Below are 275,722 nucleotides of genomic sequence, written 5' to 3' on the forward strand. Positions count from 1 at the left end.
TTCTAATTTTACCCATCAAATAGAATTGTTGTTTTTTTTTTCCTTCTTTTTTTGGTACTTGCTTAATTAAGTAAAGACATATTTGATCTTGAAGTTTCCCTCACTAAGATGGATTCCTGAGGCTGTTGGGTCTTGGTATGTGATCTTGGCCCACTCGTGAGTTCTTCCCTTATGAGAAAATGTTCAACATTTTTACTAAAGCCAATCTCAGGGCCAGCCTTTTGGGAAGGAAGTGATTTTACTTACTATGTGGTGTTGTTGAGCCAAGGCAACAATGAAACGGAGACAGGGAAGAGTCACTGCAGCAGAGCAATTTCCATGTATCTAGTCTTCGGAGGCATTGATTTATTAGACAGAATGGGCCTTACAGACCTGTCCACCAGCCTCCACTGGCAATTATGGTTATAGCCCACCTCTATGTGATACAGTACATTGGCATCCACAGATGGGAAAGTTGCCGGGCATCAGTGTATGTTCAGGGATTCCCCGTGGGAACAAGCTTTTTCAAACCAGGATGCAGCACAGATAATTCCCACCTTCTACACCACCAATTATTACAGATCCTGCCAAGTAAAAACTTATTCCCTGAACCCAGTTTTCTCTCTAATTGCGATGGCTGACTCGGTTGAATAAATAAGACCACTAATAGGACAAAGAATAAAGTCTGACACATTTTAAAAGTATATCTTAATATAAACATTTTATTCAGTGCATTTTTGTGTATACAACAAATAATAAACAACTGGAAGTTATCAGACAGCCACAATGTCTGCCTGTATATGTTGTTTTATCAGATTTAGCCTGGTAGTTTGGAACACATGATCCAACATGGGTTAATACACATAGCCTACATCATGCAGCTCTAGACCAGAATTTCCCTGCTTTCTCCCATGCAACAGATAGGTTCACCTAATACAAACCACCTCCGGAGGAAACCAAGAAAAGAAAGCCTCCCAGAAGCATGTACCAGAAAGAAGTTATGTAGCTGAAGGGAAGAGTACATACTGTAGCCCACAAAAAGGGTCCTTTTTGTACATAATTGTGTTTGTACATGCCCTGTGCAAGAAAGGGAAGATGTTCGTTTTTGTATATATATTTTTTGTGTGTTTTTTTTTCACTTTTACAAATATGACGTGTCCTATAAAATGTTAAGCCACCTAAAAGTCCACAGTATTCTTTTTTTAAATATAGAAAATATTGTCACCACAATAAGTTACTCAAACACATAACAAGCATCCTGGGAAGGGGCTTGCACCATATTCCTATGGTGAACTTTATCAGTCAATAGAAGCTGACAAAAAAGGATGGCGAGGGGGTGTCGAAGTATGACACAAGCACAGAGGGAAGTAACAGATCACGAGGACAAGAGACGGAGACATTGTGAACACAGCGGTAACAGAAGGGAATGGGGACATAGAGTAATCGTTTCATACTTCGATCATCGAGCATATCAGCAAAAAGCACAACATCAAGCACGCTGCCAACTCCAAAGTGTTCACTTCCTTTGTCCACTGTTCCTTTTTTTTACTGCAAAATCTTTGCTTTCTTTCATCAAAAAATGTACAATGAATTTTTTTTTTCCAGCTTTGCCTCTATACTGGCTTGGTTTTCAGCGGCTTAAAGGGAAACTCTTTCATTCTGTCTTTGGTGTGCTGGAACCCCTTTCAATGATGAAACGGCAACAAAAATACAAATACTGAACAATGACAAGGGAAGAGAACAAGAGGGGACAAACAAAACCAGTTATTAAATAAAAAGCTCTGCTAATTCAGAAAATTAGCAAAAAAAAACAAAAAAAACAAAACAAGGTGCAGCTGTGGCATCTCTGAAAAAAGAAAAAAAAACTGCAAGAGAGCCACACTGTCCCTTATATTTCAGGTCAGCTGAACATAGGCTTCATTTTCCCATGCTAGAGAGCTCAGTCTCTGAGCGTGTGCACTAGGACGCAGGAGAGCTACCGTCTGGCTGGCCACAGTCCCAGCAGCTCTAGGCTGTGCCACACCAGGGAGTTTATAGGCTTTGTATTCACAGAAGCATGGATGAGACAGAGATCAGGGCTTGCACTGTACCACTGTAGCCTTGTAGACCAGCACCTTCACTGGCTGCCCTGAACGCCTACATGTCTAACTTCCTGTCCCTGTCTTTCAGATGCACGAGTGCTTGGTGTCTACATGACCTAATAAAAGTTACTGTCTGCAGGAAATTAAGAAAAATAAAATAAGACAACGATGAGCTAAGTGGTACGCAATCATCACTGGAAGAGAGTGATCAAGGTAATAAATAAATAAATGTCAAGCCCAAAAGAAAATTTTTAATTTGTTTTTTAAGTCCAGAATGGTTTATGTGCTGTTAAATCTCTTACTTTTGATGCTCTTTGAGACAGAAACGATGATTAACTAGGATGGAACCTAACTGTGTTTTCTTTTTTTATTGATGATATCTTGGTGTTTGTGTGTGGTTAGTTGTCGTAGCTAGTCCTGAACCGCTGATCGGTGTGAGAAGTCTGCTTGGATTCACGCTCTGCTGGAGGTAAGGTTTCGTGGTTCGGCCACAGGCCTGGATTCAGCTACCGGGCTACGTCGACTCATTCTGGCTCACGGCTTTACCCCCGTTGAGCACAGCTGAGGCACTCCGACTCTTGGTGGGCGTGCCGCTGCCGGAGCGGGAGAACTCTGTCAAGTCATGGAGGGATGGCTCTCTGTACATTGCCACTGTGGAAACACAAGACAAATCAGAATCAGACAAACTGACTTTTTTTGAACATTCGACAAACCACAAAAGAAAACAAGAACTTTTGACTGTAGATGACAACAAAAAATCAGTTTAATGGCAGTCCATTTGATTATCAGCACAGGTCTTCCAATAGTATGATATAAGGTTTTACTTATAGTTCCCTGCAAACTGCTGAATCAAGAGATTCGAGCAAACCAGGTTGGTGCTGATTTGACTTCATTCACAGCATGACATTATAAATTCAGGAGTTGCTAGTGCTTTAGCTTTGCTGTGTATGCAGCATTGGTCCAATATGCACCTCAGCAGTGGCTTTTCAGAAGAAATATCAGTAATCTGAGGTTCACAGTCTTTGGTTTCAGGATGTGTCAACATCCTTCTGCCTCGAATGCTATTTGATGTTCATTCCTAAGGGAATCTGTGGCTGAAACAGCAAACGCAGTCCTTCAGACACTTCACTTAGCCCAGCATTTTTTTGTTACAGCAGCAATCTAGAGACCATCCTTGTGTATACACGTCAATCAATGGCAGGGAAACTGCTGATGATTGGTTAATAACAGTATTGTATGATTATAATGGTGGGCAACTGACCTCAGAATTACTGCATCCTCTCCGCCACACCACTGATGCTGCTATTTATTTTTAAACATAAATCATCCACCTAGTCATTTTTCACATTCCTCCACCCAAACCTCACTGTCTTCTTTGACAGACGCCACTTGACAGACTACTGTACAGTACATGCTATCCCGATAAAGAAAGCTCTTTGTGTTTGTCATCAGGGCGTACTGCAAGAATTCTAAGAGGATTTTCCTGTTTGGGTTTGAATGACGTGAGTTGAACTTGTTTCATCCAGAGGAAGACAGAATGAGAGGCTGTGGGCTGAGGCTCACAGACTGGAACCAGAAGAGTAGTGAGTAATGGCTGGAGGAGATGCCACTGCCAATGCAGAGACAGCTTCTTAATTGGTGCCCTATAACACCGCTGCCTGTGAATCTTTATGAGCTGCTGGAACAAATTCTGCTTTATTTCTCTTCCGCTCTCTCTTTTCCTCACAGAGCTGTTTCCAAACCACCAGCTACATTTGGAATTTACATTATGTAAAGGGTTTAGTAAACACTGTGCAGTAATGGATAATTTTAAGTTTCTACAAAAAGATGGGGTGGCTCACAGCAGAAGTTGAATGTATAATTCAGTTCATTTTTTTTAGGGGTCACACGCAGTGAAGCTCTCGCATTGTGTTTCTATTCCTTCTAATTCATAATATTGTTCTTCATATTATGCCTTGGGAATCTATGGTAGCCCCCACAATCCTATCATTAAAATAAGTTTAGTAAATTGGGCCAAATGATTCGGGGAGATACTCCTTTTATACTTCTGAACCATAAGACAGATTTTCAAAAATTAGGTATCACTTGATTCCTCGAATGAAATCGATCTCAGAATCACATGGTACATTATCAGTTTTTGCCACACTGGATTCCCTGCATTAATGGACTTCATGGGAAAGAGTTTTTGTTAGTATCTTTGACAAGATTTGCCCAATTGTAATCAAAATTGGCACAGATGCTCTTCAGACCAACCCTGACAAAACCTGTTTATTGATTTATTTGATCTGCAAAAGCATTCATCCATCAGACCCAAAGGTGCCAAACTAGAAGTCAAGTTCTATTCCAGCCAGTCTTTAGTCAACCAACAGGAAACTTGCTGTGGGTGCTAACAACCCTGTCCTTGACATAATGACATCATGTTTCCATGGAAACTCTGCCATACAGGGCTGCTTGGCCACCACATGGCAAAAATACTATATTTCAGCTCTTAGTTAAACTACATAAAAGGCAACTGAATGGCAGTGGTTTCTGGAATCTGTTTGAATTTCTGTCTCATCCATCCAATTTCTATCCTTTTATTCCCTATTCCTCAGTATTTCTCTTTCAGCATTAAGCAAGGCAATCATTCTCTGGCTATTGCTCGTAAGTGTGTTTGAGACCCCCCCCCCTCCCCACATGGCCTGTTAAATGGAAGTAAGAAGCTATTATAGTGATCTCCGAGGGCAGACATGGATTCTAAATGAGATGCTGGTTGGTAATAAGTTGTTAAGACGTAAGAAGGGGCAACATCAAATTAAGAATTTGACTCCAACGTGCTACATCCAGCAGTGAAATCAATACGGAATATCCCGAAGGAAACCTCTCACTTAAATAGAAGATGTTTCACTGTGTGAGAGGGATGTGTCTGGCTAAGCAGTCATCTATTTAGTGTTTTGTTTTGATTTAATTTTTATATATAAGAATAGAAAAAATATTGTACAAAACTAGCTTAAACTTTACCCAGTTCACCTAATCCTGAATCCGTATACTTTATCTCATAATATTGAACCAAATGGTTAGACTAGGTGCATGATCTAATTATTGACCTAGGTAGATACCAGTAATAACCCTGCAATGCTAGTAGGCATGTTAATGTGAGCACACAAAAGAATGTAGTGAAACTAGAGCCCCATGTGACAAATCCAAGATGTACTTGACAATCAACAATTGTAAAAAAAAAAAAAAAAAAAAAGACTTCTTTTCATCATTGGCAGAGTATTTTGCACTGCAAGGCTTTCATTTATTACACAGGAAAAAAAGGATGAAAAAATCTCTTCTTTTATCCCACTGAAGTGGAAACAGACTCTTTCTCTGTGTCTCCTTTCTGTTGACAGGTAAATCTGTGTCTTGTTGAAGATGAAAGGACTGTGGCCTTTTCAACAGAGCGAACGGAACCATTTCTCCATCTCCCCACCCTGTTTCTTCTGTTCTCTATAGCTATACTACCACATGCACTTTTTTTTGAATGGGAAAGGTTCTCTGCGACTTAACTGTAAAGAAAATAAAGTCCTAGGTGCTACTATTCAAAGCTTTTAACCATATTGTTCCTGCTGCATGTGCTCACAGACAAAAGCTTGACCTCATTCTGCAGTGTCATATGGAAAACAACCCATTTAGTCTTTAGTAAAAGGATGTCCACATGAACTGGAAGCGTAAGGGAGGGGGGCTTTTTGTGGTGGAAAACAACTCCTTTGCCAGCTAGAAAAGTGACTTTGCTGAATAGTCAAGAAAAATTCTCAATAGATTTTGTAGTTACAGCAACTTTATCTCTGATGCTGAGCACCACTCTTCTCAAGTTGCCAGCATTTTCCATCAGATCTGCTTCTTGGATGGTCTAAACAGTTTCAGAAACACCCCTCCCACCATGAAGTCCCATAAACAGCAATCAAGCAGTTCTACTTGCTTCACACTGTGATTGGTTAGCTGTGCAGACGTGGAACAGTCTGACTGCCTTCCAGAAGAGACCATACTGATATGGTGTCTGTCCTCTCGAAGATAGCCGGCTTTTCACTCCCTCTAGCCATTATAGACACTTGATTTCCCACATGGTTGGACAACACATTGTTCAAACTACTCGTCGAGCATAACTTGATATGTAATGTTGAACAGCAAAACGTCAAAGTCGATCTGACCATGCTTACCCTTAAGAGGCTTGGGAAGGAAGTGGGCTGCTGGCTTGTTCTTCTTGACATGATTCCCCTTCATGATTTCTCCTTCCTTGTTCAGACCGAGGTACCAGCCCCTGCCCGACTGCTGCTGCCGGTATATCATGGAGGAGTATGTCACGTAATAGTTCTCGAACACTGACTCCTTGAATTTGCACTCTGGTGTAAAGTGTTCCTGGGAGGGGGAGAGAAGCAGATACAGTGTATAGTAGTTGTTGGACAGTAATTCACAAGATCTCAAGAGTCTTTGACATCCTGTTATGAAGAGAAGCAGTTGAAATGCAATAGTTAATTACTTGAGTGCACAACTTAATAACAGTACATTGCGCTGCACGTCCAACGCACACTCGTGCAGGAAAAGAGCGTAGGAGCAAGCTCAAGGTTCAAGCGCTTACTTTAAGATTTTTTATCTCTTGAGAATCTTCTAAACCTATTCATTCCATTTACTGTCGTGAATAATGTAGTATAGAGCATAGATAACAGTAATATGACAGATGCAGAGGAGCATTAATAAAAACATAAAGCAAGATGAGTATATTCTCATTTTGCTCCTAGCTGTTAATTATGTATGGGCAGTTCATTATCTCAGTTCATCAAGTATGGTCAACTGGATTTGTGATTCTTGTTGGGAGGTATTATAGTATTTACCTTTTTTAAGCTATAACAAATAATTTCAATGCTTTTACAAAGGGGATTCAATATTATCTTGCAACCCATGTGCACATGGGTAGTGCATGCAAGGTATGTGTCGACCTATCTTTGTATGCTGTCAGATTGCTTCTTTATCTCCTTAACTAATGAACTCGCTGTGGGATGACTCCTTGGAGACATAATTTTGCTGTTCATTTTCTAGACTCCATACTGTGCAAGAGTTCTCGTCCTTTCTGTTGGTTTAGAATCCGGTGCCTATATAGAATTTGGCCATTAATGCAACAAACACGATGTGGCTGACGTTTTATTTCCCCCGAGGCAAGGTTTTCATGATTGTGTGTCTAATTTGTAGAGCTGTTTGGGCAGTGAGTCTACAAAACGGTCTGATTCGTTAGAAGAGAGTTCCCCTTGAGAGAAATTTAGGGACAATACACAAGGGAAAGGCAGCAAAAGACATGTGAAGCTAGTGAGCAGTTAGTTGTTTTTGACACGCTGGTAACATTTTCTCCTTCGTGTGCAAATAAATAAAAAATACATGCAATATACTGTACACAAACATCACCATAACACACAGTTGGAATAACCAACTCAATGTCAAATCAACTCAATGAATTTTACAGTGAGCTGTCTTGGAAAGAGAAGGATGAGTGCCTCTTTCGGACTGAAGCAGGTCTATCAAACACATTGCTTTTGTGGGTGTGAGTGGTGAGTGTGATGACGTGTCCTCAGGGCCAAAGACTCACAGTGAGATCATGACAAACAACATGCCACTAACAGACAGGGAGTCATCTATAACAGCCTCTCTGTTTTTTTTTTTTGGTTCAACAGCATCACTCATGTGCAACGCTAACAGGACTTCAAAAGACTGAATGAGGTTCATGTCTGGTGATAATGTGCTTTGAAGCTTTTGTCTACAAAGCAGCTAAAACGTGCAAAGCAGTGAAGGGTAATGAGTTAAAATGTTCATTTGTTGAACTTGATAAAAAACCAATAAAGCATATTGCTCTCTCATGTAGTGGCTTTTATTACGGCGAGTTGGATAGCCCATTTAAGACACAAAACCCAGACGTACATAGAGTAACAGGCGACTTTCATTCGTCAGCCTCTCTCACTGATGTTGCCTTCACAGACCTCACCAGACAAAAATCTCTGACAGAAATGGAGTGAAAGTCACAGGAAGCTTGTGACATATCACATCAATGGGATACATACTGTTGGCTCAGCCTTAGTTCTCAGTCAAGCTGCAACAACACAGGGGTACCAACCACTCCACTCAAATAAATGCTAAGCCCACAAGGACGGCTGGAGAACCAGCTGGGAGCTGTTACAGATCAGTAAGAAATTTTCTCCCCAATCATTTCCTAATTTTATCCAAATATGTGAAGTTTTAGCTCCAGAGCTGCATGTGAAAGTTTTTTCCCCCCAATAGGCTACATGTAAAAAACAAAGAGAGACATTAGATCCATTTTGACTAAGACTGCACATCTTTAGTCTTTGTGCTTGGTTTTCGGGAGTTGAGTATCTGTGTTGATGCTACAGACATTGATATCTGTTAGAGGCCATGTCTGAGCTTAGCTTTGCCTTTAATCTCTGCTTCAGTCCAAGATTGCTTGTGTGCCTTGTCTGTGTCTCCAATTTGCCCCTTGGTGTCTTAAAGGACATGTTCAAAAATTTTACATAATTAAAAAAAAACAAAAAAAGATCTGGTTGATCAAGATCAACAGTATATAAACAGTCTGAGCAAGACAAACTGAGTGAGTATCTTTTAAAATTGCTGTCCCTTCAGTACAAAATCTAATGAACAAGGCAAGCATCAAATCTTTGACTTGATGATTTTAATCTTTGTGCTTCTTGTTGTGTGTTTACTACTTTCAAAGGGCTATGTGACTTACTGGGAATGTGAGGGGATGGTGCTGTGGCTGAAGGGAGGCCTGAGGTGTGGCCAGTTTGGTCCAAGATACTGTCAGTAGTAATTGTTTACAGAACCTTTAAGCTCAAAGATTTACCTTTAAGTAAATCCTCCAGTCCATTAAAGCTTTCTGCTGTTTTACTACTAGATGTTGGAGTGGATTCAGGACATTTTCCATGATGGACAGCAGTTTGTGCTGCATCCTCCACTCCAAACTGTCTGCTTTCAAATTATTCTCAAGCTGTTTACAAAATATTTTTGATCCACACATTCGATTTGTTTGTATCGCCAGCTCTGGTGCTACTCTCCCAAAGTATTGCAACAATTTTGCAGTTGTAAAAGATAAGCAATGCTTTGCTGCATTTATTAAAAGAACCAAGCTTAAGAAATAATTCCTGTTTTGGCCCTTCCCGTAGGCATCTTGGCATTATCCTTCTAGTGTGTTGTCTACGATTTTTGTATCCCTCAAAGTCAGTCAGATGAACCATGGTCTGTGAGTTCTTAAGTGGTTAGCTACTAGTATTAGACTGCTTATCTAGTCTTTGTACTTCATTTTATTTGTGCAAACAAGTTATACAAAGACTACAAATATACTCATGTTTCTGATGTGCTGTTCTTTGCTGCACATTCAACTGTGTCAGGTCAAAGCTTTTGTTTAAACCTGTGTCGTTTTCTCCCTCCTTCAGTCAGATTCATTTGCTTTGTCAATCCTTCTTACACACTGTTAATTTCTTGACTGTTTAACTTCTTCATGTCCTTCTTGCTGTATGACTGTTATTCTGCCTGATTAGCAGCAGCAGCAGTCTTGGACAGGCTGGACAGCGTCCATGTCAGTTATGCACGAGCAGCAATTGGAAGCTACACAACTGCTGCTCAGTTGTGGAGCCAGCTCTCGAGCCAGGAGTTCTGTTCTACCTCTAATAATGAGCTTATGTGGATTTGGCTGGTTACACTCGCCCTGGAGAAGAATAAGAGTGTATTGATAAACAGACACATACAGACAGATACAGGCACATTTGGAGCCAAGATGGTTGAGAGGCTGCTGGCGGGCACTGCTGTATTGGAGTTGATCTGTGGAGAGCAGGCTCACTCAGACTGACACGAGGAGGGGCCACAGTGGCAGGGGATCCCCCAATTCTTTTCTAACAGGGCTGTGATAGACAGAAACATTCAGATGCTTTTGAATGGGGTCCAGTAGCAACTTTGTCAGTCAACAGCATATCTATTGTTCACTGAAACCAGTCTCCCAGTAAAATAAAATAAAAATTCCCACATCACTTTAATCATGGCTCCGGTGCCAGATGGAGCAGGAGGAAATCACTTTAGAAGTAAAAAGCAGGACACTATCTGCATCGAAACAATATCAGCCTTGTCATCTCCCTCCCCCCATGTGTCTAAGGTGGTTCGGCTAAATGGACTTTTAATGATCCCATTACACTACATGGACTTTTCCTTGAAATATGCATTTATGACACATCCTTGTCCAAATGATACACAGCTGGAAACCTCACTCATCGATGTCCAGACAAGCGGTTTAGGAAATAAAAGAGAAATTATTCCAGCACTGTTTCAGCATACATTATTTTAGGAGGTGTATCCCTCTCATATACTGTAGAACCAACTGGGCAAAAGGAAAATGAGAGCTATAAAGGTTTTTATGGAACGTACGAGTCTGAGTTTGCCAGCTCTTCCTATTTCTGTAGCTATGAGAAAATTTGTAGTTGTGCTGATGGGAGCTGTGTGATACATTTTGCCAAATTTTTATTGGAAAGAAGTGGGCAAAATTCACAGTCCATCTGTATTCATTCCTCTTTTCTCAAGCATCAGTGTGTGGGTTGAGCAGTGTTTTCATTTAACTTTGTAGACCTCCCCTATCTTTACAAGAAAGTGAACAAGAGGATGAAGGATTGAAAACTTTACTGTAGCTTCTCTTCACGTTCTTTACCAGCTTCACTTCAGTTGGCTACCTAATACAGTGCCAATATTCTATATAATATCCGTGTATGTGTTTTTCTCATCCTTATCTGGGGCTTGGGATGTCAGAAACCTATTTTAGATTCCACTACATAGCAAATAGTCAGAGTATGTCTATATTTAAATTAAGTTTGATTTACTTAAGTTAAAAGCACAAAAGCATTCTTTCTTTTTTTTGTAGATTTACTGTGTAAAAATGTTCACAGTCCGTGTCACCTCCAAATATGTCTGTCTGTCCAGCACATATCGACTCTTGTCTTTCTAAATGAAGTGAATTGTCATCTCTTTTGCAAAGATCAAACACAGGCAGAGACAAGTCTTATGTTTTACAGCTAGGGGGAATCCCTACTGAAGTTATGGCAGTATTGCCTGAGCAACTTTACGATGCAACTGCCTATAGGGAGAGACAGTTAAAGAATGATGCAAGTGTTGAATATAATGTGCTGAATAATGTTTCCCTGTCATTTGAAAAGGGATTTAAACTCACAGACACACATGCATGGACATGCACTCCATATCCGCCAGACTTTGTGTATTTTAGCACGCAATTACACATCAGCCTTAGCCACACCAGCCACATTACCCTTATAACATCAACGGTGATAAAGGTAACTATAAAATGAATATTCCATTAGCAAGGCGGCTATGTCAAGAAAACCCTCTCAGTTATGATGCACTCAAACAGCATTCTGTTGGCTTCTGGGGAGTAATTACAGCTGAATAATGTTTTCCTGATCCAATCAGCAGGAGGAGAAATACTAGCATAATGGATCTGATCTCTCAGTAAAGATATTGGCCGGACTTTTCACAAGACAAGCCAAATCAATGCTGCGTACTGCATCATGTGTATTCAGCTGCCATATCAAAACTTAAATGACACCAATTATGCCAATGGAATCAGGGACTGAGTGCTGTTCTAGTTTCTTTGAAGCCACATCAATGATTGTGAGACTCACAAAAGCTAATGCTATGGCCGGTCAGTGAAGACAAATCTTGCTAAATCCGGCTTTTCAATTTCCCAGTCTTTTCAGAAGAGTGGAAGTGGATTAAAAAGCACCTTTTTCTTTAGCTAAAGATAAAGTACTCATGGAGTTCATTTGTTTGGGAATAAATTGGAGAGCTTTAAGCTTGTGGAAAAGACCCTCACAAATACTAAATACAAATAGACAAACCCACACAGGGTACACGCTCAGGCCAGGAGCGCACACACACGCAAATCAGTTAATGACACAGCTCAATGGAGTGAGACCTTGCAGCAGTGGTTATTTACCAGAGGCATTGTGCTTGCTAAATGGTTGAAAAGGTATGGCTGCGAGCCAACTACATATCAAACAGGAGTACACTAAAATACATGATGTAAAGGCACAAGAATATACAGACTTCTTTTATACCTTTCAACCTGTATTTTCTACTGATCCTACATGCAAACAGTGAATAATATTTCATTGTTGTGCGTGGCTTCTTCTTCCCTAATACAAGATTACAGTGACTCTGTTGACACATTATTTGGAAAATAGATTTCATACCAAAAGCCTAGACAAAAATATGAGGAATATACACTGACTTGATGGATATAATGTGAGTGTTGGCTTTGCCTAGAACCCTTGTCTTATCTTCACTGAATCATCATCATTCTTTTTCATCTCTGCACTCTCCACATTACCTTTTTCCACCATAGTCCTTTAGATGGGCATACTGCATATCCAGAGTGCTTTTATAAACAAGTGAGGATGTGATGGGTTCAATGTTTTATGTAGGAACTCTTTCACAGGATGCATGACCATGGCCGCCTTGTAAACCTCGACACCAGCCTGATAAATATTTCCTCCCCAGCAGCCCTGAACTCTCCATTTTACACAGACTTGCGCAAAGCAGTCGAGACGAGACTCAACTGGAGCCTCAGTGACTCACACTAATTCAAATATGACCCGCCAGGAAATTAATAACACCACTTCAAAGGCACCTCATGAGATATGTGGACACCACTTAGCTCAGGGTCTAAAAATATAGCCACAGACCTGAAAACATATCAAGAAAGTGCAAATTAATCTATATTTGTTTCAGATTCAGTATAACTGCACTTCTGTTAATATGTATAGAAGGGTGTTGGGTTATTATCTGTATTCTCTTGCAGAATATTTCAGATAATGCTGACAACATGTAGCACATAAAATAACCCTTCTATAGTTCTGCTGCTGAACTTGCGTCACAACTTCTGGAAAAGTAGAAGGGCAAACAAGTAAACAGAGGATAGTAAAGTAAAAATACATATTAATTGGCTCTTCCTCTCCCACACATTGATACTGATGGATGAATTATTTTCACTGGTGCATTCTGCCTCACCCACACATGTACACTCTTTTTCTCACTCCTCATTTCTCTCACTCTCCCTCTATCTTGTTCTTGGTGTACGTTCCCTGCTCTTAAATATGGAACTCATGGTTGTATCTGAGCAGAGAGCTTATATGCATCATGTGAGGGAACTGAGTCTATGTTGTAAAAGCCTCTCAGATTAATGCCAGCAAAGGAGATGCATAACATTATCCTTAATCTAAACATACATGTACATTCACAATCTAGCATGCATTGTCGTTAGTATAATAGAACTAAATTGACTATGCATGTAAATCATCTGAGTCCTATGTATTATATGACACACGTTCACTCACATTTCCACTCATGCATATTCTTATGCAGACACGTGTAGAATAATGGTCGACATCTAGATCCCAGCAGCAGTACTCCCCAGCAACCCGACATCCTCCCACCCACCCCACCATCCCCCACCCAAGATACGTCATCTGTTGTCTCTCTACTGTTGATTGGGAATCTCCCTCCATACACTTCCAGCTATTGGCTTGTTTTAATGTGCGTGCTTTTAGGCAGCACTTTACCATAGCAGCAATCCCAGCAAGACAAGGCACTGAGGCAGCAAGATACACATTCAATTTAATTCAATTCTCTCTCTAATTTAGCTGAAATGGGGAGCTGTGAAACCCATCCCCCAACTGCATTCTTCCAGTGTAACACACCTAGAAGATATACTGTACTGTTTTGTAGTCGTGCATGCAGCCAACAGCATTATCTCTGGACTGTAGCTTTGTAAGATCACCATTTGACTAAAATAAGAACACATTAAAACAGTACATCAGAAAATGAATGGAGTAAAAAGCTAATTTGCTATTAATTGTTATTCTCATTCTGTTGACTGCGTCTAGTGCTTTTTGAATCCCGGTTCTAATGTTAGGCCAAGATATCAGTGAATCTTTATTATAAGCATATACACTAATTTATCTCAACTTGGTCTGTAGCAATAGCAATAACATTAGACTGTATTACGTATATTCATAGCATTTTTATGATGGATGTTCAAAAGTGCTTCCAAATCAAAGATCAATGCAAAAATAAATACACAATATGATATGTAAAAACAAAATAAAGGCAGTCTATACTGGCACACTGAGCTGCTATTTACATGTAATGCAATTATTGCAGTTAAACAAATTTTTCAAGTCCCATATGTGTGAGTTTAACATTTTAGAAAAAAAAACAATCTCAAATGCAGTGACTCATTTAGCCTTAAGCTTGGAGCAAGCTAAGACAATGGGAACATGGATCTTAAATCAAGATACTGTAGGTGTCAGGTTAGTCCCTTTTTAGATGACCTAGTCAAAAGTTTGTGGTGACACTCTCAATCACCAAATAGTTACTGTCTCATCTTGAGATACAATAGGCCTATTTTGGTTAAAATCAGATGTAAAACATAACTGGATATCATCTGTACTGCAATAACAATATCTAGCTCAGTGCAAGGGGGATTATGTAAAAGGCAAATAAAGTAGTAACCAATATAGAACCGATACACCATAAGACAAATTGCACACACACAGTTAAAAGTAGCAACTGAGAATCTGTAGGACAAGAAGGTGTATAGGGTAGGGTTTACCCAGAGATACCAAACTACTCCCAAGTCCCTCAGAGTGGAGTACCATAATCAGCAGTGTAAAGAGGTGCACTCAGGATGCAACAGTGCCACACTACATTACTGTTCTGCGGCACTCTGCATTAAGATGTCACAGAAGACTGTGAGGAGCTGTTTCAGTGAAGTGTAACAGGCAGAAGCAAGGATGAAATTTAACATGAATATAATTCCCATCTAAAATCATTGTACTCTTCTTTTCCTAAAACCGTAGCAACAAAAGACAGTTGAGAAATAGTGTACCGTACTTCTATCACTGCTTCTCTCTTGCTCGTGGAGCTTTTGTCAGCGGGATCCGTCTTTATTAAATTAATCCTACATCTTGCTGCATGTGCTTAATTACTGACAGCCTAGCTCATATCATTAAAATCACTCACTGGGAGCTGTGGACTGCTGGAGTGCCATGTTAAATACAGTGCGTGAATGTGTGTGGGAAGGGGTTTAAGGAGTATGTTTTATTTCAATTATTCCTGTATGTTTCCCGCAGGCATTCTTAGCTAGGGCAACCCACATGGATATGTTGTCAAACAAATGCTAGCACTCATTATGAGATGTAATTATAGACAGACAATGCAACATTCACACTAGGCCGCCGTGATTATGTTGTCAGTCTTTTGGTATTACAAGTATTGCACTTAATGAGATCCGTGTCTAAACTTAACTGTTAACTAGAAATTTGACTTTTATTTTGAAATGGGGATTTAGTAACAACATGACAACAGGGTGCCATTAAATGCTGAGTGACAGGTAAAACAACACAAAAGTGTTTCTTCAGCTGCAATTATGTCTGTGTTCAATCTGTCAGATAAAGCCCGACTGTGTTGTACTGTTGTAATTGCATAATTGTTTGTCTACAAATTAAAAGTCTCCAATCTTAAAATCATGCGTATGTGAAAAATAATGTGGCACATCTGAAATGTACCAATTATCAGAACACAGGTACATGTTGACAGAACAGTTATTAATGTAATGCTACTGATTCCATGCAGAAATAATTACCTATTCATTCCTCCAAAAGGAAGGCAGAGAGAACAACACGGTCTGGAACACAGCCTTGTGTTAATTACAGTGCAGTGAAATTTACTTGATCAGCTATCAGGCATTTTATTTATGCTTCACTGGTGTCAGTGGTGCATACCTCTCCTGATTGGCTAACAGCTCTATGGTACGATGCAATCTTGTTTGCACAGGTGTACCAGCTGACTTTAACGTTTTGACAGTTGTCACCGTTATTCTACAGATAACTACATGATGCTGCTTGCTGATATAATTGTCCCCTGCACCTCAATCTCCTATTCGCTATGTGCCATCGCCGTCTTTTCAGAAGAATCCTTGATGTGTCTTGGCTTGGAATGACAGCTCCCTCGAAGAGCAGAGCCCTCTTTCACCAAATCTAACTGTCTAACCTTTTGCAGTTCCTTGACTTGTAGTGTTTGTGACTGAATCAATGCTTGGTGAGAGTCAGCACTTTAACCTTGTTTATTAAAGAATTTGCCTGTGTGTGTACAAGACAGGGGCCAGAGGGCCAGTTTTCCTTCTGTGTTCATCACATTACTGCCTAAGCATATAATTAATAATTTGTCAGCAGCAGTTGCAGAATAATAAGCGAGTAGATCATTAGGTTTTCCTTGCTTGTTTCTATCAATCACTATTGTGTCTGCCTACTGAGACCTTTACCATACAGAGCAATCTTTACTAATTTGACTACGAGGATTGTCTGTCAACAGTGAACGTGTGTGTCTGTTCGCCCTCTGGGTGCACATCCAACCGCCCTGTCAGTCCTCTCATAGATGCCTGCCAAACAATGCGATGGTGGCATTTGGGAGGAAGACGAACAGGAACATTGGTCGGCCGGCAACTGAATTATTCATAACCTTGCACATTTAATCAAAGATGAAGAGCCAGCTGTCGCGATCGGATATGTCACCGCTCTGCCTGCTTACACAATCCTTGAACTTTTTATTGACACTGAACTACAGTATATCAGAAAGTAATTCTGCTCTTTCATCAGGCTCAGGATGATTTCGCGTCTGAGTGGGCACAGTGTGAATTAGTTACACATTTACACAAATATTATCAAATTTAGAAGAAACTAATGTATGAAGCCTTAAAGTAACATACCTGCTATTGTTTTCAATTATGCTGTCTACCTTTTCTCAACATACTGTAGTATCTCAGATGTCTGTCAGAGACCCAGCATGTGCTCTGTATACAGCTGGACTAGAACTAGAACAGCCACGAGAACATAAACCAGCAGCCAGCCCTACAGACATGCACACAAACATACAGCACTTACTGATGTGTACAGGTAGCCCTCACTGTTCATAGCCAGATAGAGTTTGGTCTGCACCCCCTGGATGGCCACCACTCGCAGCCCCACTGGTATAAGGTTGAACATGGCTGAAAGAGACAAAAGGCACAAAGTGTAAGTACATTTTACTGCACATATCCATGTCCATTTAATGCACTTTTTATATTTTCTTAAAGAACCAGTCAATTGATCAAAAACACAAATATATAGGTAATGCATATTTGAAATTTACAGTCTCTAAAAAGTGTTCAGCGTAGTTTTTAGTGCTATTTACCATTAGGAGTTGAACTAACTGTTATTAGCATTCAGTATGTGTCAGGGTGGAAGAGTGAGTTGTCAAAACAATACCACAAATAAAGGTAAGGCGTGAGCTCAGCTACTGTGTCCCAGGGGTGTTTTTGCAAAAGCAAATGAGCAAAATCAGAAACAAAACAGATAGGCAGTTGAAATGATGAAGTTTCTCATGATGTTACTGTACAGTATGTTTTCACACATATGAACCAAAATCATAAGCTTTGTAAAGTTAGGCTTAAATATTGTGCAAACACAATACATAGAAATCACTGAACTCCTGACGTCTACCAGCAGTCATTATGGGCCTTTTGTGATGCGGCATTACATGTGAGTGCAGGAAGGGAAATAACTTACTTCCATACATGGACTTCATGCTAATGCTCAAATTCACACGCACACACACGTACACCAGTGCAAATGTGTCTGTGACCAGCTGGGCTGCTGCTGGCTCCCTCACACCCTCACCCTGCTGTGGTCACAGACACGTTTCCACTGGTGTCAATAAGGTAGCTTACACGTCTACCTAATTAACATCGGCCTCTACTGTATGTGTGTGTGTGTGTGTGTTTGTTTCATAAGATGCTGGCAGGGAGCCCACAGGCTGAATAGAGGAAAAGCACATGATCGTCCACCTGAAAGTCTGTAGTCGTGCCTCTGTTCCCAAAAAAAGAAAACTTCTCGCCCATTGCTCTGACTATTGTTGGACATACTCCCAAACAATGATGCCATCACCGTTGGTGTGAATTTTTTGTTTTATCCTTTTGATAGTACAGTACCACATGCAGTAAATAATGTCCACTGCAGAATTATTACATTCCTCTCAAGCTTCCCTGTTAGTTATTAATACTGTACATGATGATGTTCGGATAGAGCTTTTCAAAATTAGACACATGAGAGGAGAGATTTAACTAAATCCTCACATCAGAAATGCTGTGAGTCGGAGTGTGCCCTTACTATAAGTCCTCTTGTCAGCTGCTTTCTGCAGACTCCTTTGAACAAAAGTGCACTATAGAGGCTTTTTGATCGACTATTTCATCTGCCCTTACTGCTTTAACACTGTAGACCAGCTTCTCTCTGGCCCTTCATTGTAAACAACAGCCAGAGTAATGCATAATGCATTTACTTGGTGGCATAAACAGGCATTGGCAGCATATTCTTGGTTCAGTGAAAAAAGGTTTTAAGAACCACTCACTCTGTCCACTCTCTCTGCCTCGCCCTCTCTATCTTCCTCGCCCTCTCTATCTTCCTATCTATCCCTGTCATTTTTTTTCTTTTACCTGTTTTTTTGTGAAAAGTCTCTCTCGATATACAGTACACTCTTGTATGTTCTCATAGTCCCAATGAACAGTGTATATCAACAATAATACTAACAAAAATGTCAAAATGGACAGATAAATATTCCATGAGTCTCTTTGCCAGCCCTCTAATACACACTGAATGGGAACTTTACTGGTTAGAAGGTGTTAAGTATATACTATAGGTGTGTAGGCTTGTGTGTACAGTAATAGGATTTATCAATACAGTTGTTCTCAATGTTAAGTATTTTTTTCTGTCATTAATATTATTTATTATTTCATCTATTGATTCTAGCCTGTCTCTTTCCCCACATTACATGCATCTTAAACTCAATAGAGTGTGATTGAGTTACTTTCTCAACTAACTTAAGCTCACCACTAGAAAAATGCACCACTTTTCCAACACATAGTTACTGAAATTCATATAATAGAGCAATCAAAAGATGGCTCCCCAGGGAAAGACACACACGTCACACATACACATACACTCTATCTTGAAGCTTTCAAAATGACAGATTGCTGTATCTTTTCCGTGACTGTATCTCTGGTGTCTCCTGCTTTGGCAGCTGTGTACAGAAGATGCTGCCAGTAAAATGTATATCTCAAGCAGATTAGACCTACTATTTACAACCTCAATATCTACATTATTTTTAGATGTACTGTACACTAATGTTGTACATTCATTAAGTTGAGAAACCAATGATCACCTCAGTGCTTGCCAAGTTTGTAATGACTGTCAACCAAAGACAGAAACTAAGACAATATAGATTTTAATACGGTTTTATAAAAACCTGAAATGTTCTTTCAACCCTAATATAAACAATACTTAGTGTGTCATGGTGGATATATGGTAAATTCAACTACAATTTACTTCAAACATTTCTAAACAAATGGTTGGAAGCTCTCATTGTGCAGAGATGGTGTTTTCATAAGCCGTCTCACTACTTTGGCAAAGCAACAAGATTTGCAGATTTCTGTCAAATATAAAATAAACACATACAGATCTGTGTACAGCATTTTGGATAATTCTGCCATATGTCGTATAGAAACGTCTTGCTATGTGAGCCGTTGTCTTTATAATTGCCACACTTCTCACTCTGCGTTGCTCACTGAGTTTTCTCCCTTCATACTCCCACCACGACGCACACGTACACATCTGCAGTCCACTTCATTTCAGGAGGATTACCAGCCGGTGTGCTGATGGAGATTTTCAAGAGGGGAAACTCAATTACTTCCTGGCTCCTAGAAACACCTGAGCACACTGAAGAGGACGGCAGGGCTGCCACCCACTCACAGACCTTTCCTGGTGCAGAGAGGCACATGGAATAAGAAGGGTGAAGAGGCCTGAGGGACAGTTTTCACAATTGCTTGCAGGCTGCCTCCATGTCTCAGTTCCACCCACTAACTAGTCTAGGAACCTTGAGAGATTTGGTGTGACAATGAATCTAAAAGTTTTCCACTAATGGCTAGTCACATTTTAAACATTTATCTTGTTACTCATTCTGGGAACAGCATGCCTGCAATTAGAGAAGCCTGAATTTGACAGTACAACAAAGTATCAGAGCTAAAAAGTAATCTGTTGTGACAACATTACACACCACTACTGTGGTCTGATTACTGTTCCACTGCAGTGGCTCCTTTTTTTTTTTTTTGGAGGAAAACTGGGTTATATAAAGAAAAAATACATGGCAGAGGTAGGTAAATTATGCAAGACTCTTGTACCAATAAAAACACTAAATGTCATTTGTTTGAACCATGATGTGAATTACCTGACGGAAGACCAAATTCTTGAATTCAACATCTCAGGTATTGCTAAAAATAAATAAGAAAAATTGTCTTTTTAATAAATGAATGCAAACTTTTGAGTCTATTTATAAAGCCAGGACAAGACTGAAAATGGGACTGCTTTGTTCTGAACAGTACCCTCTCATTCTCTCTTCTTTGTCCCTAGATACCCAGTGGGTTTGCTTAGTTGTGATGCAATGCATGAAAATGGCTGACTCTGTATAAAATGAGAGGGAATTGACAAAGATTTATGAGACTTGGGTTTGTTATTTCTGAGGCTGTTTGCCTTTCTAATGAAAATGTCAAAGAAATATCAAACTTCTTTTATGACCACAGCACAGTGGCCAAGGCGTCTTCTCAGTATGCTACAGTGGCAAAGATCAAATCCTTGTTTATGTGTGTGTGCGTGTGTGTGCGTGCATGCGTGCGCATTTGAGTAGGTCCTCTCCCACCATCACAAGACACCAGTAGCTCCAAGAGGACCGTGCTCTCCGTCACCATGGAGACAAGTGCACCCATCGCCTAACAACGCTATTTTTGGAGCAGTGCAAAGAGCTTCACTCTTTCTCCTCTTCCTATTCAGCAGTACTCTCTAATTTTCTCTTCAAAAACTATTTTGGTGCCAATGCGGGCCAGTTGTTATGCAAGTCAACAGAAAAGTGAGTCCACGCAGACATGATGGGTGGGGTGTTTGGTTTGTGATACGTATTCTGTGTGTGTATGTGGTGTCCATCGTCATTTGTACTCCTGCACATGGTCTGCTCTGTGTAGTATTTAACTTTCACTTTGCTATCACTTTATTTAGGAAACAAACTCTACCCAAATTATAAGGTGTTGTTCTGCCTAGACAACACCCTATTTGCAAAGAGCTGCTATTTCTATGTAAGATACTCACACCATCTCCACTACGGGACTAATTGAATACAGAGGTACTAATTCAGAGGCTTCAAAACTGTTTACATCCGATTAGTGTTGGGATTAACACAGTAAGAATTACATCAAAGCTGTTTTTGTGTGCCAGATATTTATTTGAGGGCAAAGCTGATTTCACATAGGTCACTAACCACTGTACTTTCATTGTAATCTTTAAATGCACGCAGTGTTAACTGCATTGCCTAATTATAAGGTGGTCCATTTCTGCTGTATTGTCACCAGACAAGTGGCTGTGCTGTTACTCTTCCATTGATCTCCTCTTAATCTGTCTATTGGAAAACAAAGAGCTGGTGGGTGTAATGGCAATGATAGGGATGCATCAATACATAGTATTAGACACAACTAGCTCTCAGCACTGAGGCAGAATGCAGCATATATAATCAGACACAAGGAAAACACAGTGTTGAGCATAGTGTCTGGAGTGTATGGAATTGACGGTAGCGAGGTGAAAGCTTCCCCTTGATTAAAGGAAAGCATGGTAATAAATGTGATTAAAAATGAGCTTAGCAAATATTGGCTTGAAACCTACTGTAACCATTGTCTTCCTCCTTCGTTCCGTCAATGGTTCCATCTGCCTGCAGCTGCAGGTGGAAACCTTGTCGACTGTACAGCTTCGTCACAATCCCCTTCAGCTGGGGCTCTGTGAAAGCAGAGGGGAAACAGGGACAGGAAGAGACAACAATGAAACCACATACTGTAGAAAGAGGAATGCGATGTCACTCGTAACAATCTAAAAGGACATTTTGAAGCTGTGCTTTCTGTTGACTGCTTGTCGCCATTTTGGAAGTTCTTGGAGCGATAAAATCCAATAGTGTGATACATATTCGGAGGGCAGGAGGACCGTAGAGCCGAGTTGGGATGGAAACTACAACTAGCAATTACAACAGCTAAGTAACAACATGCCAGAAGAACAAAATTAAACAATTAATATCTGAGCTTCTTGTGGAAAAGAATACAAAACATTTTAATGGAATTCCTTTTGGTACAAAGAATCTGGTCATTAGATGAGCTGCAATTGAAGACACTTTCACATACAGTATCCTGACCTGTTATGGTAGTTGCTGCTTTTGAAACAAAAGTACAGACAAAGGCTGGGGGGTTGTCGATGTTCTATATGCAGACATTGTCCAGAGTATATGAACAAATTAAACCAAACATCTGGTGAATTGAAACAATTTTAATGGCAATTATGGAACTGCAGGATCAGACACTGAGGTTCATGTTAATACTAGAGGCAAATGGCACACGCAGTTTGAGTCCACAATCCATGAAAACTCACAAACCGTTTCTGTGTTTTCTCAGAGTCTAGAACAGAGGTGACTAAAAAGTCTGCTTGTGGCTTGACAACAACAAAATCAGATCAAATGGTATCAAATTTGAAAATGGCTTTTGGGGAGTGTGGTGGCTCAGTTGTCGAAGATGGCTGCTGCATGTCATCTTTCTTTTTCTCTCCATGAAACTGTCCAGTAAATGACAGCAAAAAATTTGGCTTTTATAAAACTACCTTGGTTTCCGGACAACCACATTGTATTTCATATATTGAAACTAAATCAAATTAGAAATCTGAACTTCAGTAAATGTGAAATAGTCAGTACATCCTAGAATATCAGTAAAGGACACTGAAGTTTAAGTGCAAATGGAGCTGCATATATCCAGGATCTGTTGTGTATATAAAAGTTGAAACAAGGACAGGAATATGGAGTGACGATAAGAGCAATAGTTTTTCCAGTCAAATGAGTGAAAGCTACAGTACTAAGTGTTGCATAATAAAATCAAGCATCACTAAGTCTAAAAGACAATAGTTTAAAGTGGCAGAGCATTTACTTTTGAAGTGGGAGGGTAGCCTGTCTGTGTTACATCTGTGTAGTGTCTGATAAGAGCTAAGTGCTCTCCATTCCCTGGTTACTGTCCCTGGTGGAGTGTCCTTTACCGTGGCTTACCACACCTTTCATCTATCGTTTCATCTCACTTACCTTTCCCTACTGCCATTTCTAGCCTTACTAAGGTTACTTTTGTCATATAGAAGGTTAACTCGGTCCATACACTTGGTATATTGCAATTATTTTGTTTGTGTTCATTTGTTATCAAGTTGTGGCACCTAGAAAATACAGAACTGTTCTGAAGATATGCATCGGCTCAGTAGTTAGATTACTGTCACACACAGACATACATTTAGAAATGCACATATGTCAGCACGTGGTGTGAACACAGCAGCATGCTACAGTAGCAGGCAATACTCTGATGTCCATGCATTGTGCTGCTGACAGTTCACAGTGTATTTCTGAGAGATGCCAGTTCTTTGTGTTTAGTGAGGCACCATCTGTAAGTCACACACAGACAACGCCTTCTACTTGGCACTTACTGCTTCCTCCACAGGATAGAAATGGAAATTGGAAGTGAGAGGGGTGCAAAAAAACTGTAGGTGTCAAGTTGTACCAGATTTTTTGTTCAGCTTAATGTCCAAACTTGAAAATGTCTTGATTGACTTTAACAGATGCACAGGACCACTTGCTTTACTTTTCCTGTGTTTATTCTTCACCCAGTTGCTTTGATACTGAGTGAGTGGTTTCTAGAGTTGGTTAGGTTTAAGAAACTAAATAAGTTATGTTAAACTCCTCAATTTTCAAAATAAAATACAGTTGATTGCTGCATAAATAGGCAGCCTACACCTAATTACTGTGAAACATATATGACAGCATATAGAGTTTATAGAGAAACAAGTTGCACAGAAAATAGGTGGATGGTACTGAATAAAGCCTGGAAAAAAAGAGTAAGCAGAATCTTGTAAGCCTGCAGTTATCATGTCAACACAAACTGAGAATCTGATGCAAACTGATGATGCAACTAACAAAAGGTGAGCTTTGGGCCTGAGTAAGATGTGATAAACTGAGATGTGCAGTCACTTCTGCACCTGATTTATAAGGGAGTGGATGCCTCAGGCTACAGAGACACACTTATGTCACTGTGATAATAAGAGTGCTTTAATGAGAGCCACCCTGGACCTCAGCTCACATGTCTGGGGACAGTAACTTTTCCACTCATAATAGGCTACCTCAAGTGACCACCTTAGTTGTATTTCTACCCGTAGTTTTCATTTGGATAAATTATCATAATTTCAGCAACAAAGAACTTGGCAATACAGGGAAATATAAATTTTGATCTAAAAGTCAAGTCAGCTTGAAATTATGAGTAGAAGTTGCAACCATCTTATTTAAATCCATTTTTCAACTTATTTCTTGTTTGAGATTAATTAAAAAACGTTAGGTATACTCAGTGGTACCTTACATAAATCTGAGGTATTAATCCACTGTGGGCACTGATGATACAGAAATGACCAGTGATGACCTGTTTCTCTAGTTTGATTTCAAGAGTGAGAAATTGCAGTTAAGTCTTGAGTGATTTGCAAAATCTACATAATAAGCACTTTTGTGTATGTAGGCTAGTGTGGACTAAACGAGTAAATCATCAAGGATGAAGCATCAGTTTGATATTTGCCTGAGAGCAGCCTGAGATGCCAAAGGTGACTTCTCTGTGGACAAACTTCATGAGGGAGCCCCCTCATTCTCCCACCAACTTCAGCAGGGTCATCAATGTTTTGAATGTTATGCAGAAATGGAACAGTGAGTAATATCTGCCTTGTTTAGATGCAGTTTTTCAAATATGATGGCGCCCTACAATACATGGAGATGAAATGGCACAACAGACCTGGTCGTCTCCTTCTCCTCTTCTTCGAACCAAAGAGTTTAACCCGGGAGAAAACGTTCAGCCGACTGGGTTTTTCACAGGTTCCTTTAGCTTTACTGGGGCTGCTAACGCAGCGGCAGGCATTAGACTTCTCCCGCTCCCTCGCCTGCCTTTTTTGTCTTATGAGGGAGCTGGCAATCGCTGCAGCCATGGCCAGTTTGGCAGCGCTCTGGGAAAAACTTCCGGAGAAGCGTGAAAATAAATCACCTCCTTTGAATCCAGGAAACTGGACCCTGAAGGGAAACGTCCAGTCGCAGTGGAAATAATCTGTGGCAACTACAGCCGACAGGTTAAATAAGAGAATATGCAATATACTGTAGACTATGAAAAACACACAGAAAAATAGTCCCAGCAGTGCCGCGAAGCCTGTTAGATAATGTCCAAATGAATCATTTTTCGTGAATTTGGGCGTTATTCAGGAATTATCCGTTGCATCTCCGAGAAAAAAGTGAAATTTAAAAAATAAAAACCACACGTTCCACCGTGAAGCTGTACAAAGACTTTCACCACAGCACGCTGCATGTTCCTCCAAATGTATCATTTTCTCAGCATCACAACAAATACGCACAAACCCAGTCCCTGTAAGCGGTTTTGCATCATCTCACTAAACTACATGACCGTGCACATGGTATTCAGGAAAAAGCAAGACAGTCGTGAATGAAGATCTGTGCGCAGCCATAGGATGGAAACACCTGTTTGTATAGTCCCCCCCTGATCCCTCAGAGCAGCTGCTGCCGTCAGAAACAGACTTATCAGCGCGTTTCAGAAAGGAAGCGTGGAGGATGGGAGCGAATCACCGAGGAGATTCCACTTGTTTTTCTGTCTTTGGTTGAATCGAGGCAGCGCAAGGTAAAAGAGCAGGAGGCGCCTCATTGTGGATGCAGTGTCCGAGCCCAGCGCAGCTCACACACAGCTGAGCTGCTGCTCTGAGCATCCCACCTACTATACAACCTGGAGAAGGAGCGGCGGGGAGGAGGCACAGAACAGGGAGTCTTAATATAACGACACAATCCCAGACCATGTGCACAATTCGACAACGAATTTATCCACATTGGCCGTGGTATGGGATAATTCATATAATAGCCTAGAGTAGGCTACATATTAAGACGGCGGGGCGTATAGGTGCACGGTGAGGAGGCGGGGAAGTGGCAAAGAGGGACAGAGTAGGCTGCCATACATATTTCATTAGACAAGACTAAACAGCAAGTCACAGGGGAAAAAAAGTTAAGAACTACCAATGCAACTTGGTTGCTTATAAAACAGCAGGTAGCACCATCAGACACCAGCAGCCAAAAATGAATGAAGTGCATTATGCAGCGATGTTGTGAGAGCCCCAATTATAACTTGTTTTTCGAGAAAATGCTTGAATGCCCACGCCGTCCCACCTTAAAATATCCACTGGTCAGTTAGAAATTTGCAATCCCAACTGAAAAAGTGTGGTAGCCTGTTGAAGTAACTTCAGTTCATGTTTTGACACACTGACACTGTCATTTCTACGTCTGACTGCCTCTGCCTTTAAAGCCTCATCGCTCCCGTGCTTCGCCTTGGTCCGTGCATTGACCACAGTTAACAATCTAACCAATGGTGCCATCTACAGTCCTCAGACAAAACTCACAGGCGCTGTGTTCATTCCCCCCTGATTACAGTAATAATAGACCCCAGTAACATAACCCAAGACTGATTAAATAATAAGGCCGGAATCTCGCAATACAAAAATGCACAGTCAACAGTTCTCTAAAATTATGAAGAAAATTTCAGCCCAAATATTAAAATTCTGAGGCATGAAGTCACTGGAAAGGCTTAGTCACTGGAAAGGCTTTAGGCAAAACCCCTTGGGCTAAAACAAAGAAGTTAGAAGACGCTCAAACCGTGTGCTCTGCTTCAGCACCACGGACAGCTCCAAGGCGCCCAGCAATGTCAACACTCGTCAATAAAGATGAAACCCTGCCAAACACCATCACTACTTAAACCATAAACCCTCTGGTGGCGATAACTGAAGCTTTTACACAGTAAAAAATTAAAATAATTTCAAGGAAAAGGTGCAAAAAAACAAAAAAAACAAACACAAAACAAATTTAATGTGAGGAAGCCAGCAGCCTACCTGATACAGATTTCCTCAGGGGAAAAGTCATGATTGTCTATAGGAGCGATGCTTATAGCAGCGCCTCGAATACTTGCAGACAGTCCTCGGGTGGTGGAAGCGAAGACGAGTAGGCTATTTCTACATTCAGCAAAGTTCAAACCATTGTCAGACAACTGTCAAGAGGCGTACAGTAGAAGAGAAAGCATCGAGGCGTGGCCACCAGCAGGAAGATCATTACAGGACATTAGCGACATGCCATTATGACTTCTAAAATGCTCATTAAACATTCATTTTGAGGTCTTGTTGATCCGGCAAACACGGGGTTGGGTGTGCTCGCCTGTATCTCTGCTGCCGACGGGGGCCGGAATGAAGGAAAAAGTGATCGAAAATGAGACGCTGAGATTGTGGGCTACTTCCTTCTAGAGCGGAGAAGACTTTGCTCTCATGTTACAAAAACTGATGTAAAATGATCCGATAATGCGTTGACTAAACCGGTTATACAGGCCCGGTCACTTTGGACGGGAAAATATCGATGTACAGTCAACTGAGACAATAGTATGCATTAGGCAAAGTGTTTTTACAAAGACATTACATTTCTCTGTTCTGTGAAACTTTAGACGCACTTTTTTTTTCTACAAATCGCCCACCCAATGCTGTGATTAACCAAATATGACATGACATTATTTATCAGCATTAAGACTTCAATTACTGCCACCACACTGCATGGAGTCTGGTATCTTGGTTTGCTTGTACGACTCTATTTCATATTAGTCCAATTAGATAAACCATGGTGGTAGATGGAGAATATTGGTGTCTTCTGCGTGTCTTCTGCAGGGCCGCTACCGAAAGTACCTCTGATGGTCAGTGGACCCTGATTTCCGCTGATAATGCGCGGTTATGGCCACTAGATGGAGCAAGTGGACAGGCTATCAAGAGCAGCCTATTCACCCTAAACAAAAACTCAGTTATCAGTTAGATAAAGGCAACATGAGAAGAACAGGGCGTCACTGACTGAATACAATTTTTTGAGTTGGTCTGGTCAGATTGAATCCAACTCTAAGATTAATTTGATTCAATGTTAATAGTTGTGATCAGAAAATGTCATCATATCCCATTAAAAACACCATTATTTCTAGGGTTTGTCTACATCCGCTTTCTCTGACCAGTTGGTCTTACTGATGATAAGGGTGGTTCTTACAGAAACTGTGTAAAATGCTGACCTGTCAGCCATTCAGAAAGTAATTTCCTGTCCTTATAAAAGGTTAAATCACTTTTGTGGTTACATATTGTTCGTCTACATAGCAAGATAGAAATATAATTGTTTTTGGGTCGATGTCAATATATTGATTACAAGGGATGTGGTTTAATTCGAGTTAGATATACCATGGAGATAAAAGCATTTGTTTCTCCATTTCACTGTTATTGATGTTCTCCTCAGATGGAATCTAACCTTTAACCCCAAACAGCATAAGAAACTATAGTGGATAGAGGTTCATTCAAGGACAAACTAGGCTTCCCAGAAACATCAATATCTTGGGAATCGCTGGCACCACAGGGATAATTTTAACCTATAGACTTAGAAAGTCACAGAGCTGTTCTTAAAACCAAGAGCAAGACAATGTTGTAATTGTATGACTTCATGTCATCAAGTTGAAATGTTAAAAAGACGTTTTGCATTTGAGAGATTTGAAAAATACCTTTAAGTCAAATATAATTCCCTCACATTAACTTTGCAATCACATCTGACCAAGTTGTGAGACTCAGAAACAGAGGTATCTGATGTTACAAATGTGAGTAGAAACTTACCACAACCATATAGCAAAGGTGCCCAGCATTACTGTATATCATATGTCCATATGCCCTCTGAACTCAGTTACAGCCCTTTTTAATGCAGCACCTTGTAAAATGTGACCTTTACATCTCTGTTGCTACAGCAGACGTACTGTGTTCCTGCCCTCTGATATGTTAGCGCTTGTGCACTCTGGAAATTGTGCGTAATGAACCTCTGTACAATCTGATTCACTCTGCAGCACACAGCATCCATGCCTGATACAACCAGATAGCGCTAGAGCAAACACAGACAGACAGATGTGTGTGAACAGAAGCAGATCCCAGGTTTTACCTCAACCGTCCCACTATACTGATAAACTGAGGTCATCACTCAAGTAGACAGTGTGGCCATCAGGAGGATGGCTGGGTTTATCACTGGATGGCAGGAGTGGAACTGGTGAGATTAGCAAATGGCAAAGACAAGTAGGACAAACAAAAATAGTAGTCTACACCTCAAACAAAGGTGTTTTTTTTTTTTAAATTCTTATACTCAGAAGTCTCTAGAGAAAATATAGCTCTATTTGTCTTTTGTCTTTTTGTGAGATGAAAGTGCATGTTGGCTAAATTTGACAGAATTATGCTAATGTGCAAGTGACAGCTGGCCTCTGAAGAGCTCTGCTTCAGTCAAAAAAAAAAAGTTTCTGGCCTGTTCCAACAAGCACAAGAGACAAGTGACCTCTGCAACCAAATCCTGTAGTTGACATGTAGATCACAAAGTCAAGCAAGATATGCACAATGACACACTGTAGGCTTTAGGCTATTTTCAGTTATTTTCTCACTCTTATGCTGCAAGTGTGTGTGTGTGTGTACTTTGGTTGCTTGTGTGGCAATGTGCCATGGGTACATTAATTACTGTAGTGCCCCAGAATGCCAGTCTACTGTGGCCTCCCGGGGGCACCTTCACTGTACTGTAGTCACACACATACAGTACACTCACTACTACATGCACACACACAGTCAGAGAGTGAGAAAATAATTTTAAATAGCTAAGAGCATACAGTACCGTCAGCATCCATTATATTGCAATTATAGTCTGCTTAACGTGTACATTAAGGTGTAATGTTCAAAACTACAGTACAGCTTTAGAAACTCTGTTTAGCCATAATAAAAGATTTTCATTAACAAATGTTGATGTAGCCTACATTAGACACGTGCATACTTTACTGTTCAAAATCAACCGGACAAATACATAAATATACTGTATACATGTACAACATATACATACAAAAGATGTCACACAGACCCCATAGATCTTAACTTGCTGTCATTTCTGGCTCTGGCCACTAGAGAGCAGAACTCTGGAGGGAGGTATTTGTGCTGCCAAGGTTGAAGAGTGTGTCGACCTTTGCATTATTAAATATAACCAAACAATTAAAGCTATCTTTTCTTATTAATAACCTGGGGCTGTCTTGATAACACCCAGAGTTTAATGATTTTTTTTTTAAATTAGGAAAGAAAAGTGGCTTTCAAGGGCACACACTGAATAAATGGGGAGGTTAACCTTGCTCATGGTGGTTTAATAGAGGGCAAAGTTGCATACGAGGATTGCACCACTGATCATATCGAGTAATATCTTCATGTACCTTCGGAGACTGCAGTAGCAGGATTTTTATTTTAACCTCTTGGTGCAGAGTGAGGGGATCAAGTGAGACATTATCAGAGGAAAAGGAATGATCTCTGATAAGCTCAAAGGGTTCCTGCTCAAACCATTCAGCCCCTTGGCACTGGCAGCACTCTGCTGGCTGTCTGCTCTTTGTGTGTGAGCTCATATACTGTAGTAAATCCACTACAACACCAGCTTGCAGCATGCTAGGCCACCAGTGCCATAGTGATACCATGCGTTACCATGGAGACTGCACATACGTAATAGAGGGTGTGTGTGAAAGATGGAGACGGAAAGAGGGAGAACGCATACTGAGAATGGGGGTTGGGTATATTACAGAACAAGAAACCATCAGGGCTCCAGCAGAGGAGGGGGCTACATACAGTCATGGCTGACTGGCAAGACCCGTGGCAATGACTGTGTCACCTATCCCCCTGCTGGAAGCACAGGGCAGTGGTTGATGCATGGAAGCAAGGAGTCAGTAGACTGAAACTGGAGGACATGAGTCCCATTATTTCTCCCAGTGGGTAAACCAGGATGATCCCCACCTTGGGGACAAACAAGCATGCAGGCTGAGCGTAGAGAAAGTGCCTTCAGCTCCACCATCAGAGCGAGCCAGCACTGGGGACCAGTTATGTCACAGCTTTTTATATCCTGGATCTATTTAAATATAGATATTAAGATATCATCTGCACTGCCTCATCATTTGGTGTTTAAAGTACCTGGAAGATTTGTATTTAAGTATTTGTCATTTACTGACAGGGTTTTTTTTTGTTTGTTTTTTGCCTGTTTTTAGTTGTGGGGTTAAATCACATAAACCACAGTTTTTGAGCATCAATCTAGAATTAAATAAGATTGATATTTGAGCTGTGTGCCAGTCTGCTCCTTATGAAACCACCAATACTTCTATCTCTCTCTTTAAAATGGTAAAACTAATTAGGAGCAGACAGAATGCCTGGCATTTGTCATCTAACATCTCATACTTTGTATAACAACTGGCTTCAAAGTCTTTGTCTGCTGCTTGCCATATTTCTCCTCACAAAGAGAGCAACTGCAGCGCTTTTTTTTGCTTCCCATGCCAAAGAAAGACGGTTTTATTTTATGCATCAATAAAAGTTAAATATGGCACTGAAACATAGAACTGAAGCAATTTCTGGAGTTGAGCATCTGCCAGACACTTTTTGTCTTTGATAATGATACCAATTGCTGAGGAGGTGCAGTGCTGAGCAACTGTCATACATTAGTCTTTCTTTACAACTTGAACCTTCACTACTAAATGCAGCAGTCATTAGGTGGAAGCAAGGTGACATTTAAAGCAGAAGTAAGCGATCCGGTCGTTTTGGCTATCTTCTTGTCAGCTGATGGAGTTAGCAGTCCCCGCCCTCGTCATGGATCTATTGGTCCTCGTCCCTACGTCACCACATTCACGCGCATCCCTTGGCTGCACACAGAGAGAGGACCGCACCTTCATGCCGTTCTCTCTCCTCATTGGATAAAGCTTGTAGGATACAAGGAAGTATACAAGAAGTTTTCTCCTCGGCTTACAGCAGAGCAGAGTGACTGACAGACCCGTGTTTCAGACCAAACACTCTATGTAAGTGATTGCCGTCGGAAGATATAACTATTTAAGACTTATATTAACACAAATATTCCGCTTACTTCTGCTTTAATTTCATCCTCCTTCATGTCAGCCTCAACCTGTTGCACAATACAATGAATATTTCATCATGCAAACACAGCATTTTTGATAATAACCACAAGTATTGTTTGCTCAATGTAACATACTGTAAGCTTGTGGATGTGATGAGAATTCTTGCTTTTTATTTAGAGCCAAAGATAGTGGCCAACACAATTTTATCCACTCTACATTAAGAAGAGGATCATCAAGTTCAGTTTTCTGCCATTCATTGGTTGTTGAAATTACATTATACAGTTTAAGCTTGACAGCACCAGGTTTTTACATGTTATTACTCAACCTGTGCTGTCAAAGATGCCCCTTCCTTGTGTACGTTTTGACAAAAGTTACTAAATGGCACACACCGGTGAATCTATTTACAAAAGCTTAATCCGCTAAATCTGGTGCAGCCATCTTTTTATTGTTTCAATAACTAATGTCACTGCACACTGTCCTTTTTAAATAAATAAATAAAATACTACAAGCTATCATTTCTAAATTTAACTGCACATGAAGGGCGTAATTTATCTAAGAAGTATACCGTAGGTTCTCACTCCTGTATCGGTCTTAGTGTCTGTACAGTATGCATATGCGCGTACGTGTGTGTGTGTGCGCGTGCAGGACTAGGCTGTAATGACGTGGAGAAATCTCAATCAGAGGCACCAAACGGTGTGTGAAATGGCCAGTGTTCAGACAGCAGCCTGCTCAGAATGACTAATGCTGTAGCAGCAATGTGCTCCCATTACCCCGACTCATATAAGAGTAAAACTACAGGCCACAGAGGCTTTCTGCTTCTCTTGTCCTCTAACCACCTGACCCCTACTTCTCTCCAGACTTCAAACAAAGAATATTTTGCATCACTTTACTAAAAGACTCAAGACTAGAGAACTTTAAGACCTCTTTGATAAAAAAAAATAAAGTCTGACATGTCCTATTTGGCCCTGAGGTTCTCTGAGCAAGAATATGAATACGTTTTTTTTTTTTTCAACACTTTGTGTGTGTGGTGCAGATGCATATTTGTGCAATGTGTGTGGATGTGTCTGCCAACTGCATGACCCTGCAGCTCTGAGGTCCCTCGGTGGATTGTGGGTGAATCATGACCAGTGTTGTTGAAAGCAGGAGAAAGGTGGCTAAAAGCTCCCGTGACTGATTGCTGCTTTGGGAATCCAAGATAGTGTAAATGCTTCAAACAGCAGCCGGTCTGAAAGCGTGGTATAATATTGATTCAATAAAAAAGACTTGGTTAAGATTTTATGGAAAGCAGCGCAGTTTTACAGAAGGCTGAAGTACAAACCAGCTTCCAGCCGCCATGAAATTTAGCACATAAATATATTGTTGACAATGAGCCTGGTGCACATGATGCTTGTTTCTAGGTTAGCTACAGCACATAGTCTCTGAAGCCACATTACTGTTCCCCGAGCCAGCTGAGGCAGAGCGAGTGGAAGATGAGATCTGATGTATGCACACATCCACTTGTGTATATACAGTACACAGCTCAACAAGCACACATACATACATACACCACAGATACACACATGCACACACACAGCCAGCCAGCCAGCCCACCAACTCTCTAAATGCCTGTTATCAGAATGACATCCAGTATCTATCATTGCCAGCATCACAACAGGAGGTTGATGGAGAGGGAAATCAAGTGTGGGAGATGCTCCTTTGCCAAAATGGATGACTGAACAGTCACAGTCACATGTGTGAATCAAAGATGGTGAGTCAATGGACGCCCTCTGGCAAAATCCATCATGGTGAGCAAGCTGCAGAGGAACAGCATTTAGGAGCTGAAAGGCCATAAATAACAAAATCACTTTTATTCTCTTTCAAGTTATCCCTCCTCCATTAAGCAGCAGAACACACCCAGGAAATGGGCTCTCGTCACAGTGAAGAGGGACATCTGGTATCAAAGAGAAATCAAGGAGGCGTGCTGCAGCCAAAATGTAGAAGCTCAGACTTTCCAAAAGTTTGGATTAATAACTCCATGCTAATTATATCCTGTCTAGCATGAGCAGTCTTAGTCCCAGAATACAGTAAGTGATGTTGTCCTACATATCCTTTCCAGTTTGACACATCAAGGAAGGGAATGGAGTGAGATTAAAGGCATCATCTCAGACACCAGCTGGCTTAAACTGTCTTCTTACTGATGGAGACACAAAGGAAGCTCTGAGACTGGCACAAGAGCACAAGGTCAGGCTCACTTCTTTTTTTAAGAGCTGCTAACTTGAGACACATTGCAGTCTTAGGTGATAGACACTTCCTAATAAGGATGATGAAAGAACTTACAGTTATTCTTGAAACTAGAACTTCAGCTGATTTAGACGTGGCAAAAAAACAAGGTCCTGACAGATGTGAAAACACTTTGCTTTTTCTCCTTCTTCTTCTTCTTCTGCTCACTTGGTGGGAAGAAGAAGTGCCAACACCTTTCGAGGTATTTGTAATGAGCACTGTTCTTGGCCATTAACCAGGTCTTTGTCCTCGGAATAACCCCATCACAGTCCTTGTCTGGCCTCAAGAATAACTGTAAATGTTATCCAATGAGATCAAATGTGCTGTGCAGTGAACTGGATGTGAACATTAATGAAGCTCGTTTTAGTCCAGCCACACACTCTGTATTTCCCCCTGACGCTGATGCATTTCCTCAAGGAGGAGGTTAGGGGTTTCATTGCTCTGACAGGGAAATATGGCGCAGTGATGTCTCGGGATGCCTGACTGCAGATCAGACAGATGGGAAAGATGCATGTTGTAGAATGCTTCTTCAACTGTTATGTATACAGTAATGGATGAATGACCGTTCATGAATTTTAAACATGTGGTGCTGCTACACTTGAGGTTAAATAATCGCGTATAATTACAAAAAAGATCAGAATGGGTATACACATGCCAGCATGATTGCATGGTTCAGATTGGCATGGATTATTTCAGTATACTTAAAAGATCGACGTGTTAGGTGGAACAGATCGGCTAAGCTGGAAGTGACACGACAGGAGACATGACTCAACTGATGGGAGTGGGTGGGTAAATAGGTCATGTTCCCTACCCAACACAGAGTATCCCACTTTTCACTTTCATTCCCTGTGCTTGTTAGTGTAGTCAGCACACAAAGAAATCAATGGAAACATAATGACAATGGATGGTAGTGGACCAGTGTTTGGAACATAACAGGTGGGAGGAGCTGTGCAGAGCTGATAGAGAACCCTACAGAGGTATGAAAAAGTAGGCCAAAAGACAGCAGTAAAGCTGTAATGGCTCTCTGAGGTTTGTAGCAGACTTCTAATATGAAATACAACAGGATCGCATCAGACTTGTAAAATCATAATGAAGCCCTCAGTCATAACACAGTGGTACCTAATCCTTGTGCCAGCATTACATCATCCTCAGATAATAACATGAACAAATGCCTGGTGATTTGTATCTAGTAACCACAGTGCTGTATAAATAATGACTACCTTTAATGACTTAAAAACTTAAACTTAAGGCTTTGTGTATCTGGCCTGGGCAATAAAAACTTCTGGACTTCACAAATATCAATACATTTTCAAAGATTGTAGGGTTGAATTCTTCTGTGCTATTGCCATTGTCAAAGTTAATAATAGTAGGATACTTGACTCAGACCATCCTATTAGTGAATGAGTGAGTGAATTAGTGAAATCATCAGTTTTCTTTCTATAAGTTTTCTTTAGGGAATGCGGGAAGAATACACCAGCGAAAGCAAACATGATTTCACATGTACTCATTCGTACAGTTTAACTGTGACTACTGTATATATAGTCATCCAATCCTTCATAAATTAGACTATCAAGAAATTAGAAAAAATCAAAAGCAAGTTTATTTGTATAGCACTTTCCCCAGATACAGTATTAGTCACAAAGTGCGTCACAATCAAACTTAATTAAATCAAATGAAAGCCAGTACACCATCTTGTATTTATTCTTCTTTTTGATTTGGGTTGCTAACAGTTAAATAAGAATGAACTGTGTGCAATATTCATGCACACTTCAATTCTGCTGTCTTTACGAACCCATCAAAAAGGATGAAGAGGGATCCAAAGGCAGCACATCAGACTCCTCGCTGCAGTGCATGCTCAGTGTGAGTCTGTGTTGTGTTGTGTTGTACAGCCCTGGTTAAAAAATGGTCTGGCGGATGATGTGGTAGTTGTACCGGCGCACAATTTTTTGTCTGACTCACAAGTCCCAGCTGTCTAGTGTCTATAGGCTAAATGGTATCGTATGAATGTCTGTGTATGCTGTATATGAGAATGAATGTGTGCGTGTGTAGACACAACCTTAGGCCTCTCATCTGTAGAGGTCTTGCTTTTGATGTAACCACTTCTCAGACTATTGCACCTCTCCCTCCTTGGTCCTTATGCTCAGTGCCTTTCAAACAATCAATATTTCTGCCTGAATCCTAGAAACTCTATTAAACATTGCAACAGGTTTATGGGGCTATTTCTGTTCACAAGATCTGCATTCTAGGTCCTCCTGCCTGTCTACAGTGGCAGAGGTCATACCAAATGGATTATATTACCCCTAATTCACATGATCGGGACCTATGCTTAGTGGTTATTTTTAATCATTATCAGTCAAAAACACTTTATTTTGCCTTTAATTTTTTATATCAAAAAGAATCATCTGGATTAGCTGCTGTTTTTTTCTTTAACTCTCTAAAGAGAGAAATTAAACAATCTATTAAAATCCTTGCAGTTACTTTCCACCTTCTATGTAGATACTGGAAAGAGTTCCTCCTGGATAGGAAGCACAAAACAGACACATGTCATAGTAATTTACGAAATGAGAGTAAAAAGATTGGATTAATTTAACACTGAAATACAGAGGGGAATGAGCGTGGCTGAGGATGAGCCATCTGACTGATGTTTGGTGTATTCTTGGAATGACAGAGAAGAGAATAGTAGCACAGTGTCCTTGAATCTATTCAGGCTGCCCCTTCTATCAGGCCCTGCAGCCAGATCGACCTCTGTGGCGTGCAGTAAGTCAGAGGTCATGCTTTAACATGATTGAATGATTGCACTGAGCCCTCTGCTACCGATTGAAGGATCAGTGCAAATGACTGGAGTCCATATTATATTACTAAGGCTAAGTTTCCCCTGTAGCACAGCTGCTGTGGTATTGTGTGTCTGAAGCCCTGTCAGTTTACTGAAGTATAGCTGCCTCAAACATGCGCTTGTATTCAACAAGTCACAGCAAGTGGTACAGCTGCTTCACATTGTAGGAAAAGAGCTATTCCTGAATCTCTAGGCATGACCTGTGGTACGCACCATCATCCAGGGTCAGTGTGTGTGTGTTTGCAATTGAGGAGATAACATGAGGAGATTAGGACATATTAACCAATGCTTTGGCAGTCAGGAGCACAGATTAGAGATGGGAGGCTGCGTGACACTGGCCTGTTGTGATGATGGTTTACGTGTGATCATCAGTGCTGCAGAAGGACTGCCTCCCTGTCTGTCTGATTGCTCCCCATTACATCATACCCAACATGCATCTGAAGCCTGTGACATCCTACACACATTCACCAACGGAGCAGAGCCAAGACGGCATACCTAGCATTTAGCATTACTTTAAAAATGTACTTGTTTTATTACAACATTCAAACAACACGACTTTGCCTTTGTTAGTTCACATTTTAGCACCATGATCTATCTCAACCCTTCAAGCCCATGATTTCTTTAACCTTTGGTCTTTGGTTTTTGTCTGTCTTTTATTTTGGGTGTGTGTGTGGGAGGGGGGGAGAGAGGGAGGGGGGGGGAGAGAGAGAGAGAGAAAAAGAGAGACAGCTGTCAATGTATGCTGGCAGGGCCTGATGAGATGTGCGATGTCTAATTATCTCTCCAGCCAGTGGATTAGCGAGCTAACGCTAATGGCTGCCATAAGGCCGTAGGTCCCAGAGAACACATGCACGCTCACACACACACACACACACACACACACACACACACACACACACACACACACACACACACACACACACACACACACACGTCAGATGAGACAGACAAGTGCAGCAGTTCATTCTCCTACAGTAATACAAAGAGGATAAATGTGCTGTGTTTTAATAGTACTTAAAATCATGGATATTTTCTAGACAATGTGTTTTGAGGAAAAATTGACTTCAATGACATGTTAGTGGAGCCAGTAGGAAGCTTTCAGGATGGCATTTGGCAGATGGCTCTGTAGACCTTCCTAGACTGGACAATGCATGGTTGGCTGAGCTGGGAAAAATATTTGGTACGTTGGTAAATGTCTTTGTTGCTGCAGTTCTTGGCGTGTGTAACCATGTGCATTTTGTATGTGAGCGAGCGTCCTGCCATGTGCACGGCAACACCTGACAGCTGAGGTTCAGCACAGCTACACAGATGCAACACCTCTATGTTGTTATTTATTCAGCCCAGTGCGCCGGCCTGTCTTGCTTGGTCGCTCTTATGCGTGCTGTAAAATTAGATTTGAGTCTCCGATAATGACTCACGGGCCTCCTGTTCGCATACTGATGCAAGACACCCGGCTGAAGGTGTGTGTTTGTGTGCACGGTGTGAAAGATGTGTGAGGTGCGAGGCTGTGCGACACGGGCGCGCTACACTCTGCTGCAGCTTGTTGAAGGTAAAGGGCACATCGTACAGGCCAATTGAGTTACTTACATCAGGGCTCATTTGACAAACACCTGCAGAGGGTAATGTTCACCTTAGTGAAGAGAAACGCTTGCTGGAGGGAGCTGATGAAGGGGAGAGCACTGCCAACGGGGAAGCAGGAGGGAGCACTATTTGACAGTTGAAGAATTACCATTTCATTAACAGTATGCATTATTAATGTCTCACCCATCTATTGTCCTGAAGCATACATTTACGATGACCTTGAGAGATCGCACTGGGCCACTAATGGCAGAGAGAATATGATATAATGTTTGAGAAAATTGCTCTACGTTTAAGTGTTATCATGCTCAAGTGTTCAGCTTTTCTATTTCATTTATCTTCTCTGGCTATTTATTAAATAACTCTGGTATCAGTCTGTGTCATGATACTTGATTTGTGACGCCGCGAATGAGGGTAAGAGGTCTGACGCAACTGTTCATATCACCTGCTCATATTACAATATAATACATTTGATTAAGCAAACAGATAGAGCTGAAACATTAAACTATGTAAGCATACATGCAAAAAAAGCAAACAGCCATTATGATACATCATGGTGATTAAATATATAATATAACTTAGATGCTTCAACTGTTTTTTCAACGGCTATTGCTGTTGCAAAGGAGGGTTGTCATTAAATTGGCTAAGGCAACTGTGGGACACCCTGGACACTTTCCAGACGTTTAACCTCTCTTGAGAAGGAAGTAAATAAACAGCCTGTCTTTAGTGTAATACAAAAAGATCCAACCAAGAATGGGAAACAAGGGAAAAGGATAGATTTACTGTCTGGCCAGAACAGGATTGAACACGACTGGTGTTACAGTGACTACTGATCCTCTTCTAGAGTAAAGGTTGTTGAATTTAAGCTAACCAACTTGTCTCCAACTTCTGGCAGCATCTCTGTACACTACATCCTGGCTATGTGGAGGACAGCAGAACTTCTCTGGTCCTTAATCTGTGTTTCATCAGGCTCCTTAGAAGGACCAAGCTGTCTCGGAGGGCTGGCAGGCGACATGATGGGAGAAATTGGGTGTCTGTATGAATCCCAGCCAGCATTAGCCCAGGCCGGCAGGCTGGCACATTACTTGGTGACCCCCTGAGATGAAACATGCAAGGGCTTTACATAAAGCTGCCAGCACCCAAGAGGACCCTCCAACTGTCTGTATGTGTCAGAGCCAAACTTCCCTGTTGTACTTGGTCTCCGCCAATGTGATGCTTAGGCTCTTCTTGTGTCCCCTGAACAGGACATCTAAGGAAGTTTTAAGGTCTGAAAGACCTTAAAGAAGTTTTAGATTTCACTCACCATTACAGAATTGACTATGATATGCAACGAGTGGAACAAAATAAACTTTATATTGTTCTCTGCTGAATAAACTATGTAATGGTGACACTTAATCTAAATAACCTCATTCAAGTGTTTGGCTTTTGTATTTCTTTGGCACTTTCTATTGCAGTTTATTTAACAGCTGACACATAGGACAATACCTAAATTGGAGTAGATGTCTTGCTTTTAGTGCTAACATGATGAAGAGGACTTGCTGACAGAAGCGAGTGACTGAATGCCAGAGAAACGAATGAGGATACAAACGAGTTACAGGTTCAAAGAGTTGAATTGAGCCAGTTAATATGGTGTCAAACAACCACGGTATATACCTTGAATATCAAAGGCTGTCAGATAAAAGCATGTAATACAGCTTTAAAACTCGGATGACAACTCCAGCAAAAAAGGGAGAGGATTTAAGCATTGAGTTGCTTACAACTGAGTACATACAGTACTGTACAAAGTTTTGTTTAAGTGAAGAGGAAAAGGGAGCACAGAAAGGGCAAGAGGGAACAGTTGCTACCAGTGAATGTCTCCGTAGTGACTCGGGGAAGGAACAGGCTGATGAATAACTAGCAGAGGCATGCTGCAGTGTTGGCAGAGGACCAAATACTGTACATAGTGTGCAGCCTATTGACTTTGACTGGGATCATGTGGGGTTCTAGATAGTATGAGGTAATTCTTTTCCCATGGTGTATGGCCTCATGTCATAATACTAGAGATGCTGAAAATATATGTTCCAGTGCAGGAACAGCTTGTCAAACTCTTTACCCAGTAAAAACGTATTAAAATAATCTAAAGATGCATTAATCGTGTAGAAATTCTGCATATGAGTTCTGGGATGGTCTACACTTTGACTTAAACTTTGACTGACTTTGACTGAAAATGACGACACAAAGAAAAAAAAGCAGAAAAAGCAGTTGATGCAAACATTTGGATCTTGTTTGTACTGTACAACGATGTTCTATCAAGTCTTACTTAAAAATTAGACTCAGTAATTATTTATATAATATATCTCTGTCTAAACTTCTCCCTAATACACACAAATTTGCATGTGTGCAGTCTCAATCCTGGCAGCTGTCAGGAGCTACTTTGCTAGCCTCCCATTAATGTGCTGCTGATTCAGCATTTTGCCTCATTACCCCAATTAAATAGCTTAACGCTTGTTTACTCTGGGGAAAACTTACACAGTGCTTGTGTCACAGTCACTATAACCTGACTATTCTTTTAATTGTTCCCATTTAGCTGAGATTTAGAGCCGGCCAGTATTTAAAGAGGAACCTTACTGAATAAAACAATAATACTGCAAGTCCATTAGTGACATAAGCTGGGATTTTAGTGTCAAGCTGGGTCAGGGTTTGTCATAGCTGAGTCAGGCAGTCATAATGATGGGGACTATCTGCGTCCAGAGTAAAGCTGCTAATGTGGACATGGAGAATAAATGCACACATTGCATTTGGATTTCAAAAAATTATGTATTTCTACTGTAATGCACTAGTGTTTTTGTACTTTGTGATATGTGCTAAATATGAATTCTTCCACAGTCCATCAAAATAAGCAAATGCTGGGATTTTTTGATATAAAGACAGATATGAAGTCATATTATGAAATATATTACTACAATACGCAGCACTGTATATTACAGTTTGACTGAACAGATATGCACTACTGAGACAAAGCCTCCCACTGATCAACCACTTCCTTCACTGCCTCCTAGTCCCATGTCGCATTCAAACAAGCGCTCAGCTACCGTCAGCTAATGATGGAAAAGGTAGGAAGAAGTTGTAATGAGGAAGATGATTTGCTGCATGTACAGTCTATAATGTGCCTATAAAAAGCACTGTGCTTTTATTTTGATTTGTGAGAAAAACAACAGAAGCTCGGGTCAATCTTTTTCCTAAGGCACAGAGCAAAGTTTGGGTACTAGTGCAGTGCCGTTAAAAATGTGGCCATCTGTAAGGGTGTTGTTGGGCAACCAATGCTGCAGGGTGTGTGGTCAGTTGGTCTTGCTTGTTACTGTTGGTGTTTGCTGCTGCTTTTCTGCTCCAATAGTCTCTGGTTGATGTTAGTGCTCTTGCAATTAAATTCCTCCTGGTGTGAATGTTGTGTAAGTTGTCACTGGCTACTACCCTGCCCTTGTACTAGTGGAGTTTACAAAAATGATGAAAAGCTCATCCAAAAAGCTTGACACTTGACACCGCATTTTTGTAGGTCCTCAGTAATAAAACCCGCAAAGTTTGAGGAAATAATTCCTCCATATTCCGCCATTTATAGTTGACTAATATACAACAGTATATAAGTCAACCACAGTAAGAGTACAGGCCTCTAAGGCAGATGTATAGAATCACTCATAATATTCATAAACCAATCTGCTGTATTTATGAATAAAATAGTCCAAGCTGTTTGCTCCCCTCATTTCGTTCTGTGTGGCTGCTGCCATGAGGAGAGGACCTGGGATGGGATGCGGAGGCGAATAAAAGAGAAGTGCTAATTAAATAATAGACAGTGATGAAATGTAATAGGCCTGGCAACTTTACTCTGCTTCACTTCCCCGACATACTCCTGAGTAGCTTCTCGTTGATGTTGTCATATACACCCACTCCTGCTGTTTATTTATGCCCCAAAGGAGCCAGAAATTAACACTGTATCAGAATTTGTACATAAATCTAAGGAGTTCAATCTAAAAGTAGTTTTTATGCACTGAAAGGTAAAAATACTGCATTGTGTGATGATGATATCACACCAATGGAACATGTAAGCTGTTGAGGAAACTCTAAACATGTGATAGTAATTGATACAGAGCTTACAGTATCTTCCATGCTCTTATTATGATCAGACCTCGAAGCGTATCCTTCAGTCACTGTACATCTGGTTATGAGTGAAGGTACAGCATGTGCTTAAACTTTAATATGATGCAAATTGCACTTTTAAAGCTCTTACAGATGACCGGAGAGGTCAGGTAAGCGGAGCTAAACTTACAGTGCAGATGTGACATTGACACTCTCCTGCCAGCCCACTCTCTCCAGGCACCAAATCACTTTATCATATACATTATTTATTCATGCAAAGTCTATTTATGCATCAACTTAGACAAACAGAGTTGTTGCTTTTATGCAGAAAGACAGACTGCAAAGGAAAAAATAAAATTAAACAAGCTGCTTAATTGGAGTGTGAGTGCATCCTGAGGCTGCATGTGTTTCTCTCGTCAACATTGCAGTATAGTGTGCAGGAATCTGTGAGGCACTGCAACGACATTCTCTGTTATAAGGAGTGATGTTGGTCCCTTAAATGTAATTGCGCCATGTCAACTTTGTGGTGAATCACTGCCATGCATTTTGCATCGGTGTGGAAAATGAATGGGGCTGCTTCTTATTCCTTTTGCACTTGGGCTTTATATTTTCTTGGCTGAGTGGGCAGTAGATGAGTTATTTTGTCAATAAGGTTAAAACAGATTGGATAGCGGCCTGAACGTTGTGCAGCACAGCACAGGTGCTGGACCTCATTCTGTCTGCAAGAGGGAAGTCACATTGTGAATCTCATTATATTGTTTTAGATCTTGTGATTTCCAGCACCTCAGAGCTCACTGTTGATTAATGCCGTAATAGGTTAAAGTGATGGTGGGGGTTATTTGAAGTGGGGTTGTGTGTAGAACTTCTACATAGTCGGTGTATTACCTGCAGTAGATCTGGATCTGTGCACTCCCTGTTTGGAGAGGTAGACATGAGTAAGAGCACAGAAGCTGAGCTGCTGCTGTGGATGGTGTCAGTAGAAAGAAAACGTGCTTTTAGATACTTCAAAAAATGGGCAATATCAGGTGAAGTTTGCTTTATTTTGAATATTTTCCATGCTTAATCTCGCCATCAAACAACCCTTTTGAATTACATGATCTTCTTCTCATCTCAATCGACTGTAGGTAACAGTGATTACACAACTACCTCACACAACTCTGTGTTTAAAATATCCCCTTTAATTGGTGGCTAATTAGCTTTAGTTGATTTACAAGGTTTCATAGTGGCCTTTTTTTTGTTATTTCTTTTATTCAAAAGTAGATATTCTTTGACATTTGTGTGATTTGGTTCAATTAAGTTGTTCATCATTTAAAAAACTTCTCGAATCTAAACTCTGCAATGAGGCGAAATTTGTCTCCGTCACGACCAGGACAGCCTCAACATCAGTGCAGAAGAAGTGAAAATATTTCTAATTAACCACTGAGTATTCCACCTCAAATTCCGACTTCAACAAGAAGAAACCGTACACATACTCCTTACACTGTATACTTCTGTGTTTACATCTCTATATGGATATCTGTCTGTATGTATATTGCCAAGCCTGAACGTATAAACACAAAGTCTTGCAGTCATTTGAATTATGGATGGGGTATTTACACAGTTCTGCCCCTCAGGCACCACATTTTCTTTTTGCATACATCTGTACTTCTCTAGCCAGAGAGACAAAACAGAGCCAAAGCGAGAGGCAGAAGCAGAGGAAACAAAGAGTGACCTGGGAATAGACAGGAAGAGGAATCGAGAGGTTGTGACACAGACCGAACCAAAGAGAGCGTGATGGGGAACAAACTGTGATTGACAGCAGGCAGCACGCACAGGCCTGAGGATGGAGGAAGAGAACACAGACGGTGCTCTCTGTTTGTGTTCTTCTGCTCCCCACAGCTCTACAGAGATAAACTGATATGATTTGAACTCATCCTCTGGGGTGCTACAGTTCAAGCTCATGTGCTGCTGATGTGCTATTCTGTGAAGCACGTCTCTAGTGACGTGTGAAACCAGTTTCTTGGTCTCTGTGTCAGCCACCTCAGTGTAGTGTTGGGATATGTATCAGAAGAAACAGACTCAGAGGAAGTGATACTGCAGATTACCGATTCAGTCAAAGTCTTGTTAGGTCTTGACTGAGTGTTTGCACCTTTCAGAGCACAAACAACTGACTGGACAAACATCAATCACATCATTCAGTGAGGTATCTGCAGGTCTCGGAAAGTCTTAGAAATTCAGTTCCCTCAAAACAAAAGACCTTCTAATATTTTTGTCACATGTGTATCTTTTTGACAGCAGCTCATCTCATAATGGACAAGTATTGATTTGTCCATATCACGTAAATTATCATTACATCATTGTTATTGTTATATGGAGACTGAAAGTACTGTATTGAGGAATTGTAGGCCTTTTGTTTTTTTGCCTTATTCTGTCATTCCTCAACTGGCTGTGACAAAAATTAATGAGCTGAGTTCTACAGTATTTTTTGATTTTTTTTTCTGATTACAGTTTGTATAAAACAGCCAGTAGCCATAACAATCCAATGTAATCAAACCATGTAGGGAAAATAACGAATCAGTCAGAGTTCCTGACTGAAGAGCCACTGCCAAAGTCCACTCACCAGCTCTATTCAGTGCACAGCTACATGTTATAGAATCTGTAATCCGTGGAACGCGATGATGATGAAAACCATAAAGTGCAACACAAAGCAGTGGGAATGTTGTTGCCATGGTAACGTGACAAGGCTGGTTTTCCTACTCAGATGTCTCAAAACATACAACATCCTCAGTTTTATCTTCACAAAATAAATACTAGTTGTCACATAAATGTGGCCAAAGTGTAAGATTAAACCAACACCTAGTATGTTGTGTGTGTGTATGTGTGACTTCCAACTTCCTACAGTACAAATATCTGGGTACATCCATTTGTTGTAGGTCTTGTCTTACTGTGTGTGTATGTATGGCATACTCCACACATGGTTTAACACAGTTTCCTGCATCATGCATCAACATAAATGACGTCCTCACAAAACGGCTTACGCAAGAGCTGTAGTCTCCCCTCCTTCCTTTGTAAATTCAGTCACGTCCAACTGGAGCTGCAGCCAAACTGAATAATACATCTGTACTTCTCTAGCCAGACCTCTGCTACAGATTCCACTTCTTTATCACACCCTCTCTCTCTTTCTCTCTCGCTCTGACAAGGATAAGTGCATGTGCTTGAGTCCTTCAGCAGTTACACAGACAGCCTTCAACAGGTCTAAAGTGCAGGAATGCCATACCAAACCGTACCCTCTTTTAGATACAACAGAATACAGAGCAATACATTGCAGAAAACACATCAGTAGTGAGATAATTCATATCTTACCTATCAGGAAGTCTGCAAAGGAAAGCAATTTCTACAATCTTAGCGCTCTATTGAGGGATAGATGATAAATGAGGCATCCAAAGAGCCTGAGTGCCAGACAGTGCAGGATATAGTAGCATGCTTGGAGCACAAATTTTTGAATTTTTTACTTTACTGCGTTGCCTAACTGTACAAAAGCTGATAGTATAAACAGTTGCGTAGGCACATTGTCATGCTGCTGCAAGCGCTAGAAAAGGGAACAGAGGTAAAGGAATAGGTGAACAGGGTTGCAGAAAGGGGACGGAAAAGTTAAGCAGGTAGGGGAGTAAGGAGGGAAGGAAGGAGGGGAGGAAGGAGGGGAGGAAGCATTGAGGTGGGGGGGCTGAAGCCACCAAGACTGTAGAGCCACAGGCAGAAGCATTAAGCACAGGGAACAGGAGGGAGAGCGGGGGTTTGCTGACTTGCAGTTTGTAGCTGACTAGACCACCATTTAGTCATGAAAATGAAACTGCTCAATCGCACATTGTCTTCAGGACAGGAAGATAAGAGTTTCACCTTTTTTGTTCTATGAGGCCAACTGAAGTGGAAGTACATGCTGAAATTGCCAAGTCATTGAACTCATTAGGGCGGCAGCTGCCTCCATCTATAACGCCTTTTTCTTCGTGCACTTTGTTTTGGTCTGTGCATGCGCCTCGGGGTGGCAACGACCGAGTTAATGGTTTGGGGTAGGGAGGGGTGGGCGGCAGGAGCTACAGATGCTATGCTCCTCCGTCCAACATAAGGGGTGCACAGACAGTCACACACACACACACACACACACACCTACACTCGTAGAAACACACCACACTGGACAGAAAGAGGTGTCCTCCTACAGGTTCTCAGCAAGCAAACATGCCCCAAGCATTCCGTCCTATACTATGCTCAGACACACACACAGGCACTCACACCCGCACGCACGCAAACATGCGTCTGTGCACAAAAACACACATGCTTGAAAAGGGGCAGAAGCACACCAGATGCTCTCTAAAAATGGGACAGGAATGAAAGAGAACTTAGTTTTTGAGGGGCGGAGAACTATCAGTTCACACAGAATATGAGAGAGAGGGGAAAACAAGACAGGAGTGGGCAGGGGAGACGAGGAGCATCGGCAAATCAAAACAAGGAGGGGGTGCAAACAAACCTTCGGGCTCTGTGCTCTCTTTGTGGACGGCTTGCTTCAGCGGGCAGCAGAAGATTTCGTGACACTTAGCACGAAAGGGGGACCCTTTACTCCTTATATCCGCGGAGTGGATGGAGTCCTGCCGTAACATAATGTACTCCTGGGTACCTGGGGCAGCGTCATCCTGGACTGCGGTGGTGCCATAACAGAATGAACTGGGGTTAGAAAACTCACCACACACAGAAACATAAAGAAAACAACAACAACAACAACAGCAAAAAACACAAGGCAGAAACACAGGCAAATGAAAAGACATTAAACATTGGCAACAGCAATAGCTATAAATACCGTTACTATAGCACATAGTGACAGAGAGAGAAGAAGAGGGGGACAGAAGAAAGAGAGAGAAAAACAGAAAGAGAGAGACAGGCTCAGATCAAGAACACCAAGCTCACAAAATAATTCAAAATAATACAATCAAAACTAAAAATAAAAACAGCAGGGGATAGTTAAATATATCCTTGGTTACTGGAAAGGAAAAGTGATAAAATAACACAAAGGGAAGATGAAAGGAAACAAGAGCAGTTCAATGTTCAGAATCAGTGTTATGGCAGGCTTTTACTGTAGCAGGCACTGGACCAGGAGCTGCTGCACTCGAAATGAGGTGATTGTACAGTCGGTAGAGAAGTAAAGAGGTTGTGGGATTGCAAGGCAAACGTGCAGTCAGCTACTGTACACACACACACACCAAGTCAGCCTCGCTGCGACTGACTTCAGGTGGTGGGTGGTTAAAGCCATCCCTCCCCTCTTCACTACATCCACCCCATTTGTTGTATGAGTTAGGCAAGCAGATGCAAAAGCATGCACAGGTTTCCGCCGGGTCACGCTGCGGTGGCCACATTTACCTCATGGAGTCATGCTTACTGTGAGATACATTAATAAGAGCTTGTGTTGTGTAACATCAATCTACAGATGTATCTATAGGAATTCTGTCCTGAGTAAAAAAGCCTGTGTCTCTGTCTGTATGTCGGACCTACTGCAGCTGTCCTCTTCTGGGCACAGTCCCTGCTTGGCTTCGATCACTGACCTATTTTCTCTGTGTTGATGGATTAGCTACAAGCGAATCAGCCCAAATAAATTGTATCTTCTTTCCCTAATGGATTTGAGCACCATGCCTCTCTTTGACACATTTACTACTTGATGAAAATGACTATAGTGAGGGCTGTTAATCAGTAGCAACTATCGAACCACCATAATGCTTAATCCCCCCTTTATTTGTAACATGTATGTCCAACAGAATTATATTCCTTCTTCTGTTTCCCTAAATTCACCAGAAAAAAATTAACAACCCCATTGAATATTATTTGAAAAATTCACACATGCAACACTGACCCATTTTCCCTATCACACAGTGTTGCTCTTGATGACCTGATATCCACTGTTTTCATGCAGTGAAAATATCAAAATCTTGTTCTGCGTGAAGCTAAACCTCAGCCAGCTTTATTCAGAAAGCCGAACCATGAATGGATTACAGTGCCACCTCAGTTTCTACTCCTGGCAAGAATAAACCAAACTACTAAATACGTAGACGGACTCCCACACAACAACTCCTCCATGTGCCGTACTTTCACACATGGGTGCACGTTTATCTCCCTGTGACTCAAACACAAACATAAACAACAACGAAAAAAGAATACCACATGTACTGGAGGCGCATGGGTTTATTTGAAAAAGTCTTTAAAGGGACAGGCAGCATTATAAGATACTGAAACAAATTAGCAGAAACAGCTGTGTGGTGGAAAATAATAATTAAAATTCAAGGGCACAGTACTTGAAAACAACATTAAAAATTACTTTGGTCCATGTCGACGCATAATGAGACTATAAATCAAAGCTTCTTTTTTTCACTGTATGTGAGTGTCGTTTTATGAATGAATCCAGAATTTATTTGACTACACAGCTCTATTGACTATTGAGTAATAATCAGACCTGTGTGGGTGCAATGTTACAAGCAGCAAACTACAGAAAATGTCTGCTCTGTATTCATAAACCCGACACACTCACCCTTACTGGTGCCAGCTAGGAATAAAGAGCCAAAACCGTTTATAAATGATATGATAAATGGCTGTAGGTCTGCTATCATTCATAAAACCCTTTTTCACACACAAACACAGGGTGTATTACATTCCAATGATCTGTTCTCTAAAGTTCTGAGTTGTGCGTGTGGTTTTTTCTTTTTCTTTTCTTTTTTTCTTTTTTCTTTTCTTTTCTTTTTTTCTTTTTCTGTTCTCTAAAGTGGCCTTTTTTCTTTTATGTATCTACAATTATTAAAAAGATGTTTACATAGTTAAAGGTTTTGATGTTTTGAGGCAGCATATTTACTTAAAGCAGAAGTAAGCGGAATATTTGTGTTAACATAAGTCTTAAATAGTTATATCTTCCGACAGCAATCACTTATATAGAGTGTTTGGTCTGAAACACGGGTCTGTCAGTCACTCTGCTCTGCTGTAAGCCGAGGAGAAAACTTTCCTTGTATCCTACAACCTTTATCCAATGAGGACAGAGAATGGCATAAAGGGGCGGTCCTCTCTGTGTGTGCAGCCAAGGGATGCGCGTGAATTTGGTGACGTAGGGACGAGGGCGGGGACTGATAACTCCATCGGCTGACAAGAAGTTAGCCAAAACCACTGGATCGCTTACTTCTGCTTTAAACACCTAAAAATGTTCAAATATCTGACAGTATCGGATGAGTTTTGGATTTAATACATGAACTTTCAATAGAGAATTGCAAATTGAATGATCAGGGAAACACTATGTTCACTGCCTTGAATGGGAGAGCTAGCGTCCTGCACTGTATTTGACCTCCAAAAACACAGTCTTAGCAAGACTCATCAACTGGGCCACAAGCGCTTGAGATAGATCCAAAAATTTACATTTATATGCCAAAAAGCTCAGATCCACTACCAGTATCCAGTAGTCCAGCTTTTGCCTGACACAAGCCTCCTTAGTGTTTTTACCCCATTAAACATACACACACACCAACAGGCAGCAGATAATCAGGGTTCCACACACCCAGTGCAATTAATCACCACATGCCTTTTCTCCGGGGGGACTTATCAGTATCTCACTGTCTCCTTCAGGCGTCTGAATAACCTGCTACACCAACACCTCTACACAAACAGAAAGCCCTGAAACACAGATACTAACCGCCACAGCCCCCTCACGAAGAAAATCACAGCAACACTGAAACTTTAATGCTGCCTTAAAATGGCAAAGAGGAGGACCGACTTTCCTTCCAGGAATATGACCCCATTCTCTGCTCCTGAGGCACAGAGGTGCTACTACTGTACATGAACCAGTAGACACTCGGCTAAGCTAAAATAATCTGCCCTTTTACCTTCTCACAGAGAGATATAAAACAACACTGATATGAAATAAAATCAGTGACACTATTTCCCTATTGCCCATTCAGTGAGGTTTGTGTCATCTGCCAAACACAGACGCTAAGGTGGACTGAGACACATCCACAGGTGAGCTGTTAAAGGGAAGATCTTTACGCGCCTCTGTCACAAACATTAATGCAGTCTGCAGTCTGAAGTCGCTTACACTCCTTCTCATCTTCACTATCCTGTCTGCTCATGTTTAAGTATTCCCAACTGAACTCAGCTGCTGAGGTGGAAGATATATACATGTGTGGGAGGCAGTGAGAATAGACTTTTGCAAACTTTGAAAAATGCCTGATTCCAGTCAACGTTTATTAATGAGCTCGCTAACTGCCGGCTCATCAGAGGTAATAAAAATGAATGACGGTGGGGCTAAGAGGACGAACAGGGGAGGGTTGGGCGCCATCTTTTACAGCCTGTCTCCTTCATCCTTGCCCCAGCCTTGATGAAGAGCACATATTGGAATTGAAGGATTGCGTGATGGATGGCACGGCAGGGCCTGGGACCTCACTCTCTATCAGACCAGCCACTCAGAGTGAGCTGTCACCCAGGTTCATGATAGGCAGTGATCTACAGGCACCGATGTTGCCACACTGGACCTTCAGCAGGCTGCAATAGATGTCCTTGCCCCTTTTTCTGGAATAAATCTTATAGTAAAGGAAAAATGGGTACAAATAGAGGAGAGGGGGGTTGAGATGCATCCTGCTTCGGAAACTTGCTCATCTATTTAAGGCCTCTTATGAATGACAGGGCATACTTAGGTTTTATGTCAACAGTATGGAAAATGTGCTATCTATGTGGGCAGTATTTACCGTATGGAGTATGGCGCAAGTAATGTGCAATGACTGTGCTTAGGGATAGGAATCTAAAACCGCTCCCCATGCTTATCAATCTCTTTTATTGATACCATGGAGGTTGAATGAGGCTCCACAGAGACCCCACCTGCCTCTTGTTTGAATGGTAATATTTATAGTTGTGATGCATGGATGAAGTGGAACTATTCTTCTGGTAATGGAAAGTGAGGATCAACCCAATCAGAGTGAATTGCAGGAACAACGATGAAATAAAACTCAATTTGGTGTCAGTAATAATAACATAATAATAATTCATTGGATTTTTATAGCAGTAAATAACAGCAGGCTAAGCATCTCTCATCTGTCTGTCTCTCTGACCTGGCAGTGAGTCATTTTGCGTTTCCATTTCTTGTGACATAAAAGTAAAAATTAAAAATTAAAAAACAAAAAAAAAACGATTTATTACATTCCAATATCAAAATCAAACAGGCAACAGTGGTTTAGTTACAACTCTGGACGAATGTAACATGGACTGATACCGACTCTTGAATAATAATGAATTTAAAATGTCAATTAGATGGGCACTCTGGGCAATATGCACATGCTCTCAGAAAATAATAGCCATCATCTACTCAACCATGCCATAGTATGAATAATATTCTAAAGGGAAATCTGAGTGAGCCTCTTTGAATGGGCCTGATGCAGCTGATAAAATGAGTAATAAAGCTGTATCCACCGCCTACAGGCTTATGTTTATATTGTATAGCCAAAGCTGCAGCAGTTGTGACTATGTGGGCTAAATCTGTACAAGCCTCTTGTTTTCCACACAATAAATTGATCAAGAATCAAAAAAGAATTGATCTAATCGCATTGGTAACAATAAATGCTTTACCTATTTCCTATCAATAATATCTTGTCAATTCCCATCTCTTACTGTGCTGTGTGCGTGCTCATGGGTGGATACATCTGTATGATGGATGAGCAGGCTTAATATGGCAAAGCGTCATCAGTGACACCCAGGCTCAGAAATGCCACCTGCGTCATGTTCAGACAGAGTTCAAGGACGGGTGTAATCAACTGAAGCACTGTCAGGTCCAGAGAAATAAACTACGCTTCCATTTATGAGGCGCAATCTTCACAATATACTCAAGTCATGGCTTATATCCATCAAGAAAGTGGAACGCTTTCATCATGACTTGACAAATGGCATACTCACTAAATTAGAATCAGAATTAAGCACAGAAACAGGTCTGTAGCCTGAGGTTTGTGTTTCGAAAATAGCCTGGCCTGGATGTGGTTTTACAAGGAGCAGAATCTAGCACATTGTCTTCTGGGATGCCTTCGGTTCAGCGTGGCTTCATCTCGAGAAAGAATAGTTTTATTTTGGTTGTAAGTCACCTTGCAGGCAGCGGAGAAAGTGAGACGAGTTGAACTTGAGGTTTTCTTTGAAACGCGCAGTGAGCTTGCATTTTTATTTGTGCTCTCACACCCCTCTGAGCTCATCATTTGTCTCGCTCTCCTTTTTTGTCTCTTTCTTCCTCCTGCTCTTTGTTCTTTTACCTTTTTGATACAGAGGCTGTGGTGTGGCATGACTATTATTGTAGCCGTTTGTAATCAACACATCAGAAGAGCGATGGCAACAAAAATAAATACAAAACTGCAAAGAATAAATCAGCAACTTCAGTTTCAGATCTCACTGTATGAATGATGACACCGGCTTAAATGTACCTACATTGTTATTTTTGGTAATATATCAAAAACATGTGAGAGAGTCTAATTCCATTAATATCAAGACAGCATTGTGCATAAAAGAGTACAGAAATATAATGTCCAGTTATTCTGACAATTACTCAAATGCAACACAATAATGTCATGGCTCCAGCATGCTCTCTGCGCCAAGGCAATTCATTTAAGCCAATATGAGGTAAACAAGCTATGAATTTGCCTCAGAGGGCATTCAGCCATTGTATTATGCCTCCACACTGCCAACAGCCATGGCCCAGAGGGATTGTGTTTCTATATATTGATCCCATTGTGATGAATGTGATATCTTAATAACCTGTTGAGGTAATTTCATCAAATTTGGTACAAATATTCACTTGAGCTTACAGTAAGGATGAACTGATTAGAGTTTGGTGGTCAAAGATCAGGATCACTGTAATGTCTAATTGGATGTAATTGTGATGTGTTATAATCAAACAATCAAAGGTCAATTTCCCTCTGACATCATAATGTTCTGCAAAAACACTGGAGGTAGGTTACTGTATAAAAAAAGATCCTCACTACCAACAACAGGTTATTGATGTTATGGTTCTTCCAATACCTCCAGACCCTGTAGCAGCTGTGTTTTTGCTGTATTACATTACACACAATCCAGGGCAAAATTGAAGAAGCTGTGGTGTTTACATTTTATTTCATAACCTTGTTCATGCAATACACCCTATATGGAAATCATGTATCCAATCAGATGGACTCAAGTGGACACACGTTGTGTTACTTTAAGGCCTGTAATTTTAGTGTATTCTATTTAAAGCAGAAGTAAGCGGAATGTTTGTGTTAATATAAGTCTTAAATAGTTATATCTTCCGACGGCAATCACTTATAGAGTGTTTGGTCTGAAACACGGGTCTGTCAGTCACTCTCCTCTGCTGTAAGCTGAGGAGAAAACTTTCCTTGTATCCTACAACCTTTATCCAATGAGGAGAGAGAACGGCATAAAGGGGCGGTCCTCTCTGTGTGTGCAGCCAAGGGATGCACGTGAATGTGGTGACGTAGGGACGAGGGCGGGGACTGATAACTCCATCAGCTGACAAGAAGTTAGCCAAAACGACCGGATTGCTTACTTCTGCTTTAACTTGTTTTTGCATGCATTTCCATGCATGCAAGAACAAGGAATATTGCACAGGCGTGTGCATACTTTTCTTCTTTACCATATGAGACGTGACTGCAAAAGAAATTGAAACTATTGTAAATTAAATCAAGACCTACAGTCAGAGTTGATGTGATTTTCAGATGCTGTGGTGCATTCAGACATATGGAGCAACCTTTTGAGGCACATTCAGGCTCCATGATGACAGGTAATTATGGGAATGGTGCACAGAGCCATATTGAGACGACCCACACATGTACCTGTAGTGCAATGCAGGACCCATTATCCCAGGGCTGGTTTGTGAATAAATGTGTCTGTGCATGTGTGTGCTTGAAGAACAGTGGAATGAGCAGGTGGAAAAAGGCAAGAGTAATACTGCTGCCTTCCAATATCTGCTGAGATGAATATGATGAAACCATTGGTGAATGCCATATGATAGACATATGCAGTACTCATATGAAAAAGTATTGATCCGACATCAAAGAGTGGCCTTGCAAAGAACCCATTTTGCCTTCATTCTGACAGCTTCCTCTTAGCCTCAGGGTTAGTGGTCCGTGCGCACACTGTTGTGACTCCCACTTCATGAGTCAGATGTATATACTGTATGTTGTGTGCCATCTGCTTATGTGCATGTTTATACATGGTGTTGAGGGGGATGGGGTTGAGGCGTAGAATTGAAATGGTTTCCATTTTCAGGAACTGATGCTACTCTTAGTTATGCAATTGTGAGCTGGGGTCACGGCCACACATACTGTATAGTAAAGTCGTCAAAATGGTGCTGTAATATCCACTGCCACATTGAATGACAATTATGGTCAAGCCGCATCTTCTTTTAACCTATCTGACCTGTGAGCTGTTAAAATGCAGCAAAATCTACTTTGAACACCTTATCACTTATCGTATATATTCATATCCAAGTCATTTTACTCTTTAAACTTTCATACAGTACATGTAGCAGTGCCTCTGTCTTTATTATCCAATCAATAATCTCACATATCAAAATCTGCCAGTAACAGTAGGTACAGTAGCAGCATTGAGAACAGTGTAACTGAGAAAGTAAAAGTTCTGCAGTATAATTACCCCATTAATATTCTTTCTCCATCCAATCAAAGTCCTATTTTAAAAACTGTACACCCCCCTGTTGTGGTTTATAACCCAGTATAATAGTCTGTCTTACTAATGACGTTAATTCTGATGTAGTTTGTTTCATTTTACAACTACGTATAATATATTTTCATTATAATTCAATCTTTTTTTGAATACCTTTTGTTCACTTCTCTGCATTTTAATGTACTTGTGTTGGAAGTGATACCACCTTTGCTCTTTAAGTCCCATTTCAGGACACTGAATACTGAACACAAATTTATAAATAAAAAAAGCAGCAGCTTCACCTTTTCACCCTGTAAACTATTTTCACACCCAGTAGTTTTATAGCTAATGGAGGTTTAAATCCCTGGAATGCACCACTTGACTTGAAAATATGCCAAGATGAGAAAAATCAATATGAAGAGACTATTTAGGTCCAAACTCACTCACTTGCTCTCTCCCTCTCTGTCACACATACAGTACACATGTTGAATACTTTTTGAACTTCACGATACTGCTTTGGATCCTAACACAACACATAAAAACAGACGGTCTGGAAAAACAATGAAATGCACAACTAATTTGTGGCATTGTAAAGTCAGAGTGACTTTGCTTTAGTAGTTTTTTTCAGATCAGAGCATCCATTGACCGCTGCTGTCGATTGTCGAAGAATGAAATGTTTTCTCATTGTTCTTTAAAGCATACATGAATGGTGTGTTCTGTGTACTGTATGTCCTGCTGATAAAGCACAGCTACTTAAGCAAAAGACCATGTAAATGCACACGCACACATAAATACAAATGACCCAAAAATATGTTGTCACGCATACAACCTCCGTCCCTATCATGGATTCACATATTTTATGGATATCATGTCAACAGACAGGGATCAAACACACTCCTGCTAAGGCGGATTAATGCGAAGGATACCTTCCACGGCAATTAACAGCTGACAAGAGCAAATAGGATTGTGAAGCATATAGTGCAGCCTGCCGATCATTAGGCCTTTGAGATCTCAAAGACTGAAACACAGTGGGAAGAGGTTCAAGTGTAATAGGATCAACAAAGCCTGAGCAGTAAGTGACACCAAGTAGCTTATGATATATGTCAAATCCGCTTCAAAGTCATATGTGTCCTATTCACGTTGACTCTGAAGATGCTGTCAGACGTAAGGCGTCACACAATAAGGTTGTGTGGATGGAGGGACGTCCGTCTTCCCTGTGGTTTGACACCTCATGATAGTGTGTCCGTCTCCAGTCAAGGATTTCAACAGGAAACATCTGTCTGCTTTTATGCATAAGACGATTAGCACAGTGTCGGCTACCTCCTCCACAAAATGATCTAGCGCTGGTTCTCCGTGCACTGTTGTGTCTCACAGTGCAAAATAAGTCATCCACCCACACATGTGTACAGAGATGTACAGTAGACACAATGCTTATATACACAGTGGGGAAAATAAGTATTTGATACCCTGCTCATTTTCGGCCTTATTTCACTTGACCAAATGTAAACATTTATAACCTCCTACAGTATATGATGAAATTATTTCTGGATTTTTTGTTGATACTCTCTCTCTGTTAATATAAACTTATCATAAAGCTATAGACCATCAGTTATTTTGTGGTGGAGCAAACTTACAGAGAGAGAGATGAAAATAAGTATATGACTGATGTAAATACTTATTTTTGTATATATATACCTAATACATTACATTGAAAATTAACTACCATATTGTTTATATATATTATATATATTCAAACAAAAATTTTTTGCAGCTTTGAATTTGTAAAGATCTTCCATATTTTTTTCTAGAAATACTTACTAATAGTCGTAACAATGACCTAATGTATCGTTCCTTATTGTTAAAGCTTCAGCACAGAATGTGAAATCACACAATGGGGAATTATTTTTGACTTCCACATATTATATGTGAAAAAAAAGAAAGCCAATAAGAAAGAAAGCCAAACACAGGCTTATCCAATGACTCTGTTTTCTTGAAGGTGAAATTTCATTCAGTAACAGATGAGTGGCTGTGTACTTGGCTCCAAGCAGCACATTTGTTGATTCACAGTGAAAAGGTCTATGCCATATTCAGCTGTATAGACTTTAATTAAATTCTCAGCCAAGCTATAAAGTATGAAGCAAATGAATCACTGTGGGATATTCAAAGTTCCCTTGTTTTAGGAGCATAAAAACATATACAGTACAGTACAGGGACACAATAAAGATGAATCAAATATAGTGTTTGTTTTTTTCACAATAAAGTTGCAGACTGCATTAACCAAAATAATGTTTTTTAACAAAGAACTAGAACAGCCACGTTTATTTTATTTTAGACAAGAAGTAATTGCTAAAACTAAGTAGTGACAGCTGACACTAGTGTACCACCGGTGATGTTTGTTACTTTAACCAGCAAAAGTGACAACTGGTGCCGGCTAAAATGAGCAGCTGCAGCTCAATATTTTCTAAACTGATTTACTAATGACTATTAACTCCAGGGCTTAGGGAAGCTGGGTATTCTCCCTTTCATCTCATTTCCCCTCTTTGTCTTCTTATTTCTCCACTCACACTCTTATTGGCTGCTTAAACAACAAAAACCAACCAGCATAAATGTTTCCTTTACTTAGAATATAGAAATTGTGAACTTGTGGGATTTCATAATAGTTTGAAGCGGCAATGGAAATAATTCTGTAGGTACTGAATCAACTGGCTTGTGTCTGCACGGAAACATCCTTGATCGCAATGCATACGAATAAGGAGCCACACAGAGCGTGACCTTAGTCAACAAAGAGAGAGCAAATCATAAATATAATAAAATATGAAATGTAATAAAAAATATTTTCCCATAATGATTGCACTCCACTAATATATAAACAACTTTAAAGTTAGCAAAAGTCACAAATGTGTCCTTCACTGGCCCCTACTGTAAATGACCATAAATGTCCAACACACACACACACACACACACACACACACACACACACAACCTCTCTGCCAACAGAAAGCTGTAGTGTGTTGCGTAACATGAAGCGATCTCAGCATGAAAGAGAAGGAGAGTCCAAACTATGATATCATGAAACCCTGGATATGTGTCAGCTACATTTCAAATATAAATCTTCAATCAATATTCACAGATAGGACCAGAGACCAAACTGCTAACACCTTACAAGTTGTGGAGTAGCATCATATTGACATTTAAATATTGTCAAATTAATCATTTTAACCCTCTAAAAGCCACGTTAAAAGTCTACTCTGTTCTTGTTGGAATAAATAGCATTATATAATGAGAACAGTATAGTTGCTTTCAGCAAGGTATTTAGCAGGGGCACTGGCGACCGTCCCTAACCTTCTGTTCTGTCACAACCCTCAGTGTGCTCAATGATGTCTCAGTGCACAGCTGTCTACAGTAAGTGCACAACCCGCTCCACTCCCATCCATCATCACAAGTTAATGTTGGGTCGACAGGTTCTGGCTCAGTGCTGCGAAATCAGCTCTGGTAGACACCAAAAACTAAATGCTCTTTAGTAATTTTAAAAATATATCAGTCTGACTTGGCAAAACACCGTTCAGCTCAAATTATGGTGTAAAAAAAAAACCCACTGTTGATTCATTCCAAACAGGAAATCATAACAATCAGTGCAACGTTTCGAGTAGTTATGCAACTGGTATTGAGCACCTATGATCATATCACCACTAAGCCTTTGGAAGTTGTGACAAGCCTCTTTATTAATTACTTCACCAAAAAAAAAGTCCCTGATCCAAGCTTCTCTGCCAAGAACACAGTCTTTGGCGGAGCAGATATGGAGGGCAGCGTCTTCCTCTGCCCTCTGCCAACCAGATCGGATCCCAGATGGGCATCAAAACCACACACTCTTGCAGTTTATTAATGCACATTTACAGCCCTTCCTGTTCATTAGAGGAGAGAAGGTAACAGAGGGAGAGGGGGTGGAGAAGAAAAGAGGAGGAGTGAAGGCATGTGTACAGTTTTAAAGAACAGGAGTAATACTGTAGGTGGAGCAGAGAAAAGGAGGGTGACCTTAAAACTCCTTCAGTGTGAGTCTCGGCACTGCAGAGTTCTTACTGAGTGTCTGGAGCAAACAGAGTCTTGAAATCTGTCAATAATTACATTGATGTGGTCAATAAAATCACCCATGTTGCTACTTAAATTACAGTTGTTGTGCATCTGTTTAATTCTGTTTGATCTGAATCTAGCCACAGAATTAAGATGCACAGTTTTCAAAGTGATCATGGTTTTTAGTTTCATTTCAAAATGGAACATTTGGTTTTTTAGTCATAATTGCGGTTCCTATGAATAAATATAGTGGGTTTGAACTTTTTGTTCTATTGTGTTTAAGCTGAACATTTCTGTGTTTAACTGTAAGTTTATTCATATTGCACTCACTGGAGTCTTAAAGGGATAGTTCAACATTTTGGCAAATTGGCCCATTGCCATAATCTCTATAGTCTTAGCAGTAGGTTGGTTAACTTTAATTGTCAGTGCAAGAGCAGCAGAGCAGGGCCACGAGCTGCTCAGAGGTACGCTACGGAGGCTAATGGAATTTCTTGGTTTCCCTCATCAAATACACAATCCAACAATGGGCCAATTTGCCAAAATGTTGAACTATCCCTTTAATACGCATTTGTAGAAAATGGTTCCTGTATGTCTTTGCTCATGTAAAGATGTTCTTTGCTGCCAGATGAAGATGAATTCCAATGACCAATTAAACCTCTGGTGAGCATCTAATAACCACCAATAAAACACATGATAAGCTCTACAGCATTTAATAGGCACTGGCTTTATGAAGCTTGGCAAGCTGTGGAATGCTCCACAGTAAAAAATAATAATCAAGCTAAATTGATTTCCAGTTGTTTCTAGTGTTCACTCAGCATTTTTAAAGGTGTTTAATGTGTTTGGATGGCAGAACATGTGTTTTTTTGTTCAATAGTGCATTTCTGAGTCCCATCACAATAATGACTCTGTTGAAGCTGGGTTAAAATAAGCATTGTTTCATATGTCCTCTTGGATTATATGGTGTGTTAAGACATTGTGGCCCACGTTACTAATCTTCTGTTTATTGAGACAGAGTTTTTTAATGAGGAAATTAGTCTTGAGGCAGTGGTTACGGGTGCTGGGAGTTGCATGTCACCCATGATTTTTACATGATGCTTTGTGAGTGTTTTTAATTATGCGTTAATGACTTAATCTAAACAAGTGAACATGTATGTGGCTGAACCAGAACAACAATCATATAAAATCAGATAAAAATAGCTGGAGGAGACCATGGGAACAGAGAGCTCGAAGAAGACAAGCGAGAGGATCGAACATTACACTCTTCCTCTAGAACAGAATAGAATAAGAAATACACTATCGGAGAAAAAAGATTATGCTGGTATTATGACTAACCCTTCTGCTATATTAACAAGTGATGAACACACTGTCAATTCCAATTGACCCAAGAGTCCCAACTAGCTTGGCCTTGATGCAGGATTACATAAAGGATTCAAATCCAGGCATTCAGAAAGAGGAGATTTAGGAACAGCTACCGCCAACGCTATCTGAATCATCAAATATATGGGATTAGTGTTTGATGGCTCAGTTTCCTGATGATGCATTTTGAGAGGGACAAAATCCACACACACACACACACACACACACATGCCTTAGTTGTGTCCAGTTGGGAAAACATCCAGGCGTTTGTTACGTTTTGTGACGGGCTCCACAACAAGAGGCCGTAAGGGGGGGGGACAAGAAAAAACAGAAGACCACCAAAATCTGTCTCGACTCTGTGACGACAGTGATCCATCTGGATCTTAGTGACAGCAGAGCTCACCAATCAAACTTGATTCTGCTGTAAAATTCATTGGTTTTCACTAATTCTATTACAACCCTAGTACTCACTCTCGTCTTTCGAAAAAGTGTTTTATAAATGAAGATGCTAATCCTTTACACATTTTTACAAAATTACATTCACTGCAACACTGGAAATTGGCTGATTTGAAAGCAACGACTTGAAAACATCCCAGAAATGTAGTTAATCTGACCCAGAAAGATGTAGAAATAGATGCTTGCTGAAAAAGAGATTACTGTACTGTATATAGACTTTTCTTTTCTTTTTTGGCAGGTTTACACAATGACCGTCTTGTTTGCTGCAGTTAGCAAGTCATAATGCAATCACTAATTCTCATCACGTCTCGTACAACAAAACAAACTGCAACAAATGCATCATCATTATCATTTTCGGAAAAAAAAAAAAAAACATTTTCCAAGCTCTGTGCTCTAACTCGGATACTATTCACTTGCAGCTGTTCTGCAGCTTGAGTGTTTCCGATCTCATCGGCCAAGTCCCAGCTGTTAAACCTACAGTATCATGTGCTCAACACACACCCCCACACACATACTCAAATGGTCAACTAGAAGAAAGGGGGTTAAGAAGCACAATGATGTTGGTGCCAATGGCAGTTATCAGGATTAATATGCCAGAATAGTTGTACTGTATATATATAGAACAGAATAGTTGTCCTATCTGTGCTATACAGTCGCCCAAAGGGAGATCTAGCGCTCGGTACCGCCCCAGGTGGGAACGTATCAGGAGAGACAGAGTGACTGAGCACAGGCCATGTCAGCCACCGCGGCGCTGAATGGCTTCACACAAAAATCTCACTCTAATCTCCTGGTTTGCCACAAGAACACATGCTACTGTAGCCGGATCACAACAAACGCCTTTTTATGTCCTGTGTGTTTGTGTGTTGTTTTGTATTGAAAGGTCATTTAACCAGTCAGGCTTTTGTCTATAATTAAATGTTTCGCTCTGTCTCATGACTTTTTTATGAGCTTTGTATCCATGAATCTTTTAGTGTCCGACAGAGGAAGTCCATAGGAAAGGTGACTGTCTGATTTTTGTCATCCTGTCTTAATGCCACACTACCTCTGCAGACAGACTGTCCGTCCGTACCATGAAAACAACGTGTTCTGTGAGATCTGTCACTTTGAAGAAATCACACCAGAGCTGGAGCGTTGTAATAATGGCCCTCATCACAGGACAACAGCAGTGACCACAGTATCTGCCCGGCTGTTTGCGGGGAGGTCACGATCTCTGGTCATCTTGCTTTTCATGTTTCTCAGAACAGAAGTTACACAATTTTGCATGTGTGTCTGCGTGTGTGCAAAGTGTATAATATGCTTGTGAATATCACAGTACATACTGCAATGTGTGTAGGCAGGCTTGTCCAGGGAGTCCATCTGCCCAAGGGGCCTCAGGGCTTCTGGAGACTGTGCATGAACATGTGTGAGTGTGTGTATGTGTATGTGTTTGTGAGTGCAAGTAGATGCACACACACAGTACCCCCATCCAGATTTTACAGTGTTGGGACCTGTACTGTAGCTTGAAGTCATCATACATGTAAGTAAGTGGATTGACATTTTCAAGGATTACAGCAAAAGTTACCACCATTTGTGAAACTGGATTGACAGTTGGATGCAGAGAGATAACTGTATTAGGGAGTTATTTGATGTTTGACACAGCACAACAATATTTTCCATCCTCTCATTTACACCCTTCCCCCCTGAGCCCCCCGTGAGCCATGTCGAGTGCACTGGTCTTATCCCCAGTGGCACTCTCTCGGACTTAACACTAATTCACCACAGCAAAGGCTGTCCAAACACATGTGCACACAAGCCTCCACACCACCAACTTCAGGGCGCTTCTTTATCTGTGTCTGGCTTCAGCTAATAGCTCTAGATGTTAATTGATTATGTGTCACCCTGGAGTGAATGTAGAACAACAGGTGAATAAATTAGAAATCCTCCTGAAGGGCACAGAGAAAATCATGGCAGATGAAGTCTGTGGCCTTCTATGTAAAAAAAACTGTGTCACCAGATGCTTTCAAGCTGGCAAGACTGTAAAAACTATTAATATTCAGAGAATATGACAAAATAAGCAACCGTTGTGTGAAAAAAGTACCATGTCACTCTGATTTACAAAATACGGTATATGTTTTAAGTAGGATGTTTAACCTAAATCCTTAAAAGCAAACAAATGTTTGGACCAAAGGACGGTGTGATGAATAAAGTATGGCAACGATGAGCTGCAGTTCTGAGCTGAGTGCAGTTCTGGTTCTGACTCTGTACCTGTGTATGTGTGTGTAGGGAGAAGGCTGGGGCATTAGTTGATGCTTCCAGCGTTTTATGACTACACAGAACCCATTACACAGTTGAGGAGTACAGCAGAGGAAGAGGAGGGGGGGGAGTGTAGGATTTAGCTCTACACCAAGACATGAATTATGCAGTCAGGCCATACAGACGTGTAGCTGTGTATCTTTTATAAATGCCTTACAGAGGCAGAGCAAGTTAAACTTACATTTCCTGCCGCCACTCAGCTCTACACATCGAGAGACAGAGGAAAGGAAAAGGAAGGAAGAAGAGAAAGGGAAGGGAAGGTATCTGGGCAGAAGCTTCTGGCACCACCCATGATAAAAACTGACATCCGAGAGCGATGCAGCAAAAAGAGTTCATTCCATCCCTCTTACACAGCCACCGCACTTGACGGATTTAAAACTGATACATGGAGCAGAGTTCTCCCTCCCTCTCACTTTGATCCCGAGTGAGGGTTTTACAAGAATCGCACTCAGTCATAAGCATAAATAGGGCAGGGGGCACCATCTGTGCGAATTTGGAATGAATGAGGGGGTCGTCGTGTTAAGCCCTGCAGATGGTGACCAATCAAAAACAGAAGTGCTGTAAGTGGCCACTTCATTTTTTATTCAAGCATTATACCCTGTGATTTTAAGGACAATTCACATATGAGAGGTCCACAGAGGATCAGCTGCGATTGTGTGTGTGTGTATGTGTGTGTGTGTGTGTGTGTGTGTGACTACACTAGGTGTGGTGGCATGCAAAAGACTTTATATGGAGAAAGAAAAAGAAGTGAGAAAAAGAGAAAAAACTGTGCGCATGTGTGCGTGTGTGTCCAACACGCAGTCGAGCTCCAGGCTAGGTTTACTATCTGGTGTTTACAGAGAGCCTGATCAGAGGGATTACAATTACACAGGAACTGCTTAAGACAGCTGCTTTACTCAGCGTTATCAAACCACCCACGCTCGCCATACGCTGACACCCAATAACACACACACAACAAGTGGTAAATGGAAATCTACACCCTTTCCAGTATTTACGAGCACTTGTAGTACCAACAGGTGACTAACCAGGGTGCTGGTGGATTTTATTGATGCCGTTTCAGACATTACTGGCATCCATGCATTTCCAGGAGAGGAGTCAAACAGTGTCTGAAAATAGCATTATATACCAGTTCACACAGTGCCAGATTACAGGTTCTTGTAACTGTTTACTACTTAAAACACTAATAGTCTCCATGACAAGACTCATCAATTAAGTATCCAAAGTTAAATTTACAGTACCAGATACAGTACTTGACTTTGAAGGGAATAACAGAGCTCCAACACTAGATACCCATGTCAGATGGTTTGATTTATAATCTAGTGTCTGCTAACGGCTATTTATGTCCTGTCATTAACAGCTGATAAGGAGGTGTCGTCACTGTCGACAACCTTCACTAGGAATCACATTAACTTATAGAAGAAAACAGAAGGAGGCACATGTTATCTGTAATGTTTTTATATTCACACAGTAGTACATCAATCCTTAAACTCGTTAATATAAACCCTAGGATAGGGACCCTAAGACCAGTTCATGTTCATAAATGTTCATATTATTATTGGTTCAATGAAAAACACAACAATTTTCTGTTTCAGCAGACTTGGGTCAGCTCCACAGCTATTAAGTAAATCAAGCGTACCACTTTTAGGCTGCACTGGCCCAATATGTGGGAAATTTGCTTAAACCCCAGCCCAGCCCTCTGGTGAAATGTTGCTGATATACAGTAATGACAGTGGAGTAAACTAAATCGCTGGGGGTTCACATGGGTCCTTAATGCAAATATACTTAACACAGCGCAAATTTAATCCTTAACACTCGGAAAGCGACAGGAGCCAAAAGCCGCAATATTTATTGATATCATGTGAGAGAAAGAGGATAGTGGGAGGTGAAGGAAAGCACCAGTTGTCGATGATCCCTGTGTGAAAATGGTTTGTAACTGAAAACCACTTGTTACCCCACAGTCTTCCAGAACAGTCTACACTGTGAGGCCTGCAGGGGAGCAGCTGGAGAGCCAGACCGAAACGCTCCGTCTCAGGTTTTAGCTCCAGCTTCATGCTCTGTTTTTTACTGTATATGTAACTTAATTGATTTCATTTATTTATTCACTCATTGCTGGTGGATGAATGGAGTAGCTAAACTGAATCGAATACCTCGCCAGCACTTGCATCTTTTTCCACCTGCGTTACTGTGTTCTTCCCTCATTAATGCCCCCACATCTGTTTTGGATGTTTGTGTTTTGTACGTATTTCAACAGCCACCTCCGACAAGCAGAAGCCAAGGCCACAAAAACACTTAACTGTTTCACAACACGGCAGATAATCACCATGACAACATCCACAGCTTAGAAGGAGAAAGCCAGATAAAAAGGCAGGAGTACTAGCAACGCTGCAGTGGTGACAGAAATCAGATGAGGTGGTTTTTCCCCGTGGGACGTGGGCTATTAGTGCGGTCAATATTTGTTTAATGAGGAGTAGTTGTAACAATTAAGCATTAATTGCGACATCATAGTTATCTGCTCTCATGCCTACGCTGTGGAGTAGATTGTGAGTGGGCTTCACCTGCCCGCTTCGTGTCAGAGCTGATTCTCATCAACACACAACCGCCCATCATTCAAAACAAACAGCAGTGAATTAGCATGCATGCGAGGGTGTATATCCTGTCAGTGCCAAGAAAGTGTGTGCATTCTTGTCAATACTGAGAGCTCGAGTTTTGTCCTGTTCTATGCCAAACTCCTGCAATAAGGTACTTTTGTGAACGACTCCCCTGCAGCACAAATCCCTGTCAACCACACTATGGTATGGTAAATATTTGATGGCCATATATGTGCAGAAAGGGCTATTTGCAGCAAGCAGTGCTGACTTTGACACAATCACAGCAAAGTGCACTTGTGCTGTATATTGTAAGTGCAACAGATTAGGGAATTTTAGTGCTGCTTTTGTGAAAAATGTTATCAAGCATGCATACTGTAGGTCTGCAGTTCATATACTTCCTCACTTGTTAATACATGCTGAGAATCACTGCGCCGATATAATATATCTGCAGCAACATGAACCTATTTCAGTTTCATAGGTGAGTTTGTACTAACTGCTCTCTTGTTTTTAAAATCATCAGGACACTGGGAACAATTGCCAGGCTGTTTCACTAGACCAGTGAAAATGGTATTAAGAGAGAGATTCTTGATAAGAGCATCCATTTCGTCATGTTATAATGGTTGTATTGCTACAGGGCCAGATGTCCTGCTCCACTGAGATGAGGAGATACAGTACTGAGAATAAACCCAATATCCTTAGTGCTTCATAATATTACAGCACACAAACATTAGTGATGATTATGAGTGCAGCATTTGAAATCATGCAGCATGACTCACATTGCATGTGATGATCGATAGCATCATTTCTAGTAATTACAGCCAGAATTTGACCTCATCATGACACAGAGCATTATGCAGACCAAAGTCAATATCACCTCTAGGTCAATCACTCGCAGAGGCCAGGACTCTTTTCTACAAAGGCTTCAAAACAACTTTCAAGGTCTGTTTATTAAATGAAATATGTAGATTTTTAGTGCCACTGGGCTAATGCTCTGAGCCACGGAGGTCATTCATTAATCAGGAACTCCTCTGATAACTCTGCAGTTAATCTACTACTACCCCTATCTCCCATACATTCATATGAACTCTCTGTGAAACCCAACCATACACACACAGGCACACACACACACACACACACATATGTGCACGCAAATGCGCCTGCACTCATGCACACACATGTAATTTTATGTGATTGCAGTCACACACAAATGCACATGAACAGGCTGACAGCTCCTCAATGTCAGTTCTCAGAGAAAGATGACCATGTTTCTGTCTGATTAGCCTTTTTCTGACCTTAAGGTCATGGGTTTGATTCCCATGTTGACAGAGATGGCACTGGTCTCCATGGGACTGGATTTCTGCAAGGACGTTTTCTAGTATATTATGCTGTACCTGGTTTCTATTTTAAGATAAAAGATTTAAACAACAAATTCAGTTTTGATAGTGTGGAGACAATTATTACAATTATCTTTTCTTACTTCTATATAAATTACTCTGGAATCTTGCTTGTGTAAGTAAAAACTGACATGTTTTTATTTGTTTTATTCATTGAATAATCACTAAAATTATCACAGATCGGTACCTCAAACTCTAGTTTCCAGCAGGTACTCCCTGTCCAGGGACTCACAAGAGACAGATTTGTTATAGATAATGGATAAAGCTGAACCAGCAGAGGCTAAGAGATCCTGACGTTTAGTTCCCATTAAGGGTCAAGCTCCAAAAACTGTGGATTCTACTATTTCCTGTGTCCAACTAGATATCGTCTCCCTCCTAAATCCCCACAGCTTTCTGAGTACCACACCTCCAGTTTGTAACACCTCTCTGTTAAAGTTTGATCACATCATCAGGGTTATTTTATAAAACTTAAAGCAGAAGTAAGCGATATTTTTGTGTTAATATAAGTCTTAAATAGTTATATCTTCCGACAGCAATCACTTACATAGAGTGTTTGGACCGAAACACGGGTCTCTCAGTCCCTCTGCTCTGCTCTGAGCCGAGGAGAAAACATTTCTTGTATCCTACAATTTTTATCCAATGAGGAGAGAGAACGACATGAAGGGCTGTGTGTGCAGCCAAGGGATGCGCGTGAATGTGGTGACGTAGGGACGAGGACCAATAGATCCATGACGAGGGCGGGGACTGCAACTCCGTCGGCTAACAAGAAGTTATGGTGCGTTCAGGGCAGCCCGTAACTCGTGTTTTTCCGACCTGTGAAGTCGTACCAGTTCGATCTGGTACGAGTTCACAGGTCGGAAGTTACGAGTGGCCGTTATAGTGCACTTTCACAGGCAACAGGTCGGAGAAACGCGAGTTGCGGGTTGCCTGGAACGCTACAAAGTCGTAAGTCGTGACTTGAAGCTGTAACTTACGGTTTCAAAAGCCGGCCTGGAACGCAGTATTAGCCTAAACGACCGGATCGCTTACTTCTGCTTTAAGAAACCTCCGCATCCACAGACAGACATTATATAACTGCTTTCAATAGCTACAGTAAGTAGTCCTCCTCCTAGGTAGACTGACGGTCATGTGTAAGTCGAGTGCTCCTTTATGTAACATTTTGGTCACTTCCCACCAATGTTCATAATTACATTTGATTCTAAATCTAAATTAAGTTTACAGTAAAGGCCAGGTCCCACTTTCACATCGCAGGCTCCATAATGTTATTTGGGGGATTTTGTGTTCTCTGCTGGTCCCTACTGTATATGAAGGCTTTCCATCACAGTTATTATTAATGTCAGAGCAGTAGACCTCAGCCAGTGAACATGAACATGCTACTACTGGTGTCATATGGAGAAGCTTACAACTGTACACATCGTGTTCACAGACTTTACAACTGCTGCTTTCTCCGCACTCTATCAGGTCTAAATCTAATACAGACTGGATTAGCCTTTGTCCTTGATATGACCTAACCACAAACACTCCATTATGGCTTGAGGCCATAAAACCCAGAGGGACCGTAGTTCAGTGCATAAAGCACCTCTGGTCCAGTGCAATTCCCCTAACTGAACTTTTCCAGCATAACTCTGATTACCAGGGTATGTCAAAAAGCCATTAGGGTCAAGTAGCTATTCTACATGGTGAGCTTTTTTGTGTGCTTCACATTCTGTTTAGTTTGCAATGTCAATCACTATGGATTTGACCGGAGATGCTTTAGAGTAAAATAAGGAAAGATGGAGGTAAAGTGCATATTACTCTTAATATAACATTACCGCATAGCAGGGTCATCTGAACAGCAAGATTTAATAATGTAGGTTAGCAGAACTAATCAACAAAGCAAGCAGCGGTGGTTTTCTTTGACCTTTGATGCTGCTGGCCTGCAGTTTAACCATCCACAGGGGATTGTGGGTAAAGCAGCAAGAGATAATGGGAGGTGTCTTTCAGGATTGCACCATTTTACAAAGGAAGAAGCAGACGCATACAGACAGAAACAAATGAGAGGAGACCTATAGAAGACACAGACGGAGAGATAGTGGCCGACTGAAAAAGACACATAAGCAGATTACCGGCTTATAGAAAAAGCACTCTTTTGATTTATGCAAATTGCACCTAAATACATATCCATTTGAAAATATCTTTGTCATGTACAGTACTGCGCCAACACAAATTTGAGAAAAAGATTCATAAAGGTCATATTTTTCAAAAATAATTGACTGTTGGAGAAGACTAAATAGAGCACAGCGAGGCGTTGTAACCCCAATGACCTGCTTACTTTTTCTACCCAGTTGTAGAACACACTCTTAGTCCCTCCACCTGTCACACCCCGGCACCTCAGAGGTCACCCTCGCAAAAGAAAGCGCCATGACCAAAGGATAAGGCAAATACCCTGGAGCAGTCAGTACCACATCACTCCATCCATCATCATTCTCCTCATCCTCAGCATGCCTTCTGGTCCGCTCACTGCCCTGCCCCTTGACCTGCACCATAAACAGGTGTAATGACACTCAGTAGGAGCAAAACTGTGAACACTGAGCCCCAGGGCCGAGAGCATGATGACAGCTTAGTGACCAATCAATGCCTTAAATAAATCTGGTTCTTCAGTAGGAAAACTAAGCACCACCTTGGGTTTAATGATTAATATTGATGATGGACTTCAACTTGTGGCACTGACAGGCCGGAGAGACTGTGTGAGCCGATAAGATTATTGCAGTTAGACTTCTGACCTTGGGAAAGTGTTAATGTAAAGAGACAAGAAAAGATAAAGTATTATGTAAAAAAAAATCACAGCTCTTAGGAGTCCAATCTATATTTTTATAACATGGTTTGTCATTTCCTTGTTTTCCCTTCCTGTCCCAGTTTGGGATGACTAATTCCCCCTACACTGCAGTGTCCTTGTTAACTGTTAAATCCCATTGTTAGACCAGGGCGAGGTGTACACCGCCAACCCTCTCCTCTTATACATATGGACACACATTTGATTTTCCTAAATGTAAGTGCTGAGCACTCTTAGAAATGACTTCAAGAAATATTCCTTGCATTTATTGTGACTATTTTCCATTTAAAAAGGAAAGTAAAATTTGCTTAAACATATACACACATCTTTCTTTAGCCTGTCAGTAGGACAGCAATCACAACCAGTGACAGCCACTTATGTTTGATGTATGGCTGGAATTATGCTTTGTCTTGCCTATTTGCTCCACTGCTATTCAATATGTCAATCTCCATGATAGGCACAGAAATAATAAAAAGATGGAGATGATCGTGCCTCCAGTCCTCAGCTGCATCCATGATCAAACACTCAATATGGCTGTCATGGGTCTCTTCTGATGAAGAGATATAAAAAAGAAAAAGTAAAATAAATGTATTTTTCATCATCTGTGTGCAGGTAACACCAAAAACGAGATTCACTAATGCAAATATGGCCGCATTGATAAAAACAGACCCTTGAAAGATCTTGTTGCCCTGCTTACGTGTTGTGTTTCAGATTTGTTAAATAAAGAACAAAAGACAAAAAGGGAAATAAATCACAGCGAGAGGCATCTTTTTCTTTGTGATATTCAAATGTGACTTTTCAGAAATAGCTTGTTGTCAGCTTCATCCACTTTAAGCTCTCATCGATGAATAATTCAACGAAACATTTACAGGTGAAAATGAGCTCATCCACACGCTCCCTTCCAGTGCTGCATCACAGCCGACAAAAATGCTTAAAAAATAACACACCATACGTCGTCACATGCATCCACAACTACACATGACATCAAACGCCAGCACTCATCCTCTACATGTGCTACATCTCATATTCTGGTGACACTCTACAAGAGAGTGGGCCACTTCACACCAATCCTCCATTTACAGACATGCATGCTGTGTTGCCATACTTAGAATATACATAGGCTTGCCTATAGCCTACATTATGACCTAGATGGGAGGAAAGAGGGGCAGGGAGGAGACTTAAACACTTTTCTCTGTCTGCTGTCTCAGTAGAAGGACCTCCCTCTCCGACACACGTAGTCACTTAATGGGGTCTTGTTGGTGTGTTTGTGTGCGAGCGAAGAGACACGTTAATCCTAACTCCCCTGCCACCGGCACTATGACCACCTCAGCAGCCACACTCGGCTCAGACAGAGAGCATGCTCATTAAAGTCAACAGCCCAATACATGAGCCTATGATATGGCGAAGAGCAAGGCTTCACGGGAAGTTGCCTGCTGCATCCAAGCCTTTATTTAAAAAAAAAGGGCTGAGGAGAGCAGGTTTCTGGCTGGAGAGGATGAGAATTGTCAAACCACATAAAGGCACAGTCAACAACTTCTGAATTGTAAGGTTAAATTGACCAGTTTGAGCTTAAGTGGACTGAGTAACTGGGCTAGTCTGATCTGGTCTAATCTGGGCCGGGTTGTTCTGGGTCTGTCTGTTGACTGTCCCCTGCTCAGCGCTGCCAGTCTGTACCCAGAGGGCCTGTTATTTTGGGAGCTCAGCTGAGAAGAGATGACAACATCATGGACTGCTTAAGCTGCTTACATTTCCTCAAGCACTCCCAGTGCACCCTGGGATCTACACCCTCGTGTTGCTGCTGTCACTGTTGCTCCACACACGTCCGAATGCATGTGAACATGCATTGTGTGCGCATACAAAGCAGTCACACGCACAATTAGAAAAAAAAAGCATTTCCTGTTTGGGCATCAGTCGTACGGAGTGATGTCACCTGATGGATGTGTGCAGATCAAGCCGAGTGCAAAACATGAGGACAAGTCAGTGAAGCTTGAAGATGAGTAAATCCCAGGAGACTATAGAGAGGAGTGGGATGGGGTGACACAGCAGTGAGGTGATGGAAAGAGGAGTGTGTGTGTGTGTGTGTGGTGGGGGGGTGGGGCAGGGTTACAGGTAAAAGACACAGGTCTCAGATGAATGAAAGCCAAATTTATCTTTTCTGAGCCCTTAGGTTGATTTTTAGACAGATTTGACATTAGTGGGAAACAATGCTTCAGATTTTCATTGTGCAATATTGTGCAGTTTAATGTTCCATTTTTACAGCAGTAAATTTACTGTTTTTTATTGGTCTATTCAACCATGCTATCCACAACCTCACTCACTTTAGGTGCCTAGCCCTGTGCTTTGTTGCTTTTTCTGCTCTTGTCCCAAACATGTCTGCTAAATGAACACAGGGGAAAATCTTAATAATAAGTGACAGGTAGACTAATGTATATTTAAATAACTTCCAATGGACATTAATGATTTGCAATAATAAGGTCATAAGCATCAATAATCTCGGATCACCACCTTGAGTTTCATTTATCTTAATCCTAGGAGTTAGGAGCACAGTGCAGGTAAAAAGGGCTTTTGGACAGGAGTACATAAAGACAAAATGATGTTGTTTGAAATTGAATTGATCATGAATAACCTAATAATATCAAAACTGGTCCATGCTAAGTGAAATACTTGTTTTTAAAAGGAGAAATGCTGCCTTTCTCCAGCTGTATGCAGTATGTAGCACATATGAAAGCTTTCCATAATCTACGGATATGATGGATTTACTTCTGTTGACAAGTGACAAATCTTAGTGAATTCTATTTTATTTATATGGAATTATGAATATGTTTATATTAAATGAACTGCTGCTTTACTGATTGTTTTGGATAACCATTTCAACAGTTTCTACAATATGTGATATGCAGAGTGGAGGCAAGAGGTGAACCAGGGTCATGGTGTAACCTGTCAAGCATGATTATGAGAGCTGATACTTCTACAGCAGTACGGTGTACATTTTAGGAGATCCTCAGGTGTCAGGCTTCAGCGTCAGACCTTAGATGAAAAGGCATATGGGATCAGGAAAACCTTTGTGAGACGTCACACTTAACGGCCTCAGAAAAAAAGTAATCAGACCAAAAGGCCTCAGAAAAAAAGTAATCAGACCAAAAGGCCTCAGAAAAAAGACGTCAGACTAGGGCTGGGCGATATGGCAAAAAACGTTATCACGATATGTTTTTCCATATTGATCGATTCTCGATATCGTCTCGATATGTATTTTTTGCTGCCGCTGCCAGTTCAAGCAGCATCCTGACTGAATCCTGAAGAAACCAGAGAATGTGTTCAGTTTGGGAGGATGACATGAGTTCACTTTAATGTTCAATAAGGGTGGAACAGTTCAATAATCCACAGTTTGATTTGATTTACATTGTTGTTGCTGTTGTTTTCTGTTGTCTTTTTTCTACCATACATCAGCTCTAAAATGTGTCAATCATGAGGCTTTAGTCTTTCTAGTTATTTGAACAGGTTGTAGACAAATATTTAGCTATTTAGCTGCTCTGACACCAGGCTTTATGCCGAGCCCACTCTGATGAATCCAGGTGTGTCTGACTCTGACCTCAGTAGTCACAACAACTGTCAGACACACCTGGATTCATCAGTTTGTCCAATAATGTAAGACAGGAAGGAAAGGAGCCTGTTTGAGCTCAGGAAGTAGTGGAGCTGTGCATAAAGCCTATTTATTGATCTGACTCGGTAACCACGAGCGCAGTTCACGTCAACTCAGGTGATCTGCAGGTTGTTGTTTCACTTCACCGCTCCGACGCGACGCTCCGTGTGTGTGTGCGCGCGGCGCTGACAGAGAGAGAGGGAGGGAGAGAGGCTGTCGGCGCATACTGTGAGTGGATTTGACTCCGCGCGCACTGTCCGCGGACTTTTGCGGTTTCATAGGCAAGCATACAGTATCACATTTGAAACAGATTGAGTCCGCGCGGTCATAAAAATTGAGCTTTGCACAGAAGGGACCGGCGGACGCCCGCTTTGGGTCCTCGTCTGCCTCGAGTGCGCGCGGACATCCGCGGAGTCAAATACGCCGGAGTATGTGGGGGCCTGAGCCTAGCGCATGTTCTTCACACTGTACATGAGCAAACAGACATGTTACCGCAGAATAAACGTCACAAGCAGCTCCGTGTTTCCTCCACTTTCTGACCGTGGTAGGCTATCATCAGGTTGCTCTGACTCCACACTGACAGGCTTCTTTAGCCGGGACAGACGAACTGATGCTCCACACGTTCACAATCGCTTCAGTTGCCATCGGCTCCACCTCCACTCATTTCCTCCCTCTTTTACAACTTTCACTTTATCACAGCTTGGGATCAATAAAGTATATCTATCTATCTATCCATCTTATCCTTCCTCCCTTTAGCTGCAGCAGCTCAAACAAGCTCTGCATGCTCAGGACAGGAGGCGGAGTATCAGACGGAAGTGTGGCCGGCTGCTGTCGCGCATATTTACTTTCATGTGATATCGAGGAATAGGGCCATAGCTTATTATCGAAATCGTTCAAAGATTTATCGCGATCCCGTATCGAGATCGTTATATCGCCCAGCCCTACGTCAGACCAAACAGCCTCAGAAAAAAAGACGTCAGACCAAATGGCCTCAGAAAAAGTCCCCTGCAGTTATTGCTGCTCAACCTTGTACTTGTACCTCCAGCCCTCCTGACACAAAAACCACAAACAGGCCACTACAAAACTTCGGGTCCAGGGTATTACAATTCAGTTAGCAGAGCAACATAAATTTTGACAAGATAGAGTCTAAATGTCTCTAGGAAGAGGAGGAAGAGGACGAAGTCAGCAGCGTGTTATTCTGAGTCTGATGTTAAGAGAGTAATATGGAGTGGAAGTGACAGAAGGGAAAGTGAACGGGCAGAAAGATTTAAACCCTTTCTAAAAAAGGGAGGACTAATGCGCTGTTACAGTGGAATAAGTCATAAGAGGCCTAAAGTCTGGAAGAGTTTTCTGAGGGTAGATGTGGACTTAATATAATAATATTTCTCTGTTGACAGACTATCATTGGAAGACACTTGAATAAGGCATTAGCCTCTACTTCAGACACTTATTTGCCAAATCATTTGCAAGTCTTGCAGTAGTGTAACTGTGTAAATGTGTGTAACCCCTCAATCACCATGGATCTGTTCTTCTTCCTCTCTTAATTTTTACTTGACTTGCTTAGCTACACAAGGGTTAACCTCGAGGGGAGACACAAGTGAGATCAGTCGCAGGTTATCTGTGCAGACATTCATCAGCATTCAGACTGCTTCTGGCTCAGACAGCACCCTACAGCACAGCACGCTTCAAAGTGGGAGACACGGAGAGAAGCAAGAGGAATGAGAGTGAGAGGGAGAGAGAGAGAGAGAGAGAGAGAGAGAGAGAGAGAGAGAGAGAGAGAGAGAGAGAGAGAGAGAGAGAAAGAGGCTGAGAGAAACCCTCCAGCCAGAGAAGTCATGTGAAGTAACCTTGCAAGACCACATGCATGGGCCGCTGCTATGAAAACTATGATCATGTATACATTAGCAGAAGCACAGTGGTTTTTCTCTGAGTGGGAGCCACTCACATGTGAATATTTCTGCATTTTATATTAAAAATGCCACCTGCTTCCTTTTTGTTTTTTCTGACTCACGCTTTTATAGCTTTGTCTGTTTATAGCTTCCCGTCTAAAAGGTCAACTCAGGTCTCAGGATTCAATCCAGGAAACCTTTCCAAGTGCAATGACAAAATATTTTAATACAGAATCTAGAAATCGTTGAAATGATGATTATTCAGGATGACTGCAAATGTTATCCTACTGTCGTGTTTTCACTGATGTCATTCGTAGTAATCTGAGGATGATGCTGTGCCTCCAGAATATGAGACTGAGAATGAGCGTGTGTGGATCATTCTTCGTGTTACCACGGGGCTGTGACTTCATTCACGCTACAATGTTCACGCTACAATACATGCGTGCATCTGCATGCAAATGTACATGTATATACTCACAGGCAAATGTGCAGACGGTGACATACACAGTGACATTTCTACGTATGATTATGGACTCATGAAATCGGACATGCACACACTCACAGTTTGTTTACAGTAACGTCTTCAGAATAAACTAAAATTACCTGACTGCTCTCCCTCCATGTTGTGTATTAGATGACATGCAGGAGCATGGGGTCCCTCAGCAGCCCAACACTGCCCAGACACAGCAGATGGGAAAGCCATTAGGTCTGTACTAGCTCACACAACCCCTGCCTCTGAGGGGTTGCTTTTACACAGCCTGAGGGTTCAAACACCTTCAAAATAAAAGCTGGGACTTGGCTTTCGAGAAATAAGACCTATTTGATAACAAACTTCTTTCTGCTCTTTGTTCCACTTGTCACCCCATAACAGTTAATGTGAACACTCAAACCAACAATTTACTGACAGACTGTGTGTAAAGTACCATAACCCAATACATTTCAGAAAATTCAAACCACAGGGCATTTTTTACACCATTGTAGTAAAATAATAGTGAGTTCTGCCAGACCTTTGACTGCATAAACATAGTGTTTAACTGCCAGTTCGAGACTGGGAATTCATAACATTTCTTATACTGAGTTGACTTTGAAAGGTCACTTTACTCACTGTGGTTTCTCCCTCATGAAGAACTGTGGCTGTGGTCACTCGATCAGATTTTAGGGTAGAAAAAGTTAGAAAAAGCCCAGAGAAACTTGTGAAATCACTTCTGCGCCACAATTCACTTTTCCATTGTCCATCTGTGTACCCAGTATGTTCCAATCCTTGTTTTGCCAAAATAGGAGTAAATAAACTGCTTTGGTGGCTCTCTCAAGCCCCACCAGTATTACGGTAAGCCATATTTTGGCAAAAGTAAAGTCTTTGCAACATACTGAACATACAGATGGAGAGTGTGGAAGTGGATTATGCTGCAGGAGTCTCTCAGAAAGGTCATATGAACATGTTTTCATTTCTCCACCACGAGAGTTGCTGCCATGGAGACTATTCTAACAACTAATAACTGCTGTCGTTTTTTCAAGGGCATGAGCGTTTAAAAAATCAAAATAATGATTTAGAGGGGTGTTATGTGAGATGGCTGCCTGGCTGACCCCTGTACAGTATCTGTTACAGTACTTTTAATAGATTGTCAAAATGAATTGCACTCCCAATGTGGCTCGTATTCTTCTGGATATCATTCTTTTTCTTTCTTTTTTTTTTGTAGAACAGCAAAAGGTGAAGAATGCATCCAGGTAAACTGTAAATACCGTTTTTGGGCCTCACAAAACTGCTCTTCTATTATTATGCTTTTAGCCTGAGGCACTTGTCCCACTGGGCACTTGCTCCTGAAAGAGCTCCTCCTCAGTACACAATAGAACAATGAGTCTGCACCTCCCTCCCCCAGTAATCATATTCATCTGCCAAAATGCCACCAAATGTTCGATCCCATCCCGTAATTTCTCATCTCCAGGATATCTGGAAGAAAGTGGTTTGCATTTTCAAAATAAAGCCGTACAACCCAAAAGTCCTAGTTGGCAAATCTCCTGTAGAAATAGTATAAAGTATTTATACTCAGGATCATTTACATGGAAGAGGGGGGCTTAAATCCTCTGGCAACTTGTAATGGTTGAGTAATTTAATCTGACTAATAATCAATCCTGTCTCCAATTAGGACACCTAGTTGTAGCCCTAGTCAGCACTTTCGTCTCTGCACAGGCTTCCCCCCAGGGTCGGACCTCTGAAGAGATTTTGTGTAATGCAGAGATGGGACACTTTAATTTGATGCTAATGAACAAATCCAGCTACAAGACCACCACAGCCTTGAGAACAATGTGGGAGAAGGATTTAGGCAACTCTTTTGAATAATGTGATTGGGATAAAATTATTGGTTTTACCAAACAGGTCTCTTGAGACATTAGAAGAAGGTCAATACAATTTAAAATTCTCCATCGATACTTCTGGTACCATGGGGGGTTACTTAGACAGATGCAGTCCTATTGGAGAGGAATCCATGAATATATCACAGAAATGGAGTGGATAGATTATAAACTTTTTCTGGAGTAATATACACTTGAAAGCCCTGACTCCGCCAACCGGTTCAGACAAGCAACATGATCAGCAAACACATAATAACAAGAAAGTGGAAAGCTGCAGAAGGCTGTTATTTCAGGAGTGTTGTAAGGTGGCAGCTTTTTGAAAGAATGTCATACAACCTGATAAACAAGGCAGAAGAATACACTTTATTTTAAGGGGTCCTTGTTCCTGTGTATCTACCTAATTAATTACAGTGTAATTACCTATGTAACCGTATGTAATAACATGTACTTACATTGTAAATACATAGTGTATTTTGGTGTACTTACAGGTCCTTGTTACACTTGTAATAGAATGCTTGTGCAAAGAGAGAGGCCACTTTGGCATTTCTTATTACAAGTGTAACAAGGACCTGTAAGTACACCAAAATACACTATGTATTTACAATGTAAGTACATGTTATTACATACGGTTACATAGGTAATTACACTGTAATTAATTAGGTAGATACACAGGAACAAGGACCCCTTAAAATAAAGTGTTACCGAATACAATAACACATGGGAAATGTTTCTATGAATTCTGTGAATTTGTGGTATACTGTTCCTTTGAGCATCTTATGTGCGTCTGTAAATCCACCCCTTCAAGGTGGTGGAAGTTGTGCATGTGGAGGAATGGATGTAATGAAGCCACAGAAATGAACAGATGGACACTATTTTAATGTTTTCTCTACACAGACTATGAATCTTCTTATGACAGTGCTTGGTTACTGTGGACATCAGACCTTTCTATTCTTTCTTTTTTGTGTGGAGTTGATATATTTGTCGCTTGTTTTTCTTTGCTGGTTGGTTGCATTTTAAGTCACGAAAAACAGGACTGATCTTGGCTGGAGAGTCACTTTATACTACTGTACGGTTCCCTACCTCTCATTGCATAATTCTAATGAATGAGACTCCAATGTGCCTGAGCAAAAGCTTTGTTTCTCTTAAGACTTCAGTGCTTTTAGATTGAGTGAAGCTTGTGCTGTCTATAACCTCCACAGGAACCTTCACACAACCCACATAACCGCCTGTTAAAAAGCCCAAACTGGCGTGATTTAGCGGCGTGTACGACAGCCTCAGCATCGCCACCATCGGGTCATTTTTCTTCCATTTTCCTGCTTTCATCTCCCCTTCAATCAGCAGGCAGGGTGCCGTGACACAACTACTCATTAGTAAGCAGCAGTGGGCAGGCGGAGATCGCTTTGCAAAGACAAACAACTTAATTAGTAGCGGCACAGCTTTAATAAGTTCGGCTCAAAATAGTTTGGAAAAGCGGGTGAGAAAAATAACATCATCAGCACAGTAATTATGTCTGGGCAGGATTTGGATTTCACATTTAAAGGGGAGGGCACAATTATTGTGGCTGGGGTTTACTGACGCTTTTACTGTATTGTTGCTGTTCTCCTGGATGCCGTGTCAACAAGCCAACAAGTGACGCAACTGTTTATATTCTAATAACACAATGTTCATGAGCTTTTAATAATGTGGCATTTATCTGGGCAGACAAGTCGCTGCTGTGAACAATGATTCGCTTTATATTCTTAATCTGAAAAGCTCAGTGGAGACGTATACACCTGCATTGACAATCTACATCTGCTTTGTGTGTGTGTGTGTGTGTTTGTTTGTGTTCATGCTCAGTCTGTAAGCAGAAAAGAAAGAGAGGTGCTTTGCTTCCTTTACACAGGTTTTTTTCCTTTTAAAAAAACACGGAGATGATTGAATAAAAACACATTGTATTCTGTCTACGCATCTAGACACACATGCAAACGTATAGCCAGCCTGCCAGACGAGGCAGAGCTGGAGCATAATCATCAACCCCGCCACTGGCAGGGGATATATTAACCTGATTTTATCATTCCACTGTCTCTACACTGCACATTGTAAACCAGGAGGGTTTAGATTCACGCAGGGCAAATTTGCACTGCGTCTCCTTTCATTCAATTTGTGCTCACGGTCTGCTGGTTATTAGAGCCTGATTATTAAGGTAGTGGATAATTACGCAATCAGGGACTGACTTCTAATGCGCAGTTCACTGTGGTGAATTCATCTGACAACAGCAAACTCAGAGGACAGGCATAAAGAGGAGATGCTGCATAAAGACATTAATTAAGATTCCAAAATATTTACAGAGGCCACAGATCAGCTGCGCTTGAGATGAGAGTATTTACCACTCATAAATTTCTGTACAATTAATGCAATAGGAGCCAAGGAATGCACATTTAATACAATGAAATCGACAGTTTTGAGTTAGTTTCACAATAATGTCCCAGTTTAGTTGCGGCTTTGTAACAGTTTACATCCATTAAAAGCAAGTGCTTTCCCATGGTGAACTTTAAATACGAACTACATTCTATAAGCTTTCATCTGCTTGTAAAGTGATGTGGTGCCATTAAGTTTAATGAAAACCTGCTGAGCCAGTAGCCTGTCGCAGCGATTAGCGTGTTGGTTTGGATTCCAGCATGGGTCAGGTCACTTGCAGCAGCAGGGTTAGTGGTTATCGCAGAGTAGGCAGCTTGGTTACCCTGCAGGGTAGAAGGAACCCAGATACTTCCGAGTGTATGTGTGTGTGCGTGTAGATGTTGCATGGGTGGGTGAGTGTTGCTGCGATGCCACGGCCAAGACAGGATGGAGAACCAGAGCCAAAGACAAGAGACTTGCAGACCAACTCACAATGAGACTGAGCAGCCATCTGTCCCTTAGAGCTTTGCAGCACAGAGTGTTAAGCACCCACCCACTCACCCCCCCCACACACACACACACACACACACACATACACATACTGTACACATAGTATATTCTATTCCCCGACACATTTAGCTGATGGATACTCTGCGTTTGTACTGTAGCATGTTCAAAGTATCATGCTTAAGCTCTTCTTGAATCGGTCTCTGCACTGCATCCTACTGGGTGAATCCATGAATGAATGAAAAAATGAATGAATAAATCTGACAAAGTAAAACAGTGTTCAAATGTTTGTGTTCATATCTGGCAGTCCACTAACAGGCATCTGCTTTACTGTTGTATTGCAGTTATTTTCATCCACACCAAAAAAGGATTCAGGGCAATGTTTGTTATGGAAATGCCAATTTTCTTCTCAAGACTAAACAAAATATGGAGAAAATATGCAATAAATAAAGTTTAATGACCCGACAGACAAAAATATTATTCTCTAATTCCTTTTTCTTTTTTTCTTTTTGCTTTCGAGGTGTCTCGAGCTAAGAAGCCATGCAAGTGTTTTGTTTTTTTTAATGGGTGTGATGACTGATTTTAGAACAAGTGTGAGGACTGCCTCCACACAGTGTTAACACATTCTGCTCATCCCACCAAAAATGCCCACAGGATCCAAATACAGTTTTTTTTTTTTTTTTTAGCAAACACACTAACTTACAAATATGTAAAATGATCTCATGAAACTGTTGCAGCAGTGTGGATGTGTAGTAATGAAGAGGTTCAGATTGGTATTGTTTTAAAGGTTGTTCATCAGAGCCCCAGTCATTAACTGTGTAGCTCTGACAGGGATGTGCATGTTTTCACTGGTGTTATGAGCATGAAGGCATGTACTAAACTATACTATAATCACGAGTGCATGTGTCTACAGATCTCCACAGTACCTAAATTATTCATGCTCCTGTGTGAATGTGTTACAGTTTAAGTGCATGAAAGCAGATGTGCATAGATTCATACACAAGGGCCAGTCTGCACCTGCACAGAGGACAGAGCCCTCCCCTCCTCCTCTGTCCCTACTGGTCAGTGAAGGTTCAACTATGGTGCAGAAGGCAAGAAAGAAGAAAGCATGAGGGAGCATGAGGACAAACACTGGGTGCATGTGCAGAGGAGGATGTATTGTGAGGGCTAGCTGCAGTATCTACAGTATTTAACTCAGTCTTTTGCAGAGATACAGTCATTATATATTAAACTACCAATTATTTCATCCAAATAACTGACAAATAAATCTAAAAATTCCTGGACAATCATCCCAAATCTAATTAAAACTGGAGTGGGAACCTTTATTTTTGCCAAATTGAAATGATTATGATAATGTTTTTTTTGTTTGTTTTTTTGTCAATTGACTTATGGATCAAGAGAATGATTGTTCACACACACACACACACACACACACACACACACACACACACACATACATACATACGTTTTACAGCAATAGTTAACATGGGGTTGTGTGAGGTTAGTCAGCGTGTTTCCTGCGGTATATTTAGAGCAGTCTGCTGCCACTTCAGAGAAGCAGCTGTGAACACCAGCACAGAAACACAGTGATGTGCTGTTGTGCATGGGGCCATCAGAGAAAAAGGTGCTAAGACACATATCATCAGTGCTTTATCATCCCACAAACAGTGAATTTAACTCTAGAAACACACTGTTTTCTCCTTAGACTGGAGGATCTGTCACAACCAATCAGAGGGTCTGAATCAGAGGCTTGGTTGTCAATTGTTGTTTACCCGAACATAAAGCAATTTAAGGGAGAAAAAGTTGGTCTTAGTTTATTAAGTGATAGAAAATAGACAGAAGGATGTGACCAGTCAGATATTTAGTGCAGCAGAGGCTTTGCAGCTGACATAATTTATAATGTGCTTAGGTTTTGCTGATTCGGAAAATATGTAGCTGTTATGGAACTTTAAAAAAATTACAAGTCTATTATAGAGACACAGGGACATGAAAAATGAAAAAGAGGCCTAAGAGGGTTAAAGCCCATTTTTTTGGTGTGTGTTTTCTTCTGCTGGCCCAGTGCACAATAGCACAGTGTGTACCACTGCTAGTGTGCCATGTAGCCTGCTGCTTCTCTTAACGCTGATCTGAATGTACTGCAGGTGATACACTGACTATGCATGACTACCTCACATAACCCCACAACAAGTAAGCCAGACCTTACATTTAAAATCATACATGCAAAGTGTAGCACACAGACGACCATTGCAATACACCAACATGAAAGAGAAAAAAAATAAAACAAATCAAATCTGGGCTATGAACAAACACCAGATGCCTTCCATTCTGATCCACAGTGTACAGCCAAATACAGAGAGAGCCCTGCAAAATCCTGAGATAACACTGGCAAACCAGACTGAAAACACATGAACACAGACACACACGCACACATAGATATACAGTCAGGTCTACACACAGTCATGTGAAAACAAGAGCCATCTCAGTCTCTGCTGGTTGGAGATTGCAGTGTATTTCCCCTCACTGTCAGATATTTTCTAAAGGTTGCTGTGATACAAAGGTCTTTGTACTATGAATAGAGCAACAAAGATTTGAAGAAAAGAGATATATATAAAGAACACGTCTGTTGTGTGAGGCAGGGGGAGAACAACTGACCGCATAATTGCACAGCACACCAAACACAGGGACATGGCATAAAGGTCAGAAAGACGAGGATTGGCTTGTCACAACTATGGAGCCTTAAGCAGCTCTTTATTGGACCTGGTGAGCTGAAGCTCATCTGCTCTTTTGAAATGACATAGACCACTCGCTGAAGAGTGCGCTAGAATCAAACTGGAATCAGAAATGAAAAGCTTATGAATACTATTTGAAGGTATTAGTCTGGGAAACCACAGTAAGTGAAGCGATTGTCCCTGTCCTAATTTTCCACTGTAACCTTTAAGCAAAGCTGAAGCATTTAGTCATTACTGCAATGTAACCTTTTCATGTCGCCTACAGCACTGTTCATCTTCTTTATGGTAGCCAGTTCTGCTGTTATAGATTACTGTTAGATCACTGACTGCCATCTCTCACTCCCTCACACTCCCTCTCCTTTGTCCCTTTGCTTCTCTCTCCATCTCTTTATCTTCCTCTCTCTGTACTGCAGTGTAGGCAGAGACTTGTCTCCTCTAATTACCCTGAAAATGATGTGATCATTCACCGCAGAGAATCTCTGATGACATCTGACAAAACAAAAAGAAAAGTTTGTCAGGTGAGAAACTGAATCACACTGCGGTCTGGCTAAAGGGAGGTTAACCTGAGGTTTGTGGAGCTATAGCACCAGTGTGTGTTTTCAGCCGTCCTTACAACATCAAGTATTCATTGCCAACATGACAATGTGGTTCTGTGACGCTTATATGTTTGAATTTGTATCATGTGTGGAAATGAATAACAATGCTAACACTTAGCACAACTAATACTAATATGTTTATTCTTCTGGCTTCCTGCTTTAAGACAGGTGTTGTTGGATCAACCAGTCAGCATAATGATCAAATTTGGAAGTTGTTATATAGCCATAGCTCCTCTCTCTGCATTTTTGAGAGAAGATCTAAAAATGAGCAGAGCAAGCTGTAGGTAAACAGGGTTGATGCTGCATTGATGACACTTTTTTTTATCATAGATCAGTCACACAGACCAAAGTGTCACATGCAAGTCAAAGGCAAGGTCATTTGGTATTTTCATTCCTTCCTGCATCAAAATCATAAGATTCAAGCTGGAAATCTAAGTCACTTTATATTACAGGTCTTGTTCTGGGTTCAATTATCCTCCTGTTTTTCAGAGATTGTAGAAAATAGTGATCATGTATTTTTTTGATGGTGTTTCTTCATATTGAGCCCAAATAGATGCTACATCTGGCAACACTCTAGTGTAGGAAGTAGCTGAGGTTTGTCGCCCGATTTGTCACTAGGTGCAAAGGTTGAAAAGTCTGAGAATCTGACAACAAGTTTACGACTCCACTTGTCCATGCCAGTTCATTTTAAAAGAAGAATGGCCAAAGGACAAACTCTGAAGTTGTCTCAGCAGTAATGTAACTTCATGACTGAGTCACACAGCATTTGCCTGACTAATGCTCTAACTTGATCACTCACTCACTCACTCACTCACTCACTCACTCATGTACAACAAATTTAAAATGCCAAACCAGTCAGTGCAACATTCAGGGTTGTAAAAAACATACAGTAACATACAGTTACTTTATATTTGAAGTTGTTAAACATCTAACTATTTTGCGACTTATCACTATACGTTACACATCAGATTTCAAATGTACGGCTCACCAGTGTGCACCAAAATATCCTAACACCAAATGTGTGATGTTAACACAGCATGTTCACAATCCCCAACTTAAACACACACACAAACACACAGGACACACCTCCAGCACAACACCACCCCAGAGGACTGCTCATTTACTGTTGCCTTCCCACCCTTTATTTTCTAATCAAGTGTGTCTCTCCGTACGGACTCTCTCTCTCTCTGGCTCAGAACGTATGTTTGTGTGTGTGCATGTGTGACGGCGTTCGCACCGCTGCGGCCCCCAGCGCATCAAAAGCGCATGTTAGGAAGGCACCTTGGTATCCACCCCCCATGACTGACGACTCCCATGCTGATTGGGGCTTTGTTGCCGTGGCAGCGTCTCATTATGTAAATGATGTCTCCCTGATGAGAAGGAGGCAGGCACAGCCGTGATGTTCACTGCTCCAGACTGTGTAAAATTGGCTTCAGGGACCAGTGAAGGATCGCTGCTATATTTAGCAGTCATCTTAACAATGTCTTTGTTCCCCATTCTTTCACACATCCTCGAAACAGAAGGCTCGCTCACATTTAGTACTTGCTTCATCATTTTCACACAAGGAGTACTAAAATATTACTGAAATTAACACACAAGCGCACACAAAAGCACACACCCACATTTCATTTGAGAGTTTGACATTTACTACTTCAGGGTTTCATATAGCGTGATTTTCAACCATCCACCATTTTATCAGAATTTCTTTTATCTTTCTTTCCCTGTTTAATATTTCGCTACGAAATGTATTATGCTCACATTCTCTACTCCCATCATTGCTGAATAAATGAGCTTTCTCTGAGGAATGGAACTAATGGCTTTCTGCTATAGATCATCCTTCATTTTCCAGCTCAAGAGGAGCGAGGGCCGCGGTCATTCAAGACATTAAACATGGCCCAAAGATGTGAATCTACACAGTATGGTGTATATATGATTTTAAATTAGATTGAGTTATTTCCTCTGCCCCCCCTTCTCAGTATCTCTGTGTTGGTCAGAGAAGGCTCTCAGCTGTCTCTCAGGATGTCAGTGATTGTGTCCATCCTCCTCCCTGTCAGTCAAGATGCCTGGGAGCTTGAACAAACACTTGCTGTTGCCTGCATCCTGCATCCTTCACTCAAGAGACTGTGTCCATATCTCCACTCTAATGAAACTGCTATTTTGAGTGAGCGACCCGGGGATCAATACGGTCAATAGTATTAACCTCCAGAGTGCACAGTATCTCTGTGAGGGTTGAGGAGGGGGTCAGTCAAGACCTTAATTAATGAGCAATAACTGAAATTGTTTACTCTTCCTCACACTTCCTGCTCCTGCCATGCAGCAGCTGCATCTTCTCTTCTCATCCAGCTCACCAGCCGACAACAAAGCATTGCTAAACCTTATCTCAGAGGCTACATTTTAAAACAAGAGACAATCTGCATTTTAGCTTAGTATCAGAAATGATCTGCGTCCATACTGTACTAACACACCTGAAACACATGCAGCTTGGAATCAAGTGCACTGAGGATGCCTGAACTAGTGTACAGGAACAGGAAGCAGGTTGAGTTTGAGCTGCACAAAAATACTACGGAGCTTCAGTGTTCAAATGCAGCAATGACAAGTGTCAGTAACACTTTTATTTTATTATTCATGTTACTTTCACCACTGATAGTAAAGGCTGACGACACCCAATCAGAGACAACCATGGGTGTCTAGGATATCATCTCAGTTTTCACCTGTCCAGACTACAACACACCACAGTTTTCAGAGTGTCGGCAGTGTTTCTACAACTCAACATTTTCAGTGAGTAATACAAATAACTTTCAGTGTGAGGTTTTTTTGTTTGTTTTTTTGAATAGAGATTTCCACATGTAAAGGTTGGGAATGGATTGTGTTGCTGCTTAAAATCCCTTCCACACACAGATTAATCACAGATGAATGTATTAACAGTCTTCCCACATTGCTTTTTAATATGAAGTAGCAACTACAATTTACAGCTGGCGCTTAACTGCCAGAAATATTGATAATGTACTATAATATACAATTTTAAAAAATGATATACAGTAGTGTATGTCTGAAAACTGCCTAGCTTTGCTTTGAGGAAATATAGTTTACATCATAGTTTTCGTTTAATAGTTTCCTGTGATATTTTGTACAGTGCTCCACTGTGTTTTACATAATACCCATGGAGACAGGATTTGGACAGTTTCTCTTTTAATCTGCAACACAAACAAAATACTAATAATCCGATGCAGTTTTCAGCCAACATCAGCACTTCGGAGACATGGTGCACCAGCACAATGTCAATAAAATAAATGCAAAACAACTATATCTTTAAAACCCAACCTGCTCATTCCTCACTGCCGGCGTGGATATTTACCTGATTACCTGAAACTGCTGGCTGCTATTTGTCTGTGCTGCCACACACTTCACTCACACTACGTGCTGTGCAGTTTCCAGGCTTTTAGCAAAGCACAGTTGGGCATTTTTGGATCAGCCTACATAAAGCAATTGCCAATACCTTTATCTCCCTCAATCTACCAGTCCCATCAGGTCAGCTCAGGACCTCCCTTCTGCTTTTCACACTGATGGTTCCTCTCGTAGGCAGCGAGCCCTGCTGAGGTGGAACACTGATTTGAGCTGAAGAGAAGCTCCATTTGTAACTTGCTCGTGAAATGAGCTGTGGGATTGGAGAAGAGGAAAAAGCGGGTAATCCTGTTAACTATTCTCTGCATGTGTGCAGAAGAGATGGTGGTCTGCTGTTGTGGTGTCTTCCTGGTGAATCACCACCACTGAGACTACAGCCCTGCTCAAAGTTAAGAAACTGCCAATCACTGATCTGCATTCTGCTCAAACAAGAGGCAATCATTTGCCCTAACCATCGGGGGCCACAGGGGCCGCTGGCCAGTTAGCCGCTGTCTCTCAAATCTGCTCTGTTGCAGCCTGTAGCTCCTGTTTATTACCACTGGTCCGACCTTATCGCCTCCCTTTCTTACCTCGCCTTAATCCCCCTTTATAATTTTCACCAACTTTAATTAGTTCATGTCGAGTGCAACTATTAATCCTGGGCATGATTTAAAATATAGAACCCAGTAGGCCATAAAACCTTTGAACACAACATGATTTTGAGACCTTGACTTCGCACAGAAATATTTCACTGTCACTCAGAAAACAAGTCCCTCTTCAATCTTTAACACACAGTAATTTTTGCTCCAGTCCCTCAAGGTTCTGTGTAAGTTGTCTTGGATGACACCAGCGACTCGGGGCTTCTACGGTAACCTTGGGATCCTGTAATTGCTTCAGTGACCTGTTTGTGCCCTCGAACCCCACAATAGCTCTGCACAGTATCATGCACAGTCTGTTGTAGTGGTATTAATAATGTAGCTATGCATGGAAAACTCAGGAAAAAATGTGCACCGACCCTCAAGTACAAGTCTGGGTTTTACTACTTTGCGTTTGCAACACGTTTTACCAAAAATTTGAACTATAGTCATAAAAAACAGAAAAAAATCCTTGAAGGACTGGATTCAGTTTCAGTTCATGTGCATACAGTTGAAGGTTTTCAAATTTTCAGAGATAAGTGACGACGACATCTCTAGCATTCACCTCTTGCAGAACTGCAGGTGCCACGTACTGTACACACTCTGAAAGTGAGCTCAGGTGAGCTGAAGGCTTACAGACAAATGAGTCAGCGCTGCCACATGCTCGGCTGAACAGATGAGCTCTTTCCTTCATCTTCATCAACAGCTTTTGATCTGCGGTGAGCCCATTAAGGCTCGGTGTTGGATTGCCACACGACTGGCAAAGGTATACTGTATATGGGTAAGAAATTATTCCATTTGCCATTTGTCATCTGTGCTACATGATGAGTGTAAAAAAAAAACTACACAAAGCCATTAAAGTGCACTCTTCTCCAGAGCAGCGGTAGAAAGCAGGCCAGATAAAGGAGGAACACGTAAGAACAGTTTTCTGCTGATGTCATCTTTGTCCAATTTAGGAGATAACGAGAAAAAATTGTCATGTCGTCCACTTCCTTGTTATATTAATACTGTGCTTCGAGAGGAAGACTGCTAACCTCCACTGGCTTCTAGATATGAGTGGTTTTAAGAAAAGGTTATTAAGCCCCATATAGCTGACGCCTTATGTCTTATGACCGTTTTTAATGTGCAGTAATCACAGTCATCCCACTCTGAAATGTTGCCATGCTCTGGCCCCCGTGGAGAGTCATCATTTATTGTTATCAGGGCAGTTTGACACACATAACCACAATTATGGGGGATTATCTTTTAGATGAGATTAACTACTGCTGCACGGAGTGCATTTCTGAAAGTAAAATTGCAGTTATCCAAAATCCACAGGTATCAGATAATCCCACACCTATTTGTTCTGACTTCTGATCCGTACCATTATTTTGATGAAAGAACTTGGGTGTAGAAATTAGATTATTATCATGAGCCGTGCTCAGCATTAGAGGACGGCATTCAAATCTGTTGCAGAATGAAAGGGATTTAATGATGGAGCTGAAATATTATTTGGCTGCAATAGATAGATAGACTATGAGGTCCGGTTTAGTGCTTAATGCTCTAACTCCAACAAACTTAATAGAAAAATAATAAAAACACTGTTCACTTGGTAAAAAATAAAATACTTTTTCTTGTCCCTCGTAGTTATGATGTCACTTGTACACAACCATTTGGTGGTTTGTGAGATTACAGTGACACACAACTGTATCTGCTATGGTGTCTGTGTATTCCAGTGTTTAGGAGCAGCAGCGAGATTCAGCCGAGTGCCAGATGTTTTAACATTCATGGCCATTTTGTTAATGAGGATTAAAACCCTTTAGTCCCTCTGAGTGACAACATTTGGAGAGGGAGCCAAATGACACGACCAACTTAATGTCTAACAAGAGGAGTATTACCACATCAAGAAATGACAAGGAAAGAGAGATGACTGAGAATAACGCAGAGAGAAAGGAAAAAGCTCCACCGGTGACAAGTTCTCACTGGCTCTGTGGCCTCGCGCATCACAAACAGAGGCGGACATCTTGCAGTGGGAAGTGAGGGGACAGCTCCCAAAGCCATTCACCTTAGAAGACATGCAGCTCTGTGGATTACTAGTGGCAAGCTGACTAATGCGCCAGAACAGCCAGGTATTTAGAGATTTTAGAGGCCAGAGCTCCTCTGGCACTGATGATGAAAGATGGAACGTGAAGTCAAGAGAAAAGATTTTTGCCTGGGCACATTGCAGATATATTTCACCACCACAAATTGATAAATAATAAACTTAATTATTCCAACATTGTGGTTGGCACACTTAAAACAACACAACTTTCTTCTCAAAACTGTAAAAAATCTCAAAAGAACACAGGCTGGAAACCAGAAGCCAATCGCAGGGCAGCCAGTGTCACTCAGAAACCGAAGCTGACAGAGGAATTGAGGAGACGGGCGCAAGTCAGCGATGGAGACTGGCAGATCTCTGATGCGAGGTGAGCCAGTTTCCTCCAGGCAGTGTGGCCGGATCTGCGTCAGTACCAGGAAAGCATCTGACAGGGAACAAGTCCTCCATCCTGACACCACTAATACTTCCAGCTGAACATGTCCTCACAAAACCCAATGTTTACATGTGCCAAGCTGTTTCTGCTGTGTTGGATGCATTGTAGGGAGTATAGAAGTGAATGAGTTTCATCTCTTTTACTTTTTGGACAGAAGTGCCTGCTGCGTTACTGACAGAGAAAGCATGACACCACATTTTTAATTTGTGCTTTGGTCTTTAAAAGTAAAACTCATGACACGCCGTGACGAGATTGGTACAGGTTACTTGAAAATGCGCATAAAGCCGTTCTGACAAGTGGTAGTCAGTTCACATTGCACAGTTTCTATGAAGGATAGAAATGAAAAAGCTCTGAAAAAAATATTATGAAGATGACCCTGTCAAATAGCAGAAAATCCTGTGAGCTTGCTGCGTTCAAGATTTATTTGGAATCATTTTTCCAAACCCTAGGATTAGAATTTGAGGCCCCCCCTTCCCAAAAAAAAATGAAAATCTCTGCAAATACTATCTGAGGTTGCACACACCAGTGCGACTGCATGTGCTGCTGTCCTGCTGTAACCTGTCAGTGCATGCACAGCAGGATGCAGACATCAACAGGGTAACACAGCAAACAGGAATAAAACATAGATGTTGTAACTTTCAGTGAGAGGCGACAATAAAGTCTGACTTTGCAGACATTTACTCCGTCTACTGGGATGTCATAATTAAACAATGGCTAAATCCTTCGTTGACCACACACTATTCAAAAAGAGGCTTCTCAGAGAGCCAGCCATTAGATCGAAAGATCTTAATGACGCTGTAGACATGTGTGGTTTTGCCGATGCGATTAGAGCAGGTGTCAGTGTCGAGGAGGACAGAGCTGCCTGCATTGTGATTAATGAAGCAGCTCCAAACTCCTCTCTGGGTATTTATTGATTCACTTCTGTGGCTGTGCCTGGTGCTGAATTAATCTGCCTGTAAATATGCAAGACTCGTGCATTCTGTTTCACTCGGACCTGCAATTTGAGACGGACATGAATCCAGTGGCTGACACTCACGACCCAGGAGGGAAGTCTATCAACGCACTGGACTGAGATGAAGTCTGAGGAGAGTGACATGAGTGCAGTCAAAGTTCTTGGCCCGGAGGATTTTAGGATTTATAATCGGAAGGAAATATGTTTTGGAAAAATCATACACATTGGCTTTCTTATACTGAACACATCAAATGTGACGGCAGCTGTAAGATTGGATTGTATAACTGTCATGAGGCCAAACAGTTAGGATGGAAATGTCTGAATAATTGATGCACAGTGCATCATTGCAGCACCGTTATTGGGGAATAAACAGTTCATAATAAGAGCCAGAGTTTCCAGGCTCTGTAAAGCTGCAAAGTTCAGAGTGTTTATATGTCATGCTTTGACACATCACTTTGTCTGCACAACTTAGGTTCACAAGGACAAGAGGAAACTAACACAACGTGATTCAGTGGTGTTGATTTTGGAGCTCTGATACACTCACACCACCTTCCACCCCGTCACGTCTCTCTCTCTCTCTCTCTCTGTGCATCTGCATACGTTCTGTTTTCACGTGCTGCTACAGGACGAATTATTCTGGCCCTTCAGACTCAGCCACAAAACAGATTACTGTCACAAAACTAAGACTTGCCAACCACAAGAAAATATCCTGTCATGACATGACAAAAAGTGACTCTGCCACTGAGCAGCACAGTTTTAATGGCACGTCAGTTTTTGATATGATTACTCCTTTGATCCAACACAGAGAAAATATATTAATTCGTAGTAATTTTATTTGAAGGGAAGTAACTTTTGAGAGGTTTTTTTTCCATCCACTCAATTCCTGTTCTGCTTCTTGCTATCAACTTTCTTTCAGAACAAACACTGTGTTAACGCTACATGACATCACAGCCCTATGGGTCATTTCTATAGTTCTACCAATCAACATATACTGTAGTTATGGATTATGTTGAGTCAGTAATCATCTTTAGGTGGCTGAACAAACAAGTCCCAGGTTTCATACTGTGGCGTGTTCATTTTGAAGCTGTGACAGGTACAGAAAGATGTACATACTGAGAATCATGTCAGTGACGTTTTACATCGTCTCTCTGGAGCTTTAGCAACAGTTTGTTTAAAGCCTGTGCAGCGTTTCCCCCATATGTTCCTATCTACTAGCTGCTAGCTCAGTGACAGAATGGTTGCCTGGTGCTGTGTTGTTAATACAGTTCATACATTTTTTTTTTTATTTTTTTTTTTTAAAAAGAGCCATGCTGGTCACGTAGCTCAGGGTGGTAACTGTCTCGTGAGGTCACAAATTTACAAAAGTCCTGAAATCTTGTTTTGAAGCTATGTTTCTGAATACAGGCTGGGTGTATTTCTCTGTTGACTGAGACCTTGATAATGAAAGAAGACATGGGAATATCACTTCATCCAGTATAGGACCTTTACTGTAATACAGGGTGTGAAGCTGAAAACTTGAGAGATAAGGGATAAAAATCTAACATAACAATGATTCAGTATTCTCCTATATCACTGAATGGCCTGGTAAAGTAGCAGAGATAACTAAGACAGTCTGAACTGAGAGTACCAAAAATATTTTCAAAATGCTTAGAGTGAACAAAAGGAAACATGGGTATCACCTTTGTTCTGAAAAAGCAGGGCAGTCAGGAGCTTCTCTAGGCCAGCAGCTTGTAGGAAAAGCTGCGGAGATGGCAGCTGGTTCCGGCTTTAATGGACTGCTTCCCTGAAATAATTTGTGGGACAGGTGGTTGCCAATGTTGGCAGGGTCAGTGCTGATATTCCCTGCGCAATTCCCGGCTCTTGTGCCAGTCAAGTCTCTGACTGAGGGCAGCTGGCAGCGAGTGAACCTCTCAGGGATGGGGATAGTGAACTGCAGTTTGTTCTTTTGTGTTGTTTTCTTTTACCAGCTTTTTGGCTCTCGGCTGTGCATCTATAAAACTAAGACAGACCTTTTTCAGAGGGTTCTCGGTTAAGGTGAAGAATGTTTTTGTCTCATCTGAGAGTTTTAGAGATGGTGCTGCTGCCCAACAGCTTAAATGAGTCAGCCACTCGCACAGTGCCATTGATTTCCAGAGGGAGATGAGAGGGAAAGTTGGTGTGGAGGTTAATCTACAAATCAATTCTTTTGAGCATATCTCGCTCAGTGTGCTGTCAGCAAAACATGCCAAGCTAAGTCCTCTCCCTTTAAGTGATTTATCATAGCTTCATAACTTAGCAGTTATTGTGGATGTGTGGATGTTTTTAAATCAATTTCCAGTCATCCTGTACAAGAGCATTAATTGTTTTCAGACAGACTAGATGCTTTGGTTACGAGCTCTTAACTCCCATAGACTTTAAGTAAGTCTTTCCCAAAAAAATCAGGATAGACAAGACACGGTTAACAATAGTTGTTATTAATCTGACAAGGGTTCTTGCAGATGCAACTTCATTGTACAGTAATGCATCATTGTTAACAAAAAATAAAACATGGGCCTATTATGTAATCTTATCCTCAAATTAAGTTGCATGTGACTAAAACAAACCCTGACATAGTTTAGTTATAATGAATAATTGATACCTCCTGTATTTCGGTGGTACAGGGATTTTACAACAATATATTCTGCATCATATGTATTCTCACTGCGTGAAACACTCCTCAGCTTGATAAATTAAAATATTCTGATCTCACTGCTTCATTCTCTATTAATCATTGGCTTCCTGTAAGTCTGGAGGACATGAACTTGCACAGCCCAGGTGTAAATGAAATGAATATAAAGAAGAACTAAAGAAAAGTTTCTGCACACTGGCTATGTTCAGTCCAGGTGCCATCATTACTGTGTGAACCACTTATAGTAACATCAACAGGCTACGTCATCACTTTCGGGAGCAGTGCTGCCAAAATAAGCCAATTAGCTTTATTGATTTGCTGTGAGCATCTTAAACAATGCCGGAACCTGACAACAAGGGGACGGATGGGGGAATCCAGTTGAGTCGCTATAGGCTACTGTAAATAAAGAGGTCGGCTGCAACGGGCAGGCTGCCACAGTTTAAGTGCAGGTTGTCATTGTATTGCGTTCAGCACAGTCGTGTTTGAACGTCGACCGTAAAGATAGAGTCATGAATACTGATTCCAATAAAAGCGACAAAGGCAACACAATTCAGCTGTTGAGGGTGAAATCGTTGCCTGTGGGTCTGGAAGCACAATTACAGACTCGTCATTATCAACCACTACTTGATCTATTATTTTCTAATTGTTGAATCAGAGAGAAGAAAAAAAACAAGCACCAAAGACAAAAGGTGCAGTAATGTGCGTGCCTGTGCGTAAGTGTCGTGCACATCCCCCTGTGTGGAGATGGAGCGGCTACAGTGATTAGTACCGCCAGGTTTCTCTGGCAACCCTGTCTCCGCTCTGTCTCCATGGCAATGGATAGGCAGTTTACTTCCTTTTTATTTTTCAATCGTCCCTATCCGTAAAGAGCCTGGTTTTTATAATAATTATTATTTATTTATTTTTTACGCCATGGGGTCATAGGGAGTGAAAAGGCTCAGCTGCTTCATGATAGCACAGATGTGATGCTGAATGTGCGGATGAGGTGCGAGCGAGAGACACAAAGGGACAACTGAAGAGGAAGCCAGTGGCACATTAGGAAATCACTGTCGTCGCTCCAGCGTTTTAATGTTTACTTTCCACCTTTGTGTGCGCAAACCGTGCCAGTTGTAGCCCACAGGCTTTGCACCGCAACGCAACGACCCCTCGGCTTTGTCTGTAGTCTACCTGTCTACGCGTTTCTCTCTGACGGATCACCGAGTCAGTGCAAGTGAAGCGTGTGATGTGGAACCAACACATCGTGCAGCATATATACATACAGGCCTTACGGTCTCCTACGGTAGCAGCTGTCTTCGATCTCACACATCCACATGCACCGTGCTGGGGAGAGGGAGGGGTGGGTGGGGGGTGTCTCACTCATCCTGTGGTTTCTATTGTTTGTTTGTTTTTCCTCAGAGTGATTTAAGAGCACCATGCAGGGGGGATGAATGGGCGCGTGGTCGCGTTAAAACCCTGTGATTTTTTTTTAGGGAGGTAAGGAGTCTGGTTATACACAAGCCAAGGCTCGCCTCTTACCCTTGGAAGCATCCTTGTCTTCTTTAGGCTTCGCCACTTTTCCACTCATAGATCCCAGTTTGGATGTGTAATTCCCGGTTTAGAGAAGAATCGAAATCCTTTTAATTGCTGAATGTCCTCAATGAAATCCGTAGCAGAGGTTCCAGGTGCTGAGATAAGGCTTCTGTGAAGAGAGGAAGTGTTCATCACCACCACCATCATCATCATCATGATACAAATTACATTTTTCCTTTCATAACACAATACAACAGGAAGCTCAGAAACGAGACAATGGAGTGTGGGAAGCTACTCAGGCTGCAAGGTGTTTATCAATTGGTTATCAATGAAAACCTCCAACTATTGATGCACTGTAAACACACTCGCACGCCGCACGACTGAGGGAGACCATATGGCTTCAATAAGCACCAAAAGAGTCGAGTCTGTCTTTGCTCTGTGTTTTTGTAAGAAACCTACCTTATCTCCTCCACGTTTTCTGCTACATCAATGCACATTGATGAAAGGAAACGCTCCCACCACGAATCCCGTTATGTTGCATACAAAAAAAATCACGACCTGCTTTTACTGTGACAAAGGATGAGGAGCAAAAAAAAAAGAAAAGAAAAGAAAGAAGCTGCGAAATGGAGCGCAGAGGGTTTTCTTTCTCCACCTCCTCCTCCTCCTCCCCGAGGTTTTCAATCAACGTTGAAACGGGGAAAAAAACTACAAGTGGTATTAATGAAGCGTCCTATCTACAAGCAAACCCCGGGAGAAATGCCATCCAGTGTAGCTTCTGCGACCAGGTTCTCTTGTCTGTGGCTTTTTTCCTGCTGACGAGCTCCTCTGCTCCTCTAAACGCTCGGCAGGCAGAATCAACAGGATACTCAACGTGAGAGCGCTCTCCCTCTCTCTTCCCCTCTCTCTCTCTCCCTCCCTCCCTCCTGGTGCCGATTCACACCGTGGACATTATTATTGTTTTTTCACTTGGGTATCACTGGCGAGATGAGAACCTCTCCATCCATGTAAGAGAGGGAAAAAAAGAAGGAAAAAAATCACCCAGTGTGTGTGTGTGTGTGTGTGAGCCGTGTTGTCGATGATGTGGAGAATTAAAGCAGGAGGCTGTGCTGCATGGTGCACACCATCTTGCTGTTGCTCTCATTCAATCGCCTTTGCAGAGCCATGCGTTTCCCCCCCATTCACGTTCAGCCCTGCGCATTTTCTCCTGACATGATCTGGAGGTGTTTGCATTTTACTTTATATTGAATGCAGGACATGCACTTTGCAACAAATGGTTCCTGGGTGGAAGACACAACTGTAAAATGTACATTTTTGTCTCTTTTATTTTATGATTAGGGGTATTTTGCCTGAATTGCACTTAAAACGAAATATTTGACAACAACCATTCACTGCCCAGAAAGTTCAGAGGTATGTGTAGCACATGATAAAGAGCACTGCAGCTAGTGGAAATAACATACAATTTGGGTACTGAATGCATCACCTGCCAAAAATCTGGTCTTTGCCTATAGCTTAATGCAAATTTTAGCACTGAGTAGTGGGGTAGCAGATGGGTTTAAATTGATTTAACATTGATCCCGACCTCTAAATTTAGCTTGTTTTTAATGTAAATCAGCTTATTTTCATGATACAGTGCAGGTGGCTTATAAATCTGCTTACGCCTGCTTCAAAGGGCTGACACTTAAGATTTGTTAAGGTGAATGAAACAGTAGAAACTGAAGTGCTGGAAAAACAAATTGTGTAATAGAAACAAAAATTTACCCAGATAGATTTACCCAAATTACACAAACAGACATATTTGTTTCCCATGCAAGAAGTTGGTTTTATTTGCCTGAGTCTGACTCCAGGACCAGGACGAGAAAAGTGCTTGATTTTAAATCTTAGAAGTGATGTCCTTACCTTCAAAACCTGTGTGTCATCCTTGATTTAGACTCACGTGAAACCATCCAGCTCCAAATGGTGAGTGAGCCAAGACTGACAGTTAAAACCAGTCCAAAGCCAAAACGTTTTCTGACCTCTTTTATACGAATGTTACTTTTATTCAGAAGTCCCAGTCCAGTCCCAGTCCGATCTCTGCTGGCTTTATGTCACACCTCTTGGCTTTGAAGGTCTGTTAGCACTCAGTGGCAGCAGAGGGAAGAGATCTGCGGGTTGAGGGTTACAAGATCTATATGGATGCTATTTTTAGAGGAAACTGGAGCCCTTTCAAACTTTCTTGACATGCTCAAATCTTCCTGAGACGTTTAAGGGTCACTGTGGCCTGTTTAGCCTGTTTCAGTGCCTCAAAGGGTCAAATCATTGTCTTTTGAAAGCAGCCTTCACTCTGAGTTCAGTCATTTTACTGAGACAAATAGAGCTCCAATGAAGAAAAAACATTTTATCTATAAGACTTTCAAGTATCATGTTAGACTGAGAAAGATCATTAAAACATGTTGAAATGCTTTTATCCTCGACAGTGTGTTTCATCTTTTTATTGGGTGACTGTTGCTGTCATATTACAGTATAACCTCCATTATTAATGATACTGACTGAATGTCTACAAATTGGCTTGTTGAATCTTACTTAAAGATTGTAAACTGAACAACCTTAACACACTGATTTGATACCAATTATAGCTTTGTAATATTGTATTTGGTTATAACAGCGTGTGTGTAAATACATGTTTTGATTTATACCCGTTTTTATGTATCTTTATTCTGTAAATCCTTCATGGAGACAGCTAAGTTATAGTCCATGTGCCTCTTCATGCCCCCAACAGTTGGTGCAGAGAGCATCATGTTTTCTATCTGTAAATCCATCCCATTCACATAAACACAATATCTCACTAACGCCTGGAAGGAATTTTTACAATTCTGGCACAAGCATCCACCCTGACCCACTGATGAACTGATTCAAATTTTGTTGGCAAAGTTAAAAATTCAAGGTCATTGTGAGTCACAATATGTTTTTGGCCATAACTCAGAAACGTATTTGCTAATTATGACATTGAACACAAATGTTTAATACAGTAGGATTAAATGATGAGGGACTGATATTTTATATCCAAATGGTCAAAGGTCAACCTCACTGCGACAACATAATATCCTGTAAAAAAAAAAAAAAAAAAAAACACTACCGGACATTATTGATTGCTGTAACCTCAGGAAGGGGAGAGAGTGACCATATTTCCTGCAACTTGACCGGTTAGTGGAGGCACGCAGGCACAAGTTATTTTTATTAAATCATAAATTGAAGCCCATCGGCCACTTTCTGTCCCAAGCGTTTAGAGTTTTTTACTCTTTTTTTTTTTTTGCAGAGCATGTATTGATAAATTCCTTTTTCTTAAATCATGAGATCTGACAGCTCATTAGCATTCAGCGGTACTGAGAGTGTGCATGGTTATTATTTACGATAGCGGCTATCTTAGTACCAGAGCGGAATCGAGAAGACTGTGAATCAATAGCAGCTGACCACTTGCTGGTTGTGGAGGTCAAGGAGGTTACACAGAGGGGTGGGGGGGTTGTTGGTGGTCGATGACAGGATGTCTTCATAACGGATGCAGTCACTCATTTAGCCTCGTGAAACTACTGTCATCACACATGCAAAACACAAACGATGCTTACTGACCATGAACAATACATTTCAAGGACAATTTCTATTAATTTCTATGCAAACTGATGCCTCACTTCATCCTTAAGGATCAAAACTTGACAAGTCATCAAACCATGGCGAATCATTAATCTAGGTTAAGTCAATCACAACATTGTCTTAATCTTCTTAATAATAAAATTGATATATGAATCAAAAACTGAGTCAAAACTTGCACTGATGGAACAAATGGTTGTGTAGTTTTGTTGCGATGTATTTTAAATGACATTAACATGCCTGCAAAATGTGATTTGTGAGTTGTTTAAGAAGCATTACAAGTGCTTGTAATAAGATGTTAGTGGAGTAATTATGAACTAATCAGTAGATCAATGAAAATTAGGTAAAACTCTGCCTGGACGTGTCCGTGTACATTGCGAGGGAGGTATAAAGAGCGAGGGTTAAAGAGTGTAAATGTCAGTGGATTGTGTTCCCACTGTGTCCATGGCCTGTGGGCCCCTTTTGACCTTTCTAACAGGGCGTCACACCACAGTGCCACATTCACCTCCAGCCTGTTTAAGTCCTGCAGCCTGGCCCTGGCCAGTGCAGCAGCAAACTCCTGATTCACTCACTCCACTCTTACTTGTTGTCACATCACAGGCCAGTGAATAAACCTAAGACTCCTCTGCTCTTCTGCTGATTGTATAGGATTTCTGCTGGAAAATGCACCTTAACATCACATTGACTGGTGTGTTTTTAAGCTCTTTTTTGCCATGTTTAACCAGTTCCCATGGTAAATGTCACATTAATACTGTACATAAACCTAACAAGCTCAGCTGCTGTAGCTGTGAGAGGTGTAAACCTTGAACTGATGAGTACCTCTCTATTAGAACTCATTAGCATATTATGATATTTTCAAGTGTACGGTACTCAGTAGTATCATGTTTTATTAATGTTTCATGAAATATTTATTAAAATGCTCTTTTGAGAGGCAAGTTAGGTAATGATTTTATGATACCCATTCCCATCCAGTTGCTCATGTAAGTTTAGTCTGATCATTTCTTGAACTGCACAAATGCATTAAAGCATAAACTGGCTCACATGGAAACATATTCTGGAAGATACTCTTCAGTTATTATTGCTGCATGAATGAACAACTTCACAACTGCAAATTTCCTCCTACCTCACTGTTCACTGTCTTCTTTCTTTCCTTAGGCCTTTTATTCCTTTCAGAACACAATTGTTTCCACCCTCCCCTGTTCACTGTGATATATGATTTTTTTTTCTTTATTTCTTGCTGCACAGACTGCCATAAAAAGGAGATTGTTCACAAGAGGAAGTTCAAGATGTGGGAGGATTGTAGTTGTGCTATTAGGTGGTTACGTATTATTTTCCTGAGTGTTATTTAAGCTAATAAGGTGATGGGGACTTTGTGTTCCAGGGAACAACAAATCGCTGGAGGCGGCTCGATGGCATTTGGTGAAGAGATTGCATGTTCTGACTTTATTTGCATGAGTGTCCTCTTCTTCTGACATTTGTAAATCTTGCGGTTTTAGCAGATTTGAGACCCTGTGAAGAACTGAACATCTGAATTATGTTTTAGTTATTTTTACGTATCAGTTGAACTGTGATTAGATTAAATTCATGACAGGTTGATTTTTCTTTTGCTCAAGTTGCATGAAGAGTAAGAAGAGCAGTGAGAGCAAACGATGAATGAATTAATGATTATAGAACTACAAAGCTTGCTAAATTACATAAGACCTTACTGATTTGCCCTTTTGTACACCACCTAATTGTTCCATGTATCTAAAGGGACAATTTCATTCAAAACACATTTCTTGAACCAGATTATTTTCTTTGGAAAAAAAAAAAGAAATCTGCACATAGATCTTAGAATTTAGATACATTTAGCAAGATTGGTTGTTTTGCTGAAGGTGTGTATTCATCAAGCAGTCAGTTTAAAATCAATTTCCAATTGCATGGATAACAGCCACTCTCCCTATTCGGCACATTGAGTTGATTTATAAATGCCTTGCATTGGATGACAGAGCAACGCCGGACCAATAGTGAAGGAGCTGCTTGATATGTGACTCGGCTGGACTGAAAATCACCCAAGGTGATATTTGTGCAGGAGCCAGTGTGTGTGGATGCTTGGAGGGATTAGTCCCAAAAGTCATTCAGTGAGGGTGTTGGAGGGTGATTAATGCCCCGATATTGTGCAGCAGGGGTTAGTTATCGGCCTCTGATTGTAGGTGTGAGCTTGATTGAAGCTCTGGGTGTAACTGATAAGGCAATCACGCTTGTTCTGTTACAGGGACAGTTATGACCATGGGAACAAGCTGGAAGCAGAGGAGTGTTTGTAAAATGTGTGTCTGGATCTTGTTTAGTGCAGATTAAATTTATCACAATCTTCTGTTTCACACTCGAAATGTGCTAATGGTTCCATGAATCATTTGCATTTAGCAACGCTCGCTGTCATCAGAGTGTAATTAACAATTTATTGCTGTAGGGAGAAGAATATGCAACGTAATCCAGGAGAGGTCAGTGTCGTGTGTGTGAGGCCACATCTAAGGCAAATATAATATTCATAACATGTTGTCATCATGAGTGAATACAATGAATAGACGCAGAAGATAACCAAGGACTGGAAGGCCATAGAAATGTTTGTGCATTTGTGTGTGTGTGTGTGTGTTTATGTGTGTCCATATAGGTCTGCACATAAAAGTGATGGATTTCATCAAACACTACTCATTGGACTGTTGCACCTGCTCATTTATCTCTGAGCCTCACAGAGCTCTGGTGCACTGACCTCAGTTTCAAAGGTCAGAACAGGGTCAGTAAGTTATTTCAAAACTATACAGGTCAGGGTCGAAAGGTGTGTCGTATTTCTGTCACGTCCCCCTATAACACACCACATAATTGACTTGGCCGCTCACCAGATTGCATTTTTATATCTCTCATGCCACAGAGTATATTTCAGCTGTGGGACAGACGATCTACATGTATTTGGTGCAGCTGACACTCTGCCATTTACCGCTGGTGATGAAGTCCTCATCAGTCCAATGGCAAGTGACTTATTAGCACGTGAAGCAGTTTTTTTTTTTTTTTTTTTTTTTTTACAATATACAGGGTGTAAAGTTGGAAATGATTTATTATTATGAAAAATTCATTTGACCCATTTCCACCTCATTGGCTCCATCCAATGTAGCCTTTTGCAAACTCATTTCTGACATTCAGTGGAAAAACAGTGAGCTTCACAGGCACTTTCTGACCAGGAGGGATGGGAGCTCCACTTTTCATTAATGGTGGCTGAACATCCCTGAGCCGGCAGCGTCTGTCAGCTCGGCTGCATCACGGCTCACAGAACCAGGAGTGGATTTCAGCTCTCATTTCTTACGAACTCACAGTAGCGCCGTATTTCTGGGTCACTATTGTCAAGCAAAGCTAAGTACATCCCCCTTTAGCTCTACCTAGTTTCATAAGTTTAATATGGAATCCATACCCAAGAGAGGAAACACCGTATTAGTGCATCTTTCTGGTGTTTTGAACTTGAATTGAGACTTTTATTAATAAGTTAACCTACTTTTCCCTGTGTTCTGGTAAAGGATTTATTTCTCCACCTTATGGACACAGCAATAATAGCCAAGTTGTTAAGATAAATCTACAAAATATGAAACTGTAAATGCCAAAAATCCCTTTTTGTTGTTTATGTTGCCATTTCTACTACAACTACAGTCAGTGGTGTTCTTACCCTTTCTTTCTTTCTTTTTTTTTTCTTTTACAATTTACTGGCAGGATTTCATTTGAAAGGTCTCCAACAGTCTATTTAAGACTACTGGACTGTGACTGGTGTTTTGAGGCTGTAAATCCAAACACTACCTCTGCGTCTTCAGCAAAATACCAAGCCAATTGTTAAAATGTCAGAGTGTTTGGCTTGGTGAGGACGCATGTGGGCAAGCGAGGGGAATGGGTGCGGACGCCAGGCTTTCAAATTACAGAAATTAGTGTACTAATTAACGGAGTGCGACTCTCTCAAATATCACATTAATGTCAATGACTTTATCCATGAAGAGGAGGCAATGGAGGAGGAGGATAGGGGGTGGCTGTGGTGGTGCTTCGAGGCTGAGGGTGTTTCTTTTTACAGCTCATATCACAGGAGCTCCCTGTGGATCTTAATGTACTGTATGAGCTCACAAGAAGCGTCTTTGAGTATCAAACATGTATCACATTCACTTCATTTCTAAGTGCATTATAACAGACTGTCCAGTGATTCAATAATGATAAATCATATCATGATCAACCACAGCATTGGTATCAAAAGATTATTAATCCTCAGTCTATGTGGCTGGTGGATTGATTTACGTTTGGACTGAGTTTGGACTAGCGCCCATCTAACTGTGCTTTAAGCTAAGATAACTCTCAGCTGGATGCTGCATGATACTACTGTTTATGTAACAGTCAGACATCAGATTGGAATTGATGGATATTTATCTTTCCCAAACTATTGATTTCAACACGCCAGTCTATGTGAGTTTGCAGTAAATTCACTGGCTTCTTTTTTGCATTTACTTATTATTTTTGCTGAACTTTGGTGTGAACAGAACAATGCCATTCCTTCATCATCTCAATTTACTCCTGTTTGTGACTAAATGGCAACAGAGCTTTTAGTTTCTCAGTGGAATTTCACATTGAATAACCAGTGTCTTTGAATCTGCCTGTTGTGACACTGTGTTCACTTCAGACATGTGAATGAAACTGATGTGAATCAGGTGTGTGATGCTGCTCGCTCAGCCTTCAGCTCTTGTAAAGCACTCTAACTAGCTCAGGGCCAAAAAGACCACCATAAACACACCTGGATGACTGAGTGCGTGTACGTCACCAAGGCGTTTACAGACAGTATGTCTTTGTTCTCACTGCTAGCAGCTGTAAACATGCATGAGGAAATCATGCATCATTTGCATGTTATGGCCTGAAGCTCACATCACACCTGAGGGAATTGTTGCACCATTCAAATTGTGTACAAACACCACCAACACTTAAATTCTGTCAATATAAAATTTCTCACACTGCAGTCAATTAAAAACCAAACCATAATCCAGTCGGGGATTAGTCAGACTGCAGGCAACAAAGTATCTGTCTTAATAGTGAGTGCCGGGGAGCTGCTGCCAGAACACATTGAGAGTGTGATGAGTGTGGATGTTGGGTCACTCTGGGAGAAAGTTTAGCTGCTGAGGTTACAGATAGTCCAGACACAGTAAGCTCTGCCTGGCACTGTCAGCGTCTAGGATGGAAAATCTGCTATTTTTTCCTGCCTTTCATATTTCAAATCACAAACACTTGACAGTGCTGGAAACATTAGGAAGTTAAATTTAGATCTGAAAGTTATTATCAATGAGGCCAGGGCTTTATTTATATCCAGATCATTGATTGTGTCTTTAAATATCACACAAGTTGAGTTGTTAACTTCGAATGCGTCATCGCGCAGATTTTCCCAGATCATGCAGACCTTGTTTGAGCTTTACAAACATTCAGATTCCCGCTGACAGAGGAAGGTTTTACCAAGGCAAAACATAAGCTCTCAGCAAATGACAACGTCTCTAAGGTGAAAGACCAAGTTCTGGGCTGCCTGATCTCCCCCGCAGCCCAGAAGATACTGTACAGAAACAATCAATAGCACTGAGCAAGCATCAGAGTTTCTATTATCTGCGAAGCCCTGACTCGATCCCCGACTGTAGTGACTAATCTAATTGGAGCCGACACAGACTCCCCAGCTGTGCTGTGCTGCCAAAGAAAGAGAGAAGACAGAGAGATGTCTGCGAGATCTTCATGAATCAATAGTCAGTCACAGGCAATTTTACTTCCTTCTATCCATCCATGCATCCACATCATCCATCTAACAGAGTCTTGTTAGCATCCTCTCATCTCACAACTCATCACCTCGATGCAAACAGCAAAAACCATTGTTAGTATTTTCTCATGGACATAATAAATACTAAGCTCAATCAATGGTCTGTATCCACTCTGCTATTAAACCAGGCTAAGTGAAAACTGTGCCATTTAGGGCTGTCAAGCCCACAGCCTCTTCACCAGGCTCAGCAGAAGACTTACATTTAGAAATATGACTCAATGACAACAGTGCAGAGTGTACCTGCTGTTATGTGTTCATCTAAACTTGGAATAGCTCCAATAAATTCTGTTGCATCAGGCATCAGAGGTGCTTTTTTGTTTCAGCGTGAACACTCCTATACCTTCTTTACTCTTATATTCATCCTGGCAGGGAATGATGGAGAGGCCTTTGTATTGAGCAGACAGTGTTAATTACTCAAGTATGAATTATTCAACCTTTGAGCAATTCAAGATAAATGCCTCCAGTCGATAAGTTGCCAGCACTCGAGAAGACTTTGGAGTCCCTCTGGGGGGATTTCAGAGCCAGTGATGGGTTGCATCTTATATGCCAGACCACGGAGTGACGCCAGAGTTAAATCTCCAACTGGCGAGCTGAATCAGCACAAGCTCCACATCACCCACCCCGGTCACTGCATCATCGTCTTAGTTATTGATTGACCATGTTGAACAATTATGAGAGGGTATGTATGCATGGGATTGAAGAAAATGTTAGAAGTTTGTTAAAGTAAACACATGTTGAAAATCTCTGCAGATCCTATGATTGGTTTCACTGTAAATGTCTTTTCTGACATACAGTACTTATACCCATCATAAAAATGATTTAGATTTAAGCACAAGCGCATCAACTGAAGAATCTTGGCATCACAGATGCATGCATACAGTAAATAAATTTCCAGTAATATTAGTGTCATATTAAAGGTAGTGTTGGAGATCCTATTTGGAGCATTTTTTACAAAATAGTTTTAAATCCTCTTCACACTCCGATTGCAGCCAATCAATTAAATGCTTTTTCACAAAAATTAAAAAAGTCAGTCACCTGTGGGACAGACAGTCCTGTAAAAACAGCATCCAATCATCTATAGTGCGACGTTGAAGTCAATTGGATCGTGATGTGTCAATCAAGTTGCTGTCTCTGCCCCTCCTCTGTAGGTACCGCTCTAGTCACTAATCGCGTCGTGGGTTATTATGTGTTTTCTTTCATGTGAATGAGCCGTGAGAAAAAGTTGGCTGACAGTTGACAGTATCGCAGTGACATGCGACAGTATCGCGTAAAGCCGCGTCGCTCACATTGGGATTACATTGGGTCGCGGAGCGAGCATGATACCTTTTCGGCTTCACCTTGATGTGAACCCAATGCTGAACAAGCTGAGCTCTGGAGGCGTGGCTGAAGAGAGAAGTCTGAGGAAAGGGGCTGGGACTTTTGACTATTGACTATTTTCAAAATGTGGCCTGCTCTAACCATTTTTCCAGGATCTCAAACCCTACCTTTAACCAGAATTGCTGGTTGTTTGCTTATGTTTTATACAGCTTGTGTTGACTAAAATGTAAAATAAATAGCCTATAATAAATTGAGAAAACTTGTCAGAACCTTCCTAATGAAGTGAATCTTCTCTCACACACAACATAACATATCAGCTCATAAACACCTCTACTAGATAAAGTGCAACCTGGTCTTTGTCTATGGATTTTCTCATTCATCCAGGTCATTGTTCTTTTCTGGGCAAATTGAATCGTAGGCAACTGGACTTGTATTTGTCTGGGAAGACGTTTTGCCTCCTATCCAAGGGGCTTCATCAGGCTTCATCATTGGTCTAACTAGTGCGGAACAGTGCGAAACTTGTTGCGTACAACCTGATGAAGCCCCTTGGATAAGAGGCGAAACATCTTCCCAGACAAATACAAGTCCAGTTGCCTATGATTCAATTAACCTGGTCTTTGTTTAAACTTAGCTTATTTCCTCAGCTCTCCACGTAAATCACCATGTAAGAGACAGTCACAGGATTCTTCTCTGCTGCAATGATAAATAATGGGGTACACAATCTCATTAGTATCTACGGCTGTCTTGTTGTGCTGTATTGAATGACTGAGGTGTATGAACGCCATCTTGTGGTAAAACGCCCGAAGTGCATTTATCAACCATCTCTGACCAAAAGAAGTTGGATTTTTCCTGAAAAGCACAACTTCAGTGAATATTAAAAAGCTGATTTTTCCAAATGTAGCCTAATCAGACAAATTTAAACCCCATTCAAGCTAGCATGATGACCTCACATTTCATAATTATGATTTGGGAGGACATGTAAAAAAGAAAAGAAAAGAAATAAAGAAGAAAAAAAGAAACTAAACTACCATTACAAACAAATCCAAATACTAATAACATTTCGAGCATCACCTATTATCAGCTTTGAGATGGTAAAATACAATGGCATAGTTACAGTAAATGCAATAAAACACACAAAGAAAGCAATACAATTTGGTTTATTTTTGTGTGTGTGTGTGTGTGTGTGTGTGTGTGTGTGTGTGTGTGTGTGTGTGTGTGTGTGTGTGTGTGTGTGTGTGATGTGATAACTACATTTAACATGACGTAAAGAGCATAGGTAGACATTTGTAACTGTAGTTCAATCTGTTGTTAAGACATAGAGTGTGAAAACAAGACCGTGACAGGGGGGACAGTGAGGACATAAGTTTTCATAGTAAGACACAGGAGGAGAAAGTCTGGGATTTCTTTGAAGTTGGTTAATCATTTGTTCTGATATTCTGTAATTTCTTAATGTACAAATAAACATGCCAGTGTATATATGTGTACTGCTGACACAGTGGAGGGGTTTTTTTTTCTTTCCAGACAAACACAAAGTGTGGGTGTACATGTGCAAACAGAGTTTTGTACTTTGGAGTGATGTTCCAGTGTGTGTCTGTCGAGACGTCACAGCAGTTTGGAATGGAGCTAGTGTCTTTGTCTTTGCTGTCTTTGTTGCTTTTGGGCTGTCGGCTGGGCTCTGGAGGTATTTTAAGATTATTTATGATGCTCATAAATAACTTCTCTCCAACTTGAGGTTTATTTCAGTTTTGCTTTTTTACATCTGAAGCATTGTTAGTGCACGTGACAGCTGGAGGAGTGTGTTTTTTAACGTCACTGATACTCAAAAGAACATCTATCAACTGCATTTATTTACTGCTGTTATCTGTGAGATGAAGACAGGTAGGCTATACTAAAACATGGACTCTGGTTATATTTTCCCCAGCTCCAGCCTCAGGTCCGGTGTTTCTCTCAGGTCAGGCAGCTGACAGCGTTCTGCGGAGGCACAGGCGCGCCAACAGGGGGCTGTTTGAGGAGTTTCTCCAAGGCGATTTGGAGAGAGAGTGTTACGAGGAAAAATGTGACTTGGAGGAGGCCAGGGAAACTTTTGAGAATGATGAAAAGACAGTACGTTTGTTTTGTTATTATTTTTGTTATTGTTTGTCTATTTTAACAGGATGCATTCATCAGAGACTTAACTTTGTGTTTCAGATGGAGTTCTGGGCAGGATATGTCGGTAACACAGACAGAAAATGACATATATGTTGTCATTACTTGTGTGATGTGCTTGTTTTTGGTCAATGAACATTTAGAATCAGAACACATGTTCTTATTTTGATACACAGATCTGTATATGCTTATGTTTCTATGTAAAGATGCTTCATATACATCCCCTGCAAAAATGAAGCTAGCAGATGACCGTCTGCTGAGTTACTGTGTTCTGGATCTGTGCAGATGGCAATCAGTGTAAGCCTGGTCCCTGTCTGCACGAGGGCTCATGTAAAGACCTTATTGGCTCCTACACCTGCACATGTCTGCCTGGCTTCACTGGCAGGAACTGTGAGATCGGTGAGTCCAAGTCCTGTGGCTGGATTTAAAAATACGATCAAAAGAAACTGGATATTTATGCTACATGATACAAATTTGTTGAGAATATCAGATCAGATCAGATGAGATGTCAGTCTCAAACAATAAACAGACCAATGCTCTCTCCCCCTCCCCCTGTTCTTGTTTCTAAATTAAATCAATGGCTTGTATCCAGCTCCAGTCTGGTCTTAGGCTCCAAAATTAGATTAGCCTTTTTTTGGAAATTCTATAAACAGCAGCCAAAGCGCCGTCTCTGTGAATAGTGGCTGCATTTAGCTCCATCACACAGCCAGAGGTGCCCTACAAAGAGTTTAAATCACAAGTTCTTATGTGGTAATGACAGCTCATTGTGTGTATATATAATAAGAAAATGACCAATGATAATAATAATTTCTATATCTTTTCTTCGCCAGTTGTAGCAAAAAGATGTGATGTGGATAATGGTGACTGTATGCACTTTTGTGTGTCAATGGGAACCTTTGGATCTAAATGCCACTGTGCGACAGGATACAGGCTGTTGGAGGATGGGGTCAGCTGCGTACCAGATGGTATTGATATATGCTTCACAAATGATGAGCTAAATGTGTTACTAATGATCATTAATTCAATGTGACGCCTCCTTTCCTCACATTACCAGTTAAATTCCCGTGTGGGAGAACGGCCTTGGCAGAGGTACGTATAGCCACAAGGACTCTGTACGACTTGGGGAACTTCAGCTTGGAGAGCACCACCCCACAGGTCAACTTCACCACCACTACACCCACTACACCCACTCCCTCAACCCCAGCCAGTACCACGACATCTTTACCACTCACAACTGAGCCTGTAGACAACCTACCCCGTCGGAGACCCTTCCTGAGGCTGGTCAGTGACACCGAGACCTCCTCAGTGGAACCGATTCGAGCAATCAAACGCATTGTAGGTGGTGAGGAGGTCACTCCAGGAGAGATCCCATGGCAGGTACGCTGCGTTACAGGGAAATGTGGGAAAAGAAACGGCAGCTGTTTAAATGTCCAACTTTTACATACTCACAGCTCTTTTTGTCCCTCCTTTTCTTTAGGTGGGCTTGGTGTACCACTCCACTCGTGACTTATTCTGTGGGGGATCCATTCTCAGGCCAAGTTGGGTCATCACCGCTGCTCACTGCCTGGCAGAGGCAACAGGCACCTTTTTTGTCAGAGTGGGTAAGAGTCAATGACACTGACTAATTTCATCTCTGTTGGAGCAATAGCTCTGTATAACATAGAGCTTTACCAGTTTTCAGTTGATTCATCAACTATTATGATCAATAACTTACACTATTCAAAGAATTATCTGATTTTAGCTTTTTATTTGTGGGGATTTTCTTTTTTTGGTTATGAATTATTAGTCAAACAGGCAAATGTTAAGAAGCTGCCTTTTTGTACATGGTCTTTTCTTACAGGCCAAATGGCTGATCAATTCATAAAGTTGACAGATTAATCCATAACAATGATTAAAATCTATAATTATTGCAGTCTTGTTAATTTATTGTAGAGTAAATCTACAGGGGGAGTCCATTACTTCCATCTCTAATATCTCTCCCTGCAGGTGAACACAATATCTACATCAGCGAGGGCACAGAGCAGGATCACGAAATATTGGAGCACCACCCACATCCGCGCTACAACACAAGTGTGAGCTTGTATAACCACGACATCGCCCTGCTTTACCTCAAAGACCCCATCACCTTCTCCACAACCGTGCGGCCCATCTGCATAGGGCCCAAGGCTTTCACGGAGGCCCTGGTGAAGAACTCCTCTCCGGCTACGGTCACTGGCTGGGGCAGAACGCGGTACATGGGATCCACGGCTAGCACGCTGCAGAAAGTAGAGGTTCCCTTCACAGACCGGACAGAGTGTAAGCAAAGCAGCAGTGCCAGGATCACTCCCGTCATGTTTTGTGCGGGATACGAAAATGTGGCCAAAGATGCCTGTCAGGGTGACAGTGGAGGTCCTCATGCAAACAGCATTCATGACACGTGGTTCCTCACAGGCATCGTGAGCTGGGGGGAGGAATGTGCAAAAGATGGGAAGTATGGTGTGTACACCCGGGTGTCTGTTTACTACCGCTGGATAGACCATGTTATGGGATTAACTAAACACAGGCTGGCATTTGATGTAGATGATCTTGATGTTTAAATTTAAAGGTTCTATATTTAATCAAATAAAAAATATGCCCCAATATCTCATTTTTAACTGGATGTTCTTCCAGCTTTTCAGGATGTTTAAAATAGGCTTTTGCTGTATGTTGCTAAAGGAGCTACAGTTCTGAATTTGACTTAGAAGGGTTGAAGGTGACCTTTAAAAGACATCCAGTTGAGTTAGGTGACAACCAGCTCCACCTCTGGTTGCCTTTGTGCTGACAGTGAGTGTAGCTGAAGAAATGCATGTGATTTGTAAGTAACTTTGACTTAACTAATAAATTCCATCATACTAATCAACTACAGAAACAGTCTATGTTATAAGGGGAAAAAAGATATGAAGAAGAAGATACTTTGATGCTGTACTGTGCCTTTTGTACTAACATCAACTAATATTAACACCAAATTCATGTCACATCTACAAAAACACTTGTGCAGTTACAGAGAAAGACCACACTCCCATCTGCTGGAAAACAAATGTACTACAAGTTCTGGTATGCAGAGAAAGAGAAATTATCTTTGTAAATCCAGGCTTCAAGTGATATGTGACTAAAAATTCACAAAAAGAGAAAAGTCTGCATATATTTTATTATATAAGTTGGCTTTCATTCAAACAAGAATACAGAAATAATAGATTAAAGTGGGGTGGGTGACAAAAGGCTACTGGCCTTAGCTTTTAGTCCACAACTAACCATGCACTGAATTATTTCATTTGCTGAAACAGAACAGTTATTGCAATAAATAGTTTATTTTATTTGATTATTTAATACAGAACTGATGCTGTACAAAAAGAAGCCAGTTTAGAACAGTGACTGAGTGACAATACAAACCCGCTTAATGCTCAGTTGCCATGCATTTTCATCTTAAAGAAACATTCAGCAACAAGTTTAGGCTACTTGGCTCATCAAGATACATAATAATTCAAGCAGGGATTTTATTCTTTTGTTTCCAACCTGGAAAATGTGTGCAAACTCTGCAGCATTTTGGATTTTCAGTTAAAGAAAACATCAAATTTTGTCATGTAAGCTAAAAGGCAAAAAAAATAAGGGGTTGTTTTTGTGCAGTCAAGCATAGCTCCTGTAAATATATGAAGACAAAATTTCATACGAGGCTGCACGGATACCTCACAATGTGAAGGAACAAAATGACAGCAAAATAAATAAATTAACAACATAGGTAGTAGTGCGAAGCGGCCCCTGCTGCTTTCCAGACTCATTTCCATATCAAACACAGTGTATCAAAGGCAGCCCTCCGACTGGGGCCTCGATTTGATGTGGTAAATTCATATAAGTCTGCAATCAATATTTAATTAAGCGTTCGACACAGAGGGTGTATTTCATGTTGGCTGTATGATCCCTTTTAATGCGGAACCCCGAGATTAACTGAGCTGTAATGGTGAGGAGGAAACAATCTGCCTGCGTGATGGAGGGACACAGAGCATAATCTCCCCCTTTCTGTTTCTCCTAATCTGCCTCACCCCACCCCGTCCCCACGCTGTGACTGACAGCCGCCTCCCAAAAGATCCTGAGGAGAATGACAATGTTTGGTGCTGTGTGCTAGCGCCTCAGATTTGTTTACTGCACCCACCGAGGAATACGTTGCCATCAATCTTCATCATGTCGGCCTCTGTCTTACATTACCGTAGCTGACATGTGGTGGGTACGACTCCCCCTTGCCTACCTAACACGTCGTTCGAGGATAAAGAAAAGGAAATAACAGCATAAATAAGGGCACAGTGATAGAGGTAAAGCAGCAAGCAAAAGAGCACATTCAGTAGACAATAGGTGGCTTTTTGTCTCTTTTGTCCTTCCACCATATTATTAAAGTGCCTGTTGGGTATTTGTGAGGTCAGGTTAAAGCAATGACACGCATTTGATTTCGCAAACAGTACATATAGGAGACTCCAAAAAGAGCAGGAATAAAAAAAGGCATTATGGCATGGCACATTTTGGCATTTTAACTTCCTAGACCGTAAAGAAGAATTTTGCCTTAAGGAATGAAATGTAAGAAAAATACAATGAAGTAGTTCGATGGAAAATGTCAGCTACCACGACGACACGAGGATGAAACACTGAGGTACAATAAATGTTAAAAATTATATTGTGTATGTAGAAAAGTCACTGCTTTAAGAAACATTTCAGGCAAATCCTGGGTAAGCATCCATCCAGCACACACCAAGACAAACAGGAACAAACACACACACACATATACATTTACACACACATTTGGAGACACTGTAACCTCAAGTTTTTTTTAGCTGGAATGAAGAAGGGTTGGAAAAATTTCCACAGTTTGCAAAAATGACCCACTCCTGCAGCAGCAACCTCACATCCTGGCTATGAGTGTGTTGCAGATGGAGCGCCAGAAGGAGAAGATATTCATCACCAATAAGAAAAGAGGAAGACCAATCAGGAGCCAGGGATTGGCTATTGATTGTCCAAGAGGGCTCAACAGTTCCTGTGCCTTTTGCGCTGGTGCCAGTTCACACATTCGCCATCAGAAAACACCAGCCCAGTGGATTGGGGGTTGGGTTGCGGTGGGTTCGGGTTGATAGATTCCCACTTTTTTTTGTGTGTCTTTTTAATGACTGAGCTGTGCTGAAGAAAGCAGACTGCACCAGGGAGTCAGGAGTGGGCGGCTGATAGTGCATCAGTTACGAGACAGCTATGGCTCAATATGTTCCTTCTGTCTGTTCATCATCCACAGGTAAATATTAGATTCACATTCTGTGCTTTCTTCTCTACGGGGAGCTCAGCTTTCTCGCCTTCAGGTTCCCCGGGTCTACAAGAAAATATAGAGACTTTGAAAAAGAAAATCAAAGTGAAGAAATACAAGATCTCAACATTAGAGTGTATTGTCATCATGAAGCTCATATCTTTTTCTTTACCCCCTAGTCTGGAGGAGTGTCCTCGACTGCTGTCTCCTATAATCAGCTGCAGGCTGGCAGCTGCGATGAAGCCCTCTTGTCGCCGACTCAGATTTTTCACCAGCCTGAAGGATGAATAGTGAGAAAAGATGCAAGTGATTTGAGAAACAAAGGGGGTAATTACATAAGTACACTTTGGTTGTAGTCACCAGGTTTGACTAGACTTGTGACAGAGTAAGTGACATTTGCCACATGTTGTCTTTCTTCGTAACTCAACATGCACCTGCACATATGGGACCAGTTTGGTGAATCAGTCTTCATGTGGCAGACTAGTTTACAGCACATGTTGTGTGTGTCTTTATTTGCTGAAAACTCACCAGCGTCCCTTGTTGTCTTCACATTGCAGTTGGATGACGTCCCCACACTTGATGGTGATGCTGTCTGGTCCGTTTTGAAGGCAGTCGGCTAAAGCCCTGTATCTGCCTGGAGACTGACATAGGGGGAAAACTGTCAATCACAAATTAAGTGAAGATTTATTTATATACAGTTTTCTTTTAATAACTGTTTTGAAAGCAGATGTTACAAAGTGCTTCAGAAGGTACAGTAAGCACAAACTATCAAAGAGGCACAAAAGAGCCACAAGAATGGAAGAATTAAAACAAAAATAAAAGAAAAACATCAGTTCGGAAAAGTAAGGGGATTTAAGTGTATTGTGAAATATGTCAGTTCAAGTAGACGGTGTTCTTCGAAAAAAAAAAACACTCCATTTTCATTCAAAGACACAAAACAGGTGTCTTTATTTGGGCTCTGAGAGCCAGTAGACATTTGTTTCTTTAACTGAGGGACTATACGCTACAATTTGGACACAACTACTCATAAATATTTAGTAGTATAGAGCTTTACAATTAAAAGCACCTGACAGGTATTCAATGAGGAAAAGCCAACATTGACATGATGTTAATAATTGTTTGGGGACAGGCTGCTAGAATTTTAATCTCAAGCTGAACTAAATAAAAAAAAATTAAGAATGACTCAGCCCTTTCCAATTTGAAACATGAAACGAAAACTACAAGTGTCACGTGAAGAGAATATGACACACAACAGCTGCTAAACAGAGCTTGGCCTTTAAATGGTTTACTGGAGTTTTTCTCCAGAACAGCTATAAATGGACTGATCTTGGTGCGTAAGTGTTCAACTTTAGTTTCTGATGTCATGACCACAGATCCTGTCCTCCTGTCATCCTCATTGCAGGACAGGCGATTGTAATTTTAATATTATTTTTTAGACTAAGATAAAGCACTGAAATCTCTAAAACAGACAAGGATGGATTGTTTTGCCGTTTTATGTATTTTAATGTCTCTAATGTAACTTGTGTTCAGTCTCACCAGATGCACCAGAACCTCCTCCTCTGTATCAGACGGGTGGAAAGCGTCCCGACCTCCAGACCACTCCTCCAGACCCTCGCAGATGTCTACCGAGTGGTGAGCTCCGGGCCAACCTGGGACACACATTTACTCTACATTTCCTCTGGCTGTTAGAGGTACACATCTTTTACAACACTACGCCTTAAAGATCCTGTAAAGCACATTTGCTCTTGCGTTTGCAAGAACATCATAAAAGATTGAAAAAACAATTCCTGAAAACGGCGCTGTACTTTGTCACCGTAACTATGCACAGTAGTCTTCAACCTTGATGTTGTATGTGTCAGGTTTGATGCTTTTTTTGTTTGTTTAAAGGTCTGGTGTCAGGTACTGCCCATAAAGCGAACCACTTTACAGCTGTGAGTTAGAAAATGTAATGGATACATAGCAAGATATATACTTTATTTAGCCATTTAGCGGGTATTCACTTGTGTAGTAGCTCAGTAATACAGTACCACAACAAAAAGTTATAACTAATAATAAACTGGATAAATTGGGTCTCTGTTTGTTGTTATAATTGACAAAATAAAATGGTATCATTCATTGCGAGTGGATACAGATTTGGCAAAAATTCACCACAGTGTTTGGTTGGTGTGTGCTTGGCTGGCCTCTCTTAAAAGTATTTACACACTGCGAGAAGCATAATATGAATGTGTAAAGTATAACAACGTCTGACCCTTTTGTTCCAGGACTGTTGTAGGACATGCGTGGAGTGAGCGCTTGTCAGCCCTGCCTTCTGTCCCAAAGTGCATCTTGGATGTGACAGTACGAACAATGATGTGTTGTTATTCAAATTTCTGAGAGATGATGGGAGGAAGAAGAAGTGGATTGCTTTTGTAAAAAGCCAAGACTGAACAGAAGTTAAGCTCACCACCACAACAGAACTGTTCCCGACAACGTGTGGTTTCAGTGCTGTCAGCGGTTATTTTTCATATCTGTGAAACTTTCTTTTTATATACTATATTTTTTAAATTCAAATTTGATATAGTGTTTCATAATGTTGCATAATTTTCTGCTTTACAGAATCTTTTAAGGCCCCATGTAGATACTTAGTAACTACTGTACTGTATGTCTACCCTTTTGTCACTTACTGGGAATTTAACAAGAACGTAGAATCAAAAGCTAATCTCAGAAGCTCGCCCTTGTTCCCCAAAATTCCTCGATGGACCTGCTTCTTTAGGTCAAAGTAGACCTGAACTGCTGAGGGGGGAAAAGCCAAATATCTACATCAGTTCAGGATTAATAGGAGAGTCACTCATAGTGTTCACAGCAGATATGATCCCAGAACATTTTCTGTGATGTAGTTACTAAGTATCTACTTGATTACAGGATATATGTGAGGGGATAAGATATACTCACTCCTGCGGTTGTGCTGGTGTTTAGGGGAGTGAGGCTGGGGGTCTGGACTGCTCCTCCCCGACTCAGTGTCTTCTGAGCTCACTGACGCCCTCTGCTGCTTGCTAGGTGAACAACACAAAACAGCAAGTGTCAACAAATGCAGAGTAGAGTCGGTGGACGGACTCAGGGTAGATGTTATCCTCAGCTACACAATCTAGAGTCAGCTCGTAATTCCTCAGTCTGAGGGAGTAGAATAGCTGTCCCCAGATCAGTGCCGAGGAGCAACTCTGCCCTGTTGTTTTCCCTAAACAGCCATGACCAATCAGGCACCAGCCAGACAGCAGAACAGAGCACAGAACAGCCATGTGCAAGCTTCTCTGTAAAAGGCTGAGATCAGGACTCACAGACCACTGACTGACACAGTGTTCGCACATGTGTCAAACACAAGGGAAGATCTGGTCTCGGGTTTATCAACATCCAAATTTAGAGATTTGCTCACTGTTGTTACTACATGCTGAGTCATGATGTTTCTCGAAAGCAAATTCTACTGGAGCTTGATCAGATCTCAAAAAACGAGCCCCATCTTAAAAAGCAGCCGTCATGAGGAAATTAAGAAAATTTATGGAATGAAGCCAGAACGCTTTTCTTTCTGTTTGCCCTTTGCATTACATGCAAAATAGCAAATCTTGAGATGCAGAGGTTGTTTTTTTGACACTATGTTAGAAATACCATGAAAGAGCTGCTCAGACACAGGCCTCTTAATGTGACAACGGCATGGGGGGGGGGTCAGTTATGAACCAGAATGAGGCTGTAAAAAGGGTTGCAGGTGGCGATCAGTATGCAAACATATTAGCCCTGGGATTTTGGTCCCCAAGTTGGGTCAGGTGGGTCATGCCAGGCTGAGGCAAGGTGAGCCAGGCTGAGTTTACCACTGAGCGTTAGGGCAGGTCAGTGGCGCTGGGGGTGGTGACGGGGGCGCGGCCGGGGCCGTTGCCGGGGGGTTCGGGGACGGGGGCTCCGGGAACGAAGGCACAGAAACACGTCAGCCGACAGCGAGACAAAGTCCAGCCCCGGCAGACAGCCCCTGGGGACCCCTCTGGACGGCCGCATGCCCCTGCAGGTGGGGGGGATGGGAGGAATGGGGATAGGCAACCAGACAGCAGTGGACAGAGTGGGGGGCCCGGCCCCCCGTTCTCACACACCGCCACGCACGCACTCTCACAAAGCCTCACCACCACGGTCACATTCACTCAAGCTGTGATCAGACGTGAAAACTCAGCAAATGCAGAGTGGTGCATGTGACTGCATGTGTGTGTTTTGCCTGTTGTGTTTGTACGTTTGTGCGACTGTAGCACTTAAAGTCATGCGCTAAGCACACTACTCTGAACACTGTGTCTAGGAACAGACCAATAGGCACTGACCTCTCAGAGAGTGGCGGAGACAGCTGCATGTGTTCAACCATTTGTCCGTGTTGATATGCTTCATCTATGAGAAGAGGAAGAACAAGGTACTATAAGAGGATGTGTGAGAGAGGGGAATCTCTGAAGTTAGTAAGTGGACCTTTGCTCTTGAACACTCTTTACCATATTTATTTAAAGGGATAGTTCAACATTTTGGCAAATTGGCCCATTGCCATAATCCCTATAATCATAGCAGTAGGTTACCTTTATTTGTCGGTGCAAGCTAAGCTACAGAGGCTAATGGGATTTCTTGGTTTCCTCAAAAACAACTCTGTCTGGTAACGTTGTGTTATTATCTCATAGCGTGGTGAATGTGCAGGTCACAACTTGTCCACCAGAGCGTTTTGGAGTTGTTGGATTGTGTATTTGATGAGTTTAATGAGGGAAACCAAGAAATCCCATGAGCCTCCGTAACGTAGCTCTGAGCAGCTCACGGCTCTGCTCCGCCGTTCTAAAAATAGCTTGCACCGACAAATAAAGGTAACGAACCTACTGCTAAGACTATAGGGATTATGGCAATGGGCCAATTTGCCAAAATGTTGAACTATCCCTTTAATTATTTAATTTTACATGTTGACAAACCTCTAAGCAGCTTCTGCTGGTTGGTTAGGATTCTGCGCAGCTCATTGAGCCAGGCCATCTTCACCTCCAGTGTTGGTGCCTGACACACAACAGAAACACTGCAACTAAGGCTAAACAATATGATCAGTTATCATTCACTACGCACAATATTTATTTGTCTTACTAGCTGCAATGTTGCCTCTGTTAGGCCTGTATTTGCTGTAATGGAACTCCTGTTTTCAAAACTTTGAGTATTTTGGTTTGTGCTGATGATGATTTCCAAAAGCAATGGTAGTGTTTTGAAATGTCTTGCGTCTGACATATCTGCCATTTCATCAATAAATATGAATATGTGCTGAATAATCAGTCGGGTGCTGTCTTTACTCCGCTGAAAACATTGTCATTGAACTTTTTTTAGACTCCTTACCTGAACCACATACACTTCCTCCCTGCCACTGTACCAGATCTCAAACTTTTTCACATCTCCCTTGACGTTCTCTGTGATCCCCACAGCAGTCATCTGCCAAGAGACATACACTGTTTACACTGACACGCACATACACACAGCATTATGACAAGCGGCGCAAACAGCACCTCATACATCAGACTTACATCATGTAACACATCTGTCCTGTCAGAACACAGACATTCACACTCACAGACACACCTCCGCTGTGCGACTGCTTCCTCCCCACATCCTCAATAATAAATCAAGAGCAGCGGCGGCGGCAGCTGTTGGTGTGACACCCTCCGCACAACAACACACAACAAAAGAAGTCTTGCAGGAATACAGCGGATTCTGTGGCCAGCTGAGCAACTTACGACAACACAGACACCCAAACTGTTTGTCTCCAGTAGATCACTACTAATCCATACTGTAAGTGATTGTATGAGATGAACTTTATCAGTATCAGAAAACATGTGTTATATTAAGTTGTTGTAACTTTGGAAGCGCGTCAGTTAGAAAAACACCATCAGTGTTTATCTAAAGCACTGTGTTTTTCAGGTTTACATAGGCTGTACTAAAGTGAGCAGTAAAGTGAGGTTTTAAATCATCATTATTTATATAATGTTGTATAACTTATCCATCTGTCAAAGACACAGCGCTGCTATTTAGAGCATATGGCCACAGTGCTGTTTACTGTATTTTATAGACACCACATAGTGCACACAGTGTACACTTGGCATTCAGACACCAAAATAAAATGGCAGGAGGTAAACATCGTAGCAGAGAAAGATTGGTTCCAGTAATAGCGATAGCCAAAACAAGTAAGAGTTTCTATTTCAATGAGAGACCACAAGAGTAGTCTGTAGATTTTTATTATGATTTATTGCAAATAACTGATGCATGTGTCTTATTTTTTTGGTATTTATTGGCCATAACATATTTAAACTAGTGGGTCACAAATACTGGTGTATACCTGTAATAGACACACAAAGAAAGACACAAACCAACCTTGAGACAGTGCTTGAAGCTGTACGAGGGCGTCTTGTCGCAGCCGTCTCCATGCTCCTCCCTCCGCTTACAGAAGAGCAGAGCTCTCTCGTATAAGAAGAGGTGTCTCTGCATCGGCTTGAAGCGAGCCAGCTCCTTCATGCGCGTGGAGCCTTTCTTATGGCTGATCCACACGCTGAACGAACCCTGCATCAACACGCGGCCCAGCTCGCAGATGTCGCCCTGTGAATAATGGAAGGTAAATCCTTTGTTGTGAAGAAAGTATATTCTCTGCAAAATGCCCATCAGAGCACATTTATCAGAGTTAAAAGATGTGGTTCACCTCATATCCTGTGATAGCTATCTGATGCATGGAGTCATTGACTGATTTGAGCAGGTCCAGCATGGCTGTTAGTGCCCCCTGCAGTTCAGAAGTCCCCTCGCAATCTGTACTGTATTTTAGCAGCTCCTGAGAACACACACACACACACACACACATGTAAAACAATGCATAAATACAGTAGGTAAAACAGTGTTCTCTAGTGGTAAGAACTCACAGTAATTATTAAAAATACACTAAAATGCTTACGTTTGTTTCTGGCCTATTACCTTAAGCAGCAGCTGGTATTTGGTGAGGCGTTGAATTGGTTTCAACAGGTAGGAATCCAGGCCCAGTTTGTGCTCCAGCTTTTTCTGACATTCCTTCACAAGGACGACAAATGAAACCAGCATGAATGTGATTTTTGTCAGTGAGAGATCCCCAGTGTAATTTAGTCAGTTTTGACTCAGTGGTGTTAATCAGATTAGAGCTGTTCACATAGAAATAAACATTTACATTACTGAAATATTGTTTCGCATGACAACAAACACAAAAACACCAAAACTGACCACAAAGAAGGCACAGTCTGAGAACTGTCTCCACAGCGCCTCAGAGCGGGGCTTGTTCTGACAGTAGCATTCATACATTTGGAAACTCTCTTTCTGGAGGAGTCAGAAAGAGATGTTTGTTGAAAAAAAATGATGAAAGTGATTAAAATATGAAGAAGCTGCAAAACATAAATATTTATCATCTTACCCGCTCCAGAAAACAAGCTCCCACAGCTTCAGGAGCCTCCAGGCAGCTTTCAAGCTCCTGAAGAAAGACCCTGGATCCAACAGAAGGTCAAAGGCCACATGTCAACCTCAGTGCATTAAGTAGTAGATACTTGCGTTTTACTACAGACAGAATACAGAGAAGTACTACAATGTGTCTATTTTTTATACACATTGAGAGTTATAAGCATCAAACACAATTTGTTGTGTGTTGTTGTTTGACGTCATCATTTTTAAATGTTTATTCTGCTCCTAAATTGATACTTTTTTAACATACAGTAATTATTTCTGTATGAAAGTGCGTGATGGTTAATCTATTACATGCATTATTATACAAGCTCATCTTTGTAGGTTAGAATAGGTCTACAGTGTATGTATGACATGGGCCATTAATCACTCGCCTGCTGTGAAAATTGTAGATCTCAGGCATGTTTCCAAAGAGGATGTCTCTCTTGCTGCGCAGGATTGGGGGCAAAAGCCCCGACAGAGCTGGGTTGTCCATCTCAGCCTTGTAGCCCTACAAGATTTAATTAGAGGTTTATGTGATAAAGAAATATAAGAATCAAATGAATAAATGTACAATGAATGGGGTGTTTTTCTCACCAGCAGCACTGACAGCAGCTCCTCAACATAGATTCTTTCAGTCTCTACGAGTTCCCTCATCACATGGCTGAGATACAGGCATACACAAGTAGACAAAGAGAGAGCCAGAGGGCATCATTAGCACTGAACAAAGAGAATCACAAAGCAAACAACATCAAGAACAGTATAAGGACAGGCAGATGGGTGGACGGAGGCCGAGTCCTCACCGCTTCAAGAGATCTGGGCTGTCCTCTCCCTCCAGACCGTAGGACACACAGCTCCGGCTCTCCTGGTAATCATGAATCACCTCTATCTGAACACAACACAGATGCAAAAAGGGAGAATGTTATTGCACAATGCCAAATATTGCACCAAATGGCACAAATTGGAAGAGATTTTTTGATGTATGATTGTGAGGGTTCAATGAAGCTGAAATAGTGGGAGGAAATGAATACATAAAACAAACACATAGATCTCTTTTTTACTTACTTTTCGAGGGTTGGGACTCTTGCGGGACGTTCTCTTCCCAGGAAGAGAGATGTCAAATGTGAACTTCAAACCGTCACCTGTGAAAAACCAGATCATAAGCACCAGTAACTCAAAGAGTTTGAGTATCATTCGCACACAATCTATTTCTATATACACTGATGAGGCATAGTGCGCTAGTTAATTTAAGCACCTATTCTAAATCAAAAACATTGTTTTTGTACACACTCTAGGGATGTTTGCCCTCTCTGTGACCTTTCTTTATTCCATAATAATTAAAAAAACATAAATCACTGATGACGGACATTTGAGGTAATCGATAATAATAGTCAGCTTCCTCTAAAGGTCTGGCCTGGGAACAGGATGTACAGATCTGAAGCGGTGTTTGGCATTAGCTGTCGTTGTCCTTTTTGATCCTAGCTGCTGAATCCTCACATGCTCATCCAAGTCGAGTTGTGTGCCTTTGCATGTGCCGTGTTAGAGTCATCAGTGGAATGTACGCATGTATGTGCGTGCATGTACTGGATCAAGTCAATTAAAGCTAAACCCCTTCTTCCTTCATCTCCTCTCCTAAATAGGTGGTGTCCCGGGTATTGAGGGAACCTCAGAGGGTTCCGTGATCACTCTCAACTCTGTTTGTTATGACTCTCATTAGAATGGCTTCCTACCATGGAGAACAAAGCCTTAAAGACATGAATGGGCACAGAATAAAGCGTATTTATCATTTAACTTTCATGCACTCACATGTTGGAGACACATTCAGTCACACAGCAGATAGAGTCAACTAAAAAACTCACCAGATTACACATACAGTATTAATTGGGTACCAGCGTATATAGCTCTCTGCAACTTCCCATGAGACATAAAGGGAGATGAAAGGTTCTTTAATGTATATGAACCACATATGGTTCTATGGCAGCAACCCTGACTAATAGAGCAGTCAGGTATATCCCACTGGACTGATTATACCATCTACCGTTGTTCCAGCTGGTCTGTAAAGGTGGCCTGCTAACCCTGAAGCTCGTTCAGGAACACCTCAGGCCGACTCAGTGGGAACCTGTGATGTGTTAATTTGAGCATGGCGCCTAAAGCAAAGATGCAGCAGGGAAAGGGATTGGTGCCAGGCCATAGGGGCTGGAATGAGACCCCATACTGGGCTTGGGAACCACGGGAGTGTTTGTTGGGAGTTCATTTGGGAAATGCCTACTGTATATGTTTCAAACTAGGGCAGCTAAATATAAAGACTAATGCTGTTTAATTAGCTGTAATGTTTTTTTTCCTACAAGTGTGGTTTGTGTGTGTGTCTGCACTGTACCATGCTTTGGGGAGAAGAGCGGAGACTTGGAGCGTGGTGGGTTTTCAGCCCTGGGAGCCACCAGTTGGATCGGTCGGACGTGTTTATCGGCCAGCTTCCTCAGACAAACCTGTCGGTTCTGGATCATCTGCTGCACTGCTGCATGCTTCTCAAATGTTTTCCCAATCTGGGCCTAACAGATAAAGGATACAGGAGTAGGAAAGAAGGGTTTTCACTTATAATCCAGTACTGTGGGATAAATGAACTTGGAAATGATGGCACTAAGGTCATACTGTGTATATGAAAACTGTGGTTCTGTCAGCATAAAGCAGCATAGTTGTGTTGTCAGACCTGCAGCTGAGGACTGATGACAGCCTCATATTCAATTGCTAAGATGTCAGGTCCTGTGCTCAGCACAGATGGCGCCGCCTCCAGGAATTTCTCAATATCCCTTAAGGCAACCTGTGCCCCCTCCTTTGACTGGAAGTTCTCCACCAGCTGATTGGCCAGCATAAAGGCTCCATCATCACACCAAGCCTGGGCCTGAAGGTAGAGAGCAAATGACGTATCATTATATATGTGTATATACAGTACATATACAGTACGTGTGTGTCCTGATGTGGATGTAAATAGATAAACAACGTCTCACTACCTGACCGAGACAAAGCAGCAGCTGGTGTATGTGCAGAAGTCGAGAGTGTTTGGTCTTGAGAGCAGCATTGAGTGTATCACAGTAGTGGCGAAGCTCGTTGCAGCGCTGCATAATGAGGGCGATGGCGTAGTGATGACTTGCTGACAGCTGGTGTCCGTGAAGGATGATGATCTGAGCTCGAGACACCACCTCCTGACAGAGCCAGCAGAGACGCAGAGGGAGGACAGAGTCTGTTTTATTAAGCGCACCATCATTAATAAGCGCAGACGTTTACTGATGTTGACAGGGAGATAGAGAAACGCTGACCTGTGCATTGGACTCCAGACTGTCGAGCCTTTTGAGAGCCTGTTCGGTTTGAGGCAGAGTGTCTACAGATACAGACAGCTCCCTCTCCTGAGCCATCAGATGATCCAGACACAGCTCCATCTAAACAGATAAACACACACCATCAGGTCCACACAAAATAAAAAAGGACTAAAACTTGAGCCTGGGGACTGCACAAGACAAAAGACTATGTATCATGGTGTTTATCCTCTGGGGAGTATGGAGATTGAGACACATAAAAACATATATACATGGAAACCTTACCTCCTGAAAGCTTTGTTCATATCTGAGCAACTGCATGTACTGATGGAGTTTCAGATGATGCTTCTCAAAGAAACCATCAAAGGCTGACTCCATGTCTCTGAGCTGGGCAAGAAGCCTAAAAATAAATAATAACGCCAAGTAAATAAGGTTTATTCTTCAATCGCAGATCAATGTACCTTTTAGCTACTAATCTGAAAACTAAATATGTAGAAGAAATAAAAAAGGCTGCTTGAGGATGTCTTACCTCTGTACTGTCTCCCAGTCCAACTTCACATCCCACTGGGAGTCCTCTTCCTTCTCTGACGTCTCCAGGCTGGAGAGAAGGTGACGACCCTCCTTTGACACTGACCTGATTGCATCCTGTTGAGCAACAGTGTTAGAAATTGTGCTTCATGAAATACTACTGATGTACAAATTCATGTCTCATTTGGATAAGTCTGAGAACGATATTATGAAGGCATTAGCCAGCCCTAGGCAAAGCTGCTATCGGTATACATCTGGCCCTTGAAACACTGGCACAACAGTCTCTATAGGAGCTTTTTAAATTGTTTGTTTAAATTGTTTTACTTTTTTTCATGTAAAGAAAAAACAGTTGTTTCTCTATGGACTTGTCTTTATGGACCTAATCTATGTCTGAAATAAAGTTACATTATTATTATTACTACTACTTTTTGTGGCAATTTCATCTGAAAATGTACAGCTGACCTTGAGTTTCCTGTACTTGTCAGTCTGACAATCAAGAAGATGCTCGATGGCTTTCCCCTTGTCAGGCAGCTCTGTCTCTGCCAGTTCAGTGCCAAATCCCTGTAGCATCTGTGCAATGTCTTTGACTGTGACAGCGAAACTCTCAATAGCCTGTTGTGGAAATAAAATGCACACAAACACACAAACAATCTAATACTGGTGTTTACATAATGCATGCAATTGTAGTGAAGAATCTTGTGTGTTGAGGAGGTGGGGGAACATTTATCTACACAGCTCAGTGGATTTCTGTCAGCTCAGTCTCTTGAGTAAAGAAAACTCAGAGGCACTTGGGTGGAATAGGTTCATTTCATATTCATATATACTGTATGTACACATAAAACATTCTGCTGAGTCTCACAAACATAAGAAAATCAAAAGAGATGATGAAGTTGAATCTTTTGTCCTAATAAATGTCAGAATTGATCTGCAGCGTACCGTTCGTAACACAATCCAGTCACTGTGACAGTAGTCCAGAGTGCCTCCAAACTCTGACGTCAGCTGGTTTTCACTGATGTAGTGCAGCAAGTCTGTAACAGAGCTCAGCATCACCACCTAAAGGTGCAAAAGAAACAAAAAAAAACTGACAGTTCACACAGGACACTTTGTACTTTTAGCATATTCACAAGAGTGGTACATTTAATTTTTTTTTTTTGAAATCCTGCATTTATCATTTTTTGGTTGATGGTTGCTCTATGAGAGACTAATAAACATATAACCCTGTCAAAATGTTATCATTTCATTTCTTTATGCTCATAAATATTCTATTTCTGTAAAAGAGGCAGTGTTTGTCTGCTGGCTCCTTTTCAACTTTGGCAAGATGTTCAAAGATGTTTGATGAGATAAACTAAACCATATGGCATGTAAAAGACTTAATCACATGCAATATGTGAATCTGGAAAAGGACGCAACAAACATCAGAATATCACTGATGATTTTTCATAATGTTGTAACATGCTCAGGATCTTTATTTTGTTTCAGTAGTTTAAATCTTGGAAATGAGGGCTGTGATTAAAGAGAGAAGCATGATGTTGTGATGTGGGACGTGTTTGGTAACAGCTGCCTTACTGGCATCTTTAGCATGAAGTCCTCCTGGCTGAAGCGAAAGCCGAGGTCGGTAACAGTGCGGTGGAAGAAGCTGGTGGGTCGGAGCACCAAGACCAGGTGGAGGTTCCCGGGGAAGGAAGCCTTGAGGGAAAAGATGAGTGCTGTCATATTACTGATGTTGCATAACAGTGAAGGATGACTCAGTATAAAAGAAATACTATGGATTACAGCTCACAACAAACATACGGTAGTACTTATACCTTTTCCTACACAGGCACTAACTCCTCTATGCATATTAGCACAGAGAAACAGTATTCCTCCATATCTGACAGGGGCGTCTTCAGCTCTCTGTCACTACTGTCAGACTAATGGATTCATGCTTCAGTCTCTACACCACTCACACACCTCATATGCTGCATTTCATCCCCAAGTCATATGAGGTCATTGTCTGACTGTGCAGGAATTTCTGCACAGTTTTTTTGCATCATAGTCAAGTCACATAGGACAGATTACAACATATCAAGTTGTGATTCATTGCAGATGACAAGGACTGAGATGAATCACGATATGCACATTAATACATGTATATGCACAGTAGATACTGGCACACTTGCATTAGTTACAAGTCATGTACTGCAGCAAAGGTTTATAAGGTAGTGGCTACTTCTGATACCAACAACACTGACATTCATTTGCCCCGACTCGACCTCGGAGATCGATTGCTCAAGCTTCAGGTTTCAGGATAAACACGCATTTAACAGCTACACGTCGTTCTGATCCGCTGCCATTCAAGGTTTTTACGCACAGTCAAGACAATTGCATGACTAAGCAGAAGTGCACCGTGCACCGCAGTGCTGCACCCGCCGACAGCAGCAGTCACAGCCTCTCCACTGCCGCATTCACCGTAACCACCCGCCCCCCCATTAAAAAAACGTCCCCTTAAAACTCTGCACACAAACTACTCAGCAGCTCCTGAGTCGTTACCGGGGTCCTCCGGATCTTCGGCACTCCCCGCCGGTAAAAGCAATCGGCCATGGTGTTGGAAGTCATCGTGGTGAGAGGTGAAGTTCCCGCCAGTCGGATGAAAAATTGACGGCCGTACAGGTGAGTTGTATGCGGCTCCCCCCGGGGCTGGCCGAGCCACAGCCGCAGCCCCTCCGCCGCTGCTGCTGCTGCTGCTGCCGCTGCTGCCTCTCAGACAGAGGGTGGCAGCGCTGTCTGCAATGTTTCCTTCCCTCCCGCCCGCCTGCCCGTCCGACTTCCTCCCCATCCCCATCCTCATCCTCATCCTCATCCTATCCTCTCCTCAGCACCCGCGTCATCACACACTTTTTGCTTACTCATACATTTGCAGCAATATGCAACAACGGGACATTCAATACAAACAGGCAACTCTTTAAACAACACTATATGCAGCATTTGGAAGAACAGAGCAGAATGAAAACACTATAGAAAGCCCTGATTTATGGTAGCTAACCGGACAGGTTCTCAGTCAGCACCATGGACAGCAGCTCATTAATAAAACAACAACCTGAACGCTCAGTCACGTAGCTCACAAGCAGTGATGGATGTAAAATACAGTGTGGCACTGAGCATGATGTCTGAACAGCAGAGCACATTTGTAACTCATCACCGCTTTAATAACAGATGCACCTAGACGCAGTTTATCATTCACCTTGGTGAGAACAAATCTGAAACTCACTGCTATCCTGGCCAGTGCAGATTTGATAGATGCCCATGTGTCCAGTCTTCGGTCTAAAATGATGATAAATTTGACTCCAGGTTGCCTCGTTCTGCAAGAAAAATGATTAGTTGGATATATCTGCAGTGTCATGGTGAAGAATATAATGATTCGGGAAAATTAAAAAAGGGACATCCTTTAAAGAGCATTTACATAGATCTGTCAAATCATTTCATTTATATCGCTTTGCCACTCCATACATGACTTCTTCATCATCTGAACCTCTCTGCAGTGACACATGAGGGGGAAAAGCCTGCACTTGATGTAATTCAAGATTTCCTACTCTCTTGTGGGGAGCGAGGTTTGGGCATAGAGGGCATCGGGAGGACATCTGACTGACACAGCCGGGTGAGGAGCAGTGAAGGCCAGCTGTGCTCAGAATATAAGAGCTAGACATTTGGTGCACTGCAGAGAAGGAAGAGGGAGAAACTCAGGCAGGGATGAATGAAGTAGGACACACCGAGGGATGAGCGTGAGGTATGTAAAGACTTTGGCCAAAGCTTCCTCTGGAATGTCGCTGAAAGCAGAGCATTCAGGGAGGGTGATGATGACACTGGAGTTTTCCCCACGGCCCCCTGGGGGGAAAAAAGATAGAAGCAATCACTTTCTGTATAAGACATGTTAGAATGTCTTACATGCTTTGCAGGTGCTTTGAAGTAAATGATGAAGACAATAAACTTCATATCAGACAAAAATGTGTCTAATATTTAACAAATCATTCAATTAAAAGGTTTCACCTGACAGATATGCCACCTGTTTCTCTATGTAGCCTCCCACCTCCTTCATGCTCACAGGGACAGTCACCTCTGGAAGGAGACAGACACATTTTAAAAACTAAGGTTTGAGGGAGGTAGTGATAATGCACTGCAGAGTAACAAAAACACAACACATTCAAATAAAAGGATCCATAGGTGCAAAATAATGTTGGCGGAGAAACAGCTCCCTCTTTTTTTAAAGGGACATTTCTACCAGAGCAACAACAGTCAATCTTTTTTTCTATTTAACTTTGGACATGAAAGCAGCAGCAGCATTTCAAGAGTAAACTTACCCAAAATATCATCAGTCAACTTTAATCCAAAAATAAAGTTCACATCTCACAGAAACATAGCCAGTCTGAGCCTGTTTTGAACTTCCTGTTATGTTACATTATTAGATAACACTTGTTTTGTGTTTCATGATCACGACCAGCAGATAGCTGGGAGAGCTGAGGCCATATGTAAATCAATGCATTCTTGTAGTAGAAGTTTGGGGCTGGGTTTACTGGCAGATGGCCCACGTCTCATGCACGGTGGGTGCCATTAGTGATTTATAATACGAGGAGTAGCCAGTAAATGCATGAAGTCTCTTATGGAGCAGTCAATGCAATTCAAAAAGGCACTCACAACTGTCCTTGGGTGAACCAGGAAACATTCAGCTGGATGGGTTTGACTGCAGACACATTGGCTCATGCATCATGAAAAGTCTGTGCTCACATTACATTTACAGCACATTTAATGCATCAAATGGATGATCATATCTAGAGTATAAGGGACACTTTTAGGCTTTTATAGGCGTATTTGTTCAAGTTTCATTACAGAGGAAATGTTACCGAGCTAACATAAATACAGAGAGAGAGTGTATAATATAATAAACAACAGAAATAGGAAGAAAACTTACATTTGTTGCTACTGTAAGGCTTGAACTTGTTTAAACCATGCTAAACTACATGTCCCTGCCCTTTTCAGTGGTTTACACAACAGCTTAAGAGGCACGCAATTCATCGTCGCCACATCAATAATGGATAGACATTAAATATGAATTACAGCAGAGATAGAAAAACATAGTCAGAAAGAGATGATAGAAACCATAAGAAAGAGAGAGCTAAGGAGGTGTTATTTTCCATGAGTCCACTGCAGTAATAGTGTCCAACAGGTTGTCAGGAAGCAAGTAATGAGCTCTACTGGTACCTGCTAAATATTTGATGTGTGTCTGTAACAGAGAGGAGCTGAGCCAAGCCAGGCCACAGCAGGACCAAAAGGTTGGCCTGTGCACACACAATGTAGACACAGGGTAAAGTTACTGTCACACTGGAAGAGTTATATAACCGTTTATAACCCGGTGCCACGGGACCCTCAGGAAATGGGAGACAAGTCTTGAATAAACAAATGAGATGTCATGTTAATGTACATTTTCCATTGAGGTAAATGCAATGTGAGGGCACATTCTGCTGTGAATTATTTACACAAAAACATCGTCGAACAGCGCATGACTGGATAAGAAGCCGACAACATCTGATTAGAGCTGCTGTGACTGCACTGAAGTCAAGCGCGCACACACTGCAGTCCTCTGGTGTTGATCAAAGGGAGATTAGCCTGTGCTGAAAGCTGCGTCGCCTTTTAATAGACATGTTTTTGAAGATGTCCTCCATCCACTGTGCCTGAGCTCATCTTATCACTAAACGCATCAGACAACACTGCCAGATAAAGTTCAACAGGACTTCGGCCTAAAGTGAAATTATATAGGAAATAATTAAAAAATAAAATCCATTAGCTTAGTTAATTGGATGTAACTTTATGGTGTGTTTAAATTCAAATGGAGGTATAACAATTAATTCTACCATATAATTTCAACAGCTAAAGCCTGAAGATAAATGTTCATGTTGATAAATATCTTAATCACAAACCATAGTGTCATTATGCTTGTTTAGTAAATGTTGCGGTTCCCTTCGAGCTTGCATTATGCATTACATTAAGACCTTTCCAGGTGACACGATAGTGCAACACGGGCAAAAATCAAATAACCTCTGTTTGCTCTTGTGTTCTTACGCACAGAGAATGAGCAGTGTTTGCCAGTGTGGATGGAAACTGAGATTCGCTGCGAGTCAAACACACTCAGACTCAGACCAATCCTTTCAATCTCCAAAGCTGAGGCTTATCTCAGTTGTCCAAACAGTGATAAACATCTACACTGACTTCACTACACACAGCTCCTACTAAAGCTTTAACTTTTTCCTCTTTTATTCCTTTACAACGTTGAATCACGATGCTGTTTATTGGGCTCTCTGAGAAGCCTTTTATGTCCACGTGAAAACAAATTTCTATTTAGGGGGTTGCATTAGGACTCATAGGAGTGTGTGCATACATTTTACAGACACCATTCAAAGTCAATATTATGAGGTTGGCAAAGTATCAAACATGTAGTAAATGTTGGATGTAGACAGTAGATGTTGGAACATGCCCTTAGCTTGATTACTGACTAAAACAATCAGTGATTGGTCTTTTCAAAAGGGAATAAAATAATATACTGTATTTTTCATACCACCAATTCATGGTAACAACAACACCACACCTGATTCACATAGTAAAGTCTTAGTCGAGGGTGCACATACCCGACATGTCTGATTTGACCGGGACACAAAAAGCGGACACATGTAATCCCCTCACAGAGCAAGAAATCCCCTCTTACACATACAAACATGTTCATAGTACACAGAGACCTAGCTTCACACTGCTTTTAGGTCATGAGATATTTTGCTAAACAAAGCTTTCGGTGCTAAGGGGATTAGACTGGTGGGTGGCTGCGTTCTGATAGGAAAGGGCAGAAGGAAATTGCGAATTTCACTGGTCGGATGTGTGGAAACTAGAGCTCGGTGGTAAAAACCCTGAACAATGGCTTCACAAGGCTCTGACTCTCAAGGCCCCAGTGCTTGTGACGTTTAGCACCCATGACATGTGCTGTGTGGTCTGATTTCGGTATCCTCGTTAACAGCCAATTGTCAAACAGTGATTGGATTTATAGGGTAGGTTTTAAATACACACAGATCAATGTCCTTTGAGGAAATGTTGTTTTCGGAGGAAATGTAAATGTGCTTGTTGGTACTAATAACTTAACTGTCAGCTAAGTTCCTTTTTGTGACTTTTTCATGTGCGGTTTAACCTTAACCACTTAAAGCAGTTGATTTTGAAACACTAGAAAGGTTTTATATGATGTTTGAGCAACGAAAGGAGTTGAGACGTCTTTTCTAGAGGGATTTGAAAATAAAAACTTTACATTCAAGCTCCTGTTGGATCCTGAATGATCAGATTGCATATATGTCCCAAAAGTAGCTGAACCAACAGGAAATATCAATACTGGATTGACAGCATGTGTTAAAGCAATTGAAGCATCTGAAGAGTGTGGATGGACGTGGAAACGACAGCTGGAGTGGAGGGAGGGAAATTCTGCTCCTACTGTGCTACAGTATGAGTTGCTGCCCTGTGTCACGTTTAGTGATTCATCATGATTCACATGACGTTCTGTTATAATGTAATTAGACTGTGTGTTAACTACAATACTGCTGGGAAAAATCATGATTTTAAGCAAACTGTATTTAGACTGTGTTCCAGTGGGAGTGCAGTCTCCTACTGGGTGTAGTGTGACAACACAGTCATGAGGTTCTGTGTCATCAGTATAGTGTAAATTGAACATTTACTTTGAAATGCTTGTATTCTGTAAATGAACTGAGGACGGCTCAGACACTTATGGACATTGTGTTGGAGCAGAGGTGATTTAAAACGATGTTGAGATTGATTTTCCGCAGGTGCATAGCAGAGAGGGCACATGAGGGATAATATATCATTAGAGTAAATGATGAATGTGGGTTTACTGGTTCATACAGCAGTCTGTTCTTTATATATTCGTCGCTGCGTCTCCTGTAGGAAGATTATAGGACAAAACCCAGAGCGCAGGGCTCACATTTCACACTTCACCTGGTATAAATAGAAACTCAATGTGGCCTTCTTCTCTGCTGTCTCCTGCTCACACACCCCAGCACAGGTACAATGAACCCACAGGAGACATAAAGAGGCAAAGGGCCATAAATTAAACAATAACTCAAGGCTGCCAAGATCCCAGAGTAATCACATTAGCCTCCGGAGGAAGCCGCTCCATGAAGCTGTCAGTTACATCAGGGCCTATTTCTGCTCATCATGGCTCTTTCGTTCTCCATTTTCTTCGGACATTTGACAAGACTAAACTTAAAACTAAAACTGACTGACAAATGTTGAGCATAATTTTGTTTTTGAAGCCATGAAAAAGACCATAACCCTTTGCCTTTCTGTTCTTAATTCAGATGCTATTGAAAGGAAGTGTTAACAGTTTAGTAGCTTCACATTTCAATACATACAAATACAAATACACCCCTTGAGCAGTGAATCATGAATTATACATCTCATTAAACACCCTATTTGTTATTCCCAGGGTGTTAGTTGACACCACTGCTATGCATTTTCTTTCATTACTAGCTCATACTGGTGTGCAACCCTCAGTCTACAGATATATTCAGGCTACAAATGACATTACTATGGATAAATATCTGTCCATCTGCGTGGGCTTAAAATAGCTGACATAATCCCTGCAGTGGCCCACAGTTATAGCAAAGCTGCAGGAACTGGCACATCAATAATACTGAAAAACCAAAGACAGTGTGCGGTTTTCCAGTTGCCTCATGGAGCGGTTCTCACAACTGAGGAATCAACATTGTAAATCAAAGTGAATTAACTTCAGCTCAAGTACAATACATGGGTGCAGTGTGCTGAGGAGAGCAATGTGAAATGCAGTAATGGAAAATAGTTTATCCAAAGGCCTGAGAGTGGCCAGCAGAAGTTAAACGAGCACTGTCAGCATAGTGTGTACTCACGCTGCAGAGTGGTCTCAAGCTGAGAGCCAGCCTGCAGAAGGCAGTGGTAGCTCTCCATCTCCTTGGTTTCTTTCTCCGGCTCTCTCTCCTCCTGCAGTGAGGCTGGGCCCATTCCCCTCTACTCCGACCGCCGGATCAGGGCTCGGAGTACTGACGCTGTCGTGGGAGGTACTGACACCAAGTCCAGGCCTCACATCCTCTTCAGAGTCCTATAGCTTCCCATGGTGTCTGCACACAAGAGGCTGGATAGTCACAGCAGGGGAAGGCGAGGTCCACCTGCCTCTGCGGGTCCACAGATCCAGATGGGACAGCTCCCTGAGGCTGCTGCTGGATCCTCGTGACCTTGAGCTGCATAGAGAGCCTCCACAGTGAGCAGCACAGCTTACACTAGAAGACCTGTCCACATAAGCAGAAAACAATGGCTTGTTGTCCTGCTGTGGCCCAGACAGGGTGTGATGTGCTCTATGCCTCATACACAGTAGTGCAGATAGACTGTCCCGCTCTCAGCAGCAGCAGTCAGCTACTCCAAAACAAACAGGGCTCCATCTGGCCACTGCTGCCTGTCTCCCTCCCTCCCTCCCTCTCTCGCCCCTCCCCTCTCTGTCTCTCTCTGAGCTCTAGTGCGTCAGCTCTGCACTGAGCAGAGCTCGAGTCAACTTCTGATACCCTGCCAACTCCCTCCCAACTTTTCCTCTCACTTGACACTACTTCATACTCCCTTTTTTGCTGTTTTCTATGCCATCAACATAACACTTGACTGTGCTACAATTCTGCTGCATTGTTTGGCTGCCTGGCTGCCATGTTCATGACCCCACTCTCTCCAGTTTTACTTTAAAATAGACACACGCACACACACAGCAGAGAATAGAGCTCTTGTAAAAAGAAAATGAAAATCTACCCCACCCTCGGCCAACAAGTTTGGCCCATGTGAAGCTCAGCCTGTAATACACAACAATCACATTCAGACAGAAGAACAAATATGAAAGGGTGTCATTGTGTATGTACTGATAGACAGAGCCTTTCTCATTCCCCACTGTTCAGCCCACAACTACTCTACCCTCTAATGGATCAGCGCTCCTCAACAGTGGAGCAGAATAGTTCATATACATCATTGTAAACCTCGTCTATACAGTGACTCACTGTGCTTGATGTTTTCTTGATGTGAAGCCACACATGGGGCCGTGGAAGAGCAGCAGTACTCCGTCCTGATACGCAGCCACTCAGCTGATCCAGCTTAGCCTCTCAGCCATCTCATTAGAGCACGGCATCTGCTTAGTATGGTCAAATGCACACAAACACACTTCAAGCCGCCCACACAAACACACACACATCCTTACATCCTTAGAGTCTGCTGACACAACAACAGTAGAGAGTAAGGAAGCACTGAAAGACGTCGGTGTATCTTCAAAACATTCTGCTTTATTACAGAAAATCTTCAGGTTTTGACTACACTAGTTTCAAAGAGGTACATTCAGCTTGGAGGTTTGGAGTGTTGAGGCTGGAGACCCTAAAAGGGCCAGAGGTGGTGGGGGGTGTCCCTGCTGTGTGAGGCAGGGCTGCTGAGGTGCCTGAAGGTGTCCACCTCCACCCCTCACAGACAGGGACAGCATCCACAACCGCAGAGCCTCTCGTGCTTTTTTTGGACATTTTGATTTTCTTACAAAAAAGTGGCTGGAAAAAGGTTGCATTAAAAATACAATCCATTCTTTTTATACTTTTCATTAGACAGGCAAAACATTAGATTAGAAGAAAATAGCATCTCTGATGTCACTTAAAGGTTTTTTTTTTTTTTTTTTTTCATTAGACAAAGCAGGCAGCCCCTCTCAAGTGAGTCCTCTCACATCCAGTATATCCGGCACAGTGCAGTCTGGAGGTGACACATCACAGAATAAAGAACAGTCTCCTCCACAGGCTTAACATCAGAAAAACAGAGCGTCTTAGTAAAAAACGTCACTGAAAGGTGTCAAAAGTTTTCCACTCGTTAAGAACAAAGCAACATTAACTTGATTTAAATGTCCTCTTGGTGTTATGACTACCTGCGCCATTCTGCAGATGAACTATATCAGATATGTCAGGCTACAATCAGTGGTGCGAAATACAAGACCAGTACTAAAAACTACTGTACTGGGGTTATTGTTGGAGCACGGATTAGTGAAGTAGTGAACTATAATTATACCAGATGAACAGATTCTGTAACAGTTGGCTGGAACACAAAACATAAATGACTTCTGGCAGGTGCTCACCAGAGTTAGATCACCTGTAGAAGGAGTGGCATAGGTCCAGAGGTCGACGTTGGGGATGTTGGGAGTATGTTTGGGGGGGCTGCCTGTCTTTGTATGACAAAGACTATCAAATGGAATTGGCAAGGGCTCACATCAGGGCGTAACACAGGCTAAACTCGACTGGCACAAAGCTGACCACTCTCCACAATAAAAAAGATTTATGCAATAAAAATATAACATTTGTGAGTAAAATTACACATAACAATAAATATGCGAAATAGACAATACATATTTGTGTGGGGAAAAAAAACAACAACAATCCAAAACAGTATCTTAAAGTGTTTGAAATCATGGCATGTTTAAATGGAATGTATGAAGCACTACACACAACAGGTTAAAGGAAGGAACAAGAGGCCAAACTGTCAACTCTCCTCCTGAACGTCAGCAAATTTGACCAGAAACAGAAGAAACAACATGGAGCCTCAGAGTAGCATAAACTACGCTGACTCTGCAGGTCTGGACTTTGGAGGTTTTCTCTCTTTACACTCCAACTTCAGCCTGTCTGAGACAAATTACACAGACTAGATAATGGATAATGAACATAAATACCTCATTTAGGCTTTAGTGCATGTGCGCATTTATGTGTACGACGTGTGTGGTTATTCGTGTGTGTAATGCTCTCACCTATCAGATATGTGCGTGCTTATGCTCAGGCATATATTCATGTGCCTTAGTGACCAGCTATGCAATGAAAAAACCTTCCTTAATAGTGCAGGAAATGTCTAACTGAACTACATCAACAAAGTTCAAGTAATCCTGGTTTCCATTACACAGGCATTTCTGGCTTCTCTCATCCAGTACAGTAGCACTTACTTATGTAACACACATACACACACACACACACACTGAGTTGTCACTTTCAGGTCACAGTCGTGTGGACAGGATCCGATAGCATTATGTTCGTCTTTTTGGCTTTGAGCAGGTGCTGTCATACATCTCTAAGCTATATACAGTTCAACACATATATTACTCTTCTCATTTTAATTGGACTCTCTTAAATTATCTCTGAGGTTGGAATATTTAGGTCATTCTCTAAGCAATGTCCCATTGCCAGAATTTGCTTAATATCTCTAATCTATCTTTCAATCTTGCATCCACACACGCACACTTTTTGGATCGAGTGGTAATATAATCTCCAATATCTCTTGTTTATACTTTAGTGCTCAATAGAGACTGTAGATTCACCATCAGAAACAAACAATCATATAATAATCAATAAACCAGAAAACCGTTCGAACAGTTGGTTTGTAGCTCTGAGCTGGACTGAAATCACGCTGGGTAACTTCTAGTTTTGATCTACTAGCACGTGGGTGAGTGTATCTTTTGAAAAAACATGATAATCGTTTAAAGAATAATGTTGAAAAGCGTAATAATTGTAAAATTGTAAAGTAGAATAACCTGTGTAACCGCTGAGAATGAGATTATCATGTCTCAATAAAAACTTTGCAGAATACAGTGACTGAACATCAGTGGAGTAAAGCATTCTTTTGAGCCTTCTTTCATGCAGGTGAACCATTCTTGGAGTGGATATTACAACCGCTTGTTAAAACACAGCAGTTGGATAGAGCTACTGACAAGGCAGCCGTGTATGCATTCATTTATAAGCTAGTATTTAAAAAAAAAAAAAAAGGTAAAAGTAAAATAGGTAAAAGGGAAAAAAAACTCATGCCTGTCATCTGAGTAGATATTTTTAAAAATAATGCAGGGCACTGCTCTGCAGGCATGCGTGGGGGGTTAGGAGCTGCTGGGATTGGGCAGAGGACGGAAAGAGCAGAAAGACACAAGTCAAAAGACTGCTAAATCCCTTATCATCCCTTCCCCCCAGTCAGAACATCTCTCTTTTTCTTTTCATTTTTTTCCTCCTCTTCTTCTCAGATCAGCTCTGACCCAACAAGCACGGGATCCTGAATATGGCTGATGTCACCGTTGTTGTGAGTCCTCGCTGCCTTTTACTCACGCTCCTTCAGGTGCTTGTAGGACAGTGGTGTGACAGCTGCGATCTGGAAAAGTGAAAAGAAGACAGATTTTACTTCTGTGTTTTCAGCGTGAGCTTGTGCCAAAAGGCAAACAACGACGACAAGGCATCTGGAAATCACCCCAAAATCATCAATGAAGTGGCGATTGAACACAAACACCACAAATCACTAAAATTATAGCCATCCCACCACCAGTGACAAGCAGAAATTAGTAAACGCCAGTTTCACCCATGTCTATTGATCTATTGAAGCTCAGCAGAGGGTTAGGTTTGCCTCTTTGTGGTTTACCTGGATGTCTGTAGGAGCCCGCCTTCTGACAGCTACAGGGAGAATAAAAATGCAGATTAAATCATGAAAGGTGCTGCAAAATCTTAAGCTCTGTGGTTAAGTGACAGATTTCGGTGACCCTGGTCAACAGTAAAGGGACGACATTGTGAGCGACATTCAGACCTACAGGGGCAGGACAAAAAATTAAAAAACACCTCATTTGACATGTAAGAGTCCAAATCTCTATGTATGTATGGCTGATGGAGACTGGAAGCAATTAATATCTTTTTTTTTTAATATAAATAATCATGTGAATAAATACAGTCTATATATAACGAACCATAAAATCAATAGCAAATCAAGTTATAACAATCAGATAATTGTTACGTCACCCTGCTTCTTTTCACAACAGAATACTTATTTCCACCAATTCAATTTCATAACACTAGGTTTATCAGCAGGTTTAACAGGGAAGAGCTGTTTTTTGGTGATTGGTTATTTGCTCATTCAGAGATCTGGTGGTGAAAACGAGGCAATTGGTGCCCAAAAATGCCATTGTGACCTAAAATTTTGTAACAAACACTTGCCAGGTTAAAAAACATTATTTTCAGAATATAAGTTTGTCTGTATTTATTCCGATTATTTATTACATAAAATGTATTCAATATTGAACAGTTTTTCTATGTGTTTCTTCTACAGTTTCCAAATTTTATATTTTGCATTGTTTTAATTTGTTGCCCCCGCCCCTGTAGGTAATGCAGCAGCGTTTGGCCTGAGGTTAAGGCAGCATCACATCATGCAATGAGTGAAGGTCAGCACAAATGGATCCATTATTTGCCAAGAAAATAAGCAGACGACAACAACCAACACGGGTTTGGATGTGCACACATGACAAAACGGTCATAAAGAAACCACCATAAACACCACAGTACATAAACGTCGGACCGGGGAAGCTATAACCATAGACCGGCTCTGTTGTTTCACACAGTCAGATAAGAATACCCAAACGAACTGACAACGACGCCATACAGACACAATCAGACATTCCCCGTCCAAAAATAAGATATGAAATGGACTCAAATCAAAAACATTCAAAAACTGGGATTGTAAAAGCACATAAAGGAGGTAAATAAGCTGTGCTTCAAAGGGAGGCTGAAAGGAGCATGTTTTTTTGTTTGTTTGTTTTTTTAAATGTCACATTTGCAACATTAGCCCTGGAGATGCATTCATATTATCAAAATGCACCCTTTGACAATTTATATTTCATATGTTGACACTTTTTTTTCACATGGGGTTGCATCTCTTCAGCCAGCCAATAGCAGCTCACACAACACACAACACCACACAGGGCCTTGCTGGATATGATCCGTATGCCTTTGATTCTCTTGTTAAAAACTCAGAGTTAGGGACCGGGACCGCTGGAGTGGTCGGTTGGAGGGGAACAAGGTCTTTGATTGGCTTAAATGGCCTGGAGGTGGGCTGGTACCTGCTTAAAAGACAGTATTGGACTCATCTGAAAAGGTTCTCATGAGCAGGGGTCTGGCTGAAGACCTAGGAGACTGGAGGCCCCCCTCGCTCGACTGAACCAGCTTCTTCTAGAAGGGTGAGGCAAGAGACACCAATGACATCACTACGCTGACAGACACACACACACACACACTTTGTCTCTTGCACACAGACATACACAGGGAACAAGCACATACAGACACAAAGACTGGAACAAAACTGGACAAGGTGGATTATGAAATTCTGTTCGGGTGCCCTTTTTTTTTTAGATACCTTTCCTTGCAATAGTGATTGTCAGACGCCTTGACTCTATTCTGGTTAGTCCAGATAGTCACAGGGCCACTATCCTTTCAGATGTCTCACAAGAATGTTCGATGTAACACGCACGCTCGCGCACACAAACGCACAGACAAAATGCAGTGGCCCGCAGGGATTGTGGTGAGGATCCAGGATGAGGTTGTTGACTTGAGCCTCATGCAGGTAAGTTTGGGTGTTTTGACGTGCCGCATTCACCTGACTGGACATGCGGAGGCAGCAGGCATTGGAGCAGCACAGGCAGCTGGGAGGAGACACTGACTGCAACAACTGGACAGACAAGGATGGAAGACTGGCTGCACACTTTCAGCTCGGACACCTGGTCCTACTCCACACTGCTGGTAGAGTTGGGCACGCACCCCAATGACCAACATTCCTCCCAATTTAATAAACATACATCCAAAGAAAAGCACTCGAGTCAAAGTTTAAGGATGAGGCCCTCCGAGGACGCCATACCTGGAGTCAAAATCTCTAATTCTAAATTATCTGAGCTAATCTATCCGACCGAGTGGGGACTGTAAGAAGCTACAGAACAGCCCTAGATACTTAAGAGGGGAAGGAATGAGTAACAGTGGGAGAGGAAGGACACAACAGGTAGGAAACAAGCAAGACTGGCAGACACAGAAACTCCGCAGGAGGAGTCTTAAGTATAAGAACTGACAATAAGGAAAAAGAGACCTCAGTCACTCCACGAGAAGCTGTGAGTGCTAGGGGTCTGCGACAACATGAAGATAGTAGATGTCCCCGAGGAAGGAAGGCGATGTTTCATCTTTAGGGAGACAGGTCCAGAGAGGAGGAGAGAAGAAATAATAGGGTGAGTGTGTTAAAGTACTAAAGCGAGAGTAGAAGGTAGGAAAACAAAGTTGGAAATGAGAAGGTGATGTTCTAAAACAAAAAGTGGCCAATAATCTAACAACTATCATTTAAATATGGTTAACGCCCCAACAAAGATATCAAACCAGTTATTTTGTACATTTTTGATTGATTCTGCTATTTTGATAACTGACAACACTCTGGTACGACTCCCCTCAACATGTGCAAAGGTTTGGTTTGGTTTATTACTTTCCCCAAATAAAACAAGTCTAGACATTATCTTAAAAAACAAATGTGGAATGCACCTAACAGCACACACACACACACAGCACCAAACATTTCCAGCTGCTTGGAAAACATTAGCCTCATGGGGAGCTAATTGTAATAACAAAACATGCCTGGGAACGTTGTCTGATATTAAATCGTGAACTTAAAGAATAAAGAAAAAAAATCCAAGGCCTTGTTTCTCTGTAATAATGGTTGGGTCATCTTTACAATAGAGAGAGAGGTGTGAGTGGAAATGGCATCGCTCTGTAGGTACAGACATCTGTGTATTTTGCTTCAGTCGGAAATGCATAAAGAATGGGCTCCATTAACAAGAACTGAACCCTTGAAAAGGCAAATGGTTAAATTGTCACAACAAATACATGCTGGAGGGGGAGAGAGAGAGAGAGAGAGAGAGAGAGAGAGAGAGAGAGAGAGAGAGAGAGAGAGAGAGAGAGAGAGAGAGAGAGAGACAGAATACAAATGTGTCTGTCAGTGTGCGCGTGTGTCTCAGCTCTACCTGTCGAGAGTGGGGGCCGCGGGGCTTACGGAACACCACAAGCAGGATCTCTGGCAGTAGACTGAGGAGGATGAGCAAGATGATGACCAGCCAGGCCGACACCGAGCTCAGCATGTTGGCAAACACAAAGTACAAACGCTGCTGCCTCAGGAAAGGCCTGCAGGATAAAGGACACTGGTTTTCACTGGGAGGGCTACAGAGGTCCCAAAGAAGTTAGAAAAACAATAAAGGATTGCAGTTTTTTTTTTCATCCTGATTTGTTCACTGACCATATTATTCCTCCCCAGAAGAAGCTGAAAAACACATAGAAAGCCAGGGATCCCCAGATTACAAAGTGGTTGATCCACGTCCAGTGTCTCGTGTCCAGAGCAAGCTAGAACAGCAGAGAAAAGCCAATGAATGCACATGTCTGAAACCCAACACGCTTCACATTTGCATTTTATGAGATGAGATAAATAAACAACAAGGAGTGCTTTACCTTTAATGTGACGGTGAAGACAAGGACAGTGAAGACTATTGTTCCGTAGGACCAGTTCCCAAAAACCTGGATTTAAATAAGACAAATAAGCTGGTGTGCTCAGTAGACAATGCTTGATTAAGTTATTTATGCGTGTGCTACAGATTCAGGCTGAATTAAATCAGACAACAAACCTGGCCATTGTCCTGCAGTGCTGGGTTACTGAACAGATACCGAACACCAAAGAAGAAGAGCAAGCCATGGAAGACTCCCAGTAATGTCCAGTAGAGAAACGGTCCCCACCGTAACATGGCATTCTTAGCAATCTCTCTAAAGAATATATTGGAAAAACATGAGCAAACCTATTGCTTTACAGTTCCAAAAAAAAAAAAAACTATATATACATATATACACACACACACACACAGTGCCTCATAATGACAAAGTGAAAAGAAGATGTTTCTTCCCCCTCTATGCGGGATCTCTGGAGCTCAGCCAAAGTATCCATCAGGTTCTTGGTCAGGTCTCTTTCCAAGGCCAGCTCTAGGAAGATTCCTGGTTCTTCTTCTATTTAAAAGTTATTGAGGTCACTGTGCTCTTGGGAAACTTCATTGCAGCAATTTTTTGTGACCTTCCCCACATCTGTGCCTCGACAGTCCAATCTCTGCAGTCTGCTTCTTCTTCCTCATGCTTGATTTTTTTTTTTTGCTATGATGCACATTTTCAGTTTGGAAACCTCAGATGTATGCTTTTCAAAATCCATGTCTGTGCAATGCCCACTTAAATTAACCATATGTCATAGCATAAAGTTTGAATACTTTAGTTCAGTTTCACTTCAGTTTAATATTAAATCATTGTTCAAGAATTTCTACTTTCACTTTGTCATTGTGGGATTTTGAGTGTGGACTGAGAAGAGAAGAGATGTTTGTTTTTACGTAGATATAATGCAACATAATAAAATGTGAAAAGAAAAAAAAATGTATGGGTCCAAATACTTTTAAATACATGTACTGTATGTTTCTTTGCAAAAAATCAATTTATGAGATTACGGGTTGATAAAAAAAAAAATTCCCAGTTAGTATGAAAAATGAAATAGCTACAGGACGATAGTGCAAGGCCACTCTCTCCATGTGTAAAGAAGCAAAAGCTAAGTCTGGCTCAATGGGAGAGAGACTGTGTAACTTGTTAACTAAGTTTCAAATTTTACACAGTGCATACAGTATATAGCTATGGCAAAAATGTTATGAAGATACAGTTCAGCCTACACCTCGTTTAAGGCTATAATCATTTTATGATAACTTACTAACTGAAAGTATTTGGGGTGCATTTCTGTCTCTCATTCATTTATTCAATTATTCTTTCAATTTAAAAACAAAACAAAACTTTTTATTTCATTTATTTATCAGTTTATTACAGATCAAAACAAGCTATTGTGGAAAAGATCTAAAACATAGAGAGGAAGTTCTTAATATTAGTTGGTGGAAACTACTTAAAAAGTACATCTACATCTATCATGGAGTTTACTGAGGAAGTGAAGGTCCCCAAGTTTACCTGTAGAGGGTAGCATTGTCCAGTAGAACCTCAAGGCAGATGTGCTGCTCCAAGAGGCTGTAAGCCAGGATGGGCATAGAGGTGAAGCAGATGTTGTACATCGTCAGATAGGCCGCGTCATACAGGGGCTGGGGAGGATGGGAGGAGGAGGGGGAGTGAAGGGGGAGGGGTTGGCAAGGAGGGGGAGGATGGATGGGGCAACCGGGGGTTAATATTATGGAGAGGAAAAATCTCATACACACCCATCATACTTTCACATTCAGTATGACATATAGACACATTATATACATCTTTCATGTTCTTATGAAAGACCTAAAATGGCGGAGGGAGGGTGAATGACATATTCCCCCTCACCTTTTACAAACAGACATGCCAAAACATGATCTATTATCTTAAAAAAGGATGATATCTGTATCAATAAATGGATGTTTCTGTGTCAGGAGAAGTTTTTACGTGAACATAGTACCACAAAGTATTCTAAATTTATCCAGGTTTTTTAAAAATAAACAGTCTACTCATTAATAACCAATGAATTCATTGACGTGATCCAAACTGTAATCAGGTCATCTGATCCAAATACATTTATAGTATTCTAAGTCACTGTGTTTGTTACAGTGCAACTACAACTATGAAAGGTTATACAAGTGCCACCATGATTTTATAATGTCCATATGATATACCATGGTGGCAGAGCATGATACACATCTGTATTACTTTAACGCTGCTATGCAGTCTAAGTCAGTGCATAAACATATCAGTCAGAGCTCAAACATCCCAGGGGCAGTGAGGGAGGGGCAATCTGAGGGAAAGAGTCTGGCATTCAGGAGGACGAGGACATGTGGATTCAAGGGACACTGCCTCCTTTCATGTTCAGAACATCTTTGAACCTCAAAGGGCCTCGGGACGTACTCACTTGCTGGGAATAGCCGCAGAAGAACTGGTACAAAAACTGAGGTAAGATGAAGCAAAGGTTCTGCAGGGAAAACAGAAAGAGAAGAGTCTCGCACACTAATGGATAAAAACATCAAAGGACATCAAATGCATTTCTAAGTTCCCACATGCTTATTAAAATAAAATAAAAAGAAGAATTAAAAAAGGAACATAAACCTGAGTCGAACCTATAAATCTGTGTAACTTGTTAAGACAGCTGTCAAATTTATGTGTCTTCACCGCATTGTCCTCAAATCAAGTTAGTGTGTGGGAAATGCAGGTTTGGCAGAAATCCAAAACAAGTTCTTAGCCTAAAGACTGATAAAAAGTTAATTTGGCTGAAGCATCCGTTCCTCCTACCTTGTAAAAGAAATACTGCACCAGGTGTGCAATGCGAACATAGTACAGATGCCCATGAGCCAACAGAAGTTTCTTGAGGTGCTTCAATTTGGGGATGGCATAATCGCTGTTCCTCACTGCCTGCCGACCCTCCTTACCCTTAATACCTGAAAACACCAGGCAGGAAGCAAATATCACACACCAGTTTACCAAAATGTTCCCAATCCCTCAATGTGGAATTAATTAGAGGTGTGTAAACATGAGATTTCTTACCAATGCCAACATGAGCTTCCAAAATCATGCTGACATCATTGGCACCATCTCCAATTGAAAGAGTGATGGGGCTGCCTTTGGAGTTCTTTACCATTTTAACTATCTATAGATGGAGCAAGAAAGAGGGACAACATACAACTGTGAAAAAAACCCTATTTCAAATCCTTCAAAGAATGGATATTTTCTAAATTTTAAGTGGTTGTCCTGACCTGTGCCTTTTGTAGAGGAGCCATGCGGCAGCAGAGCACACTTGTGCAGTTTTGACAAATCTGCAGGAACAGGTTCTTGTAGAGACTCGAGTTGGATTCAGGTGAGGAGTTGAGCACCATCGACAGAGTGGCTCCATCTATGATGAAACCATAGTCTTGGTTTGCAGAAGACCAGCTCCTACAGCACAGAGCAGAGAAATTTGATCAAGATCTATTGTCAATAAGATTAAAATGGGTTGGGTTGAGCAAATTATCTAACTTGGTGGTACCAACCTGGTGACACCGGCCTTAACTGGTGGCGCATCCTGCACAGCTTTCCTATGATATTCAATTAAGAGGTCATGCAGCCGCTCCTCACGCCTCCTCCCTCCATCCTCCAGGGTGCGCACTGTCAGCTCCAACAGCTCTGTGTTTCTCTGGAACAACCTACAGGCATAGCAGGTGGACTTTGCCGTCTCCATTTTGTCCCCCGTCAGGACCCAAACCTTGATGCCTGCCCCCTGCAGAGCCTCCATTGTCTCTGCTGCCTCCTCTTGAAGCCTGGGGGATAAGAACAATAGAAAGGAATGAGGCACAGCAGAGATTATTTCTCCTATTCTATTCTAAGACGCAAAGTCAAAACAAGGATGTTGTTTTTCTTGAGCAAATGCTGAATATGAATGAGGGATTTTCCTCAGACTGGTGTCATAGGGAAGTTGTGAGTCATGTAGTTTTAATCATGAAGCACAGGTTACACAACATACTTGAACTTTCTACATTTTGTAAATGAATATATGTAAATTAATTTATTACAAAAGTATGTCAGATGAAGTGTGTTGATAAATACTGATGCAATAAATTCTTAGATCTCATTTGTGATCAGTACAGTAAGTGGCTTTCGATTTACATCAATACTTAAGAAAACGATAACTGCTGCCTGTTATCAAGTTCTTTAATCTTGAACTGCATACTATCAGGAATTTGGTGACATGTTATAAAGGGCATTAAGCAGCAAAATGGTGATACAGTACAAGGTCTCTACTGTAAAACTGGAAGTGATGAGGTTGTATGAATAAAGGATAAATATTACACTGGAGAAATGAATTCATTACAGAAACCACAGAGAGTTGATTGACAGCTAAAAGGGTTTAACTGATCTTTAATGAGACGGAGAAGAGAGAGAAAGCACAAGAGCAGCATGAAAGTTTACTAATTGCAAGTTGTCTTATGTGAACACCCACCGATCTTCTACAGCAGTAGCTCCGATCAGACTCATCCCTGTCTCCACTTGGTTATAAACGGCCATGAGCTTCTCTTCTCTGTCCTGCAGAGCCAGTCTAGCCTCCTTCAGTCCTTCATCTGCCTGGGCGTACTCCTCAGTGCTGAGACGTTTGTAGGCCACACACAGTGTCCGGTAGCCCTCCTGAACAGTGACACGCGTTAGAGAAAAAAACAAACATAAAAAGAAAAAAAACAAGCCAATTTAAATTTGCTTTTTGTATGTCACTCACTGTGGCATTACGCTCCACATGCATGCGTATCCTTTCAACCTCTTCCTGCCTGACACGGGGAAAGATAGAAGAGTCCGCTCCCTTACAGAAGAGCAGCGTGTCACCTGGAGACCAAAAAAACAAACACACAAATTCATGGTGAGTGTTAAAAGCAAGCACTACATTGTAGTCTACATAATAACAGTAAACTGAAGCTCACCTGATTTGGACCTGACTATTACACTCATCCGCCTTCGCACTGGGTCAAAGTTCAACACATGAAGAAGTTCATACCTTTATGAAGTACAAAAAGAAAAAAAAGGTCAAGCTGTGGTGTACATGTGTAAAGGGAAAATATGACTTTAAAATGTTGTGTATGAAATTAGAGACTTACATTTCAACATCATTGTTCCTGTTTAGAATTTTCATGGTTTTACTTTCAAGGCCCAGAAATGTGAAGCCATACCTGCAGATGGAGACAAATCATCATAAATGAGTAATTCATGTGCTGAATGACTGAATACAGAAGTGAAATGTATAAATATGTAGGATTTCAAAATACATTCTATAATGCTCCTATTCAACAACCTTGTTACTGTCACATCATTTAAACTCAATTTTTAAAACCTTTTCTCTTACCTCATGGCACCCTTGACCAGAGCAACCTCATCGGGTGAGGAGGCTATAAAGCCTCGCTGCTCCTGTGGTGGGTGGAGCACCTCTCCATCCACCCCCAAGCCATCCACCTGGTCTGTCAGTCCGTCCGCTTGGCCTGTAGATTCCTTCACCTGGACTGTGTGGCACAGACACAGGGCACGCAGAAACAGCTCTTCCTTCTCCTAAGAACACAAGATGAACATGATAAGTGAAATGCAGTAGTTGCCATTTGCTTAACTTTTTAAATAAGGTCATCCAATATGTTATTTTCTGCCACTAGGGGTCTCGAAAGTTTGATGACATTTTGATTAGCATGGGATCACGGGAGTAGATGTCTTCACCACAAGTGCTGTTACCGCAGTCAGCCTCTCCCAGTTAGGACATCCTCTCAAAAACAAAAATAAAATAAATACTTAAATAATAAATAAATAAATACCAAATAAGCAGTTTTACTTCCAAAACCAGTGTTTCTCCAAATTGTTTGTGAAACACAGGACTGCTGCAGACATTTGCTCAGCTTGTTTCTCTGATAACTTAAGATCCAGACGTCCAATGAATAAAATTCTTCATTCTATTACAACGTGTAGTTAAAAACAACCAAGATGTAGAAGTGTGTCGTAAAAATGTGGCTTCAAGATGTCAATTTGGACTGCTTTTGGCAGACAACCACAACACCAACGCATGCATAAAGGGGATTTGACGCCATTGGCAACCAAATGAAATGGACCATTAACGTATAGGCACAACTCAGCAAAATTATATAATAGGCCGAGTCACTTTTAGACAATTTAATGTGGGAAAGTAATATATTATGGAGCCATGCAAAAAGCCATATACAGTAGCTTAGATAAAGACCTGTATTTACAACCAAATGATTAGAGCTGCTTCTTATCAACACCCATGCTACTGTAAAGTGTTATCAGGTGTTCTCATGTCAAGAGCATGCAGCCACTTTGCTCACCCTCTGTGTTCAGTGCATATGTTAACATGTCATGACAACAGTATGTGGGTGACCTATGAAGGGTCTTTCTGAGCAGCGAGCTATGTAATGACCATATGTTGCTGCTTGTGTGACTTTTACAGCAGATGGAGGGACACCACAACACCCACCCTGCCAGCTTTCTCCTGTAGTTTGCTGACAGGTCCATCTGTGACGCAGAATCCGTCCAGCTCTGAGCTTGCGTCCCGGTACTTGTACTGGAAGCCGTCGATGCAGCACTCGATAAACTCCATGTTATTCTGAGTGAGGGTCCCCGTCTTGTCTGTGAAAACATACTCCACCTGCAGGCAATGTGATAAAAATACATGACGCATTTTTCCAAACCCATAAAATTTTAGTTGCCCATTTAATGAGTTCCAACAATAAGATTAGGCAATTACTCCCAGAGAGAATCACAGTGCATTAATCAGTTTAACGAAGCATCGACTTTAATTGAAATAATCATCTTGCAAACCAAGTGTGACTGATTTATGGCAGCTGAGTCTGAGTTGGAAGTGAGATGAAAAAAATAAGAGAAGTCAGGACAGCACAGCCAATCTGGTGCTGTTAGAAGAAGCTCATACTTTACAGTAGCACTGTTCGGTTCACATTTTTGTTGGATTCGGTCTTCATTTGGTTTTTCCTGTAATTTCATTTTCTATTATTTCTTTTTTTGGCTGCCTCTGACTAGCCTGGGTATTCCCATGCTGCCTTACGCTTGATTTTATTCGCTCTGCAAGTCGATCTACATTGAGATGAGGTCTGGTGTTAGCCAGGCTAGCCTCTGACTGTATTGGGAAAATATTGTTTTTTTTCCAGCAGGAATGACATACAGCTGTTCTCTACATTAGTTAATTATTACACGCCAAATAGGTGTTTGGAAAAGGTCAAACAGATGTGATATAGCAAGAATGCCAGTCATTATTTGCTCCATTGTTGTTCTATAAATTACACATGCATAATGTATAAGATACAGTTCAGAAAAAATGCATCTTAACATTTTTTTGATAATATAATCAGGGTTTTCTCATCTTTCTAAAATCACAGAAGAAATTATACAGTGGTATTAAAACTGTAAACAGACTAAAGTCAGTGAGGAACCCCTTTGATAACTTTCCTGTTCCAGGACACTTTGTTCTATTCTCTTATTATTCTGAAGTTTTTAATAGGCTGAATTCATTATTTAACAGAACAACAAGTTTTAATAACTCATGGGATTGCTGATTTTATAGAAGGTACTTTCACAATGACATCTTGTATCATTGAATTTTGCCTGACCTGTCCCAGTTCCTCATTGAGGTCTGAAGTGTTGACCAGTGCCCCCTCTTGGATTTCAGGGTCAAAGAAGTCCTTGTCCCATGTGATGAAAAAGGATCCCAAAAACTTTTGCATCTCCACTGTCACATACATGGACACCGGAATGATGAAATTGAAGAGCACCATGAAGGACAAGAAGTCAGTGAACATCTTCACATACTGTTGGGAAAAGGAAGGAAGCACGTTGCATGAATTGAATTCAGCTCCTTGATTTATCCCTGCTCATAACTAATATTTAAATAAGTGCAGAGTACTGTACATAATGTGTTTTAGAGTAAATCACATTAGTACACAATAACATCAGATACTGCATCACATTAAACTAATACATGGAGGAAAGATTTGCTGGCAGAATAAACCTTTATCTAAATTGCACCCCTTGTGCATAACATACACTAAGTGGCTCACTTGGGAATCAGTAATCCTAGATTATCCAAACAACAAATATAAGACATTAAGCAATCGCAGCGTTGAATCACCGTGTTCACAGTTCATTGAGGGCTAGGGCAGCCAGTAAAACGGACCATGTCACAATGTGGGTCTGCAGTGGCCATTTTGCTGAGAAGAAGTTTTAATAGTGTTGATCTAAAGAGGCTCAGGCCCGTAAAGAGCTTTAATACGATGAAAAGAGCTGTGCCCCCAGATGTTACAACTACAAGCCATCAGAGGGTAAGTATTTACCATATTATACGTACACACGATAATATACTGATGCGATGGTAGCAAGACCCATTAGCTATTCTTCTCACAGCAGGGGTAATCCCTGTGAAGCTCTAGACATGTACACTATTACTGCACTTATTTCACTCCCAGTGGCAAACATCTCAGTAGAAGATATAGGGTGCTGAGAAAATACGAGTAAGAGGATTAAAATAAGGAATATTTTTTAAAATGTATTTTCTATACTGGCATTCAGTTTGGGCTGCTGCGGTGCCATTCAGACTCTTAACTCACACTTCACTGTTTTGACAACGAGGATGGGCAAGTAATTCAAAGATGCACTCACCAGAATGCTCTCCTTGTCTCCCTTGGTTTTCTCGTTGTACCAAGGCTCATCCTGTCCGGGCTTGCTCTGCCACACATACTTAAGTGTAGTGCACACTAGGGCCTTGCTCACCAATATGGTAAGGTAAACAAGAAGGAAGGCATTGATAGACCTGAAAATATAAGAAATCAAATGAATGAAAACCAAAAGGTAGGTTATGTATTGTCATGTATTGCCAACATTCTTTTTCTCTCAACATACTTCTCCACAGCAGAGCGCTTCTGAGATTTGCCCTGGTAGTTGAGAGCCATCTTTGTCTCCATGCCAGTGTAAACTGCAACACCTTGAGAAAGAGGAAGGGGAAAAAAGGACAGTTATTGAGATACTGAGCCATCTCTTACTAATATAAGCTACTGTGATAAAGTCAAAAGTCAAAAGTCAAAAGTCGATTATTTGACTCACCACAGATTTTCTGAGTATTCTTTAAAGTTGCGCCTTTCAGCAGCAGGTTTTCTGGGCCCAAAGACCTGCGCAATCACATCAGTACATCAATCAGTTAAATACATGCAGAAGCTGTGCAGTTCACAAACTCTCCTATTCTCTAAATGGAAACCTGGCAGGCAAGCTGGCATCCACTTTAAAATACGCAGTGACAATACACATATAGACTGCAGTCTGGGCTTACACCAGTCCCAGCGTTCTTGAGAAGGACACTGGCATTTGTTTCTATGGTCATTACAAAGCAGTCAATGATAAATGCCTGTGGGAGTGGCTTGGAAGCAGTGGCTGTAGCCATGCCAGCCTGTTTTAATTTTATGCTTGTCTGCAATGAAGGATCAATGAAATAATGATTTGTTGGTGATGCAAAGGGAAACAAATGAGTGCTTAAGCAACTGTGTTTTGATTTTGCTCTCACTTTAAGTGGCCTGAAACGAGTGCCCTCACCTCACTGTCGGCTCCTGATTATTTGTGTAGATGTGCATACGGCCAACAAACCTGGAACAAAATTACATATACACTCAGAAAACATCATTTGTAAAACAAAGTACATGTATTTATTTTTGCATATCATTTAATGTCCCACCACTAGTGAATTTGAACTTGAGGTGTCAAATGCAATTCATGCAGAGTTCTGACTGTAAGCAATCGTTGACCTACAAATCAGGTGCAGGGTTTTGGGAGTCATCTAATTACCGGTGGTTAGCCCACAGCACAATGTCAGTTGTAGTGAGTCTGAATAATAAGCTTTTGGTGTCATGGTGTACTTAGCAGGTCTCAAACAGCACCCTGATGTCTGGATAATTGACAATGTTCCAACTGCTTGCCCCAAGGGGGAGCCAAAGGCTGTCTGTTGACTGAGGTGATATCTCTACAAGTGAACAAGAATAAACTCTGTGCAGTTGGGCAGATCAAGCATTGCTGAAAATACCAGCCCCACTTCAACCAGAAACCAACCAAACATAAGTACACAGTGCTTTGCCAAAAATCTACAGGTCTGACAGTTGTGTATGACATTTTTAACTGACACTGAGTTAATCCATTTCCCAACAAACCACAAGCATCACAGTCTTGTCGTGTAAATCTGCTGGGGCCACATGATGAGTGCGTACTTGTAAAGGTCAGGCTGTGGCTGTTCACACTCGATGGTGGCGTTGAGAGATTCCAGATCCCTTTCTGCATCTGGCACTGTGTAGTGTGTCTGGGCAAGAGGGAGAGAGTGTGAGCAGTGAGTTTTGAACTGACAAAATGGGAAGACAAAAGATTCCCCAGATATTCTGACTCACACTTGAGAATCAAAAGAGACAAACACATTTTTCTCAGGAAATATGAGAAAGAAACTTCCTTCAAATCAAAATGCACAAATACAACTGTTGTAAAAGTTCCACAAATGTGTTGCACTGTTGCTTTACTTTCACCTGTTGTCCAGTTGTTCCAAAAACACAGTTTGTTTTTGTACAAATGGAGGGATTGTACAGACAAGAGGTTCAGAAGTAAGTAATTTCTACACTGAAGTTACCACTATGTACCATTTAAGGTTATTCATTAGACTTGTCCAATTCAAAAGTTACAAACTGCAAAAATGGGGGTGCTCTAAAACATTTGACTTGTAGTTTACATACATACAGATTAAGAATGACTGATTGAATGTATTTAGTCATTTAAAAATACATACAGTATAACGTTGCACCGCAGTCATTACATTAATCACAAGGACCAAAGCAACATAACCGGTAATTATTTACATTCTGGTCCCTCCTATTCATTATGCAATCACAATCCAACAAAAAAAAAATCCAACTAATAATTACATTTTAATTTAATATCTCTATAGCCATCATATTTATATTTAAAAAAAACAAGCATTACAACTACTACATTTCAGTGGAATCCTTTTTTTTTGTTTTTTTTTTTCAAATCAAAACTTTGATGGAAATACTTTAAAGCATTCGGTTATGAAGAAAGGGTGGACAGCAGAGCAGCCAGTCTTACTTTATGATTGGACTCTCCATCAAGACTTGCTGTGGTAACGAAACATGTGCCGTCATCTCGACTAGATTGCAGCAGTATCAAATCACAGGGAAAGGTCTCATCTTCCTCCACCTCTACAACATCCCCAACCTGATCAAAGAGACACATTGCCACTTGTAAAAACGGTTCACAGTTTGCTTCTTCCCACCTCTCCGTATAAGCACGCTGCAAATTTCTTATCAAGTTGTTGAGGCTAATATGTTGGAAAACAAATATTGGATTAACACAGCAAATATGAGCATCGATGTAGAATTCCCTGTCAGACTGCTGGTCAATATTCACTCATCTTTCAGCTATGGTTTGGTCTGCCAACTAATGACAAAGAATCTGGCTCTCTTCAGCTTGTTAAATATTTACTTACGCTCCACTTCCTTTAGCACTAGGAGGTAGCTCACAGCTAACTTGTGTGAGCTCCTGTGCTGAGAGCAGCTGTCCACAGCTTTGCACAGAGTAAGACTGTTTTGGTTTTGACAGCTGGATGTTGATTCTCAGTGGTGCCAGCAGCACTAGTAGCCTTTTAACAAAACCAGGAGTCCTATGGCTCAATTCAGTTGTTAAAAAAATAGTGTTTAATGCACGTTCAACCTTTTGAATACCCACAAATCTTTGAAAATATTGTCACCGTCAGCAAACAGATAGGAATGTGTTTTAAAAAATGACCTGCACTAGCCACCCTGGATACATAATTACCACCTCAACCATATTTGAACATCTAATCAGTTCAGTAGACAGAGCATGTTCTCCCTTGTGCATATATTCCAAACTCAGTCATGTCAAGCTGCCGACAGCGATTTTCAAGCCATGTCTCTAAGGAAATATTTATTCCACTGGATCTAAGCTAAGCTGCTGAAAGGTACCTTGATCTTCTCACTCTCCTTCCGTATCCTGCGGCCGTCCTCCAGCACTGTCACTGGGTATTTATTCACCTCATTGTCAGCCTTGTGCCGTAGCCAGTCCTCATAGCCCTGCGACAACATATCAACATCAGAATTGCATTATTTGCATAGTACAAAAAGTAGTACACAATCTGTGGTGTTTGTGGCACAGGACAGGATACTGAAAGCTAACATAGCCACATAAGTAGATATGCACATAGTAGAAGACTGACAGGAGCTCTCACCAATAACACAGGGAGACAGAAAGAGATGTACGTGCATACAATAATCTTTACATTAAGTATTTAATTATTACGTGAAAAGATTGCTTGCAACAGCAGAACTGGTTCTTGTTGGTCTAGCAGTGCATTAGAACAGTATACCATGAAATAATACTGAGTCAGGTAAAATAAATAATTCCTGCGGCTGCAGCAGCATAAGGCACAAAGCCTAGTGTAGACTTCATAAGTACTTTAAGATAGTGATGGAGATAGAGGATGATGGTGCAGAGATGTAGAGGGTAGAGAGGGAAACCAGGGTGTGTGCCAAGGCAGAGCTGGAGCCAGAAAGCGGGATTACTGGGAAAGGTGATAGGAGGAGAGAGAAAGTCCGGTTGAGTGATGCAGAGAAATGATGCCAGGTGGATGAAAGCGGGGAAAGAAGAGGAGAAGCATTCCACGGATGGTCAGCTGAACTACACAGCTCACTCCTGCCTGACTAATAGGGTCGGGCAGACCGCCTTGGTGTCCCACTTCAAAGCCTGGCTGTAGGCCGTCCAAGCGCTATCAGTGCGCCACATATATTTTGAGAAGGAAGTCCACCCACTATTGTGCATTTCAAAGCCCTCAGCAGTGGTCTAACTAAAAAGTCAACCCGAAGACAATACATCTAAAGCTGGGACATGCAGGTTGTAGAGTCACAGAAACGGACACTCCCCTTGATAATCTGAATCTCTATAATAAACTTGCTTTCTCTCTCCATTTGCTCACACTCCCAGAGAGCCCATTTTGTGTTCTCCCAAATCAGAGTTCGCCAGTGGAGCACATTAATACAAAACCCAAGAGAGCATTAGTCACGTACTTTATACAAAAATCATAGCAAGGGAGTCATGAAGGCAGGGGACTTATTATGTTATATGGAGAGTGGGGGAAGGGCATAATGTAATGAGAGGATACAGGGAAATGAGGACAGGGCAACAAAAATAACAATATGTTATCAACAATAACATGATTACCATCAACACTCATCACCCTCATTGCGCAGCGTCTCACCTGCTTGATCGCCGTTACTGTGATCACAAAAAATAAGGGTAGGCCACTGGTGACTGGGCTGGTGGGAGTATCCACTATCACCTATTGAGAGAAAAAAAAATCAATTCAGAGAAATGTCAAGTTAACGCTCAATGACAAACACATGACCTTCAAACTGAAAAGCTGTGCATTGAATATCATATATGAGAACAAAAACTTGCAGCAGCAAATGTCAGTCTTGTGGTCACAAAAGGAGGGGTGTGTGGCAATGCTTTAGAAGACGGGGCTAGCCCTCTAAATGCAGGGTGTAGTCTGCTTCTGCCGGGCGTTTCTACTATTCCCCAAATTTGTTCATCAGTAAGAATCACAGGATTACATTTTGAAGGAAAGGAGGGAGGTTATGGACCAAAGAACTTTAATTAACTGGGCCGGCGACAGAGTGCTCAATCTACACGCATGCCAACGCTTCTGTGTATCTGCCAAGGCATGGGAGAGGGCCAACACAAAGCTTTGTTGGACTCACCTTGCCTGATTGAACTGTGTGTGAAAGGATCCAATAGTACAGTATGTGTGTTTGTGTTTTTTTCTCATGAATGTGTTGTAATTAAGAATGAAAAACTGTGAGACCAGTGATCAGGTAATCCTAAACAGTTTAGGAGCAGCACCTGACCAAGGCTCCCAACTAAAGCCCCTTCACACAAATGGCCTTGTGTGTTTCCACATTTCTTAAAACCATCATAAGATGGATTTAGTGTGGCATTTCTGATCCTGCAGAATGCAGACCGGTCTACCCCCCTGAGCCGGAGTGCGTATTACAGCACACACGGACGCGGTACATCCAGCTCGTTGGTATTCTGACCGGCAGCACTACAACCTGCCAGATAGACATCAGCTCAAGTGAGAGCAGGAGATGTGTTTTGAAGCAGTCTCCGGTGTTTTCCTCACCTGTGCTCAGACTGAGAATAAAACAAATCTGCTGCTCGCTCAGCAATCACAGACAAACACAAACGGAACTACGCGCGCACACGCACGCGCACACACACACACACACACATAGTGTACAAGGGCAGTGAGCTGCTAGCCTACCCAAGCTTTACTGTGATTACAATTAACTGGAGATAAATCAATTACCAGGCAGAGATGGGCTGGTGCACATCGACCATTTGGAGGAGTGCAGATTCAGAGGAGAGTCTGCATTATATTTGTAGTAGTTAGCGATTCCAGTGAGAAAGCAGCAAAAGTAATGACAGCGAGCCAGAGGTGAGAGCACTCACGGCTTCAGAAGAGCAGCGTGTGTGCGCATGAGGATGGGATACGAGGCCATATGTTAAGCGCTCCTTACACCTTGCACAACGCTATATACCACACAGCTTACGGATTATTAAATGCCTCTTGAGAAAAGCGTGGTTTACCATGTTAGCCCTCCACTGTTTGACACAGCGTTATCGTTTAAAGTAGAGGAGGTACAGTACAGGTGGGGTGAAGACTGGAGGACAGTGATGAAGCACTTTGTTTCCTGTGAGAAGTTGGTAACTCCCATCCAAATTATCTACATGAGTGAACTGAAATTTGCCTTTCCACAGAAAGAAAAACAGCAACTACAGGAAGGACAGAAAGGACTGAGTGAGGACAGTGTGTCCCTCTGATGCAGCAGCCAGATGGCCAAACATGACAAAGGCTGACCACCGCATAGAGAGAACGCTTCACAAAGCCAACATTCAGCCTAATTGTCATATCACTTTGATACATCTTTAGATCTACTACAAAATACATATAACAGCTGTTCAATTGTGGAGATCAAAGGAGACAAATGTATCTTTTTTTAATGTAATTTTGAGAAAATATTTTATTTTACCTCACAACAATACCATGTAGTCACACTTTGTGTGCTTGTTTCAAGGACGGCCAACCCTCACAAGGGTGAGTGTCTGTAGTGTCATTATTGAAAATGCTGCAACAGGAAACTACTATGAAAACAACTAACACCCACACAGAACCTTTCAGCTACTCTCCTTCTGCTAGACAACACACAATTGTCCTCAATGCTTGTCCTTCTCTGTTTCTCGCTGCTGATTCACAACAACCGCCACCAAACTTCCAGATGGCGAAAATACCTTTCCTCCTCTGCACCAAATGAAAAGCCAAAAAAAAAAAATCTCAGCAATAGGAGTGCGCTGCTGCTGATGTGCTGGTGTGATATCAGAGCAGCAGAGCGGAGCAGCACGAAGCCCTTCATCTGAGCCGGGGAAGTGTGTCAGAGCGAGCAACAGACAGCAGGTCCCCGGGGTCCCAGGGGCAGCGCTGGGGGGCCCTTGCATCCTCCTACCACCTTCATCCTCTCATTCTCCCTATTCTCTTCCCCCCCTTCTTTTTCTCTCCTGCTCTCTCATTACCGCTTCTCTCTCAGCGCTCTATTCCCATTCGATCAAATTCAAGCAAAGACATGCTGGGCTATTTATAGGAGGGGTTGTGCTTTTTTATCAGCCTGTGTCTATTTGTGGCACTCCGAAGTACAGAGGGCTTCCTGGCTGCTGACGTCAGCAGTGCAGCGCTGCAGAGAGATGGGGAGGAAAAGTGGGAGACAAAGGGAGAAAGAAAGACAGAAAGAATGAGAACAAATGACAAAGATGGAGACAAAAGGAGGGTGGGACCGTTTTAGACAATTCGCAGCATTTAGTTGTCGGTAGAGCATTTGCATGATAACTCTAAGGGGAAGTGAGAACGTTTATTTCTGTATGTGAAAGGCAAGGGCGAAATGCATGTACACAGTCTGTGTACCTGTTTTCTCTCTCTCTCTCCCTCTCTCTCTCTCTCTCTCTCTCATCTTCACTCTGACATAATAACAGGCTGCATGGGAAAACTGAGTGGTTAGGATAAGGAGCCCCTCAAGAGAGGCTGGATTAGTGGAGAAACGCCAACCACACTGCAGCTTGGGTAAACACCATCAGCAAACCCAGGACACCCACTGAGTCACATCACATGCGCAGGCACATACACATACATGTAACGTATTCACAGACAAACAAACATTCCACACTGCGCACATCCCACACTGATAATCCTTGCGCGTACTAAACAGAAATAGGCAGTTTGTGTGAGTGATGCTAAAATGCTTGGTGGTTTACTCCCACGTGAGTGTGCTGCATTAGCTCAATCATTTCACACGTTAGCTCACAACTGCACGAAATGCAGCAGCTATATCCATTAGATGAGGATAATGTAGAGTTCAAGCAAAGCAGAGAATAAAGTCTGGCGTGACAACTTCAAATACAGGTGGAAACAAGGGGGAGGATAAATAAACACTGAAATTGATCCGCTATTAGCTTGAGAATAATGGAGTAACTCTGTGACAGCTGCACAGCGATATTTCTCAGTTAGGTACAGCGCTCTGCTTCTGGGAGCACTCACTCTTTGAGCTCATTCAGTCAGTATGCGACAAGAGAGAGCACATCCCTCCTGAGCAGGTCCAAAACCAGCAACTGTTTACGCTAGAGGGCTGTTTGCCACCATAGTTTATGTTACTGCTAAAACGAGAGATAGTTTCCATCTTCATGGATCAGAGAAAAGGGATGGAGAAGGAGATGATAGAAGAGCAAGAGCAGATGTAAACAACAAATCTTCTTTCTTTTTTTTGTTCTCTGCTCCAAATCAGCCGGAGAGGAGAGGAGAGGAGAGGAGAGGAGAGGAGAGGAGAGGAGAGGAGAGGAGAGGAGAGGAGAGGAGAGGAGAGAGGTCACTTAAGAGCACAGAGCAGGGGAATAAGGATGCCAGTCAATGCACTTTAGTCAGCACCAGCTTACAGTTTCCACTTATGAGGATAAGGCAGGCACACACAACACAAACTAACAATGACAGACACACAAAGGGAATTTCAACATCACCATATAAGACCAACAAAAATATGCTGAGGTAGTTTTCTTTCTTTTCTTTGACAGAAGCAATAAGAATAAATGATGATGATAAATTAAAGGACATGCTTATTAAAGAAAAAATGTGAGTGTATTCTGCATCTCCTTTGAGATTGCCCCAAACTATTGGATTTTTTTTAAATAAATAAACTCTATCCACTCCAGGTGCAAATAGCCTTTCAAAAAATCCCCATTAATCAGCATATATTTATCAATGTACATATTTAATCTGAATGTAACCATGTGTGGTAGGTGGGATTAATGTATGTTCATGACTAATCTTGACTACATCACAATGGAATTAGCTTCCTTTAATCTATATATATATATATATATACACATACACACACACACACACACACACACCAGTATATGCATGTGTGTCTAAGTGCCCCTTTGAATTTGTCATTTAATTCACTTATTACACCTGCACCTGAATATCCATGTAAGACAGCTGAATTACAAAATGTTAAACAATCAATTGGCCTGCAGTGAAACACTATGTCGTCCATCTCTCAAGAATTAAGCATGTACACACACACACACACACACACACACACAGCTCAGGCCTTCAGGCCAAAGTCACAGACAAAACAGACATCTGTGAATTTATTATTTACCAGTGAAAACCAAACCTGTTATCTTTGTTTGGTTTGGAACAGTGTCAGAGCATGGCCTTACCTGCACCAGGAAGATGATAAGGAAGTAGAAATTGGCAATTCTTCTAAACTGTTCAAACAGGTTCTTTGGTAGAAAGTTCCAAACTGTATACTGTGAGAAAGGGATGAAAGAGAAAACACGCATGTAAGTGAGAAAACACGCATGTAAGTGAGAAAACACGCATGTAAGTCACAGAAACTGCTATTACTGTACAGTCTGTGTGGACTGCTTTTGGTTGCATAATTTTCCTGCATGACTGTCCCTGTTCCTTTTTTTCAGGCAAACTTAGGGAGGTTAAAGAAAGGCTTGGCAGGGGGAGAGAGATTAGAGGCATTCAATATTCACAGACTTGCATACGTGTATCCTGACTGAGCTTTGGAAAGGGAAGAGCAAAGGCAACTTCAAGAGCCTGGAGTCTCTGTTCCACTGCCTAGGGAGTTGGCCCTTAGGGGACCACAGGTATTCTACTGATTCAGATTAGCGATTTATCTCCTTCATTTGGCTACCCTTGAATGCAGAGATGAACTTATCAAGGCTGGTGATGGTTTCTGTGGGTTTCCTCAGCTGTACCTGCTGATACCATCAGGGCTGAGGTAACACTTTTATCGGCTTAAATCCCTGAGAGCCGGCTCAACAACAACACCGTTAGTAACTTTGTATCGCAAAAACAAAGCACAAGGGTGAAAAACACAAATAATACATACGCGTGCAATGCATGCACGCTTGAGACACACGCATTCGCACAGAAACAGCAATAAGGTGCAATTTATGAAGGGGAATGTCTGCATGGGGAAGAGCGTTGAAATGCAGAGGCAGCAGAATGGCCCATCTCATTTTAGCCAGAGAGAAAAGAGAGTGAAAGTAATGAGAAAAGGGGGGGTGGGGGCGGCGAGGGGGGCTGAAAGTGTTGGTGCAAGCAGCAACAAGAGCAGAGGGAGGAGAGGCGGAGACTGGTCATAGCAGAGTGCAAAAAGCAACAGGATGATGGAGGGCGGAGGCATGGAGGAGCATAAACACTACAGCCGGGGTAATTAAAGACTGTTTACCCTGACATACTGGCAGGAGCCCATTGATTGGCCCTTCCTCACTGGGACCCTCTGCACCACTATAAATCCTACTGCCCCCCCCCCGCTCTCACACTGCTTCCCCCTACCTGTCACTTTGACCCTTCATATCAGTAAGCCAACCGCACAGCACCTGCCTGAGCCGGCCACTGACACAGGACTGGGGGGTGGGAGGGTGGGGGAGGGTTTGGACAAAGATGGAGAGGGTGAGGAGGGGGTCTATCAGAGGGGGGGAAAGAGTGAATTGCCCACCCTGCCAGTATATTAATAGCACCCATGTATTTCACTGCCACAGCCACTGCTCCCCTGACAGAAAAATAATCGCCTTCCGTTGGGGGAGCAGAGGCAAGCGTGTGGAGAGACAGCGGGAGGAGGGATGAGGAGAGGAAGACACGGGAATGCTCAGGATCGTTCAAGAGTTCATTTTGCATTCCAAGTGTTAGATAAGAGCGGGAAAATGCCTGAAGGCACTGGAAAGTAATACACAGAGGAGCTGAGAAACCAACGGAGGTATAAGAATTTCCTCTCGGTATACAGCCAGACTGAAGCCCCGACATGCGCTTGTCTTACCTTGGAGGACACAATCCTGTTATCACAGAACTTGGGTGGGATGATAGCCTCATTGGTGGAGCCTGACTGATGGCCGACATAGATAGTCCTACTGTCAACTCTTCTCTCATCACCGCCAAACTAAAAAGGAGGAAACAGCAGAGGGGTGGGGTGAAAGATGGAGAGAGAGATAAGTAGGAAGTGAAATGACAGAAAACAAATGTTAGTGACTCTGGGTGATTAAACATCAGAGGACACATCTGACAAATTCAACCAAAATGTGCATCATGTAAGAAAAATAACTCGAATGTAAGCCAAAAATTTGCACCACCACCAAATACACAACGATCACAAAGGGTTTTGTTTCCAGGCGTCGAAGGCCTGCATTCCGCTCAGGTCAAGAATTAAAAGATTAGATTTTCTACTGTGGTGCAGAAAATTAAAAAGTCTTGAAAAGCACTCTGCTGGAAAACTGTTGAGCACAAGCCAATAACTCATAGTGGGGACAAAGAAAAGTATGACAAGGGTCAGCGCGCCGAAATGGCGATTGTGCAGGAACTATAACTTAATTTCTTCTCCCCCAGGTGGCCACTCATCGATGATAAACTGGCAGAGAATGTGGCCTGACAGAAGAAAAATGCTGTGCTCAGATTTGAACAGCTGAGCTACGTTGATGAGCGCGCACACACACACACACACACACACACACATACAAATTATGTATATGCACACACACTTGAAGAAGACACTTCAGCAATCAGGCCAGGAGACAAAAGACACACCACATTCCCTGAAGTGGCCTGCGCTGCGCATTCCTCTTCCATACAAGGTAGATGGGGTGAATCACAAAGCCAGCAACGGGAAGCTGGGTCATTGTCATAACTTTACAGGAGCTCTCCTTATGTAAATCCCAAAAACAATGGCACAAGTGATGACGCAACAAAAGGTACAGAGGAAAGAAAACAAGGCAAGAGATCGCTGTGATTAATCGTCTCCCTTTTCCGTCTTTAATTTAAAAGCCGTTTCACGCACTGTGTGGAAGTGACTGGGTTCATTTTTCTGCGAGTGAGCTAACCTGAGGCTGTAACCTCAGTTCCTCTTTTGGGGGTAATTAATTGTTTCACTTTTCCATCTTGAATTTAAAAATCCCTTCCCCGCACTGTGTGCAAGTGACTGGGTTCATTCTTCTGTGTGACGTAACCCGGGGCTACGATACGTCGCTGCTCAACTATAAGCGGGGACATGAATTCATAGATTCAACGTTCTTTTTAGGTTTGTGAAATGTTTAATTAAATGTTTCTGCAAAAGGTTATCAAGCTGTATTGCTGCAGCTTTACAGTAACAGCGGTGAAGAAATGAGATTCAGTGTTATCTGGCTTTTTAATGAAGTCAATATCAATGCCAAGACTGCTCTATTATATGCGTGTAGTGCAGCAGGACCACGATGACTCACTGTCACTAAAGAAGTTTATACATCCAAACCCACAGCTGCACACAGGCACACACCATTTTTTTCTGTCTTGACAAAGCCGAGAAAACTTGGCATACGTGCTGTTCGCTCAGTGGCCTCAATTTCCCTCCTGACACCACACAAGAGGAAGCCTGACGCTTGAGGTGGACATCCACAAGCGCTGGTGGGCCATGATAGCAACAGAGCCAGTAGACTGGATCAGCCATTCACGTTTGTTCCTTATCCTCAAGTGTGTTCCTCATCTCACTATGGATGAGGACCTTCTTCAGTGGTGAACTCACAGATCAATCAATAACCATTCTTCAGATGTTACTGTACCAAATCAAGTGTATGAGGTCTTTCTTATGGTGTTGCTAATTAATAAGTAACTGTCTTTCAATTGAATCTTTACTTTTCTTCCAATGAGAAAATAGATGACTACATATTTGGGCATTGGTGTTGAAACAAGCTAGCCTGACAAGCCAGACTATATCATTAAAATGTATAGTCTGGCAACGACCGGTAGACCTCGGCTCAATCCAGGGGGGCGGGATGAAGGCTGTCTTTCAAACTGCCTCTGCAAGCAATAGGGTAGCGCTACGACTAATCAGAGCAAAGAGCAGGATGACGTTAGCCTGACAAGCCAATTAAAATGTATGTCGTCATGGCGTTAAGCCCGCCCAACGACTCTCTAAACAGATAGAGCGCTCTGATTGGTGAACACAAACGGTGTTCGAGACTCAAAAAGTTCCTATGGCTCGTTTCTAGACCCACCTACGGAGCAAATATATTTGCTGCCGCTAGGGTGCGTCCAGATTTCTAGGCTAGAAACAAGCTGCATCTTGCAATGTGCTGTTCTCTGCAGGATGCACTGTACTACAATACTAATTTGGTTCACTGTCAAAATGTATGCAAGTCTTTGTTTATCGTTTTTTTTTGTTTTTGGTTAATGAGATCAGTTTCACCATGAAACATTTCCCCAAATTACCAAATGATTTAATCTTTTCTCCCCTGACAGTCACAAACATTGTCAAAGCGAGGAGCCTACCCAACAGTTTTTAAATAAAGTTGTGTTGGCTCAAGTGCGTGTTGGGCAGCGTCTGTAAATTATTAAGGCTCTGCAGGCAGAGGATCTGCTTTATCTAATATAAAGGCCAGCAACATGTTTGTTGAGGGGACACAGAACCATGAACATCTGACCCTGGACCAGTGCCAGGGAATGTGTGAATTACAGCCACCTGGACAGCAAGCTGCCCCAAGTCTGCTCCTGACAAGAGGTTAGATCAAAGAATAGCCTAAAACATTTGGAGGCCTCATTCATATGCATGTGGGGACAAAAACAAATTACATAACTCAAGTTCCCATAATAATGTTCTTCTAATTAAAGGTCTAATAACACAAAATAAAGGCCAAATTATTCGCCTAAATTCTGAAATATTTACCATCATCTCTCCAGTCCTGACTAGAGAGGGGAGCCAACAGGCTTACATAATGCTCCCTTATGCATGAGCAGCTATGTTCACACCTCAGTGTGGCTGTCAAATCTACCATCCCCTACCCGCGTGGCACACACTGACACTCCTTCGGCACAACCGGACGGACCTGGCTGCCAGAGGATGAAAGGAAGAGAGGGAAAGAGTGGGAGTATGAAAAAAAATGTGAGAGAAAGGAAGTACAACAGGATCCAAGGACACAAACACATCCAGGTTTTCTATTTCAAACACTAACCAGCCCTCAGGAGGAGGAGTACGCCAAGAACACCCCCATGGACTGCCATTGTTCGTTTATTTGAATGCAGTGTGTCTGGAAGTTATTCTTCCTCTGTGTACTCTGAAACATGCCATTTACAAATGTAATAGCAGCGTTCCCAGCATACAATCCCGCAAACAATAATATGGGACCAAAAAAAGCAATTACGTACAAAGGGCTGCGCAGACAAAACATAAAATGCAAGCAAGGAACAATTTACAAACCAAATTAGCATCGAGTCAAAGGACTCGCAAAGGGCTCTGGCTTGTACTTCAGAATTACAGGTCAGACAGTCAACAGTATTAGTTGGCTGACTTCCACTAGTGCCAGTTCACTTGTGCCCATCTCTTTAGGATTGATTATGCATACAAGAGCCGCAATAATGCACAGTTTCAAGGTTGCAGGCCTATGAAATAAACAGCCTCTAATGTTTGTATAAACTCAGCTGGCGCTGTTGCTCAAAAGCCGTATGGCAGCTTACATAAAGGAGGCTCTGGTTCTCTGTGATGATTCTCAAAAAGAAATGTTGGCACCTACACACGCATTATTCAAGCTGAAAATGAGATTCCATATAAAATGAGGAAGTAGCCCATGGCCCCAGGGTGTTAAAGATAAGAAAGAACTATTGAACGGCCATTTATTTAGTGGCGGATTCACTGTAAAATATAATGAGGGTCAGACCACGGGCCCCGCTTCATTTTTGAGGACTTACGTGGTCGCAATGCTCATCTCCAAAATAGTGAGCTAAAGGCCACGCAAGAAATGTTAACGTAAGTAAAAAATGGAACTGATTGCATTATCTTTGCCTCATTGTCAAAGGTCAAGCAAAGCCATTCAGTGCCAATGATGTTAGCTAGTAAAGTAAAAGTGGCCAAGAGTCAAGCGCCAGTATGTCAATACCAAAGTAGCTTCATCCTTGATATAAAAGCATCAGCTTCAAAACCTGGATGGAGATCAATAAAGCAAACATCCAGTGCTCAATTGAGCAGAGATTTAATTGCTAAGTCAGAAATAAATGGTGCATTAGAGAATTGAGTATGCCTGAAACTTTACATTAAATTATGCTCTAAATTAAGTTATGCACACATTGTGAAATGAGCACAGTGTGGGACAAGGGGGGTGGGGGGAGGAGGTGGGAAGGTGCTCTACAGAGAGCGGGGAGGAATGTAAGACTGCATTCAGCCACTGCCAAACTCCCAATGATGACACGGGTCTGATGACACGGCGTCCTGTCGCACCATCTCACTATTCACCAACTATCCTGCTTTGTCACAATCTGCGGGCTGTTATCGGAGCGGGCGTGCTGGGTAACTCAAAAATTACAAGTCCCTGTACAGCGTGATACAATCCATCACAGCAGTCACTCCCAAGTTCACCAAGGTTGTGCTGAAAATGTTGGTGGATGTTTTAAAATTGTAAGTTTGTATGATTTTTAAATGTAGCTGACATTCAGAGGGATGTTGAGTCATTGCTGGTGCTGTTGCCCTAGAGATGCTGTGTAGTGGACTGAATTATAATTCCTCTATGTAAACACGATTGACAAGCAGCTACGAGTCTTACAAAAACTGAAAATTTTCACTTATTTATACTTTTTGCAGAGCTAGTGTTCACAGCAGCTTAATAATAATAATAATTTTATTATAGCACCTTTCATACAAAAAGTGCATCTCAAGGTAGTTGAACAAAACAACATCAAACAATTAAAGGAGACATATTATGTCCCCTTTCCACAAATTAAAATAGTTCCCAGGTGTCTTAAAGACAGATCTGTGACTTGATTTGGTCAAAATACCCCAAGGATCAAACATCACAGCTCTTTTCATCCGCTCAAAACAGCCCTGTTCAGAACGGCTGGTTTCAGTGCCTGTCCCTTTAAAGGCAAATGAACCACTGCTTGCCCCGCTCCCTCTACCGGTCCCAGGTAGTTGTGGTATTATGCAAATTTGAATCCTTTCCTTTCGAAGACAACTGAGGGAACAGCTCATAAAACCACTTGGATTTCAATCTAGGGAGCCAATTACAGATTCTTTTGTCAATTCTCACATTTTGGTGGCTGAAAGTCAAGACAAACACCCAAATATATGTTAGAGAGCCTTCAAAAAGTGATACTTTCATAATATGTCCCCTTTAAAAACAATATTAATAAAAAAAATGATCAAAAGGTAATAATAACACACCGTGATAAACACTAAAACAATAGCAATCATAAAAGTTAACCTGCGTTAAAACCAAATTAAAACAAATCGATTTTAAGAAGACATTAAGAAAAGTCGCCATACTTAGATCCCTAACAATATACTTTGTTAAAAAGGAAGCTTTTAAGTTTATTCTTGAAAATAGAGAGGGTGTTTGCCCCGCACACTTGGATTGGAAGTTAATTCTAAAGAAGTGGGGCCCGATGGCAAAACCCACTGCGCCTCCTACACTACTTTTAGAGACTCTAGGAACGACCAGCAAGCCTGCGTTTTGGGAGGACCTGTTTGGGTGATAGGGCACTGTAAGTTCCTCAAGACATTGCCTGGCCTTGTAGTGCTTTATAGGTAAGGAGGAGGACTTTAAAATCTATTCTAAAGTTTACTGCGAGCCAGTGTACAGAAACCAGAACAGGATAAATATGGTCTCCTTTTTTTTTAAAACACCACACAGGTGTCTGTGGTAGGGTTGGGCGGTATGAGCAAAATCTTATATCACGGTATGAGTAATTTCATATCACGGTAACGGTATATATCACGGTATGTTTTTTCCCCCCTGTAAATTCAAGTGCTTAAAATAACCATACTGTTGCATTTGATCATTTTCCTCTTTTATTTTTTAACTTGGATTTCTATTAAAAATTAAAAAAAAAAAAAACAGGAAAAATGCCAGAGCAGTCTTGCTCCAGTTAGTACAATTATATAAAAAGAAATCACAACATCACAAATTTGCATTTTACAAAAATGCCTACGGTCTGTGCTGTCTACGGCTGTTCAAACAGGTCAAACCGGGAAAATCAAAAAAGTTACTTTAGAGTTCCTAAGGTAGTAAGTAACCTTTACAGTCTATGGTAGTACGGGCTCAAATGTCAACAACTGACGGAAAAACGGTGGGTGAGAGGGACGGAAGTGACCATAATAAACAGTGTCCTAGGCTAGCCTGTCCTACAGTAAAAATGGCACATAGAAAGAGGAGTAAAGCAATATGTTAAGCGGCAATATATATTTAAGCATCAAAGATGTTCAATCAAACCCACATAGTTTGAAATAACGTTTAAAACACACACAGCCAGTGTCACAACTAAGCATAAAAAGCCCGCTAGCTTAATGCTAACGTATAATGTAAAACACCATAGACGGGCTAACAGAAATTAGCATCGCTTATAACCTGACTTACTCCTCTTCTGAAAAACTCTGACAAGTCAAACTTTAGGATGTGTTAGAGGTCTAATTCATCTGTCTAAACATCAGAACTATGACACATGAAACGGTAAACACAGCTGATCGATCGAAAAAAATTACGGCTGGAGTGAATTACTTTCACTTTTCCGTCTTGTTGGGCGGGTCGGGCTGCCTCCGTTTCCTCGTGGCTCCCCCACTCATGGATGTATTGTCATGGATTATGCTCCCACTTCTGCTTTCACTCTCCGCCTCCGCCATGGCTGTTATCACTCCGGTAACGGTAAAGCTGTTTCTTCTTCGTCGTGCTCATGCAACCACGCCAAGCAGTCTGCTGCAGTGCCGGCTCCCCCGTGTGTCGAGGCGGTCTAACTACAGTGACTCAGAGAGATGCCGCAGACATCTGCTCTTTCTCCGGTATAAACGGTATTGCAAAATCTCTACCGGTAGACATTTTATACCGTCACACGGTATAATACCGTCATACCGCCCAACCCTAGTCTGTGGTCACACAATGTTGTTTTAGTTCACTGCTGTTGTTTCGTCATCCCCCAGTGCACCACGAGGTGAAGCCCCGTCTCTCCTGGAAAGATAGTGAATCATCTCAGTCTGGAAACCTGTCAGCACCTCTAATGTATGTAAGCTGGGCAGAGGGAACATCCTGAGATGAGTGGGTGAGTACGGAGCTTCAACCACAGTGCAACCCAATCTGTCAAACATAATCTCAGTTACCTCGCCTAAGAGCAACATGAGCAAGGTGGAAGTGAGGGTAATATGGGCAAGCACTGCAACTGACAATTATTTTCACTGTCAGCTACTCTACAGCTTGTTTTCTTTATTACTCCACTTATTGTTTTGTCTATGTATAAATCATATGCCTGTTTACATATCTATCTAAGAAAAAAGTCTATGTGAAATGTCAGAAGCTAGTGGATATTTTCCAGAGCCAAATCCAGATGTTGCCATTTATGGCGCGCTAGTCTGTTAGAGAGCACACAGTAGCTGGTTATGGTTCTTCTCAGGACTGCAAAGTGTATTTCTGACGCTTGCATTTTTAGTTGTTAAGCTGGTACCAAAGTTTGTCTGAAGCTTGGCTCCAACAGCTGTGCAACGCCAGACGAGGCATGTTTGCTTTAAGTTTATCTGACAAGCGTCTCTCAACAAACGGCAAACATAGATGATTCCATGATGTGTGCAAGAAAACGGGCCTGGTGACAGCAGGTGTGACACTGGCACAGCCAGAATTATTTTCCCTGACAAATAGATTTTGTGGTCAAATAAAATCAATGCTGTAACGTTTTTTTTCCTGGCAAAAGTGCTGAGGCACATTGGAGGAAAAATATAAGCCCAAAAGGATACAGGAGGTTAAGCTTTGTTCTGATCTGTCTGCTCTTGTGGTTTTGTAACTTTTACAGAGGTACAGAGGACAAAACACCTAGCTCAGGCAGTACAGGATGCTTAAAAAAAATCCACTTAGGAAATCTACTTAAAACACATCTAATGAGGTGTAGGGGAGCTGTGTGGAAAAAAAGAAGAGTGCACCGGGGATCTATACTTGCTCTTCTTTATATCCTGCTCGTGTACTAATAACACTCTGCAGTGTGCTGTGAACGACAAGACTCGCTGTTAAGCCCGTGTTCCCATTTGACCTTAGTATCCGTTTCATGTAATTCTCTGAACAAAACCGACATTCAATCTAATTTCTCAGTCACTAGTACTAGAAGAGTGGACTCTGTGTGCGAGCAGCTCAGTGCTTTATCATATTTAACGACTTAACTGCAGCTTATCTAGCCAATCAGGCTTTTATGATGTTGCTCTGAGTTTACATGGATTCCCCACAGGTCAACCTTGGGTGTCTGTTAGCACAGTCACAGAATTTCCTCAAGGAAGTGAAACCATAAGAGGAGAGCCCTAAAGGAAGGTATACTGTATGCCGTTAAAGTAAATATAGGCCTGAACATCAAATGGTGTTATGACAATAATGGAATGAATAAATGTCGGAGCAGATGCCGAACCCCCGGTAAAACGATTCAAGAAATGTTGTTGACAGCAGTAACAGCAACATAAAGTTGCCTGTATGGCAGCCTGAATAGAGTTGAGTGATGAATGTCTGAATGCGAGGGGAAAGTTGCACGCATTGAGTCAACACTGTTAGTCACTGCGGTACTCTATCTGGCGCCCGCCTCTCTTTCATTCTCCCTTTCTCTTTCTTGTCAGCCCACTTGCCTGTCCTCTCCCAGCATGCTCACTCCATCTCACTAATTGTAACTCTCTCAGTTTTGATTACACATCCCAGTGCTCATTGTCGAAGCTGCAGAGAATTTACACGGGCCACAATATCTTTTGAAGAAAATATAGTACAAAGACGCGTCGGCCTCAGACCAGAATTAAAAGACTGTTCTACAATGACTTTTAGAAGTATTCATATCTTTGTGGCCTTTTCCTGAGCAACAAGTGAGTGACTTACTAAATAATTACTCATTCAGTCTCATTTAACCATCTTATTCAAACCACACTGATCATAGGAAAGCAATGATAAATCTCCTCCCATTATTTACACTGTATCTGTTGGTCAGAAATGACACTATTTGATATATTCCCTTCTCTATATATTTAAATATCAATGAAAAAATGTCCCGTGCACAGCAACTAAGTGCTTCTTCTAGGTGCCAGCTGGTGCAGGATAAATCACAGTAAAAATTCAAAAAAGCTCCAGCGCACACTAGAGCATAAGATAGACAAGATTTATCATCAAGTTTTTAGAATTTTTAACGATGAAAAAAAATGTCAGTTTAAACACTTTTGCACACTGGTTGACAAAAGGTGCGTCGGAGGAGAAGAGTGTCATGGGCTGGTGAAGAAACTCCTGCACACTTTTTCCTCACTTGCAAATTTTTTTTATTATGCCAACGTTTCAGTTAAACCTTCGTCAGGGCGTCAAAGAAGGTTTCTATAACCAAAACGTTGGCATAATAAAAAAAATATTATTATTAAAAAGGTGTAGAGAGGAGGCTCTGATTAACTTATGGTTAAATAACTTAGAAAATAAATGACAATTTGTTGAATATCATCCCAGTGGGGAAGAAAATGTAAAAAAAAAAAAAAAAGTATACATTTGGAAACATAACAACCATTCTGGACTGGTAAGAGAGGAACTGCACAACTTACTGTTGACATTGTTGTCAGACTTCCTATTGTTGCGATTTCCACGTACTGTGTCGCACTTTAAAATAATATGTTGACAGTTGAATGGACTGGGCCACAATGCTATACATCTCAAAACAAAAGGGGTTTCTCTCTAAAAACCCCCACATCAATATTCATTAACAACAATATTACACAAAAGGCTACCATAACAAGGAAAAGCCGAGTCATTAGTTCATAGTCAAACGATAACAGGAGTTACCTCCATCATGGATTCACCAACACTTGGCCTGTGGCATAGTCTACAGAGCCCAATCAGAGGCCACCCTCTCCTCTGTCCTGTGTCCTCCTCTGTTTGCTCACACTGATGTATAGCCTCACAGAGTGGTAACAGTCCAACTTGAACTGATGGGCTGATCCTAAGGAGCTGTTGTGGATAGGCAAAGGCTCATTGTTCTACTAGCATCCCTGCAGCTGTACAAGACACAGAGCGTACTGTACCATGGGCTGGTACTGGCCTACATTACGCTGGGTCCCTCGACAATGGGGAGGAGGGGAAAACTCATCTAGACCTCGCACTGGGAGCTGCTTCCTCAATCATTCGGCTGCTTCAAAAAGCCACAGATGCGTGTGCTACATACTTTTTGCAACACATGTGATCGACTGACACCCTCTGACGCGAGACGTCGAAAAACTGACACTTAGATATGCTGTGACTAGGTAGTTTAGCCATTTGATTTAAGGAATTCCTCAAAACTGAAGAATGAACTGCTCACTGGTTTCTGTTCATGTGAATAGAAACTACGCAAGTCTTGGGTAACAGGACTATTAGCACCATGACGAGTCAACTGCACCACCAGAGAAGAGGGAAAAAAAAGACGTGGTGACTAAAAGAAAAAAAGAAAAAGGGCAACAGACGTTTTAACAGGAAACGCATGAGCAAGTCACACATTGCTGACAAGCGGTCGGGAGGTCATTCACATACAGTAACTGAGGCAGTCCTTTCCTTGAAACAAAGCCTTACAAATACTACACAAGTAGAAACTTCACAAGACAACCCTGAGGACAGGTTTTACATTCGCTGGGCAAGTTATATTTTAACTGGTTTACAGTCACAGGGCAGTCAATTATGGAGTCTTTGGTTTTGGATTTAAGATTACATGTTGTTGTAGCTCCTTCTCAAGCTTGAACTTTGTCCCCGTAGCCATCCTGTAGGCAAATTACCTCAGTAAGTCCTGGAGAGAAATGACAAAAGTGCATTATTTCCTCGGCTTCTTATGGAGAAAACCCCCAACACACACTTTGTGTCTCAAGACTAGGAAAAGTGAGCGCATTTCGAGCTGCAGCCTAGTCACACTTTAATCTATAATTAAAGAGAATTTAAAGTGGTGTGGCCATAAATGGAGTATGGTTTTTCCAGCCAAGTGCACATACTCCGTCTATTCTGTTTTTGTGTGTGTGTTTGATACAAATCACCAGATTCAGCTACTCAGATGAGGGTGCTCGATCCAGCTGTTTGTTCCATGGAGCATATGGGTTGTAACTTAACCAAACTGCACAACACAACAATTGTTTTTACCCCCCTCCCCATGCCCCTTCACCATGTCTGGAAAAAAGCCATGCAACACCAACAAAAAGGCATTTACAGTACACCCCATTGCTGACAAGCTTTAAAAAAAAAAATCTCCATCTCAGCTGATGTTGTTATCTTTAATCATGTACCAGCTACACTGACTGTAATTGCTATTCAATTAATTATCCTTAGACACTGCATAGGAGGGCAACAAGACTAATGACAAAAATCAATGTGGCTCTTTCCTTCCTCTGCTCAGGGTGCATGTTTGATTTGAGTACAGGGTTTTTTTTTTCCACCCAGCATTTCCTCCCACTGAACTGTGACCACATTAAAAAGACTCATTTTTCTCCCTGGGACTGAGCGATACTGCCTGCTGCCTAGCTGGGAATTTACAGTGGAGATAATCATTGTAGGCTGTTGCTTAACCTAGGTGTTCGTGCGAGCATGCGTGGGCTGTGCGCACGTTCGTATGTCTTTCAGCGTTCATTAAATCCTCACGTGGACTTTGCTGCTCCTCTTCTCTCTGTGTCAGCGAGTACCCTATCATTTCAGGTGACAATGAAAAACTGGGATGACGAAAAACATCACAGATGCTGCCGTCTCTTCTCTTCCTCTCTGTGCTTCAGACACAGAGAGTGAAAAAAAAAAAAAAAAAAATTCATCCCCCCGCACACACATCTCAGCATTCTCTTCACATCTCACTGCGAATGCTCTGAGTAATGCTAGAGCTGGAGCATGGCAGAGAAAAATATCTGGGTGAGCCTTTATACATATATGGATGACAAGGATGCATTTTGAGTGCCACTAGCCTGGCAAGGATACATGGGTCCGGAAAGGGAGGAGCAATGTGAGGAGAATTCAAAATAAATGAGGCAACCTGAATTATTCAGAGGTACAAACTGAGAATTCAACATAGCTTTTAAAAGGAAGTGGAAAATTGCCACAAAAAGCCATCCGTGGTCCCCCTGTATCCATCCTGAACCGCCCACTCCGATGTTAACCGCTACAGGAAGCCTGATAGAGAGTGTCCATTAGGTGGAGAGGGAGATGGAGAGGTGCAAAGAGGCTACAGGTCCATCCCCTGGTTTCACTCGTTTCTCAGGTTTGAGTCACGCAGGACTTTCTGGCCTCCCTCACTGTATTTCATCCCCCTGCTATCCCCACAGCCACGCTAAATATATTTATCATCCTTGCTGTGTGTTGCAGATGAGCTCCTTTGGCTGGTGGTGCCATTTACTGGGCACAGAGCAGGAGACCAGACGGAGAGAGAGAAAGAGAGAGAGAGGGAGGAAGGAAAAGAAATCAGCGTAAGCAATTCTGTTCGCCAGCCACTTCACGGTTGCAAGACTAATGGCGGCAAAACAGAGCACGGCTCTAATCAATACGCATCTCTCCTAATCAAACAGGCCTGATAAATCAAATGGCCCTGAGTGCCTTGTATGGTGTGTGGCCTGCAGACGCACCCTTACCCTAACTGCTCACCCAAGAGTGACGACTGTGTTTGGGGACTGTGGTGTCTCATTAGTTAACCAGAACGGCTCCTAGTAGAGCGCACAGCTCCACCAAGCCCAAACATGTTCTCCCCCTAGGTTCATATTGTTGCCTGGATCTTGTACAAACATTTAGATGTCAACACCAACACAAAAATGTATGTATTTTTTTTCCATCAAGATCCATAAATTATTTCCTGTGAAAAGTTAAGGTAATAAAAGCCCCAAATGCGCTTCCGACAGGTTTCACTGACTGGTTGGAAATGTAAAAGCGAGACTGACCTGAATGTAACACAGAAAACACACCCGCAGTATTCTGCATATTGTCGTATACATTGACCCAATACTTGAAGATCAGATGGAGGTACTAAAATGTGGAGCAGTCACTAAAAAAAACTCTTCTCCAATTTCTGAAAAACAAAAAACCATTAAGTCTGACCTTGTGTTTACTTTAACAGGAAAATTCCCTTTGTGTGCATATCGTGTGTGCTCTGTGTACATGTCAACGCTGCCTGCACTTAGTTGTGCTGGTCAGCCGGGCACAGGTTTACACATGTTTGTGTATGCAAACCTCACAATCACACTTGCCTTCAGCTGACCTGTGAAACAGGTTTGCAGCGCCCCGAGGTTTCCAAATGCATTTCACATGCAATCCCTCAACACCCCTCACACAGAACAATTCCCTCCAGGTGAGGGTCTGTTTTACTAGCGCTTGGGTCACAATCAAGTAGAGACTCATCTAACAGCGGCAGGCCACAGAGCGTCAGCCTGCAGAGGGTGGGACAGACTGAAGAGAGATGGAGAGGAGAAAGAGAGGGAGGGGGAAGCCCTACTGAGAGAGAGAGAGAGAGAGAGAGAGAGGACCGTAGTGATGCTGTACCCGGAGCAGAGGCAGAAAATATTTTAGACTTCACTACGCAGGCCATAAAACACAACTGAATTACTATGACAGAGAGTTAAATGGGGAACCCCCACCCACTTGGAATCCAATCTTCGCCTCAAACGGTGTACTTCAAAGATAAACCAGGCCAAAAGAAAAACAAAGCTTAAAGCATCAAACATGTTCCACGGCAGGGGAATAAACTTTTCAAATGTTACATCAGTAGAGAGCTCATGAGTCAGAATCTAACCACTGGCAAAAAACCTCTAAGCTAGGATCCCTTCACCATGATTTGTTTGGAGCATGTTTTCAGATGTAACTGAACTTAACAATATTTAAGCATCGTGCAGCTTTTGCTTACATAACCCCAACAGGCAGTGCTGCATTTAAACATACCGGTATGTTACAAGCGCAACATCCACTGTGGGCTTGTAGCACTGTGGTGGACTATTAATCAAATTCTCCCGGCTTGAAAGAACATGCTTGTTTGGCAAAGGCCACAGCAAAAACTACAGTCAATGTTTTTACATTTTTTTCAGAGAAAATGAAATGCAAAAATGTCTATTCCAACTGAAATATCATGTCATATCACAATCTGCCGCATATTGCAACCATGAAACAGTTAACTTTGTGAAAAACATCAAAGTTTAATTGCACATTAATCAGGATGATCCAAGGATTTGCAGGTGAAAAAAGGTCATATGAGTTTGCCCATGTTGCTAACGTTGCCAAGGCTACCACCAACAGCCATTTTGGGGTGAAGGTTAACGTTCACATGGCTGCTCTTAATGCGCTTAGGCATTTCTCTGTGTCGAGCCAGTTAAATCTGAACCAGCCTTACTTTTTTTTTTTATTTGCAAGATCAAAATACTGGCAAACTGCAGTTTTATGAGATTCCTGTCCTTCTTTCCACCTTGCAGCTTTGCAACATCTGGGCATTAGCCTGGGGAGAAAGGGGGGGGGGGCTGCCATCTGCCAGGGCCAGTGGTGGGCAGCTGCATAATATCTTAAACATAACAGTTAACCTGCATTGTGCATTACTAAAATATGAATTATTAGTACAATCAACTAGTATTTCTGGTGCTGACTGGTTTGGGTATAGCATCACTTAATTATTTAGTCGACTAATCGTGCACATCCCTGGTACTGAGGTGCAGCCTGGGTGATGCTGTGTTTATATGTGGTGGCTGTTCTGCTTGCAGTCAAGGCAGGGGCTCCCACAATGAATACTATCAAATTTCCACCAGGCTCCACCTCTCACTCATCACACTGCTGCCTTCAAGGGCTTGAACGAACATCAAAGGCAACCGTGTGATTTTGCATTCTTGTCAGAGCATTACAACCCCCGATGAAAAGCCCAGCCCCAACTCATTCCCTCAGCCATCTTTAATGATTTTCCAAAGACACACTCAGGGTTTAGTGGCACAGTGCATCATCATAGTGGGAGAGAGTCAAGTGAGAAACACGAAAGCCTCCTTCTGTGTCTTTTGCAGTCACTCTCTCTCTTTTTGCAGTCTTCATGATGCACATGCACCTCCCATGGGCAAGGGGAGGGTGGTGTGAATCAGGAGGCAGAGAGCCAGAGCAGAAGATAACAGCACTGTGTGCATCAGTGACAGTGTGGCTGGCTGCTTCGCACAAAATATTATTTACAGCTCACACCGAGGAGAAATTACAGCAGCAATCCTCTCCAGAAGCAGGAAAATCAGCTGACCTGGCAACACTTAGAGAGACCAGGAGGGGGGTCAGGCACTATAATTATTATATTGCTTCTCCTTATTCACAGTCGGTATCTATACTGCTCAGATAGCCTGTGGGGGATTCAACCCACTGGTGACAACAGGTTACTGGCGCATAAGAGGATGATAAAGAGGCAGTCAAGGCAGTTTAGCATTTATAAACCTGGCCTTGCGGAGAGTAACTCCACTTTCAACCAGCTCACTCATGACTGATTAATGTATGAAGGGCAATGAAACCAATGGATGAACTTTAAAAGGGTAAAGCATTAAATTGACCAATTGAGAAATATGATGGCAAAGCAGTTCATGTTGGCATAACACCAACTTCTTCTGCTGAACAGAACCAGTGACTGGATATACAGCAACATTAGAGAATAATGCAACAGCAGCACAATTAGAAACTGTCAACTGGTTATTATCTTCATCTGCAATTAATCTCCTGATCCCTTTAATTGATTAATTGTTGAATCTTTGCCCTACTGTTATAAGCTCTGAGTGAGAGGCCAAGGTGATGCGTCCACATGTCCCTGTCAACTTTAGGAGGTAGATTTGGGAGAACAGGAAAAACACAGCCAGTGACAGGTGGGTTTGTTAGTTTTACAGCTGTGTTTTCTACCCATGTGATGAACAGATTAGTTGAGGTCACACGGTCCACACACAGCAGACCTCCTCCTACAGTAAAAACAAGCCCTGACAGCTGAGCGTGGAGTTTTAATGACTCTTCTGGTCATCTGTCGTGACTTCCTGGCTGGCCAAGAAGAACTTAGTTATTAGCAGTTAGCAGCTAACTGACCCACCACCAACAACAGCCACGATAGAAGTGAGGAGGACTAACAGCTGTTTCGTGTTGTCAGGCAGAGTGAAGTAACAGTTTGTCGCCAACGGGCAGTTCCCCGGGCAATTAAAACTGCTACGAGGAAATTGCTGGAAATCCCAGACCCACATTCTCTAACGGTAGAATCACAGCCGTTTAAAAAAAAAAAAAAAAAAAAAAAGCTAGCAAGAGTAGCTGGATGTCATAAGCTAACAGTGTGTGAATGTATGTATGTGTGTCTGTGTCTGTGTGTGTGTAGTTGTTGTTGCCAAGCACACATACCAAACGGTTCAGTCTTCTCCGTAGCATCTTCTTTTTAAAATCTTCTCTGATTTCACAACGCTGATGAACTCTTCTGATTCAACAGACGCCTCCAGGCTCTGCTTCAGTTTCTCGGAGAGGGAAGAAGAGGTGTGTGTGGTGGAGGGGTGGGGGGGGCAGGGGCTGACTTTACATGTATGTTAGTTAACCTGCTAGCTCCTTTAGCTATCTATTCTCTACTCTAACGTTAGTTCTAGCTATATGAAATACCGCAGCGACGCTACATCGTGTCCATTTTGTTTGGTTTCGGTATCTTCTTCGCACCATTCGCATTCTCTCTCCCCTGAATATTTTCCGCGTTGCGGTGTGGCTGGCTACTAGTCGCGCTTCCCTTCGCTCACGGCTGAAACAGTCCCTGGCATTTCGCTCTGCGCCCTGTTGCTGAGACTCGTACAAATCATTTGTCGCTCTCAAGGAGGTCTGCCTTCGCCTTCACTTGGAAAACTGCGCACCGACACCTTTTGGAAAAACTTCCTCCTCCTCTTCCCGGCGCCCGTGCACACAGGTCCCTTCGCCTCCCTGTCAAACAATTTACACTCCAGCAGCAGCGGCGGCAGCAGCAGCAGCACCAACCCACAAACCCACGTTCACAAGCTCCACCCGGCGAAGGTGCGGCGGCTTTCGCTCACATTGCATTGTGGGTAATGTGGTCAAACTGCGAACTACAATATTTCCTATATTCTCCTCCTGCGTGTCCTATAAAACAGTGGAGCATGACAGAGGTTGCAGTTTGAGACTGCACTTGAGGGATTATTGAGAATTGAATAGAAGCCTGGTGTGAATTCATTCATTCTCTTGGTAGAAGATGCAGAGGGGATTTTTCCTGAATGACAGCCCGCCCTCAACAACAGATGGATTATAAACTTTAGCTTCATATTATACACCTCCATGTTTTGGAAATGCTGGTCTAAACAACTGTACTGTTTTTAGGTTGTGTGTGGACAGACTGTGTACTGTCTATATTGTTTGTCTATGTTTCCTTGTTTGTGTCTTGATGGACTTAAGAGTCTGTGAAATAAAGCTATAGCTATATATTATAGCCTACAAATTTCTCAGCACAAGCAAAAGATGCAGCTTTTGTGGGAACATACAGGAACAGAGAGTAAATTTACTACTTATCAACAAGTGACTTTTGGCTTATATAGGCTAGGTTATATGAATAGCCTATATAAGGCTACAAATAATTATACACTATAAACCTAGCCTAGACTGTATGAATATTAGCCATATTGTAAAAAGAAGCCCACTATAATTATAATTATTCGCCAATATCAAAAATATTTTTTGCAGATCCATTTTTTAGACGGGAACATAATCTTTGCCTTTCAGAATATTACCTAGTTTACTAATAAGCAACGTCCTATGTGTGTTTTTGAAAGGCCATGCTTGTCCATCAGGTGGACTTCAATCTTTAACATGTACATAGGCTGCCAGCTGCAATGTTCAAAGTAAATTATTAAAGTGAGTGAAAGAACTGTAAGTTCATGTAAATGAGCTTCAAGACATGAATTAAATTGAATTTAGATTATCCTGATTTGTAAGGTAGATGTCCCATCAGCTGTTTTTGGATTTGTCATCATCAGAGACCTGCCCTGGGACCTTTAGCTGCTTTCTGACTCACTGGTCTAAGGTCTAACACAGCTTCTTGCCAACACTTGGTAGAAATGTTAACACAGCAAAAAAATGTCATGTGGTCTTTTTGTTTAGGAAATAACCCTTGACAAGTTGAAAGGAAGGCATGGGGCAGGAAAATATATCGCTTCTGAAAATTCTCAAATGCAAGAGTGTAGAGGTCTCAACTCTCACCACTAGTTTTATATTAGCAGAGAGAATAACTTCTGAGATTTGTGAGACTGAAACATTTTGTATTAATTTGTGTTATGAACGATTACTAACCACTAGTCTGACTGAGTTTAATGTATGTGCTGGTGTTGTGAACATGCGTGTGAACTTGTGTCGAAGCTGAGACATATTGGTGCACAATAAGCAGAAATCTTCTGGCGCAACAAACAGGGAAGCACAATGTGTCTTATGTGAGGTTTCTTAATACTTGTGATGGGCCATTGCATGACACTGAAATATTTCAGGGGTTAAGAGTCATGCACTCTTGAAGATTTAGATCTAAAATATGATGCAAAGGTAATTTGTTATGATGAGAATATTTTGGTCTCAGGAGTCATCAATTATTCAATTTGGATTTTTATCTCTCATTAAAAATTTGTATACATATAATCAAAATATTCAATGAGTGCAATCAAAACAATCAAGTTATTTACTGTGGCTTCTGGGCCATGGAGGTCATAATTGTAAATCTGAACCTCTTGTAGTTCATAACCTAATTTGTATTTATGTGTGTCAATGCATGAGTTGCCCCAGCAGTTATTTGCATGTGACGCCAGTTTTTGCATCTCCCCCCCGCCATCAGTGACTCTCTTCCTGGAAATAGGTGGTCATTTTGGTAACACAAGCAAGTGGCGTAAGAGTGAACATTTTGATAGGTATTTGTGTAATATGTTGAGGTAAGTAGGATTCTGATGCTGTGAACTATGAAGGCATTGTAACTGAATGATTGCATAGTTTGGTGGTGTTTGCTCAATGTTCACTGGAAACTATTACACCTCAACTTTGACGGAAAGACGTCAGGAACTGCAGGTTTCACGTCTTTTTTGAGTTGCAAAATGAAAATAAATTGCTCATAAGATTTTTAACCTTAATAAATAACCTCTGACATAATGATTATTTATTAAGATTTCTGCCCCGCTGTTAGTTTTACATAGAGACAGTGCTGTTTACTTTGTTAAAGTTATGCACTCATTTTTAAGGGTCATCCTGTTTGTTTGTTTTTATTTGTTTGTTTGTTTGCTTGTTTGTTACAGTAACTATGGTTTCAGTGTGTGCCATGCACTTCACAGTGAATCAGGAAGTTGCCAACTCAATGAACAATATCTACACACCATCAAACCACAGCCAGAAATATATTTGTCAGAGTTTCATAACTGTAAATGTAGAGTATAGGACATACACTACAGTTATCATAATTCATATAGATAAATATCTGAAATTCATCCTTTTAAGATGTGTAGGCTAAATGTCTTATTCACTTATCATCTGCAGATTCATAGTTGTGCCATTACCTTGGTGTCTCCACTTGCTGTCAAAATGTTATTAAGTTCATGGCTGTTTTAGAGAATTTTTACAGGTCAATTATTTTTGTTCTACCATTTATTTCAGCCCAAGGAGTGAATGTATTTTTATATCAATATTTCATTAGGGCAGTGAAATAGTGAGAAAGGCAGTTGAAGATGTTTGATGTAGGTATGCATTAAAAGGAAGTGCCTGTTACATCACACCACTGCCATTGAACAGACACTGCTGTAAATTGAACTCTATCGCCACCATGTGGTTTAATGATGAATTGTCGTTTCATTTTACATATCATTTTTTCTATGTTGAATTTTGGAGTAACTTGAGAATAATATGTGTTTTCCCTTATCATTTATTTATATAAAAATAAAAATCTCAAACTTGATTTCAAGCAGAATTTTGGGAGTAACTTGAGGATAATATGTATTTTGTTATCATTTATATATATATACAGTATATATATATATATAAATCTCAAAGACTGAGTCAGTACAGCAAAGAAGGCCTGATTGAATTTACAGGAACAGAATTAACATAAACATAATATACAATAAACTCACATCACATTACACATTTCTAAAGCTTTCATGGTGGAATCAACACGGTGGGATGCAATAATGTCCAGGTTGATGATAATCTCACCACAAGGCCATTCACGCTATCCTCTGCACAATCTTCACCTTCTTCCAGAGGAAGATCACGTGGCGTGACTAAAAGCTAACAAACAGAAAGAATGGTTTGTGTGGTGAGATTATTTTGGTCCACTGAATGTTCAACCTCAAACCAATTCCAAGTACTATAAATAGAGCAGGGTTTTCCATGTTATTTCCTCTATCAGTGTAACCGGCAGTGGTTTCACTCCTGTGAAACTGTAACTGATGACATGACAAACACAGTGCAGCTTAAAGAAAAATAGATAAATAAATAAAAATAAATAAAAATAAAAGAATATTTTACAGTTTTTCTCAATTGCTAAAACACTAAACCCTATTGTCTGAACCAAATGCTCAGTGTCCTGAACCCATTTATTGAATTGGTCACCCTTTTGCCAGAACCTTAAGCATTTTTCACCTAGTTAGACACAAACCTATTCTCACCCACTAAAACACATTCTGCACTGTGATGCACTTGTGTTGCATAAGCGCAGGCAGCAAACGTGAAACTCGATCAAAGCACAGGTGTCTAAACTTACAGTAAACACAGCAACTCAAAATTGATCACACTTGTGGCTAATAATCTGAAAACCAGTATAGGCCAGTTCAGGGAGCCCTGATCGTTGAAGTTTCACTATGGATAAAAACAATCAGAGAGGCAGAGTACAGTAAGCAAGTCCTGTGGCCTGACCCAGCACGTCGACATGAATCATTATGCTGTAAATTAATGTGAATGTGAAGATTCTTGGGGTTTTTTTGTTTTTTTTACTACAAGTGCCAAACAGGGATTTTGTTTTGTTTTGCAAAATGCATTTTCCTATTGTGAATGTAAAGATTATTCCGACAGCTTTATGATCTGATCATTGTGTTTGTAATGACTGATCAGTGGTGTTTTTCATTTTGATTGACTCTGATCTGACAACAATGTTCGGTTTTGAGCGCTGTTTGATCTGTTTTGAGGCAATAGTTTGGTTTTGCAGGAAGAGTCAGAAGTTTTGTGAATGTAGTTTGAAAATTGGGTTTTGTGTTTACAGTTTAGACTAGAAAAGGATGAAAGGTTTCAAGAAATGTGTCTAAAAACTTGAACTAACAACTTTATGGGCAACAGTGGATGTAGGCCACATTATCAACAGCTGCAACTGGTTGTTGTAATTCAAAGCATGTCCACATGGTGGCAGCCCAATAACACCAATGGACGTCACAAACTTGTTGCTCTCAGGAAGGAAATGAAGAGCAAGGCAGCAGAGCTGATTACAGTTCAACTTTTATGAACTTCACTGCAGTCAGAATTTTTGTATTTTTGACTAGTTTTTTTTTTAAGGGGACTAAATTTAAACAAAAAAGTTTTGTCCATTGCTGATACTGGAGATATGTTACATGTCTACACAATTTAGAAGCATCTATGCAGCCCAGTCCTTTTTGTTTATGTTGTTTCATTAGATTATAGTATTCCAAATTTTAAGACCAGAATTAGTCATGCATGTATATTAAAGTCTGTGTATAGCGATTTGTCCCAAACTCTGTACAGCTGAGGCATGTGTTAATAATAAAATAAGAATTAGAAGTTTAAACCTTGTAGCAGTTGAATGAAAATTCCAATTCTATGTATTTATATATGGATTAAATACAACCAAAATACTTCAGAAACACTTCACATGTATCGTGGAATAATGAACTTATAAAATGTAAGATTTTCTCTGAATGATTTCCAGTTTAGATAATCTCTTCTTCATTAAATGAATTAAATCAGACGACTGTATCTGACGTCCTGATAGAACTGCTTGTCCTGAAGGAAGTGTACAGTAGCTGCTGTATTTAATTTAGTGGGCATTTCTTTACTGGTTCTGCCGCCATGTGTCTCCTTCGTAGTTGTGAATTTAAACTGACAGCCCCTGTGGAGGAGTTGGGAGACTTCCCCAGCCATCTGTCTTAGAGCAGCCCCCTTCAACACCCCCTTCCCTCCCTCCACGCATCCCTCATTCCCACACTGGGCCTTTGTCAGCAGTTCCTGTTCCTGGACTAGGCGTGGCGTGCGCAGAGGCTGGGGCGACCGTGGGTGCTTTCAGAGGCACCTGCAGATGGGACAAAGGGCCAAGGGTGCTGGGGCTGAAGACAGATTGATGCTTTGTGCGCTGGGGCTGGAGAGAGCGAGAGAGCAAGAGAGAGAGAGAGAGCGAGGGTGGTGGGGGATAGTTAGCTGAGAAGTTTTCAGGGAGAGGATTTTCGGGGGGACAGGGATGGGTTGGTGGGGGTGAAGGGGGGAGGTCTGTCACTCCAGTCTGTGTGAGTCCAAGCTTTGGAGGACCCAGAGAGATTGACAGCTTTTGTGGACTGAATCTCTGCACAATGGTTGTGCTTTAATGGGCAGTAAAGCTAGAGTAGAGCTTTGGGGAAGGTTTTGGAAGGGGAGGTAGTGCTTGGTCGTGGTTGCGATGGTGGCGGCGCGGGGAGGCTGAGGGATGGGGGGCCAAAGGCTTTACTGCTTTGCTTGGTGGGGACCAATTCATGGGCATTCAGTCCAAGGCTCGTTATTCACTGAATGCATCCAGTGGAGGAATGCAGCAGCATCAATTAGAATGTGTTAGCAGATAGCAATGCAGGGAAGAAAAACCTTTCTCTCCCTTTTGCTCACAGGACAACACAGTCCCACTATAGGAGGTGTCAGAGCCACAATGCCTTTTTTGTGGGTCTCTCTCCATTACATTACCAGTGCAATATGTAAGGTGGGGACTCTTTTGATTTAAATTAAGTGGAAAAAACACTAAATCCTATTTTTATTCAGCAGGGATAATGGTGTTATACTCTATAAAGGTCTTTAACTACTTATCTGTGGCTTAAAATCTTCCCCAGCTCCCTTTTCACTCCACCTCAGTGTCTTACTCTCATTGGGGGCATTATATTTATTCAATGGTGGAGGGTCAAAGACAGACTGTTAAACAGAGTTGCTTGTAGCCTTAACTGCCGCATCACTTCTAATTGTGTATCAGTGGGTCAGTGGTTTGTTGTGTTGTCCCCCTGTAAGAAAGGAAGAGCGGATATGAATTTAAACAGTATCTTGTACGGCATTGTTTGGAGTGGGCTCAGGCCACCACTTCAGACTCAGAGGGCCTTTTGGAAAAAGACTTTTTTTCTCTCTATAACTTTCAAGACAGTGATATAAAAGAAAGAGGAAAGAGTGGAAAACACTTTGATGGTGATCACATGTTGGGGTTGACACGCCATTCTCTGTTTTGAATGTAGAGGGGGCAGCCGCACATGCCCTTCGAACTAATTAGGCTGCGCTTAATTGAATGCTTTTTCAGGTTGCGCACAGCAAACAAATTCTGTATTTGAAAACAATAAAAATAGCTTTAATTACAATCAACCATGCCCCTCTGTTTTTTTGTTGTGTTGTGTTTTGTTTTTTGTGTCACTTAAACATTCCTATTAAATTTCCCATTCATGCTGCTATGTGTGATAAATTTAGAAAACAGGCGTCAGGGAGGGAGGAGGGGGAAAAAAATAAGATTATTCTGCACTGACTAACTTGAATAAACTGATTTTGAAGTTTTCCATCCATGCACTCAGCATCCATTTTGTCTCCAATTTCCCTGCTTTTAACACAAGATGATACAGATGGCATGTGTGCTGAAATGGAACTGGGAATTTTTGTTCTCCTTAGGTTTAATGAGAACTAACTGGCAGGAACCTCTTGTAGAAAGGTGTAGATTTCAATATGAGCAATTATGCTTCATTTAAAGCCAAATGAGCCAAATTTGCATCCTCTGAAAAGGGAACCAGGGCTAAACTGTATGAAAAGTGCAGTAAATTGGGGCAAACATCGCAATGTGCAGAAATGCATCTCCGCTGTAATTGTGTAATTGTAGAAGAGCTCTAAATGCACAGCCCAATTAAACTTGCTTCTTCTGCAAGGCAAAGAATTGGCAGGTTATTATGCAGGAAAGTATCAGCACATTTAAATAGCTGCCTCCTTCATGGGTGGGGATGGAGGGTGGGATCATTTGCAGCAAAATGGAATATCTGATCAAATATGGACAGATGTCTTCATACATGTGGAGCGGCTGTGAATTGGATGGGAAGAGGCAAGATGGATGGATGGCCTCCTCTAAGAGATACAGCTTCCTGCCCTGAGTACTGTGGGGGCACAAGAGGAAAAGGGTGAGAGAGGGGGAAGGTTAGGCTCTCAGTGGGGGGAGACATTTCCCTGAAACACCAGTTGATGGGCTTCTCCCACAAAGGGTGGAGTGACGCAGTCTGCACTGCTGCAGAACAGCCTGGTCTCTGTCTGGATTAGGCCCTGCAGCACACAAAGGAGAGCTCAAGTAAACGGTTCATGAATGTTGATTAATTGATGCCATTTTTTGCAGTGTGCCATGGAGATTTAGAGGGTAGGGGTGCATGAGGGAGGTTGTGTGTAAAGCAGGGAGAACTGCGATCTGAGGCTGGAAATGTGTTTTTGTGAGTGCATTTTTCAGATATGCAAATCTCAAATGGTTGCTATAGATCACAAACTGACACGAGTTTGATTCATAACTTCGGCAGAGATTCCTTCATCTCAGCTGTGGTGAAAAAGAAAAAGAGAAAAGTTAGTTCTCAAAGAGCTCAATCAAGCTGGCACGCTGCGACTGTCTTTGGTCTCTGTGTGCTTTGACTCCCGATGGTGTTGTCAGATGTGCCCAGCTGGCACAGTGAGCAGCTCAGGTGGCAGAAGCAGCGAGGAGGTTCCCACGATGGGTTTTTTTTTCGGGGGGTACAGGTGTCCTGAGAGAATGAGGGTGGCCTGGAGCAAGGAGGGGCAAAGCACTGGCCCATAGCCCACCTCAATGGAGGGATCCCAGGGGCCAACTCAATAGCCTGGGTTCCACTTGATGGAGAGAGAAAGGAGCGTTTCAGCAGGAAAGATCTGGTTGTGGGAGACCTCTTTCAAGACTCGCTGTTTGTCTGAAGGCTGTCACAGCAGATGAGTACTCAGCAAACAGCGTGAACAAGGATTTGAACCAGAAAACCAACAGAGCCTTGACAATATTGTGATTGGGCCTTGTCTCTTTAGAGGGGGCTGAAAGCCGAATTGAGAGCGGTAACAAGTGCACATTCAGAGCAGGACGGTGATGCCTTTGGGTTGTGTTTTATGGTTTTGAGGCTTGTATGTGGTGGATAAAGAAAAATCATGTTAATCTCCCCTTTCTCTCATCTACAAGTAGAATAGGGGTGAACCTGTGGCACTTTAATGGTCCAACCAAAGTCTTACAAAGTCATTGTTCGGTCTTGTAAAGTCAAATGTGAATGAGACCTCTGTGGTCTCTTGATCCAAAACAGAAGACGAGCTGAATCATTCTTTAAAATGTAAATATAAGCACTACAGCAAAGAGTTCCACTGAGCTTATTTATGCCGTTTTCACCTTTTCTTGTATGATACATTAGATTTTGCATCTCTCTCTTATGCCTGCTGCACCTCACATTGTCAATTACGATTTACACAGTGTGACAACAAAGTAACTATGAACCTTATTTTGTTTAGGTTGTAGTAACATCTTCATATCTGCTCCGTAATATATCTATTTCACACATACACAAAGAAACAGGTATTAGATGAATGCCAGGTTACTGTGATTTCCACCATTTTTTTCGCCCTGCCTGGTTTTGTTCTACTCTTCTTTACAGGAAGAATTTCATTTAATTTTGACTCACTTTCTTTCTCTTCTGGTTTGGCCAGAAAAATAATTGCAAGGCTGCTCGGCTCATTCCTGTGAAGGACAGATGAGGAGAGGAGAGGAGAGGAGAGGAGAGGAGAGGAGAGGAGAGGAGAGGAGAGGAGAATCAGAATCTGTCTAATACCACTCACATTGCCGCTGTAACCATGCTGCTTGGAAAACACAGTCATATTTAGTGTTCATGTAGTATTTAAAATTAAAGATACAATTAAATATTATCTATGTAGCTCATATTCTGTTTTGTAAGTTCAGATCAGTGTGTTTTGACACAAACAGGTCCTCTAATATCTATCTAAAAACCAGTGACAACAAGCAGAGTGTGGAGTGGGAATCAGTGAAATCAGATTACACATAAAACAAACTGATTATATGCTTCAGTTTTGTTTCCTCCCTGACTTTGTATACATTTATCGACCTATTTATCCATTTGATGGCGAGTGAGAGGGGCATACAAAGAGCAATGTTGTCTTTTGGAGGAGTTGGGCTAACTTTGAAGGTTTCTGAAGAGAGAGGCTTGTGATGGAATGGGCCGGGAAGGACTGTGACTTCTCCATTGAGAGTGGAGGGGCACGCTGGATTAGCTTGATTTGCCTGTGAATGGGCGCTTTCCATTATTCTTGTTAGGGAGCTGTCACATCGAATTGAGAAAGTGAAAACCTCCTTTTATCAACCTTTTCCAAGTGAAACTGAACAGGCAATCAATAACTGAATTCAGGCCCAGGGGAAAGTCAAGCAGAATGATATGGGGCTGTTATAAAGGGGGTATTTGTCAAATTGCTAATGGGAAAAAGTGGATAACTGATGTAATTTTGGCTCCAAATGCCGTTGAGTTTAACAGAATACTGAAAATAAAGAAATTAAGTCATAGCAGCACAAATAAAATTAGGCTCTGAGGACTGTTACTAGTAATAAAATGGTAATAAATAAAACACAATAGATGATAGAACAATACAACAACTAGTGTTTTTACAACTGCCACAATTTAGAATTCAAATTATGAGCTGTAATGATGATTTATATTTATTGGACTAAAACAAATGTTGTTCTTTGTGAGAAAATTGAAACAAAAAATTTAAAAAAATAAAACAGAGAGAAAGAACAGAAAATCAGAAAAGTAACATTTTCCCAAATTTAAACCAAGTCAAAAGTCTTTAAAAAGAGTTTATTTATTTTAGCTTTACGTCATTATACATCCATATAAACATGCATTTTTATGAGTGTACTTATCACATTATCATAATGATCATTTTGTGTTGAGTTCAATAGGCTATAACCAAACCACAGTTAGAAAACCAAACAAACCGGGAGTGGCTCACTTTTTATTGTACGAACGACACCATATTGTTTTGGAGTTTCATTATATTGACCTTATTGTGCCATTGTGCTTGTTCTGACACCATGATAATGCCTGAATACAGAGGGAATTATGCTCTGTATAAATAGATCCCATAGTCAAGGATTGCTTCAATTATCCCTCTACACATTGACAACATGAAGAGAATAAAAACTAAAGCCTTAGTCCAAGCTGGTCTCAAGGCGCTCTTCAAACATTGTTTTGGCCATTGTTAGAGGGGCAGAGGAACATCATCAGCATCAATGGCAATAGAGAAAAGAAAAACATTCATGTGAATCATGAACCTCTTTTATACATTCAAAGCGTTAATTGAGAAAAACCTAAAGAAAAGTAAATAAAAACTATATTCATGGCTTCATGTGAGCATGTTTTTAGTCACCACACGTCTTTTTGCAATGCCTCTTTATATATCTCGTATGGTTTTTTTTTGTCCTGTTGCATATGCTGTTGTTAATGCATTTTTAAAAAAGTGTTTATAGCCATTTTCTATCATGTTAAATTGCACACATTATTATGGCACAGGGCTTCCTGCCCATCCAAACCATTAATCAACAAATATTCTCATATTGCGGCTCTCAATTTTTTACGCTGGATGGAGAAAATGAATCGGATCATTTGGACTCATCAATCAATTTGGTAATTGATGTCTTAATCATTATACAGTTAATTGAGCACCTAGATTGTTGCCTGTCATTGTTCAGAGCACTGAGATACATCGCCCATGCAGCAAACCAGCCTGCAGCAGTTTCATGGAATTAGAACAAAAAGAGTGGATTTTGTTGCTAAAACTTTTATTATAGTAATATCACATTTCTAAATAATTTTGAAACGTTAAAAGGTGCTCTTTTTTGATAAATGTATTATTTTGTGTATTGCTGCTGTTTTGAAAAGGTAAGTCAAAAATAATGGTGTAATGATTTTGTTGAGTGCTCCATTCCTGCCAATGAGGGTATGTGAGGTTTTCATCAGTGTAATTGTCATCCATCCATCTTCTGTGCACAGTGAGTTGATAACAGCCTATGAAAAATGACTCATGGCCATAATGAGTGTCTCACCTCTGAGTGGTAACCTGGTTCACAGCCCTCCGTGGAACAGCAATTTCCCATTAATTCCACTCCACTGTCTTTTCTCCACCTCATATACGCTCTTACCTTCACATTTTCACGTTACAAATCTCTCTCTCTTTCTCAGCACAGCCAGTCCTAACATTAATTAAACACTAAAGACCCCCGAGCTAGGGGCCCCGAGGCTGCGGAGGCCACAGGGCTCTCATAATAAGGACAGACTGATCTCCTCTAGCAGGGGATAGGTGTAGGGTGGCAGTAAGGGCTCGGAGGGACTGTCAGGGGAGGAGTCCTTAATTGAGTTACAGAATACTTTAATTACGACTGTTTCCCACATATGCTTTGCACACACACACACACACATACACACACACACACAAACACCCAGTTCCAGCCCAAGAGTGCAGCTGTGAGGCAATTATCATCAAGCACCTCTGCATCTGTGTACAAACAATTCCACAGCTGCTGGCATTGACGCTGTGGAGCAGAAAAAGCTCAGGTTGACCTTGAGGCTTCAGCTTCGCTTCCAAGACCATGACCTATTCATCTGAGAGGTGTGTGTGTGTGTTTGTGTGACACCTATGAACACTGGACCTGCTTACCATTTCAAATAAGCTGTCACATACTGTTTACCGCAGTGTGTGCTCTTTGATGATATAGGTGGCTGAAGAAATGTTTGTATCATGATGTAAAACGAGAGAAACTGAAATCATTAGCTGCCGACTGCAGCACGTGTCCTAAAGAGTAAATTCACACTTTCCATAAATACTCTTTTCACACAAGTGTAATTTGTGTGAGAACGATAAATAACCAGAGAAGAACAAACAGTACGCTCTACACAAAAGCTTTAACACCTTCTTCCTTCCCTCCTCAGTAGCTTTAATTTTAGAAACTTACTCCACATCATTTGACAGTATCATGTACAATCTCTCCCAGCTTTCTCTCAATTAAAGCTACACGTTGTTGAGACACATGTATGTGTGTACAGCATAATTTTGTTTTCCGCCTTAATCTCTGCCAATACATTTAAATACGTTGCTAGAGGTGGATGTTTGCAATCAGTGTGTATGTGTGTCTAAGTGGGGTGAATGTGTGCGACCAAATATGTGAGTGGGCCAGTGAAAGTGAGTGAGTGAGTGGGCCTATTTGTGAGAACAGCGTGACTGAGAAGGCCACTGTGGGATAGAGGGGAGATGGAGGATGACTTTATGACACCAAGGGGACAGGATCAGGGGCAGGAACAGAGAGGGGGCCTGGCGGAGGAGGTGGCGGTGCAGGGAGAGGGGCAACCCTAGCTGTCAGCTCTGAGGGGCTGCTGGAAGACTCAGCGGGGGCTCAGCCTGGCCCCCGGGATGCCTTGTCACCACGGCGAGGCCCTGGAATGCGCCGGCACACAATGAGCTCCTGGGGCTCAGAGGGCACTCCGATTTGATAACCACATTAAAGTCCTAGCAACATCTGTTGGGGTGCAGGAGAAAGGCCTACTGGCAGGTTTTAACCCCCCGAAACTGGGATCATTAACCCTCCGCCCTGTGAGAGAAGGGGGACAACAGCCCTCTATTTGTCAGCCGCCCTGCACAGGGCTGCGGGGGCTAATATTTTACCAAAAACAGCGTGAGAAGAGAAGCGGCCCTGGGCACCATGGAGAGCACTCCTTCACACTTTACATACACATTAGCAGGAAAGTACAGTCTGCTTTACTTTATGGAACTCACAAAACAACATTAGCATAGCCTCCAACGAAGCAGCCTTGTGAGCATGTTGCTCATTTACATGATATTCATCAAGCAGCTGCACTTTAGTTACTTTAGCGCGCATTATGCACATAATTCAGAGTGGAAACATTAAGACTAATTTCACTGTTACTTGCTGCAATGATTGCAAAACATCCTGGCAAATACCAAATCATAATAATAAAGGACAGATGGACATCATTTTAGCCTCATATGAAATACATTAACGTCCACAAAGATGCGTGGATATTATTTTCCCCTCTGATTTGTTAATGTGTGGTTAGAGGCGAGGGGGCAAAGTTGATTGAGGACGGAGAAATAACAGGTGTTCTGTCACAAAGACACGTCTCAGGCCCCAGGATCCTCTGGTGCTTCGTGGGTCAGCGCCAAGCCTCATCCACCTCCACAGGTTTCAAAGCGAAGGCCACCTCTCTGTAATGAATAATTAAGAAAACAAAAGGCCCCGAGGGGGTGAGAGGGTGGAGGAGGAGGAGGGTGATGGGGCTGTTGTGGAGGGCCTAATGCAACGAGGCCAGATGCAGCTGAGGAGAGCTGAGGTTTTTGCCCCTGTGCTTCATAGAAAAAAAAAAATCATCCTAAATGTATTCCCTGGAGATGAGGGGCTGCAGGAGGTGCCCCCAATGCACAGGGTCCTCAAGTGCCTCCACACAAGTAATCCCATTCACTGCAGCTCATTACATGGGCAATTAAGTGCTGGGGTGGTGGGGTGGGGTGGGGTGGGGTGGGGTGGGGAGGGGAGGACGATGACGAAGAAGAAGTGTGTACGTGCATGTGTGTAAGTGTACGGTCTTTGGCTGAGGCTTTGGCTTGATGTGTGTGTGTGTGTGTGTGTGTGTGTGTGTGTAGGGGGTTGGGGGGCGGGGAGGGGGGCATCTCTGGGTTTTAAGGATCGAACCACCCTACAAATCCCCCACCCCCACCTCCAGCATCGCCGAGCCACCTCCCTCCTCCCCACTTCTTCACCTGGGCTGGACACCTGCCTCTCCTAATGAAGATCCATGGCTTCATTTCCATTTCTGGAGTCATATCAGAGACTGCCAAGCACAAAACAGGCCTGTTTCCTCAGAGGCCTGGAGAGCCGGATAGAATGACACGGCTAAGTGCTCTGGCAGAGCAGGGCAGCTGCAGAGCCTGAAAATGGGATTTGCTTGGGGGTTCTGAAGTGGGGGGCTCGGATGGAGAGGACCTGATGTTTGGATTGGCCACAATGGCAGCCGTGTGCTACCTCAGCAGCTCCTCGGCGCTAATGAGGCTTTCTGCTGAGATGGAAGAGAGGAGAGGAGAGGGCATGAGGAGATGGAGAGGAGGAGAACAGAGGAGTGTACCACTACACACCTACCTCACACACCACTCTCACCTCCTCTGCTGATAACAGCCGCGCTAACTCTTGAAGACACAAACTGAAGATTTTCTATACACACACAGACAACACATACACACACATACACACACTTTCTTGTGAACGTGAACAGGTGTCAAAACTCACATAACCATCTTTATTTTACTTGTTATTTCCACCTTATTTTTGACCAAACTTATATTTTGAGTATAACAGACCTGCTTGTCCTGGCCTGTGCTGCGAATAGTTGTTTGAACAAAATAAGGGCTCAATTAAATTACAATAATTAAAGTGTTTATTTATGTAGATTTTTTCTACATAAGAAATACCTGCAACAAAAACAAAAAAACTTGATAACAAGATATTATTATTAGATATTATAGATTTTATATATCGAAATACTAAAGATAATTTTACTTTTAAAAAGCTGCCTATCCTGTGCAGGGGTGGGAGGGTGGGGTTGGGAGGGCATGTGTGTGTCTTTCAATACAGTGGTTGAGGCTGGGCTTGTTAACATGTTCTAGCTCACTGACCCCTCTCAGCACCCAGGTGGAGGGGGGGGGGCAGGGCCTCAGAGCTGAGCCAGGTGAGGAAGAGGAAGAGGAAGGAGAGAAGGAAAACAAACAAACACCTCGGCCACGTCACAGCTGCCTGCTCCTGTGGCACACACACCTGAGAGGAGGAGCTCACAGGTGCTACATGCAGCAGCTGCGTGTTAGCAGACCACAGAGCTGGGCCGGTAGTAGCCACCAGCCACATGCTAACAGGTGGAGTGACGCTTTGGTTATTTGCTTTAAAAAGAAGAGAGGAGATTAAAGAGACAAAAACATCCACAAGAGAAAGGTGAAAGTACCAACAAAGCAACTTCCCATCAGTTTCAACATAGTATCTGCTAAAGCCAGTCGTCCAGACACACCTCGTGCAATATTTCAAATGAAGAATACTTCCTTTGAAGCAACTGTGTAAGATAAAATGCAGGTCAGAGAATGAGGCATAAAGGTGACTTGTTTGTGTGCACGTGTGGGGGTGGAGCCTGAAGGTTGGGGATAGGGTGGGGGGTGGGTTTAGGTGAGGATTGTGTATGGTGTCATTTTGCGGGCCCCTCTGCACTCACCTGGAACAGAGCACTTCCCCTCCCTGAGTCTTATCAGTTGCCAGAGGAAATACCTGCTGCAGGTAAACACGACCCTTCGACCCCTCAGCCATCCACTCTGCCCCGCTCTCAGCTTGTCCCCCCTGTCCGTCACCCTCTCCTGGAGCCTGGCTCGGTCGGTCTAAATCCAAAGATTAGCTCTACCGCAGCTCCCAAACACTCCAGCTCCACACCTCCATGTGGAGGTCCTCTGACAACCCCCTGGCCCCTGGCCCCAGCCACCTTGGATGTTGTTCTTCATGCACCAGTGAGGAAACCTTTTTCCCCACCCACCTCCTCTGTCTCAAATTTAATCTTATCTACATATCACCAGGTGCAACCAAATATCCCTCTTCTCAACCAAAATGTCCTCAGCTCTGTTTTGCATTGTCACAGTGGTGATTTATTCCAGGGGGAAATTGAATATAAATAATATGTCATACGTCATGAGAGTCGAGCAGTATTTTGCGATGAAAGTTAGCTTCATTAGAGTATGAGAAATATGATGAATTTTCAAAGTGATCACATTAAAGAATGATTGTAATTAAAATTGAGACGTAGTCTGCTTTTAATGACTTTGGAGCATAATTAATTCTTCTACAGTATCTATTACAGAGTTTCTAATAAATGTGGGGGTGGTGATTTATTTTTAATTACTTCCTTAAGAATTTTGAAATAAGACTTTTTCTATGAAATATGACAGCCAGTGATCATTGGAGAGCAAATGCCACACCCTGCTCATTTGTATAGATGACACACATGCATGCAGATGCTTGAGTGCCCATGTGAGTACAGACAAACAAATATATAACAACATAAGCTCTTTCCAGGTATGAAATAGTGTGACTGACTATAGAGGACAAAACTAAATTCCTAGACAAAGACAACTTTTCCTTTCTTACATGCTAAAATAAATGCAAGTATTTCACAGCGAGGAGTGAGAGTCGCAGGTGTGTGTGTGTGTGTTTTTGAACTTGTTCTCCCTGTCCTGCTGTGGTGTTAGTGGGAAGATGAGGAGGTGGGCAGGGGAGAGGCGACGCTGAAAGGAGACCGTCTCTCTGGGGACAGCTGGCCCTGTTATAAGGAGCCAAAGTTCCCACAATCCCCTGTCTGCCTCCAGGACAGGCAAGTCAGGCAATAGGGCACTGCCGACTGCGACACCCCCACCCACCTCTCCTCCCCGCCACTACTCCTACAGGGTCAGGGTTACTCTCTCACCCCTGGGCCACCTACATCTCCCACCCCTCCCCTCCCCTCCCCCCTCACCTTGCCCCTCCTCCACTGTCACCTGAGCCACACAGGTAAATGCATGACTTTATTTGATGGATGTGGTTTTCCCACGGCGACAGTGATGTACGCGGGGGCCAGAAACTCCTCCTCCCCCCCCCCTCTGGTGGAGTCTGGAGCTGGAGAAGTGATTTTGTCCAGATAACCTCCTCTCCTCGGCGTGCCCCCCCCCTCCTCAGCTGGGGCGAAGGAAACTGGAGAAGACAAGACATCCTGTGTGACGCACCTGAGTGTACGCCTCATCAGGCTGAAACAAAGAAGGCTCCGTTCTAAAAGTAGCCCATTAAGACATCTACAGACATCAAAATCACATACTTAGGGATTAGTGAATGTGATGACCATGTAATGAATCGCTGTAGGCTTTGTGTGTGCATGTTCAGGTGAGTGTAGGATCAATTCCATCCCTGGGAATCGTCTCATTTTGCAATATGTGGATCCATACGATATGCATTTATTATAAATTTAATACAAGTGGAGTTTGCTGCTACCACATGACTCATTACACATGAAGGGTGTACTCTGGTAGGGTAAAGTGGTTCCAAAGCACACCTTAATTAACACAAAAATTATGTTTTTGTTCTTTATCAATGACCACCCCTCCCTCTATCTCCTCCTCTCCTCCCCATTATTAGCAGATAGCGCTACATTAGAGATACGCAGGACAATGGCCGGGGTGAAGGCCTGGATCACAGTTGTTTCTTATCTCTCACCTCATCTGCAGCCTGTCTCTGTCAGAGGATGTTGTTAAACCAAGTCAAACACTCAAACATCCTGTGGCATCACCCTGCCTGTATTAGCCCACGGCCCCCTACACACATACACACACATACACACACACACGCACACACACACCCCTCTCCTTTACAGCAGTTCACACTTAGTTGGGGTCTGACCACAGTGGACGGTTCACAGGACCGGGGATGCCATGCCACAGGCTGAGGTGAGGAAATCCTGGGTGTGAGATTTGAAATATGGTAGATTCATTCACATCAAGTTAAATCAAGTCTGATGAAGTGTGTAAGGAAAAGTGTAAACAAAAAAAGCAAGCCTGTAATTTGATTATGATTGTTGGAGTCGCTAAACAGGCCAAATTCAATCAGCACAATTAATCAACAGGCAGATTTTTAAACGATTAGTCTCATTATAGAAAAACTTGAGAGTAAAAATGTTGGACCAACTTTCATCAGCACTAGCCTTCAGAATACTTACATGCTTGCAGTCACACACACATGCACACGCACACGCACACGCACACACCCACCCACACACACACACATCTCCTCTGTGAAGGGAGGAAGCCCCGGTGCAGGCAGGTTAATATCAGGAGCACTTGACAACAATAGTGTGTTATGAGGTGCTGCAGCGGTAATAAGGTCTTTGTTGGAACTTTAGAGCACAGCCACATCACATCATTACTCATCCTGGGAGACCAGTTGCCAGTCGGCATGGCAACCAGGACTTGGCTGAAGCCAGAAGCAAGACCAGAATCTCAATGCCGGGAGAGCGAACACACACACAAAGAATGTTCTAGTGGGAGGAAAAAGTTTAGAAGTGGCCACGATGACCCCGGAGCGCAGCCTCTGAGTCGGGATGGATTTGATCTAAAACCCAACAAATTAAAGGAAAATAACATCTTTGCAGAAAAGTCTAACCCCTAATATGAGATGTGTGAAATAAACTGCCCACTGAGTTGCACATTTAATTTCCCAGCACGATTAAATTGCAATTGAATGTCTGTATAAAATTCCCACATCCCCCATTTTATGGTGTATTTTTCCTTCAAGATAAACTTCTGATTAGTGCAGACAAACCGGACTGAATGGATTATCCCGTCAAACAGGAAATGGATTCAATTCAGCCCTGTCACCCATGTTGAGTGTGTGAATGCTGAGATTAGCAGCGGACAGTCGGCCAGTGGAGGTATGCATCGGTGTGAGAGTTTCATCCTGCAGGTTGTTGGGAGTGTTGGGTCAGTGTGGAGCGGTCAGCAGCTGCTGCCTGGCCTAGGTCCCACAGTTCCCAGGCTGGGGGGATTGACAGGCCAGTAATAAAATCAGGCGCCCTGGTTGGCTGTGTGCGGCCCATTGTTCCCCCAGCAAGGCCCGCGGCTGCTGTTTACTTTCTCCCATATGCATTATTCAACGGCACAGGAGCTCCCGGAGAAAGGGGCCCCATTCAGGGATCCTCTTGCCCTTGTTTTGTTTTGCTAATTTTCAATTAAAATAAACCATCTCTCGCCAGTGCCATGGCTGAGTGGGGAAAGAGAGAGGGACACTGTCCCTGCCATTTGGGCTGTCTGAGGAGATTAGACCGAATGCATAAATGAGAATAAAGTGGGATGTATCATTTATACTGTCAGTGATATGTTTTTCTATAGTAGGATTTAAGTAGAGACAATAAGAGGGGTTGCTGTTTCAGTTGAGAGCATACGCTGGCCTCTTATTTTTGCTACTGTTGTCGGACGTGTCCCCCAGCATGACCTAATTTTTTTGTATAAAGCGGATTAGAAATGTAAACAAAAATCAAATATCGTCAGATTTGTTTTCAATCAGTCAACAAGTGTGCTTTTGTTCTACCGGAGCACATTACGAATTTCACCCTTGAGGTTGCAACAGGAGGATTCCCATATGGTGAGTGCAAAGTGTGAACTAATCACACAAAGACAATGACTTTTCAAAAATGTCTCCCGCCACAGGTCATTAAATGAAGCCAGCCAGGACAGTCTGGACTAATCAATAAATCCAGTGATAGCTTTCTCTCTCTCTCTCTCTCTTTAAAGTTGCCTCTTTCACACAGGAGGGGGCTGAGCCAACCTTGTGGAGAGCAGGGACAGATGCAGTGACAGTGGGGAACTAGCAGAGTTAAAGATTCACCACACATCTGTCACTTCAGCTGGGGCGGCAGCTCATAAGTCTAGCCCCTCCGACAGCCTGCCTGCCTGCCTGCCTGCCTGCCTGACGCCATGCCTACCTGTGGCTGGGGTTTGGTCTGTTGCTAAGCTTTACCATCTGCCTCTCCTCTGGGGTCTCTGTTCGTCTGATTGCCTACATGTCCTTCTAATTCCTTACCTTTTTCAGTTTTCTCATTATGTAAACCCCTTCTAGCAGCTCTACACACACACACACACACACACACACACAACCACCTGATATCTGACATCCTGCTCTAAAATTACCTCTTGAAAAAAAAAAAAAAATCTGGAAAGCAGTCCTAATTGGCTGGTTCCCAAAGCCTGTAACTCTCGCTACCTGTCAAATGCTGATAATTACAGAGTTTAGCAGTAACCTGTTGCAGCCTGTTTTGGGTCTGACAGCAGCCAACATTCATTGAACAAAATCATTTACCGCAACATATACAGTACACGTATGTCATCATCTACACTAACAGCTGAGGATCTGCTTCTGTCTGAAAAGAAAAATGGTTTCTCTCTGGCGGCAGACCCACGCTAGCCCCGTTAGTGCTTGGTGAGTGGGGATGTGAATGTGGAGGGCCTCTTGGCTTGGCTGGACACAGTCTGTTCCCCCGCTGGGTGCAGGTGAGCTCTCAATGCAGCCCTCAGCACCTGCCCTCTTTGTTCCCTTGTTGATGGCTTTATGGCATGAAGGGGATCTGTCTGGCTCTCGTAAAGCCAGCGGCGCGAGGCCTAGTAAAAGCCACACTGCTGCCAGGGCATTGTGTGGGGCCCCCATGGCTCCCAGAGTGACCCCGCCAGCCAGTTAGAGAGCCTGCTTTAGTGCCCACTACAACTGACACACTTGCTTATAGCTCACACCCATATGGGCATTTATATTAACACAAATAAATACATTAAAAAACATGCATGCACATGTGAGAGTACATGGCCACACACAGAGAGAGGTCCCCAGAGCTGATTAACAACTCTGATTAATGCTGTCTGCATCATCTTTAATTCTCTTTACACTGCTCTGTTATGGAAAACATTATCACATTATAATTAAGTAAATATAAAAATGAGAACAGCTAAATTACAGCAATGTCTTGAGTACTAAACTCAAGCACAATTTGAGACACTTGAAAAGCTTTTTAGATAGATAGATAGATAGATAGATAGATAGATAGATAGATAGATAGATAGATAGATAGATAGATAGATAGATAGATAGATAGATAGATAGATAGATAGATAGATAGATAGATAGATAGATAGATAGATAGATAGATAGATAGATAGATAGATAGATAGATAGATAGATTAGAGTTTAAGATTAAGATTTAGAGTAACCATCATAAATGTGTAAGTATGATAATCTAATTACATATTAAACTACACAGCAGCACTTAAAGTAATTAGAGCGAGCTAAAACATTAAAATGATGCCGTAACTGTGCTCGTTTTGAAATACTTAGTAATGCAATTGAATAACCAAAAGGAGACATTTTTATGATTGAGACTTTCTTCTTTGACTGAGATTCTGATTTCTGTTATTTTTGACTGTAATATTTGTGTTAGTAAAGTTAGAGAAAAAGATCAAGAGAGGAAAAGACTTGATCTGTACTTCTGCACCACTTCTTTTCCAACACTTCAGTGTAATCAAGCCGAACCAATGCACCGATCACAGCACAGTGTTAAGTAGCTGCGGCTCTGAATCGGTGGCCCTACAGAGCACATACACATCATTTATTCTGCACATTAAGAATTACAGTCAAACTGATAAAACTGAAGTGCTATATTTGCATTGAAACTCTTATATAACAAGATTTATCCAAAGACTGCAACCTTACACTTCTGACTTTGTGGGGTTACAGCCTGTGTCCATGAGGTTTGAAACCTTTACATCAGTTTGAGGGACAAACACTGTGTCCTGAGCCTGATAAAGCAGCTCAATGGCAGTGGGGGGTCAATGATGGCACAGAAATAAGCCCCTACATTAATGTTTAATTTATATGATTTTTCTGGATATGAAATCTTACTGATAAGCTCAAGCAAATTAAGTGGCTGAAAGGAGGGCCATAAGCAGGTTAGTATTCGAGATCGGGTCTTTGAGTGGGAGCATCTTAGAAACCAATTACCAGACAAGAAATAGATCATTATTTTTTCTTAGAGGATTGGGCTGAGGGGATGTGGAGAGTGGTGGTGGTGGGGGGGCAAAGGTGGTTGCTTAAAGGGAGGGAGGGTTATCTAGATTGAGGAGGGAGGGCACAATAAAGACATAATCATCTACCCTCAACTTTTTCCTATCCAACTTTCAGATTTTAATTTGCCGTCTGTGAAGTGGTACCTAATTTACTTTCGCCTCATCCCTTCAATGCACCATTGTTGCCGCTGCCGAGATTCAGAGCTTCCTCTCTTAGCTCACCTCAGCGTGAAATTGGTTTAATGAAGCTGAAAGGTATGGGGCTCTCACAACACTGTGGATTCCAGTGACACTGCTTGATCCACCCAACCCCTCCTCTCAGCCCCCCTACCACCACCACACAACCCTCCTCCTCCTCCTCCTCCTCCTCCTCCTCCCCATCACCCCCCCGGTGCCCACCCTCAACCCCAACTCCCTGCGCACTCGCATTACGGTGACAATTTATAACGCACCCCACAAAAGATCCCTATCTCGCACATTACATCAGTGCATATTACCGCTGTCCCTTTGAGAGCGCCAACTCTCAGGCAAACGCCGGAGGAAGAAGAAGAAGAGAGAAAAAAAATTGACTTGCTCATCAGTTTGGGTGCGTGGCATGCATGAGGCACTTCAAATTATCAGCCAGTACAAATATTTAAAAGATTCAGATACTTGGCTGGTATGAAGGAGATCGTTTTAAAGTGAAAGAAAGAAAACAAAGTGATTGTAAATATGGAGAAAAAGGAGAGATATGAGGAGGTGAAACTAATCAGTGAGTAACCTTGCCTGTTTTTACCCACCTCTTCCAATCTGACCCTGTGAAAGGTGTTCTCCAGTTACCTGTCCTCCTGGGTGTGGTTTCTAATGGGAATGGGAAGGAAGTCCTGTGGGATTATTGTGTGTGTACGCGTTACATTAATATGATCCCCTTAAGTCATATCGTTTACTTCTTCTCGTCCCCTTTTAGGACAATTGAATGGAAATGCATCCGTAACCGAATATTCCAGCCCGTACCACTCATTTCTGGTTTGAGGCCCAGTTTGGAGCTCGAAGATTGTGGAGAGAGAGAGAGAGAGAAAAAAACAGACGAAAAGAGGAAAAGAAAGTGGGCTAATGTGGGTGTATGGAGACGGCAGGGTATGGGAAGTTTTCCTATTGTACAGAGGTGAGGAAAAGGTGTCATGAGCAGCTGGTTAACTACAAGAAGAAGGTTCACGGTTTGTCTGGCTAAAAACAACAGTCAGGTGCCTGGAGACCGAAACAGGTTTTTCTTGCTCTAATCATCCCGTCCTTAATACAGCCAATATACGTGATTGGAACAAATCCACAGAATGTGCTCTATGAAAATAAAGGTCTGAAGTCCAAATGAAATACTCTTCTAAGACCTGAACGATACTCAGTTAATTCAATGGACTCAGTCTCATATCCACCTGTAGCCCACTCCTTACACAGAGAAAGAAAGAAAGAAAGAAAGAAAGAAAGAAAGAAAGAAAGAAAGAAAGAAAGAAAGAAAGAAAGAAAGAAAGAAAGAAAATTATTGTAACTTTCCACTTCTTACATTGAAAGCTGACTGCTACCAGACAGACATAAAGTTTGACAGACAGACAGACAGACAGACAGACAGACAGACAGACAGACAGACAGACAGACAGACAGACAGACAGAAAGAAAGAAAGAAAGAAAGAAAGAAAGAAAGAAAGAAAGAAAGAAAGAGCAGGTTCAGAGACCTCTAGAGAAAGAGATGTAGCCTAAGACGACCTGGAAGGGGACAGGGCTGACTTACAAAGGTTTCTTTGCACTGTAATGATACGGACATTATGCTGAACTTTGGCTGCCGTAACTCAAAACAACGACCACTTTCACTGGCGTGGAGCTCTGGCCAGCAGCACGCACTGCTGTTTGTCTTTCAAATGCCATTGTGGGTGAGGCCACTAGTGTACGCACAAAGTGCCTGTTACAACTTTCCATTCACGGTGGGATTGTGAAACGCACAAAAGGAATGTCCAATTACCGTCCTATGATTTTGTGTAATTTCGAATGTCCAACCATCATCTTGTCAAAGTTGGCAAATGAGTTTTAAACACTTTCTTGTTTCATTTCACAGTCACTAAGGCCGGTTTAGTGATAGTACAAGAGTGGTTATGTATGTACAGTACACAGCCTTTCTCTCACTCACACTCACACACACACACACTACAGAGAGTGAAGTGCTAAACTGTTGCACTTAGCTTCTTCCCGAGCAAAAAAACCTGATCTGCGGTGGATGCAGAGTGGGAAGATTACAGCTGAACAGAGCCACAGGAGTGCTATCTTTTACAGGTAATTACTCGATTATCAGTAAACACTGTCGCTGGAGACACAATGCCATAGAGGGGATCACACAGACCGCCGAATGGTTCACTTCAACACCACGACAACATGCATTCACACACAGGACAGCCACGTGAAGAAAGGAAAAAGTCATTACACTGACTTGTCAGTAGCTTCTTGTTCCATGATATAAAACATGAAGTGTACACTACAGTAAAACAGGATATGGGAATTGGTCTTTTCTTATTAATTCCTTTATAGAATTAAAAATAATGTCTGATGTAGGGGGAAATGTAAACTTTCTTGCATGTATTTACTTATAAAATGAGACATTCCTCTCCTATTAATTAAACACATTACACAGACAAAGTGAACACTGTCAGATCAGCTCCCAGGCTGGCGCTGACACTACTGGTTTTCACCACTAGTGGGGGCTGGTGAACAGATGACAGGAGGATCCCCTGCAGGCTCCAACTCTCAAAAGAGTTCTTGTTTGAACAGTGTTGGGAACCAACTGTGATTTTATAGGTTTGTTTAAAAACACAGGTTAAGACACAGACAGCCAGGTAGATAAATAGATAGATGAGTTTGCAGGGACTGAGTGTTAGGTTACACTGATTCAGGCTGAAAGGATGAGCAAACCCAGAGGCCTTTTATCAGTCTGTAAACATTTAGGAAGAATTAATAGAGCGGATAAAATGTGACACTTGCCCTGAGATACTGAGTTGAGACGGATCTGACTGAGAGGAGCAGAGCCGTCACATTTCAAGCTCTTACTTCCCAAGTATCCAATCTGTCTTATTTTAGGTTGTGGTTTTTGAGGAGGTTAGTCACAGGGCAGCTCCCCCCCCCCCCACCCCACCGCTGGAGAAGGAAACCACACAACACTTAACCAGGGATGGAAACCTCATACGGTGTTACCTGTGGTCCGTGGTCATGCACCTGGTCTTAAGCCACGTCCCAGAGTCGCGGACCCACACACTCCCCACAGTTAACACACACAGAGTCAGTAAAACACTCCACTACACTGAATCAGCCCTGCAGGGCCTTCTAAATCTCTCCTGAGACAACCTGCCGTGAGGTAATGAGGAATTAGAGGGGAGAAGGAGGTCTCCCTGAAGATTTACAGGTTTTAACTCCTGTTACTGTCACCCAGGAAGGGTTAGACAGGCCTGTGGCTATCAATAACAACAACAAGAACGCAATGCCACCTCACAACTACTGCCACTCCAAAAAAAAAAGCAGCTTTAAATCTTGCTGTCATACAAACTAACCTCTCTATGGTCTATTAAAAGCTCATACAATAGAGATGACCTTTTTCTTTTCAGAGTTGTTAGCAAGTCGGCATTCTGCAGTTGCTCACAAATTGATAATTACATAACTTAAATTAGTAACATTTTTCTCTCTCTTTTTTAAAATCCTTTAAACAGCATACAATTAGAAAATGAGAACCATAGGTATGTTTGTCTATTTCATTTATTAACATTTTTATTCTGAATATTTATTGCAGCCTTCTCTATAAACTCTTTACAATAAAGTAAAAATGAAATGCTTTATGTAAAATGCACATAAATCTTATTTTGTGATTATTACATTCTTTATACTTGTTTGTTTAAGGAAAACAAAAATAAAAGTCTGGTAGATATGCACAATATTATATTGTTGAAGGTTCTTTTAACACAGATGTGGGGACTGCACACAATGGGCTGGAATTAAAATTCATAAAAGAAATGCAGACTGATGCAGTGCACCAAAAACGTGACAAAAAAAAAAGAAGACTATTTTTAGTAGTTTGCTATTGGTGTGTCGCAATTGTTTACTTTTCTATGTAATATGGTTGAAGCATCCAGTGTGTTTTCACATTCTGCGTGTGACAAACGTCAATAAGCCACTCCTCATTCCATTTAGCTTCTCCCAGTAACACGCAGGTAATTACTCTAAAAAATCTGTTTGAGACATCTACCTTTATTTTTCTTATCCTTTCGTATTTTCTTACAATATTCTTCTTCACTTAAACTTAAGGTAAATTTGGCATGTTACCCATGGCCATCAAGGACAATTTTTTAATAGTTTCATAATAAATCAAGAGCGTAATTCTGTGATAAGCAAACATGTTTAGCAACTAACACAACCACATCTTAATTAGGTTGTCAGTGTTTTAGATCAGTTGTGCAACTGTATGTGGGGCAAAAGGATTCAAAAAAAAAAAAAAAACTGATAAAAATCACAAGATCAAAAGGGAAGCCGTGTCTTTTGATTAACAGTTAAGAACCAGACTGATTATTGTCAGACAGAGCACCCAAAATAACCACAAAAAGAATCCGCTGTTGTGATATTTGCGATGCTTTCGTGGTAACGGGCTGCGTACTGTACAACCACAGACATAACCATCAACTACACACATAAACACACACAGTCTGACTCATTCAGATGTCATGGGAATAACTGCAGGTTTTAATGTGCACTGATTCACATGTTGAAAACCATCGGGACTTAACTTCTGAAGAGGTGAATCTGCTGTCGTGTGTTATCTTAATGTCACTAACTGCTTATTTGAGACTGAGCCAGCTGATTGAATCACACCAGGAAAAATCTTTCTATGAAGTGTGTGACACAGTGTGTGTGTGGGGGCGGTGGGGGGGGCACATACTGACAATAACTGACTGTGAGTGACAGATATGAGGCGCCGGCTACTGGTTACGACATTAAGGTGAGACGTGTAAGAGAGGGGCCCCCGTCCTCAACGGATGGGCTTACACCCTGGACAGGTATGTACCGTGCAATTATCAGTGGAGCTCAAAACATGTAGTAATCAGTAGGTGCCGTGCCATTAAATATTGCAAATAACTGTTAAGAGGGACCACTAGTGTCAGGTGCAGAGATTTACCTCACCTGACTAATTGTCCCTCCGTCACAACTGCGCCGGGCGTCCTGCCGAGACGACGGCGACGACGACAGTCTCGAGGACAGGTTAGCATGACACGGGGCTGCTGTGGGTGTGACCGAGCATGGGAGAATGTGTGTAGGTGTGCTTACGGTTTTAAAAATAGGCCATGCCTGACAGACAACTGACAAACTAAAACGCCATGTGTGTGTCTATGTTTTGCGACCGTGTGAATGTTGCTCGATCATGTCTAAGTTTGACACGCGGCATGACAGACTGTGACGGCTCCAGGTTCATTTTGACAAGAGATAAACATGATGTAGCGATGAGGCATGATGTGGATGTGTTTGTGTGTGTGCATGTTAAAAGGTTGTTGGAGGATATCTATATGTGCTGGATGTACAGAAGTAGGAGGATTTAAAGAGCACTTACACATACTACACTACAGTTATGCATGATTTGTCTGTGCGTGTGTGTATGCATGTGTGCGTGTGTGCTCAGCAATGTCTGCAGGGTGAGGTGGAGGCTGATGCTTTGGCAGCAGGTCTGGCACGTCTTTCAGGCCCAAACCTGCAGAGGAGTGAGAGAGGGAGAAAAGAGAGGTAGAAAGCAAATAGGTGTGAGAGTCTGCCTGACTTCATGCGATATGCTTCACATATAACTCAACATCACTAAAAGCTCCAATCAAATACAAGTTAAAGTCGGATAAGGTCATTAATGCACCGAGCAGAGGGGCACAACACTTTAAATGACTTTGAGTTCACACGCACCAAAAGTGAGTGAGTTCCTGTGTACAGTATCTTTGAATGTATCTGCTTCGTGTTCGCATCCACCTGGGTGGTTACAGTTTTATCATTTTTCTCCTTCTTACGTTTCTGTCTCACGTCATCTCTACACACTTTTCCTATCACCCAGCGTGTAGGGTATCTGTGTTTTCCTTTTCCGTCTCAGCCAGGCGCATCGCCGCTGATGAACACATTGTATATCAGCAGTCACGCGTTCTAGGAATGTGTACAAAATGTATTTGCAGCGCTCTGTTTTCCTATTTCTAACTTTGTTCTCAGTCGTTCAGACAGTTCAGCTCTTACGATTTTAATTCAAGAGATTCACTTTCATGTTGTTATGTCAAATACGCTGCCGCCCCTATCAGCAGCTGGGCTCCTCACTCGTCAGGCTGGTTTAGTTTAGTTTGATCTAGATTATAGGTTACATCTCCAAATTAAGTCAAAATTCTGCCCCAGATATTGTTAGATAAAAGGATTTCCTGAATAATATCCACATAATACCTACACCTACACAGGAACACTTCTAAAGGGAGTATGTGTTCCCTAAGGCAGTAAATCACTCTACATTGTGACCACGGAGCAGAGATGACATTGGAGAGTGTATCAACTCCATAACCTCAAAGGAAATCTCTATTCAGTGGCCATAAAAGAAGGCCTTAGCCCGCTATTGCTGTGGGGCCGGTTACAGAATGAGAGAATGGATTAAGAGAGAAAACAGAGAGGAGAAAAGTGGAGAGTGTACAGGTGAAGTCCTATGGCTATGGAGGTTTGCTCAGCTGTGCGGTATTCTTTTCTGCGCCCCACCCAGTAACCAAAGGCCTGGATATCTTTCCATTTCACTCTTTTTCACCCTCCCTCTTTCCATCTCTCCCTCCATCGCTCTCTCTCTCTTTCATATTTGCACAGGTGAGAGGACAGCAGTCCAATAAGTGTGGGTGGGAGACTTGAAAGTCAGGTTTGCCTGACTGGTAGAAGGAGTTCACCTGTGGACTGTGGATGGATGGAGATCTGATGGCGGGAGGCCCAGCCGGCCTTTTGTCTGGAGAGACAGACAGCAAACACTCCAACACGCGAAAAAACGGTGGAATTCTGTCGATGGAAGTTTCACTCGAAAGATCATTAGTCATGTCTTGTAGAGAAGTGGGAGTCGGTGGTACAAACCATATAATCAGCTATGGTGCTGCGCCGCGAAGAACTGTCAGACACAAGTGAGCTGAGAGAAAAAAAAAAACGCAGAAGAACAAGAACGATAAAGGGAGAGACGGGTGGACGGCGAGGAGGGAGGCAGGTGGAGCTGTGTAGGAGTCATAAGGGCGGGGAGGTTTTGCTCCGCGGGCCAAAAGTTCAGCGCGAGGCAGAGCGAGCAGGTAACCTTAGCCACCATGTGCCAGAGTCTCACGTGTTCCTCTCATTGTCTTAACAGGTTGGAGCTCAGGTTTCTGGAGCACATAGAGCTTCCTGGGAGCTGAGGTCCAAGCACCAACACCCAACCACCCCCCTCCACCCCCCTCCACCCCTCTCCTTCTCACCTATCTACCCCCTTAGACCCCTTGCCCCACCCTGCAAAGGTAAACACACACACACAATCAGCAAACACATAATACGTCAACACATAGCACATGTGAGCAATGGGCAAACACTCTCAAGCTGGAGAAACTCGCCTTTTTTCATCACGCAAGCTCGAGCACACACCTTTCAGCCGAGTGGGCAAATAATGTGCAGTTGCTGCAAATCAAAGTGAGACCTTTCTCATTGCAGAGAGCTACGATGAACCACTCAGTGCTGTTCCTTGGAAGTGAAAAAAAAAAAAAACAGAAAAAAAAACATACAGCCCGTGTGATATAATGGCAGCAACTGGAGGAACGAGTTGTAAATCACCATAATTACCATTACACCCATGTCAGGAGAGTCTCGCACAGACACATGAGGCAGGATTATCAGACATAAGTATATGTACACCAGAGGCAATTACCCTGCTCCTCTCACTCACGCTCTCTCTCTCTCTCTCTCTTTTCCTCCTGTGGAATTCCACCCGAGGATCTTTGTCTGATTAATAACTTAGTCAGTGCGATGTTAGTCTTTGGTATCCTCTGTCATTGTTGGATTAGGGAGGAACTGAATTCAACTTCCTCTCCAGTTTCCTGCAAACAGACATGCCAGTGCAGTAAGTTTGTTTCATCTGATTATTTCTGATAGAAATTAACTTTGCTCAAACCTGGCATCAGCTCTTGAGTTTCATTTTTGCTCAGTTTGCTCAGTTCAACAGACCAAAATGATCATGACAGTCTACAGAATAGATGATGACTCCTACTGAGTTTGATGTGTTCCCACTTCTACTCTAACACCGTGTGAATTCTCTTGATAGTTATTGGTAAGGACTGTACAGACATGTTGATACATCTCTGACTTTCATCTAGTACAACACCCAGGTTGGTTTTTCAATTTTGATACCTAAAAAACAAACATAACTGTCATCAGCCTCAGATGTGCTTAATGTTAATTAGAGCTAATTAGTTGCTAAGCTAACAAACAAAAACCAAGATGGAGAAAATAGTGCTTTAACTGCAGCTTCATACATCGACATGAATTGAGACACAGCACTTTTTAATTTATATCAGATTCAGTGCAGAAAATGCAATTCAGTCTATGCAAACAGATATAATGTTAAGAGTTTACTTGCATATACAGCAGGGGTGTGTGGTCCAATCAGAAGTTGTCACTGGAGAAGCACGTGGAGACTCACGTTAATACCAGGTGAGAGCAGGATTAAGGTACAGTGCATGTTTGTCATGTTGTGCACTGTAGCGTAAACACTTCTCAAAGTTAACACCTTACCATCCAGCATACCATCACAAACATGCTTGCCGGTGCATCTATCCAAAAATATAACATTCGCCAAAATGCACCAGTGACAATAGAGTTGAGTTTTGACGCCTCTGACTGCTTTGTCTTCTCCTCTCACCTTGGAAAAAGTTGAAAACGCTTTTTGGAATATTTTGCACACCATTCACGTGATTGAGGAGAATTTTTCACTTTCTAAAATCTGGTTTTGTTTTTTCTGTCTCTCTTTAGTCACTGGCCACTGCAAGGACCCAGACTTGAGGCCTGTGATCCCTGTGATCACTGAGTACACAGAGCCTGGAATCACTGTGATGTCATCAGGATTCCATGAGGCCTACACAATGACCGTCTCCACGACAACATAACTCAACCAGCTATGGGATGGAATTTGTGTGTGTGTGCGTGTGAGTGAGAGAGTGAGAGAGAGAGAGAGAGAGAGAGAGAGAGAGAGAGAGAGAGAGAGAGAGAGAGCCTAAAACCCTGACCTAAAATCACAAGGCAGCAGCTCCCAAAAGACTTAACTTCATAATGTCACAAAACATCGTATGTAATGTGTTCATATTAAAAAACAACTCAGATGTCTTGATCATAGTAAAAACAAGCATCTCTGACTTCGACACTGCACATGTTAAGCTATCATTTCCCATAACGACTGCATAGATGCCGAGAGTTTCTCTCCATAGGAGGCGAAGGTTTCACAGCCACTGGTCACTCCCTGATTGCTGTTGACAAGGTGCTCAGGCTAATGATCCCCCACTGGGAGAACAAAAGACCCCAGGGGGAGTTACATGGGCTGCAGAAGGTGGGAACCTTCGCAGGTACATGTAGTCTCACCTGATCAGCTCTCGAAAGCACTAATATCACATCTGAAGAGAAGAACAACTACCAGGGAGGCAATAAAAGAGGCATTACTAGAGGGAATAGGGCAGTGAAGTGAAACAGGCTCTTTGAAAAAACTATAATTTCATTTAATTTCATTTATTTGGATCTCCATTAGCTTTGGCAAGGCCATTGCTATTCTTCCTGCAGTCCATAACAACATTCACATATTACAGGACCTAATTCAAATTAACAGTACCTCCACAATGTAGCTTTTAACGTAATTCTCAAATAGTCCGATGGTCAGGTAGCTATATATCAACATATGTTCAACATAATTCCATTATATTACTTTCACAAAAACATAATAATTTGGATCATACTAATTGATTGTACCAAGTAGCCTCAGCTAAACATCGACAGACACAGAGAGCTGTTTGGCTAACAAATGCTTGTTCAGTAGTTCTTTAAATCTATATTTGTTGTTTTCTTGAATAATATGTCCTGGCAGAGCATTCCATAAAATCATCGCTCTGTACATTACTGTACTTTTCATCTTGTTTGTTTTCACTTTAGTTAGAGTGAATCAACCCTCAGTAGCATGCCATGTGTTGTAACTGTGTTCATCCAAACTTAAAGACAGACATTTGTATAAAACCTTTGGCAATTAGATGCAGATATACTTCTAATGAAAGTAAGTAATGAGGCAATAAATCTGTTCTTTACACTCAACCAAGCAAGACAGTTGTGCATTTTACCGACATTAGTTCGATATGGACAACAAAGTAGACAACATTGTGCTGCCTTATTCTGAGCTATTTGCAGTTTCTTTATAGATCAGAGCGACAATACTTAGAACAGACTGACTAAATTGAATTTATTGTATTCATCAATCATATTTTCAATGCCTTATCCTTTGTTTTTGATAAGATGGTCCCAGTGTTCCTGAAAAGTAGAACTAGATCATCCTGGTAATTTATAAGAGATTAAATTTAAATACTGTGTTTAACCATTACAATGGCATAAGAAACTGTGTTAAACCGGAGGCCATCTTGTTATTGATCATATTGACGTTCCAATCCATGAGTCATGTAGTTGATTTAACTATGTAGTAATGAGTACTCAAGTACTAGTGTGTTGGCCCACGCCCATCGTCAAACTCCGCCTTCGTGTTGATTTAAACCACACACCTGTTGTTTCGTGACTGCATCTTGTACAGTTGTGATGTTATCACGGTGACAAACTCTGCCCACAGACAGACGTATGAACACCTGCCAAAGTACTCAAAACCGCCTGTGTGGGAGCTCCCGCTACCGTAGGTGTCTTCAGGAGCACATTTTTCCATAATGACACGCAACAGACTGACAAGGTGATAACAATACCAGCCACACTGTCAGGGCTGGTAATAAATTTCCATTAATAACGACATCAGCTGTGTCTTAAAGGGCCTAAAACACATCCTCTCCTAAATCAATATTATGCCTCTAAGTGAATAAACTTGGCAAAAAACTTGGTCTGGGAAAAGGAAAATACCTCTCTGCCGTATGATGCAAAAACTAAGGCCTCAAGACCTGCTTTATTAATAAATCTCAAATACAGGATCAACAAAGACGCAACGTTCTTCAGGCTACGCTCAAGGAATTGAGTATTTTGTCAGGTGTCTGTTTTTTTTCTTCAGCACCTGTATTTCTTCTGCTCTTCTAAAAAAAAAAAAAGTATCAAAGCTTTGATTGAAGTCTGGTTTTCCTCTGCATTTCGGAGGCTCCATGGAGACCTGGGGTGCTGTGTGGAGGTGTGAATGCTAACATGGCTCAATCTGTATGCCACAGAGAAAAAACAATCCATGCTAATCTGCCGCCACAGACAGGAGTCCAGTTAGGCCAATCAGAGGGGAATCGTCTGGAGTGGAGAGGGCTCAGAGAAGTCTAGATCAGGGCCTTGATTGCAGCAGGGTGATTTACAGCCAGAGAACAATGATGGCTGCCTGGGTCAGCACTGATGGAGAGGCTCTGACTACACCGGCACAGACAGTGCAAAAAAACTCACCTGACAGTCGTGCGCTGATGAGCACACGTGAGAGGGCGCGTACAGACCGACACACACAGCCACCAGAACGCTCACACTTTGTGTTAATCACCGAGGTGGTGGGATCAGCCTCGCTCAGGTTTTAGCCTGTGACCTACACATGCCCCCGAGGCTTGTGTTTGACCTGCTGCATTTCACTAACAACACATAAAGCAAAACAACTCAGCAAGCTACTTCCTATGAACTCAGCACAGATAAAACGGGAAACTACCTTTGCCCTGCAGTGGCGTATGTAAATACAACAGGAAAGGCTGAGGTTTGCATGAATGAAATAAGGAGGAGGGAAAAAAAGGAGGGGGGGGGGGGTTCACATGTTAAGTGTGCATATGAGGGGAGTGGGAGAGAAAGAGAGAGAGAGAGAGAGAGAGAGGCAGGGAGGAGGGGAGGTCAGCATCAAGAGTTTTTCTTTAGAGCATCCCCTTTGATCTGGCCTGTCACTTTGGGAAAGAGGAAGAATCACCAGGGACGAAGGCTCTCCTCAGGGTGACCCCGCGGCTTCCCGGTGACTGGCAGCGTCCACACCAGGGTGGAACTGATCAAAAGCTGTCAATGAGTGACTCTGCAAAGTTGCCCCAGATAGAGTTTTTTTTTTTTTTTCGTCAAGTCAAAGTTACACCAAACAGAGTAAACCATTTTTAATAAGCCACTTTATTCTATGACCTCGAGCCCTACCATTTGTCACTATTGACAAGGGACAAAAGATGATAATTGCCCTCATTTAAATGCCTAAAGCCTGGAAATAGAGGAACTAGTAGTAGTTCAGTTCAGTGTTTTGCTCACTGATTAAAATGCAGAAGATGCGTTTGTGAGCCAAGCTATGAGCGCCAGAGGTTTAAAGGCCAATAAATAGATACGTCTGCCGCTGAAAGCAGCGAGGTCCTGCAGCTGCAGGGAACCCATTTAAAGTGGATCTGCTGCTACTTGCATCTGCAGGAGAGATATTGGTATTAAGAAAGAGTTAATGCAGGGTTTGTCTTGTGTGTTTTAAAGTGGCCGCACTATTGCCCCAGGTCCTGTGTGGGAGTTGAGAGGTTGGCTTTGACGTGCGATACTACACAGGCGAGAATTGCTCTCAGCTTCCAGAATAGGCAGGTGAGTACATGCCACATGTGCCCCCCCACCCCACACGCACACAGACACTGAATACAAAGTCACAGGTCACAAACTGGTTTGTGTAACTGTCCGAGGAGGAAACTATCAGGCAGGGAAAAGTTACTGTAGCCTGTTTAATATGAAAATACAAAGAATATACTTTCTGTTTATAGTTTATATAACTGACACGTACATAGTAGTACAAAATCTCACAGTGATAAACGAGGGTAAAAGGACATCTGTCTCTGACTGATGACAGAGATTGGAAACCATGACTACAGTTGGCAAATACATCCTGTGTAAGACCTCGGGGGCATGAGTCATTAACACCAAAACCAACACCTCATAGTTTGAAGGTTCAACTTGTTGTGGGTTCTTCTCTTTCAAGCTGCCGGGAAGCGACGGGGCGACTTCCAGCAGCACTGACTGCACATCACATCCCCAGAGCCGGGGCAGGGGCAGGGGCAGGGGCAGGGGCAGGGGCAGGGGAGCCTGGTGAGGGTGAGAAGGCAGCGAGGAGGGTTGGGGGAGCGGGGGTGAGAAGTTTTTAGGGTGCCTAGAGTTTTTGGGGCTGAGTGGGTCTATTTAGCCCCCAGCAGATTGCCCCCCCACCCCCCTACCCACCCTCTCCTTCCCTCCCCACCTCCTCCTCCACCCCTCTCCTCCCCCTGGCTTTGTGTGCCCTGAGCCTACTCCTCCCCCTTTTGTCACCCGGGCATTCCGCTTTGGTTAGCACACACAATGGGCGCTCAGTGCTCACCCTCCTGACACTGCATTCTGCCTGTGCACCAGGGAGTGGGCATGGGAGGGGAGGGGGTGAGGGAAAGGGGTCCAGGGGGGAGGGTTAAAGGATGACAGCAACTCACCCCATGTGACCAAAATGCCATCAAGTATCAACCCCCCCTCACCTCCTCCTCTCCTCTTTACACCCCCTTTTTTTTCTCCAACTAACTTCATCCATCCAATCTGTACAGATGGGCAGTAAAACTAGTGCCAGCGGGGCTGGTTGGCACGGTGGGAACAAAACCCCGACTTCACCAAGGCAAACAAATGAACAGGTGTCTCTTATGGCTGACTGGTGATGTGGAGCCTGCCCTCATCTAGCCTGGTGCCCAGCTACATGTGTGTTCCGCTCGTGTTTATGCTGCTGTACAAACACAAACACGCACTCAAAGGGGACATGAAGGCGGCTTCATATCTAATCTGTGCAGATATGTCTCCTTCTCGATGAAGCTCGCAACAAACAGCGCGGCGCACCTTGAAGTGTCTCGCATGCGGAAAAAGTTGAGAATAAAGTTGCAGAGCATGTAAAGTATTCACTGACAGGAAATTTAATTCCCACTTAAGAATAGCAACCAGTGGAGTGCAAGAGGATGACTGGCCCTGAGTGAGTGTGTGTGTGTGTGTGTGTGTGTGTGTGTGTGTATGTGTGTGTGTGTGTGTGTGTGTGTGTGTGTGTGTGTGGCAGCAGCTCAGAGGCTGGTGGGGGGTTAGTTTGAGTTTCAAAGACCCTGCTTGTTCGCCCATATTTCACACCACGGTGACATCTTAAAGCCTAGACAGGCCTGGTTGCTTTGCCCTCTCTTTCACTTTCCGAGAAAAAAAAAGGGGAATTGGGATCTAAGGGAGGGAGGTGAGGTGGGGTGGGGGGGTACTGAAATATATGCAAATGGTCCCCCAGAGGGGATACGAATTTTATGGGTTCAGAATTTAGTTCAGCCAACCTGAATAATCAAATGTGGGAACAAAAAAAAAAAAAAAATACGAGCCCCCTCCACTACTACCACCACCACCACCAACTCCAACTCCAAACCTCGAGCTTCAACCCCCTCAATCCCCCTCATCTCTGTTCTCTGTCCTCACATGAGGAGCACAGCACATCCCAACTCTTATTAGGATCTCCTCACGGGGCAGGGGAAGGGGAAGGGGAGAGAAACGAGGGGAGAGGAGGTGAAGAAGAGGAAGAGGAGGAGGAGGGGTTAGAGGAAACGAGAAGAGGGGCTAGTGTACCTGATCAGGCAGAACTGCCGGGCTCCTGATTACGACACCATTTTCTCAGCAGGCTTCCCAGCCTCATCCTGCTTCTGTGAATATGGAGCACAGGGCCAGCCAATCCCCACAGCGCTGCCTCTCATCTAATGGCAGAATTAAGACCGTTTAGAGTGATTTCCTCTGCCTTCATGGTCGCACTCTGAAAGAACTGAATCTTTTTTCCCCTTTGCGCCGATTTACAATGTGGGGGGTCTGGCATGCAACGGGTGAGAGAAAAGTTCTACATGACTGAACATAACATTACAACAGGTGGGGAATTGAACAGAGACTCGGTGGGACATGGTTGAGAACAATTTTACTTCACCTATATATTCTTGTTGCACCGAACCACTATTTCAGTTTGGTCGGTTTCACTTTTGTGGCACACTTACCTTCGTGTGGGTTTGCGATTACGAAACCGGCCTCCCTGGGGATCCACAGTTGACACAGGCAGAGCTACAGTCTGTATATGTCCATCAGTGTTCCTAAATTAGATAATAAAAACATACAGAGGAGTGTTAAACTAACATGATTGTATCATCAAGTTAATGTTAGGTCATGGATCAAAGGATAAGGCTGGTGGTGTTCTGTTTTCTTATCCAGTGACATGACTAAAACCAAGAGCAGGTTAGTCCATCTCTATTACCTTTTATGTTGCTTGTGTTTTTTGTCTTTTCTCTGGATTTATTGACTTTTTTTCAGTAAATAGACAATATCACTAGCCATGTTCCTGATATATACACATAAAAAAAATTATAAACTGTACAAAAGCACCATAATCATTCTGCCTAACTCCGTTTAACCCTGTGTAAAATGGCTTAAAATATCTAAATATGTGCATATTTGATTTAAAGTTGTTTGAATTAAAAGATGTCCCTCTATAAACCTTCTCCTTTTTGAACATAGACAAACTATAGGATTATTTTATAAATGCGCCGTCACTTTTTCTAAGCATGTGAAAAGTCTCGGAGATACAGGGTCTTCACGGTGTGGCAGAGGTCTGCTCATTTTACACACATAAGGCTCTTAAATGCAAGTAAAGCGTGCAGGGGTTGAAAGCTGATCATGTGTCAGATCAAACTGATTCATAATGACACGAACCCAAACAGGGTGTAAATCTGGACACAAATCTGCTTAAACTCACTCCTTCCGTGTCAAACTGCATTACATCAGGCCCATCATCACTGTGGAATATGGCATAGCACCATATCAAGCAGCCACAGTTTGAACCTGTTGCTTTTGTGTTTCCCATGCTGTCTAATGATTCCCCCACTTCTCCTCCAACCTCCAGTAGACAAATCCTTCAGCTTTATTGCCCAGACTCAAGGGCTGCAGGTGCACAGGCCACAAAAGGGAGAGACGGGGGTTTGGGAAGAGGGGGTGGGGAGGGGGGGGGTTGTAGGAGGCGTAGAGGAGGGGATGGGAAAGAGAATGGTGAGTCAGGAGATAAGAGAGGAAGGAACAGAGCCCCCCCCTACCCTGGTTTAACCTCTACACCCCACCACCCATCCTACCCCCTCACCCTCTGCCTCCGTCCCGGCCCTGGCTGCAACAACGCTCTGTTTTGCTCCACTGCCTTGCCACACGTGAGAGGAGTGCAAACTGCGAGTGGTGCCGCCTGGCGCTACCAGGGCCTTCCTGGGTGTGCAGCATGCGACGTGGCAGGGGGACGCAGGGGGGCAGGCGTGGCAGAGTGGCCATGTGGCGGGACCGGGCCCTTTTCTTCTAAACCAGTAGAGGAGCAGTAATGACTGTGAGCTACAGCTGTGCCCACTCAGGCTTGGCCCTACCTTGCCCTGCAGTGGCCCCTCAGCCTCATCGCACCATGTTGCCCCCCCCCCCCCCCCCCCCCCCCCCCATCCCTGCTTCTGGCCTCTGCTACTGTTAGTGGGGGCGACAGAGTGTGGAGGTATTCATCACTGGTCAACTCTCACAACACTTATGAGGCTCCACCGTGGCCTATAGAGACAGATAAGATGATGATGTTTCTACGGCACCACGTCAAATATTTGGCGAATACGAAAGAAAACAGTCCAAATGTTTTCAGTCCAAAACAAATAACAGGAGGAAAAAGCTTGCACACTGGTCAAAAAATGGGAATGTCCACCAGAGAGATGCAGACAGACTGAAGATGGCTGTGTAGGCCGAAACGTTTTTGTCTTAGTTGCTTTTGTTTCTTTATTTTATCACCATGGTTGCACTTTTTGTTGTTTTTGATGGACCATTAAATGTTTTCCTGCATCCGTCAATCTCTCTGGTGGACATTCCCATTTTTTGACCAGTGTGCAAGCTTTTTCCTGCTGTTGTCTTAAATGTTTGTTGGCCTACGCACCTGGAAAGAGAGTTTTTTGGACAGTGAGCAAGAGCGCAAACACCTTTTCTCCTTTTTGTCAGTCCAAAACAAAGCAATGTGCAATCCATCTTCAAAAATGTGAAATATATGAATTTACACCCCTAAGATTGATTAATATTAATCAATATTCATATTTTTCTTAAAAAATGAAATGTTTAAATAATGAGAACATTTGACTGTCCAGTGTCATCGTCCTCTGATGCTTTCTTTTTTTTGTTTGTCCAATTAGGAGTCCAAGAAGTAGATTATATAATGATTGTGAAAATAAAGACACAGATGACAAATCCTCACACTGGAGAAACCTGTTCTACTTTCTGTAGCGAGTTAGTTTTCTGTTGACTTTTTTTTTTTTTTACACAGATCAGTGAAGTTGCTTCAGCTCTAATTGAAGCGGGTTGTAGGTGGTAAGGCCTTGAGCACAGCTGTAGGTGAACTGTGGTGTGGATGAAATCAAAAGTGAATTAAAGTTTGTTTTCTTGGTCATGATGGGGTCATGTAATAAAAAAGTTAAGCGAAGGATAAGGTGAAGTTTTCGTATTTTGCAAACACCAGTTTTATTTCAAGGGCCTAGGAAAGACACACGGCCTTGTCTGTGTTCAAGGTCTAATATTTAAGATTGTGGAGTTGTTTATTTGATACATGGTGCAGCCTTTCGGTCCTCAAATAGATGCACTTATGTGACATTTTACATGTTTGTTTGTCTATATGAATGGACCAAACACACACACACGTAACAGGGAGTGGCATTCTTTGGACAAGACAAAAATAGTTTTCATTCATTCATTCACCGCATTCTTGGCTTTGTATGACCTTATATTACATCTAAATCTATTTGTGCACATATTACTTTCTAAATAAATAACAGTAGCCTGCATTTTTAGATGATTGGTGAGATAAAAATGTAAACATCGACAGAACTGGGCTGAAATCCAGGATTAGGAGGATGTGGAGAAGGAAAAAAAATAGAAAAGGAAGAAAAATGAAACCCAGCCTGATCATCAAAGATACTGTGAGCTGGACAGGTTGGATTGTGGTTAACATGAGTCAGGCTAAGGGAAGGCCTTAAAAGAACACACCACGTGAGTCATATACAGAGAGGATTATGGTTTGATGCCAATGAAGAGACGAATGGCACGGAAAAAAACACTTGAAACTTCGTGTGCCAAGTGTTGCCTGCGCCTCCTACAGCTACTACCTGTTGACAAAAATCCATGAGTTACTGATCACACACTTTACATGCTAATCAAAGAAAATCCACTCTCTCGCTCTTCACACACACACACATGTAAACAAACAATCCTGCCTGTGTTGGTGGAGCTGCTGGGCTAGTGGGAACACACCCTCGGGGACAGGAATAACAGGCCACTCCAGAGCATGAGGACATCTGAGACACAGTGGCACCATACAAGCATGATGACTCTTTAACGTGTCCTTATCTCCATCCCTAATCCTCAGACGCTTTACCATCAGCTACTGTTTACACCAACCACAAGTCAAGAGTAAAAGCAGAAAATGGACTTTCTTAATTCTGAATGACTTGAAGTCCACTAGAAAGCCATTGAGGAAGGCCTCTAATGTGGAGGAAGCCTCATATTGAATACGGATTGAAATTTACATGACAACTTAGCAAAAATGCTTTTTTATTACTCATTCATCCCCTAAATCACTTGGCTCCCCCGCTCCTTTCCTCAGCCTCGGCTATTAAATCACCATCTTGACCCTGCGACCTGGGGCTGCAACCATAAAGAGCCCCCTGTGGGTCAGAGGCCTGATTGTAACATTTGAATATGAAATGGACTTGGTTGGGCCTGGAAACAGCCCCATGCGCTGAGACACAGGCTGACCCCCAGGAGAGAGCAGCCCCCGGCCTGGAGGCTCCCCTCTTCTCTCAGCAAGGATTTACTTGGACTTGAGAAGGAGGGAAAGAGAGACAGATAGAGTGAGCATCAGAAAGAGAGAGAGAGAGAGAGAGTGAGGGATGAAGTCGAGGGTGGAGGGGTGGGGGGGTGGGGGGGGTCGAAGTGGGGTAGGGGTTGAGCGAGAGTGAGGGAGAGGAGAAAGAGAGAGGGCAGACATTTGAATAAGACAAGAAGCGATTGGTGTTTGCATGACAAAGGAGCCCGGCATCTCCCCTGATTGGTGTCACAGTGCGGCACTAAAGCCATGCAGGCCCCCCGGGGTGGGCTGATGTGTGGAGCACAGGCATGTTTATGCATCCAAGGTGTGATATTAGGGAGGGAAAGCGGGGGCCTGTCGTCAAGTTTCGGGTTAAGAACTCTGTGCGCATATTCGTGAAAGGAGAAGAAGTTTGCATTATTCCGACTATAAATTTACAAGTTTAAGTGACAAACAAGTCCAAAATGTCACTTTTTTTATTCTCTGAAGACTTGAAACTTTGAGAAAATGTACAACCTAGTATATACAGTATATGTTGTGATAGGAGAAGTGTGAGGGAATAAATGCAGTTTGTTAATATAATGCTTTATGGTCAAGATTATGGGCCTTATTTTTCATCAGCTAAAAAAAACTTTGTTCTCACAAACTGTTGAAATCTGGTGATATGGTGTTGTATAATACAATTCCAACTGGACAAGAAACAGAAGCATTCAGGTTTTTCCACACAGGTTGTAAACCAGCCAATAGTTAAGTTTGGGTAGTTTATCTAAATGACTCACTACAGTATTTGAGGGTAAAACCAAAAGTAAATACATCTAAAAATAATGCTAATAAATTGCCATTGCTCAGAAAATGAGTATGTGCAACAGCAAAAAGTATGAAACGTTGAATCAGAGCCAGGAATTCAGCGTATAAACTCTGATGGATGTTTAAAAAGGTTCTTTAAGGATGTGTGCATAACCTTAAGTTTTGTTTTCACTTTTAAACTTTTATTTTTCTTACTTTGTCACCATACTTTCAAGCTCCCTAATCTCAGCGACGTATTTATTGAATACAGATTTATAACAACTAATAGAAGAAAGGTCAAAACTATAAGCAGAAGTTGCAAAACATTTGCATTATCCTTTAAAACTACGTGATCCTTCTTAAAAATGTATTATCTTTTGTGCCACCCTCCTCCTCATCCCCTAAAAGTAAATACTGGCACGTTGCCCTGTTTGCTACCTGCAGTCCTGAACCTGACTAATTATTCCAGAGAGGTGATAAAACCACCGCCCTCGCCGTCCCCTGCTGGGCTGTCAGAAGAGTCGTCAGCTACTGCAGGTGGACCACTGGCACCACCGAGTCCTGGCCGTCCACGCTCTCCCCTACCACCCCGTCTTCCTAACATTTGATTGGGGAGGGGGGGTAATGACAATGTGAGAATAGAGATGAGAGGGGATCATATGAGTAGGCAAATCCAGGGACTATGAAGGGGGATTTCACAGCTCAATAAGTTTGGACAATTTGTTTACAATCCCCATTATTACATATCCCTTGGGAGTGGGTGTTTGCATAAACATTGATGCATTTTCTTTTTTTTGGAAGATATGGCAGATTAGCTGCATGAGAGTCGGTCCACTCGGAAGAATGATGCCAAAGTGCAAGGAAAAGGTACCGCAGGGGGTCATAAAGAGGAGGGACGAAGACGTAGGAAGCGCAAGGAGTGAGAGTGAGCGAGGTCACACGCTCACACACACATACACACACACACACACACACACACACACACACACACACACACACAGTGTATGCGAGATATGCACGCACACACACACACACACACACTCACCCCCTGCAGACAAAGCCTCCACAGGCTCATCTGGGCAGTGCTGCCGGCCCTCAGGGACACACCTCCAAGAGAGATGGCCTGACTAACTCTCCATGGCAACTAATCAATAAGTGACAGAGTCAGTCAGGACTGACCCATAGCTCAGTGTGTCCCACCTCCCCCCATGTTCCCAGGGTTACGCTCCCATAAACCACACACACAGATTGAGCTGCACTAAAAGACAAAGTCCCCCCATCCTGACCAGTGCCCCCAGGAAAATAAATCTTTGCTTGTACTTTAGGTGCATTTGACAACATCTACTCTTTTTTTTTTTTTTTTTTCCAAAATGTGCAAGTGTGTTTTTCTTGTTTTGTTTTTTTCGTGCATGGGAGGGGGTGTGTATGTTTACGGAGGGGCCTGGGGCACACACACACGTACGTGGGTACAGGTTACTGAATGAACACAGCTCCTGACAATAGCGATAGGATCCGACGGCTTCTGATGGAGCGGAGTCACCACACCGCCATTGTCTATCTGTCAATCTGTGTTCCTTCTCACTGTCCTCAACAAACACTAATCAATATCTGTGGCCTACATGAGAGGCCTAATCTTCCCCCCCGCCCCGCCACCCCCTTAACTCCTTATCCCCCCCCAGACTCTGCATTGTCTTGCAGCGGTCCCATACTGTCTTCACTGTCCCTAGGCATAGTCTATACGTCGGCACATATACTTGGCCCCGTTTTTTTTTCTTCTTCTGGGCTTTAAGACAGGTCAGAAGTGGGGTCAGAACTCTAGTTTGGCAAATTAAAAGCAACGCTACATGCTTCAGTGTTCATAGACAAAGTGATGCACGCTACAGAAAGGGACCATCTGCAGCAGACACACTTTTACACACTAGAAAGCCTCGCTCGGTGTCTGAGCTGCCCTTAGCACACATTAAAACCAGCCCATTGTATATAATTGCCCTTACAGGTTATTCAGGAAGAGGCCTCCAAATCCAGTTTCAGTCCCGGTTGTTGGGTGCTTGTTTATCTGTGAGTGTGAGTGTGTGCATGTGCGTGTGTGTGCATGGGCCCTACACATCTTCCTCCAACCGCAATTACAAGTGAAAACAAGTTCAAGTAAACCTCAGGAGCGCTTAGCCGAACAAAAACGTCAAAGGGATCCTCGTCTGAAAACTTCTCTAAACACACAAACCCGCGGAGCAGAAAAACAGAATCCTCCCATTTCAGCTGTTCGTGTGATTTGTATTTGTTTTGTTTGGGACAAAAGAGGCGGTAATCCTGTCTCATATTTGACAAGTCTCATATTCACACACACCTGCTGGGACAAAGTAAACACACCTTCAGAGTCAGACACCTTAATGGATGACCCTCACATTAAAACCTAAGACAGGATAAACCCTAAAGCAGGCATGTTGACATGATATGGTACAGGGACGTGCCCATTGCGGATGTGACTGATGAGAGCAGTCACGTCACGGCCAACACATGCACACAGGGAATATACAGTCTGTACATAGGTCAAAAAACATCTTAGTGCCTTTTTTTCATCTCCTTAATGGTAATTATTTCTCACTGATTTATGAATGATTTGTTGGCTTTTAATACAGCGTGAGAGTTGTGTGGTCTCTGTCTTTCTCAGTGTTTTATCTGATCTTATGGTTTTCTTATTGCCTTTTATGCTTTTAATTTATTGTATTTTGACTTTAACATTCTTTATTTCCCTGTTTTGTATCTGCACTTTGGTAACTTTGTTGTTTTTAAAATGTGCTATACAACTAAAGTGGATTAGATTGGATTTGTTGTCATTCAGAGATTTTGTAGCGCAGGTGTCAGGTGTCTCTCATATATCCTTCAACAGAGATCTTCTGTACCGAGATCAAAGCCAAAGATGCGATTATGACAAAACGATCCACATAATTTTTTTTTAATTTGTTTGAAAAGGTCATTATTGAACCCCATTTTTTTCCCACCCTATGAGCAGTTTGGGCGCCCGAAAGTCTATAAGGCTTTAATTCAGCCCTAATTTACGTTCCACTGGAATATACACAAGTAACTTGCTGTTGGGCGGATGCTGTTTCTTGAGTGGCGGCATGCTTGCCTTTGAAGCGTTTCCCACTTAGCATTCCTTGCGGTTGTGTAAGGCATGGCGATCCGACCACAGCTATCATTAATGAGACATTTGCATCACGGAACAAGTCTGTCTGTGCTCACATACGTTCAGGCAAGGAGCCTCGAAAATTGAGGATGTACTCAAAAAGAAGAGAGGTATTAAAAAAAAAAAAATTGGTCAAATGTGATTTTCTAGAGTCTCTGGTGAGTGCTGTCAGTGAATGAGTGAGTGAGTAGGTGAGTGAATGGAGAGGGGGATTGAGAGGACGGTGCAGTGGAGAGGGATGGCTCTCAGTGGGTCAGCCCAAAAGCCCTGACCCCAGGAGGATTTGATGCCATTTTCCCACGCAGGGAGTCGACCTGAGAAGAGCTCGTTAACAACATCTGCCCCGGTTCAGGGAGATTAACCCCCACCCCCAACCCCCGCACCTCCACACACACACACACACATGCATACACACTGCTCTGCTGTCAATCTGAGTACCTCACATGAGTCCTTCACTCTGGACAGGCTTGCCCAAGCTGGACAGGCCACTCCAGGTCCCTCCAGGCTCAACTTGAAAAAGGGCCTCTCTCTCTCTCTCTCTCAGCCACAGCAAATCAATACAGTCTGACTGTGTCGTAGGTGCAGTCCCTAACCGCACTCATTCATTCACCCGTTACACTCAAAACTATGTTGTGTAGGTAGTGTCTGATGTGCGCACCAGACGACGGGGGTTCCTGATGCGGGTTGGAGATTACGTGAAGGGTTGAGAGTATATTTAGAGTATATTTAGAAGGTGTGTTCCTGCTGCAAGTTGCCCAGCAGGTCGAGCAGGCGAGGTAGTGATGTCACCAACGTCAGTCTCTCAGCCAGATTTGTGTAATGAGTTTTCCACTCATCACACTGACGTAGAAAGAGAGTCAAAACACACTCCTATTTTTTTTTTCTTCTTTTTTTTTTTTTTAAACAACTTGTTCACATATACTCCCACAAGTCATGCAACTGGCAGGGCATGTTCTGACATAATATGGGGGAGAGGGGAAAAAACAGGATTGAAACATGGCCTGTGGCGCTGCTGCGATTAAGCCGGAGCTTTGCATGTGCTGCACACACAGATACATAGGTGCGCAAAGACACAGTGGCAGGATCCACTGGGAATCCGCTGAATCCATGTTCTACAGGGCTATAATTAGGTTAGTTTTTGGAGAGGGGGTTAAACAAACAGGGGCTGTGAGGTCATAGGCAGATGGAAGTGGGATATGCCTGCACTTGCTGAGTGGGCACAGAGCTCCACATGACGGGAGAGAGAGAGGGGGAGAGGGAGAGAAAAAAAAGAGAGAGAGAGAGAGAGAGAGAGGCCCTCCGGGCGCTCAGCGGGGGGAGCGCAAAAGGGGGGATGTGGGGGGACGTGAGGGTGGTGGGGAGCCAAACTCGGATGGCCTCACTGCCAGAACATTCAAACACAATCAATAGCTGTGTACGGTCCAGCCACACACACACATACACACACAAACACACACCTTCCCACAAACACAGAATTTCACTCCTAAAAACCAGCAGCAGGTAGGAACTGTCGTCTTGTGCCAGTTTCCCAGTGACCGCATAGAGAGGCGGGCTTCACCGAGCAGGAGCTGGGAAAAATATTTCACTGCGCTGACATGTTGAAACTTTTTGCAGGAGGTGTCGAGCAGCGGACACCTCGATGCGTTTCTCTGTAGAAAGTTAGCCCAGGACTCGGCTTGCTGCAGGTGAAAGCCACCCTGAGGTTGCATAATTGTCCGAGTCTGATAAATGACTAGAAACCATCAGTGTGTCCGTCCCACAGCAAACAGCGCTGACACCGAGGAGCAGGAAGAGAAAAGCTGCTTAATTACAAAAAAATGAGTTGGAGAGTGTGATTAGGTGACGGGTGGCTGCTGGCACGCTAGAGTGACTTAAGACCCTGTCAGTGAATGCAGGGAGGTCTAGATAATCTTTCCCTCCACAAAGGTGCGTGGGGCTAATCCAGGCCGCTGTGCTGAGCTGTGGATCAAGTCCTACAGGGAGTGTGGGAAGGCCAGCAGGACCGCCACTGCTTCGGCCCTCTTGGTGGCCAGAGCTTATTTATCCCAAGGTACACTGCAACAGCAGGCCGGTCCATTCTTCCAAACACACCTTGGCATTATGAGAGTGTCGGGGGGGCGGGGGGGAGTGTGTGTGTGTGTGTGTGTGGAGACAGCAGTTAAGATTTTGAATGCGAGTAATCTGTTGAAAAATAAAATATAACATGTAAAGCTGTTGGAGTTATCACCGGGTTTCACCAGAACCAACTCGCCACTGGAGTTTAAAATGTTCCAAAAGCAAATAAGCACAAAATGAGTTTCTCTGTTCATCGGAAATTATATAAAAGACTAAATGACAAAACCTCCGGACAACATCAAAAATCCTTTTTGAAATTACATTATGAATAACATTGCCACTTGCAGCATTTTTTGCAAACAGAAGGTTACAAATCAGATTAGGCTACACTTCAGCATGTCATCGCTGACATAAAGGATAGAATTTACTAAAATGTTAAAAACCATTTCAGATGGTGTCTCTTGTGTTTTAATGGATACATTTAGAAATGTATTAATAGACTTTTTGAAAAATGGGTGAGTTCCGTCCACTTTGTAACATGACATAACCTGATGCTCATCCCATTTCTTAATGTTTTTTTAGATTTGCACATTTAGATTCTTAAATTTGATTCTTAACAAATAAAAAATAATCCAAGTATCATTAAATGTGAGGGAAAAAAATTAAACATTTAAACTGTCTGAGGCGGAGAGACTTTGGAGTGGAATACTTTGCCTTCAGGTTCAAACTCAGCTAAGTGACCATGGTGGGCAAACCAAGGAAGGAAAAGTACAATCTGATGAAGGCAAAGACAAATGCAGGTTTTCACCAACGGTGTAAAGAGTAATTCGTAAAGAAAAATATGTAAGAAACTTCCACTTTCTATAAACATAAATTATAAAATGAATCAGCCTGTGAAAAATTAAATTCAAAAGACCCCAGGATTATGTCAAATCATATTCTTAAATGGATGTTTAAAAAGATACACCATCTTTTTGAGAAGAGGAAAGAAAACGTATGAATATTTCACCAGGCTATATATTTAAGGCTTATACAGGAGGATGAGATTATTCCCATGATGCCATGCAGACAAAGTGAAAACATCACTCTTCCTGTATAGTTTTATAGAAAATAGCTGAGCATGAATCATGCATCTGAAATGTACAGTCCAGTTGTTTGGTCTACTCTGAAAATAATAGACAGCAAAGTCCAAGATCTTCACGCATCAGCATCTATAAAATAATCTCTTCTCAAAGAGAAACCCTGTCCCCCCTTGGGACACAACTTTCCAAAGCAACTTTAGTGATATTTTCAAACTTCCTATTTAACACAAGAGACAGAGTCACAAATCATGTTTCGTACAAATTTATTCAGCATTTAAGAATAGAGGATGGTCTTAAAATATGTAGAAACGTCAGTTTAAATAGACCTTTTCGTTCAGGATAATGAGTAAACATGACACTGTCAAAAAACCATCACAGAACAGAACATTTTACAAAAACAAAATTGGAACATTTTTTTCACGTGACAAAAAACATCGGGTTCACAAGCTAAAAGGAAAGAAAAAAAAATCTTACTATAAATAAAACTTGCGTTTGCGACCCGCACAGTCTTAACATTTCATTTCAACCTAGGGCATGATGGGGAGAGAGGGGAAAAGAGAGAAAGTGAAAGAGATGGAGAAAGAGAGAAAAAGAGAGAGAGAAAGAGAGAGAGAGAGAGACTACAAAAATTTGGACACAGTGGAGACAACTGACATTCTACAAATTAAGTGTAAACATTTATGTACCAACTTTCCATCCAGCTTTTCTGAAATACACCAGCCTCTTCACGAGGCCACATGCCTTTTCATAGAGAGAAAATATGGCATTATTTAAAATATAGAAGTCCAATTCTTCTACATATGTTGATTGCTTATACTTGTGATAAAAAGCCTCTTTGCAATGCAATTTACTCTGATGGGCTCAACGTTCAGTTTCGATCCATTTAAAATTCATTTAAAACGGACAACTCAAAAAAAAAGGAGAGATATTGAGATAAAGTTATTTTTTTTGAACAAAACTGATGAACGTTGTTTCTTTAGCAACCAAAAAGTTCAAGTATCCGAAGTACTTTTTTTTTTTTTTTTTTTTTTTTTTTTAGTAAAGTTTCAAGTCTTTTCTCTTTCTCTGCTGCTCTCAGATGTGGGTGAGAGGTAGAGTCCCATTGACGCCAGTCCCTGCGGTCTGATAGTGCGGGTGGACGCTGTGTAACCGGCTGCTCTGCAGGGAGGAATGCTCCGCGCTGTCCCCGCCGGGGGGCAGGTACATGCTTATCATATCCCTCAGGTCCCCCAAACACGCCCGCTGAGAGTGGGACGTGATGGCCGGCGGCGGTGAGCTGGGCTCGGTCTTGCACACGGACGCCATGGAGCTGAGTCCCATGGCGCTGGGGGTCTGCTGCGTGTACGCCGGGGACATGCTGTACGTGGAAGCCGCGTTCATGTAGGTCTGAGCCGAGGACATCATCGGGTACTGGAGCCCCGCCATCTCGTACCGGTGCATCTGCTGGATCTGCGGGCTGTTCATGCTGTGATGCTGAGGGTAGGCCAGCTGGTCCTGCATCAGGGAGTACGCGCTGTTCGTCCAGCCGTTCATGTGCGCGTAACCGTCCATCCTCTGCCCCACCGACACCGAGTTGTTGACGGCGTTGGCTCCCGGCGGCAGCAGCCCCCCGGGCAAAGAATACTTGTCTTTCTTGAGCAAGGTCTTGGTCTTCCTGCGGGGACGGTATTTATAATCCGGATGCTCCTTCATGTGCATAGCGCGGAGACGCTTGGCCTCGTCGATGAATGGCCTCTTTTCGGCGTCGGTCAGAAGTTTCCAGTCAGCGCCGAGCCGCTTGCTGATCTCAGAGTTGTGCATTTTGGGATTTTCTTGAGCCATCTTCCTCCGCTGTCCCCGGGACCAGACCATGAAGGCGTTCATCGGCCGCTTCACCCGCTCCTGGTCGCTGACACTGTTGTTCTTTGCGCCCTGCGCCGAGCCCGAGTTGGACTGCGGGAGAGGGGTCTTGATCTCGGTTTCCATCATGTTATACATTCAGGCGGCTTTTTAGTGTTCACTCACAGGTACATAAAAAAAAAAGTTCACAAAACAGCGCCAAAAAGTCAAGGAGGTAGAGATACTGACCAGTCTCATAAGATGAGATGGGGAAAAATAATAATTCTGCCCCAAAAAGAGGCAAACTGTGTCTGCAGGTGCTTCTGGTTTCTCTCCGCTCAAAGCTGCTGTGTCCCCCACGGCTCTGAAACAGAAGTCTGTAAACTTGTTCTCCAAGCTCATCTGTTAATAGGCCTAGTGGCCGGACCATGTGATGTGGATTGACAGCATGACAATGAGGAGCGGGCGACCAATCAGCGCGCGGCACCGTGTAACCAACCGCAGCACGCAGCGCTGTGTTTTGGTTCGGGAGGAGGAGGGAGATCTGAAAGTTTTAAAACAGCAGCAACGACCTGAACGCAAAAAAAAAATATTACACGTTTATAAGCTTTATTACCTCTAGTGAAGATGAGGAACCCACGGAGGAAATGAAGCCAATTTGTTTCTGTTATTAATCCGTTTCCTGATTGGGTCAATATCAGTTTTTGGAACGAGTTAATCCAGAAACAGTTGCTTTTGTGACCATTTTCGGGATGTTGGGAATAAAGTTTTTATATCAAACGTGCCAGTGGAACGCGCAAAAAGTTCAATATGCTTGATTTAAAAGTCCTGTCTGTACAGTCACTCTATCTGCTGCATGCAGGGATCATGGGTTTCAGAGGCCAAACCGGGACTACAATGAGAGCAAGTCCTTCAAGTAAAAATGATTATTGATTAAATTGAATATTGGAATAAAATTAGCCATTAGCAGATTTAAAATAAAATAAAAATCCTCTCATCTCTGCTGTCACACGCGTCTGTTGCTTTTCGTCCACAATTTCACAAACTGATTGTGCCCCCATCAGAAAGTCCTGTCTCACTCTCAAGGATTTCGATGCTTTTCCTTCAGTAAATTAATATATTTTTTATTAACCAGTTATTTCACTTAGAAAAATATTGATTGAGAAACACATTGAAAGCAAGTTTTTCCTCAGTTTTGCAGTTACGGGCTTTAAAAAACTCTAAAATTACTTTTCACTGAGCTGGAAGAAAAAAAAACTTCTGTCAGGATCCACTTTGTTCTTTCTTATATTTTTTTAAAAAACCCAGCTTAGGTGCAGGCTCTGTAGAATAACTTCCTATGACAATGAATGTTGAAATAAAATCAGATTGAAAGTTGGCTACACTAACATTGAAAAACCAAACAAATGCATCTTTTTTTTTTTTTTTTTTTTTTAAGAAACCAATATATCAGGAGCAACTGAGCTATAAATCTGTCATCTGCTTGTTTTCTGGGAAATTAAGAGTTTTTATTCCAAATCAAACCGATGGCAGGTTTGCGTGGACGCTGCTGCTGCTGCTGCTGCTGCTGCTGCTGTAAAACTTTAATACATCAACGACCTCTTGTGGAGGGGACGGGCAGCTCCGCTCCCAGGGGGAACAAGTTGACTTTAGAGACAGTTGCACTGGGAACACTTCGACTTGATCCTCCACCGACCTCCTCTAAAAAAAAAAAACCCTCCGGTCGTGCGCATGTTTTCTCTGCGCCGTGTTAATGCTTATTAAAATGATTTGCGGGTGGAGTGCTTTGCTCCTCATTTGCATGTGTTCTGCTTGCAAAACGAGCAGCAGCGTCGCTCCGCCGCAGAAACCCGCGCGCTCGACTCGACAGGGGCAGAGCTCACACCTGCTAATGACGAGCAGCGAGATCGCCCATCGAAAACAGCCATTAACAGCTCCGTGTATTTACATGAGCTCTGCGGGGATCGTTCTGCATGTGCATGTCGGCGCGTTTCACCTCCCGCAGCTTCCCAACTTAAAAAAAAAAAAAAGCAGCTTCTGCGTGGGCCCCTGGTGCATGTAGAGCCCACATTAAGATGTTCACCTGCAGACTTTTTAAAGATTTTCTTTTGATAATAATTTATTGCTGGTTGGATTAAAAATCAATTTGGGAAATTACATTTTGCTTATTGATGATATCAATACTCCAATAATAACCCTAACCTATAAGTAATATGTCATGCAATAGAGGGTTAAAGTGTTCTAATAAGCGGCTTTCAATGGATAATCAATGGACTGTTCTGCAGGAATGAATGAACGTTTCCGTTTTAAAGTAAAGCTAAAAGAAGAAAAAAAATCCAAGCACAGATTCATCAAAATAAAAGCATATTGCATGAGCTCAACACGTGTTCATCAGGTATTATTGACAGCTTTAGAGCTATGGCTTAGAAACAAAGCTCTTATAGAAAAATAAAATATGGCAATATGGCTTTTAAAATGAGAGAACGCACGCACACATCCGCACAGGGAGGAAAAGCTTAAAGAATAAAGAATGAGCTGTTATCTTAACGGGGAGGCAGAGTGCAGCCTCTCGGCCATATAGTTGGAGTAAATCAGCTGAAAAGAGACATCACTTCATGAATTTAATTTCCACGTTCAATGGGGCGTCACAAACAGAGCAAGAGCAATAAAACTAACGTCCAATTAGCAGTCATCTAATTCTCAGGAACAGGTTATTTGTTTATCTGCTGCAGATCTCAATACTGATCCGCTTGTAATCTCCTTATGGAAATTGACCGGTAGCAAAGAGAGAGAGAGGGAGAGAGAGGAAGAGGGAGAGAGAAAGGAGAGGAGGAAAAAAGACCCCAGCAGGAGTATAGCCTGGAGTTTGGTTAATGAGGGCCTCTGTGCAGCTAATTTCCTAATTAAGGCACCGAGGACCACCAGCACAGTCCGCTCCGATTCACACTCAACAAGCCCGACAGCCCCCCTAAAAAAGGAGGCTCTGAGGGCGCGCGGCTGCACCGATCCCACTGTTGAATGTTGGGAAATGTGGATGTCCTGATGGGAGGATGTAGTGTATAACCTGCATGCAATCACATCGACCCCTGGATCGCTTTCACGCTTTAAAAATAAGCGGATGAAGCGCGCATGTGCACAGAGCGTTGATTTCTGACGATTAGAAAACTGCATTTCTTTAAAAAAAAACAACAACAACAACAAAAAAACATTTTTCGTTAAACAAAGATGCACTGGATTAATAAAAATCAATGATTTTGTTCATATTTCACGTTTCTGCTGTATGCAGAAGTGAATCCGGTGCCTGGATTTGACAGGAACCGCAGGTTGTGGTTGGAGGAGAGGGTTCATTCTGGCCTGTAGGCCGAGAAATAATAATACAATAAAATGTTGGGTTATTTTTGCAGAGAGATTTCGGGGAATTAAAGCGACATTAATCTCACTTTGTCCGTATCCTTTGCTCCGCACTCAACTTTAATATTATACAAAGACACAGACGCTGCATGTCTGTCATTCAGCTGCAAATCACCCGCTGATAATAGTTAAGACATTTGTTTCCCCCTTTAATCGTTGTTTCATGCGTTTACAACTTTTATGTTTTTTCTATTTTTTAATCATTATCATATAATAATAATAATAATAATGATAATAATAATAACCACAAAATTTTATATATTTTTTAAAGATATCTAAAGTCGCATCTCAAAACGACAATAAACAACATTATTCCGACTTGTACATTTTAAACCCCCCGACCTCCAGAATCAATAACTTTTTTTGTTTCAGCCCAGTGACTGCGGACAAGGCCTTTGAGAAAGAGTAATTAACAAAGAAAGGGTTTTCAATTACAGCCACAATGGAGACTGTCTCATTAAGATTTGCATGATTTTTTTTTTTTTTTTTTGGGAGGCAGGAATGCAAATGAAGATGCAATTTACGCACGGTCTGCTGTTCCTATTGTGTCGGCGTGAATGGTTGCGTCCTCCCAGTTCAACACAGGTAAAATAATATTCACGGGTCATTTAAAAGGGAAGGAAAGTGCCGCCATTATCACCTCTTTATTCCACGGAGCTATAGGGCTAGTACATCCCTCATGCTAATTTGACATATTTGACCCATAAGAGTTAAAGTTGACCAAAAAAAAAAAAGAAAGAAAGAAAAAAGGAAAATTCACAACAAAAGATTTAAATGTTTAATATCTGTGTGTAATGTAGAATCATTGGCTGAGGCTGTTGGATTGGTTTTCTTTTTCACATTTTCATTCAATTTATGACAAAAAGCTGCTAAAAAGTCTTCTACAAAAATGTGTTTGTTTGTTTTGTTGATTATCATCAATAATCAATGAGCTGCAACAGGTAATCATAAAAGCTCATTTGTGCTTCTTTCTGACAGCATTGAAGTGACTCCACATGGCAGATCTGATGGAGCATCAGCTAATGTGGGTTTTTGGTTCACTTTGAAATATTATCAAATTATAGACTTTGATAAAGACATGAATAATGATAATAACATGAGAATCATTTCTGCACTTCTCCTCTGTTCAAAGTTCTGTTTGATTGAAAACTTGTGAGGAAATTACAAACTCTCTATGAGAAGGAAATTATAGAAGTGGGAATGACCTGCAAGACCTTTAATTAAAGTAAGTTTTCTTCTGATTGTGATGAAAAAATGGATTTAAAAGGTGTGCAAATGGGGTCCAAACAAAGGACGGTTGAAACCTTGAGATGAATCATCAGATTGGTTGAAGTTGATATTCAGACTGAAGGTTTTAAGTGAGTGTTCACAGAGGAGTCAGGAGGAGAGACGGAGTTGACAGAGAAATAAAAAGGAGGCCACGGGCTGATGGTGAAGAGAAATGTGTGTCTCTCAGGTTCTGCTGCTTCAGTCATGACAGGAAAGGATGGGAAGGATGGGAAGGATGGGAAGGATGGAAACAGGTAGATTTTAGTAAACTCACCACACGCCGGGACACAAAAACCCAGGGGTGCTCCTGCTAACGAGAGGCAGTGACGATTCATTCAGTCAGTCATCGTTACAGGTGAAGGCGACTGTCACTCAAACCTTCAAGAGAAGCAGAAAACACACAAACACACACTCAGAGGACAGATTTGTGAATTTTTTCCCCAGGTGAGCTTTGTTATTTGGAGGAATCTGGGCTATAATGGAGAACACTTTGCGTTCTTGCCTCCGCTGCAGCAGCAGCAGCAGAGTAATTTTGTGTCATGTGGTGGGTCTGTGCTCGGCAGCAGCTCAGCCTCAGCTCTGTGGAATTTATCCATTATTGACCTCTGCTTGTAAAACAACACGCAAGGAAAAGCTGTTTGCCTCCCGTCGCCGTCTTGCAGAGGAGGAAACGCTTCAAACTTCAGCCTCTTTTTCTCCTGGCCAGGCCAAGCATGTCCCTCCTCATTATGTTCTTGTGTGAGCAAGGCCAAGGCTGCTGACACAGACCCAGTGTAATCTCTTTAACCCGCCACTGTCGTGAGCAGACAAGGCGTGACCACCCAACACTCTGCTCCGTCTCACTTAGCCTTAGGGAAACAGTTTTTCACTTCATCACCTCGCCCCCTCTTTGCTTGTAGCTGCTTATCATTTAGGGATGCACGTTTCAAAACGCATTTGATCAAGTATGCTCAACACATGAGTGCATGCAGAATTGCTCACACACACACAGAGACACACATGCTGGGGTTAATCATTGTTACAAGACCACTTAATATAATCACATGCAGCAGTGTGCAGTTAAAAATTCATATACTCACTGACCCTTGGAGTTCCCATAATTGACATAAGCATTTTTTTTTTTGCAGTGGTTATTGACTAATGAAGCTGAAAGCAAATGAAATTAAATCACAGTGGAGGACATCGGTGGAGGCATTTTTAGATGAATATACAATGATTATTAGCTCCTTGAAGTCATTTCAGAGACAAAGAGTCTTTACGTTTACTTGGCAGATTAGGAGAAACATCCATATTAAGACATTTGGTATATGATGCGTTAAATGAAAAATAAAATACCGGCTGACTGTGAATTATAAGCTCCCTCCATCTGCCGAAAGCTAATTTCAATTCAGTTGAAATTAAGCAGAAAATTTCAATAAATATGGTTTTCGCTTCTGAGCCGCTGGATGAGGCCGGGGTAAAGCCATCTCGTGCGCAACATGATCGCTTGTGTGTTTTGCGCAGGAACAAAAAAGTCTGTAGCCTCAACTTCCTCAGCTCACACTACTCACAACCTCTAATCTGTGTGATCTTCATTTACCCTATGGAGGCGACGTATCACAGCTAATCTGCTGCTCTGTTTGTGAATAGTTTGCCACAGAGGAGTTTTCAGAGCACAGTCTGAGTATTTCTAAAAGCTGTGTTTACACCAAACAAAAGAGCACACAGTTTAAATCAGGCCTAAGGATGCTTTTTTTTTTTTTTTTCTCCACTCTGATGATGCCTGCTGCTTTGGAGCTGCTGCCTTGTGAATGGCATTATCAAGCACCTCTATATGATGATCACTTTAAATAGTGTTATTCCCTGACTGGCTAATTGCGGCACTCATTATTTTCCATGTATCTTTTGAATCATTGCCATGTTCAGTTTTTTTCCAAAAACAATGGAAACTTTCTCCGTTTTTTGTTTGGCAGAAAGTGCTGAATCGTCACTTTTTGCTTTGCGCCATGCCCAAGCAAGCAGCCCTCTTTTGTTTTAGCCATAATTGAGATCCCACTAATCTAGCCTCTTTTTAAAAAATGAAACAGTCTCTTTGTCGAGCCTTCATTAGCTTAAGATAATATTGTGAGAATGCACAATTAATTTGCAGTGTAACTTTAATTAATTAAATACACCCAATTTTGCAACATGATTAATGTCACCAAGTTGTTATCTGTATTCTCCTCCAAAATGAATATGTAACAGCGATACAGCACTGGGCATTAATTGCAGAAATTGGGGGCTTTTAGGGACCAAAAACCAGACTAGGTAATTATAAGAGGTAATTTATTAAATCTTAAATAAGGAAACAAACAAGCATAAATTGATATATAAATCATGAGTACCATTATGTGTAATCTGGCTGTGATTTGGGAGAAAATGACAAATCTTTGTTGCGTGCCAAGCACTCGATAAAGCAGATAGTGGTCATAAATTTAGTCCCAGTCAAGGTCTCATTAAAGGAGGCATAATTTAATTAAGAGTTAGCCATCGCCCTCTAAATATATTAATTACCTTGAGCATGATGAGATGAGTGTGGTGATTATTGCGTATTTCATTAGAGTGAGTCTGCTGGGAGAAGAGCAAACTAAGGCGGGAAGCTGGCTGTGTTGACAAGATAATGGATGGGCTGGCCTGAGATGAATTTGGTCACCTTGCTTTGGGTTGAGCAGAGAGAGGTGAGACAGAGGACAACTCAGGTCCTGGAGAAGGTAGGGTGTCCCAGCTCAGTTTACTGGAGCTCTAATATTTCAGCTCAAAAAAAAAAAAAAAAAAAAATCTTTAATATATCTATAATCAGCCTATTTTGCTCTGCTTAAACGATTCCTGAGTTAAGACAGAACAGAGAAAATGACAATTTAGGATCAACATAAAATTAAAGAGTGTGACATATTAACCGTATGACCAATTAAATTTCTGGACCATTACATCATGAATTTACATGCTGGAATTCATAAGAAATTCATTATGAATTTCAAATCAATAGGTCTCGTCTAAAGCAGAAGTTTTTACATTTGTGATATTAAATGTGCGTATCTCTCTTATTAGAATAGCCTGAGTACAAAACAGAAAAGAGAGTATTTTTTATAGTGTCAAAGTGTTTCAAAATCAAAATGAGAGTAGTTTCTGAAGTAAATGTTGCTGCCTCTCCTCTGAATCGTCCACTGTGCTGCACTAAATAATGCTTCACCTTCATATTCCACCCATATCAACCTTTGCTTTTCACTAACACCACAGAACTCCCCTGTGTGCCACCTATTTGTACACAAACACACACCACGCACACACACCACACACACACACACACACACAGCAGAAGTGTGCAGAGGAGTGCAGACTGAGGCGACAGCTCATTGCCCCATAGACTGATATGTCAATGAAACATACAAGATGTTGCCGCTGCATTGGAGCGATTTCCAGCCTCACTGCTCTCCTGGCTGACAGCAGGACAAAGACCCTAAGCTACTATTATCTGGAAGCAAGCTCTCATTCCTGCTTTCATCTTTCTCTTCACTTACACAAACACAGATGTATGTGCTTGTGCTAACACAGAGAGACTGCAGCATAAAGTCACAGATGCATCCCAGTGTGCATATCAGGCAGGACAGACAGACCCTTTTGGTGCTGTAGGGAGGTTCGAACATTGTGAAAATGTCAAGATGGTTGCAGAACGTACCGAGTTGGCAAATGGCATAATTGAAAAGTTTCATTTTGATTTTCTGAGTCTATATGTCGTTGATATTATTCTGTTATTTTACAACAGGACAGCAGGAGGGATGAGACTGTTCTGCCTGGTTGTTTTTCATTCTGTCGTGTCTGACTCCTACACCAAGAGACGACTCTACACGTATTAAAAAACTAACTAATAACAAGAAACGCATGTACCATGTGAACAGATAGTGTAAACACACAAGGCAAAGCTCTCCGCACCGTCTTCCTGAATCCCCCCCCCCCCTCCCTCTGCTCTCCTCTTTTTACTACTAACCTCCTCCCACTCTGGCCACAAAATTGAGGGCACTCACCAAAGCTCTGACTGGTCCCAAGGGTGCTGCTGCTTTCCCATTTCCTCAGTTAGACACACCTTCAACAGCTGGCTGTCAGCTGGCCGGCCTAGGAGCAGGAGGACCATGGACTGAAAGATAGCAACGACATCCGCGGCCCAGAGCCTCGGCTCAGACTCCGACCGTGGCCATTCGGACGGCAGGACCGGCACCATGGCAGCTCCCAGCGCAGCAGAGGAGTATAAAGAGCGAAAAGACCCGGGCAGTCGCTGGTGTGGTAGTGCACACTGCAGCTGAGCTCTCCCTGCTCTGGGACCCATCTCATTCAGCCAAGATTGCTTCATACAAAAGTTGACAATGCACCAGTGAAAGCCATTGTTGATATTCAACATTTTTTAAATAGCTGAGCAGAATAGACAACATGGCAGGCTGCAAAACTTGGCAAGGGAAACTGACCTGGAGCTTCCCGTTTTGAAAGGGTTGCCACACTGGGTGAGAGGAGAGAGGGCTATTGTGTTAAAAAAAGAAAAAAAAAAAGAAAAAGAGGGAGAGAGCTGGTGTGAAAGAGCTCAAAAAAACAAAACATCTCCCATCCCAGGAGAGCAGAGTACAATGCTCTCCATGCAGCAGGAAGAGGACAATCACCCCGCACGGTCACAAGCATATAGGCATTACCAAGAGAGAGCAGAACAATGAAATCAATGCAATCAGATCCATCTTAAAACAGGATATTGTATTTCTGACGTCGGACCAAACAGGGACTTGACCCACACTCTGGTGTAGTCGTTGAAAAACATACACCTGTAAGCACATACATGTGTCAAAGCCAACGCGTAAGGTTAACAGGTGAGATAAGGGGAAGATGAGATGATAGTAGGGGGGAATTTCTGGGATTGCAGCCGCACACCTCAATGAAAGGAATAAAGACCACAATGATAAGTACAAAGCAATGGGAAATGAAGAAATGCAAAAGAAATGAACCAACAAATTAAAGCAAAAAAAGAAAGCTTAAGCTGCTGCAACAGGCTGCCAACCTCGTGGCGCCATCTTCTAAAGTAACCGTTAAATATTTTGCCATTAAAACCGATCGAAAAACTATAATTCAGCCCCTAGAGCTGTGGCTTGGCTAACGTCCAGAGGAATGTCTTCCAGGGAACCATCTATTTCTCTAATGTTGCACAGACGGGGATCATACTGCCTGACGCGGTTAATGGTGTTCTGTTTCCGTCATTGTCAAGCTGACAAGTGTGCAGATTGATATGGATATTTAAGAAGCCTTTAACCTTCCATATGTCAGAGCATCACAGTGCCGCTCGTGCCTCAGAAGCTATCAAAACATCTAATGTAGAGTGTGTGTGTGTGTGTGTGTGTGTGTGTGTGACTGTGCGTGTGTGTGTGTGTGTGTGTGTGACTGTGCGTGTGTGTGTGCCTGGTAGCCTTGAGGCGGATCCCATCAGTGTTGTGTTTCGTGCATCCTCATGTCTGGAGGTGGAGGGGGGGTGATTAATGTGGATTTTTAAAAACCCTTGAAGGAGGCAGATGCCGTACCTGGGTGTCCTTAACCATCCTGCACAACAACAAAAAAATCCATCCACTCATCCTATGTCAATACTGTAATCTCAAAGTAACTTTAAAGTGCACTTAGCCACCTCTCGCTTTAAGGCCAAACATAAAAATCTCCTTGTACAAGTGCTTTTCTTCATTACCACTGTTGCTATATCCCCACCAACGCAGACACAAAGGCAACAAATGGTCACTGCGTGTTACAGGAGTCCTGGGTGTGGTCCTCCAATCACTTCCTATGGCTGAACAACAATTAAAAACACCTAAAGGGATTAAGTTCCTAATTGTATGCAACAGAAAATAGGCTGTAAATTGTAATCTTTTAGTAAAAGACTCAAATTATTGATCTATTATTACATTCTGTCAGCAGACTAATGATTTAACCTTTGTCTTTGTATTGTTTTTCAATGTTTCCGCATTCCCCATATTCTAAACTTTGTGTGTTTCAGTGGTAACTCTCTTCCCTCTGATAAAGGTGAGTGAGTATGGAAACGACCATGAAGCTGTTATTAATCAGTGGTATGGGCTGTGCACAAACAGTTATATAAAAATGATCATTCGTAGACAAAAGGGGTCATGTAGACACCGGAGAGACACAACTATTATAAAACTCAAATCATATAAATGTTGATTGACTTTTGGATTTGGGCAGGGGGGGCACTGTGGGAAAACTTACAGTACATTGCATTTAACTGTAATTTACAGCAGCAAAACAGAAGATGTGAACTTCTGAAGCTTATAATTACCTCAAAAATCTGATCCATAGGTAGATATTAGTAAATGAACACTAGTGCTGATGAGGGATTGGTGTTTCCAGGGGCCCAAACAGAACATTAGGGTGAACTGAGCCGTCCTTTAAGCAGCACAACACAGAGTCATATGTTGTAAAGTGGAGGATTTCTGTAACAAAATCTTTGCCTGCTTGCAGCTCACCTGGAGCTGGAATATGAGAGGGAACGCTGTTGGTGTTGTTCTGCAGTGTCTTCGCTTTCTCAAAAGCTGATATGTGTGTGTGTATATGTTATGTGGGTGGGTGTGTGGGTGTGCGGATGTGGATGTGTGTGTGAGTGTGTGAGAAGGCACAGAGGGAAACAGGACCAGTCTAGCCCTTTGACATAGGAAGGAGATGTATAATTATATTGATCAGGGAGAAATTACAGCTCTGAGAAAGAAGGCAGGGCTCGCATAATCTTATAGGTGTGTCAGAGAGAGAGAGAGAGAGAGGGGGGGGGGGGGGGCGTGGGGGGGTGAGAGAGAGGAAAGAGAGGAGAGAGAGGAGGGAGAGGGGGAGAGAGAACCTGTGGCGTCTTTACTGGAAATCCACGTCAGTGCCAACCATCACACACTATTAGCTGCCATCAAAGCTCTAATTTTACTCTAGCATTACACCCGGCTCCCTGCGTCCCCCTCCCTCCCCCGCTGGTCTGGATGGTGTAGCCTGGTGGGAAAACGACATTCAATCCGCTGTCCGCCCCATTCAGGCCAAATTGGCAAATGACAGCTCTCCGCCTCTCAGATTTCGGGAAATGAAAGGTACCACCGCCACCATCCCAGCCTGAGCCTCCCTAAAGCTGTTGGCGGAGAAGGAGGAGGTGGAGGAGAAGCAGGAGGAGGAGGTGGTGGGAGAGGAGGATGAGGAGGCGGAGGAGGAGGTGGGGTGGGGGCGAGGGCCAGTGAGGCCGGGGAGCGGACTGAGGTGGGTTAACAGCCTCCCTTGTCCCTCCTCAGCGGTGACGGCGCTGGACAGAGAACACAGAGAAAAGAGAGAAGAATGCCTACTCAGCAGATCAAAGGAACTTCCTTCAGACCAATGGGGAAAGTTGACCTCAATCCCCTAATCACCCACTTTACCACCCCGGGGCCGAGCCAGCGAGCCAGCGAACGGAGCGGTGCGGTGAAGACGAGAACACGAGCGTTTTGCCCTCGTGGAGGTCAACAGCGGCGAGAGGGCAGCACACAGAGTTAAACCTTTACAACAGAGGCCTGCTGACTTGGGAACAGGGGGCCGTCACTCGGCTCGACGGCAGCTCCTGCAGCTCTGTCAAAGAGAAGGAAAAACGTCCTGCAGAACAAAACCATAAATCGTCTTTGGTCCGTTGAGCTGCATTTGAGAAGAAAAGGAGCATAAAAACATATATAGATACGGTATATATAAGAAACACAACACATGTGCACAAACAGCAAGGCCATTCATCAGTGTTTTTCTATTACACATGGAGAAAAGACACAGAACATACTGTGTTCGACACTAACTGGCTGCCTGACTGAATGGTACTCTTACTGCTAATTAAGTGCTAATGGCAGTTCCCCCTGCGGAGAATACTAATTAATGCTCCATTCTTCTGCGGGCTGAGCGCGTACTCCACCGCGGCCTAATGAGGGGAGGCAGGTACATCTTCTCCCAGGCTGGGTTAATAAGTACAACACGGTGGGGTCTGAGTAGAGAGGGCCATACCGGGGGGCTGCTTCCTGTTCCCTAATCTTAACAGACCCCCCTCAGAACTCTCACAATGAGCCGCCGAGGTAATGAAAGGATTTGTCCCATAACCTCAGAAAAAAAAAATAGGCCTTATGTCTCGGCGTGGATAGAAGCGCCTTAAAAAAAGTTTTGCTGTCTGCATAAATCTAACATTTTCATGGAGGGAATTCTCGATTTAGAAGAAATCTGCACGCCGGCAGAAAATTGTGTTTTTTTCACCTCAAGCTAAGATATTTGTGAATTTTCTTTTTCGTTAATTTACAGTGAAGTGAATGAAACTCAATAAACAACTCATGCATATTTATGCTGTTTGCACCCAGCAATGCAAAAAAAAAAAAAAAGTACATGGAAAACAGTTCTTTTCAACAAAAAGGTTCTCTGCACTGAGAAGTAATTCGTATTACTTATGTTTTTTTCTGTGTGTTTCTACAGAATTATGACTTAAAAACTGCTGATGTCCCTTAGAAAACAACTTCTATTTTATATAGTTTCCAGCGCCCTGAGAATATGCAGCGCTGAAAAAATAAATAAATACATTACCTGTTTGGATGCAGAAAGCCTGGGAATCAGATTCAAAGTGCTGAAGAATGAATGGGTGTGCGAGTATGCGGTGTGTGCGTGCGTGAGCGTAAACATAGATTGAGGATGGTATTGGAATTACCTGAGTGAGATAATGGTGGTGCATTAGATTAACTTTCAGTCCTTAAATGCAACACATTTAGGCAATCTTGTCCCCCAAAAACATGTCAATGTCTGAAAGGCCTCCCTCTCGCTATCAGGAGCCTCTGGTCCCCCACACTGATGCAGCTGGCAAGGCGCTACCGTCGACTGTCAAAACGCAGCGCCAGATCTAGTTATAAAATAATTGAATTTTCATATCAGAGGGGACCAGAGTCCCAGCAGACAATAGGACTGCTGAGTCCTCTCTGATATTGGCTCAGGCCCTTTGCCATGCGCATGAAATCAGTATGTTAATGTTCCAGGGTTTTCTTTTTTTAAGGGCACTTGTGCTCTCGCAATGTACTACCGATGCGGTTTCAAAAAAAAAAAAAAAAAAAAATTGCAACTATTGATAAGTAGGCAGCCAGCAACCCCCTCGACCCCCTCCTCCCACCCAACATGCCCACCCCCCGCCCCTCCCGCCTCCCCCCGACCCACCGAGGCTCTAGACATTCTCGCGCCCCCATCCTCCCCCATTATTAAAATTGTAATTTATTTTTCTAAATCAGAATGACAGCTTGCTTTCTTTTCTCTGCAGCAGGCAGTGAATCACCGAGCTTTAATTACTTTCGTAACTTCGCTGACCCTGTGAGCGTGCTGCTCTCCCAGAGAAAATGGGACCTCCAACAAAGGCCCTCCACAGCCACTGCCGCCTTCGGTTCATTCAAAATGCGAAAATTTATCAAACTACGGATTTTTGTAAGATTTTGTTAACATTTCACCTCCTATCTTTTTCACACTCCCCACCCCACAAAACAACCCCCGCTTGCAACAGCTCTGCACTCCAATCTCCTGGCCCACCTCCTGAAGAAACTCAGTGGACAACTAAACAACCTCACTCCAACTCTTCCTCTTTCTCTGTGTGTGTGTGTGTGTGTGTGTGTGTGTTGACTCAACAAAGGTCTTTTGGGGTCAACACAGCCAGAGGTCATACTATTATCAGTAACCCCCCCTCATATCCAGGCCGTGGCCTCGGCAGCAGGGAGACAGACAGCGCCGGGTCCTGAGGCCACAAAGCACAGATCAACAGGGATGAGCGCTACATTTGATCACTGCACAGATCTCTGGCCCACAGACATCGGGGTCAAGCTTTATTCGGCAGGCAGAGCCGTCAGAGTCTATCGCGCAGCTATAAACGGCCTTTTCTGACCACGGTGCATCGCCACAATGGAGCAGCTTCTGCGTTTAACAGCATGAAACACTTTCTGAAATCAGCCCCATAGATCCTGGCCACGACACTCGTGTGCGGCGTGACTTTAAAGTTGGTACAGGAAGAAGGTTTTCAGATGTTGCCCTCCTCTGCTTTGTCGCTCCAAAGTTCAGGCATGTGTCTTGTACGCCAACAGATCCCTGTTTGCTTCACATTACCCCCAGCGCCTGACTTATTAAAGTAGCTAATATGTTGTAATCCCTGCTATCGCTCTCACCCTCTCGCTGGCACACCTCTGTTTTGGGCTGTGCCACTGTGTGAACCGGGGGTGCGCAGGCACGGTTGGTCTTTTGCTGACTGCCTGATAATTGAATGAGCGATTATCCCTCCCATTAATAGACAATGATACAGAAAGCACTGCCATATGTACGGAATATTAATGAGTGGCTGCAGCAGCCTAGATAAGAGAAGCGCCATGCAGTTGCTGTAATAGGGGTTAAAACAATTTGCCCCACACCACCCTATCCCTCCTCACACACACACACACACACACACACACACACACCAGCTCCCATGCTTCCCACTATGTTAATCCTCCATCCTCTCACCCACTAAGCAGGCTGCTGCCACCGACCAGCCGCCCACCCCCCACGGCCTGGACTTGCTGCGTGGTGCTGACCTCACCGCTGCCAAGGCCGACCCGTCTTTGTGTTAGAGTGCGAGCGGGGTCACTTGACAACAGAATGACATGCTAATGACGGGAAGCGGTGGGTGTTTAGTATTTATATTGTGAGACATTTTGCAACAACAGAGCTGGGAAAACTTGCAGCGATTCATATGTTTCCTTAATGAAAAATAATCAGCACTCAAGCATTTTGGGGGGCTTTTTCTCCTGCTTCTGCTTCTTCCTCTATACACTTTTATGGTTTTAGTGCTGTTTCCCAGCTTCAAATTTGTCTTCATCTTTTTGCCATTTCTGCTGAAGTGTATTTTTTTTTTCTTATGTTCAGCTCAAGTAAAGATGCAAGTACAGCTGAAGCCCCCTGTGCCACAAAGGCCTATCAAGCATCACCTCCATCAAATTTCATTAGAGGGTTGCAGAGAGTCAGGCAGGTGAAACAGTTGGGGCACACTTCTGTATGAATCGCCATGCCAATCAATATCTAACATCTATTAGCATTTGGAAAGCAATATTTCCCCTTTTACCTTGCAATAATTGTGCTTAATGCTGTGAAGTACCTTATCATAGGTCTGACGGCAAAAGAAAGGCCAGTTACCATGGTGACTGTGAAAGCCATTGGTTTCCTTTTCAGCAGAATAATGAACTTCTCTCCTCTGTGTGTCACTCTTCCACTCCACTCTCAGCCTCTTCGATTAAATTCAGTCCACGCGTCCTTGAAATCCCTCATCTCTGCCTTATAATTTGACAAACAAGAGGAAAAAAAACAGAAAAAAATGTTCAAGGCTCAACAAATGCATCACTTGAGGCTGAGGCGTAGGTGTATCTCACAATCAATACACAGAGTTTTTTTATTTACTAATATCTTATCATAATTACAAGTATATTCTTCCATTTGGTCTCTGAGATTGTATTTAATGCTAAAGAAATAGTTTGAGATGATATTTTTCTTACATATAAATATCTATAATTCTATGTTTCCCTGTGTTTAGGCAGCAAGATATAACATGGTACAGATATAATAATGATTGCATTTCCTTATATAAATCCTGGATACATTCAATCAAAAAATATTATCATTTGCAATTAAAGTTGGATTCTTTTTTTCCACTTGTAGCTTTCTAAATATATTAAATTTCAAAATCCTTAAGCCCTTCAGCCCAAACCTGCAAATCTCAGCCTCTTGTGTGGGTAAACTTTAAGTGGGTCTTTTTATTATTATTATTTGCTGCAGGGCGATGGTTGAAATTTGTCAAATGTATTTCAAAGATCTATGACTTAAAGCTGCTTTGTCACTTTTAATCACAGCAGATGCATGGAGCTGAACAGGCTTCTCATAAAAGTCTCAAACATGCTCCACAGTCAGGTTCTTTTATTTCTCTACTGTTCTGTGAGGCGCTATCCTCTAACTGTCGTGAATCCGATCATTGATTGCTCTCGCTGTCCCACAGTGTCCTTGAGCAACTAATTCAAGCAAACCTGCAGGATCGAGACGAACACAGATCAAATGACGAGGCCAATTAAAAACAGCGCTGGCAGTAATTTCCCTAATTTACCGGAGTCTCTAAAATAAACAGACTTTTTTTTTTTCTTTTTTTTCTCTCTTTGCACTGAAGATGACTGCAAATGGTTGAATTATTTAAAGAGAATACAGCGCTGTCCTAGGCCTATCAACTCCTTTGATTTATTTATTTTTTAATTAAGTTATTTGACGTGGAGTATTTGAACTAAAATAAGTCAATATTCTAAAGATTGTATGCCGTTTTGTACAAATGGTTGGCTCGGGCATTATTTACTTGCTGCTTTGTCAAAGTCAAAGTGAAATCCTACAACTGGCCATTAAATTAACCTAAATCAAAAATAAATGTACAGCCATTAATGGCTCTGTCAGACACGATCCTTATTCATAGGCTATAGCGAATCATTTCGTCTGGAACAGTTAAGACTCAAGTCATATATCTTCACCTCCAATAACTACATCGATACAAATCATTGTATTAAGTGGGAAACAAATACCCGGGGTGCTGTCTGACAGGCGCGGGGCGGGGCCCTGGTAATATAATCTCCTGACCATAATATTACATCCAAGGAAACATGAATAATGTCCCTGTTAGACAACATAGCCGCAAATAAATAAATAAATAAAAACATGTATATCTATTTAAAGCGGCAAATAGCCTATTATGTTAACTGATAGAAATAGTTTGATGATCTATGATACTATGATAGTTTCAAGAGCGGTGTGTAATGGCAACACAGAACAATTTGTGTCTAGACAAACACATCACCTACAGACCATGTCAGCACGGCCACATCATTTCAAATCAATCCTCAAACTGTTGTTAGTTTACGGACACATGACATACAGTATTTCAACAAAATAGGCGGAAAACACTAAGAACAGCAGCTACTTTTCATCTTGTCACGCAGTTTAATCTCAATGGTTATACTGATCCGACAGAGGTCGAGTGACTGGAGTCTCTGAGCTCCGGGTGGAGTATGGCTCATCATCCCTCACTACATGAAAATCATCAAACGGTGTCACTTAGCTCAGTGGGCTGGGTCCTATAATATTCAATACAATTTCTCTATTCATCCCTCAAGGAGAATTTCAAGCTAAGAAACTTTTCTCAGATCAACATCTCAAGGGCAGCGGGAGGAAACCAACAATACCAACCGAGAGGGTGCAGTTTGCCCAAGGATGCATCATTCATGTAGCCTCGTAAACCAGCCTCTAGCGGAAATGCATTTCATTTCATTCCGAGGGAGAGTCTGGCCTCACTGCCGCTGTAAGCGTTTGGCCTGAAACCCTCAGAAGGCCGAGCCAATCAGCGTCGCCCGCTGTGATTGACACAGCACGTTGGCCAATCAGGGACCGACTGGTGCAACGCCCCGTCACGACACCAACTTGCTGATTGGCTGAATGGGGTTGTCTGTCAACGCTGCTACTCCCGCCCACCCCTAACGCTTGTGGCTGGTTTACGAGGCTATCATTCATGGTCCCACAACATCACATACCATATGAAGACTGTGCTTGTGCAATATTAATCCTGTGCTTTTATATCTATACTCCTGTACTTTAAAGTACAGTCAGGTTTTCCCTCCATCTTTCTGCCCATCCCTCTGGGCCGTGGCTACACCTGCTCTGTGGCAGCTAGCTCAATGAATAAATAGCTAAATAAACAAATAACACAACTCAGAATCGACAGAGGATACGAGAAAGAAAGACATACATTAATTACCTTTAGTCTCAATCCATCAAATGGTGGCGGTTTGTTTTCACCCGGAGTGGCTGTAGGCCTTCAGCTAGGCTAAGTTACATGCTCCACGTTTGTTTTGTGTATTTTGTTTTTTTCGCATTTAGGTTTCTACGGTGGCCACGTAAAGACGCAAACGCGAAAAGTGTTTTTAAGAATTTGCCGACACATGTCCTATCACGATCATCACGATATAGAATAATATCAGCACTATTAAACATAGGCCATCTAAACTCAATCCATAATCATAGGTGTGTTTCCTTGCACCGTGAAGGCCCTGAAGCTAAGGACGAGTCCAACCCGTGGCCGTTTCCGCCATCTTTAGATATAAGAAAATAGTAATTAACTGACCTGAATGACATTTGTTTGGTGCTCTTTATATTTTGAGTCACAAGTGAGCAATGAGCTGCTGTCCCAAGCTGGGTTTATAATTTTTTAATGTCCATTGGAAACACTTTGCTGCTAATGGTTGTCTTTGCATGTGTGTTGAGCTCTCAGGGCCACCGTAGGGAGACACAAAACAAACGTGGAGCAGGCGCAGATGGACATTCAATGTTCAGTGAGTTGTGGTTGTAGGTGTATTGTAAGGTGTAAGTCGGTACCTTCCTCCCATCTACTTCTTTGACCGTCCCACAGCGCCGAGGAACAAAACACACCAGACAGTCGCGCCTGTCAAAGACGGCAGGACCTTCTTTTCCTTCACACTTTTCAAGCATGAAGTTGCGTGACCTCTTCTCCCCAACAAGCCAGGTGAGTGAGCCCTTGGCCCACAAGAGGCGGCAGGATCCTTTCCAACATAACACCACAGGGAGGCGCTAGTGAGCTGATAGACAGGAGTAAACTGAGGACCATTCACAGAGGTAAAAAAGAATTGCACAGCTGCTTGGCAAACAGTTTAACCCCTTCATTAGATCAGTTTGAGTTATTATAGCCTAACTAACTTAACACATGTCAAATAAGCAGATATTTGTCAGGGGTATTTTATTTGTTTTGCATGAAAAATAGTTGCTGAGGGTGAAGATGGTGGTGGTGGTGGTGATGATGATGGTCTGTAATGTTAAGTAAATTACAGACAATGTGTGTTGGTGTGGGCAGACTTTGTTTTTTAAAAAAATCCTCAGAGCATTCTTGCAAAACCAACTGTAGCCCACAAATGCATCAGATACATTCATTTGGATTGATTGAAGTGATTAAATGATGATCGCCACATGAAATCAGTCCAGTAATAGATCTGTGATACAGGTTTTTAGGTTTGAGTGGCATCTATCTAGCATCTGTCTACATCGTAACATTAAAACAGGTGAATGGTTTTGTTGTTGTGGCTAATTGGTGTATGTTCATGGTTTTAATAGATCTCATTCCAACTCATTAAAATGGCTCATCAGTGTACAATCAAACTGTAGTTTAGAGACAGTGTGGAAAAATACTTTGGGTAGGCAGCTATTTTGACTTTAAAATGACTTAAGGGAAAATTGCTGTTGGAGAGAAATCAAGTGATTTCTCTTCATCCAGTCCAGCAGCAAGCATGTTGTTTCATCATCGTTACAGTATTTACAGCTGTCCCAGGACTCTCCCATGACCTATGATTAATTTACAAAACATCCTGTTGTTGTTTGACTCACACAATCCATTTGCAGATTATGACTGACTCCAAAACACCGTAACACCTGTACTGTTGAATTTTATTCACTTTAATAATGAAAGGTTGGTTGGCCAGGATGTTAGACTTTCACAATATCTTTAACCAAATAGGATAGATTCACTGCATAATCAGCTACGGTAATACTTGTCATATAGTTGATGATACATGACATACAGCATAGTAACTCATGTGATGACACACTCTTTCCCTTGCTTTCACATCCTGCAAAACTATCAAGCAGCTTGATAGCTGATAGAAAATGGCCTTTAAATTCCATGTATCAATCCCAAAGGTAAGAGGGGAAAAAGGAAAATCCCTTCTTCCTCTAATAAGGCGTGGGTGGTTTGAAATCTATGTCTTATCCAGATCAGACCCTCTGTTTTTCCTCAAAGTTGAGCATAAGGCAGCTGTAAATGCTGAAGGACAAAAACAGCTGGGAAACGGGGGGTGTAACTGCTGTCTCTGGGTAACACACAGACACTGTTGATACAACAGGAAGGGTTGCTTCATAACACTCCCAGTTCTGAAACAATGGCTAGAGAAATCTGTCAGCTTTATCTGTTATAAATCATCATGTTTAGATGAGCGTGTGTCCAGTCCAAATGTAGTCCTCCTTACTCAAGATGACAACAATCCACAGCCTGCAATATATATCCACTTTGAGCCACGTGTGACCACCTGTGTTGCAGTATTTAGGGGAGACTGGGGTTGGTTGTCACAGTGCTTATTACAGCCACACTACAGGGCTGTGACATGATGTTGATATTAAATTTGAGCTCTGACTTCCTGTTCATTTTGCATTAGTCATTTTGTTGAATGCACACTAAGCATTGAGCTGAGGATATATTTTATCATTTTTATGGGTCAGATTAATTTTTCATGTTTGTGTTATTTTTGTAATAACAGATTATACGTTACTAGTCATTTTACTATAAAACACTCATTAACAAAACAAAAGTGGTAGTTTTTGTTGAGAAGTCTTTTAGCCAGCAAGCTAAAGCTATGTGGTAGTTAGCTTAACATGTTTGTTAAATGGTCAGTTGGGGATGGTTGGTTGGGGGTTGGTTGTCACACATGTGATGACAATGGCTCACAGTGAAATAATTTTATAGCACTGCAAATTCTTCCATTTTACTTCTCATTAGATAATTAAGAGAACTGATCACCTGCCTCAGTCTTATTATAATATTGGACATGTAGGCTACCTTTTCCTATGCTGTTTGTTGTTGCCAAATAAGGTAACTTAATTAACATCATTAACATATACATTTTTTTTTTTTTCAAAGGAGGTTAAATCGAAAGCAACTGGACTTAGTTATTTGTAGTTTCCTAGACAAATAACTAAGTCCATTTGCTTTCGATTTAACCTCCTTTGAAATAGGCTACTATGATCTGGAAAAATGAGAATATGCACCGGCCCATTAACATAATGATTTGATAATTTGATAATTCAGAGAACTGATCACCTGTCTCTGTTTAAACGGGGCACTGGTGATAATTATAGAGGTGGTATTTCAAAAGTTATTTGGTGTGTCTAGCTTAAAAAACAAGAAAGTTACACAGCTTCTTTTAAGATCCTATATCACTGAAACCCTATTGAACCTCCACAGGGAAAACCAACCCCAAACCCTGTGACAACCGACCTCGTGATGGGGTTGGTTGTCACATTGTGTCAGAGTGTCTTTCATGGTGAATTACTTCTTGTTGCAACATGTTCTAAAACCAAAAATGATACCAGTTTCAAGCCAAGACCTTACGGTTTCATTTAATGTAAGAATTACTGTTCAAAGTTTTTTTGAAGATGAGCAATTCGTACATGAGAAAAAAGTGTGACAACCAGCCCCGGTTTCTACAGTATTCACATAGACTGAAAGTAAAACTCCTATTCTGCATCACCATTTCCCACAAAGAGGAACATGTTAAAACAGTGTTATACTGTGTATTGCGTATAATTGCATATTGAAGATTGTGAAATGATCCCTTTGTAGTGGAAGACTCTACGTACTAAAATCCCCACTTGAACTCCATTTTACAACCAAAACATTGTACCTGTTAAAAAAAACAAAATTGAAAGTACACACTGTCAGTAAAGTTTACTGCAACCTCACTGTCTTCCAACCCCCTCTGTGCAAAAAGGGGAATCAAACAGGCACTTTGGAAACCGGTGTTAGAAATGTTAGCTTAGTCTGGTGCAGAGATCTTCAAGACGTGCTAAGCATTAGACAACAGAGCAATAGACGTCCCACTATCTCTGGACCTCTTGACTGTCTTTAAGGGCTGAGTTCTTATAGACCAGAGCAATGCCGTGGTTATTGTTCCGCTGTGTTTGTGCCTGTTCATGGTTCTGGCTGCTTGTCGTCTGTCTTTTTCCTGTCAGAACAGACATCATTTTGGAGCGGTAATGATCCCCAGCCAGGAAATATAGTATTGGGTCAATGCAGCTGTTGACACTCGCCAGTGGCCTGGTGATCTTGTAAGTAAAGTTGACGATGTTGAGGAATTTACAGTCGAGATTTAACACGCGGGAGGTGTAGTAGAGAGTCCGTGTGATGTGGAATGGGACGAAGCTGATGGCGAACACCACCAGCACCACGATGATGAGCTTGATGGACTTCTGACGTGAGGTGCGGCTCTGCGGGCTCGCGGATAATCCCCGTCTGGGCCGGCACAGGGCCCGCGCCATCAGGCAGTAACACACCACTATGACCATGAACGGGATGCCGAACAGGAGCACCATGACGACCGAGCTGTAGTCCACGTACTCCTCGAAGGCCTGCTGGCTGGTCGTGTCATGGCACAAGGTGTCGTTGTCCCTCCTGGAGGTGGTGACGAAAATCAGGTTGGGCACCAGGCACACGGTCACCACACCCCACACCAGGCCGCACACCAGATGGGCGTGACGAGACTTGACCAGGGTCAGCGCCTTGATGGGGTGGCAGATGCCCAGGTAGCGGTGCACGCTGATGCATGTGAGGAAGAGGATGCTGCAGTAGAGGTTGGCGTAGAAGAGGAAGCGCACTATTTTGCAGGCGGCCACCCCGAAGGGCCAGTGGCTGCGGTTGGCGTAGTAGTAAATGAGGGTGGGCAGGGAGAGGACGTACAGGAAGTCCGACAGGGCGAGGTGGAACATGAACACCGTGCTGGGGTTCCACGGACGCATCTTTTGGAACATCCATAAAGCCGTGGCGTTGAGCACGAAGCCGAACACGAACACCAGACTGTAGGACACAGGTAGCAGGATGTATTTGAACTCCTCGTCGAAGCGACAGCTAGAGTTGAAGACTGGGATGAACACGGTCGATCGGTTGTGTGTGCTGGGGCTGCTGAATCCGATGACAGTTTCCATAGTGACAGTGTAGCGCTACCAAGCCAGCAGAGACCAAACCTGAAAATAAAAACAATAAGATGTGAAGACTTTTACGTGATTAATGAAGAAAATACATTTTAGGTTAGTGAATTAACTGAGTAGTTGAAATAAATTAATCACCAATATGTTTTTCATGTAAATATATGAATCATTCTGTAGTAACAGCATTTCAGTTGTAATATGACAGGCTGATTTTCAGTTTTACATTACATTTACATTTACTGTAGCTACATAAGAGGATGTTGGTCTTGTATATGTGAGCATTAGCAAGGAGCATTACCCACATAGTTTTGTCACTTCTAAAAATTTAAGGTCCTTACTCAACATCTGCTTACTGAACATAAAGTATGATATTCTCATGAGAAGAAACAGAAAACCATCATGGTCTCACAGCAGCTGTAGTAGGCAATGACCTTTTACTTTGCCTAAGTTGGAAAAAGATCAAACTTTGCCAGCTCCAAGAGATATTTGGAGAAAATCTTGTAACTTTCTGAAATGTAATAAATTTAAAATGGAGGGACTAAACAGACTGCTTTTTTAATAATTCTATTTCATTATATTATCTGTTTTATTTTATCATTAAATGTAGGCTATTGATAGCCTATGTGATATTCCTCAGTATCTTTTGATTTTCAAATGAGTGATGTTGTATTTTCTTGTTCTATACGATTTATGTTCTTCAAATTCAATAAAGAAAGGATTGGCAAAATAATTAGGCTACACATAGCCTATTTTCAGGGAAATAACAGGTGATTTTAAGTATAAGTAGCCTACTCACAGCTGAGTAAAAGTAGAGTTTTAGGTCATAGTGGGAGGCTGTCAGAGTTGTAGCACCAAGGTGGAGCTATTTTAACAGTTTTATAATTAGCCTATACTCTCTCTGTATAGACAGGCCTGTGTGTGTGTAAATAAGTAGCCAACTTATGATGTAGCCTATAGATTTAAAAAGAGAAAAGGACTACAAGACATTTAGAGACAAAATATAGCCTACAAGAGTTATAGGCTACTTCAGTACTCACTCTTTTTTCTCTCTCTCTTTTACCCGCACTTGTTAGGTTCCTCCACCGTCGGTTAACAATTAGATTGTGTTTACACAGATTCTGTCCACATCTGCCCGGTTTTCCAAAGTTCTCCACATCTGGTTGCACGCGCTAAACAACAAAAGGCTGGGACGTCACAATCAGTCGATACGTAGCCCAGTGGTCTCACATTGACTTAAAGAAGACTATGATCGTATCATTGTGCTGCACGCTGAGGCTATATACTCACGCTGAACTCCTCGGGCACAGAGCTTGGCATGGGACTGCCCCTGAATCCGCAGCTACAGGGAGAAGTGGTGTAAACGGACCGGTTTCACTTCCAGGCAAAGATCGATAGTTGCTGTTTTTCTTTCACTCCGTCGTGCTGTTCGTCTGTGGCGCGGCTGGAGACGAGCGGTGGACAGGCTCTTCGTTTGCAGTGGGAGCCGCGTCGGAGTCCATGGCAAACGCAGGGTACATGGAGAGGACGGCACACACACACACACACACACACACGATCATACACAAAACACACAAACACACACACCATATGGCTGTAATGGGGCGTTAAAGTGCTGAGAAGGCAGAAGTGCCGCCCAAAAAAGTCTTAACTCACTTTCAGGTCACTTAAGTGGACCACGTGAAACTGCTGCCAAACCTCATTTACTGAATCCACATTTAAAGAGCTGTAAGAGCTGTTGGAATTTGTCCTCTTTCCAAATGCAGAGATTGTAGCCTATATAACAGCAATCATTGTTGATGCTTTCCCATTTTGTGCCAGTTTTCTTCCACAACAGTGCCAAGAAATAAATCCCTCAGTAAGTTTGGACCCACATTAAAGTAGGCTATGTTAACCCACTGGGCACCAGCACTTCAACACAAACACCAGCACTTTGTATGTAGGAGATTTGAACATTTCATCTGCCACTGGTGGCATCAATCCTGTGTGTGAGAAATGTAATCCATTCCCATGACAACGCATAATGGCAGTCAATACATAGACTAAATGCTGTAGAAGTTAATATTTGCACAGCTGTACAGCAAAGCCTGCGTAGTACCTGGTGCTTTCTTGGGCTGTGACGAACTAAACTGGATTGTCTGCTGGGAAATCTTTGTCACCTGTGCCTCCTCTGTGAGAAGCACACGATAAGGCGTGAATTATAAAGTCTGATCATAAAGACATAAAAGTACGGGAGGATGAGCAATGCTGCCGTCAATAAACTTTTGTTTAATAAGTTATGGAAAACTATGGTTTAATTGACCTACAGTCACAAACAAGATCATATCCACTGCTATAAAAGGCTATAAAACATTGGGGTTGAGTCACTATTTTATCGGCCATAGATGACTTGGTTCACATGGTAAGAGCTCGTGTCTTTTTCTGGAAAAAAGGTTCATTTCATTTATAAAGCATCCAGTATTGAGTTCTTAAATGTCCATAGATTTGAAAGTTCTCTTAAGCATCAATTTATTTTAGAAGGTTTCATTACCAATGACCAGAATCGCACAGAAAGATGGATAAAATTTATTGAAGCCATTAAAACCATCAGCTCTGTGGCAGACAGTGCAGTGTCTAGCAGCATAAGTATAGATAGGATCCCCATGTTTGTAGGTGTCTGTACTTGTTAGTTTTTGGTTTTGGTGTCATTCTGTTGGGATACTTTTCTGCCATTTTTTAGCTTGTGTGTTTGTTTTTTTAGTTTTTGTTTTGTTTCTGTCCTCCGTTGTGGTGTTGATTGTCTGTATGATGCTGCCACCTTTTTATTTGTATTTTCATTTCCTTAAAAAGAGGGTTAGAGTTTAAAAGAAAAAAGAAGTAAAAGATTATGAGAAAGAAAAAGAAAAAGGGGGTGGGAGTGGGTGAATTTTTATTTTATTTTATAAAGTTCAGTTCTACGGTCCTAGTAGGTTCCTTCAGAGCTGAGGTCAGTCCTAAATAATAATAATAACCAAATCAAGCTGATTGGAGGACATTTAAATGGATCCACATAAATATGTGTCACATGCTGGTAAAACAAAGAGGCTATATGCAGTTATTGTGGTGAAAGTGTTGCTCGCACCCACATATAGAAACTGACTCCTTTACCCAATTCAGAGATGCAGCAGAAACTTGTGTGTGTGTGTGTGTGTGTGTGTGTGTACGGGTCGGCTTGGTGGGTGCAGAGTGAGATTGTGTGTTTGTGTGTACTCAGTGGGTTTCTGTGGTTTGGATGCCTGGAATGTGAGTGGGCCACTGACAAAGCATGTTCTCCATCAGAAGGATTTACAGCACCACAGATGGAACAGCTACACATGGACACACACATACAGCAAGTTTTATCAGTACTAATGAATTTGTTAAAGAAAATTAGCATAATTTTGGCAGATGAGCGTAATTACTTCTTTGATTAGAGTTAGATGGGAAAATTGATACCACTCGTGCAAAGTAAATATAAAGTTAGCTTAGCACAAAGACTGGAAACATAGGGGAACAGCTAACCTGGGTCTGTCCCACCAACCAGAACCTCCAAAGATTCATTAACATGTTTACACTAATTAACATTAGCATCTTGTTTCTTTTTTCGTGCAACAACTTATGCATAAAACCAACATGTTACAGTCAGTCAGCATGTTGTTACAGTGGCTATGCGACTCCTCAAGGTTAACAGGCAGTGCTTCACCAGCTTCTGGCTGTAGCTTCATGTTTACTGTATCCAAGTGCTACTGAGCTTTTCATCACACTCTTGGCTAGAAAGCACACAAGCATATTTCCCAAAATATCACCCCATTACCCTCATAAAGTGCGCCAGCTCAGATATTTTTATATGCTGCATTTTATTCTAACTCAATTTATATTAGAGAAAGTGAAAGTATAGAATACAGTTGTTTAAAGAGTAATAATTAGTTAAAAAATTATTTTCATCAGTCATTCTTTTTCATCAATTGGACATTTCAGGCAACCCCATTTGAATTTCAAGCGGCCCCTCGTGGGGTCCCGACCCCAAAGTTGAAAAACACTGCCTTAACCAAGCAATAATTCCTCACTTATTTACTAAAACAGTGTTGTTGCATAATCTGTTTCTTCTCTGTTAAGCGTGAGGGTTTAAAAACACAAACCATTTCATTTGCATGTCACTAAGAGTTGCCCGCCTGCTTTCAGGTGATGACATCTTGGCAACCATGACACCACTCAGAGGTCAGTGACACATACCTGCTGTCAGCAGAGAGAGCAGGATGTGTTTGGTCTTGTTTTAATGAGTAACTACCTTCACTGGAAAAAACAAACACACACCAAGAGGAATATTGAAGAGTCGCTTTTGGATCAAATTCAAACAGGTGTCATCTCTGTCTGCTGAAGTCGTATTATCTAAGTGAGCTGATAAATACAACTTTGTGGACTTTGACATTAATTTTGGATATGTTACATTCACACATAACCAATTAAATTATATTCATATAAATTGTGGGGGACGTTTTGGTATTTGCCAAAGAAGCTAAAGAATAAAACAGTGGAAATTACAAAGACAGAATTAACTTGAGGATTGAAGATTAGAATCTGTGGCTAAATCTATAGATGGTGACACCCAGTGCGTTAGTTCTTGCATAACTTCCTGCTTAAGAGAAGCCTTATCTGGCATTTAGCATGAATTGATTTTCAATTGTGTATTTACACTGCAAATATAATCAAACTGCAGTATCAAAACAGGCTCCACCTCAGCTCCAGGTGACATTTAACGCCCTACGAGCAGGACAGGGTGACGATGTGTCCGGAGCAAGGAAATATAGGAGACATGCTTGACAGAATGAAACAAACACTTGTGCTTGCTCGGTGACAGTCAAGAGTTGCTTTATGCACTTTACTTTATAAAGGCTGCATAAAACATACACAGTGGGCATAGGAACTGATTAAGTGACATGATAACGACAGTAGGAGACAGTAAATAAAATGAGATATGGCAGGTCCTTCTACACAAACTTTACAGACAATGTTCCAGTAGATAAGTACAGCTATGGATTTTATGCTCCATAAATTTAATAGAGGGCTTTTACAAGCTCAGGTCCAGGCTCAATAATAGCAGAATAATGCAGAGCACACAGTAGGAGGGATGAAGGTGAATGGTAAACACTAGCCTTGAGTGAACACTGGAAATTGAAGAACTACATTTTTATAGTCATTTAAAAATCATTAAAACAAAAATCGATAAGACCTTGATACCATAATAAGCAGCTGTGTATGTGTCAGTAACTAGAGATACATATCAAGGCTTCCCATTCATATCACCCACCTCTCATTATCTGTCAAGATGGATCGATGAATGAAGCAGCCTGTGCAATGAGTGCTCCCTATGCTGTGTTCCCTTTGTTGTGTTGACACAGACAAACTATTGTTGCAGTATTGATTGAGTCAAGGAAAATATGGCAGGGCTGAGGTAAAATCCAGCTGTTCTGATTGATATCTTGATCAGTCTGTCTTCTCCTCCAGTTCTTCCAGTTCAGAATGAGCAGACTGCTGGGGCTTTTTGTACCATCGATGTTTGTCACGTCCTTGTCTGTCAGTTCCAGTTCCTGGGCAGGTTCTCAAGGATCCTGCGCCGGTGCGAGGGGTTCATCACTCCTGCAGCACACAGATCCTCCTCCGTGATGCCGCTGTGGGAGTCGGACAAGGTAGAAAGAGATATACACTATAAGACATATGGGTAAATATTGGATTTTTTGGGGGGATTTTTTTTTTCACTTAACCTGAATGGACAGGTTCATCTTAAAGTATTAAACACTTCACACATGCCCATTGAAAATGTTTTTTGCTAGCTGTAAGAATTCCTCCTTTTCTGACTGTAGTTAAAAATCCCTCTCCAACATGCTTCCAGTGTAAATGATAGAGGACAAAATCCATTCTAGTCACTCCGAAGTCTGACCTAATCAGATAAGGAGGGTATCTTAAAATGTTAGTCTTTTAGTATGAAATTCCCTCTTTGTGTTACTATCCCTCCACCACAGCTCAACACAGAAACACTGCTGTCAAAGGAAAACAGAAATTTGGTGTCTCTGGACTCAGACCACTTGGGCCTCACATGAACTTAAACTATAAAGTATGAATCATGTTTATGCACAGGACATTTGTGATGGATTTGATCCACTATAATTTACACTGGAAGTGCATTAGCAAAAAAAAACTGTTATGTTAAGTCACCTCACTCAGATGTGCATGACTGTCACATGAAGTCTAGTAATCTAATTAGGCCTTCAACTGGCTATTTCAAGTGTCTTGTGAAAACCAAGTGTATGTCCACAAACAAGTGTATGTTTCTTATATGGGAAGGATGTTGATGTTTTCACTTACTAATCATGTCAAGTCACGTGCGCTATATATTTTTATTCTGGTGTTCTTGTGTGTTTTAATTCTGTGAAGCAGACCAACCAATGAATTTAACTGTGGGTTTTGGTAGTGGCCGCACCATTGTTACCGTCAACACTGCAAATAATAGAGCTTATTCAGGTGCTCTGTACATATATATATATAGAGAGAGAGACTAGTGACTCAAAGAGGGGGGTGTTTGTGGGCATGCTCTAGATTAGTGTGTGTGATTATTTGTGTCACGACCTGTCCTACTCAGTTGTGGCGGCTGCTCCACACAGGCTCCCTCACCTCTGTCTTAACTTACTGGCACAAATAACTATTAAAACCCCTCTATGTTGTGTGGTAACAGTAATCACCTACATAAGTACCGCTTGTTGACTTGATCTTAATTAAAATCGTTTTACCTGAAGTAATCCAGATCATCCCAGCCATTGAGGCTGAGTCCCAGGGTGTACTTCTGAAGACCCAGAGCACTGAGAAGCTCCCGCACTGTCTCTGGTGCTCCTTGGAGGACAGACACCTGCATTGAGATAAAACAGACAGATTTTTTTTTTTACATGGAACCAGGAGTCAGATCGCTACGCAATTGGATCAAGTCAACTGGACTTTGTTTTGTCTTTGAAGACGTTTCGCCCCTTATCCAAGTGGCTTCTTCAGTTCGTGTAGGACTGGCAAGTCTGAAAAATGGTGGATTACTCAGATATTTAAGCTCTGTGAGGGTGACACCCCCCGAGACTCATGCTGAGTCTGACAATCGTCCAATTAGAGCTTAAATACCTGAGTCATCCACCATTTTTCAGACTAGCCAGTCTAGTCTAGACGAACCAATGAAGCCACTTGGATGAGTGAAACGTCTTCAAAGACAAAACCAAGTCCAGTTAACTTGATTCAGTTGCCTAGAGATGCCTTTGACTTGAACAAATGAGAATTTGCACAGACAGGAGTCAGATCTTTCATAAACTGTCTTCGAGAGCAGCATCGTACCTCCTTCTCCCAGCAGTAGCCTCTGTCTCCGTGCATTGAGGGGCCATTTCTATAATTTGGCCTCTGGTTTGGTATGGACGGGCTTCTCTGCTGTGTGGGGAAGAAGTCTACTTCGCTGAGGGACTTGGCAATTTGCAAAGCGGTGAGGGAGTTGTCCCCTGTAGGCCCGGGTGGCTGATGATCCACCACCCAGGAGGCAGAAACCTGACAGTGTGCTACGTGTGTGGGGGTGTAGGGGAAAGCTGACGGCGCCTTGGCTGCCCGCAGAGGACTGGTCCTCTCTGGGAGAAGCTGATGTTGATCCCTTCTGGTTTTTTCCCTGATGATTGCTGAGTGATTCATATACAGGTTCCTCAGGTTCTTCTCGGGCAGTATGGAGTCCTGAACAACGTTTTTACCTTGGTATTTGTCTCTGAGTTGTGAAGTCTGTTCCTGGTACTGCGTGATGGCGTTGCTTGAGGGTGGAGGAATGGGAGAAGGGTCTTTAGCAGGGAAAAGCTGATAGGAGGAGTTGGTTTGGGGAGTGTGAAGGTCATTGGTCGAAGTGTACTGGGGCAGAATGGCTGGAATTTCAATCTCTGTGAAGTCCGATCTGCGACATGGTCTCCTGTCGAAGCCCTGACGTCCTGAGATTTTTGGGAGCTGCAAGGCCTCGTTACCGGACCAGATCACCTGAGGGTCCCTTTGCTGCGGGACAGCCTCCTCCACCCTGCGCGCCACTGACACACCTTCGAAGATGAAGTAGGCAGGATTGGTGTAGCTGCTCGGAGTTAGTTTTGGAGGAACTGCAGAGGACCTGTAATGAATAAACAGGTCTTAAATTAATTTCAACTAGACTATGAGATGATAAAATGAAATCTCTGAATCACTGAAGGCTTTCTGCTGCTGGACACTGATGCTCAGAAACATTAAGAGGTCCTCACCTATTGATTGGAAGCCGCGTCGGCGCAGGAGACATGTGTCCCCTCCCGGGACGTTTATCATCTTTCTCAAAACAGAACCACTCTGAAAAAGTTAAATCACAAAGAATTAATTGATAATACATTTTGTCAACCTTGTCAAAAGTCTGTGTGGTGCATGTAGGACAAAAGCTACGTCAGTTTGCAATCGCACAGCATGGTGGTGATTGTGTGTGACTGATATCTGACCTGGTGCCATAATACCCATCTGTCCTGTGTCAGTGTCTCAGGATGCATCTGGTCAGGGTCAGTCAATCAGGAGCCAAAAGAGGAAGCGGTCGATAGATACCAGCAAGTGTAAAGCCAAGCCAGGGATCATTGAGGAACCAAATAGAGGAAGCAATGTGAGACTCACAGGAGAGTCAAAGAAAGCAGTGACAGTGGAGATGAAAGTTTAGTGGGAAGTGATAGTGCAAGCGAGGCAGAGATTAGGAAAGCACCAGTTCCTGCTGACCTACCATAGATCTTTTCCCGCGTTGCTCGCCTGTCCTTGGGGACATGGACCCTGACCCGTCCTCTGATGGAGCCCATCTCCTCGCCTCGGTGACTCAGAAATGTCTCGAACTGCTCTGATGCACGAGTAAGCGAACGCAGAGCGACACAGCATTCACCTTTAAAAGAAAAAAAAAGAATTTTTAAACATGTATTGATCAGATCAATGGTACATTTCATCCTGAAACGCAACAAAGATGTAGAGTGCAGCCGATCCATTCACATCCATCCTTCCTTACTGTAGGTGTGGACATACTAGTTGTTCAACTATATTGATGTGATTTGGAAGAAAACTTAAGTAATCAATACACTTTGCAATGAACTTTATTCTTTTGCATATAAATGAAAGACAAGCAGATCTTGTTTTGATAATAGTTGTCAATGTAAATGTTCTCAAATAATGTATCACCTCTGAAGAGATGAGTAAAACATATTGAAACTATCTGGATTAGTAGATAACAACCAACCAGTTATCAATATAGAGTTATTTATCTATTATTAGTATTGTTAATTAAGACAAATTAATTTGCCATGTGACCAACCGTACGACTCAAATCCATCACATGACTTGACAGAGAGCAACAGGTGCTGATCCTGAAGGTATTCCATGTCAGACAGGACTGGAAGAAGCTATGACAGACATGCAGAGCACAAGTTAACAATTGTGACTTCAAAGAGGAACGATATTTTTGGCCATTTTCAAACAGACTGAGCCTTTAACCTTGGGCAGTTGTTTGAACGACCAGCCCAGTTTGAGAAAGCCAGGAACATCACAGCCCTGTGAGTCATTCTCACTTGAGCGTCTTGTCTCTGCAAAAAAAAGAGACGAGTGACTTTCTGCCACCCTGTTGCCTAATGGTTAACGCAATTGAAAATGTCGTTTTGTTGCAGTGCCATACCTTCAAGGCAAGATGAATGAAACTCAATGAAGAACTTTGCTTTGCTTGCCGTTTTCACAATTGCCTCCACGCCTTCAAGCTCTATCCAGGCCCTCTCCATGCCTGGATTTGGATCTGTGCGAGACAAATTCGTGACAATACTGTCCAGTCAATGACCACATTCAGTCATATTCTAATTATGCTTCTCAGTGGCCACAACAACAATGACAGCACCTGTTTTGGAGCTAGACTGTGACGTGACTCCCACTTGGAACGTGGCGAAAACAGGTGAGTGATCGCTTGTAAAGATGTCATCTGTGCAACCTGGTAACAGACAATCCACAATATTACTTCACTAGTATGATCACAGACACAACACCAAGTAATATATAGTTACTGTGACTAACATTATGTAACAACTTCTGTCCAGACGTGAGCTTCCAGCCAGAAGAATGATTTAGGAGGTGAAAGGTTGTTGTGTTTGTACCCAGTCCTTGTTATGTTTTGTCAGTTTGCTGAGGTTAGTCAGAAAACCGAAGTTCGGGCAAAGTTTGAGGAAATGACTCTGTTTCTTGATAGACCACAGACCAGGATGTAGAGCATGGCCGTTTTTTGAGGATTGCTCCCATTTTACAGAGAAAAACAAAGACCACAGATATCTAATTTGAGAATTCTGCAGAAAGTCCTTTGTCTTTGCACTTTTGTTGCTGCTCTCCTGCATTTTGTTTATGCCCAACTTCACTGTTTACTTTTCTACTTTTTTATTTTATTTTTATGAAATCATCAGATCTTACCATATGCAGTGCATATTATGTGCGTCTCCGGGTAGGACTTCCACAGAATCCTATCACACCATGATGGCACATTGACTCGTACCTACAGAGACAGATTTTGGTGAAAAGAAGAAAAAAAATCCACAACATGTTTGTATGTTTGTGTTTCTGAAGGCTGCTTTCAATCTGTCATGCCAGACATTCCTCTCTTAGACGAGGCTAATTCTTAGCCTCCTATTTTTAGTGATCACAGCAGCTGCTTTCAAAGCCATCAGCCATCCCCAACAGACCCCTGAAAGGCCACATTTCCGAGCTTGAAAGAAGTTTTAACCCCAGAGCCATGACTGAACTGAACTCCAGGAACACTAATGTTATGCCCTTCCAACACAACACTACGTCTTCTTATACAGGTACCTCATCGAAACAGCACCTGACGTACGCTCTGTTTCTGCATTTATATATTAAACTGTTCTATCTGCTTTCCTCTGCTTACCTACATACACTAAGTAGGTGTGTGTATGGAAGAATGAACATGTAAAATACTTTCAGGATCTACACAGAAATTTTTATTGTACAACAGTGTGTAATGACAGTAAAGGCACATTTGTCCATTCTAATCTATTAGTGACATATGTAAAAACATCTTAAGATGTGAGTGAAGAGTAAACTCAGAATACAATGATCTTCAACAACCTGATAAAACAGGGCTATGAGTATAAAACCATTACAGCTCTGTGAGGCTGCACTTGGATCTTCTTGTTATTGTGTGCGATCCATGAACACACACACTTTCTCACACTATCCTCACACTTTTGACAGAGGTGTAGATATTGTTTTCATTGTCAATATGTATCTTCTGCCGTGCACATGAAGCAATCTTTTTGATGTACATGCGAAATCAGCTTTTCTGCGGTGCTTTTGGTTACAAGAAACGACTCACCCCTGAAGTCTTGTACTTCTGCCACAGGTAGCAGTCTCTAGAGCCCCGTTCATACCGATAGGTCGGTGGAAATGCAATCTTTTCTTCCTCTTAATCATGATAAACAGACAAAATTGCAAAGTGAGCTAAAAAGCTGAATCAAGATGAAATGTTACTATATTTTTTCATCATTTATTGTGTAATTGTAATCACATTTAAGTGCTTACGAAACAACCGTATGGCATTGTGTTTCTAGCTCTAAATATAGGTCAACAGTCAACACAAAATTGAAACTCACTGAAATTGAGGAAGGCCTTCCTCTTGTGCCTCTCCCTGGTCAGCTGATCTGCACACATGAGCTCCTCGAACTCTCTCTTAGACACGTGTTTCAAGATGTCCTGGAGTCAGGAAGGACCAGAGACAAACTCAAATGACTATGATGCCGCATCAAGCCACGTTAAAAAAACAGAACAATGAATGATAAAGAAATAATAACAGCCCGTCTGACCTGCACGTCTAAGTCGAGCCTGTAGTTGAGGTCACCACACCAGAAGAGGTGAGTGAAGCGCAGGCTGATGTCGAAGGGCCCGAGCTGTTTGTCGCCCAGAGAAAGCAGACGGAGGATGTCCACAAAGTTCTGGTTCCTCCTGCACATTACATACATTGACAGATAAAGACATGTATTTGTAATACAGCACAGATGTGACACAGGAGCACACCCACACGGTCCCTTACTTATGTGTACATACAAAGCTTTCATGTACCTCAGCACTTTCTCACTTCCAGAGGTCAGGTGACAGTTAACGAACCCAAAAGATGTTCCATTGTAGAGGAATGAGACCCCAACAGCCCCTTTGTTTCCTGAAACAACAGAAATACTCACCCTCAGACCTCTATGATGATAAAAACACATTTGTCCTGTAAATCATACATTTATATGTCTCATTTCTTGCTGTCAGCCCTAATGTTAATAATATTTAGTGTATTTGCTCTGTGTGTTTGTACTGGGCAGCCTACCCAACGTGTTCCCCAAGCCAGTCTTCACACTGGCCGTGTTCACATGGCTGATGCGACTCTCGTGCTCCGGCCTCACAAACACAGCCAGCCTCATATTCCAAAGGGACTGTACTGCCACCTGCAGGACATTAGCTGACATTACAAAAGATGAAAAGCAGTTTCCAACTAATTACAGATTACCCAATGGGTTTCACCCATTTCTGATGAAGTCAGGTTCTTTTGATAATTAGCACAGATATTTACATGACATATATATTAGGACACACCCCTGCAAGAACACAGATGATAAAATATGAGAAACTTGCACAATCCTTTCCTATAATTTGCTGAGATGCTGCTAAATCATAATAATTCAGTTTTACATAGAGGTGGGTGCCTTTTGGAATGTCAAAGAAGTGTTTTCATTATTTTACACAATATTATACAACAAATGAAGTACCGATTTATGTGGCGTTAAATACCACTTTTGCTACACGAAAAGGCTGACCTCACCATTACACATAAGACTGAAATTTGTACATCTTCCTCTTCAGACAGTAATCTGTTGAAATGTCTTTAGTTTATGTTCAGATATTTTTTTTAATATATATTTTTCTCAGATCCTAGCTTTATAGTACATGTTTTTTGTTATTTGGCACATATTCTTTTGAAGAGTAAAATTAGACTATGCAATATCAGATCATGTAAAAGTTTTTCAAAATTGCAGACCTGTGTGAATGTTTTGGAAGCATCAAGATTTAATTTTTCTGTGAGTAAATTGTGGGAAAATGTGGGAATTTTTTTTTATTTTAAATCATCTTTATTACACACAATTTAAAAAAAAAAAAGTTTTAAATGTCACTGTGAAAACACGTGTTGCACGAGTGAATCTGATGATTTTGAAATAAAATTCCTTAGATTGTGCAATGAATCCTATCAGTAAAGTGATACTTCGTTTTCTCTTCTCTACTGTTTTAGTATCAGACTTCTTCAACATCCTAGGACTCTCAACAGACTGTAAAAACTTGACACAGTTTATCAGGTCACACAGCTCCCTCTGCAGCCGCACAAGGCTTTGTGCAACTCAGTGGAGCCCTGAACTCTTCTAGCCATGTAACTTTGTAACTCTTTCTTCAGTAACATACAGTATAATAGCTGCATGGACAATTGCCTCTTTCTGCACAAAAAAAATAACAGTTAAAGATGAAAACAACAACAAAAAAAACGCAAAAAGGGGGAATTACTTGTTTGAAGTCAATGTTAGTGTAGCTGTGAAGAGTTGCTTTGATATGTTCTGTCCACTCTCTCTCCCCCTGAGGGTTTTCTTGAGTCCCCAGTGCGTAGATGTCATGAGGGAGCAGGGCAGTCGACTCGTCGGGGGTGTGTCCCAGACCACAGCAGGTCACCCATGTCTTCAGGCTGCGAGGAGGAGGGGAGCCACCTGAGCACAGAGCACGAGATGATAAATCATCAAAATAACCTTTGACGTCTACTTCAGAGTCTTTTCTAAAAGATACTGTCATCACATTTATTCTTACCCATATTCCAAGTGCCAACGAACACAGAGATCATATCAGGTTCAGTCAGCTGAGAGTGCCTGGTTTTCATCATTTGGAGGAGTTGGCAGAAGGAGTCACGTTTCTGAAAGACATGAGAGTCTGTCAGTGAATCGTGGGAGAGAAAACACTGAATTCCAGCGAGTAGTGAAACTGATCATCTCGTCTTACTCGTGAACTCTCGAACGTCATCTCCCGGGGTGTGTTGTGATGACTGTCGACCACCATGCGTACCTTGGCTGGACTGCTCTGGAACTTGACAATCTGAAGGACTGATGGACAATGGTTCAGTATATTTGCACGCAAGAGAAACGTTCAAGGGATAGTTCAACATTTTGGCAAATTGTCCCATTGCCATAATCCCTATAGTCATAGCAGTAGGTTCGTTACCTTTAATTGTTGGTGCAAGCTATTTTTAGAACGGCGGAGCAGAGCCGTGAGCTGCTCAGAGCTACGCTACGGAGGCTCATGGGATTTCTTAGTTTCCCTCATCAAACTCATCAAATAGACAATCCAACAACTCCAAAACGCTCTGGTGGACAAGTTGTGACCTGCACATTCACCACGCTATGTGATAATAACAGAACGTTACCAGACAGAGTTGTTTTAGAGGTAAATACAGAGACTGCTTGATGAAAAACTGTCCCTGAAGGCAACGCGCATCAGCGGTTTGCATGAATTTACCTCTAAAACAACTCTGTCTGGTAACGTTCTGTTAGTATCTCATAGCGTGGTGAATGTGCAGGTCACAACTTGTCCACCAGAGCAGTTTGGTGTTGTTGGATTGTGTATTTGATGAGTTTGCCAAAATGTTGAACTATCCCTTTAAAGAAGCTAAAAAGGAAAAATTTTCTTACTTCTGTCGTGCGAGACCCTCTCTATACCAAACGAACCAGCTTTCCTGTCGAAAAGCAGCACTCCTGTGTCCACATCAACAGAAAGCACCTGTCTGCCATACCTCACCATCTTCACCTGACAACACAGAGAAATACACTTACTAATACATACAAGACTGGTGGTACTACGTTTCTCACTATGTGTCACATATTTTCAATATAACCGAATAACAAGCGTTTGCAGACTTTTGTGTTTCTACGCTGTCGTGGCTTTTTCAGCCTGGTTTACCTGAAAGGAGTGGACTGGAGTCTGTCTGTCATGGTTCTTTACAGGTTGTATGTTGGCGGGTGCTGGTTCAGGCGGAGGTGGAGTAGGCTGCACTGCCAGATTGTGATTAGTCACCGCATCTTGTAGCGCTTTTAACACCTTTATAGGAGAAGAATTCTAGGTGTTAGATTACAATTTATCTATTTTTGTCCATTACAAGTTTTTTTTTATCTGTTTTTGGAATATCACCTCTCCCAGATAAATAACCAAAATGAATGTTAAAGGGCAGAGGACAAAAGTGGATTTTATCAGTGTCTTGAAAATAATGACTTTTCAGGAATAACAGACATTTCCAGTTTGAAATATAAAGTATATCAAACGTACCTTTTTCTCCAGTGAAGACAGGAGGCTGACCAATGCTGAAATCTTACACAGCAAGGTGTCGATCTCCATCTCTGGACCCTTGTTCCAAAGAGACAAAGACAGATCGAAGTAGTTAATGCATATAAGTGTTGTTTCAGATTACCACCTTTTACCTAACACGGTTCTGGATTAATTTTTTAGTGACAGTAATTTCAGAGGCATAATGACTGGTTTATGTTTACTGTACCTGTGCCTTGGTGTGTGTCAAAGAGCAGCTAGGATGGTCGAAGACCTTGGCCAGAGTTTCCAGACTTGAGAGAGTCAGGTCAATCTCGCTGTAGGGTGGATCAATACACAACTTTTATTTCATCAGCACATGTGAATATCAGTCCTTTTTCAAAAGCAGTGTATAGTATGCAATACTAATGCCCAACAAAACCTCCATCAATTGCACTCTCCACATTGGGTTCACCCTTAACATTGAGAGCAGCATGTTACCAACCTGTTCAGGCCTTGGCAGGCAGTGCCCAGAGTGCGCTTGAGGTGGAATAGAGTCGTTGCTCCTTTATGCACATTCTCAATGTCGAGAGGCAGCTCACTGAAGAGGTAGTCATTGAGCAGACCAATCACATCGCCCGCAGTACTGTAAACAAAATAAAACAGGCAAAATTCAGGCTGGATTTTGCTTTTGCTCATATATGATACGTGAAAAAGTGGACAAATACGATAGATAGATAGATAGATAGATAGATAGATAGATAGATAGATAGATAGATAGATAGATAGATAGATAGATAGATAGATAGATAGATAGATAGATAGATAGATAGATAGATAGATAGATAGATAGATAGATAGATAGATAGATAGATAGATAGATAGATAGATAGATAGATAGACAGACAGATAGACAGACAGACAGACAGACAGATATAGATAGATAATGTACTATATCAACTCATTTAATTTTTTATTATTATTAACCTTTGTTTAACCAGGAAAATGACTCATTGAGATGGAAAATCTATTTTCCAAGAGTGCCCTGGCCAAGAAAGCAGCAGCAGCACAACTTAACAGACTAAACAAGAAGTCAGTATTTGTTTATCCATGCTTGATTGCCCTCATGCACATATTTAGATGAATATAACAGATGGCTGACACTGATGTGACACTACAGGTAAACAGAAACATTTATAAACTTGTGTTATTGCTGCTCAAAATACGCAGATAACACCTAGAATGCCGATATATGTTAAGAAAAAATACACATGCAGCATTGACAGGCATCACATGTGTGTGGTACCTGAACACTGTTTTACATTTAAACTGGAAAATCATACCTGGATGTGTTCAGCTCCTGTAATTTATCCAGGAGTGGCGCTGGAGGGCCCGGTTTAGCTGGTGGTCCCAATGAAAGTGCTGTGTTGAAGGAGGCTGGAGCTGAAGGCGGCCTCTCGTCATCTGTGTGTACATGAAACACAATACCAAACATTAACAGTCAGCAGTGAATATTTTAGTTGTGTATTATACAATATGTGCATGTATTTGACATTGTGGGGATTTTTCTGTAATTGGTGGACCCACCTGAGCTCTCATCTCCTGTGTCCGTGTCCCGGGGAACAGGGTAGAGCAGAGGCGTGACAAGGCCTTTGTGGGGATGCTGGTACCCTAATACCAAGTCCTCCAGTGTGCGGAAACAGTTCACCTGCACCCCCTGTGTTGTCTGTGAGAGGTGCATGCAGCAGACGTCTCTGAGCATATGTACTATATACAGTATAATGCTTGATTTGTGTGTGTAAACAGACAGTATCTTCTGCCTACCTACTGTCTACTCCCTGTATAGTAACCCTTTCCTTTCTTAAGCCTTTTTATGAAACAGAGATATGAAGCCTTTTAATAGCCCACTTTTTATAAACTTAATGTTTATATATTATCTTATATATATTGAAAACAAAATGACCTCCCGGTCTTAACACGAAAAGTTCACATGGTTGTTTCTGCACAGGAAGATCACACATCCCCTTGGTAGAACAAAGCAGAAGTATTTATTTGCATGACAGAAAAAGGCACATACAGATGATATGCAGTGATAAAAGGAGTCCCAGGGGGGATTTAGAAAACCGTGCCCCACACCCCACGGGACAGTTGACATCACTGACAGCTACTTCCTGACTACAACAGCAGTTGGCTGTCATGTCTCACTGCGGTCCAACTTTTCCCAGTTTCCAGACTAATGAGCACCCCATCAAAACATGGCGTGGAAGTTTTTACATGCATACGTTCACACATTCAAGCCACACGCACAAATAAGGCTACCCTCAGACTTTCCACAAAAATCTGCACCGCTATACATCAGTGGCACTAAAAGCAGCGCAGGCAAAAAAAAAGAAAAGAAAAGACGATTAAATAAACACACATGCTGTGCACAGGTGCTGGAAATACATACTAGCAGTCACATGCAAAAAGAAAACCCAACATGGCATGCATTAGACCACAATGTAGAGCAAAGTTTTTTTCTGTGTCCTTTTTTTTCATTTTGTGGTTTAGTACTCGAGCTACCTATCTGCTTCTGCCAGGACCTCTTCAAATAGCATTTATACCACAGTTATCTCTTGAAAAGCAATTAAAAAGAAATGAAAAGGAATAAGAGGCGGTGAGGGACAAAATGGGCCCCAAAATATCTCTGTGGCCCTGTTGGAAAAACAAGAAGGCAAGCATGCGACTTGTGAGTTAGTGGAGCAAATCCAGTGAGGGAAAATACGTACTGGAGGTTTATACTGATGGCAGTGGAAAAACAACTGAAATAGCAACAGAGTTTAAGGTCTTCTTTTCAAAGCAGAGGATTTTTCCAAGTCGAGGGCTTGAAAACAGCTGCCAGACAATTGTTATTAAACTCATTATTGGACTTCAATGTGCAGACATGGTTTAAAAAAAAAAAAAAAAAAAAAAAAGGCCACAGTTGATATGCAGTTTCAATCCAGAAAACGCTTATTTCTCGCACTCTCTCGATTTCCCCCACCCACTGTTTGCATGTGTGTGGCTGCAAACTGCGTGCTGGTGTGTTTTCTATGGGCTAATAATTAGGTCATTTGCTGACTAAATGGTCCTCTTCTCAGAGTATCAAAAACAGACACATACCATCACTGGCCTAAGCTGTTCCACATCCAACAGGCTCATTATGTCTAATACAAACACCCCCATACATACACATAACAAATAAGCACATCCATTGGTCAGTGACCTAGTGTGTGGGTTGAGTAGGAATCTCTGAGACATAAAAACAATTTCTCCTCTGTGCTGCTGAGCTCATGCTGCAAGCATGCAGCCACATGGCAGAGATGCCATTCAAACAACAAGGCTGCTGCAGTCGTAACAGAGCCTGCACAGAGATGAAACACAAACAGGTTCCTGTTCTCCTCACAACAGGCAATAACAAACCATTGTTTGATCTCCCCAACTCCATCTGATCGGCCGTGTTTGTCGCTCAGCGTACAGTTTGTGCCAAGGTTTCAGACTATCTATTGTGTTTCTCTTTCCTCTGGTCCTCCCTGTCAGGCATGAGGTTGATAAGCACTCACCTGGACTGCGAGAAGGCCGTCTGCATCGGGAAGAATACGATAGGTGTGAACATGACGCTGGAACCTTTGGAACCCAAACAAAAGAAAAGCTCTGTCATAAATCCAACCACATCCATTAGCCACACCGCTTATCATTACAGGGTCAAAGGGAGCAGAGGATTACTATAAAAAGCATCTGAATAAACATTCAGGAGGGAAGATATGCTTAAATTTGTTGTTTATATGAGGATGTCTAAGTGTAGGCAAAAACATTAACTATCTTAACAAAGACTAAGTTGTTTCAAAGAACGATGTGGCTTATTTTACAATGTGAGATTTATCTGATCTCCATCAGTCACTTCAGAGGAATTTGTTTCAGACAGCACGTAGAGGTGAACGGCACTTTTTTTTAATCAGTCACTGACTGTATGTTGCATGATCAACAAGGAGACGGCTTAATGACTGACTGGACACACATCAAAAGCCTGGAGAGATTTAAGACAATAAAAGAGGGAATGAGATATTGAGCAAAAGAACGAAGGGCAAGAGGGAGCACTGTGAGCGGCCAGGCTCAGCTTTCAGGAATGTATCTGGCTGGGGCTGATGAGCAGTCAGCGTAGTGCGGTCGCTGGAGCTCCCGCCCTCTTCCAGGGGCCCAGAGGAAGAAAGTGGGGGTAAGAAGGGAAACAGGGAGTCCTGAGCCAGAGTTTGCCTGGCTGAGGTGGACTTTGTATGGACAGGACAGTCTGGAGAGGGTGTGTGTGTGTGTGTGTGTGAGGTTGCCCCCACTCTGAATGCAGTGCTTTAGGCCGTAAGAGCTCCTGTGATGCCTGCTGGCAGATGATGGTGAAAGTGATGGATATGACAGGGTGAGTGAAGCTGCTGAATCAATTTACAGATGGGAGCGTTCGGCAGAAATGTTGAGTTTGTAAATAGTTTCCAATCCTACGAGCCAAAAAATTAAAGTTTCACAAGATAATATCATTAAAGTTGTGGTTTCACATTAAGTACAAGTGCTTTCTGTTCCTTCCCAAATAGAGCAGCATTTCCTGAATGAATCATCAAGTCAATACTTTAAAGGAGGTGGAACTCAAAATTAGGCACATGAAGTAATGCTGAATCCCGTCTGAATAAATCATTTGAGTGAGTGAGTCACATTCCCTTATATTTTTGTTTAGCTCGAACAAAAGACGGATGACGCACACTTACATAAACATTTAAGTATATAAAAGCTCTAAGTACCTTGTAAAGTCAATTCTCTTTGATTGTGACATGCAAGATAAACTGCTGTAAGTGTGTGTGTGTGTGTGTGTGTGTGTGTGTGTGTGTGTGTGTGTGTGTGTGTGTGTACTCACAGCAGGCACAGTGCATAGGCTCCTGGCACAGACTCACTGTCTCTCACTAGGTAGCTGCCATCCCTCCCCGCCCGTGCCAGCAAGTCCTCCGCGTGCACACGGCTGATGTCACGATGATACCATGCCGCCGTAGCCATGGCAATCAATGTTGAGAGATAAGTTCATAAAAATCCTCCACATGAGGTGATGAACTTGACATAACACAAGTCTAACAACACGTTTCACTGTGTCAGAATTGCTCAGATGACGCTTGACAGAAGCTGTCACTGAAGTAGCCAGTGCCAGAGCATGCTGAATGGCCTATTTATGTCGTTAAGAACTTTCCCATGATTCCTTTCTTCGTGACCACAGTGTCAAACAGACAACCCAACACCTTGTTTTCATCAGCTAGCACTTCCTGGGTCGCTATTGGTTCCTTGTGGGTCACACATCCTGTTCCACTGTAGGAAGAAAGAAGCATCCAGCTGATCGTGAGGTTTGTCCGCTCTAACGACAGCACTGCTCCCCGCCGCAAGCTCCGGTCCACCTTTTCTGGTAATACCCTCCTGTACCGAGACCCCGGTTCAGTTTTTGGTTGCAGTTTGCTGCACCCAGGTGGGTGTGTTGCTCCAACAAACACGGACCATCCCAGCAGCGCACAGGAGGGAGCGAGGAGGAGGTAGAGGAGGGGGAAAAAAGAGAGCTAGAGGTGCTTGCAGAGTCTGAATGAAGCTGCCAGCCCTGAGGCGATGACGGTGCCTCTAGCTTAACCACAAACACAAGCCCTTCTTCTTGTCCCAAAACAAAAACCCCACATGCAAACAACAGGAAAAGAAGAACCAAGACGGCAAAACAAACAAATCAAGCCGCACACACGGCACCCACACACGCACACAGCAGAGACAGAAACATACCAGATGGAACCCAGTCAGCACTAAAACCAGACAGGCATGCAACAGAAACCAGACTAATTCAAATGATTTCTCAGCTCTGTTGCCATATAAGGGAAAAGGAACACCCTCCAAAAAGTTCAGCTGATGACTGCAGTTGTCTTTGCTTCTTCCAGGCCCAGATTCCATTGAGAGTGTGTCTGGTTGGATGTGGGGCTAATCCGGGGGTCTCACTTTCATACTGGATGTTTGTGTGCTGGCGCGCGCGTGTGAGTGTTTGTGTGTGTGTGTGTGTGTGTGTGTCTGTCTTGTCAGAAGAGTCCCGTCCCGCACTGGCGTGGTCCACAGTGGTTCTTCAGAGCGCTGTCAGAGCACAGAGAGAGAGAGAGAGAGAGAGAGAGGGAGGGAGGGGGCAGAGAGGCAGAGGACAACCCCCGTCAGAGCGCAGGGCAGACAGAGGAAGTGACTCGACATTCCAGATGGCGGACACAGCCAGGAGAATTCTTGAGAGGGGCTAAACTTCACCACCAGTGTGTGAAACAGCAGACTGCTTCCTTTCTCTCTCTCTCTCTCTCTCTCTCTCTCTCTCTCTCTCACTCACTCACTCTCTGCCTCTCACTCTCTCTCCGCCCGTCTCCTTTCTTCTTCTTCTTCCTCCCTCAGCCCCTGCCCCGTCCCTTTCCTCAAATTCCAAACACAAGACACAGCTTCCCCTCTCACAGGTGAGCTTCTCTGCTAGTCCTCACTTTCTTTTCTTGGTTTTAATTAACCTAACTCACTCTCCAGATGTTTTTTGAACCTCTGCCAGGCATATTTACTTTCTTTTTTTGTCATTCCACATGTTAAAAACACAAAAAACTAAAAGTGCGATAATAAATTCCTCTGTCCCAACCTATTTTTTCCCTCCTTTGTCACCCTCCCTAAACTTCCCTTCCCCTTTTGCTCTCTCCTTCCCTCTCAGCAAAACTCTCCATATGGTTATGATCATCCCCAACTTTCTTATTTTTGCCTCCCTAGAAACATCGCCCATTATTCGGCCCTCCTACTTCCCTCCTTCTCCGTTACTTGGAACATAT

At 42.2% G+C, this 275,722-nt stretch overlaps 7 protein-coding genes and 1 long non-coding RNA gene across 27 annotated transcripts; 1 reads left to right on the forward strand and 7 right to left on the reverse strand.

The window, feature by feature from the left end:
- Positions 1-672: 672 nt before the first annotated feature.
- Positions 673-98,558, reverse strand: fgf13a (fibroblast growth factor 13a). Of its 5 annotated transcripts, XM_085789497.1 has the most exons (8): positions 96,908-97,454; positions 96,455-96,617; positions 76,861-76,930; positions 47,589-47,756; positions 21,926-22,036; positions 17,075-17,178; positions 6,242-6,440; positions 673-2,711 (listed from the first exon to the last, which is right to left on the reverse strand). In XM_085789497.1, exons 2-8 carry the CDS (start codon positions 96,464-96,466, stop codon positions 2,575-2,577), a joined length of 801 nt encoding a protein of 266 aa, XP_085645623.1. In that variant the 5' UTR covers positions 96,467-96,617; positions 96,908-97,454; the 3' UTR covers positions 673-2,574. The 5 variants fall into 5 exon arrangements, with proteins under 5 accessions (XP_085645623.1, XP_085645625.1, XP_085645624.1 ...); XM_085789499.1 differs by lacking the exons at positions 76,861-76,930; positions 96,908-97,454 and adding an exon at positions 98,345-98,558; XM_085789498.1 differs by lacking the exon at positions 76,861-76,930 and having other exon boundaries at positions 96,908-97,447.
- A 10,186-nt stretch (positions 98,559-108,744) lies between these two features.
- Positions 108,745-111,969, forward strand: f9a (coagulation factor IXa). The gene is made up of 8 exons (XM_085789518.1): positions 108,745-108,915; positions 109,156-109,337; positions 109,422-109,446; positions 109,665-109,778; positions 110,210-110,344; positions 110,434-110,756; positions 110,857-110,980; positions 111,366-111,969. The coding sequence occupies exons 1-8, from the start codon at positions 108,810-108,812 to the stop codon at positions 111,953-111,955; spliced, it is 1,599 nt and encodes a 532-aa protein (XP_085645644.1). The 5' UTR covers positions 108,745-108,809; the 3' UTR covers positions 111,956-111,969.
- A 951-nt stretch (positions 111,970-112,920) lies between these two features.
- On the reverse strand, positions 112,921-135,763 carry mcf2a (MCF.2 cell line derived transforming sequence a). Of its 6 annotated transcripts, XR_015036898.1 has the most exons (31): positions 134,918-135,503; positions 129,999-130,067; positions 129,722-129,836; positions 129,223-129,313; positions 127,542-127,661; positions 126,912-127,028; positions 126,438-126,587; positions 125,977-126,092; positions 125,733-125,847; positions 125,451-125,570; positions 125,145-125,336; positions 124,844-125,035; positions 124,514-124,685; positions 123,202-123,278; positions 122,940-123,025; positions 122,734-122,800; positions 122,532-122,647; positions 122,114-122,183; positions 121,927-122,019; positions 121,648-121,740; positions 121,382-121,507; positions 121,060-121,281; positions 120,031-120,123; positions 119,625-119,703; positions 119,004-119,067; positions 117,604-117,704; positions 117,336-117,444; positions 116,209-116,321; positions 115,201-115,313; positions 114,845-114,948; positions 112,921-114,738 (listed from the first exon to the last, which is right to left on the reverse strand). XR_015036898.1 is itself a non-coding variant. In XM_085789513.1 (30 exons), exons 1-30 carry the CDS (start codon positions 135,027-135,029, stop codon positions 114,698-114,700), a joined length of 3,339 nt encoding a protein of 1,112 aa, XP_085645639.1. In that variant the 5' UTR covers positions 135,030-135,763; the 3' UTR covers positions 112,921-114,697. The 6 variants fall into 6 exon arrangements, 5 of the variants coding, with proteins under 5 accessions (XP_085645639.1, XP_085645642.1, XP_085645641.1 ...); XM_085789513.1 differs by lacking the exon at positions 117,336-117,444 and having other exon boundaries at positions 134,918-135,763; XM_085789516.1 differs by lacking the exons at positions 117,336-117,444; positions 129,722-129,836; positions 129,999-130,067; positions 134,918-135,503 and adding an exon at positions 129,545-129,701.
- A 553-nt stretch (positions 135,764-136,316) lies between these two features.
- atp11c (ATPase phospholipid transporting 11C (ATP11C blood group)) lies at positions 136,317-180,008 on the reverse strand. Of its 11 annotated transcripts, XR_015036897.1 has the most exons (32): positions 179,357-179,972; positions 162,883-163,002; positions 161,270-161,359; positions 156,702-156,782; positions 155,413-155,520; positions 154,517-154,645; positions 153,637-153,725; positions 152,972-153,022; positions 152,489-152,553; positions 152,288-152,369; positions 152,048-152,198; positions 151,003-151,200; positions 149,856-150,026; positions 148,728-148,927; positions 148,483-148,554; positions 148,309-148,382; positions 148,110-148,213; positions 147,840-148,021; positions 146,893-147,159; positions 146,620-146,797; positions 146,411-146,513; positions 146,159-146,304; positions 145,782-145,841; positions 144,869-144,996; positions 143,512-143,647; positions 143,339-143,404; positions 143,130-143,233; positions 142,861-143,017; positions 141,942-142,032; positions 140,929-141,037; positions 139,464-139,495; positions 139,153-139,199 (listed from the first exon to the last, which is right to left on the reverse strand). XR_015036897.1 is itself a non-coding variant. In XM_085789503.1 (31 exons), the coding sequence occupies exons 1-29, from the start codon at positions 179,381-179,383 to the stop codon at positions 140,933-140,935; spliced, it is 3,444 nt and encodes a 1,147-aa protein (XP_085645629.1). In that variant the 5' UTR covers positions 179,384-180,008; the 3' UTR covers positions 136,317-139,199; positions 139,464-139,495; positions 140,929-140,932. The 11 variants fall into 11 exon arrangements, 10 of the variants coding, with proteins under 10 accessions (XP_085645629.1, XP_085645632.1, XP_085645635.1 ...); XM_085789503.1 differs by lacking the exon at positions 141,942-142,032 and having other exon boundaries at positions 136,317-139,199; positions 179,357-180,008; XM_085789506.1 differs by lacking the exon at positions 141,942-142,032 and having other exon boundaries at positions 136,317-139,199; positions 140,929-141,034.
- Positions 180,009-207,203: 27,195 nt separating this feature from the next.
- Positions 207,204-246,056, reverse strand: LOC146979585 (uncharacterized). Its single transcript, XR_015036804.1, has 5 exons — positions 245,817-246,056; positions 234,883-234,986; positions 217,147-217,239; positions 216,734-216,858; positions 207,204-207,671 (listed from the first exon to the last, which is right to left on the reverse strand). It is a non-coding gene; the product is annotated as an uncharacterized LOC146979585 (long non-coding RNA).
- sox3 (SRY-box transcription factor 3) lies at positions 228,357-230,304 on the reverse strand. Its single transcript, XM_085789519.1, has one exon. The coding sequence runs from the start codon at positions 230,085-230,087 to the stop codon at positions 229,185-229,187; it is 903 nt and encodes a 300-aa protein (XP_085645645.1). The 5' UTR covers positions 230,088-230,304; the 3' UTR covers positions 228,357-229,184.
- A 5,703-nt stretch (positions 246,057-251,759) lies between the features above and the next one.
- On the reverse strand, positions 251,760-253,535 carry LOC146979587 (P2Y purinoceptor 4). The gene has a single exon (XM_085789520.1). It carries the CDS (start codon positions 253,461-253,463, stop codon positions 252,363-252,365), a length of 1,101 nt encoding a protein of 366 aa, XP_085645646.1. The 5' UTR covers positions 253,464-253,535; the 3' UTR covers positions 251,760-252,362.
- Positions 253,536-258,312: 4,777 nt separating this feature from the next.
- inppl1b (inositol polyphosphate phosphatase-like 1b) lies at positions 258,313-274,980 on the reverse strand. Its single transcript, XM_085789523.1, has 27 exons — positions 273,778-274,980; positions 272,444-272,507; positions 270,450-270,588; positions 270,206-270,326; positions 269,368-269,508; positions 269,113-269,200; positions 268,887-268,964; positions 268,524-268,661; positions 268,256-268,370; positions 267,570-267,670; positions 267,381-267,483; positions 267,087-267,283; positions 265,864-265,981; positions 265,611-265,707; positions 265,355-265,493; positions 265,145-265,244; positions 264,868-264,956; positions 263,949-264,030; positions 263,389-263,478; positions 263,176-263,289; positions 262,998-263,086; positions 262,819-262,906; positions 262,243-262,395; positions 261,749-261,830; positions 260,826-261,621; positions 260,246-260,361; positions 258,313-259,129 (listed from the first exon to the last, which is right to left on the reverse strand). Exons 1-27 carry the CDS (start codon positions 273,912-273,914, stop codon positions 259,036-259,038), a joined length of 3,669 nt encoding a protein of 1,222 aa, XP_085645649.1. The 5' UTR covers positions 273,915-274,980; the 3' UTR covers positions 258,313-259,035.
- Between the last annotated feature and the right edge of the window lie 742 nt (positions 274,981-275,722).

This window comes from Trachurus japonicus, chromosome 10 (genome assembly GCF_045865225.1).
Source record: "Trachurus japonicus isolate A0001 chromosome 10, Traja_1.0".
NCBI lineage: Eukaryota > Metazoa > Chordata > Actinopteri > Carangiformes > Carangidae > Trachurus > Trachurus japonicus.

What these genes read in the sequence shown, in the direction of transcription:
- LOC146979587 (XM_085789520.1), bottom strand. Translation starts at nt 253,463, where the DNA reads ATGGAAACTGTCATCGGATTCAGCAGCCCCAGCACACACAACCGATCG.
- mcf2a (XM_085789513.1), bottom strand. Translation starts at nt 135,029, where the DNA reads ATGGGCCCAGCCTCACTGCAGGAGGAGAGAGAGCCGGAGAAAGAAACC. An exon ending in TGCTGCTTTGTCTCGGTCAG is followed by an intron (nt 125,036 to 125,144) that starts GTAGTGAGACGT and finishes CTCTACCTTCAG; the next exon opens with GCCCAGGCTTGGTGTGATGA. An exon ending in TCATCAGTCCTCAGCTGCAG is followed by an intron (nt 124,686 to 124,843) that starts GTCTGACAACAC and finishes TTTATCTGTTAG; the next exon opens with GCCCAGATTGGGAAAACATT.
- sox3 (XM_085789519.1), bottom strand. Translation starts at nt 230,087, where the DNA reads ATGTATAACATGATGGAAACCGAGATCAAGACCCCTCTCCCGCAGTCC.
- fgf13a (XM_085789497.1), bottom strand. An exon ending in GGAGGAAGACAATGGTTACA is followed by an intron (nt 17,179 to 21,925) that starts GTAGGTTTCAAG and finishes TGTCTCTTTCAG; the next exon opens with CCATGTTCAACCTTATACCA. An exon ending in CCTTCCCAAGCCTCTTAAGG is followed by an intron (nt 2,712 to 6,241) that starts GTAAGCATGGTC and finishes GTGTTTCCACAG; the next exon opens with TGGCAATGTACAGAGAGCCA.
- f9a (XM_085789518.1), top strand. Translation starts at nt 108,810, where the DNA reads ATGTTCCAGTGTGTGTCTGTCGAGACGTCACAGCAGTTTGGAATGGAG. An exon ending in TGGCAGGAACTGTGAGATCG is followed by an intron (nt 109,779 to 110,209) that starts GTGAGTCCAAGT and finishes TTTCTTCGCCAG; the next exon opens with TTGTAGCAAAAAGATGTGAT. An exon ending in CAGGAGAGATCCCATGGCAG is followed by an intron (nt 110,757 to 110,856) that starts GTACGCTGCGTT and finishes CCTTTTCTTTAG; the next exon opens with GTGGGCTTGGTGTACCACTC.
- inppl1b (XM_085789523.1), bottom strand. Translation starts at nt 273,914, where the DNA reads ATGGCTACGGCGGCATGGTATCATCGTGACATCAGCCGTGTGCACGCG. An exon ending in GCCTATGCACTGTGCCTGCT is followed by an intron (nt 272,508 to 273,777) that starts GTGAGTACACAC and finishes TGGGTTCCAAAG; the next exon opens with GTTCCAGCGTCATGTTCACA. An exon ending in ACAGTCTAGCTCCAAAACAG is followed by an intron (nt 263,290 to 263,388) that starts GTGCTGTCATTG and finishes TGTCTCGCACAG; the next exon opens with ATCCAAATCCAGGCATGGAG.
- atp11c (XM_085789503.1), bottom strand. Translation starts at nt 179,383, where the DNA reads ATGCTACGGAGAAGACTGAACCGTTTG. An exon ending in CAGTAACGGCGATCAAGCAG is followed by an intron (nt 155,521 to 156,701) that starts GTGAGACGCTGC and finishes ATGTTGTCGCAG; the next exon opens with GGCTATGAGGACTGGCTACG. An exon ending in GACAATGCTACCCTCTACAG is followed by an intron (nt 143,648 to 144,868) that starts GTAAACTTGGGG and finishes TATATTCTTTAG; the next exon opens with AGAGATTGCTAAGAATGCCA.